The sequence below is a fragment of the Meriones unguiculatus genome, chromosome 3, assembly GCF_030254825.1.
Source record: "Meriones unguiculatus strain TT.TT164.6M chromosome 3, Bangor_MerUng_6.1, whole genome shotgun sequence".
Taxonomy (NCBI): Eukaryota; Metazoa; Chordata; class Mammalia; order Rodentia; family Muridae; genus Meriones; species Meriones unguiculatus.
This window is the reverse complement of record NC_083351.1, coordinates 67,916,317-68,160,109: the sequence shown is the minus strand read 5'-3', so window position 1 is coordinate 68,160,109 and position 243,793 is coordinate 67,916,317. Positions and strand designations below refer to the sequence as shown.

Below are 243,793 nucleotides of genomic sequence, written 5' to 3'. Positions count from 1 at the left end.
CATGCCAGCAGACATTCAAAAGGGAAAATACTTTCTTGGTAATTTTATGAAAACAGTTTGAGTCAAGTTCAACTTGAAAAGGTCTCAGGGACCCCAGAGGCTGCCATGAGAACTACTTTCACAGAGCTATGGTCACCCGAGGTTTTCCCAGGATATATGGCCCTCCACATTCAGTTACTGGTCAGCTATTAAGGGAAAGTTCTTACATTTTGACATATTTCTTCTCCAAATCACAAAATTTTACTTTACTTCTTTGTTTGTTTGTTTTTGTTTTGTTTTTGTGACAAGGTTTCTCTGTGTAACAGCCTTGGCTGTCCTGGTACTTGCTTTGTACACCAGGTTAGCCTCAAATACTTTACTTTCTTACAGCTAATTTAGTTTCTTCTTCTGTTGCTGTGATAAAATTCTCTGACAAAATCAGCTAGATTTTAGAAAGTATAGATTTTAGAAGTTAGAAAGTATCTATTTTGGTTTCAAGGAAGAGAAGGTAAAGGAACAAGAGCCCCCTTGTGTCCACAGTCGGGAAGCTGTGAAGAACAAATGCTCATATTCACCTATCTCCCTCCTTCTCTGAGGATCCAGAATCGAGCTCAGGGAACGGAGCCACTCACTGTTAGTGTGAACCTTTCAACGTAGTTAACCAAATCGATATAATCCCTCACAGGTATGATTATAGACTCAAGAATCCCTCACAGATGTTCCTGGACACCTGTCTCCTTGGCCATTGAACATCCTGCCAAACTGACAATTACCATGATCACAATAAATTAGTCAAAAAAAAAAATCTTAGACTGTTTCACTTAAAGAAAAAAAATGTATTCCTTCTTTTGCTAGTGTTCCATTAACTGCCTTATATCCAACAAAGACAAGGTTTACTGTCCTTGGTGAATATCATCAGTTTCACCAACATTCATTTCTCTTGTCTTTCTAGCTGAATCACTGAGAGTTTTGCATTGGCTTTTGGGGTTGATGCTCTGAAAGAGTTTCTGACCTGATGATTCCAATCACCAGCTTGTTCCCACAACTGCTCAGTACATGCCCAAAGGCAACTGACAGCTGGGAGATGCCAGATAACATGCTTGTCTTCTCCTTCCTAGAAATTCCAGTAACTTTTCATGGAGTCAGTTCCGCATATCATCCAATATCTTCTGGTTGCTAGATCCACTGAAAGCTGAATCTAGTTCATTGGCAATTAGTAAGTACATTATAGATTAGTGCAGATTGTGTGTCACCACTACAGCATGAATAATGTCATACACATGCACTCTGGGGAATAAAGAAGGAACAATAGGAAAAAAAAAACAGGAAGAACTTGAGTAACAATAAATCTCTTTTCTTGAACTTTGGCCACTGTATTTTCCAATTTGAATTGAGATCTAGGTGCACTTCTCTCTGACAAAGGCTAGCTTATACTGAAACAAAGATAAGGTAAATATGTCTTCCTTCCTGAGGCAAAAATCATTAAGGTGAGAAATTCTTTGAGCATAAGAACATCTTTTGAAGGTGCTGAGCCATTGAGGAATGAGAAGGATTTACCAGAGATGTATGACTACTTCACGCTTATTCACTTTCTACTTTAATGGTGTGTTTATTGTTTGGAACAATTAGGAGGTAGGGAGAAAATCAGCGCAGTCGTTAAGAGCGCTTGTTGCTCTTTGTGGAGGATCCAGGTTTGGTTCTCAGCATCTACACAGTGGCTCACAAACAGCCATGAGTAATGATAGGGGAACTGACACCTTCTTGTGGCCTCTAGCCTCTCAATCTGTGCGTTGAGACCCCTTTGGGGGTGTGAGGGTTGCAAATAAACCTTTTACAGGAGTTGTTTAAGGCTATCAGAAAACACAGGTATTTATATTACAATTTGTAACAGTAGCAAAACTATACTTATGAAATAGCAATGAAATAATTTTCTATCTTGGGGCCACCACAGCATGAAGAACTATCTTAAAAGGTTGCAGCATTAGGAAGGTTGAGAAACACTGCTCTACGGTAACCTAGCACATGCTTGGCGCACATACACAAATGCAGGCAAAACAGTCATGCACATATAAAATAAAATAAATCTGGAGAAATTCAAATAATTATGGAGAAAGTGTATTTGATTTAATGAAATATGGAATGCAAACAACTTTAGGAGTCAGAAACAAAGTGACAGGGCATGAGCAATCGATTCTCTTTTCAATTAAGTCAACAGATGGCTAGATAGTAACAGAAAATTAGGGCCATGTTATGGATTTCAAGCTCTGGAGATAAGCATGGAAAAGATGGGCAGAATCTTCCTTTTTTGTGCATTCTTTGAGTTCAATGTGCAGACAAGTGAGCATCATATAGTGTGACAAGCAAAGTAATTGGACATGAACAAGACCACAAAGGAGGAACAGCCACTCGGACAAACAAAAGTACTAAACTCACCTTCCCTATTTATTACAAGTGTTTCTGCCTCCCCGTCTCAGGGAGAGCGAGGACTCTTTAACTGTCTGTTGGGAAACACATGCCTGTGTTCCAATTGCTCCCAGTTTTATAGGGCAGTAAATCAATTGTGGCAAAAGTTGGCTCTATGAGACCTTTGCTCCCAGCTCCATCTGAATCACGGAGGGACAGACACAGCAAAGACAACCACAGGACGGCAATGAGGTAGGTACTCTGTTGGTGGAGGCAGTACCTGAGCACATGGGATCCTTAATTCCTTGCTCCTGCCCTGTTAACTTATTTAGATGTTCATGATTTCCTTCCAGACCTGCCATTTTCTTCTCTTCATTGAGGATGAAAACTGAAGGTGAAATATAGGATGGAGAGATGGTTCATCTGGCTGTATGCTGAATGCATGTGTATGTGCATGCCTTTGTGAATGATGTGTGTGTGTGTGTGTGCGTGTGTGTGTGTGTGTAGGACAAATGACAAAAGTCTAATGTAAGCTGCCCTTGTTAGACTGGGAGAAACTATGGGAAGAGCAAACTACTGGAATCCCTGTGGTAGTTTGTGAAGGGTGGCAGGGATTCTGAGGAAGGTGAAGGTGTTGTGTTCTAGATTACTAACTTCTTCGCAGGGAAGAATTTCTGCCTCCATGACTCCCCCACATGCACACACGCACATACTTCTTCCCTCTGCCTAGATGACAAAAGCTTCTATGGCACGCTGATGTTAGAGCTTTCCAATTACCTGAGCTACTCTGTAGGATCTGGGCCTTCAGAAAGATTAAGGAGACCTGGAAAGGGCATTTGCTTCTGGTTTGTAGGTGCTGAAAACAAAATTCTCCCTATGAAGAGAAATTGTCCTTAAAGACAGGCTAGTCAATGACCAGTGTGTTTGCCTGCGAGCTGCGTGCTTAAGTCAGGGATTTTGAGTGTTTCAGGTGGGTCTCTCAAAATTTTCATTGTCTTAAATCCCACCTTCAGAGGCTTATTATGTAGGCCTTAAAGGTCTGTAATTTGGCTGATGTGGAGAAAGTATTCAAATACTATATGAAGAAACAGTGGCTTTCAGTTTTACTTCTAATCATGTTTATGGCTCTTTGATCACCTCCACCTGTCCACAGAGGAAGACAGTGGAGCCACCTCCCCTATATTTGGACTAGGGGAGGGGCATAGGTGAATAAGAGGGTAAGATTGGGAGGGGTAGGGAAGGGGGCTACAGCAGGGATACAAAGTGAATGAACTGTAATTAATAAAAATAAAAAAATTAAAAAAATAAAAAAGAAAAAAGAAATTCTTTAATATTTCTTTATAAAATGAGAATCATGATAATTTTCCACTTCATTTGTTGTAGAGATTTTATGAGAGTATAATGACACAGATTTTTCCCTGTTTCTTCTTTACTGGTATTTGGGTTGGGATGTAATGTGGTGTGTGTGTGTGTGTGTGTGTGTGTGTGTGTGTGTGTGTATACATGCTTGCATGTATGTGCCTGCACATATGATGGGTACATGTGCATGCATGCATGTGCTACTGTCTGCAGGTAGATGCCTAAGGCTGATGTCAGGGACCTTTTATTTTTGACCATTCATATCTTATTCATTTGAGTCAGGGTCTTTCTGGCAAACCTAGAGTTTGTCTATATAGCTGGCCTTGCTAGCCAGCTTGCTCTATAGAGCCTGTCTCTGCATTTCCATGCTAGAGTCATAGAGGAGTTAGCATGCCGATCTCACATGTCCTGAGTGCTGAGGACCTGGAGTCCTGTCCACCTGCTTGAGCGTTAACTGCTTTGATGGCTCTTAACTGCTTTGACTGGGCAATAGCCCCAGTCCAAGAGAGTTCCTATGTAATGGAGAGTAAATATTTTCAGTAATTAGTCAACCAATGGGTTTAAGTTAATAAGAATAGTTTACCCTTTCGATTTCAACCCCTCAACCTCAGTTTCTCTGAGAGGTAAACTTCTTTAGGCAAATGATTTGTTTGTTATTGCTTCTCACTTTCATTTCTTTTCTTGAATTGTTGAATACTAACTTGAAGGTCACTTGAATTAAAAAATTTAGTTATATATCTCCATGAAAATATTTATACAAATGGTAAAAGCATTATCCTAAAGGATAGGAGTGAAGAAAAATAAAGTCAGAGAAAAAGCAAAAGTAACCCAATAACTAAAGTGAGAGCCTGCTTTTTCACATTGTTTTTGTTGTTGTTGTTGTTGCCTAAGTGGTGGTTTAGTGTCTGGGAACACAAGGGAAGAAAGGGGCTGAGCATCTGGGCTTAGGAGGAGTCACAAAGACTTTGGTCATGAGGTTGAAGCATTCATAGTTTAGACCACCATTAACACTTGGCTATAGGGGATCCTAATAACTGTGTGTATTGGGTCATTTGGGACATGATTCAAAGTTAGCAGGAAAGTAGCCCAACTGAACTGGGACTGCCTGTTATAGCTAAATTTATTTTTAAAAGGTAAGCTAAACAGATTCTCAGCAGTTTAAAAAGAAAAGTTTCATTGTTTCGTCCAAGCTATTATTGTATGAATTGTTGAATGGCACCGTTGGTAAGAGTTGGGACTGGGATAGGTGGAGATCATGTTATGTTTAAACATGTTCATTTTGTTTGAACCTTGGGGAATTTTGAAACATCAACAGATCCCTGAGTATATGACTTTTAATCCTTAGGTTAGAAATATAGGTTAAATTGTTATCTGGTGTTGTGTGGTGTCACATGAGATTGCTCAAACAGAGAAGGCAGTTTAAAAGGGGTCCCTGGGAACTTGTGAGGAATATCAGCACTTAAGAAAATGGAAGACAGAGATACTGAGAGTCAGCCAACTTTGGGCAGAGTGCCGGAAACCTTATGGAAGAAGAGGGAAATAGAAAGACCTGGAGGGGTCAGGAACTCCAAGAGAGGACCTAGACCGCCATTCAAAGGAAGCCCATTGGCTGCTCAGTTTCCAAGTGGGTTCCCTAGTAAGGGGTAGAGCGGCCCTCTCTAACATGAACTCAGTGGCCAGCTCTTTGATTACCTCCCCCTGATGGGCGCAAACTTGCCAGGCCACAGAGGAAGATGATGCAGCCAGCCTTGATGAGACCTGATAAGCTAGTGTCAGATAGAAGTGTCAGACCTCCCTTATCAGGGGGATACTAGGGTATAAGGGGAGAAGAGGGAGGGTGGGTGGGACTGGGAGGAGATGGGGGAAGGGGCTGCAGCTGGAATACAAAGTTAATAAATTATAATAAATAATTTTTTAAAAAAGAAAAAAGACACAGTTAAGAAAAATAAACTTGATTTTTAATATTTATAAATAAAAAAATAGAAGACTAACAAATAACTGAAGAGATTCCAGTACAGTAGAAACTCAATAGAGCAGATCAGTAAATGGAATGCTTCAGGAGGAAGGAGTGGTTTGACAGGGTGAGGCAACTAAGACAGTGCCCATTTTATTTGGCAACTTAGATGCTGGTGACCTTGGTAAGATCACATTCAGTGGAATGCAGGAAACACGAGCTATGCCAGTAATACATGAGGAAGTAATAAGGATAGTGTGCAATAGTGAGCAATTATCTTCTTGTTGCTGTCTGTTTGGAGACAGAGTTTATTTTTGTAGTCAATATTTTATTTATTTTTTTCTTTTTTATTATTATTATTAGTTATATTTTATTAACTCTGTATCCCAGCTGTATCCCGCTCCCTCGTTCCCTGAAAACCTTCCCTCCTTCCTTCATCTCCTCCCTGCCCCTTTCCAAGTCCACTGACAGAGACAGAGTTTAAAGCAGCTCAGGCTGGCTTCACATTTACGACTCAGCAGAGGACAGTTCAGCCTTGAACTTCTGACTCTCCTGTGTCTACCTTCTCAGTGCTGGGATGACAGGCTTGTGGTACTGTGCTTGTTTGTGCTGTGCTGAGGACTGAACTCAGCGCCTTGTGTATCGCTTCTGCAGCCCAGTATTTCCCTTTATGGAAGGATAGATCAGAAATGAAAAACAGAGCTAAAATGGTAGCTCCAGAAGAACTGAGTCCTTGACAGGTTAGAGTGACTTGAGATATATCATGAGCAGAGTAAGCAGCTTTGGGGGACTAGCTTGGAAATGCAAGGAAAGAAAGAATTGACATCATGAGGATTTCTGGGAAGCCCTGTTTAGAAAAGAACTAGAAAATAAAAGCAAGAATTAGGCTTAGATGAGAGAAAATCATCTTCCACTGAGAACACAGGGCAAAAGATAGGAGTTTACTCAGCTATGCATAATTTTTAAAGAGAAGCTTGCATTGAGAGGTATTAAAATGAGGTAATTTCTGTAAAATGGTTATTTTCTTTTGTGGCAATGATATTGTGTAAGAATAAGAAGTGTAGAACTGTGGAGCGGGTGGACCGTGCCACCAGAGCAATGGGCACAGGATTGGTGAGGTGGAGCATGTTCAAGACCCTGGAAGCCTCAAACTTGAGATTTAAAAATCTCATCCTGAGACCAACAGGATGGACAGCTCCCACCCTGTTTTTCATGACTGCCTCAGAGTTCTTAAACCTAACCCCTAACCAGGTGGTCACTGGTAGCAGGCTCGTGGATATAAATAGGGCATCATGGGCATGCCAGCCCCAACCCATGAAAGATACTCAACCTCAAGTCCCCATCCACTGCCCAAGGTTTATAAAGTCCCTGCTCACATGGAATAAAGACACACACTATCTATTTCCTGAAGATCATCTGTTTCTATTGAGCTCTAACACTTGGGAAAGACTTCCCAAAGAATTCATCGCTGGACCCGGGACTCAACTATGGGTCAGGCTCTCATCTTGACCACTAGCTGCCTCTGAAGCTCTCTGAGGAAGCAAGCTTCCACCAACAAACAGCACATGCAACCATCACCTTCAGACCTCTCACTACAGTGTTCACCTGGAGCAGCCGGCTGCCCGGTGGTTCCCTCAGCAGCTGCCCTATTCACCTGGGTCTGGTTGGGCTCCTGCCACCTCCTGGCTCATTCTGGAGCCCCGAGTTCTCATAGTCTCCTGGCCTGGTGCTGGCAGCCCAGCTAAAAGAGCTGTGACACTATGTTGTATTCTTCTCCCGCACCCCTGGCTGGACTGGAAAACCACATCACAAACCTGCTCTGTGCTCCATCCCTCTCGGCCAGGACGTTCCAGGGAAAAGTGTGCCCTTCCTCCCTCCAGACTTGGTGTCTGGTGGCATCCAGGCACCCCAGGGTAAAGCAGAACCCAAGAGTCCATCATGGCGGTGAGACATGGCAGCCAGCAGGGATGGTGGCCAAAGCAGGAAGCTGAGAGGCCACATCCTTAACTGTAAGCTCAAAGCAGAGAGAATGGAAATGAGGCCAGGGTAAAACCTCTCAAAGCCGTCCCACTCTGGGATGTACTTCCTGTCCAGTTGTTGCCTCTAAGATCAGAGCTGAGCACCACTCAGTTTGTTGATAGTGAAGTGAGTTTGGATCTTTTCATTTGTAGTGGCCTGTTTAATTCCCTAATAGAAGAATACCTTTAAGAAGCAGTGTATAGTGTTTTAAAGATTAAATTGAGTACTAATTATGCTGTAGCTTGATTTTATATGGTTCCAAATTTGAATAGCTGTTTACTGGTAAGTCATCACAGTTTATTCTTCTGGACATGCTGTGGAAACCTGAAACTATTGTACTAAAGGAACTGAGGGTGTTTTTCTGGGGGGGGGGCAGTATGCTTTGTGACCACAATTTTAGCTAGTAAGCCAGGTTTTGTGAAGAGAGGCTCTCACAGAAGAGGGCCTTCTTTTTTATTATATATATTAATTTTTATTTTTTAAATATTTATCACAGGTTATTTGTATCCCAGCCATAGCCCCCTCCCACATTGCCTCCTAATCCCACCCTCCCTCCCTTGTCTCCTTTCTATCCCTTTCCAAGTCCACTGCTGGGGAGGTCCTCCTCCCCTTCCATCTGACCCTAGCTTATCAGGTATCTTCAGGACTGGCTGCAATTTCCTCCTCTGTGGCCTAGCAAGGCTGTACCTCCCTCAGAGGGTGGGGGGAAGTAAAGGAGCCAGTTGAGTCCATGTCAGAAATAGTTCCTCTTCCCCTTACTAGGGAAACACACTTGGATACTGAGCTACCATGGGCTACATCTGAGCAGGGGTTCTAGGTTATATCCATACATGGTCCTTGGTTGGAGAAACAGTCTCATAGAGAACCCCAGTGCCCTGGAGCTCCACAAGGGCATGAGGAGGGCTTTCTAGTCTGTATTTCCCTGCCGGACCTCTGGGTCAGGTATCTGGCAGACAGTCTCAGACTACTGGCAGGACTCTTTCTGGCCTCCAGATAGGGTGAGGGAACCACATCTTCCTGGCCCTGCCCTTCAGGGCCCTAAGCTGTCGAGTTGTAAACACAGGAGCCAGTTTGTTTACCACCTATTCTTCAGCACCTCCAAGATGGAGGTTACCTTCATTCTGTATTTTGACTACATTCCCTGACCCAGCCTGCAATATCAGTCCTTGTCCTTCATTCATCTTCTCTTGCCTTCTTATTCTCTTCCTTCCCTCCATCCATCTCCCGTTTATTCTTTTTGCTGCATTTCCTGAAACTTGCCTATGACACTCAGTGTCAAACAGACTATTCACTCTCCAGCATGACTGGGCCTTTTTATTAGAGATCATGAAAGTTCAGCTGAACATGCATCCTGCTTCTTCCTAAGAATTCTGTTGACAGAAGCCTCCCATTCCTCTAAGATTTTAACTGGTGCCCTTACCCCTTGAGCCTCCATGGTATGTGTATAAGAGAGAGAGAGAGAGAAAGAGAGAGAGAGAGAGAGAGAGAGAGAGAGAGAGAGAGAGAGAGAGAGAGACTCACCTCTCCTAGAGATACATAGCTGTTTCTTTTCAGGGCTAAGAGGATTAGCTACTATCTTCTGACTTGCCAAGTACAACTTGCTGAGGCTGAGGTCCTGAGATTTATCTTCCTAATCCCAGAGTTTAGCTATTTCTTTGTGGCAGACAGGACCTCTCTGAAGGTACCAGCCCCACAAGCAGAGGCTGATCTCATGGATGGTTCTGAACTGACCTTTGCCTTTATCACTTTGAGCTCTACAGGTCTTGGCTGCTGTTTTTTGTTTGTTTGTTTGTTTGTTTTTCAGAAGGAGAGCACATAGATTGTAAGAAGTGTATGCTTTCATTGGTTCCCCACATTTTAACAAGGTCATTAAAATGGATACTGCTGCACTGAGTGGGGCTTGAGGAAATGCAAAGGCCTCCCTTTCTGTTCCCGAATCCTGACTTGTCCAAAGTCCTTTAGAAGAAAGGAGACAAGTGTCCTAAATTGTGTCTGCATTATCTCTTTTACTCTTAAAACAAAATTTTGCTATTTTTAAGCACAGCTTATGTAAAGTACATAGGCTTATTCTCAGAATCAAGGGGAAGTCTGTTTTGCCAGTTTCTTCCACATCCTTACCTTACTGCATTCTCAGGAACTCCTCAGGCCCAAGGCACAACCCAAGAACACTGTTGGCTCTGGCCATTTGTGTGGCTCCTGAGATATTATATGAGCATTCTCACTAGGGTTTCAGAGGTTCAGGGAACGTTTTCTTCACATGGCACTTAGGACCTTGGTGTCATATGCTGTGTCTTTCTCTGTCTTTCCTGTTATTGGTGACTTCCGTAAATGCCTTTGGGAGAGCTCACAGGCATATGAGGGCAATAGAAGTACTATTTGAGAGCCTTCAGATTGGAAATGTCACCACTGAGCCCTTTGCTGGGTGAAGGATATAAGAATGACAGTGGTCCTGTCTTAGACACCTGCTGTGTATGAAGATCAAGGTAACAGTATACCATCTCAGTCTCTTAAATATATTTGTTCACTTTCTTTCCAGTTCTTTATGTTTTATTTACTTTTCCTTGAAAAACAACCGCTACTGGGCATGGTGAGGTGGCTTAGTGGTCACAGGAACTTGCAGCCAAAACTCACGGCTCAAGTTCAATCCTGTAACCCACATGGTGAAAGGAGATAACTGATTTCTACAGTTTGTCTTTTAACCTCCATATATGCACACAGGAGGCATATGCTTTACAGGCAAATTTTTTTCTGGTTTTTGTAAAGAGAAAATCTGATGATCAAGTCTGTTTTGTAGACAAGTCAGCTTTTGTGTGTCTCTGATTATGTCTGTGTCTATGTAGTGTATGTGCAAATATGGGTACAGGTGTACATACATGTGTGAACAATGTGTGTAGAGGCCAGAAACCAACAGTAGGTGTCTTTCTCTATTGCTTTCCACCTTACTTTCTTAAACAAGTTCTCTTATCTAACCCAGAGTACAAGAATTTTATTAGACTGGCCAGCCACCAGGCCTCAGTATCTCTCTACCTCTGCATCCGTAGCATGCCCAACAGGGGTTATTCCAAACTGAGGACCTTGTGTTTTGAACCAAGCATTTTTCTGACAAAGCTGCATCTCCAGGCTCACATGTCAACTTTTCAATCACAATGCCCACTCTCACTGGCTCTGTGGTTTACTTTAACCTGATCTTCTGTTTCTTTCTAGATGGCGAGGAGGCTCAGTATATTGGAAATCCTCCTGATAATTTTCAATGTGGTTGTATTGGCAGTAGATATCCTTTTGTTCCTTCTAGTGCTGGAGAACCCTTCAGGTAAGGTTGATGGTGGGTGTTGAGCTTGAAAGATGGTCAAAGGACGTTCCTTACAGATGCCAGAGATACCATTTTATTTATACATCAACTCACTACATCAAGCTATTTAAAATCTGTTCCCATGATTAATTTAAGTCATTCTGCAAGATAAGTATTTGTTTTCTGTAACTAAACTCTGGATGTAAACGATATTGGAGTCCCATCTGATGTATTTCAACAGGATGCAAAATTAGGCTCACTGGATGTCCACTCTGCAGTATAGTCATAAATGATGAGCTGTCGATGAGAAAGAGTAGTTATGGCAACAGTGGCAACTCCATCACTATGAGAGTGGACATTAGCTCAGAGGAAGTAGAGAGCTAACAGGACAGCCTTTGTGTGTGAATTAACATTAGCCTCTAACCCATGTCAAAACTGGTGTCTTTCCAGAAGCCTTTGAAAGTGTGCCCCTCCTTTCTCTTCCTCTCTCTTCCCTACCCACACACACATGCAGTCATCTATGTCTGCACAGAGAAGCAATGGAGCAACTTCTCATCAATGCAAATGTCACATTTTAGATAATAAAATAACATAGAATATTATATAATATAAAAATTGTTTCTCTTGGGAAGCTGAGATAGGTGAAGTGGTATGAAATTTTGCTACCCCAGTCACATAGTAGTGAGTTTCAGGCTAATCTGGGTTGTAATATGAGATCCCATGTCCAAAAAGAAAGCAACAATAATAACATAAAATAAAAATCTATGTTAATTAGTTTGAATTTGGGGGAACTCTGTTTGATAAAGTTCTTCACTGTAATAGATTAGACATATGATGAAAATGAGCTGTGCTAATAGGAGGATCCTGTCTGTATACTCTCTTTACTCATCTCTCAATAGAGCATGACATCATTTCCTAGGAAAAAAACGTAATTTTCAAAGATAGTTGCAAGGCCATTATAGAGTGTATTTTGAGCTCATTCTTATTTCTTCCCCATTACATTTTTAAACAACAAAAGAGATTAATGCCTGGTATATGTGTCTCTTCTTTTACTTAGCATATAATGAAATTTCACATGCCCTTTCATGTTAAAACACACTCTATCTAATCCATCCAAAGCAGTTATTGTTTTAGCTGTTTATACACAATTGACTTTTCTCTGATTTTTTTCAAAACTGTGTACTCATGGGTTAAAAAGCAGAAATGTTGTTTCATGTTAGAAGACTTTTCTTTCTTCTAAGACTGCATATATTTCGCTGTTTATTATACACATATTGTTTGTCCACTCATTCTTCAGTGGGCAATGAGAGTGTCTATACATCTTGGGCAGTGTGTATAGTGCCACAGTTAATGTGAAAGTGTAATATTTCTAAAAGATCTAGGTCCATAACTATTTGGAAGTGATATAAAATATTTGTATGATAGTTCTGTTTTTAATTCTTTATCGATAGTACACAGGATTCAACATTTTCACACCTTCACCAACAGTTATTTTTTGTTGATTTGGTAATTGCCATCTGAATGGAAGTGAGATGGTACCTTTTCTTTGATGATGCAATGATTTTGATTTCTCAAATCCTTTGTACCTGTTGGCCATTAATAGGTTTTCTCTGAAGAAATTCTTTTCAGTAGCTTTCACCCAATTTTAAAGCAAGTTAGTCATTTGGGAAGTAATCTTTATAAACTTTGGAAACTAACCTTTTATCAGGCATACGGCTTAAAGACACATGTAGCCTTCACTTTCTCTATGTTGCTAATTAGTTGCTTGTCGATTGTTTTCACTATCTTGATTGTTTTCAGTACTCAAAAACTTTTTACTTTTCTATAGTTTCATCTGTCTAATTTTGCTCTAGTTGTCTGTGCTTTTTGCAAAGTCACTTATGGCATTATTTCCATATTTTCTTCCAGGAATTTTGTAGTTTCAGATGTCCTGTTTAAATACATCATTAATCTAATTTTAACTGCCTCCTCCCACACATAGACAGACAAATACACACAGATGGACAGACAGAGTCTTTGACTATATGTAGGGTGAAGATACTCCTTACATTAATCACTGATGGTTATGGAGAGAGAGAGAGGGACCCCATAGGGTAATAGATATATGGAGTCTTAAAAACAATGAACAAAGGCACTGAAGATTCCTTGTCCTGTTACACCCTCAGCAACTGCTACTTGGAGCTGGATGACAGTGAGATCCTGGTTTGGATAGCTCATGAAGCTCCTGACTCTGCCATGATTCTGTCATTGTTACATAGTAGAAGGTTCAATTAACTTGATAAAGGCTAAAAGAATAATACTAAGTTTGAGTAGAAGTGTACATTTGAAGTAACATCAAAAATTTCTTTCCATTCGATAACACAGTTTCTTGAAATGAATGGAATAAAGCTAAAGTTAGAGCCCAGAATGGTGACTCGTTCTTATACTTCCAGCATTCAGAGGCTGAGGCAGGGGTTGCCATGAATTCAAGGCCACAAGATTTCCATATCATAATGAGCTCTGGGTCAGCCTGGACTATAGAGTGAGAATTTGTTGAAAACAGACAAACAGACAGACAAGCAACTCAAGCATAAACACATAAATAAAAAACCAAATGGCTAACTGAACTGGATATATGCATGAGATAAAAAAATTATGCTGGGTTTCCATCTGGCCATATGTATGTAAATTAACTAAAAATACATCAAGCCCTAAATGGAAGTGTCAAACCAAGAGCTTTTAACAAAAAAGGCAAAGGTGGGAACATCCAATGCCTCTGTTTAGCAGCAGTTCCTTAGCTAAAATTCCAGCACAGAAACCAAAAGGGGAAAATAGCCAGATTGGACTTAAATTTAATAAATTTGTTGATCTTTAAATGATGTTATCAAGTAGAGAAAAACAGGCCACGGAAAATGTGCTAACATTTTCAAATGATACACATGGGAGTACTTAACAACTAAGATGCATAAAGATATTATAACACATCTAATACTGTTGTTCTTCTAAGTGGACAGTTATTAACCTGACTCCTGATGGCTAATTGCTATATCCAGGTATCAGCGCATCACTCAGCCTTTATCAGAGAAGCTTTTCCTGTGGTAGATGGCACTGAACAGAGAGCCTGAATTGTTCAATGTACAAAGAATATTAGCATGTGGGGGTGCTCAGACGTAAGTGGGATGGACATGTCACATTCCTCTCACTAAATCTCAGAGAGCTTTGAAGAAGAAGAGGTAGAAAGAGCCAAAGGTGGAAGATGACTTCAAAGACACAGTCTGTTCAGTATACAACACGGAGGTTGTACATATGAACTCATAGTGATATTGACAGCATGCACAAGAATAGTGTAAACCCAAGCTAGACAAAAATCCCAGCAGAGAGTGGGAAAGTGGACACAAAATACCACCATTGGCTGAAGAAATATTGGCATCTGACATTTGCTGGGGAAGGGAAAGCCACTTTACTTCAATGAGGTACCTTTGATAGGCTGACCACACACTAGGGCAGGCTCTGGTCCAAGAGTAGTTGGATAACAAAAATAAACTTTATGGAAGGGGACACAAAAAAGACCCTGAAGAGAGTAGGGAAGAGAGAGTGGAAATGGTAGATATGGGAGGAGTCTGAGAGGGAAAATGATCAAAAAATGGTGCATGAAATTCTCAAAGGATAATAGTAATATTAAAAATATGATTCAGAAACAAATTTTCAGTGAACAAAGAACACGAAAGATTTACAAATGACCATAAGACTAAAAACACATCATTAACTATTTGGATAAACAAGCTATCAATGAGATTATTCTTCATTGAGTGGTCTTCAGTTTACAGAGAAATTGGAATCTTCATAGAGTCCCAAGAGGAAAAGAAATGATTCCGCCACATTTGCAGTTAGTATTAAATATTAAAGAATGAGTCAGCAATTCCATTTTCAGACTTGTAGCCAAAAGAACTGAAAACACACATTCCTACAGAAACTGCTGCAGAAGAGAATTACGTGAAACAGTCACACGTTGTAATCAACATAAATCCCCACCAACTGCGTTGTTTGCATGATGGAATATGAGTTAGCTGCAGAAGAATGAAACAGTGAAACAAGGATGAGCATTGAAAAGTTCATGCCAGACACAGTTTGCTTATGAATCTATCTATCTATCTATCTATCTATCTATCTATCTATCTATCTATCTATCTATCTATCTATCTATCTATCTATCTAATATTTTTTTCATATATTAAATCCTGAATGCAGTTTCCTCTGCCTTCTCTCCTCCACGTATCTTCCCCTCACCTCCCCTTTCTCCCAGACCCACTCCTTCATTTCCCTTCAGGAAAGGGAAGGCCACTCAGCAATATCAAGCAAGCATAGCAGATCCAGTTGCAATAAGACTAGGCACCTCCCTCCTATTAAGACTGAATGATACAACCCAGTTGGAAGAAAAGGGTCCCAAATGCAGGCAAAAAGGTCAGATTTGGTTCATACAAAATGCCCAGAATAGATAAATACATGGAGATAGAAATTAATGCATGGAGACATGCATATTTTCTTGAGACTAAAAGAAAATGTGACTAGAAAGATATCACTATAGTTATATGATTTCTTTTGGGTTTGGTGAAAGTATTGTAGAATTGTTGGTCATTAATGCTTTTCCAACTTTGTAAAATAGTGAAAACCACAGTGTCAGTTCCTATTGCTGTGATAAAGATCATGACCTAAAGCAACTTGGAGGAAAAAGGGTCTGTTTCATTTTAATCTTCTTGATAACAGTCCATCATGAAGGGAGTCAGGCGAGGAACTCAAGCAGGTTACAAACCTGGAGGCAGGAGCTGATACACGGGCCATGGAGGAATGTTTCTTATTGGCATGTTCTTTATGGCTTACTCAGACTGCTTTGTCACAGTACCCAAGACCACCGGCCCAGGGGTGGCACTACCCACAATTTCCTGGGCCCTCTCACATCAGCCAGTAATTGAGAAAAATGCGTTATGAATTTGCTCACAGGGCAATCTTGTTGGAACATTTTCTTAATTGAGATCCCCTCTTCCAAAACGACTATAGCCTGTGTCAAATTGACATAAAAATTAGGTAGCACACATAGAGCTGAATGTGTTAATGGGTTGAATGTATGTTATGAGGGATATATGTCTTAAAAGTCAACTATTTTTTTAAACAAGTGATTTAACATTTGAAGAAGTAGTGAGCATCATGCACAAATATTGGTACCAGCTACCAGTGATTTGATTGGAGAATATACAGAATATATCTGAGTCTGTAGCTCTGATTATACCACAAATACCAACTTTGGCGTTTACTTTCTTTACAGATTCATTTACTCCTGAGTGCCCAGACATCTCTGAATCAGAAAGGATAGACTGTGCACCTGGCAAAGTGGTGACAGAGGTCAGCCACGGGGCCCTTTCTGGTAGTCTACAGGATTCCATATCAAATCAATGAGTATGGGAGAGGAGAAGTGGTGGGGTGCCTTATGGTTTTATAATTTCTTGTCTTGATCATATATAAAATAAACAACCACAGCAAGGAAGTACAAGAATTAGGCTAGAAAATGAGGTGTCAGTGCAGACAAGTTCCAAAGGCCAAAGTAGAAGGAAGTTAGAAATACCAGAGCCACATCTAGGTGGGGTTGACCTTGGAGAAGTAAAATGCTTAAGGCTAGCCCGCTGTTCCTGTAGAAGTAGGCCACCAAGCAAGTGTGGATGGGTAAGTTACTAGAACTTATGTTACTCCTTGTAACAAGAGCCTTCTGAAGTTGAGTAACTAGCAAAAGAGGTCCCAATGGACATGTGACTAAAACAGAATTCCCTCCTGGGTGATGTCCATGAGTCTATCAGATATTTGAACAGTCTGATTGTGACTGATGTGACTATGTCACCACAGTGGTGTGTATTTAGGTTTTAGTTCTGTGCCCTGTATTCTACATTGTATATCCAGTATTGTTACATTTAAGCACATTTGAGTTACATATAAGACTGTATTAAATTTTAGGTTTCAAGAGTTGATATCTTGGTATATATTCCTACTATAAAGAGATAGAAAGCGTCTGTTTTAAATCATATACTTTTTTGTTGCTCTTAATATGTGTTTTATTGGGAAGTTCTATTGTATGAGAAAGCTCTTCCTGGCAATTTCATAGCTTTAGTTTTTTTAATTGAAAATACAAACATTTGCATTTTCTAGCTGATGCTTATTTTTATTATAATAATTTCTTACTAATGATTGTTTATATGAATTACCTTCAATGTTAGTAATGATAGTGTATTACATAAACAGCTTAAACTTCCTATCCCTTTTCAAAAAGCTTTTAGCAACTTATTCCTTTGAAATATTAGTTATGGTTAAATCCTGAACAAGTAAATGATGATTCTGCTGTGTTTTAACATCTGCTTATCATTCATTCAAATGTTTCATTGCACTTTTGTAGTTCTTCTGGAAGTATTCCCATAAAGTGATGGTGGTCAGAAACCCTATTTTTGCACAAATTTTATGAAAATTTCTTTTGTTCTTAAATTTGAGTCTTCATTCTTTGTTCAGTGGAGGAATTTACAATGTTCAAAAAGGACCAAGTTGCAATAGGACTCAAGCACCATTTTTTTCAGTGGAATTGGTTTTTAGGGACAGAGGTTTCCTCTGATAGTCAGAGGACTCATCCTGGTCAGCTCAGGCCTCCTGCCTGGGTCTGTAGCTTGCCCTGAGAGATGTGGAACTCCCTGTGACCCTATAGGCATCACCCCGGTTCCCATCTGGTTCAAACTCCTGGCCAGCAGCTTTCTCTGCCCTCTGTGTGGGTTATAGGACACATTGTATGACTGCAGGAAGTACTCTCAGTCAGATCTGGCCTGCACCCTGGGTCTGCAGCTTCTGCTGAAGCCACTGCAAGTTGTTAACTCTTGCTCATATAGAGTCAGAGCGGACCCACCTTTAATCTGCAGCAGCTCCTGCCCATGGAGGCCACTGTCAAATGTGAGAAATGTCCTTTTTATTTCCGAATTGTTGTGGTGCCTTCGCTGAAAGATCATAGTTTATAAGCGTGGATTTGCTTCTGGTATCTGATTTTTAACTGGCTGTTTTGTCCTTTCATACTGCTATAGTTAGAACATCCTTGGAATAGGTCCTGTAAGTCCCCCATATCTTTCTTATCTTTAGTGTATGCATTATATACATTGCTGTAATTTTAAAAATAATGTTTTATCCCATTTAAATATTTTTACTTTATTTATTCATTCACTTTACATCCAAATTGTAGCTCCCTTCCTCTTCTCCTTTCAGTTCCACTCTCCCTCCCTCTTTTCCCCATCCTTCTTCCTTACTCCTCACAAAAGAGGACCACCCCCCTACCAATCCATCACAATTCACGAAGTCCCATCAGGACTGAAGGCATCCTTTTCCCCTGTGGCCTGGAAAAGCAGCCCAGCCAGGGGGAGGTGATCAAAATGCAGCTATCAGAGATATCCCCTACTCTCCTTACTAGGGGGAGTGTACCCAAGTATGGATTTGAAGTTAATTTTTGAATATTGATTTTGCAACCAGAAATTTCCTTATGAATTCTCTGTTACATGTACACCCTTTTAAAGTTTTGTAATATTATAATGTTCCTACTAAATAATAATAATTTTCAGTTTTTAACATGTATATTTAATTTCTTTCTCATCTCATCCACATACAAAGAAAATAACTTTTTTTTTTTCTGTCTGAAATCTCAGTAAATTTTGAGATCATTTTTCTAAAAGCCAGTAATTCAATCACAGTAGATTTTGGAAAATTAAACTATCTAAGGTCCAAATTTTATCTTAGTATAAGGAATAGTGCAGTAAAATAATAAATATAAAAATAAGATTTCATGAGTTTTGAACAAGTTGTATACATTGTTAATAAAATTTAAGCATCAAAAGACTTTGTTGCCATAGTACTTGAGCATCACACAGAGAGGTGAGAGAGGTGATTTCCTGGTTGGCTGTCAATTTTTAAATTCTTTTTTATGTGGTTGACAGATGGCATGACATGTATTTTGGAGATAACTTAGGGTCACAGGTCAGGGGTATAAGGCATGGAGATTTGTTGGAAGTCAACACCAATAGTTCAGACATGAGTTTAGGACATCTTTACAAAGGTAGTGAGAACTGAGATGGAAAACAAGGGACGCAATTGTGAAAGCAATGTATGAAAGAGACATAAAGTTTGAAGTGTTGGTAATTAATCGTCCCAGGTTTTGACCTTTGGTACTGGAACTGAAAGAAACTGTTAGAGCAGGTTGCACGCAGACAGATTGTGTTTATCTGGATATAGATTGCTCTTTATTGAGGTCTATAGACTTTGACATAGTTTACAGCAGTGAAACCGACCTTTGGGGCTTCGTAGGCCTCCGTTTCAGAAGTGACAGAGATTTTCAATGCCTGCCCAGCAGGAGAAGGAACACTCAAAGTCTCTTCTCATCTGCACATTTTTGTTATGTGAAAAAGAACAAGACAGGGTCTGTCTGTTTAACCTGTGGTGATGAATACATATTTTAAAAGACTGTATGCTTATAATGTTAAGATTTTCTCCATAAATAAGTAAGTGTTAGTCATAAAAGTCATTCTAGATTTTCAGAGCACTTAGACCAATTTTTGGCATCTAAAAACTCTTGTCAATAGAATATGGAAAAAAGCAATGGAGTGACATCATCTTAATCTTTATGGTAGAACCTACACCAGATACATTCTTTTAGTAAGAGTCAGACATTCTAGGTGTGTACAGAAGAAAACGGGGAAGTCCGGACTTTCATGTTTTCCTTCCACTTTCAAATTTCCTCCTGAGATTCAAGGTTATTTCATGTCTTTCTCTTGATCTTCCCATGTCCATTGCTCTTCCTTAATGCTCTTGGCACAACAAATTTGTCTTCTTTCCTGTTTGTCATGCACTGTTGCTTTCTCTGCCCAGAATGTCACTCACACCAGAATATCTGGTGCTTACCAGTCCAACTCTCCCTGGTGCTTTGAGAACAGATTTACCTTTCACCCACCTAGAGTACCTTCTTCTCCCACCTAAACTACCAGCCTGGGAGAAATGGTTGGTGTGTATTCCCCTTGCTCTGGGAACATTCTACTGGAACACTCAATTTACTGTGTCATCATTACTGTTTTAATTGTCTTGATTTACAACTAAACAGTCAGTTTGGAGAGATACAAACTAAGTCTTACTGCTCCCTGTTACCACTTTCTTATCTGATAAATACAGAATGTGTGTTGGAATGCTAGATAACTGAGGATGAATACATGAATGAGTTTAATTACACCTATGTCAAGTCTTCCTTGGAATAACATGGGTTGTAAATTAGTAGGCAAGTGACACCATGTCATACAGCTCTGTTCTACTGTTTTAGGATGTCTGCCGATGGCAGCATAAATGCTGCTGGAAGCCGGTAGCAGATCCCAAAGTCCCTGCATGCTTTTTCCCTAAGAACTCAGGTTATGAAGTCACCAGTGTCCTTACAAACACAAGCACAGGTGAGTACTGCCCTAATGTGGTCTCAGGAAGCCATTGTTTGTGATCCAGCCAAGGTAGCTGTGAAAGGAAAGCTAATACTGCCCCTTGTTCTCATTCCCTCATCTTAGGGCTAACTGCTCGGTTGAAAAAATTGTCATCCCCATCTCTTTTTGGAAATGATATTGCTGATGCCCTCTTCACAGCTGAATATCAGACATCCAATCGTTTTCATTTTAAGGTGGGTGAGGGAGTCACCACTGGCTAGAACTCTGGAGATAGCAGCGCCTTGCCCTCTTCCTCTCTGTACTAAGCAAAGCACATGGGCAGAAGGTTCCTCCATTCCTTTCTGCTGCCATCACTGGAGGAGATGGGCAGGCATCTTTACTTCACTTGATTGGATACACATGGTTGGGTAATCTCACCTCAGAAATAGAAATCTACAGGGTTGAAAGCATTCTCATGGGCCATTGATTCAAAAGCAGCATTTTCCTTAGATCTACAAGGAAGCAGCCTTACCCAGAATCAGATTTTCTATTCTTCTTGCAGATCACTGATTTCAATGAGCCACGCTATGAAGTCCCTCATGAAAACATCTTGAATGGGAGTGCTAATGCGTCCATTCTGAGCTACTACATAGAGGTTGTTAATAAACCCTTCAGCATCAAAATACTGCGGAAGAGCAACAAAAGAGTCTTGTGAGTTCTCCATACTCTTTGCCCATCTTTGAATACAGAGTCCCCATGTAACTCATCCTGATGTGCTCTGGGTGCAGAGAAAGATGAATTGGACTTGGAAATGGGTTTGAACTTCAGAAAAATGTAAAATTATTTATCATGCCTAATTAACAGTGGCAATCTGTTAACTGTAAAGCGGAGTATCAAACTATAGTGAACCCACCTACTATATTTCATGTATATATTTTTAGTAAGTATAATCACATGCTTATGGTTCTCATATATTATGGATTAGGAGATTTTGTTGTTTTGAGTTATCATTCATACTTGAACGTAAACTTTACTGTTTACCATTTCAAAGTATCTGTACCTCTGAATGTTACCAATAAGCACCTAAAACCAATTTGAGCTTACATTGCATATTGCATGGTATAAAATATGAATATTTATGTCAATAAAACATGCATTCAAATCCTGGCACTAGCCATTCTCCAGTCACCTGTGCGCTATAAGGCACTAGGCCTTATCACTTTTCCAGAGGGACCTGTGCTAACAGCGTTTAGCATCCGCAGTAGTAGCTGCAGGTGCAAAGCTGCACTTCTGTCCTTCCTCCAGCCATGCAAGTCTGATGATGGAGTCTCACCGGTGTTGCTCCCCTAAGTTCAAAGACTTGATGATTCCATGGGAACGGCTCTGGAGACAACATCAAACTTGCTAAAATCTGAGATTACTCATTTCTGAATGCATGTGGAGAGGCAGACAGGGCTCTCTGCAGGGCCGGAGTACTTCTGTGACTCTTCTTCTCTCCTCATTGTCCAGGTTGGACACAGGCATTGGGCCCCTCCAATTTTCCCAGCAGTACCTGCAGCTGTCTTTCCGGCTGCCCAGCTCCAATGTGTATGGGCTTGGGGAACACGTGCATCAACAATATCGCCACAACATGAGCTGGAACACCTGGCCCATCTTTACCAGAGATGCTATTCCTACAGAGGTGAGGCCCTTCCTACCCGGCTCCCGTTCATAGCTCACAGCTAAAAATACCCACCCTCCATTTCTAAAAGTAGTGGACAAAATGCAGCTATGTCTTTTTTGCCCAATTTACATGACTTTGTTTTGGGAAGGAATGCTTGTTCTTGAGTTTAATAGATTCACAGATTAGAAATACAGAAATCAAAATGACTTTCTTGGTAAATATAATTTGATAATTACATAAGAGAAATAAAATAATATTAGAAAACAGCCAGGCCTCTTGGAGCAAACCCATAATCACAGGTATTTAGGAGACTGAGGCAAGAGAATTGCAATTTAAAGGCTGCCCTGGCTCACAGAGTAAGTTCAAGGCCAGCTAATTTGTCAGACCCTGTCTCAAAATAAACACCATGAAAAACACTGAGGATGTTAGGAGTAGAAAGGTTGCATTGTTTAGGGTAAGTAAGTTTCTGGAGTCCATGCCAGTGTCACAAAAAGAAGAAAAAAATACTTTGGTAAGAATGATGCTTTCTGGCTTTAATAAGGGTAATTAGAGAAGAATATCAATCAGGGGTCATTCTCAGTAGAGGCTGTAAATATAATGTTCTTTAACTTCTCTTGTATTGTTTATGGTATATATAATTTTTATATATCGATGTACTGTATATATCAGTATATTTCAAAGATAGTAGTATTCACTGTTTCTTTCATTTCATATGACATATTGAGCTGTATTCTTGCAGTATATCTCTGAATAGCATTCCATTGAATACATATACCAAATTGTGTTTCTCCATTTACTATGATAATACCATTTTGGTACAACACTAAATTAAATATTGAGCACACACACATATGTGTATATATATATATATATATATACATACATACACACACACATATATGACTTTGTTTTTGATTCTGTGAATCATATTTGTTTTTTGATTAGAGACAGAGCCTTCTGTTGATCATACTCATTGTAGCATAGGCTATCCTTAAAGTAGCTTTGCTCTTGTCCCTGTCTCCTGAGTGCTGGAATCAAAGGTGTATTCCACCATAACTTGCAGGATAAACATTTTAAACACATAATCCTGTTACTTATGTATTTCATTTCTTGTTGGCAGGACATGATTAATCTGTATGGAGCACACACATTCTTCTTGTGCCTTGAAGATACCAGTGGGGCTTCCTTTGGAGTCTTTCTGATGAACAGCAATGCCATGGGTAGGAAGCATCTTTTTGTCTTCTCTGGATAGGAATAGATACAGGTATGATGCTTTATCTTTAAGAGTTACTTTTTTTCTGAAAATAGATTCTTCTCTTGTACAATACATCCCAAGCACAATTTCCTCTTCCTCCACTCCTTCTAACCACCAAGCTTCCATCTCCTCCAGATCCACTCCTCCTGTTTTCTCTTCAGAAAAGGGCAAGTCTCCAAAAGATGACAGCCAGAATTACTTTTATCATGAGACCGCACCTAACAATCACAGGTTGCTTGGAGGAAAGTGCTTCCACTGAAACTAGAATGTGACAGCAGTTTAACCTGCTCAGAAATCAAGCTCTGGCTTGGAGACACTTGACTGAAAACTACTACAGGCGCTTTTTCTGATGGAGTGTTTCTCCTAATATTGTGTGGATAATAAGATCGATTGATGTGCACTCTCCAAATTTAACTGTAGACCCCAGCATGCTTCATGCAGTCTGCCTGTAGGCTGTGTCTGTACACTGTGTCACTGTGCCTCATAGCACCACTCTGCAGTCATATTCCTGCAGCTTCAAACTAGTGTTGTACTAAGAAGCATTATTTATTTAAAAACATAACTCTGTGTGTGTGTGTGTGTGTGTGTGTGTAAGTGTAAACTGTAGTCCAACTCACCTAATAAGTTTACAAAGATGATTTTCCTTTGGAGTAAACCACTCATATATCATAGCAATTTATTTTAATGTAGGTAGAAATAATAAAATTTGCTTTTTTCATAAGCAACATGAAACAAGATAAAATTCCACTTTTGACAAGTGTCTTGTTCAAATAAACAAAGCTCAAGTAAAAGAAATGTATATGATTCATTTTCTTTTGAAAATGCAGCAGAATTTCGGATAACTCAGCTATTTATGTTTCAGAGAGATGTGCATTTTCAGACGTTTCTAATCATTCATTCCAACCCTTCCAGAGGCCACACTTCAGCCTGCTCCTGCCATTACTTACCGCACAACTGGAGGCATTCTTGACTTTTACATCTTCCTGGGAAATGCACCAGAGGAAGTGGTTCAGGAGTACCTGGAGGTATGATGTTATTGTTATTTTCTCATGTATTTGTTTGAGTGAACAAGTCAAAGATTAATGCTATTAGTAGACAAGATGGATATAAATACAAAGCTTATGAGTATTTCATAACTTTTTCTTTACTCTAATGAACGGATGCTTTCTGCATCACTCTAGGCACCATCCAGGTAGCCTTGAGAAACACAAAAGAAAGATTAATTCTTCTTGCTAGGCATGCCCATTGTCCATTTCCTATTGCTCCCCCAGCTAAAATTAATCATTTCAAAGATCTGAGACTACAAACCAACAAAGTTCATTCAATCAACAAATAAATTAAAAAAAGGAGAAATTATACGAAATAAATCCAACTTACATTTTATTCAAAATGTAGGACAGGAGGAAACTAGACAACTCTTAGGCTAACCTCACTTCAAAGATTCAACCACAAAGAATGGTGAAGTGACTTCTTCAAAGTGACATATAAAGGTTATTAAAGATGGCTCTAAATGTCAATGAATCTACAATAAAACAAAACATAACCCTAGTCCATCATAACGGGAAGTATTTTGTATCAAAGATTGTAAATGAGGTCCAAATAACCTGTAAGTGATTAAAAGGCATGGAAGAAAGCCTCTCATTAGAGAACAGAGACTCTTAGAATAATGTGGGACAGAGTTCTAGTCTTCTTGAAGTGCTGGCTTAAAGTAATTGGAAATTTTGAATACTTGAAGAATGTAGTATTTCTTTGCCACAACACACTTGATTCATCAGTTCTTACACTTTCACCACTGTCAAGCATTCCATCTGCTGTTACATGAATCATCTTTATGTCATTCTAGCTCTGTAAAGACAGGAACACGGCTTTGTGTCATTACGTTCTCTGTGTTCATGGGGAACCTTGTTACACAGCAAACACTGAGAGATTATTGAATGAATGAATATTGCTGCTTCTCAGGGCCTGAGTTATGGCCCAGTGGTAGAGTACTTGCCTGTCACACATGAGATTTTGGCCTCTACTCTCAGTGGCACTACTAAACTACAACAAAACAAACACCAACTTTTGAGGATTAGTGTTAATGGTAAAGTTGTTAGAACATAAAATTATCTAGGAGATGGGCCTGTGGGCATGCCTGTGGAGAACTATCTTGGTTACATTAATTATATGCCAAGAACTATCTTGACAGTGAGTGGGTGAGGACGTTTGTTTCTTATGCAGGGTATAAAATGGGAAAAACAACAAGAGTATTAGAAAGCATTTATTGCCCTCCCACCGCTGCCATCTGTCTCTCACCTTTGGATGCAAATGATCAGCAGCTTCAACCTCAACTGCTTTGAATTCCCTGACATGAACGACTGTAACTAGTCAGGATAAACACTTTCCCCCTAAGTTGTTTTTATTGGGGTATTTTATCACAGCAACAAGAAAAGAAATTAAGACCCCCACAGACAGAACAATGGCTGAATACCCTTTCCTACTTTTTATTTTGTTGTTGGGAATTCAACCCAAATTCTCTTCAATGCTAGACAGACACTCTGCCAACTGAGCTTCATCTCCAGACTGTTTCCTTTCCTATGAGGACAGTGGTTCTTAACCTTCCTAATGCGGTGATCCTTTAATATAGTTCTTCATGTTGTGGTGATGCCCAATCATAAAAGTATTGCATTGCCTACCCACAAATCCATAGAAGATATTAGAAGGAAAAACAACCCAAGAAAACTAACTACTTTCAGGAAAACACAGGAAATAAATAACCTCATTACAGCAAAACTAAAAGTAGCCAAGCATACAAACACACTACCACAAACAACAACAAAATCAAAGGATCTAACAACCACTGGTAATTAATCTCTCTCAACATCAATGGACTCAATTCATCAATAAAAAGACACAGACTAACAGAATGGATGCATAAACAAGACCCAACAATCCGTCTCATACAAGAAAGATATCTAAGTTACAAAGATAGACATTACCTGAGAGTAAAGGGCTGGAAGACGATTTTCCCAGCAAATAGATCCAAGAACCAAGCAGGAGTGGCCATTCTAACATAAAATAAAATAGAATTTCAACCAAAATTAATCAAAAGAGATGGGGAAGGACACTTCATACACAAGGGAAAATTCCACCAGGAAGAAATCACAATCCTGAACATCTATGCCCCAAATACAAGGGCATCCACATTTGTAAAAGAACCATTGATAAAACTTAAACCACACATAGACACCCCCACATTAACAGTGGGAGACTTCAACACCCCACTCTCAACAAAGGACAGGTCAACAAAACAGAAATTAAACAAAGAAATAATTACTTTAACAGAGGTCATGAATCAAATGGACCTAACAGACATCTACAGAACCTTTCACTCAAACACAAAAGAATTTGGCTTCTTTTCAGCACCTCAAGGAACCTTCTCCAAAATAGACCATATAGTTAGTCACAAAGCAAGCCTCAACAGATAAAAGAAGATTGAAATAATCCCTTGTATCCTATCTTATCACCATGGACTAAAGCTGGACCTCAACAACAACAGACATAGCAAAAAACCTACATACACATGGAAACTACAACTCACTACTCAATGACAGCTGGATCAGGGAAGAAATAAAGAAATTAAAGACTTCCTAGAATTCAATAAAAATGAAAGCACGTCATACCCAAACTTATGAGAAACAATGAAAGCAGTGCTAAGAGGACAGTTCATAGCACTAAGTGCCTTCAAGAAGAAATTCAAAACATCTCATTTGAGCAACTTAATGGCTCACCTGAAAGCCCGAGGGAAAAAAAAAAGCAGACACACCCAAGAGGAGTAGATGGCTGGAAATAATCAAACTCAGGGCTGAAATCAATAAATTAGAAGCAAATAAAACAATTCAAAAATCAATGAAACCAAGAGCTGGTTCTTTAAGAAAATCAACAAGATAGCCAAACTAACTAAAAGGCAGAGAGAAACTAGCCACAAAAGACATAAACTACCTTGGTATGACTCTAACCAAGCAATTCAAAGAATTGAATGAAAAAAACTTCCAATATCTGAAGAAAGAAATAGAAGAAGATATCAGAAGATGGGAAAATCTCCCATGCTCATGGCTTGGCGGAATTAACATAGTAAAAATGGCCATCATATCAAAAGCAATCTACAAATTCAATGCACTTCACATCAAATTACCACCACAATTCTTTATAAACCTTGAAAGAAATATACCCAAATTCATGTGGAATAATAATAAACCCAGAACCCTAAAACAATCTTATACAATAAAAAATCTTCGGGAGGTATCTCCATCCCTAATCTCAAGCTGTACTATAGAGAAACAGTAGTAAAAACTGAATGGTACTGGCATAGAAACAGAATGGTGGATCAATGGAAATGAATAGAAGACCCAGAAATAAACCCACACACTTATGGACAACTGATTTTTATAAAGATGCCTAAACTATACAACAAGAAAAGATAGAATTCTCAATAAATGGTGCTGGTCTAACTGGATATCTACATGTAGAAAAATGCAAATAGATCTATACAAATCCCTGCACAAAACTAAAGTCCAATATAAGCCCAAAGACCACAATATAAACCAAGACACACTAAACCTGTTAGAAGAAAAAGCGGGGAAGAGTCTCGAACTCATTGGCACAGGAGACAACTTCCTGAACAGAACACCGATAGCATTGGCTCTAAGATCAACAACCTATAAATGAAACCTTATGGAACTGAAAAGCTTTGGTAAAGCAAAAGACACTGTCATCTGAATAAAACGACAACCTACAGATTGAGAAAGGATATACACCAACCCTATACCTGACAGAGGGCTAATATCCAGAATATATAAACAACTGAAGACGTTAAACAGCAACAAATCAAGTAATCAAATTATAAACAAGGTCCAGAGCTAAATAAGGAACTCTCAGTAGAGGATATTGAATGGCAGAGAAACACTTAAATGCTCAACATCCTTAGTCATCCTTAGTCATCAGGGAAATGCAAATCAAAACGACCCTGAGATTACTCCTTACACCCATCAGAATGACTATAAAAATCTCAAGTGACAACACATGCTGTAGAGGATGTGGAGGAAGGGGAACCCTCCTCCATTGCTGGTGGGAATGTAAACTTGTACAACCACTCTGGAAATCAATCTCGCACTTTCTCAGACAATTAGGAATGGTGCTACCTCAGGATCCGGCTATACCACTCCTAGGCATATATCCAAAAGATGCTCAAGTATACAACAAGGACATTTACTCAACCATGTTCATAGCAGCTTTAATTGTAATAGCCAGAAGCTGGAAACAACCCAAATGTCCCTCAGTTGAGAAATGCATACAGAAATTGTGGTACATTTACACAAGGAAATACTACTCAGCAATTAAAAATAAGGAAATCATGAAATTTGCAGGCAAATGTTGGGAACTAGATAAGATCATCCTGAGTGAGGTATTCCAGAAGCAGAAAGACACACATGATATATACTTACTTATAAGTGGATATTAGACATAAATTATAGGATAAACATAGTAAAATCTGCACACCTAAAGAAGCTAACCAAGAAGACATGTCACCTGAGTAAGATGATCAAATCCTCATTCAGAAAGGCAGAACGGGCTGGACATGGGAATATGGAGAAGACAGGGAACAGGACAGGAGCCTATCACAGGCCTCTGAAAGACTCTACCTAGCAGTGTATCAAAGCAGAGGCTAATACTCAGCCATACTTTGGGCACAGTACAGGGAATCTCATGAAAGAAGGGAGAAATAGAAAGGCCTGGAGGGGACAGGAGCTCCACAAGGAGAGAGAAAAAAATCTGAGTATAGGGATCTTTTCTGAGACTGATACTCCAACAAAGGACCATTCATGGAGATAACCTAGAACCCCTGCACAGATGTAGCCCATGGCAGCTCCGTGTCCAAGTGGGTTCCCTAGTAATGGGAACAGGGACTGTTTCTGACATAAATTCAGTGGCCTGCTCTTTGAGCACCTCCCCCTGAGGTGGGTGAAGCCTTACCAAGCCACAGAGGAAGACAATGCAGCCACTCCTAATGAGACCTGATATACTAGGATCAGATGGAAGGGGTGGTGGACCTCCCCTATCAGTGGACTGAGGTAGGGGAATGGGTGAGAAAGAGTGTGGGTTGGGAGGGGAAGTGAGGGGGGGCTACAAATGGGATACAAAGTGAATAAACTGTAATTAATAAAAAATAAATAAATTTTTAAAATGCAACTTCCCCCAAACTTGTAGGGCCCCATGTTAAGAACCACTACTACAGGAGGACATTATTAGTCGAAAAGTTTCTGAAAATCCTGTTGTTTGCTGCTGCTGCTGCTGCTGCTGCTGCTGCTGTTGCTGTTGGGACACATTTAGACATTTTAAGTGATAAATGACTTGAGCTTTGGAGTTTTGCAACAGCAGATTACTTTTGTTTCTGAAAATTTTAGACCTGAGGACTTTATAGATAACAAAAAGGAATAAATGATTCAGAAGGACTTGATGCTACCAAGTTCATTAGTATTTCTTATAACAGCTAAGCTGCTTTTCCACCTGTCTTCCTAGGTTGTTGGGCGACCATTCTTGCCTTCCTATTGGAGCCTTGGTTTCCAGCTCAGCCGCAGGGATTATGGTGGCATTGATGGATTGAGACAGGTTGTACAGCGAACCCGTGATGCTGAAATCCCATATGTAAGTTGAGACGTTTCTTCTGGTTGAGGTACAATTTCTTTTCTTCTCTTTTCTTTACATTCCACTCAATTAAGAAGAAAAAATAGGGCTGGAGATATGGCTCAGAGGTTAAGAGTACTCAGTGCTCTTCCAGAGGTCTTCAGTTCAATTCCCAGCAACCACATGGTAGCTCACCACCATCTATAATGACATCTGATGCCGTTTTCTGGGACACAGGTGTACATTCAGACAGAACATTGTATACATAATAAATAAACAAATCTTTAAAAAGAAGAAATATAAGGATAGATTGATTGAGGCACACAATGTCAGAAATTAATATAGTGAATTCTTCATAGAGCTAAAGGACTTATCTCTTCATATATATCTCACTGTAAGGTTGGGGTTGTTAGTTGTTGTGGTTTCTATCTTTAAAAAGTAAAAATTTTACACTTTATCTTGAGGACTACTTTCCATAATGCATGTGAAACACCACCTCTGAGCATTCACACCATCAAATGCAGTCGTCATTTATTTTATTATTAATTACATTTATTTTTATTATTAATTACATTTTATTAATTCTGTATCCCAGCTGTATCCTGCTCCCTGCAGTCGTAATTTTATGAGTCATGTCAACACATGGTGATAAGCAAGTGCTGAAGGTGATGACAATGATTTGAAGGAAGCCAATTTCGCAGTCACCTTGCCAAACTCCTTCCAGGTTAACTCTGGAGTGCAATATTACGAAACATTTATGATGTTCAAAGTTCTCCTGTAAACCAAAAGATAACTCCAAGTGTCTAATGTCTAATAAGCTCCTCACATGGTCAATTAAGTTGTCAAAAGAATTTCCTCAGGACTAACTCTTCAGGCATTGGACCTTGTAGACATATCCATGTGCTTAGCTTTGACAGAGCCTCTGTGGGTGGGAATGACTGGCTTGATCTCAGAGAATCTAAGACAGCAGATACGGCAATCAGGTTTTCCTAGGAGAAAATGGTTGTGTTTAACTTTACTTTCCCTGTGTCTGAAAGTATTCAATTCCAGGAAGAATTGGATCAAAGTTTTATGTACTTATAGTAGTCTAGAAAGGCATACACCCTCATGCCTACTTCTCATTTATCACTATTTTATAAATTAAGAAATGTATGGTTCTGCACTATTAAGCAGAAAAGTAAATTTGTATGTGTCAAGTTTGTGACTCTACTTTTAGTGTTCTTTCTAAACTGTCTTCTGCTGGTACTACCAGGTCAGGAACAAATGAGCTCTTCTTTCTCAAATGGGATCTCCCCTCTCTGTGGCTGTGTGTGGCACCTAGGCCTTACTTTACCAGTTGGGATCAGAGCAGATGTTACCACATTGGATGACAAGCCTCAAGCCCTATGAAGAACATATGTGAGACTTCCATATGATCACAGGGTAAATGGAATATTGGGAAACAAAGAATATCCAAAGCCAAGTGCCTATTCAAAGCTCCATAAGCTAAGCCTCTAACTCCCCAAGTGACTGGGAAATAACATTTAACTTCTTAATGCTCCACTCTCACTAAGAATAGCAACTTGTCATACATTGTTATACAAACAAACATTCACATATAAGAATTTGGTTAGTTAAGTTTTTGTGTCACTATTAATCTTTCTTCTAGATGTTATTTATTTATTTTTAAATTTTTATTAATTACAGTTTATTCACTTTGTATTCCCTTGTAGCTCCCTCCCTCCTCCCCTCCCAGTCCCACCCTTCTTCTTCCTTCTCCATCTATGCCCCTCCCAAAGTCCACAGATAGGGGATAGTCCTCTCCTTCCTTCTGATCCTAGTTCATCAGGTCTCATCAAGGCTGGCTGCATTGTCTTCCTCTGTGGGCTGGCAAGGCTGTGCCTCCCATGGGGAGATGATCAAACTGTAGGCCCTTCTTAGGGAACCCACTTTGGGCAGAGTGTAGGGGATCTTACAAAAGAAGGGGGAGATAGAAAGACCTGGAGGGTACAGGAGATCCACAATGAGACCAATAGAGCCAAAAAACAAAACAAACAAACAAACAAAAACAAAACAAACAAAAACCAACTAACCAAACAAACAAACAAGCAAAAAAAAAAAAAAAAAAAAAAAAAACGGGCCCAGGAGGCCCTGCAGAGACTGATGAATCAACCAAGGACCATGTGTGAAGAGGACCTAAAACCCCTGCTCAGATACAGCCATAAACATATATTTTGACTTGATGTTTGAGATCCAAAGTCTCTATGGTTATAAATTCTCTCATATGTATACATTCTCTCAAATGTATTCATTCAAGTATACATTTAGTGAGTACCTGCCCAGTTCCCATGTTCTAAAATTACAAGGATAAGCAAGGTGTACTTCCTATTTTAAATTCCTTGGAATACTTCCTGACATCCTTCTATCAGGATGGGGACACAGTTTGAGAGCAGATGCATCTTTTAAAAAGAGCATATTCACTTCTAGGAGCCAGACAAGCTTGGAAAATCCTGGGACTATGAACCTGTGTGGTTTCTTTTTTAATTTTTAAGAACCAGAGTTGAAATATTTCCAATCAACAAGGTGATAGGAAATATCTAACTGCCCAGAACTATCTTTCAGGATGTACAATACTCGGACATAGACTACATGGCTGGAGGGAAGGATTTCACTATTGATGAACAGGCTTACCCCCAGCTCTCAGATTTTGCTAAGGACCTACATAACAATGGACAGAAATATGTAATTATTCTGGTATGTTCGAACACTTTGCTTGGTGTCTTATTTTTGCTTTTAAGTTGCAAAAGATACTTAGCAGAGAAATAATTTATGGCATTCTTATTTATTAGAACCCTGGCATCTTCAAGGACCCTAACTACCAGACCTATGCAAATGGAAGCAAGAACAGAGTATGGATCATGAGCTCCAGTGGCTTCGCTGTTGGGGAGGTAATTTCTCAAGAAATTCAGAATAAATAATAGTTTGGGCAGTGGTTGTACTTTCATGTGAAGGTAGGTGAAAGGCAACTCACAATAGTGCTACTTTCTAAGGCTTTAGTTGTTTTATTCTATTTTACTCTAATACATAAGATAATAAAGTTATTAATATGCTAAGGGATATAAAATCTAACCCCAGACTCACTAATATTTCAGATAATAGAGAAAGAATATGCCACTAGTAGAAAATCACTTTAATACTGACTGCCTCTCAATTTCTCTCTCCTGAGATGTAAAAGTCAACTTCAGCACTGTAGCAAGATGCTCATGATGAATGCAGAGCCTAGTTCAATTAATACATTTCTTATTTTACACACGACTGAAGCCCAGGCTTGACTCCACATTATCAACTTCAGGTATTGGATAAACTACCAAGGAACTATTTTCCAGGCAGCACTTACTTGTAAGACTATGTATTTTCAGATGAACCGTGTAGCTAACTTTCTATTCCAGTCGCACATTAGGTTAACTTAGATGACTGAATTGTGTGGAATTTATAAAAATTGGTACTTAATCTCTGAAATTCATGCCATTGCATAGCATTTGAAGTTTCTGGGTTGTTTACTTTGCAAAACTATCTTTGGGTCTTATAAATGGCCTGCCCTTCACTAAGTTCACCTAGCTTTCCTCACTGAGTTTGTTCACTTTAATTCCTTTCCATTTTCATTGTTTTTAATTTTCTTTGAAGGTATGCTAAGTAATTCCACTAAACCAAGCCTCTGCTTTCACTGTTTATTTTATGGATATGAGTCTCTAAACCACCAGATATACTCATTTTTATATATTAGCAAAAAACAGAGGCTGTAGTCAAATAAAAAATGTGGTTATTTAAAAATTATCCCCATTGGGTTAGCCATTTTAGTAGGGTCGGGTGTTTGGATGGGCTACACTAAGGAATTTTTATAATGAACTAGATTACTGCTTCCCTTGATCAATGAATAAGAATTATTTGTTTTAAGACACTGGCAGAGGTAGCAGTCGTAGAGACAAGATAGAGGTTGCTGCAACTGCATTGTGTTAGTATGGAGTTAGCTTCTCCTCGTCTCAGCTTAGAATGCTGTTGGGGATTCTGTTGCACAAAAACTTCTTCCCAGGAATGTGAAAACTATCTCTACTTATTATTTGGTACCCATGACTAAAATAGAACCAAAAGCCCAAAGTATTTTAAGAGGGAATTTTAAACTTTTATCTTCTGTAGTAAGAATTGTTTGCATTCTGTAATGGCTGTCATTAAAACTGTTGGATCCCAAAACAAAATAAATATACATGATTATGGAAAACAGACTTGTTTTTTCATGTTTTTAAATAATTTATTTATTACAATTTATTGACTTTGTATCCCCCTTCCTTGTCTCCTCCCATTCCCCCCAACTCTCCCTCTCCCCCTATGCCCGTTCCCTAATCCACTGATAGGGGATTACCTACTCCTTTCTGTCTGACCTTAGCCTATCAGGTCTCATCAGGGCTGGCTGCATCATCTTCCTCTGTGGGCTTGCAAGGCTGTTTTCACAAGTGGAAGGTGATAAAAAAGCAGGCCAGTGAGCTCATGTCAGAGACAGCCCCTGCCCTCCCTTACTAGGGAACCCACATGAAAACTGAGCAGCCTATGTGCTTCCTCTTATCAGGGGGTCTAGGTCCTCTCCATGCATGGTCCATGGTTGATGTATCAATCTCTGTAGACCCCTGGGCCCAGGTGTTTTGGTTCTGTTGGTCTCCTTGTGGGATTTCTGTCCCCTTCAGGTCTTTCTGTCTTCCTCTTCTTCCATAATGTTTCCTGTACTCTGTAAACCAGACACACTAAATCTGTTAGAAGAAAAGGTGAGGAAGAGCCTTGACCTCGTTGACACAGGAGATAACTTCCTGAACAGAAAACCAATAGCACAGGCTCTAAGAGCAACAATCAATAAATGGGACCTCATGAAACTGAAAAGCTTCTGTAAAGCAAAGGACACTATCTTCTGAACAAAATGACAGCCTATGGATTGGAAAAGGATCTTCACCAACCCTACATCTGACAGAGAACTAATATTCAGAATATATAAAGAACTTAAGAAGTTAAACATCAACAAACCAAGTAATACAATTAAAAAACAGGTACAGAGATAAACAGAGAAGTCTCAACAGAGGAATATTGAATGGCAGAGAAATACTTAAAGAAATACTACAATCTGTATACCTAAAGAAGCTAAACAAGAAGGAGGACAAGATGATTAATCCTTACTTGAAAGACAAATGGGATGGACATTGGAAGTAGGAGAAAACAAGAAGCAGGACAGGAGCCTACCATAGAGGGCCTCTGAAAGACTCTACCTAGCAGTGTATCTAAGCAGATGCTGAGACTCATGGCCAAATTTTGGGGAGAGTGCAGGAAATAATATGAAAGAATAGATAGTTAGTAAGACCTGGAGAGGACAGGAGCTCCACAAGGGCCAAATATGTCTGTGCACAGGGGCTTGACTGAGACTGATTTTCCAACCAAGGATCATGCATGGATATAACCTAGAACCCCTGCTTGGACATAGCCCATGGCAGCTCAGTATACAAGTGGTTTCCCTAGTAAGGGGAATAGGGAGTGTCTCTGGCATAAACTCTGTGGCTAGCTCTTTGATCTCCCCATCCCCCATGGGAGAAGCAGCCTAGCTAGGCCACAGAGGAGGACATTGCAGCCAGTCCTGGTGAGACCTGATAAGCTAGGGTCAGATGGAAGGGGAGGAGGACCTCCCCTATCAGTGGACTTAGAGAGGAGCAGGGAGAAGATGAGGGAGAGAGGGAGGGTGGGATTGGGAGGGAATGAGGGAGGGGTCTACAGCTGGAATACAAAGTAAATAAATGGTAATTAATATAAAAATAAAAATTAAAAAAGAAATGCTCAACATCCTTAGTTATCAGGGAAATGCAAATCAAAATGACCCTGAGGTTCCACCTCACATCCATCAGAATGGCTAAGATCAATAACTTAAGGGAAAACACATGCTGGAAAGGATGTGGAGAAAGGAGAACCTGTCTCTATTGCTGTTGGGAATGTAACCTTATACAACCACTTTGGAAAATAGACTTGTAAGGAAGAGAAGGGGTTGATAGGAATGGGACGGAGACAAGGGAGAAGAGTGGTCAGGAGTGATCTCAATGCTTTGTTTACATGTATGAAATTATCAAGGAACACATTTTGCAAAAGAATTTTTTGCACTTAATAAATATAGTCATTAAATTGTATGCATATAAAATCATTCCAAATCCCCAATCTATACACTTATTGAGAAAATTAGCAAGACTGTTGCACTACAGTATATATTCCAGTAAGCCAGAATTTTTAATAATTTGGCTATGTATATGCCTTTCTGCAATTTGTGGAAGACAGCACTACTGCTTGATAGATGTAGAAAAGATAGAGAGAAATCATTACAAACTTTTGGTAGGAGTAAGAGTAACTTTATTCAGGTATTTACAAAATATTGTTTATATGCCAAATTCAACATATTATTTATAACAGACTCAAAACAGGTTTATATGATCTTAAATTAATAATACTTTAAACATACTTAGCCATCCTTTTGAAATATTAACACCTGGACGTTCCAGAATTTTAATTTTTAAAATTTATTTTTCGATATTTTTTATGAGTAAGTGACTGTATCTATACTATTCCCCGCCTCCTTCTCAAACTCCAATGTCCTCCCATGTCCTCCCTTCCTCCTTAAAGTCATGACCTCTAACTCTTTAATTATTATTTTTACATGGGCATTTATATAAGATTATACAACATGCTGAGTTGATTTATTGGTTTTCTTATGCATGTATGTTTAGGGCTGACCACTTGGGATTGGATAACTTTTTCGGGGGGGGGTCATCACAAGAGAAGGCTGATTCTTCCTTTTTCAGCAACCATTGATTGTCATAACTATTCATCTACTAGTGGGGCCTTGTGAATTTTCTCTTAACCACATTTGTGTGCCAATTGCTGTTTGCATTGTTCATATCTCGTTTAGGTAACAATGTTGTTGGGATTTATGGGTGCAGCTGCTTAGGCGTATACAGAAGACATTATCTTGCATCTTCTAATTGGCCTTGCATACTACAAGGTTACACTTTTAAATAAAAAAGGATGTATGGCAGAGTTTCATCTAACCAGTTGGCCTTTCTTCCTTTGGATCCTTGCATGTATTTTATGGATTGTTTGGAGTTTGCTGGCAATATGCTGGCAATAAATAATAAGCAATATGAGGCTTCTGGTAAAAAAAAAAAATAGCAGTGACTAATCATTGACCAACCGAACCATCACCATACTGCCATCAGCTTGCTTTTTGTTCTGCAGGGTTATCCAGGACAGTCAGTCTTTCCTGACTTTACCAATCCAGCCTCTATTCCATGGTGGACCCAGCAGCTCAATGAATTTCACAGCCGTCTCGAGTTTGATGGTGTGTGGATTGTAAGTTGTCATTTCAGTTTCAAAAATCCATTGGAAGTGGACATGCCAAAATTTCATATGGATGATGAGGCTGATCCATGGTTGTTTGATTGACATTCTGGCACATATGATTCTTTTACTCCATGCCAAGTATATGAATGGGAAATTAGGCTTCTAAAACCATGTTCTTACTCTTCATTTGCTATCAACTGATTGCTTCATTTTGATAAAGTCCTTTTTTTTTAAAGAATCTTATTTTTCTTTATTAACTCAATTTAAACTTAAAATATAGCTTTATTAAAAGTGATGACTGCCTTATTATAGCATTAGTTCATAAATATTTAATCATTCAAAATAACTTAATGTGGCTTTGTGATTTTTTATTGTAGAAAATTGGGGGGTTTTCTTTGAAAACTTCAGATCATTATTGGCAAGATTAGGCATTATTTTATTTTTAATTTACTTTTGAAAATTGTATTAGATTTAAGTTATATTCTTTTCTGTTACCCTGTAGAATATAAGACAGAGAAAAATGAAGAAAAAATATTACCTTGTCCTTAGTTTTTAGAATACATTGAAGCAGCAACATCAGCAATAAAATCGTCACAGTGTATAAGGCAAAGTCAGCCTTTGAAATTAATTATCTTAATTAGTAGACTAAATAATTGTATAAGAGTTAAAACATGTTCAATGTCATTTGGAACTATACTATAGTTTGGAACTATACTATATTATAGTATAACTTTGATACAATTTAATCCAAATTACTTATTTTTATAAAAATGAGACAGAAGCCAAGGAAAGTTGCAGAGATTGTTTAAAATCCGAAGGCAGCTAAGCGGATACCCAAATATCCTGGATTTTAGTTATAAGCACTTTCTGTTTAGCTAATTTTATATCAATACATTTTCCATCTTGTGTTTTTTGTCTCTGAAGGAAATGGACGAACTGGCTACACTTCTCCAAGGTCTCAATCACAAGTGCGAGTCAAACAACTTGAATTTTCCTCCTTTTACTCCCAGTAAGTTTTCCTCTTGCCTTGCGATGCAGAAACCAGACACATTTAAGTAACTTCAGTTCCACTCAGCCTGGTCTGGAGCAATTAGCCCCCTCGTACAAAGAATCCACAGATGTCTGAACGACTCTTTCACTACAATTTAGTGGTACCCCTCTGGCCTCTGATTGCCTTTTACTGCAGAGGGCAACATGTGGGTAAGTGTTAATCTGAGTCCTGCCTTGCTTCTCACTCCACGACCCTTCCACACAAGAGCTTTGGTTTGTTTTTCCAACTCAGTGCATCAAAGCTCTCAGGAAATTGTGTTTTGGGTTGTGTAAGAAATTTCAAACACTCTAAGGAACAAACTACTATCTATAATTCATATTCTTTCATTCTCCCTCCCTCTTTTCATTTGTCCCTTACTCCTTCACCCTTCCTCCTTCCACCCTTTTTCATTAGCCACTGTTTAAACCACCAAATGGTTCCACATTTAATGGAGATTGTCATTAATATGGCTTAGCTTTTTTTGTTTTAAACCTTTTGATAATTTCACAATACTTCATAATAAGACTTTTTTGAATCAAAGCAAATCTGTAATTTTCCTTCCTTTTTTCTTCTCTCTTTTCTCATTAGTAATATAGATAAAACATCAATTGTTCTTTTAATGTCTTATTTATTGGTCCTATTTTAAGTCAGGAGTGGTTTTTTTGTCTCTTGAAAAAAATGTGTGTTTGCATGGGAATGAGGTAGTATGTTAGTTAGCTCTCATTTCTGTGACAAATTCCTGGTCGAACCAGTTTCAGGAAGGAAGGATTGATTCCAGCTCACAGATGAGAGGAACGCAGATTATTGTGGCAGCTGCTCATTGCAGGAAGGCAGAGAGAGATGAACACTGGGACTCATCCAGCTCCCAGGCAATGGGGTGGTATCATCCACTTTCAGGTCTGCATTCCTCAGTTAAAGCTCCCAGAAGCATCCTCACAAACCCTGTGTGTCTCCTAAATCTTGGATTCTAAATTCAGTCAAGTGTGTAGCCATACTACCCTGAATGCAGCTGGACCTGACCTAAATCCAGTCAAGTTGACAATGAAGATCAACCATCACTGATAGACAGCATAGACTAGACTATGGCATGAAGGAAATCCCATGGTCTCAGTGAACTGACTCTGAAAGTGTGTACTGTGCCCAGATCATACTGTAGTGACGTATGGGTGGCTGGAATCCAAGCTGAGGATCAAAGTTCTTGATTCTTGCACTGTCTGCTTCTCCCATGACAAAAAGTCTTTGGTTCCAGCTTCATGGGTGAAGAGGGAGAAGGTAAAGGGGATTTGATTAGACGGAGTAAGTTTCTTACTTACGTTGCTCATATTTCTTTGATGGAATCTTACCTCATTAGGCTCTCATCAACTCTTCTAGAGACATTCATCTTTACAGGCAAGCCCTTCAACTTCTAGAGTACTACTGAGTGGATGGGCATCTTAACAGTCTCTAACAACTTTTTTCTGTTTGCCCACCCTTTATCTACATTGAAGCTAAGGTTTAGTTGTTTCTCAGCTCCCCTTTGGTCACTGAAGGAGCATTTGTTGTTGTTGAGCTGCTGCTGCTTTTTAGTTTAAACCATTTAAACTTTTGCCAAGTCTTTTCCATGCGTACCAGGAAGTTGCTCAGTAGTAACTTCATTCTTCTCTACTCAGTCTGTGTCTCCTACTCTTATTGTCATTCTAGATCAAGTTATTTTTTTGTTTCTTAATCTCTTAATCTTATTCTTGGTATAAGACTTTCGCTTTTGTTTTTCTACAAGAAACCCTTCTGCATCACTGTCTGCTTGCTCTGACACACTTCAATCCATCCTAACAGCCATTTGTCTATTCGCATGGGACCAGCCACATTCCCTAACTGAGCCACTTCTTATAATTTTATGGCCACATAACACATGTTAGTATGGCAGTGATACAGTTGTGACTATCTATTTAGTGTTCTGCTCACAATTAACATAGTTGTGAATCTTACAAGCTACAAGAAATATATATACCTTTCCTTACAGCTATGCTCCACTTAAGTTTCCAAATCTTTGTTCTAGGTGGCTGGTGGGGAAGTTTTAACCTTAATTTCTTCCTTGTCACATTTCTTCTTGGAGTTATGCCTTCTGTTAAAGACCTACGCAGGGGCAAGACATACATCACACACACAAACATCATGCATACATCAGGCATGTATGCATAGAGAAGGGAGAAAAAAATGAGTTTACAAAATATAGAACATTTTAGCTTTTATTTTTTAAATTTAATTTAATTCATATATTTATTTATTACAATTTATTAACGTTTTATCCCCACTGCAGCCCCCTCCCTTGTGTCCTTCCAGTCCTACCCACCCTCCCTCTTCTCCTCCTATGCCTTGTCCCTAGTCCCCTGATAGAGGAGGACCTTCTCCCTTCTATGAGATCCTAGCTTATCAGGTCTCATCACTGCTGGCTGCATAATTTTTCTGTGTGGCCTGGCAAGGCTGCACCCCTGAAGGGGAGGTGATCAAAAAGTTGGCCACTGAGTTCATGTCAAATAGCAAATTAATTAATTAATTAATTAATAAAAGCTACACTTGGATTATCAGAGTTGGGATTTGAGTTCTTTTTCATGAAACTATCCAGTGTCCCGTGACTCTTACTTTACTGTGATATAAAAGTGAATATGCTACTATCCACATCAATCATCCTTCAAGAGTGTACATGCAGTTCTCTTAGGTTAAATATATGCAAATAGACATATATGCTTCATATTTATTCTTAGATCAATTGCCTGGCGCCTTGAGCAGGTTTCTCAGATGCGTGCACTTACCACCATCCTTGGTGCGCTCCAGGGAATCAATGGCTGGTTCAACGTAGTCCTAATGTAGATGCAGTAAAGAGCAACATCTAAAGTGTGGAAAGGGTTTTGTCAAGTGGGGATTGGTGAAGGTACAATAATGAGGAGGAAAAGGATTAACTGTCTATTTTGTTGTTTGATGGAGAATTGGCCCACTAATGAGTATTTTCTCTAGGCGTCCTGGATGGCTCTCTGTTGGCAGGAACCCTCTGCATGGACACAGAGTTTTACTCAGGCCTGCACTATGACATCCACAGCCTATACGGCTACACCATGGCAAGAGCCACAGACATGTAAGGCTTTGGTTGTCTACCTGGTTCTGGATTTGGGAAGGTGGGAGGTGGAATGTGGGAGGTAATGAGTAGATGGGGTTCTCTTGCATAAATACGTTGATCAGATATTTTTGTGATTATAAGAATACAGAAAAAACACAGAAACTGGCACAAAGCAGTACATAAGATGCACAAAGTTTGGTTTTCTGTGTAAGTTTAATTTTGATTGGTTTATGGCTAAGGCACATTGTCATTTTAATGACAATCTTGGCAATAAAATATAATGAGTTGGTGGAGACCCCAACTGTAAAATAGCCATAGTCCCTTAACTGAATGTGTGAAGGTCAGGATACAGTTCAACAAACAATCAAACAAACAAAATACGATGTGCTAAGCTAAGTTTTCATAGAACATACTATACTTATGCTAAAATTCTTTCTTTCTTTCTTTATTTTGGAATTTACGTTTAACGTTTAACTGGGTATCTTACTTTGATCTGACAATATGCTAAATCTTACCCTTCTCTCTTATCTCTTTACTTCTTTGTCCTGTTTTTTCAACTTTTCAATTCTGTTTGAGTACACACACACACACGTACACACACACACACACACATATACACACACACACACACACACGAGACAGACACAGATAGACACACCCATGTAATATATATTATATATGTATGTTTATAACATATATAGTACACACACACATATATATGTGTGTGCCCCATAAGTGTCTTCTCTCTTCTCAGTGGCTCACAGTTTGAGCTCTGCTGCTCAGGTTGTCAGACTGATTCCCACACTCTGACTAATGGCTGTACATTCCATGTCTTGTTAGCAGCAATGCCATTGTTACTTCCAAACCTCTGAAATGATAACCTTCATGTCATCTTTAAATCTTTTTCTGAAAATTTAGAATTAGCCTTTAAACATTTTTGTTTCTACTTTTTCTTGGTTTTTTTTCCACAATTACCTTTTAATTAAATTCCTCATTATTTTTCTCATTAATGACCACTCGTTACTTAGCTCTCTGACTTTAAACTATCTGCAAAGCAACTCTTCTCTACCAAATTCAAAGTATGTATGATTCAAGGGCAAGCCACATCAGTAGCTCCAGGAAAGAGAAAACGTTCAGCATCTTGAGCCTCAATCTGTACCCTAGGAATGAAAACAGTCTTTTGCCAACACTTCAACATGTACTAAAGTGATGTTGAAATTTAAAAAGAACTAGTTTACACTGCTGTAAAAGTGGTCTTTTTGAGTTTTCTCATTTTATTTATTCAGTATTTTTTACATTACATTCTTTTTTATGAGAGAAAAGATTACTCCCTAAAAAAGACTATGAAAGACTTCTTAATGTAAATTTCTCACATCTTTGACACTTTTTATGCTTTATGCTCAGATAATGCTTGTTTCCTCCAGATCTAAATGCTATTTATTCTTCCAAATATTTCACAAGCTAATATTCCCAAACAAGACAGCTTTCCTGGCCTTGTCCAATCTCTAAGTATGAAATGTACCTAGGCTGTCATTTCTGGAAAACTTCATTACTGTTCTACATGCTATGTTTTTTCATATTTCTTTTTTTTTTTGATGTAGAGAATTCTTTTTTTCCCATTTTTTATTAATTTTTTTATTAATTACACTTTATTAATTTTGTATCCCCCCATAAGCTTCTCCCTCCTCCCCTCCCGATCCCACCCTCCCTCCCATTTCTGCATGCATGCTCCTCCCTAGGTCCACTGATAGGGGAGGTTCTCCTCTCCTTTCTGATCTTAGTCTATCAGTTCTCGTCAAAAGTGGCTGCATCCTCTTCTGTGGCCTGGTAGGGCTGCTCGCCCCTCAGGGGGAGGTGATCAAAGAGCAGGCCAATCAGATGTCAGAGGCAGTCCCTCTTCCCATTACTAGGTAACCCACCTGGACACCGACCTGCCATGGGCTACATCTGCGCAGGGGTTCCAGGTCATCTCCATGAATAGTCCTTGGTTGGAGTATGAGTCTCTGGACAAAATTATTTTTGCTATTATTTTGTAACATGAAAATTACTGTTTCTTAATTTTAGTTGCTAATTTTCTTCTTGCTGGACTGTAAGCTCCTTTGTGGAAACCCTGCATCTTTAGCTAAGAGAACAGTATGTTGAACATATGCTGGTGGAGTAAAGGCCTAGCTTGAGAAAGACACGTATGGGATGGGAACTTCTAGGCCAAAGACACAGACTCTGTTTTCAGCACTGTCATGACCTTCTGCTACACTGGGCTGAATCCTTGTCAATTTTTCTCTGTCTCTCCTACCTTTCTCCTTTCTTTGGCACCCCTTTCCCCTCTTTCTCTCTTCCTCCTTTATCCCCCATCCTCTCTTTTTTCTGTCTTTCTTGGAAAATAACCTGGTGAACCACAAGTTTGCTCTACATCCGTACAATTAGGGAACGGCAAAGATGCTCTCACCCTCTCTGCTCTGATATGTTTACCTCTTAGATGCTTGTCTATGAATGAGGGTTGAGCTGGCGATTAAATGATTCACATGAGTCATGCAATGTTGAGAAGAAAAAGAGTTTCAGATTGCTTCACTGATAGTGTCTACATGTGATAAAAGTGCTGTAAAATCTAATTGGTTTGGTTAATATATTCTAGCATAGTTTAATAGCTGTGGTTAATAGTTAAAAGGTAATTGTGACTCAGTAAGAACTAGGTGTCTCTGACATGCCTAGGCTTGGACAAACAGTAGAGATAAATGGACCTTGGCCTTTGGGCATGAGGTAGTGTTGGATTTAAAAAGTAAATGTTTGGGCTACCCTTACTTACTTCTTCATACCTGACTTTTGCCCCCCACCCCAAAAGTGAAAACTTTCATTCAGTGAGGTCAACACATCAGAACCAGAGAATCTGCTAAAGGCATAGCTCAATCTGAATTAGAAGAACAGTTTGGGGACAACAGCCAGTAGGCTAAGCTGTGTGAAATTTATATCTCTTTGTCATGAAAAGTGGCAGATTTCCCCAGAGCTCATGAAATGATCATAAATCGGACAGACACAGACAAGGAAGGAAGAGAAATAAAAGCATCTCTGAATAATCTTCTTCCTAAGATGCATGTTATTCACTCTGCTGCATAAAGGCCATTTGTCAGCTATAACCACTAAGCTGCAGGCCCTATCCTGTTTCAGTTTCATTTTGTGTAAGCGGAACACAGTCTTCCTCTTAATGATGATTCATGATGCCATAAAGGTAATGAGGGCAAACTGTCTTGTAGTTCACATAAAGACAGAACCTGTACCTGAGCCAGGGGACTGTTAAGCAGGATTATATATCAGGGAGCAACACCTGGATGAAAAGACGCAAGAAACAAAACAAAACACCCTGTTGCCCTAGGTGGGGCCAGAATCTAACTCACTGTGGAGTGTGACATAATAATGTCCTCCAAAAGAGCCAGACCAAAATCAGGCCCGACAAGATGTACAGTTCATAAAAACTGTAATCAGGAGTACAGGTGCTGAGAGAAATTCCTTTGGAGGCTCGAATGGATCTATATTATCTTATACAAGATGGTAAGCCTTACACAGAAGTAAGAAGAAACTTTTAAAAAATGGCAAATTACTTTGCAAATCTAGTTTTTGATATTTTAGTTGTGTTGTTTTCCATTTTGTTGAGATTCCTATTGCTGCTTTTGACATAAGCTAAGTTCTAGACAGTCACAGATTGCCTCACACACAACTGGCTGAATTTCTTTCAGGGCCCTGGGGACAGTCTTCTCTTCTAGTAGGAACTTCATCTTATCACGTTCTACATTTGCTGGGTCTGGCAAGTTTGCTGCTCATTGGCTGGGAAACAATTCAGCCACCTGGGATGATCTCAGATGGTCCATCCCCAGCATCCTTGAGTTTAACCTATTTGGCATCCCTATGGTAAGTCTCATTGTCAACCTTTGTCCTCTGTTACTTTTTCTATTACCATTCTTTAAGGTGTTTGAAAAACTATGGAACATGTCTCATTGTCTATGCTTTGGCAAGAACAATCTTTCTGTGAACTGTAAGATGGTTCTGAAGAGATAACGATACAAATGTTAGTGCTATTTTATTCCTCATATAGATTCTATAGGTAGGAAAGAATTACTATGAATCAAATGGATAAGAATAAGAAAAACATCCTGCCAGGAAAGCATCAGTGTATGCATAAGAATGAGATCAAGGACTGAACGATGACAGCAGGCACCCTGTCTAGTCAGTTTGCTTACTATATCCTATAATGAGCATCCCCATGTTTCCTTCATTTGGCTGAGATATTTTAAGTAAGAATTCACTTTCCGTCTTTACATGAGAACACAGCACATGATTTTGCCTTTCAAGTAATCATGTGTTTGCATGCCTGCTAATTCTCCAGGTGGGGGCCAACATCTGTGGCTATAGAAACAATGTCACAGAGGAGCTCTGCAGCAGGTGGATGCAACTTGGAGCATTTTACCCACTGTCCAGGAATCACAATGGTCCTCAGTACAAGGTGGGTTCCTTCAAGCGAAGAGGTAGACCATTCTTGGATAATATCTACTTGCTTTCAAAGACAACTTATAGAAAACCTCTTGCTTCATAGGAGTAGATAAATCTTAAGTGATATGTCCAAAAGGCAAAGCATAAGGATGAAAGTGTGGGAAGGTTGGATATTGATATTTTGAGTTGGGGTCAAAAGCTCATCTACAATGGTGTGAGAACTTTTGGCACATCTCCTGTACTGTTAGTAGGGCATGGTGGCACATGCCTGTGAATCCCAGCACTCAACAGACAGAGGTGTGGGGGTTACCATAAGTTTTAGGCCAGCCTGTTCTCCATAAGAAGACCTGTTTCAAAATAAACTAAGTTAGGACCAAGTACTACCAGCACCAACAACAATATCTATACTGCTTGCAATCATAGAAGATGGGACACTAGGAGATCAAGTTTTTATCTTAATATAAGTTATTAATATAACTTAATTATAGCAACATATTAATATACATCATATAATGTGTCCATATAAACAAACATTACTATACTTAATATAAAGAAGGTTAATCATTGATAAGAGAGAGCAAGGGAGAGAGATTACAGAGGGGTAGGTCAATAATGTAATAATATTTTTTATCTTGTTGTAATGGTCTGCTTTTTATGAATAATTTGAAATACCATTCCCTCCATTATTTCCCATGATTCATCCTACCATTACCCCTTTTATCTAAAATAATATTTTTTAATTGGCAAATCCACAGAAGTAGTTTAAAGTTATTCTTAAGTTGTTTATATGCACTAGGAACAAAAAAAATATTTCTTTTTTTAATAAAATAAGCTGCAATTTAAACATTTCAAACTGGATGGGTTTGGTTTTTAATGCTAATACACTCATATACGTGGCCTTGGAAGTAAATGCTTGCGCTACAAATGTGAGGAGCAGAGTTGGGATGCTCAGAACGCTGGTAAAAGCTGGACAGGTGTGGCAGTGTCCTATGATTTCGGCATCCTTGAGGCAGAGACAGGGGATCCCCAAAACAAGCAGGCAGGCTAGATAATCTAGACAAATTATTTTCAATTGGTGAGTTGCAGGTCAGCAAGAGATCCTGCCACAAAAAAAAATAAGTATATTAAAGAAGACACTCAGCATATAACTTTGCACCTCCAAATTCACACCCAAACAAGTGCATGTGTGTATGTGTGTATGTGTGAGTGTTGGCTTGTTTTATGTCAACTTGACACAAGCTAGAGACATTTTTAAGATGACCCTCAACTGAGAGAAAATGCAACAATCAGATTGACCTTAGGCAAACCTGTGGTGCATTTTCTTTCTTTCTTTCTTTCTTTCTTTCTTTCTTTCTTTCTTTCTTTCTTTCTTTCTCTCTCTCTCTCTCTCTCTCTCGCTCTCTCTTTCTTTCTTTCTTTCTTTCTTTCTTTCTTTCTTTCTTTCTCTCTCTCTCTCTCTCGCTCTCTCTTTCTTTCTTTCTTTCTTTCTTTCTTTTTCTTTCTTTTTTTCTTCTTTTTTTGTTACATTTTATTAACTCTGTATCCCAGCTGTATTCCTCCCAAACTCTCCCTCCCTCCCTCCCTCCCTCCCTCCCTCCCTCCCTCCCTCCCTCATCTCCTTCCTTTCCCTTTCCAAGTCCACTGATTGGGGAGGAACTTCTCCCCTTTCATCTGACCCTGTTTTATCAGGTATCTTCAGGGCTGGCTGCAAAGTCCTCCTCTGTGGTCTAGCAGGACTGCTCCTCCCTTGGGGGGTGGGGTGGTCAAAGAGCCAGCCATTGAGTTCCTGTCAGAAATAGTCCCTGTTCCCCTTACTATGGGAAACCAATTGGTTACTGAGCTACCACGGGCTTCATCCGAGCAGAAGTTCTAGGTTATATCCATACATGGTCTTTGGTGGGGTGTCAGTCTCAGAAAAGACCCCTGTGCCCAGATATATTTGGTCCTTGTGGAGCTCTTATCCTTTCCACTTCATACAAACTCCCCTTCTTTCACATGGTTCCCTGCACTCTGCCGAAGGTTTTTGATGTAGGATGTAGGATGACCCGGGTCACTATGGGTGATACTACCCATAGGTTACTGGTCCTGAATACAATAAGAAATGAGGTTGAGCAAGCCATGAGGAACAACTAGGAGGTGCTCCTCCGTGTTCTCTGCATCAGTTCCTGCCTCAGGTTCTTGATTTGATTTCCTGCCCTGAGTTCTTGCCTTGACTTCCTTTGATGACTGACTGTGATGTTGAAGTGTAAGCAAAATAAACCCTTTTCTCCTCAAGTTATTATGGTTGTGGTATTTTATCATGGCAATTAAAACCCGTAACTCAGACAATACATTCACATACACAAGAACTTCTATACCATTTACACACATACATATCTCATACAAATAAGTTTAGGATTATTCTGGTTCTGACTCTTCCATTTCTGCAATGACATGCCTTTTCTGGAAGGATATAGAGCCAATTCTTCAAAGTATTTTATTCTTATTTTATTCTTTATTCATTTGTGGTCTGAAGAGAGAGGAGTATGTTTGCACGTGAGTTGGGACAGGGAATATAGGCAGTGTTCACAAAATATGGTTTGTCAAAGCTGGTGTAGGTGGTAACACTTAGCTTCCCCTGGTTACACTCAGCTCCCACAAGTGACACTCAGTTCTCCCGGGTGACACTCAGCTTCCCCAGGTGACAGCTCCCCCAGTGACTTGGGTAAAAAGCTAGTTTTGGTAAAGAACCATCACTCCATTTTAAATTTAATTTGTAATTTGAAAAAAATAGGGGACACTTAACATATATTTTGTGTGACTCAATGTTTTCACAAAATATTTAACTAGTATTCAGCATTAGGAGTTAGTGGTTAAGCTATTTATATTGTGTTCTTTTTACCAAGTCTTCAAAGCTCAGCTTGTACTTTCAGCACACTTAAAGCTGTGTGTTAAAGTTTTAGAAGTTGATGTAAAATATAGTCCTATAAAACAATGAAATAACTAGTGGAAACAATATTTTAACTTGATTCAATCTTATGATTTACACTTAAGTTAATCATTAATCAATTAGATAGAGCTGGGTTTTCCCTTCTTACAAACTACATCTCAGATGTTCTGGCCATTACAACATCCAGCACAGCTCCAGATTTTCTCAGTTGGAAGCGAGATGGTGGCCAAAACCCACTATTTTTTTCTGTGTTTATCTTCAGTGTTTTCATGAACCCTACATTAATTAGAGTTGTAGAATGCCTGTATTTGGGAAGGGGTTGGGCCTCTTATGAAGAAAAACAAAAGAATAGATTCACATAATTTTCTCCAAAATTCTATTTCTCTCACGTGAATCAGAAAGAGAAGTCAAATGAGATAGATGTATCTTTCACACCTTTCAAACTACAAAGAGAGTGAACAAAACAAGTGCTTACTACTGATGGCAAATGTCTACTTCTAGGTTGAAGGAGAATGAGGTTTTTCTGCTGAAGGGTTCTTTGTTTTTTGATAAAATCTGCTCAAATTTGTCATTACCTTTCTACGTGTTACGTTAATATACCAAGGTAAATACAGAGGTCATTGTGTTTGGGCTGTGGAAAATGAAACTAACTGTGATGGCTAAAACAATTACGGAGCAAAGTACACACACACACACACACACACACACACACACACACACAAGCTTAAAATTTGAAAATTTGCAAAAGTTCAGAAGAAAGAAAAGATTTGGAATGTAGATCATAGTTAGGCAATGCAACTTAAGTAAATGTGTTTTTAAATGTGTAAAACTAAATTTAGATCAAAGTATTATTATCTCCCAAATGAAATATAAAATACCTCAAAAACATATCGGCACCACCATCATCAAAACAAAATGAATGCCTACAGATTAGGAAAGAATCTTCACCAACCCTTTATCTGACAGAGGGCTAATATCCAGTATATATAAAGAACTAAAGAAGCTGAAAAGCAACAAACCAAGTAATCCAATTAAAAAATGGGGAACAGAGCTAAACAGAGAATTCTGGACAGAGGAATATCGAATGGCAGAGAAACACTTAAAGAAATGCTCAACCTCATTAGCCATTAGGGAAATGCAAATCAAAACGACTTTTGATTATACCTTACACCCATCAGAATGGTCAAGATGAAAAACTCAAGTGACAACACATGCTGGAGAGGTTGTGGAGAAAGGGGAACCCTCCTCCATTGCTGGTGGGAATGTAAACTGGTACAATCACTTTGGAAGTCAATCTGGAGCTTTCTCAGACAATTAGGAATAGTGCTTCTTCAAGACCCAGCTATACTGCTGCTACGTATATACCCAAAATTTGCTCAAGTACACAACAAGGACATTTGCTCAACCATGTTTGTAGCAGCTTTATTTGTAATAGCTAGAACCTGGAAACAACCCAGATGTTCATCAACGGAGGAATGGATACAGAAATTGTGGTATTTTTACACAATAGAATACCACTCAGCAATCAAAAAGGAGGAAATCATGAGATTTGCAGGCAAATGGTGGGATCTAGAAAAGATCATCATTCTGAGTGAAGTATCCCAGAAGGAGAAAGATAAACATGGTATATACTCGATTATATAGACGTACAAGATATGATAAACATAATGAAATCTATACCACCTAAAGAAGATAAACAAGAAAGTAGACACAGGGTAAGATGATCAATCCTCACTTAGAAAGACAAATGGGATGTACATTGAACGTATGACAGGAGTCTACCGCAGAGGGCCCCTGAAAGACTCTACCTAGCAGTGTTTCAAAGCAGATACTAAGACTCATAACCAAACCTTCGGCAGAGTACAGGGAATCATATGAAAGAAGGAGCTCCACAAGGACCAAATATATCTGGGCACAGGGGTCTTTTCTGAGACTGACACTCCACCAAGGACCATGTATGGATATAAGCTAAAACCTCTGCTTGGATGTAGCCCGTGGTAGCTCAGTAACCAATTGGTTTCCCATAGGAAGGGGAACAGGGACTATTTCTGACATGAACTCAATGGCAGTCTCTTTGACTCCCCCCCCCCCAAGGGAGGAGCAGTCCTGCTAGGCCACAGAGGAGGATTTTACAGCCAGTCCTGAAGATACCTGATAAAACAAGGTCAGGTCAAAGGAGAGGAGGTCCTCCCCAATCAGTGGACTTGGAAAGGAGCAGGGAGGAGATGAGGGAGGGAGGGTGGGATTGGTAGGCAATGAGGGAGCGGGATACAGCTGGGCTACAGAGTTAATAAAATGTACCTAATAATAAAAGTGAAAAAAAAAACTATTGAATTAAAAAAAAATATCGGAGTATCTGTGAAGAAAGTAGATTCCCTTTGGCCCTTTATGCCCACTGAAACCCCTGTTGTCACCCAGGACTGCTGTCGTCTGCACTCAGGTGACTGTGACTAGTGAAAACTAACTCTTGCACATCCACATTGCAGAAGTTATGTAATCTTTGAAATTTTCTTTAGCCATAAAACAAAGGAAACACTTGCATTCTGAAAATATCTCATCTTTCTCCAAACTAGAAAACATGTACATCTGGGAAAACTTTATGTCACAATAGAAAGAAATATCCACTAATTGCTTTTGTTTCCTTCTAGGACCAGGACCCTGCTGCCTTTGGGCCTACCTCTCTGCTGCTGAATTCCTCGAGACATTATTTGAACATCCGCTATACTTTACTGCCCTATCTCTACACCCTCTTTTATCGTGCTCACACACTGGGGGAGACAGTAGCAAGACCCCTGGTACATGAGTGAGTTTCTAGACCAAGGCCTCCCCTTCAGATCACAATTTCCCCTTACCTTGCTTGGGAAACAAGGTCCCTTAAGTCCTGTGACATGTTGCTGTCTGCTTCTGGGGATTGTGCTCACTTCACTCTGAGTGTTATCTGTGTTTTATAGGTTTTATCAGGACCCAGCCACATGGGATGTGCATGAGCAGTTCTTATGGGGGCCTGGACTCCTCATCACACCTGTGTTATATGAGGTAACTTGAATAATGGAATGGGATGTTACAGTTTTCCTCATGGCTTTAGAGCCGAATAATCTAGATGCTGAGTATATATGATTGCACTCTAAGTCTAAATATAAATGATAGCAATCATAAATGTTTTGAAAATAAGAAATTTTGGTTCCAATGCTGCATCAACTAAAACAGTTTCTATGTTGTAAAGTTACCTTTAAAGACTATGTCCTTAGGAATGCGGCCATGCACTGACATGGGCTTTGAATATTTGGCGTGCACAAGACTGTGTGCATGTGTGTTGACCATCTGCATATCTTCTCATCCAGAGGGATTGGGTTGGGAAGACAGTATAGGTGTGCAAAGGAGTAAGGAGGGAAAGTGGAGTACAGAAAGGTATGACTGTCAGCAAGGGTGATGAGAATGGTGTAGGGGAAGGATTGTTATTATACTGATTATCTTGTTATAAAATATTGCTAATATCACAATAAAGACAAAAGATAACAAAGACTTTTTGAGCTGGTGGTGTCTCAGTTACATCTAATCAACAAGTGACTTTAGATACTATTGACTTTGAATTAACTGTTTGGCCTTTCTGGGTTCATGTCTTTTCACTGATATAACAGGATGATCTCAAATGGCTCTTAGGATTATTCAGACAACCCTGGGCAATGATATGGAGGTAATCTCCAAACTATAAAGAGCTGTGTGTGTGCTAATACTGCTTATTGACTTTATTTCCTTAGGACAAAGAGCAAGTGAAAGCCTATATCCCAGATGCCATCTGGTATGACTATGAAACAGTAAGTGAAGTGGCTTCTAGCAGAGGACAATTCCATTGTAGGATAACACAAGACTTTACAGTCAGTTGATTATGGGTAATGTTTTGAGGCACCTTAGTCCATTCAGGATGATATAATAAAAAAAAAAACTTCACACTGCATAATTTATAAATAATAAAATTTTATTGTCTGCAGTTCTTGGGGGCTATAAAGTCCAAGATCAAGGTCTTGTAAACGTTATCAATGGTATCTTCTCACTGAGGTGCCATAACTCAAACACATGTCCAGAGGAATCATTTCTTAATATAACTATCACATACAGTCTTAGGTTCCAACTTATGAACTTAAAGGGACACTAACATCCACACCATAGTAGAAGCCATTTCTAATACCTGCAGTAGGTTTACAAAATGTCTCCATGTCAATCATCTCAGTCTGATTGCTGTGAAGAAAATTAGGACTAATCATTTCATTAAGTGTTGTCTGTGAAAGCAGAGAATTCAAGCTCAGTGTTGACACCACAGCATGCCAGTCAGCTTTCTGTTGTTATAACAAATATCCAAGACAATAAGGTTACAAGGAGAAAGGGTCTCTATATATTTGCTTTCAATTTCAGAAGTTCTAGCCTTTGGTTCTAACGCTTTGGGCCAGTGGCAACCTACTTTGGTGAAAGAGTGAGAAGGAACAAAATATTATGGCTAGAAAGTGACAGAGTAAAAGAGAGACCAGGGTCTTAGAGTTCCTACTAATAACACACCTCTAATGACTTAAAAGCTCATGCTAGCCCCTACCCTTGATGTTTCTACCAGGCCCCCAAAACATTGAGCTAGTGACCAGGTCTTTAACAGATAAGACTGTGGGGGACATGCAAACTATAACACACAGTATGGTGAGAGATAAACAAGACAGATAGGGTGGTGTCTCCACTCTGCTCTCTACTACCCATACACCTCGGGGAAATCACCTCCCTTTGGAGATCCCATCTTCTTGTTTCTAAAGTGAGTTGACTGGACTAGAGGGTCTGTGGGGTCTTTCCTGACTGCAGTCCCTTATCTGGTCTTTTTTCTTTTTGTTCCTTAGGACCTGGCCATCGAATGGAGGAAACAATTTATAGATATGCCACTAGCAAGTGACAGGATAGGGCTTCACCTTCGAGGTGGCTACATATTTCCCACCCAGCAGCCAAACACAACTACAGAGTTCAGGTAAGCTCTTGAGTCTTCTAACTACTCTGGTGCTCAGTGGGGCTTTGTCGGGGAGGCAAGCAAGGACCAACAGTACATGAGTCAAATGGAATGCAGATTCTGTCAGCCATCTTCTCCTCCTTTCACTGTCTTCAGAGGGGTCAATATAGTCTCACCTTTCCTTCTCATTTTTGTAGTTCTGGTTTTTGGATTAAATGAGATGATAGGAATAGTCAAAATAACCTCCACAACAATTTCCCTACAGACAGACATTATCTTAAGGTGTATTCCCCAATACATGAGAAGAATTTCGTAGGAGGCAAAGGTCAAAATAGGTTGTTTTTCAGGGCTCAGGTTCTAGAGAGCTTGAGTTCAGACTCTGGCCTGACAATATCCTACTGTGCTGACCATGGACAGAATCTTGGTGTTCACATTTGTTATTAATAAATTGGAAAAGATGATGGCCTGATCCTTCAGCACCTTTGTGAGTTTAGGTGAATTAATATTAATTACAGTATCTGGAGCACACTCACAAGAATGCCTGTCACAGTCACTCTTGTTAAAATGATCACAAACCCAGTTTTCACAAACCTCACTCCACCAGGGCTCTTACATTCTCTCTTCTCCACACTCTGCTACCTTTATAAACCTGTATTTCCCCAAAATGGAGATATAAACTCAGTGTCTTGCGTAGAAGCTGGAGGATCCATCTCTAGACATCAAGAGGTAGAGTTGTCAAGGGGCAAATTCATAAGAGGTGTGTTCATCAAGGAGCAAATTCATCTGTTTCTGCCTTTCCATCATTGTCTGAAACTTGAAATTGTTCTCCTCAGCCGGAAGAATCCCTTGGGACTTGTTGTTGCCTTGGATTATAAGCGAGAAGCAAAGGGCCAGTTGTACTGGGATGATGGTGTGTCTAAAGGTAGATGTTCCCATTGGCCATAGTGGTGGTTCTTAGTGAAAATTCATCACCATAGGCTTCCCAAGAAGGCACCAAACCCATTATCACTGTTGTATATTTTAGTACCATAGAGAATTTGGAATTTATTAATATTTAATGCTTATGATTACATTACATGAAAGCACATAGAGATGAATGTGCCATAAACATTGACCTGGACATTCCCACAAGCAGAAGAGGGAAAACCAAAATATTTTAAATGCCAGGAAGTGGAGTTGCAGAGTGCTATGAGACTTCAGAGAAAGTAGTTCACTAAGGTTCTACAGACTGACAAAAATGGGGTTTTGGATGAGTAGAAGTATATGCAGAAGAATTCAAATGAGGATGACTTGACTCCACAGTCCCATTGTTTCCCATAGTAACAGTACCTTCTCTTTCAGGCACAGTGTCTGAGAAGAAGTATATTCTCTATGATTTCTCTGTTATATCTGTAAGTACTGTGTGTAAGGAACATACATTTCATGTTTCTTAGTGTGATTTTTTTTTTGAGGTTTTGGTGTTCTGAATGTCTTTTCATTTCTCTGAAATTCATGCTTAAGTCTAGCTCATTTATTATTACATAAGAAACATCTGAACTATTTTCCAGAGTGGCTGTCTATTTTGTGTTTTTACCTCTAATATGTAAGTGATGCTGTTTCTCTACATACTTACTTGCCTTTGAAGCTGGCATTGTTTTTTTTTTTTTTTTTCATTTTATCGATTCTATGTGACCATTTCTTCTGAATTTAATTTATTTTACAATTTCCATAATGTCTAATCATGTTGAAAATTCTGCTTATGTCTACCTGCCTTTTTATGTTATTTGGGTGAAATAATATTCTGTCTTTGTCCATATTCTGATTGGATGGTTTTCAGCATTGGTGAACACCTCAGTTTTAATGCTCCTTAAATACCTGTCATACCTATCCTTCGTAAAATATGTCATTTGCAAACACTTTATTCTATATGTAGGCTTCTCTTTTATTCTTCTTAAAGACTTTTTGGGTATGCCTAACTTACTATTATTTTCCCTGCTGGATCATGCCTTTTGATGTCACAACTCTACCTGGTCTTAGAGTTCTCTGATGTTTCATTTTGGTTTTCAAAAAAATAAAAGGAAGTTTTATTATCTATATCTAATGTATTGTTTAGGACGTGTTCTGGACTAATTTGTGTATGCCAGATTTAGGTCAAAGTTCAACTTTTTTGCCTATGTAGATCCAGTTGCCCCAGGACCAGTTTTGGAAATAGCTCCCTCCTCCAGTATATTGCTTCTGAAATCTGTTCAAGTACCACTGGGGCATGTTTGTACAGACTGTATTCTTTGTATCTAGCAAAATGTGTCACTTTCCCTCAGAGTGCAGTCCCACATAGTTCTAGGTTTAGCTCAGCTTTGCTGCTCTTCAAATGTTTCCTCAAATAAGTCATTTAATTTCTCTATGAATTAGTAACTGCATCTGAAAAAAAATGGAGATTCCACCCTCATAACTTACTGAGTCATCCAAATAGGATAATATATGCAAGATACTTAGCATAGTGTCTGGCATATATTAATCATTCATAAAATTTATGTTTTATTGTTAATACTAAAATAAAAATTAAAAGATTACTGTGGAACATGTGTGTATGTGTGTGTGTGTGTGAGTGATAGAGAGCGAGGAGAACAAGAGAGAGAGAGAAAGACTTGGTTTTGGGTTTCTTTCTTTGCTTTGTAACTACTGAAAGTAAGTAACAAAGTAAGTTGGGATCATATTTTCTGAGTAAGAATCAGAAAAGAGCCAATTAACCAAAGGAAGAAAGTGCTGGTGTCTGTGTCAACACCTGCCCTAGGGGCAGTCATTGATCAATTTAGAAAAGAAAATAGAGAATAAGGAAACATCTTGGATTTCAGTAGATGCTGAATGTGTATATCCAATCTCTAAAATGACTTTCTCCCTCCTCCCCAGAATCGCTTACAGGCAAAACTTATACACAATAACTATGTGGATCCCAATAACATCATGTTCACAGACATCAAGATCTTGGGGATGGACAAAAATGTGACTGGTTTGACTGTCTCACATAATAATAGTATCATTCCTATTTTAAGCTACAACTACAACGCTTCAACACAGGTGAGAGATCATTTCATCCACAAGACTCTGGCTGAACGCCATTCTGGAACTCTGATCACTTTCCTTTCCTTGACTTTGTGAGTTTGGATACTTAAAGACACAATTTTCTTGTTGGGACAACCACCATATCATAGGAGAACTGTGAGCATGCAAGTATGAATCCTTCTAAAAAAAGAGTGAGAGGGTTTGTGTACTAAGAGAAATTCTTTTCTGCTAATTCAAAACTAGATAAGACAGTCTCAGATGAAATGGTGAAACTGAGGTTCCATAAATTGTCCTGGTTCTGAGGTATTAGCAGTTTGTCCTTTGTTGATGTTAGAACTGCCTTTGAGATGCAGTTGTTTTTCCTTGTTGCTATTCCTACAAGCTTTGTTAATACTCTCACATAAACTATAAGTGGAAGAAAACACAAGCTGTACTTTTTTTTTTTAATTTTATTTTTTTCTTATCAGTTACATTTTATTAACTCTCTATCCCAGCGGTGTCCCGATCCCTCATTCCCTCTCAGTCCCTCCCTCCCTCCCTCATCTCCACCGTGCCCCTTTCCAAGTCCACTGATGGGGGGGGACCTCCTCCCCATTCATCTGATCCTGTTTTATCAGGTATCTTCAGGACTGGCTGCAAAGCCCTCCTCTGTGGTCTAACAAGACTGCTCCTCCCTTGGGGGGTGAGGAGGCCAAAGAGCCAGCCAATGAGTTCCTGTTAGAAATAGTCCTTGTTCCCCTCACTATGGGAAACCAATTGGTTACTGAGCTACCACAGGCTACATCTGAGCAGAGGTTCTAGGTTATATCCATACATGGTCCTTGGTTGAATGTCAGTCTCAGAAAAAACCCTGTGCCCAGATTTATTTGGTCCTTGTGGAGCTCCTATCCTTTCCGTATCAGACTAACTCCCCTTCTTATGATTCACTGTACTCTGCCAAAGGTTTTGTCATGAGTCTTTGCTTTGAAAACACTGCTAGTTAGAGTCTTTCAGATGTGCTCAGTAGACTCCTGTCATATGTTCAATGCACATCCCATCTGTCTTTCTAAACGAGGATTGATCATCTTACCCCATGTCTGCTCTCTTGATTATCTTTTTTAGGTATATAGATTTCATTATGTTTATCATATCTTATAGGTCTATATAAGTGAGTATATACCATGTTTGTCTTTCTCCTTCTGGGATATTTCACTCAGAATGATCTTTTCTAGATCCCACCATTTGCTTGCAAATTTCATGATTTCCTCCTTTTTGATTGCATAAGCTGTACTTTGACTTAGTTATCACTGAGTGATTACCTTACTTGATAAACTCATACATAGGATTATAGTTATTGGATCACTCCTTTAAGTCCCAAGAAGTTCACTGTTTCTTAGGTAAGCTATCTTGCACAAGAAAACACATATAGCGCACACCGAGGCACTGCCCTGGGTTACTGTCTCCCCGTTGTAAGGTTTAGGCATGTTATTAAACTTGAATCATGGAGACCACGATAGGACTCATAGCACTGGGTCACTCTAGAGAATCAGTGCACACAAGGTGTAATATGATTGTCACAGTGCATGGCTCCTGTGCATGCTCCATAAAACTGAGCTATTGATTACTCTCATCATTGGTCTCATTAACAAGCATCATACCAAAAGGATAACAAGCCTACAAATGACAGCCATGGTGTGATCCACACTCCTAAACTGTTCCATGTTCCATACTTTCACAATAGCTCCCAAAATGTCAGGAATCAAGCAAGTTCCAAGTATTCTGAGGTGATACCGGAGAAAGAAGCTGGTCCGGACTTCCTGACCATCATCATGGGTGTTATCTCCATAGCTCTGAGTCACCTGGTCTTCTCTTTCTCTAGGCCTTGATCCTGAATAACCTCACAGGACTGGAACTGGGACAAGAATTCTCCATCGAGTGGATTCTTGAAGTCAGTGACCTGGAGAAATTTAACTGCTTCCCTGAGGATCCTGCAGTATCAGAGGAGAGCTGCAAGCAGCGAGGGTGCCTCTGGGAGGTAATGACCAAAGTGAAAAATGTAGAAATTTTATATCAAGTAGTTGGGCACTTGGAAAGCTCTTTGGAAGGGTTGATGACTTCATGGTCATTATGAGGGTGTGCTGATATGTATTTTGTGAACTCCATGTGATACGTGATCAATATGTTTCCCTCAGATACCCTGTCTCTAAAAAAGATTATTGCCATTCTAATTGCTGCTTTAGCTATGTCATTCAAAATTCCATTTTGACTATTACATAAGATAAAGAAGATCAAAGGGAGAGGTGGAGGAGATTAGAAGGTAATACAAGGATGAATATAGTTAGATGTTATTATATGCATTTAGAAATATATCACTGTGAAACATTATTTTTGTAACCAATATATGCTAGGGAAACCATTTTAGCACCACAGTATATACTGTGCATTGAATATTGTAAGTAAACAGCTTTTGTTTATTGAAAAACCCAAACAGAAAATAGAAGTATTTTCAAATCTGTTTCAAAGAGGGACAGAATGAAAACAAAAAGTTAGCAACTGCATTGGGAGCAGTAGACACCCAGAAAGATCCTACCTGACACACTTATATTTTTTATTAATTTTTATTTTTTATATTAATCACAGGTTATTTACTTTGTATCCCAGCCATAGCCCCTCCCTCGTTCCCTTGCAATCCCACCCTCCCTCCCTCATCTCCTCGCTGCTCCTTTCCAAGTCCACTGCTAGGGGAGGTCCTCCTCCCCTTCCATCTGACCCTAGCTTATCAGGTATATTCAGGACTGGCTGCAATGTCCTCCTCTGTGGCCTAGCAAGACTGTTCCTCCCTCGGGGGGTGGAGGGGAAGAGGTAAAGTAGCCAGTCATTGAGTTCATGTCAGAAATAGTTCCTGTTCCCCTTACTAGGGAATCCCACTTGGATACTGAGCTACCATGGGCTACATCTGAGCAGGGGTTCTAGGTTATATCCATACATGGTCCTTGGTTGAAAAAAACAGTCTCATAGAGGGCCCCCTTGCCCTGATATATTTTGTCCTTGTGGAGCTCCTGTCCTCTCCCGGTCATATTAACTCCTCTTTTTATCACATGTTTCCCTGCACTCTGCCAGAGGTTTGATTATGAATCTCCGCATCTGCCTTCTGTGGTAGGCTCCAGTCCTGTTACTTGTTTTCTCCTACTTCCCATGTCCATCCCATTTCTGACACATTTCTTACAGAAGGTGTGTGTGTGTGTTTGTGTGTGTGTGTGTGTCTATGTGTGTGTGTGTGTCTGTGTGTCTCTGTGTGTAACTGTATCTAGATCCTTTGCTATGGCTGCTATAGTACTATAAATTCACTGGCTTAGAGAATAACAACTTTATTATCTCCAGATATAGAGTTCTGAAGTCTGAGATCAGGGTGTTGACAGAGTTGGTTCTTTCTGAGGAGTGTGAGGAAGATCTGTCCTATTACTCAGACTTAGATTCTAGTGGTTTGCTATCAATATGTCACATTTTCTTAGCCTGTGTAGGATCTCTACCTTCATGACTATATGGTGTTCTCCCGAGAGTGTGCTTGCCTGTGTCCGAATTTTTCCTCCTAATAAATGCACTAGTCATATTGGATTAAAGTCCATCTTAATGACTTCATATTAACTTGATCATCTGCAAAGACATCTCCAACATGACAAATGTACAGTACCAGGGCTTAGGTCTTATCAGTTTTTGTGGGGAACAACTAAACCTACCTCAAAGTTCTTAGACGCTTACTCTGTGTTAACTGGCTTCTTCAGTAATCAGAGTCTCAAAATTGTGGTGTCAAAGCTCACCAAGAATTCTTCCTACTGTTCCAGCATACAGCTACTCCTGGAGTGCCTACCTGTTTCTATGACACCATTCCTCAATATGCTGCCAGTAACATTCAGTACCAGTCCACAGGCATCACCATGGACCTGACCCTCCTGGCAAACTCACCATCTGCCCGGGCAGCAGCTCCAAGTGTCTCTGATCCTCTTTTTGGAAAGACCAGCTCTCTTAAACTGAATGTGACTTATCATACAGAAAACATGCTGCAGGTTAAGGTAATCCTCAGATTTCAGTTGCTTGTTCTTTTTTTTTCAAATCTTTATCTCATATATTACGCCTCCCTAACAGTAGTTTCTACTCCCTTCTATCCTCCCAACCCCTCCTTACACCTTTTCTCTCCCTACAGCCATCCCTCTTCACTCCTCTTCCTCCATTTCCCTTCAGAAAGGGGTAGACCTCCCAGGAATATCAACAAAGCACAACGTAACAAGTTACAATATGTCTAGGCACATATCCTCATATCAAGGCTGGACAAAGCAACCCAGTAGGAAGCAAAGGGTCCCCAAAACAGGTTAAAGAGTCAGAGACAGTCCTTACTCCCACTGTTAGGAGTCCCACAAGAACACCTTGCTGCTTCTTAACACAGATGTTTTTTTATGGAAATCATTTAAATATTTTAGTTAGTACATTTGTATATATTTTACTTTTTGTAATTACAGATAGGTAAGTACTTAAGAAAACAGAAAAAGGGATGTAATATACATATGGGTGAACTATAGCCAAGATATTTTTACCTTTATACATCCAGGTGTAAATAGTTTTATCATTTTTGTAAATCATTTTGTAAACAAGTATTTTAAATATTTCATTGATCATAACTGATCACATTTGATAATTGAATATTTAAATGAATCAAAATTTAATTAAATTGTTCTCAAATAAAGGATACTTTATAATCTTTTTTTTAATTTTTTATTTTTTTATCAGTTACATTTTATTAACTCTGTATCCCAGCCGTGTCCCGATCCCTCATTCCCTCCCAGTCCCTCCCTCCCTCCCTCATCTCCACCGTGCCCCTTTCCAAGTCCACTGATGGGGGGGGACCTCCTCCCCATTCATCTGATCCTGTTTTATCAGGTATCTTCAGGACTGGCTGCAAAGCCCTCCTCTGTGGCCTAACAGGACTGCTCCTCCCTTTGGGGGTGGGGAGACCAGAGAGCCAGTCATTGAGTTCCTGTTAGAAATAGTCCTTGTTCCCCTCACTTTGGGAAACCAATTGGTTACTGAGCTACCACAGGCTACATCTGAGTGGAGGTCCTAGGTTATATCCATACATGGTCCTTGGTTGAATGTCAGTCTCAGAAAAGACCCTGTGCCCAGATATATTTGGTCCTTATGGAGCTCCTATCCTTTCCCCATCAGACTAACTCCCCTTCTTTCTTATGATTCCCTGTACTCTGCCAAAGGTTTTGTCATGAGTCTTTGCTTTGAAAACACTGCTAGTTAGAGTCTTTCAGATGCTCTCAGTAGACTCCTGTCATATGTTCAATGCACATCCCATCTGTCTTTCTAAACGAGGATTGATCATCTTACCCCATGTCTGCTCTCTTGATTATCTTTTTTAGGTGTATAGATTTCATTATGTTTATCATATCTTATAGGTCTATATAAGTGAGTATATCCCATGTTTGTCTTTCTCCTACAGAAATTGTGGTATTTTTACACAATGGAATACTACTCAGCAATCAAAAAAGAAGGAAATCATGAAATTTGCAGGCAAATGGTGGGATCTAGAAAAAATCATTCTGAGTGAAATAACACAGATGTTTTTAATTTAAGGCTCTGTACAGATGAGGTCCCTGAAAGACTGTTAATGGTCAAGCATAGTAGTACATGCCTTTAATCCAAGTCAGTACCCAAGGGGCAGAGATAGGTTGAGCTCTATGAATTGGGGGCCAGCCTGGTCTAAACTTCTGCACCAGCCAAAGCAAACAAACAACAGACTGTTAATGCAAATCCCTATCTTAACAGATGCAGAAGTAGAAGCTTTCAGAAACAGGTAGACAGCTCATCAGTATGTGAACTTAGATCTCCCACAGTTTTGAACCCCCTGTTATGATCAGTATTCTACATCACACATCTCATTAAAACCCCATTCCATCTCCCCAAGAACCGTTGAGTCTGCTTTGTGGGAAACACATAGAAGAGACTCTAACTCACTTCCAACTGTGTTACTAGCTTCTGTAGTGGGAGGTCTCAATCTGTATCAGCATCACCAGAAGATCCTGTTAAAACTTCCTGTTCTCCTTCCCAGATTTACAGTTCCATTAACGAAAGGTATGAGGTCCCAATACCTCTGAACATCCCTCCTTCACCACTTGGTTCCTCTGAGAACTGCCTGTATAACGTCATGGTTAAGACCAACCCATTTGGACTCCAAATTAGACGTAAAAGCTCCAGTACTGTGATGTAAGCTCTGTTTATTTGTTCCTAATTAAAGCGACTGTAGATCTAATTACAATGATTCTAATTACCTCTGAAACAACATATAAATTATGAGCATGTTTGTTAAAGTGAATATCAGTTTCTCCTGATTCTCTAAGTAACTTATTCTTTTATCAGTCATTAACTCAGAAAAAAATTAATGAAAGATTTAACAAAATATGTTATTTGATTTCCAAAAAAATGTAATTGTTAATGAGAACAGAAAACTCTATTTAGTAAACACAACAGATTTCATAAATCATGTGTTTGTTTTCAATTAAGCATCATTAAGAAATGATAACTGAGTAGGCAGGAGAGAGGGACCAGAGGTTCATAGGGAGAGAGAAATGGCTTCTTAAGAGTCTTTACTCCTTTTCTTATCCTCGACAAAGTCTTTCCATGTTATTAAGTAAGCAAGAATTGTAAAATCATCAATCATGCAATCTCTCAGGTCTTATCTTACTGTTGAAGGTCTGAATTTTGCCTGAGAGGAAGTTCCCTGGCTCTAAGAACTGGGAATAAAATTATGAATGAGACATATTCTTTCTTCTTAATGAGCCCATGACCTAGGGGGGATGGGGGGGAACAAAGGACTCTCAGTCTTGCAAAACCACAGGATAGAAATGCAAGCATGCAAACTTGGAACTTAAGTATAGCCATGGGTTATGACCTGGGTCATTTCACAGCATTTCAGCCTGGATCCAGACGTTCAATAATTGGAGAGGCCTGGAAGTGAATTAGGTACTCAGATGTGTATTGTGTTTTCTCTGGCCTGTGATCTCTCATGCAACATGGAAGTGTGCTTTTGCATTGCAGTTGGGATTCTCAACTCCCTGGCTTCACCTTCAGTGAGATGTTCCTTTCCATTTCAACTCGCCTTCCCTCTCAATACATCTATGGCTTTGGGGAAACAGAGCATACATCTTTCAGAAGAAACATGAGTTGGAACACATGGGGAATGTTTGCTCGGGATGAGCCACCATCGGTAATGACATGAATAAAATTAGCAATCATGTTCTCTTCATCTAAACTTAATTTTTTATTCAAATTTGTAAATGATTTTATATTTGTTAGCTTCTCCTTATACTGATAAATTATGCTCTCAAATGCAAGAGAGCACATGATGTCATATTCTTTTGCTTGCAAAACATTTAATTTTTCTACTTCTGTGGAACACCAGTTTTACTTATTTTCCAAAATGTGACATTAAGTGCTCAGCTAAAAATGCAATGAGATACTATATTACATAATATAATATAAGATAAATTTGTGTAATAGTAAAAGGGGCACAGAATATGGAGAGTACACATGTTTGCCTGCCTGGGGCAGAAGACAAGGTCAGACAAGGCTTTTTGAAGAACATGACTATTTGTTTTGTGATATGGATACAAATTTGGGGGGGATTGCTATTTGTAATTACCCTATAGTTCTTCCTTACAGTACAAGAAGAATTCCTATGGTGTTCACCCTTATTATATGGCACTGGAAGATGATAGCAATGCCCATGGGGTGCTCCTGTTGAACAGCAATGCCATGGGTAAGACAGAGATGCACACTCATATGCCACCATTGGACAAGTGTGACCACCCTATTGGAGGAGAGGATATTACTAGAAATAAGGATAATCAAGGGCAAGGAAAATACACTTGTTTTCACTTATTCATTGATTAATTAAAGATTTATTAAATACTCCAGACCACACAGTAAATGTTAAATTTTGGCTACCCATGGACTTTAGCTTCTTTTTCCAGAGTGACATAAGTTGTTTGATATTGTATTTTATATTTTAGGCACGTGGAATCCATCGTAATCCCATTGCCTAAGAGAAAACTATTGAGAGGAGGTGGATAGAAAGAAGTGTGGGTGAAAATGGGATTCTCTATCTGGGTGATTTATAGTTCCTTACCAACATAGTTTTTTCTACTCTTGACAGATGTGTCACTCCAGCCCACCCCTGCCCTGACATACCGCACCGTGGGAGGGATTCTGGACTTCTACCTGGTTCTGGGACCAACTCCTGAACTTGTAACTCAGCAATATACCCAGGTTGGAAGCCTGCCTATTCACTGATAAGCAATCACATATTTGTTACATATTGATATCATGTTCTCAACAGTGAGATAAGACTCTTTTGTCTATTGTACTCATGGGTACTCCCATGAGAAAATTGTTATTCTTCTTGCAATCTAAAACAATTGTTGGAAGAGTCTTTTATTTTCTATTTGACAGTGTTGCTGTAGAGCTCATTCATATGTTTACTCAAGGTGACACACCAGACTTTGGTGTTAGGAGGTACTGACATCACACTAAAAACCCATGTCTCCAGAGCACTTGCTCAGTAGTCTATTTAAGAATCCCTAATAAAGAATAATACGGAGGTCTCAGGTTTCTGGAGTAATGACCAAGCAATGCAAAGAAACCTCACCTACAGCATTTCTGTTTTTTACCTCCCTGGTTGTTTTATGTTTGACTTCCTTATTTATATTGAGTGAGATCTTGAAGAACTCAGTAGAATTGATCAAGTTTATCAATCTAGTAGGATCTATTAATTTCATTAATTAATATTCTAAATTTTAAACAAATATAAACTTTATAAAATAATTGTGGGGTGTGCCATGGTGATTAAGTAAAGGTATGTAACATGTAAGAATGACATTGTAGTAATTAGCATTTTATTTTTATTCCAGTTGATTGGTCGGCCAGCCATGACTCCATATTGGGCCTTAGGTTTCCAGCTAAGTCGCTATGGATACCAGAGTGATGCTGAGATTGCCAGTTTGTATGCTGCAATGGTGGCAGCCCAGATTCCCTATGTATGAACCTCTCCTCCCTCTGCTTCTGGTTTTTAGCTTAATTGTGTAGTGAAAACAAGTTCATATAAACTAAAGCTGTGGTTACTTTAGTATAAGAAAAGTAGCTGTGGAGATAGTCTTTTGTAGAATGCTTTACATTTTAAACATATTGCATGCTACCTTTTTTCATGGCATATTTTGATTTGCAAGGTTTATAACTAAGAGTTATGTATTTTTTAGCAGACATTGGGATGGTTGCAGGATACTGACACTCATTGTCTGCCATTGGAAATATTTTGCAGTAGCTATGGATTATTCAGGCCATGACTCTATTAACTCAGAAATGGGCATTTCAGAGTGAGGAGAGAATGAAGGGAAGAAGTTGCAGACCTAGACTTTGCTGTCTTCGAAACACGTACACGCATATCCTGTAATATTGATATGCAATCTCAGGATTGACTTCTGCAGTCAGTCCTGAGAAATACAGTTACATGCTATCAACAAACAAAAATACACATGTGGAGTGCTTAATTGCCAGTTTTCTAGAACCCTTTCTTGGCTTTTAGATCATCTGCTAAGATTTTGGAGGAAAATTAGGATTATGAAATGAAAATAAGGTGAACTTATTTTCATTTAATTGAACACATACGTACAAGCTGCACTTTTCTCTTTTTAGACACATTTTATGATACAATTGTTATACAGAGATGAAAAAAATACAAGATAATTGCAAGGTGAATGAAAAGCCATACATCTAACTTACTTACACCATGCTATTAGTAAACCAATGCTATTAGTAAACCAGTTCATTCTTGTCTTAGTTATGGCTTTTCTATAAGTCTGAGCTTCTCTGAATGCATTTCACCTAGAGCTGTAATTTGTTTAAAATTTAAAATATTAATTAGTGAAATTAATAGATCCTAGTAGATTGATAAAAAAATAAATGTAGGTGATTATCACTTTAGGAGTAAAAACAAAGTAGCTTGCTTTCTTTTTTCATCTGAATATTGAATACTTTACCCATTGTTTAATACTCCAGTGTTAGTGAGTTTCAAGTGCAGAAACCTCCTTTGGGGCTGTGTGGAGGCAGCTATAAAATAGCACACCCTTGTAGTGTCTAAATTCAGTAAGATTTGCTGTGGAAACAAACAAAAAGACAACCCCATCTACAATCTCTTTTTAGAGGAGTTTGACTATCTACCCTTGAACATTTAAATCAGCTCACCAGATGTGAGATTTGAAGGCCTGGGAGGAGAGTAAATGAGGAAGGGAAAGGAGAAAGGAAACAGTAGTTAAAGAAGCTGATGAAGAAGGTAGACACGCGAACTGTGAGCAACTTCAGCATATGGAATTGAAAAGTCTGTGCAGAGGAGAATGTTAGGAGATGGCTTTTAGAAGGAGCCCAGGCTGGGTCAGGATGCAGGAATAGAGTCTACAGAGCACCTGTTGCAGGACCCTGAGCATCTTGTTGTTGCTTCCTGTAGGATGTCCAGCATGTAGACATTGATTACATGGACCGGAAGTTGGACTTCACCCTCAGCCCCAGCTTTCAAAACCTCGGTGTCCTGATTAATCAAATGAAGACAAATGGCACAAGATTCATTCTCAGGCTGGTAGGTACTATCACATAGTTTGGTTCCCGTCTTTATGGTTCCAAAATAGTACCACTGGCAGAAAGTGGATAAAGGCTACAAAAAACCTTCTGGTACATTCTGAAATTTTTCTGTGAACCCTTAAATATATTTAAAAAAAAATTTAAGCAAATAAAGAAGGAAAGGAAAGTGAAAATTAACCTTAAAGAGGTGAAATGATGTTTTGTTTTTTTATAGCTGGAATGCTATATTACTGATATTTTTCTCTTGCTGAAGTGAGAACTGTGGAAAGAAACACTGAATGTCTCAAAGAGAATGCCACACGACTTCTGGCCTGTCTCAGAGGTGCAGCTGTGTCTCAGTCTCATCTCTTCTCACAGAGGAAGGGGATGTAAAAAACAAAACAAAACAACAACAACAAAAACGTCTTGGGCTTTTTTCCCTGTTCAGTTTGGCATGTTTGTTAGTGTCCTCCTTGTTCAGTTCAAGTCATATTGTTGAGATTTTATGGGCACAGTTTCTGATGTTACAGGGAGACATGAGTTAACAGTGAAGGTCCAAGTCCTCTAGTTCTTACAGTATTTCTTTACTCACTCTTCTGCAATGTTCCCTGAGCCTTGGGTGTGGGAGTGTTCCGTAGATGTATCCCCCGAGTTTGGAGTGAGGAAAGGGAAGAGAGAAAAGCTGTGATTAAAACAAAATCTCAAAAACCTTGACTCTCCCACCCAAAATCTATTTTGGTATCAACCACACAAATACTGAATCCCTGGGACTTTATTGATGTTTCATTAAACTCACAAACAGATCCAAAATGCCAGCTTACTTAATTAACTTCAAGTGAACCGTTTAGCTTCCAAATTAGAGTATGGCTTTTGTTCATTTGTTGATTCAAATATCTGTTGAACACTGATTTGAAGTTGATTACTGTAGAGTTGTAGGGAAAGGGTAGATTGGCAGGTAAGACAGTGTTCTTTTCTTAAGAAAGCTTTTGTTCTAGCAGGGTGAGACAATCAAGAAATAAGTATTAATAATGTAATTTTCGACAGCCTTGCTTTGCATGACAATTATTAACTACCATAATATAGTGATGAGCTGGGTCACTATGAGAGGCCATAGGTGGGAATGTCCACTTTATGGGACATGAAAGAGAATTTTTTTCCTTTTCTAATGTGTCTTGCTATTGGACAATGGAAATGTAGTACATGGCCTGAACTCTTAAAGGCAATGTCTTAACTAAGCGAGCTTACCCCTAGATAAATACATACATAAAAGCTATAGCTAAGTATCAATATATTCTTTTAATTCTTGTTTCTCCCCTACCTCTTCCTTTTGAAATGGATTTATCTGTGATTGGAAAAAAAAATCACTCACGTCATGTTGTATCTCAGTTTCTGCAAATCTTCTCCTCCATTTCATTAGTTATATCTCTGGGTAGGTACTTTCCATAGTATAGAAAGTTTAATTTATTGACATAGATTTATATTCTCTTTGAAAGAGATTGTTCTTAAGAATTCATCTGGGCTGGAGAGATGGCTCAGAGGTCAAGAGCACTGGCTGTTCTTCCAGAGGTTCTGAGTTCAAATCCCAGCAACCATATGGTGGCTCATAACCATCTAGAGTGAGATCTGGTGTGCAGGCAGAATGCTGTATAAATAATAAATAAATCTTTTTAAAAAAGAAGTATTCATCTTCCTTTGGGTACCCGTAGTAATGCTGATTTTAGTAGAATACTCAGTAAAGGTACCTAATTATTTTTTTAATATATTACTTATTATTCTTGGGTCACTAATTATTATTATTATTTTTTTACTGTCAGTTTTTGGTGTAGTATTTTCTTAGAGATATTTCATTCATATTTGTGATTTTAAAACTCTCACCACAGGACCCAGCCATTTCTGGAAATGAGACACACTATCTCACATTCACTCGAGGACAGAAAAACAATGTGTTCATCAAATGGCCTAACTCCAGTGACATTGTCTGGGGCAAGGTAAGACCTGAGAAATATACCTATAATCTCTACCTCACTCTAAGTTTTTACAAATTCTATAAATATATGCTGAACAATGAGTACATTACAAAAGAAGAAGGAATCTTTCTGATGTTACCTAGCACAGTAGATATTAGACCCAAAGTTACAGGCCAAGTTCTCTAAAACATAGAATACTGTCATTGCTTATAAAGATTCTGATATCCACACTGTCCATTTTTGATACGAATGTTTTTAAAACAAACATGAATAATCCGTGAGGGTGCTGAGTGCTGTGTCTCTACCATATAAATTAAAAACAAACATTCACCTTTGACCAATGATAATTAATTAGGATTTTTTAAAAAAATCACTCTCTAGCTTGTTGCTTTGGATCCCTTTCTGTGATCTCAATTCCTCATCTCATATGTGATATTAATGGTAACTTAGGCAAACTCCAGGACCCCAGATGGTAGTAGTTCTTAAATCCCTTCTTAAGTCTATTGCATTCCTGGCTTTGGCCTGGGCATGTGCTTTTATCATTTGAATACTACCTTCTCACCTAACTCATTGGAATGTACACTTCAAGATATGGGTAGTCACAGCTGACCTCTTGTAAAGCCCTCAATAACTGCTATAGGAAGTGTTTCTGTGTCATTGCCCTCAGGAAAGACTGCATACTAATTATGTAAGAATTCTGTAAAATGCTAAGGAAGAAAGCATTATTTCCTGTTGAAATCCTAGAAGAGTTCTAGGCATGTAGTAAGTGCTCAGTAAGTGTTCTTTGGTGATTCATCAATGTATGTAGTTAATGTACTGCTAATTACAAATAAAATTGATTAATACTATATTTAATAGATTCTTAATGCTACCTATACTACTCAACAAGTATTAATGCTGCTTGAAAATATTGAGAACAAGCTGGAAGGGTTGAAAAGCTTGTGTGGAGGGGTATGTGATACGGTACTAATTATGGAGGGACCCGTCCTTGGTCAGCAAGCAAGATGGACCGTCAATCAGTCATTTCTTTAGCATTATATTTCTCATTTATTTGTAAAGAAAAGTTTTTATAGGTGAAAATAAAATATAGATCAAAACCAAGTAATTATTTGAAATATTGTGCAGAAGATACTCTTAAAACCAACTTGGAAAGGAGCAGAAAGGAGATGAGTGAGGGAGGGTGGGACTGGGAGGGAATGAGGGAGCGGGATACAGCAGGGATACAAAGTTAACAAACTGTAACTAATATTATAAAAAAATAAAATTAAAAAAAAACAACTTAGTTTCTTGAGTTCAAAATTTAAAATACGAAAATGTGATGGACTAATTCAGGAAACCCAGGGCATTGTCATCTGGGTGAATTCCATACCTTCAGCATTTACAGTTTATCTATGACAAAGAGTGAGACATTTGCAGAGTTGCCTCTCATTAGAGCTTTACATGTGAAACATCTCACGGTCTATGTGCAGTGACTTTCAATGTTTTCATTTTTTTTTTTATTTGCCTAGGTTTGGCCAGAGTTGCCCAATGTAAATGTGGATGAAACTCTTGACCATGAGACTCAAGTTAAGGTAAAGTTGAACAGAGATTTTTTTTCAAATATTACCCTAATCATCTGAATGCTTGTGTTGTCTCTTAGTAGACAAGCAGCTTACCCTTTCTGGCTACGTAGCTCTAACTTAGGTTTTCTTTCTTGGTGGTCAGTTTTAGCAGAAAGAAATGCTCAAATGAGAAATGTGACAGGCAACCAAAATAGAAGGATATAGAAAGAAAATTACCATGAAATCCCTTATGTAATCATTCAATAGTTTGCAATTCAAATATGTTTTTGTCTAAACACAATGAACCAAAGTCTAGAATATTTTCCCAAGCAGGAAACTAGCACAAGCAGATGGTTTTTGATGAATTCCTCCAGGGCCAAAGGCAGCACCAGCAGGCTGGAAGGAGCAAAGTCCTTGGTGTCATGCCTTCTGCCCCATCAAGCCTACACACTTGGTCACCATGCAGCTCATTTTCCATGGGATGACAGACAGGTGCTCCATAGATTGGCCAACCTACAAGAATTTCATGCATTTTATTTAGATACTGTTTGTTTTCTACTGTCCATGTTTAATGCTGAGTCATAAAACAAGTCCTATGGGTGAAAGGAGTTTTGAGGTTTTTCTGTCTCCCTCCACCTTTGTGACAATTCTAAAGTCTGCAGCAACAGTGGCAGAAAAACTAAGGTTAGATCAAGGCTTGGACAGGCCTAAATGCTTAACCATTTTCCCTTATGTCTTCAGTAATCCCCTTCCTGGATAGGGGAAACCTTCCCATGAAAGCATGTGTTGCTCTTCCAGCTATATAGAGCCTATGTTGCTTTTCCTGATTTCCTGCGTACCAGCACAGCTACATGGTGGAAGGAAGAGATAAAAGAGCTCTATGCAAATCCTCGAGAGCCAAAGAAGAGCTTGAAGTTTGATGGGCTGTGGATTGTAAGTGCACCTTTAATTCTTTGAACTCACGAGCAGTCAGAACTCAGGGAGACAGTGTATAAGCTAGCAGAATATGCAGCTAGGACTGGATAACTAAAAGGAAGATAATTTAGTTTCAAGGACCAGAATAGCAGAGACTATTGTGGGACATGTCTTAGAGGAATCCAATAAGGAGGTGTGTCTGCTGCTCAAGATGCTAATACCTGGGCAACAGGAATGCCAATACACAGGCAACAGGGAGGAACATCCTGGCATCTCTATTTCCAACTGGTCAGTCTCTTAGTTTTGCTTCCCAGCTGTCAAATCCAATCCAGCTGTGAAGCCTGCAAGCGCATCCTGCAAAACCAGGCAGACATGGGAACAGACAAGGCATAAATTTGGAAACCAAAAGACATTCACCATTGGACTAGTACAATTTACTCTCAGGGAATGTCTTAACAAGTATATTCTTATATGTGTTACACAGAATTTTTCAGAGCATGATCTTTGGATGTCTCTAAGAGCTCTTCCATTTGCTTATTTCTAGGGGTGGGAAGCACATTCACTCCTGTCATGCTTTCCCCCCTCACATCTAGCCCCCCTGAAGCCCTAAGCAAATTCTAGGCCGCCTCTGAAGAGCTGCTGGACCCTGGGCCAGAGTCGAAGCTCACAGTTCACACAGAGACAAATTTGAGTCCCATGACTGCTATGTAACCTCACTGCCTATTGAACCTTCAGGACAGACAGCATATTGTAGATCTGTGGAAGAACACAAATTAATCCAAACAGATAAGACAGACAGTGAAGAAATGTAGGCAACTCTGAAGAAGAGATTCTGAATTCTATGAGATGTTTGCTCTAATATAGTTGTTCTCAACCTTCCTAATCCTGCAACCCATTAGTATAGTTTCTCATGTTGTGGTGACCCTCAACCATAAAATTATTTTCATAGCTACTTCAGAACTGTAATTTTGCTAGTGTTATGAATTACAATGTAAACTGCTCTAATGGAAAGAAAATTGTTTTGGGGGTTAACGCAAAACAATGCATAGTTAGTCCAAAATGCTTGCTGTTGCCTGTATTATTTAAATCTAACTTATTTAAGATAGACCAGTTTTATTTTTTACTCTCCTGGCAGACAATGAACATTCCCCCCAGGTCTCCACTTCTTACAATTGGGATATACATTTCCCAGAGTAAGGTTTCATTTCCAGCCTTGCTTCTGAGTATTACAACTCAGAGTATTATCCAGCCTACGCCAATAACAGAACCATAGCCAGGATAGAGACATAAGAAAAAGTACAGGAAGATTATAAGGGCCACTGGCTATGATACAAAGTAAATAATCCATGAACAGAAAAAATAAAAACAGGTTTGTTTGGGAGAGAATAGATTAAGACATTTCATTAGGTTCAGGATCCAATGTTATCTCAATGTCTCGACCTTCATAAGTTCAAAACTGTAAACGGGAAAGTATTCTTCTCCACTCCACTAAGCTGATGTGGGTTTTTAGATTCCATTTGATCCATGTCAAGGTTAAAGAGGAAAGAGAAGACTAGGTTGTGTAGTCATTTGTCTGAGGTTAGTGTTCTATGTAGAGAGAACATGCTGCCCTTGATGTGACAAATTTTTTTTTTTTGCTTACTTCAGGGTATGAATGAACCTTCAAACTTCGTGGATGGAGCTGTTGGGGGCTGCCACAACGAAATTCTCAATAAACCACCCTACATGCCATGTATGATTCCTTTCTTGCTCAAGGTTCTCTTTCCTTTTATTCTCACATGAAGCCAAAATGTTTCGAGGGGAGAGGCAAGCATAGTCTCAACATGCTGTAAAATCCACAAATAGAATAACTTTGGATATATGCAAATTAGTAAGTTAGTAATTAAGTACAGAAATAATAACATGATGTGTTATAAAAGAAATTGTGCAATACATTTGATTGTATCGGTGACTATGAATTTATTGCCAAATCTGTAAATACATCCCTGTATATGCACATATACACCACCCCAGCACACAGGTTTTTCTGATTAGAGAATGAAAAACTAGTTTCTACATTCTACTCTTGTTCAGATACTTCATGAAAGATACTCCTTGATGCTAAATGTATCAGAAAATGGAGTAAGAGGCTGTAGTCAAAGACCTCCTGGAATATTGAGTCTTCTCACCACAAAGAAGCCCAAGGAATAAAGTTCCTAAAAACACTCTCTTTGCAATCAGAATCCAGGGTTCTTAATGTCTACATTATCAGTCACATCTTCATCCACCTGTCCATCTTTCCAGCTATCCATCCATCCTCCCTTAAGTTAATATTTGTCAGTCAAATGCTGAGAAGCCAGAAAGAGTTAGAAACATTGATACAGAATTTGAACAAGGTTTATTTATTGCCTTGAGAACATTACCATCTAGTGGAAGAAGCGGTCCTAAGTTTGAGGATACTTTTTCCAGCCTGCATGCATGTTCTCCTTAGCCCTAATTAGTTATGAAATCACAGGATGTTGCTTTTTTATGTAAAAAACTCAAGTAATTAGACCTGTTACAGTAGACATGCCAACATATAAATCAAGATGTCTTGGAAATAATTATTTCCCCTTCAGATGTGGAAGCCAGGGACAGGGGCCTGAGCAGCAAGACGCTGTGCATGGAGAGCGAGCAGATCCTTCCCGATGGCTCCCGGGTGCGCCACTATGACGTGCACAGCCTGTACGGGTGGTCCCAGGCCAGACCCACCTACGAGTGAGTGTGCTTTTGTTACTGCTAGCAAAGATAAAGGCTGGCACAGGGCATTAAGGTATGTTCTCAGCTTAGTTTACAGTCTTGTTTGTGAGATTCCTAGTTATTTCAGGTTCACATTTGGAAAAGCAATGAATTTCTGTTCAGATGTCATATGTGCTTAGGTCTTAAGCATGGCCCACTGTTATCTTATGTTCTTATTTAAAATACCACTATATAAAAAGGATATTGTCTATATATAGGCCACCCTCAGGGCAAATTTTGTTAACTGGGCTGGAAATCTTGACTCTTATCCAAGTGAGGCACCTTTCCCTTTCACTGTCCCTGTAATTTCCCCATCTTTCTATCCCGCCTCATTATCCATTTAGTAATATGACAGATTACAGTTTTCTTTAGTAAGACATGCTTTCATCTAGTTCTTTGACCATATTTATAATATATTGCTTAAACCCCTTGCCCCAAGGCTCTTTAACAACATTTCCTATTGAGTACTTTCTATTCTTGTGTATATTACATTTTAAAATTTTTATTTTTGAGTGATTTTTTTGTTGTTATTGTTGAAAATTGAACATTCCCAATAAAAAAATTATAGCTCTCCTACTGTCCATAGGGTTTGCTGTTATTTTTATTATTATTTGATCAGCAACCTTTCTGGATTCCGCTGCCATCAGTTTTCCTCCCCTCTCCTCCTCTCCCCTTCTCTCTCTTTCCCTCCCTTTCTTTTTTCTGTCCCATCATAATCCCTTTTCTTTGGAGACACCTAGACACTCAAAGGTTAATATACTCAATCCAGTTGCTGATCAGACAATTTCTACAATAAATACTCACTAACCAAACATAATTGAAAACAGAAAACCCACATTCAAAGATACTGCAATAGAAGAGAAACCAAACACTACTTTGAACAAGACACAGAAGTCTGGAGAGTTTCTGAGAGTGGGGTTGGAGAATGTAGGTCATCTGTCTTTGCTAATTGGTCTTACTTAAAGGAAAAGTTAAGTATTTCCTCTGGTCTTTGAGAGGGGCGCTGGTTTTCCCTACTTGAACCAAGGTAGCAGTTTTGGCTCCCACTCACCTTTAGAACCTCAGGGTGTGGGGCCACTACCTTCCCTAAAGATTGCATATCAATGAGCCTTGATTCTAAATCCCACACAATCCAATTTTTAAAAGATTTACATCTCAAAGTGGCAGAGAAAGAGTGGCTCAGTGATTAAGAGCATTGTCTGCTCTTCCAAAACATCTGGGTTCAATTCCCAGCACCCCCATGGCAGCTCACAACCTGTCTGTAATGCCCATTCCAAGGGATCTGACACCTTCACACTAACGCAAATGAAATAAAATTAAATAAATTATTTTAAAAGGAGAAAGAATTCCTACTGTCTGCTTTTAAAAAAGAAAACACTCTAAGAGAAGTCAGTTCAAGGCTGGTGGTTGACTGTCTTAAGCCTATTCCAGTCACGTTGAATGCCTGGCTTCTAAATCTTTTACCATTTGCCAAGGTGAAAAAAATGCAAATTTAGGAGACTAAATGACAGACTTACCTTTCATCTCTGGCTTTTGTTTGCCCAGTGCAGCAGTTGCTGGGCCTTCTTTCATGGTTCTTCTCTGGCAATGTACTGGAGCCACAGTAAGATGCTCAGGAATATGCATTCCGTTCACAACGTTTTCTATGGTTCTAATCCTCCAGGAATTACTTTAAAAATATGAGCCAAATGTTTTACCCCCAAGTGAAATCACTGCCTTAAGCACCCAGGATGTTGCCAGAACTGTGCTGAAGTTCCCGAAACTAATTCTTTAGAGGTGGTAAATCTTTCTCTCTCTTGATTGATCTAAGGTCTGAGTCAAACCACATGGACATGGCACCATCAGACTAGACATTGTCTGGAGAACTAAAGTTGGAATAGACTGTTTAACGTGATTTGGGGAAAATACTTCTGACAAAACTAGAAGGGAGTTAAGGTTTCTTAGTTTACCCTGAAGCTGTGTGAGAACCAACCTGTGAGCCTACCTGTGAGCATCCCTGAGATGCTGGAGGCTGTCGTCCATATAAGCTGCAAGCCACGTGGTCTCACTTTCCTGAACAAGTTTGGTTGACTCAACTGCACTGGATGTGCTTGCTCTCACTTAGGTGGAAGATAGGGAGGCAGGGAACATGTCAGGATGCATGCTGGTCCCGATTGGTCGAAGGCCGGAAGTATAAGTTTGTGGGTTTGCCTTTTGAGTCAGCTGACCAGCGTAGCTCATGGGCGTTTCCGAGGGCTTCTGCAATGGACCTGCTAGAGTCCATTATCCTGGCCAGTATTTCCTTAAAGCTCGCTCCAAATTTAGCTCAAAATTGTAGTAGTGGTCTTATTCTCGCCTAGTGGCTTTTGGTTTACCGGGGCATGGGCTAGTAGTCCGAGTAGACTTAAGGGAGAGTGTTAAAAGCCACACACACTGCCTAGACAAGATTTCAAGATTTAACAGTTTCTCTTGGAAAAGATGGTTTCAATTTCTTGACTGCAGGCTTCTGAGTTCTGAAATGGTTGCTTTCAATGTTCTGTCTGTATAGTTTGTTGGTTTTTGGTTTTTGGTTTTTGCTAAGAAAAAGTTAACAGATGCCCTTTATCACCCTACTGACCTTGGTCTAAGATAACTTTTCTGTAAACATTCTCAAATAAATAAGTAAATAATAAATAAATAAATAAAATGTGATTAAGAATCTCTTTCTTGCAGAAAACGCTCCTGTGCTCTAAGCACAGCGTTGATAACGTTAAGCCTCCACTTCCTAGAATCACAAAACAAATAAACAAACAAACAAACAAACACAGTATTCAATTTTTTTTTTTTTTTTTTAAGGATAGGCTGGTATTTTCTCTTCCTACACTTACTTTTATTCGTTGTCTCTGTCTCCTCTGCCTCTGTTCCTATTTCCGGAGCTCACAGGAATCTAAGGTGCTTTGTCGTGAGCTATCCACGGGTGAGATGCACACTAAGTGATACCATGATCTTCCCAGCAAAATTCTCCTTAACTTTTCCACTTTCTTTTATTTTTTCTTGCTCTTTCATAATGTCACTTCATTTCCTCTGCTCTATTTACTCTTGTCAGGTACACGTTTGGGGTCACAAAGATAGAGGCCACCACTCCCAACTGAAGTGTCTGGTCAAAGCACAACTTTACTTTTGATCTAGAGGACGTGCTCAGGGGAGGGAGCACACTGCCTTGGTGTATAAACTGACCACCTGACCTTTCCATAGTACAGTTAAAAGAAAGTTTTTTGTTTTGTTTTTTTAATATTATTATAAATATGAGAGATAACAGCCAGGGATATCTGTAAGAGATCCAGAGCAGAGAGAAAAGCAGACTGGATATGACCAGGGCTAGAAAGGTAAGAGAGAAGAGTGGAGATAACAGAGATGGAGTAAAAAGCAAGAGATGAGAATGTGAGCCAACAGAGAGAGGAGTGAGAACAGCTGTGTTATAAGAAGGATGGGCAGCTGTTGTAGAGGGAAGGGCCAGGAGACTGGTGTGGTGACTTCAAAATATATAACAAGTATCTGTGAGTGGGGACTAAGGGAGCCTGGGGGTTAGCATGGATCTTGAAATGCTGATAGGCACCACAGATATTTCTTAATAGGAGAGCCATATGTCCCTCTTGCCAGAGGCAAGGCAATGATTTCTTTTTGTAGAAAGAAATTAGTTTCACAAGTTCCTGAGAAATTCTGGCTTTTATCTACCTGCCAGAAATTCTCAGATAGGTAGTTTGTGGATATTTGGACTGCCTTTTGGAATTTGAATAATTGAAGTTTCCTTTGGAACTGACAGGTGAGAAGAACATTTTTTTTTTTCAATTTTAACTCAGGTGTTGACTGTGTCTTTTCTCACTGGCTGTGGTACAAACTCATAGTCTTTCATAATTGGCTAATTATAAAAGAATAGCCAACAGGAAATGAAGGAAAAGGGGAAGAGGTGTTTTACCCTGTCCCTAAGTTCCAAGAATACAGTGGGGTCTTTGTGTAAACAAAGGTTTTACTAGGTGTGTGTGGGGGGGAGCACACATTCTTTAGAAAGATTAGCTGTTAATGTTTCTTGCACTCTGACCAAGCTGAAGCTGGTTCTTAAAAAAAAAAAAAATCTCTTCCTTTGAGAAAAGAAAACAAGAGTTTTACATCCTCTAGTGTAACTCTAGTGTAACTTTACCTCAGGCTATGTGAGGAAAAAAGAGAAGTAAACCCTTTTGTTGAGGAGCCCTTCCTCTGTTTGGAAGAGCCAAACAACCAGAAGGAAATGTGACCAACTGAAACAATCCAGGAAAAGTGCACAAAGTGACAGCTGAGTGTTCTTAGAAGAGAAGGGGCTAAGAGGGGGCTTATGTTCTGCCCAGTTCACGAACCCCAAAAGACCATGAATAAATAGACTCCGCTGTAAATACATGAGGTTCTTTTTATTATAAATCATTACAAGCTGCAGCTTGGGCCCACACCCCCCACCGCCTAAGTGGTGAGAGCCGAGAGCCCCATGCTCAGGTTAGTTGGGTGATTTAAAGATTCTGGTCCCTCCCAGCATGCCCAAGGCAGGGGTGATTCCTGCCTGGCAAGCATCTATTGGTCAAAATACTACATTTTGAATTGACTGGCTATAGGAAGATCCCCAGACCATTAATGATCTGGCATCCCTCCATAGGGGGATGGGGCCAGTTTCCTAGTAACTGTATCTCTAGTGGGTGGGGAAAGAATGCAGTCAGGTGGTTCTTCCCCTCAGGGCATTCCTGGACTTCTCCACCTAGCTAGTTCAGGCCTTAAATATTAATAACAGCTGCTGATTTTTAATCTTTTGGTCTCTCACTTGCAGTGCTCAGACTGCAGCAACAAGACAGGAGTCCTTGTTTCTGACTGAACCTTCCTCTTGCCAGCTTCCTCTCTCTCCTTAGAGAGACTCTATCTGTCACAGATCCCACCAATTCCTTCTTCCCCCTCCAGGATGCTCAAATGGTCTTTCAGGGAAGCTTGTTTCTCTATAAACTGTTTTCCTTTCCTTCCTTTCTGTTCGTTGTGCTGGTTTAGAACTTGGGCCTTGGTTTTAGATTGGCAAACCACAGTTGTAATGTAATGCCACTTCCTAATTAGCCAGTATCACTGCACCTCCTGGGTTTTCATTGCCATAATATGGCAGCATGAATCCACCAATGACAGCACTTAGAAGTGTTTCTTTCTTTTCACCGTTTCATCAGCACTTGAACTGGAACTGCTCTTTGCTGACTTTGACTCACATCTTCATCAAATTGCCTTATATAGCCACATATGTATATGTGGATATAAAAGGAAATATGTATACAAATCTCTTCCTCATGGGCATTGTGCAATGGCAGATGTAGAATTGATTGATGTGTTCCTGGGGTATAGGATTTGTTCTAGCAATACAAGTTTTACCATTCACTCTACCCCTACCTCTGACCTCCATTTATAACCAGTTATTTGGGCCTTTTGCTCCAACCAAGTACCGTGCATGGAGATAACCTAGAACCACTGCACGGATGTAGCCCATGGCAATTTAGTGTCCAAGTGGGTTCCATAGTAATGGGAACAGGGACTGTCTCTGACATGAACTGATTTTATCACCTGCCCCTGAGGGGGAGCAGCCTTACCAGACCACAGGGAAAGACAATGCAGCCACTCCTGATGAGACCTAACAGACTAGGATCAGAAGGAAGGGGAGGAAGACCTCCCCTATCAGTGGACTTAGGGAGGGGCATGGGTGGAGAAGGGGAAGGCAGGATGGTATTGGGAGGGAAGAAGGGAGGGAGCTACTTATACAAAGTGAATAAATTATAATTAATAAAAATAAAAAAAGGAATGAGATTCTCACTTTAGGTGCAGGTGTATCTTTTGCACCATGCTGTTAGGTTAGTTCTGACTGCTATCATCACTTCTGGATGCTTTCCTGAAAGAAGTTCTCTGACACTTATGTAACTGTTCTACTGCCTCATGTACAGAGCCACACTCTGTAGTGAAATTCCATGGCTGTCATCTTCAAATCCACCTCTTTATTTCTCCAACCAGAGCTGTGCAGGAGGTGACAGGAGAGAGAGGCATCGTCATCACCCGTTCCACATTCCCCTCTTCTGGACGCTGGGCAGGACACTGGCTAGGAGACAACACAGCTGCCTGGGACCAGCTGGGGAAATCCATCATTGGTGTGTGATTGCTCCCGGGGCCTTTTCTGGGGGTGGGAGTGAAGCTATAGTGTGTACTATTTGGTTATACCGTATGTGTTTAGATATGGAATAAAGTCAATAAAAGTTAAATGTCTGTCAGTTGTGTGCTCATCAGGAATTGCCCAGGGCAGTTAACAAAGTAAAGCAAGAATTGGGTTGAACATTCTCCTACTCAAAGGTTGCCTTCATTTAACATGGCCATTTTATTTCATCGCAGGCATGATGGAGTTCAGTCTCTTTGGAATATCTTATGTAAGTTATATTGGAACTGTTATGCCTCACCCAGATTTCAGTGTATGTGTGTCTGTCTTGAAAGAATAACCAGTTGATTCTCTGATTTTGCTTCTTCTCAGACAGGAGCAGATATTTGTGGGTTCTTTGGAGATGCTGAATATGAGATGTGTATCCGTTGGATGCAACTGGGAGCATTTTATCCATTTTCCAGGAACCACAACACGGCTGGCACTAGGGTGAGGCAGCCATTATTTTTGTTGCAGATGTATTATACAAATATCAAATCACAGCTTATTTCAAAATTATAAGTGTATCATTCTTATTTCCTGACAAGTCATGAAGACCATCAGGACATGCATGTTTTGTAATATTCACAAAGTTCAGAACTCCAAGGTTGTTAGTAACCCTTAGTAGTACAATTTTCCTCTCTTCCTGGAAGCATTACTGCCAAGAAAAGCTATTTTCTAGCTCCTACATTGAACTACCATATAACACCTTCCCTTGCTTGAAAGAATATTGAGTTGTTTTACTCAAACCATGTGTGATAAATCAATACAACATAGGGGTCTATTGCTAAGACTGTATGTATACACGAAACTTAAGTTAGGTTGTGCAAGGGGCTTGAGAATTGGTGAGAAAAAGGAACAGCATCCACACTAGTTTTATAAGTGGCAGAGGGGATGTGTTCAGCCATCTGCTTTTGAGATCCTTTGGATGCAGTGAAGAAAAGTTTACCTGTTGTTGCGTGCTCACTCACCCTTTTAGAGACAGGATCCTGTGGCCTGGAATTCAACCTTTGCGGAGTACTCAGGAAAAGTTTTAAGGATCAGATACTCCCTGCTGCCGTATCTGTATACCCTGATGCACAAAGCTCACACCGAGGGTAGCACTGTCGTACGGCCGCTTCTTCATGAGTGAGTGATGCCTCTTTCCCCAAACAGTGGGTTTGTAAGTATCGCTTTGTGATGGTGATATGCACAGGAATGAGGTTTTTTCTTTTTCATATTGGATTTTTCAGGTTCACCGAAGACAAAACAACATGGGATATAGACGACCAGTTCATGTTGGGCCCAGCCATCCTGATCAGCCCAGTTCTGGAAAGGGTGCATTTCTCTTTATGGACCAGACACTTTCTAATTACGTGATCCAAAGACAGACACAGGAAAAAATATTTTATTTAAAATTAAAAGAAATTATTGCTCTTTGTGTGTGTACACGCACAGATATTAGAAGATACCTTCTAGGAGTCAGGTCTTTCCTTCTCCCATGTGGCCTCCAGGCTGCTGGCTGATGCTTCCGCCACTGAGGCAGCTTATCATCTCCAGGGAAAAACCACTCTAAACATCTCCCTGTCTTCCTTCCTTCGTTATTTTCAGACGAATAACTTTCTAGAACATCAAAAGGAGATCTCTACCTTCAAGATATTTATTAATGAAAAGTTTTCAACATTTATATTTTTCTTTTTGGAATTTTGTGATATAGTATCCTTTTATAATTTCTTTAATTGTAACATTTTTCTGTATATTTGAAGAGGAATTTTCTTTCTTTTTTTTTTTCCAAGTGGGTTTCCCTAATAAGGGGAGCAGGGGCTGTCTCTGGCGTGAACTCAGTGGCTGACTCTTTGGGTACTTCCCCCTGGGGGGTGCAGCCTTTCCAGGTCACAGAGGAAGACAATGCACCCAGTCCTGATGAGACCTGATAAGCTAGGGTCAGATGGAAGGGGATGAGGTCTCCCACTATCAGTGGACTTAGAGAGGGGCATGGGAGGAGATGAGAGAAAGAGGGTGGGGCTGGGAGGAGACAAGGGAGGGGGCTACAGCTGGGATATAAAGCAAATAAATTGTAGTAAATGAATAAATTAATTTTAAAAAGAAAAGGAATTTTCAAAGCATAGTCATTAAGATTTTTCTTCTTGAGAAAATAAAATTTCATCTTAATCTTAATTCTATAAAAAGATCAATATTGTTTTCCAGTTAGGATTTTCATCATAACATACTGATTTTCTGTTTCAGAACAAAGATGTGGTCCCTGCTTATTTTCCCAGAGCCCGGTGGTATGACCATAGCACAGTAAGTTGGGATGTTTTTAGGAAGAACCAATTGGCTTTGTGAAGGCTAGAGGGGTGGCTAAAACTTTCTCCTAACATCACAGACCAGAAAGCAGCAATTTCCAACCTTTCCAGTCCTAGCTAGATCTGTACAATGTGGGGAGTTGCATAAAGGCTTAGGAAACTCCTAAGTATCTATATCTCATTACCCATCCCGTACCTTTTCTAGACACACACAGAAAACACTAGGTTTTCAAAGGTTTAAGCAAAAATGAAAATAAATCCCCCATAGATTCAGTACTTTGCTGATCTTCCAACATGCTCTCTTAGTAAGTAAGAATTTTTAGTAAAACATGTAAGTCATTTAATTGATTTACCCATCAACATTTCTATATGTTTCCTTCTAGGGATTTGGCAATGAATCCTCAGGTGAGTGGAAAACACTGGCAGCTCCTTTGGACCACATCAACCTTCATGTCAGAGGAGGCTACATCCTGCCTTGGCAAGAGCCTGCAATGAACACTCACTACAGGTATGATGAAGCTGTGTTTGATGACCTGGCCCTTTAGCAAGGTGTACGGATAAATAACCAAACTATACATACACACACACACACACACACACACACACACACACACACACACCAACTTGCTGAGTAGTTTCATTGGTTGGAATCTTCTGATAGGATCTAGAAGGCAAGTTCATGAAGTCAGTCCTTGGGAGATCTTTTACCTGTGCTCTTGTGTCAAGAGCACAATTTTCCTGAGCAAAAATTTTCTTGAGGCTAGAAGAAACCTGTTCTCCTTCCCGAATTATTGACAAGGAGTATGAATGAGCAACTTCACTTGCAGTGGTTATATAGTAATATAGGTCCCATTTCCAGGCTTACTTTGGTGAACTCAAGAAGCTATTTCTACACACACGCACACACACACACACACACACACACACATCACAGAAGAGCATGATTTTACCTGAACCAAGCCCTTAGATGGCTTTTGAATAATCAGTAGGATTTGTCTGTGTGAAGACAGGGAGAGATATTCTGAGAGGGTTAAAGAAGTGAAGGTAAAAAGAGGTTGGGTGGGTAAAATTAAGAGTTGAGTTAGCTCATGGAAGGCTGTGAAGGGCATCATAAATAGTTCAGTTTTATCCCCTGGCACCTGAAAGCTGTTGAGTTTTCAGTTGTTTTTTAATTATTCTTTTCTGCTCCTTTCTCACTAAGAAATTGATATCATGCCATTTTATTGTACTATTGCAGTGGGTGTGTTGGAAGAAGGTGTGCACATTTGAGTTTTGAAACTTGAAGTTGACAAATGTTTCATTAAACTTTAAATGTTCAATTGACTTGTATCTCATATTTTACCCTGCTCTGTTTTTGTCATTTTATGTACATATATAACACACTGAATGTTGTTTCTGGGTAAAGAATGTTGTCAACATATATTCTTTGTTCTTACAACCTATTACCAAGTAAAAAAGGATGACTTCTTTTTTTTTTTTTTATAGTCGGCAAAATTTTATGGGCTTGACTGTTGCTTTGGATGATAATGGGAAAGCCGAAGGTCAGTTGTTCTGGGATGATGGACAAAGTATTGGTGAGTAAGAGGAGTCTGCAAATCAGTCACAGCAACTGTGTCATAGAAGCTCAGTATATGCTGGTGAGACCACATACCTCTCTCTCTGTTAGCCACTACCTATAAGTCAGTGGTGTAAGGGAAGCTTCTGAAAGTTTGCTTGCTTGTATATATTCTCCTGCAAGTTACTGAGGTTATTGATTCTCCAGTCTTGTAGGTTCAAGAGCATGGCACGATGGATTCAAGGTTGCTCTATCCTCACAGAGCTCTCTCACTCTGATAAAACAATGTGAACGCAGATATCAGAATGATGGTGAGGTCATCCTCATGCACTGGGGCTAGAGCTCTACTCAGGTCTTTTTCCTCACGAGTAGGGAAACTCAGGAGCCTCTTGTTGACACAGAAAATGAGAGTTAAGGATTCCCAGAAAGCTGTTTAATACTTGGTATGCTTTCTGTCTTTAAGCCAGATTTTCACTTACTGTTTTCGGGTAGCTGGCACCCATCATTATCATCAGAGCACCCTCTTGCTCAGGCATTTCTGAAGAATACTGGCATGCTGATATTTACTCGCTCTCACTTTCACTACAATTATCTGGTACTAGAATGTGTGATCTTGCAAAATGCCACACTTTCTAAAACTGTAGCCTATTTTCTACACACACACACACACACACACACACACATACAAACACACAGTCTTTTCCTTTTAGTTTTCTTCATTCTCATTAAAACATGAAATACTCACAAAAGTTTTAATGGTGGATATTTTTTAGGTATCATGATTGTAGCTCCTTTTTGTTTCTAGGAGAAACATCTCACAGCTTTTTTTTTTTTAACTTTCTGGTTCCTACAATTATTCTGCCCCCTCTTCCAGATGTTCCCTGAGAAGTTGTATTGTGGATGTATCTGTTGAGCTGCCCATGAATGTCTGCATTATGACCATTTGTGGGGGTGGTATTGTTTTGTTTTGTCATTTCCTTCTTTCCTTCCTTCCTTCCTTCCTTCCTTCCTTCCTTCCTTCCTTCTTTCTTTCTTTCTTTCTTTCTTTCTTTCTTTCTTTCTTTCTTTCTTTCTTCCCTTCTTTCTTTCTCTGTTTGCTGTAAGTATACGGCTAGGTTTTAGAATGCATTTAGGAATCACACTGGTCTGGTAAAGCCACGGTAGTAGGTTCTCCTCTAAGATACATCCCCTCATTATCCCCTAGTAGTTGTCTAGGTTTCTAGTGCCAGGTATGATTTCCATTCTATTGAGTGGATCTGAAGTCTAATTGGACAGCTACTGGTTACCACCAAGATATGAATGCCACTACTGTACTTTCAGGGATACCTTGCCATGCTGGTCATTTTTCTAGTTCCTAAGTGCCACAGCTAGATAAGACTTTTTTATTGTTTGATCCCTTGACAGTTTACTTAGTACTTACTGGTACTGTGAAGGATAGATGACAGGAAAGAGACTTTCAATTTAGACCCAGCTCAAATCTTCTGAGTCCTTTGACCAAAGTATGTGGTATCTTCAGCAATAGGGATTTACCTTCAATCTCTGAGAAGCAACCAAGAACAACAGCAAAAGTCTATTTTGGGAGAATCTGGTATAGACTACTGAAGTGGGATTTCACCTTACATCTATTAGAATGGCTAAGATGAATAACTCAAGTGACAACACATGCTGGAGAGGATGTGGAGAAAGGGGAACCCTCCTCCACTGCTGGTGGGAATGTAAACTTATACAACCACTTTGGAAATCAATCAGACATTTTCTCAGACAATTAGGAATAGTGCTACCTCAAGATCCAGCTATACCACTCCTAGGCATACACCCAAAAGTATACAACGAGGCCATCTGCTCAACCATGTATGTAGCAGCTTTATTTGTAATAGCCAGAAGCTGGAAACAGCCCAGATGCCCCTCAGTTGAGGAATGGATACAGAAATTGTGGTATATCTACACAATGGAATATTACTCAGCGATAAAAAAAAAAAAGCAAGGAAATCATGAAATTTGCAGGTAAATGGTGGGAACTGGAAAAGATCATCCTGAGTGAGGTATCTCAGAAGCAGAAAGACACACAGGGTATATACTCACTCATAAGTGGATATTAGACATGTAATATAGGACAAACATACTGAAATCTGTACACCTAAGGAAGCTAATCAGGGAGTGAAGTGGAGATTTCTCATCCCTGGTACTTTTATTTTTTGCCATCAAATAGTTGGGCTGGCTAGTTTATGTAAACTTGACAAAAGCTACAGTCACTTTAGAAGAGGGAACCTCACTTGAGAAAATGCCCCACAAATTGGCTTGTGGGCAAGCTTGTGGTGCATCTTATTAATTAATGTTTGATGTAGAAGGCCCAGCCCATCGTAGGTGGTATCAACCCTAGGCAGGTGGTCCTGGAGTGTATATGAAAGCATATGCCAGATAATAACCTGAAATGGAAAGTGGTAACCATTCATCTCCCTGTAGTGTTGGAGATCAAATCCAGGGTCTAGCTAATGGTAGGCAAGTGCTTTCTTATTATCTTTAATGGTTCTCAAGAAGATGAAGACTACCTCCTTAGTCACTGCAATCCATTTAAGATATTTTGGACTCAACCTGAGATTATCAGCTACAATTGAAGCAGATGACTGCTTATTCATTTCTTCTTGTTTGCAGATACTTATGAAAAAGGAAACTATTTGTTGACTACCTTTATAGCAGCACAGGTAAGACTAACCTATTGTGTTTATAAATGCTTTTCTAGTTATCTACAGATTAGATATCCTCCACTAAATGTGTAAATATAACGTCTTATATCTTAAAAAGAAAGACTTTTTGCCTTTGTTTGTCTAATTTATATAACTGACAATAAAATAAGTAATAAAGTAGTTCTTATTTTACACTTATCCAGAATACTATCAATATTTGAAAAAAAATGTTTGGAACTCATATTAACCTGGAGAAAAACTGACCATTGAATATATAGCTTATTTCTAGGGATACGAAGTTTTCTAACTGATATATATATACATATATATATATATATGTATATATATATAATGATTTTAATTTTGCTTTACTTACATAACATCTCATAATTTATCTCATTTTAACTCAGATTGATGTTCAAATACTTGATCATGGTTTAGGCAATTTACTACATTTTGTTTGTTTTACAAACTTTCTTAATTCGGTGACAGTTTCCTATGGTCCTGTATTATACCACCATACCATCATTCCATCCCACCTATGTCACTCAACTGTGAAAATGGATGACTCCGTTTCCTAAAGGCTTAATTTCCTCATCTGAAAAGGAGAAATGATGATAATTTATTATAAGAATTAGTAAGAAGCCAGGCACTGTGGCATACTCCTGTAATCCCAGCACTATGGGAGGCAGAGGCAGGCGAATCTCTATGAGTTCGAGGCCAGCCTAGTCTACAAAGTGAGTCTAGGACAGCCAAGGCTACCATGTCTTGAAAACAAAACAACAACAAAAAGAATTAGTAAGACTACATCAAAAATAATTTACAAAACCTTTCTTGGTTCACGGACATATCTTTAGGATTGTATTAAGATTCTTCAGAGTTACGTAAGTGGTAGAATGAACACACACACACATATACCAAGAGCACACATATAAAGGAGTTTATTAAAATGGCTTACAGGCTATGACATACCTAGCAAAATAATGGCTGTCCCTGGACTGAAAAACCAAGAATCTGGGGGTTCTTCAATTTATGAGTCTGGATATCTCAATTAGTCTTCAGCCTATGTTGGAATCTCAAAGCAGTAGGTTCTAATACCGTTAAAGGAATGCCTCATAAGCAGGATGGAAAAATTTGCCAGAGTGAAGACAAGCAGGAAAAAAGAAAAAGGCTTTCTTCCATCTGGGCTGTTTCTAGAGGGTATGGACCAGATTATGGTGGGTTTTGTCTCTTCAAATAATCCAATCAAGAAAACCCTTCACAGGTGTGCCCAGCTACTTGAGTATGATTCTAAATATAGTAAAAAAAAAATCAAGATTAGCCATCGCAGGCATCATCAATTTATCATGGCTGCTCCTTGGGAACTATGTATTCATGAAAAATTTAACAAAAAGTGGAAACAAAGAACAGAACCGGAAGACTAATTAAAAATCTTTTCACACTGCATTGTAAAACATAGTTTTACAACTTGTGCATTACATATGCCTTCTCCTTATGAATTCTTTATAGAACACCTTGAAAATCCAGGTGCTACATAATCAGTATCTGAGTGACTCAAATGCACTGAAAATTGGATACATTAGAATCTGGGGTTTAAACTCTACCTATGTGAAACAGGTCAATTGTACCTACAACAACCAGCAATTCATCCAGAAAAATTTCACAAGAAACCCCTACAATCAGGTATGTCTGAAAGGAATACTATTGTGAACTCATTTTATTATTTTATTAAATTGTCTCTAATATATGTGCTGAATAATAGAAGGGTCTCACATCTACAGAAGCATGCTTCTGAAAATCTGAGGGGACTGTCGTATAGCTTAAAACATGGGTGGTCTTTCCTTTGTGGTCTGGCATTGGATGATCTGAAGCCTGATTTTATCCTTTCTGTTGTGTTTACTTACTAATTGGAGTAGGTTTGAATAGACTGGTTTCCTAGGCTACCTAACAGAACATAGTAACATTTTTGCTCAGAGGCTAAAGCTAAGGAATGTTTGTGAAATTTCTCTCTCATTCTGCAGTGTGCCAATCCCTGGGCAAATTAATGTTTCTTTTTAAGCTTTCAGTGGGCCCTTAACTGTTCCTTTTATTACATGAGTATGCTTTGCTCATTGTATAAGAAGTGTTTATTTGGTAACAAAAGAGAGTACCATCAGTACCAGACAGCTTTGTCTCAGCCCTGGAACCAAGTAAAACAATGTGTTGCTGAGAGAAGAGCAAACTGGGCAATAGTAACGTAGAATCTGAATAGTAATGCTAGGCCATGGACTATAAATGGATGCAGTAGCCCAAACAGAATGGCTTAGAGAACTGAAAATGAATAGCTAGAGATTCTGCTATATTCTGGAGAAACAATGCTCTAACAGCATTGGGAATTTGGAAGATGACCACACTGAGCACCCAAGTGGGTATTACCCCAGTGGTCTTTTTCATTATGTACTTAGATACAATGATATGTTACTTGGCTTACCATATTGATACTGTGAAGCTGTTGTTTCTAGTTAACCCAGCTCCAGAGAATCACAGAGTGCTGTTTGGGGAAAACTCTACAGCATGTTTAATGCCTGGTACTTGCCAGGCACTACACTAGCATTGGCAGTAAGGAGGACATGGAAGAGTTTGCCATCAGGAAAGGTAGACGTCAATTTTAATCGCAGGTGTAAATATTTGAGAACATTGGAGTTGGGAAATAAGAGAGTGTGAAGAAAGAGATTTCTGTCGCACACACAGAACAGCTCAGCATGGTGATTATAGACCAATATAAGCTGAAAAGAAGATTTACGTCATCTGTTATTTTGGGAAAGAATGTGTGCATTTTTTTGGTTGTTAAGGTAAAACTTGAATAGTAATTTTAGAGTCCTTAATAAGCTCTAACACAGCAGTGCAATCATTGCTCTTTTGGCAGGAACTAACAATTCAATTGACTGAAGACAGTATGAATCTAGAATTGCTGACTGAGGTTACCTGGATTTATGGAGATGCTGCAGTTCCCACACCAAATACAACCATTATGCTTCCTACAAGCCCACACCCATCTGCATCCAGCTCTGAAACTGTGACCAGTTCAGCTCCCATAACCACAGTCAGAACAACTACTACTACAGTCACACTTCCGGGAACAAATACACCTCCCATTGTTAACACCAGTGATGCACTTCCTGTTACAACCACAGATGCAAAAACAAGCACGATTGACAACACAACCAGCACCTCATTTCCTGACCCAACTACACCTTTCCCTACCACTCCTTCTACAGTCACAAGCGATGTGATTCCTGTCACAAGCACAGCTACTGAAACAAGCACCATTGACAACACAACCAGCACCTCATTTCCTGACACAACTACACCTTTCCCTACCACTCCTACAGTCACAAGCGATGTGATTCCTGTCGTCACAAGCACAGCTACTGAAACAAGCACCATTGACAACACAACCAGCACCTCATTTCCTGACACAACTACACCTTTCCCTACCACTCCTTCTACAGTCACAAGCAATGTGATTCCTGTCATCACAAGCACAGCTACTGAAACAAGCACCATTGACAACACAGCCAGCACATCATTTCCTGACACAACTACACCTTTCCCTACCACTCCTTCTATAATCACAAACGATGTGATTCCTGTCACAAGCACAGCTACTGAAACAAGCACCATGGACAACACAACCAGCACCTCATTTCCTGACACAACTACACCTTTCCCTACCACTCCTTCTACAGTCACAAGCGATGTGATTCCTGTTGTCACAAGCACAGCTACTGAAACAAGCACCATTGACAACACAACCAGCACCTCATTTCCTGACACAACTACACCTTTTCCTACAACTCCTTCTGGAGTCACAAGCGATGTGATTCCTGTTGTCACAAGCACAGCTACTGAAACAAGCACCATGGACAACACAACCAGTCCCTCATTTCCTGACACAACTACACCTTTCCCTACCACTCCTTCTACAGTCACAAGCGATGTGATTCCTGTTGTCACAAGCACAGCTACTGAAACAAGCACCATTGACAACACAACCAGCACCTCATTTCCTGACACAACTACACCTTTTCCTACAACTCCTTCTGGAGTCACAAGCGATGTGATTCCTGTTGTCACAAGCACAGCTACTGAAACAAGCACCATTGACAACACAACCAGCACCTCATTTCCTGACACAACTACACCTTTCCCTACCACTCCTTCTACAGTCACAAGCAATGTGATTCCTGTCGTCACAAGCACAGCTACTGAAACAAACACCATTGACAACACAACCAGCACCTCATTTCCTGACACAACTACACCTTTCCCTACCACTCCTATAATCACAAGCGATGTGATTCCTGTTGTCGCAAGCACAGCTACTGAAACAAGCACCATTGACAACACAACCAGTACCTCATTTCCTGACACAACTACACCTTTCCCTACCACTCCTTCTACAGTCACAAGCAATGTGATTCCTGTCGTCACAAGCATAGCTACTGAAACAAGCACCATTGACAACAAAACCAGCACCTCATTTTCTGACACAACTACACCTTTCCCTACCACTCCTATAATCACAAGTGATGTGATTCCTGTTGTCACAAGCACAGCTACTGAAACAAGCACCATTGACAACACAACCAGCACCTCATTTCCTGACACAACTATACCTTTCCCTATAACTCCTTCTACAGTCACAAGCGATGTGATTCCTGTTGTCGCAAGCACAGCTACTGAAACAAGCACCATTGACAACACAACCAGCACCTCATTTCCTGACACAACTACACCTTTCCCTACCACTCCTTCTGGCGTCACAAACACAGCTACTGGAACAAGAACCATTGACAACACAACCAGCACCTCATTTCCTGACAGAACTACATCTTTCCCTACCACTCCTGCAATCACAAGCGATGTGATTCCTGTCGTCACAAGCACAGCTACTGAAAGAAGCACCATTGACAACACAACCAGCACCTAATTTCCTGACACAACTACACCTTTCCCTACCACTCCTACAGTCACAAGCGATGTAATTCCTGTCGTCACAAGCACAGCTACTGAAACAAGCACCATTGGCAACACAACCAGCACCTCATTTCCTGACACAACTACACCTTTCCCTATAACTCCTTCTACAGTCACAAGCGATGTGATTCCTGTTGTCACAAGCACAGCTACTGAAACAAGCACCATTGACAACACAACCAGCACCTCATTTCCTGACACAACTACATGTTTCCCTACAACAACTCCCGCCAATGTCACTACTGATGTAATTCCTGCCATAAGCACAGCTACTGAAAGAAGTACTGATTGAAAGAATTACTGTCGAAACAGTAATGAAAGAAGTCCTGTTTTCAAGTATGATTGACAACAGAATTAGTACCTCATTTCCTGACACAGCCACACTTTTCCCTACACTAACTTCTATTGCTAACAGAAGTGATGTGATTCCTGTCACATCCGGAGCAAATGAAACAAATACTGGTAACAGTACAATTGGCACCTCGTTTTCCCACACAACTACACCTCTTCCACTGAGTCCTCCTTTGCTGTCACTAGTGATGTGATTCCTGTCACAGCCACAGCTACTGAAACACGTACTGGAGACAATACTACAGCACCTCTTTTCTGACATTACTACAGCTTTCCCTCTGTGTCCTTGTATTGTTAGTGCTGTGATTCTGTGTCAATGACAGCGAGTGAAACAAGGACTGTTGATGCCACAGCCAACTCTCCTCTTCTAATATGCATACCATGTTTCCTATAGGTCATGTTTCTGATAGCTATAATGATCATTCACTTACGATGAGCACACATGCAAGACAAGTTTTGCTGGTGTCACTACTAGCAACCCATATTCTGGTATAACTACACTTTTTTTTTTCTGTGAGTGCTATTCCTTATGGCACTAATTCAACTTTTTCTACCACAGCCACACTTTAAACATTTTGTTTTCCTAGTATTGCAATTAGTTCTACTCTTCCTGAATACATACTCCCTTTACTACAGATTCCAACACAGCAAACTGTAGTGTTGTGGATTCCTAGCATAACCATACCTTTCTCAGAAAGTAGTACAAATGTCACAAGTAATACTCTTGAAGTTGCTGACAATTTCACCACAGCATCTACTATGCCCATGATTCCATATATTTTTAGCACAAAACCTATAAATGTAGTTACCTCTGACAAGATCTTTAAAACACTTCCATGATCTCGCTCAAGGGTCTAGTGCAGTGGTTCTCAACCTTCCTAATGCTGTGAACCTTTAATACAGTTCCTCATGTTGTGATGACCCCCAACCATAAAATTATTTCGTTGTTCCTTTATAACTGTAATTTTGCTGCTCTTTTCAGAGACTCTGAAGTGTGGTGGTACAATAGATAGATATAGAAACAGCTGCAAATAAGATGCCATTGAAGTTAGGCAAGTCATTAAAAAGAAAGATTTTCAAAATGTAAAACAACACCATACTTCTATATCTTTGTTTTTGCCTTTGAAAGTATGCTTATTTTTCAAAAATCGTATTTATGCTAACATGTAGCAGATACACTGTATTTTTAATTAACAAAAATAAATATTTATAAAATATCTTGTAAATGATTCAATTCAAAGTTTGCATTCAGTAAATATTAGCAGGTATAACTCACATGGGCAACAAGATGCCTTGACTGGTTTTAAATATACAGAGACCCTGAGACCATAGAATTTGAAAGCTTCCTTACGTCTACCGTGTATCATGTTCCCACCCTCTTGTAGTGGTCAATTATACCAAGAGAATCCCAGTATCTTTGAGTTACTCTACTTGAATATCCCTTCATCTTCTACAAATATCTTCCTGGCTTCCTGCCACCACAGAAGTGCTGTGTTTTGAATCATGCAGTGGCATTCCCCATGAAGGTCATGGGTTCATCCATTATGCTTGTTTCCTGGAATTGGCCCACAAGTTATAGCCACTTGAATGAAGCTGAGGCCTTAGTTTAGGGATTACATGGCTCTTGTCTGATCCTTCAGAACCAAGACAAAACTCATAAGTATCTCTGTAGAATATGGTGTGGGCTCCCTTACTTGTATTTTTACCAAGAGAAATCCAACCTGGTGCATTTTTGTTAGTACAAACTTAGGGGTAAGTTGTGGGTCTGAAAGTTTGCTTTTTGTATGTATGATGAATATGAACATGCTCATGTTGTGTATGTGTGCATGTATAAATACATGCACATGTAGCCTCATGTGTGTGGATTCCAGAAGTCAATATAGAGTGCCTATCTCTTTTAATTGGTCTACAATGAGAATTTTTTTTATTAAAAAATTATTTATTTATTTATTTATTTACTCACTTTACATCCAGATTGCAGCCCCCTTCTCTCCTCCCAACTCCCTCCTCTCCCCCTATTTTCCCCTTTAATTTCCCTTATAGAAGGGGGTAGTCCACCACAGGTGCCAACTCACCCTGGCACATTAGTCCCCTGCAGAACAAGGCACATCCTCTCCCACTGAGGCCAGACAAAGCAACCCTATAGGGAAATGGGATACAAAGGAAGCTTCAGAGTGAGAGAGGGCCCCCACTCTAGTTGTTGCAGAATTCACATGAAGACCAAGCTGCACACCTGTTACATATGTGCAGGGGATCTGGCACCAGCCAATGCACACTCTTTACTTGGTGGTTTAGTCTCTGAGCCCCATGGGCCCAGGTTAGTTGACTCTGTAGATCTTCCTGTGTAGTCCCTGTCCCCTCTGCCTCCCTCAATTATTTTCTCAACTCTTCTGTAGGACTTCCCAAGCTCTCGTTAATGTTTGGCTGTGTTTAAACCTCCTCATAGACCAGTTAGACAAAAATAAAAGCTTGGTCTCAGTCTGTGGGGGTCATCATATGAAGAGTGTTTATACACTACTTAGTCTGGAGAATAGATAATAATATTTTACAAAAAGGCAAGGGGGGATAGCTCTGCTGATAGAATGCTTGCTTATAAGCATGAAGACCTGGTTTGGATCCTCAGAACCCATACGAAAAAGCTGGCTATGGCGGCTCATGCTCATAGTCCATGGAGTTGGAGAAAGAAACAAACTAATCTTGGGGCTTGCTATCCAGCCAGTCTCATCTGCTTGGTAAGTTGTAAGTCAGTGAGAAAGCCTGCCCCCAAACTGGGTCACAGGTGCTTAAGAAAGGATACTTGAGGTTGACCTCTGGCCTCCATGCATAGATAGGCTTGTGTACATGTAAATATGCACGCACATTTTTGTGCACGCACATAGTACACATGAACACACATGCACTAAATTGCAACAGGTTTAGGCTGGAATTTATTTAGCTTTTCATATGTTACCTTCTAAAACTATCACTTGATTTCATTAAGAATTCTTCTCACCTCCCTCAGCAATCAGTATTCTAGCAGTAGTTGGGAGTTTTTACCTGACAATTTCTTTTTGATTCTTGTTCCCAAAGAAATGGTCAGTTTAAGCCAGACCTATCAAAACCTTCACTGCAAGATTGTGATCAAGTTAATACTAAGTGTACAGCCACATATACACATATAATTCAATAATATTTTCTAAATTGTAAATTAGGGTGTTTTGGAAATCATTCACTTAAGAATATATGTTGTCAGAGGGTCTCTGAAAGACTCTACCTAGCAGTGTATCAAAGCAGATGCTGAGACTCATAGCCTAACTTTGGGCAGAGTGCAGAGAATCGTATGAAAGAAGGGAGAGATTGAAAGACCTGGAGGGGACAGAGCTTCACAACTGAGAGCAACAGAACCAACAAAATCTGGGCACAGGGGTCTTTTGTGAGACTGATACTCCAACCAAGGCTCATGCATGGAGCTAACCTAGAACCCCTGCACAGATGTAGCCCATGGCAATGCAGTGTTCAAGTGGGTTTCCTAGTAAGGGGAACAGGGACTGTTTCTGACATGAACTCAGTGGCTGTCTCTTTGATCACCTCTGCCTCAAAGGGGAGCAGCCTTGCCAGGCCACAGAGGAAGACAATGCAGGCAGTCTGGATGAGATCTGATAGGCTAGAGTCAGATGGAAGTGGAGGAGGACCATCCTATCATTGGACTAGGGGAGGGGCATGGGAGGGGAAGTGGGAGGGAGGGTGGGATTGGGAGGGGAAGAGGAAGGAGGCTACAGCTGGGATACAAAATGAATCAAATGTAATTAATAAAAATATATACATCAAAACAAAAAAGAATGTGTGTTGCTGTCCTATGTACCCTCAATAGCATATAATCCCTAACTTTAGGATTTTATTTAATAAAGCATAAAAATTCTGTTTGAAATTTTGTCTTCATTTTCTGGAGTTGTTTTTAGTAATATTTGCTTTTAATGATCCCATAACTACCAAAATGAAAAGTATTGCTGTAATTTCAGTAGAATACAAACAGAAATGTCAGAACAACACTAGAGTGATAGGATGATATTATTTATTTTCTACCTTATTTTTAAGACAAGATCAATGAAATTTGAGATCATCAATTAGGTAGACTTGCTAGCCAGCAAGCTCCAAGGCTTTAGACAATCTCTGCCCTCCCCCCTCAGGTCTGAGGTCATAGCTACCAAGTTAAGTCTCATTTCTGCAAAGAAGTTTCCAGGTCCAGGCCACCAGACTGAAGACATCAGAGGGCAACTGATGATATATTCTCCATCCCTATATTTAGTATACCTTCATTAAATGTGTCATTTTCCCTACTTACCTGACATCCTCTAAATCACAAGTTAGCAAGATTTTTTTTCCCATGCTGAGAATGCAGGATCCCATTATTCCCTTCCCAGAATCAGAGATAGCCTGACTACAAGGAGCAAATGGACCATCCATCATCAACTGTGATATAGAAACTTCCTCCACTGAAACCTACAAGAAGGAGCTAGCTTCAATCCCTGCCATGCTGCTGTCTGTTTATGATATTAATAACTCTTGATAACCTCATTCACAAAAGTACAATTTGCCTTCCTATCCCCCATTGAATGCCAAATCCAAGACCTTTCAGTATGCCTAGATAATATGCACCAAAGTAAAAATTGATTTTAAAACTGTGTGGTTTAAAATTTTCACCCCATAAAAATTTCCTTATGCCATATTTCTCAGTTCATTTACATCTGATTCAATATTTCCTTAAAAGATTGCTTACTAAATTGTTGGGCAATACTATAAATGGTTTAGAAAGACACCCTAAAGAGACATGAACTTGGAAAATCCTCTTTGATTAAGGAAGTGGTTGATTAAGAGCTTGGAAGTGGTTCTGATCCATTCAGTAGTTGAACATGTTGTAGATTCTAAAGGTGAAGTGCCTTAAATATTGTCAAATTGTAGCAATGACAGTCAAAGTAACCCACTCATTGCTTTTCATGTCCTCAGTGTACCTTGCCAGGGCTAGAAGACTAAGAGGCAGATGATTGCATCAGGAAGCATGGCTATGATATCATATCACAGTCCCTGAAGCTGTGGTATGGAGTTTGCTGAAATCACATTCTTGATTGTCAGAGGATTAAGATCCTGTCAAACACCTTGGGACACCAACAGAAGGGTTGCCTTCTAGAGGACATACTAAGCAAAGCAACTTGTAGATTGACAAAGTGACTTTAAGTCTAGCTATGAATTAATAGACATGGCTTCCAGAAAATACCAAATAAGCTCATTCTCCTGGACTTTTAGTAACAACGGAAACTCCACAAATTGTTTGCACTTTGTCTCTATGCTTTCCCCTGTAGGATTCTTGAACAAGCGTTATGCTCTAGTTTCCCCTGTAGGATTCTTGAACAAGCGTTATGCTCTAGGGCTAAGAGCTTAATTTTCTCTAGTTTGATTTTCGCTTATTCTCAGAGATCAACTCACCTTGCCTTCCCAGATAGAGTCTTCACCCCGAATAACGCTTGTGTGACAATATAACATGTGGTAGGATAACCAAATATTATCTGACGGTAGAGACTCAGGGTGGAGGGCAAGGATGGCATTTTACATGTTTTATTTGGGCAAAACAAAACAAAACACCTTATGCTTTAATCTTGGCAGCTCAGGAGGCTTCCAATCTCTTTCTCCTGAATCAAGACTCAAATAAAAGAGACTGCCAAAAGAAGCAAGTTGAATTCTATTTAATGTGATACTTAGAAAATTTAGATGTATATAAAGAGAGTTCCTTCCTTTCCCACAAATTGTCCTTTGCTTTCTCGTATACCTATAGCATACTCACATTGCTTCAGAAAGGACTGGACACAAGATATAAAAGAGAAATAATACCCTTCTCTGGGACTATGCACATGTCAAGGGCTTTAATCTCCTTCTGCACTTAAGGCCCATCCTACTCATAGCATCAGTTTGAAAGACAGCAGGACACTAGAATTCTTGGAGAGTGGATCCACCATCTTACTCTCAGACTTGGAGAGTCTGAAATTCTCAGAAATCATGTGATTCTCAGAAATCGTGATCCTATCAATGGTTCTGAAGTTTTAAGGAACTTGAACAGTGACTTGAACAGTGAATTGTGAGCAAAATCCTAGAGCCTGCCGTGTCATGGTTTGGGTTATGGAAAGTGGCATGGACAAAGGACATTTACAGGGGTCAAATCAGGGAGTTGTTTTTGTAGCACATGACCAGGAAGTAGGTAGTATGAGGGGACAGAATCATATTTCAATCTGCAGCATGGCAAAGAGCCATGAGAGGGTAGCCTGCAGGAACAAGAAAGCAACCAGGGACAAGGGCCTCAGAGTAGCAACATTGGAGCCAGGAAGGGCCACTGCTACAGCCCTGAAGCCTGCAGGGGTCTTGTCCTGAGGTTCCACTTTGCCTCCAGAAGACTCTAAACATGGCCCCCGAGGAGTTGGGGTGATATCAGGAATCCAACCTGTTGTATTTTCTACTTCCTCCTGTAGGAGATTAGAAAAAAAAAAAAAAGTAAATTCAGAAATAGTCCTACTTCTTTTCCTTTTCTTGTTTTGTTTATTTATTTTATTACAATTTATTCACTTTGTATTCCAGCTTTAGCCCTCTCCCTTGTTTTCCTTTTCTTGAAACCTTACTCTACTACCCGACCCTTACAAGCTAACTGGGAGGTTCTAACAACATCTACTATGCAGGGCAGCAACAGCTTGCCTTTCTGTCTCCTTGGGCTCCTTCTCCCAGTTCAGGCTTCCCGCTATTGTTCTTTGCTTCCATCATCCTTAATCTGTCCTTTCCTTGCCCAATACCATCACCCAACCCTGCAGGGTGGCATCCCTGTGACACGCACATCAATGCTTTTGATCACCACTGTCTGCTGGGACTCCTTGCAGGCTTTCTCAGCCTTCTTAATGTTCTCTGGAGTCCACTCAACATTATTCAGGACCATCAGGTTCTCCATGGGATTCCTGTGGATAGTAGGGTTAGGGCAGGCACATAGCAATAATCAGTGTTGACTTTCAGCTCTGACAAAATGTGTTGAAAACACTTCCATTTTTGCTAGCATATCTTTCATATCTTTCTTTCACACTGGTATAAACTACATGAAATGTATAACTAGGAATTCTTTGTGAGTTGGTAAGAAAAAAAAGAGAGAACTTAAGTTATTGAGAAAAGGATGCTCTTTAAGGGTCATAGGGTCTGAGAAGTTGAGCTTCAGTAAACCTGAGATTAGCTAGGATGTGGTGGCGCACATCTTTATTCGGGAGACAGAGGCAGGTCCATCTTTGTGAGTTTAAGGCCAGCTTGGTCTACAGAGAAAATTCCAGGACAGCCAGAGCTACATGGAAAGAAACCCTGTCTCAACCCTGCCCCCCAAAAAAGAAAGAAAATCTGAAATTGCCTTAAAGTTTAAGTATCTGTTAAGAAAGATGTTCCCAGCCTCCTAATAGAGTCTTCTAGAGTGGGTTCTTACTTAAAAGTTGGAACATGAATGTAAAGCAGTTTTTGAGTTAAGCCAGAAAAACAGAAATTTATGCACAAGGGATTCTGACTGTCCAGGGTCGTTGTCATCTGCTGTTCTGAATGCCCTTCCGGATGTAGACACTTTCTTACAAAACTTTTGTTTTTAGAGCTTTTTAAAATTATTATTATTACAATTTATTCACTTTATATCCCAGCTGTAGCCTCTTCCCTTGTCTCCCCTCCCCTCCCCCTTCTCACCCTCCCTTTCTCCACGCCCCTATGTACCTCTGCTAGTTCACTGATAAGGGAAGTCCTCTTCCCTATTGTCTGACCCATTAGGTTTCATCATCTGGATCCTCTTTCCCTGTGTCCTAATTAGGCCACCGGACCAGGGGGAGGTGACAACTGAGTTCATGTCAGAGACTGTTCCTGTTCCCCTTCCTAGAAAAACCCCATGGAGAATGAGCTGCCCATGGACTACATCTGAGCAGAGGGGCTAGGTTCTTTCCATGCATGGTCTTAAGGTTAATTCATCAGTCTCTGCAGGATCCCTGGACCCAGATTTTTTTTGGCTCTGTTGGTCTCTTTATAGAACTCCTGTCCCCTCCAGGTCTTTCTATTGCCCACTCTTCCATAGGATTCCCTGTACTCTGCCCAAAGTTTGGCTATGAGTCTCAGCATCTGCTTCAATACCCAGCTGGGTAAAGTCTTTCAGAAGCCTGCTGTGGTAGGCTCTTGTCCTGATTACTGTCTTTTCCCACTTCTGATGTCAATCCTGTTTGCCCTTCTGAATGAGGATGAAGCATCTTCCTTAGGGCCTCCCTGTTTTTTAGCTTCTTTAGGACTATAGATTTTAGTATGTTTATCTGACATTCTATGTCTAATATCCACTTATGAGTGAGTATATACCAGGTGTGTCTTTTGCTTCTGAGTTATTTTGTTTCAACACTGAAAAAAGTAAGGGTAAGGGTGTCAGGGTTTGATTAGTCCCCTCACTGATGACTCTCTGGCTCAGCAGCCTCAGAGGAATGAGTGAGACTCCTTTTGCTTCTTCCCAGATCCTTTCAAGATCCCTTCCCACAAGCTTGTGGATTTAAGCTTTTGTAAGCACTCACTCTGATGCTTCTTCTCCCAGTTCATTGGTCACATAGATGATATCAGGGTATCCTAGGCAACTGGAGATGTTGATTCTGGGATAGTAGAACAAGAAGACGAGGCACATCTCATTAATGGTGCTGGTACCTCCCTGGAGAAGGTGAGAGAGGGAGAGATGAAGATATCAAATCATGCAGAGAGGGACGGGGCAAGCCACAAATTGTGAAGCTTATCATTCTTCCAGAGAGCTCTCTCTTCTCCCAGAGTCTGGCTCACTGTGCCTTACCACGTCTCTTCCTTTCTTCTCTTCTACTTACAGCCATTGAACAAGTAATGGTGTTACTTCTAAAGAAATATCCTACACATCTTCCTTATCCTCTACATTTCCACGATCAGCCCCTGGTATGGGCTAGACTCCCAACTTTGCACTGAACGCCAGCCACCGACCTGGACTTACTACAGTCTCCTCTCCCTACAGCTGTCAGATCATTTGTTTCTAAGCAGTGGAGAAAGACACTTACACTTTGTAAGGATACGTGATAAGATCTATCTCACATGCCTAGTCAGTGAACTTCAGTGGCATCATACTGTCTCTTGATTTTTTTGAGACAGGGTTTCTTTATGTAGCCCTGGCTGTCCTGAACTTGCTGGCCTTGTCCTGACCAGGCTGGCCTCGAACTTGCTGAACTTGTCCTGACCAGGCTGGCCTCGAACTTGCTGAACTTGTCCTGACCAGGCTGGCCTCGAACTCACAGAGATCCACCTGCCTCTGTCTCCCTGGTGTGGGATTAAAGGTGAATGCCACCATGACTGGCATAATTTATTCTGAGACAAATTATTTAATTATATACCACAAAACCCAAGCTATCTATTCCCTTCTATTACTGTCCTGGCAGGTATGAGGTGACAGTTCGCCCTTGCTGCCTGGGAGTTGTGGGTATACAGCATTGTCTGTATTCTGAGAGCTATCTCCAACCTCAAGTCCCTCAACCTCACTCTGTTCCTTTGTGTCTTCTCTCACTCCTTTACCCATACCGAAGCTCATTGTTCTTCATGCACCCTCCCAGCATTCTTTGCTGATAAATGGCTTTCTCATTTCTGTTCTACAGAACTCCACATCGCTGTGTGTCCAGAGCCAGACAAACTTATTTATATCACATGATCTGTGTGTTGTCTTATGATACCTGAAATAGCCCTGAACTGTTATCCCCACTTTTCCATTTTGATGTCTTCTACCTTGTTTTACAATAATATGTATGGCCGTGTTTCCTTCCTCAAGAGCACACAACCTTTTCTGAACTGGCCCCTATATAAGATTTCTGGGTTCCTTATAATCATGGTAACTTGTTAGCTCTAACTGAGCATCTAACTCAAGAACGATTATGAAACTTTTGTCTTAAATGTGTTAACCAATTATTACAATAATATCATGAGCTAGTATTATTATTTTTTCCTTATGAATTTAGAATGGGGCCAAGATATTGGATACTTTATGTAGGTTGTGAAGCTGCTAGATGATTATGCTGACATCTTAATCCAGAGCAGTGATGATTCCAAGTTCATTAATGGTGCAGGCACCTCCCTGAAGGAGGTGAGAGACAGAGATGTCATAATACATCCTTTCATAGTCTTAGTCGGTCACTAATGGAGAGTGTAGGGAACTGCTCCCTATCATGGATGCATGGAGGTGTGAGAGCAGTAAAAGCCTCACAGAGGAAAGAAAGGCATAATCAGGAGCAATCAGCATTAGTAGACAGTTAAAGCCAGGATGCAATGCATCTCTCTTTCAGGGCTACATCACTGGTAGGGCAGTGGAGAAAGACACTTACAAAAGTCATAAAGTCACGGTCCAGCGTCTGGTAGTTACATTCTATCAGCAGCTCATCCCCCTATTCACAGTGAAACATGAGAACCAAGAGCAAGTCAGAGAGGAGCTGGTACAGTCTCAGGATTTTCTGGCCTAACAGTGAGCTATGCTTTCTTGTTCTCCCCCTCTCCCCCTAGCTGCCCCTTCGGTTCCCACCAGCTTGATCACTGCAGGATGAGGTAAGTCTCTAGTCTCTTGCAGATTGAAGTCATAAGAATAGTCTTTACATATTATTTGGAGCTGGGTTCCATTTCTAGAGGGAGAGAAGAACAGAAAGAAAGAAATGAGAAGACGAAGCAGAGAAGGTCCTACCCATAAAGGTGCAGTATGTAGGTTCATTCTGTGAACGAAAACAGCCCACGAGGTAAATATAAAAGATTCTTCTTTCACAATCTGTACCACTCATCTCCAACCTATATCCTCCTTATTCTAAACCAGTCATAACATCATGCAGAATCAGTAACTATTCCCATACAAGAAAGGGGAGGTTCGAGTTTTTCCAGCACCTGTATTGAGCAACTTGCAGTGAGCGCCCGGCTAAGTGGGTGTGGATCAGGTAACTTGCTACGTGTAGGTCAGCTACTTGAGCCCCATTCATCTGTAACAAGAAGACACACCTGATTGGCCAAGAACACCTATCTCTAGCTTTACTTTTCCTTCCTTGTTGCTTGATAGCATCTTCTTGCTCTGGTTAAGAGTTACTCTCTTATTTTTTGTCTTTACATTTCATTGAGTTTGTTCTTTGACAATTTCATGCATGAAATGTATTCTGATAACTATACTCCCTCTTTAATCTCTCTGCTAAGTCCATTACCCACTTCTTCCCATAGTCACAAATTTGTTTTTGTTGTTTTATTTTTTATTATGTTTTTTTGTGGGTCACCTGTTGAGTTTAACGAGGATCACCTGTGTGAGTGTGGGTATGGAACTATCTGTTGGATCCTGCTGAATTCGGTAACTGCACATTGATTGTCTTTCTCCTACAACCCATCAGTAGAAAATAGTTTAGCAGGGAAAGGCAGGCCCCCCAAACCCCTTCTTGATCCATGACTGATAGCTGATATGACCAGTCTTAGGTTTTTCTCACCGCAGGCAGCCACAGCTGTTATGAAGTCATGACTGTATTGGCTGGGTATGCCCAGAAGACAGCATTTCTGGCCCTTATCCCTATCTCTTGACCATTACATTCTGTTCACTGCTTTCCCAGATGGATGGTTCCACTCACTCCCCTATTCCCATTGAGCCATTCTTTCTCTCTTTTCGCCCAGCTTCTTTGTCCCTAAAGCCATGACTCATTCCTCTCTTGTAGAATTTATGCATGTCACTTTTCTGAGCACCAGGCTTCAATCACTTTTCAAAACTGTGGCTCAGGCTTGTGAGTTTAGGGATTGGACCAGAACTCTGGCAGAGAACAAGAAACCTCAGAGAATGTGTGTCTCTCAGCTTCACCTCTTCAAATTTCTCTGTCTTGCATAGTCCATAGGACAAGAAAGACTCAGCACCAGGGGGTATAAAGTGAATGGGGAAAACTGAGATGCCCAGCTCGAGGACTCCCATGTCATATCTGCGAAGGTGCGAGGTGTAGTACAGCCGTATCCCTGAGGTATCACGTAGGCCTAGAGTAGGAAGAAATACTCTTCTCAGAGGGTGGGAGCGAGTCACAGTGTTCAGAAATGCTGGAATGGGCTGTGACTAACAGGATCTAACATGTATGCCACATGACACCTACATACAGAAGAACCAGGTGGCTTCAACAGTGCCCTCCCACAAGCCCTTTGGATACTCACCAGGAAGATTCTGAAAATTGCTGTAGTGAACCTCCAGTCGGATCCACTGAGGGTCCAAGGGAGTTCCAATAGAGATGCCTACATCATCTGGAAACTGGTAACTCTGTGAAGAGAGGAAGCCTTGGCAGTGATGTCAGAAAGGGATCCAAGCTCTGCCCCTGCCTGAATTTCTAACCTTGTGTTCAGAACTTCTATGGCCCCAGGGTTTCCATTAGCCCACTGCCTTACAGCATGCACCCCTCTGTCCCCAACTGCCTCCATGTCAGGACTCACAAGGCCCCCAACAGCCCAGCCTGCGATGACATGGGAACAGAGGGAGAAGGCAGGATCTGATCCATAGCATTCCCCGATGCCTGTGGGCAGCACACTAGCGTTGCTGCATGCATACACGAGAATGTGATGCACCATCGTCTCATTGCGTTCCACGAGCAGGGGTTCAAACTGGACAGAGAAAAGATGGGAGATGGCAGTTAAGATCTTCTGTCAAATTCTTATTCTCTCCCCAGACCCTCAACCAAAGCTGTGCCATTCTCCACTTCTCTGAGTTTCTCCTCATCTGTTACTCTCCACCATGCCTATCATCTTTCCTGGGCTCTATTAGACTCTTCTGGCAACCCCCAAATCCTTAAATCCATTTCTTTGGAGCACAGCTGACAGTGCTAAGTCATCAGGGACATTCCAAAGGTTCTGACTTTCTTTAGTCAATTCACAATTTGCAAATATGTGGCCACAACATTTTGAAATCTATTTTTTTAGATTTCCCCAACCCTGTACCTTGGAACTTATAAAATTATATTTTTGTACTTGGACTAAATTAAAAGTACTCAAATACGAAGTTAGATGACTGATTTTGATTTCACTCTCACTTGATTTTCTTACATTCTGACAGTGCATAGCCACATCCCTTTCTTTTTTTCTTTCTTTTTCACCTTCCTTGCTAAAAGAGAAAAATTCTGGGTTCATGATGGGGCTTGAAATTGTTCTCTTCAAAACTTATTAACTCTGTCCTCTGGCAAAATCTCCTCTACTTGAATAAAATAGTGCTGGTAGTTATTGGTCTGTGCCCAGGAAACTATGTGACTTCTAACCTTAGAAAACTCCACCTGGCCCTACCCCACTTCTCCTTCCTCAAAGAAACAGTTTTTATTTCCAGACTCCAACATGCCCATCCCTTTGCTCCAGTGCCTTCTCTCCCTGGGCAGACTTTGCTGTTTGGTTCACGAACCTTGAAGATGTGATGCTTCTTGCTGACAATGGGGAGTGGGAGAAAGATACAGGCATATGTGGTATCCTCTTCTGGAATGAGAAACTGGAGAAACGTGAACAGAAGCTGAGCGGAACTGGAGTGAGGGTCCCCCAAGGCAAGCAAAGAAGTGGTCAGGATAAGGGACAGAGATCATCTTAGGGCTAGAGTGGCATTCTTCATGGGACCACGGGCACTCATAGTGACTCTACTGTAAGGAGTGTGAGGGTATTGGGTGCAGGATGAAAGGTCTGGGATGAGTGGGGAGTTGGAAAGGGTAGAGGCAGACGGATGATGTGGTGGAATCTTACATTACTGATCTTCAAGTCGTGGATGAGGGTGTCTTCAGGGACCTCTTGATCATCATAGTGTAGTATTTGTAGCAAGAAGATGGACTTGACAAAAGTACGTTCTCGATTCATCTTTGGTATATCATCCAGGCCATAGGCAGCCAGGACCCTCATGGTGTCACTCTATGGGCATCATGAACATTGAAGGCCTGACACTCAACAGCACTCTTCGCGTATACCTATATCCAGGTTCCTATATGTGCCACTCATGTACACAGTGGAATGAGAATAACTTGAGACAAGATTAGTTTGGCTTTTGTTCTACCAAAGCATGACAAATGCTTAACCCTTTCCCAATTGTTCTCTCTGACTATTTTACACCTGTGGAATAAGAGTGTCAAACCACACTTGAACTCCAAACACGGATGTTCAGTAGAACTAGTTAGAGTCCTTTAATAGGGGGAGAATAAAGTGGATATTTAGTCGTTGTGTGGAACTATGCCAAAGAATGATTGGATATTTCAAAGGGTGATACAATTGGACAGTACCCAGGAAGATTAAAGGATAATAGTCCCATGAATTGTGTCTGGCTGCATGATCTGAGGTGACTATATCCTCTCAGGAGAAGCTGGTTGTGGCTTAATATTTTTCTATTTCCACGTCTTACCGTAATGTCATGATCATGAGGGTCACAGGATCTGAAGGGCCTGGAAAAACGCATGGTGGTAGAGCCAGAATCTTCTATCAGCTTTAGCAGTTCAGCATCCTGGCTCCCATCCTGTTCTAGAGTGTCTTCATCCAGAAGGTGCTGATCCTGGGGTCCAGTGACCATTAAGGAGTAAAAACCAGAATCTCAAACAATTAGGCTTTAGGACAGCAGGTATATGCTAAAATGGGACAAGCCAGATACCTTCACTGCACAAATGGGTTTCCTGAGAGGACAGAACATGTCTGTTGGAGTTTCACCTCCTGGCTTTGCTATTCTTACTTCAAATCTTGGCTTCATGAATTCTAGTAATTCCCCATTGAAATCTTTAGAAGTTAACTTGGTCTTAGAATGATCTGTACCACATCCTCTCTCACGAAGCTCTGATTATACATATATATATATTATACATATATAAATACATATATACATTATATATATTTTTGTGTACTATGATGAACATTACAGTGTATGAGTGCAGTTCAGAACTATGATCTTGAGCTTAGAATGTGTGAGTTTTGGGGGAGACAAGTGAATTACTATTTCACTTGTAAAAGGCAGATGATAGCAGTGGTTCTCACCTTGTGGGTTGTGACCTCTTTGGGGGTGTTGAAGGACACTTTCATGGGGGTCACATATCAAATATCCTGTATATCAGATATTTAGAATACAATTCATAACTGTAGAAAAATTACAGTTATGAGGTAGCAACAAAAATAATGTTATGGTTGGGGGGTCTCCACAACATGAAGAAATGTATTAAAGGGTCACAGCACTGGGAAGGTTGAGAGTCATTAAATTATAGTAATCCCTCTCGGTGATGCTACAGAGTTTAAAATGAAAAGAATTTGGAACAATGCTGAGTTAATAAAAAACACAAAACAATTTTCAGCTATTAATATTGGCTCTTTTGCTGTCGTTGCTGTCACTAGACAATTTCATACAGAGGTCCACCTGAGTGGGCTTAAAGGCCAGAGACTGTCTCTAATAACTTTGAATTTTTCCCAGTGACCTGCATTTACTGTAAGATTCTCCTCTCTTAAAAGTCTTACAAACAAGTGGCCTAGAAGATTATAATGCTCAAGCATCTTTGTAGGGAGACATCAGCAGTCAACTAGAGTTCAGTGTGCTTGGGTATGTTTGGAGAAGGAAGATGTTCTTCTCTAGACACAAAACCATCCTCAGCCCAGTGAAGGAGCTTATCCATAAGATGGAGGTTAGAGTTTATGGATGTGAAGCCATCTTTTTTTTTATTTATAGATTTATCTTATTTTATTTTTTAATATTAGTTACAGTCTATTAACTTTATATCTCAACTGTAGTCTCCTCCCTCATTCCCTTCCAGTCTCACCCTCCCTCCCTCATCTCCTCCCTACCCCTTTCCAAGTCCACAGATAGGGAGGTCCTCTTCTCCTTCCACTTGACCCTAGCTTATCAGATTTCTTCAGGACTGGCTGCAATGTCCTCCTCTGTGGTCTAGCAAGGCTGCTCCTTCCTCGGTGGAGGGGAGGTCAAAGAGTCAGCCATTGAGTTCATGTCAAAAACAGTCCCTGTTCCCTTTATTAAGGAACCCACTTGGATATTGAGCTATCATGGGCTATCTTTAACTCAACACAAGTTACATACCTCTAGACTTACCGAAAAGTAGACATTGCCTTCAGGGAGGACTCCTCCAACTATCAGATCACTTCCCACAAAGGTGTAGCGATTTGTGATGCCCAGGCCAACCCAGCCAGTTGTTTGGACTTGGAGCTCAAATGTGATTATTTCAGCCTCATAATCAAAGTCCCAGTGAAGGAGGACAGCATGGGAAGGATCTAGGAACCTAGAATAACGAAGGGGAGATGTAGGGCCCAGGCGCTTGCTTTGGGAAAAGGCTGCTACGACCAAAAGTAAGAGAAGCCTGAAGAGAAGAACATAGGCCATGGCTCCTGGGGCCCTGAGCATCTTTCCTGAAGATGGACACTCAAGAGCTCTGGACTTATATATATATATCTATTTGTGCCAGGCATGGTGCCACGAGGGAGGGACAGGCTGGGATCTTCTGATCTGATTATATCCACTGTGTACAGAATGGTGCCACTTACATAACTTGAGTCACAGTGTCCGGAGAGGAGACAGAGTAGGGTTGTCTTACCTTAAGTCAGGGACCTAATGTGAAATTGTCAAGAAAGTCATGAAGTCTTCCTTACCAACTCCATGACAGGGTCGTGCCCAATGAGAACCTGTAAAGTCAGGGTGCTTCTCAGTTTCCCCCACTGCTTTGTCCCTCCATGTGTATCCCACCTCCATAATATCCTTAATAAATAATATTGCTCTGGAATACACCCTCCTCTACTCCAGCCTTTCACTATAGTGTCCACGTGTAGAATGGAGGCAGTGGAACATAAGCATATCTTTTGGCTTCCTGGTAAGTGCAGGAGAGCAGTCTTAAGAAGAAAGGCCATGATTACAGGCTCCAGCAGGAACCTGTGCTTGTAATCCTAGGAAGAACACCCAGAGATGGAAGTCTTCTAGAAAGGTAAATAAGTCTGGGGCAGCTTTGATTTTAGCAATTCACACAAAGAAGCAAGAAATCAGGGGAAAGCTGGGCATGGGTGTGGTGGTACACTCCTTTAATCTCAATACTCAGGGAGGCAGAGGCAGGCAGATCACTGTGAGTTCAAGGCCAGCCTGGTCTTCAAAGTGAGTCCAGGACAGCCAAGGCTACCTAGAGAAACCCCGTCTCAAAAAACAAAATGAACAAATCACAAAAAAACAAAACAAAAACAAACAAACAAAGAAGAAGATAATGAAGCAGAAGAAGAGAAAGAAGAGGGAAAGATGTGAATTTGCCTGTGAGACACTTTGTGCTTCATCCTCCCTACTATAATCAGGAGTTGCTTTTCAAAGAAATTATGGTTCAGTTACTCTCCCCTCCAGGTTTAGCCAAGTTTTTGTGCTTTCAAGTGCCTTGATATTATGTAAGCAACTAAAGCACAAAAGAATATTTGAATAATAGGGCAGAATGAAACTATGGTCTATTTAATTGCATGATGATTCCAGTTAGTGTAATTCCTAGATATGTAAGAGGGAGCATGAAGGCTACCATCAGTAGTGTGTGTTCACATACACTGTTAGTGGTGGAGTTGAATGGAGAGACTATAAGGAAGCCTGCCTCATCTTCACACTTGGCATTATTTCCTCAGTGACTGATACTCACATGGCTGCAGGCCCCTGAGTGCTTTGCCATGGTCCTGTGTTACAGTGGAAAGAATTGGTGTCATTTGCTGATTGCTTCTCAGGGAAGAAAAGAAATGTGCACTGTACAAGATTCACAGTCTCCTGTCTCCTGGTGACTGCCATAGCTGACTTGGGGAGGTAAATCTTTTCATTGGACCCCACTGTCTGACGTGCACTAGACAATGAAGAAGACACATTCCCTTAGGACTCCCCCTGAGATGTGTAAGACCACACATCTACACACAGGAGTCCAGGCAAAGGAAAGATGAGAAGATGCTCTCTGAGCTGCATATATCTTAGTAAAAATATAGTAACCACTTAGTAAAACTCATGAAAAGTCTTTGAATTGCCTATTGAGCTACTGCAAAAGCTGTTGGCTACTGTTGTGTGCACTTGAGTAGTGATTAAGATGTCCTTGAGGGGGGGCATGGAGAGATATTCCAAGGAGGCAGCCATGACCTCCAATGCTGGTCCTGCCCCTGAGGAGCTAGCTAGCCATCTGATCTGGAAGCTAGAGGCTTAACCTGGCTCAGTCCTGCAAGCTGGTTAAGATAAGAGAGGGCAATCTCTTGAGGCACTGACCTTGGAAGGCAGGAAGGTTAGCAAGAGATAACAGGAGTGCGGGAGACACTCTGATCCCAATCTCATTAGGGGATTAGGCTGAAGAAGGGTCCGGAGCTAGGACAGACAGCTGAGTAAACTTAGAAGGGTCCAGGGTCTCTTATTCAGCAGTCAGCTTGGCTGGCCAGAGCTCTACCCTTAGGAAAGGAACAGGGCTCACTGGGAAGAGCTAGGAGCCAATGACTTTAAACCCAAGGAATCTCTTTTCTACCCTTTTCTTCCTGGCTCTTAAGGTTCATAGAGAACTTATTCAGCTTTTAAAAAGAGATTTATAGAGGCTGGAAGAACTTGTTTTTTCAAAAGCAAAGCTCTAGAAAAATGAAGGGTGAAAGCATTATCAAACTTGGGAGGTCAAAGCTGAATGAAAAAGGAAATAAAAAGGATGAGGACATGATTCCTCACAAAGTATGGAGAAGATTTTTATTGTAGATATGAGGGGAATTATAGTCAAAGGCAGAAACTTCTGGGAAAGTCCAGAGTGAACATGACACAGTGTCTGGATATGGGAGGATAGTAGTGGGAACAGAGAGGGAAGAGTGGGAAGAGAGAGGGTAAACAAAAGAAGAAAAGGCCAGCATAGCAAACTGGCTGGATTGTATAGGGAAGGGTAAGTGAGGAAGGCTCAGACACAGGGCTGGAGAAGTTTAGGGTAGGGGGTAGGAGAATGCCAGTCACAGCATGTAATAGGTAATGCCTAAGGGATTCTTGTTGCAATAAATAGGCACATTTGTTAGAGTTAGTCATTTGTCTCCAGTTTGAGACCCAACATAAGCCAGTACCCCAAGCCAGCTCTATTCACCTGTCCTCAATAAGCCAATTAAACAAAACCAAATCAATAATGAAAAGTCAAAAAAGATTTATTCAGTATGGACACATTGGGAACAGGGAAAAAGGGAGGCAGTGAACACCTAAGTCAATCTTGGGGGTCGTGAAGTGAGATGGAAGTTTAAAGGGCCAAGGATAAACAGTCTAGATCAAAGTCTCATCCTGCCCCCCACTGGCCCATCACTGCTTAGGCTTGTTAAAATTGTGTGAAATCTCTTTCCAAGAGACACTTTCACAGTCTGGCTTGTGAGTTTTTCTTCTCCCAGCATGTGATTCCTGGGGAAATTCACCTTTCTTTCAGGTCATTGTATCAAAAGCCTGGTAGTCAGTTTGAAAGACACAAGTGTCTCTTTAGAATATCTTTAGATCTGCCAGGTCACTTACAAAAAGGATCATGTTTTCCTTTATTCTGGAAAAAGCTCTCATTTTGATTTTGCATTTGCATTCCTGGAGTCAGATAGATGAGTGTCCACAGCAAGCTGCCTGATATAAGCCTGCAACAGCCTCCACATGTGAAGCCTGTGGGTGAAAGCTGTCTTTGTTCAGTTCTTTAACCATTGCTTGGTTATATGGAGATATTTCACTCCCTTGAAAGAGCTGAGACTCAAAATCAAACTACTTCTGGAAATACCTGATCACTACTGAGAGGGTGCAGGGCCCAGTCTTTGCGTGCTGATCTACTTGGTGAGTGTGTAGTGTGCAGAGGTGTGAATGAGAGAGCATACTCACGCTTAAGCAGGAAGGGTGCAAGCTTTCAGTTTGAGGTTTACACTGTAGAGGAAAGATGAAATAAGATAGTGGGTTTCTGGAGGAAGTCACACCCTTTGGAACTTCAGGCTCAAGATTTAAGTTTCTGGTTGGCACCTAACTGGCTTGGGTCCTCCTCTCTTGCCTGATGTCCTGCTGGAGAGAACTTGAGGGGTCAGGGATGTGGCAGTTCTCCATTCTGTGCTTCTGTGTACTCATGGCTTCTGTGACTACAGGTCAGGTGGCAACTGAGGAAGCCAGTTGGTGGAGGGATGTGAAAAGTCAGATCACTTTAGCTTAGCAAGCAGAGAAGGTGCCCTAGGTCCTTTAAGACAGTCATCTGTCATAGCTACTTTCCTTGGCCAAGGAATCTGCTCTCAGCATCCTTCTGCCTGCATAACTCATGATTTTTCTCTTCTGGATTTAGGTCAGTTGGCTACACATGGGGTTGTCTACCTTCATCTTAGCCTGTCTGTGTTTCAGACACCACAGTCTCTTTGTTGGAGCAAAAGCCAAGATGGGGTCTGGTACCACGTGGTCAAGCTGCGACCCTGCGCTGCATCTTGAAGAACTCCCAGTATCCCTGGATGAGCTGGTATCAGCAGGATCTCCGTCAACAACTGCAGTGGCTGGTCACTCTTCGGGCTCCTGGGGACAAAGAGGTCAAATCTCTGCCTGGCGCTGATTACTTGGCCACACGGGTCACTGATACAGAGCTGAGGCTAGAAGTGGCCAACATGACCCAGGGCAGAACCTTGTACTGCACCTGCAGCAGAGACACAGTGGTAAGCTCTGCGGGGGCATTGCATCAAAAACCACACAAGCACTGTGCTGCCTCCCAGTACTTGATCCTCCACAAGCCCTTTCTACCCAGACATTCCAACCCCTTGCCCTAGCAAAAAGTGCACCCTCCCTGATGATTTACCACTCGTCCTGCCACATGGTGAATTAACCTTGTGTGTAGAGAGCTCAGAGCACAGACTTTGGGCCTCCCACTTGTGAGGTTGGAAGATGTCTCTTGCCCTCCTGCACTTCAGTTTCTGATTTTGTAGGGTGTAGGCAACAAATGTGGTAAGGCAGTTGTGAGGATCAAGCAACACAGTTCAGGTAGACTTTTTAGTAGGACATGATGCTGAGCAGCAAAAACATAAAACCCAGGCAGCTTCCATGAGCTCTTCCTTCCACAATACGCTTGGTGAAAAGCAGGCTGCATGAGATGCCGGTATCAACTCCCAGTGTGGGGCTGGGATTAAGACCTTCCCAGAGCTCAGATAAACATGGGCTGAATTGCAGAATGTGCAGCTCGGACTACACCCTTTAAATAAATACCCTTGTTTCACTCTTTACGTAAATGCCCTTGTTTCTGTGATGCCCAAGTTTTTGTTACCAATACCCACTTTGACCTCACAACTCAGTCTTAAAATGTTCTTTGTATCCCTTTAATAGTTCAATTTATTTTGCATTAATTATGCTATTATACATAAAATATTGTTTCAATATGCCATTTAACATAGCAAAGCTCAAAGCTCCTTAATCTAGATTTTTTTTTTGCCAATTACCAGTTTAGTCAAAGCAGTTAAAAAAAATTAAAAAACAAAAACTACAACAACAACAAAAAAAAAAACTGATGAGCACTGTGCCTAAACCAGAGGTGTATTCACTGTTGAGCTATTTGAACTCATCTTTCAGAAAATATAGCCCTCAGAAAAAAAATATAAGGGTCTAGAATTGTCATTTAGGGCTCAGTAAATGTCCTAAAAATGCCTTAAGTCAGAACTAGATTCGCAACCCAACAAGGCCACTCCTGTAAAAGTAACTGTTATTCTCCCGGCTCAGTTGTTGTTTTGGAAGCTTACTGCCTCCCTCTGCCAGTCCTGGAAGCTCCTAGTCTCTGTACAATCTAACCTAGGCATAGAAGGTCTGAAGCCTCTCGACTTACTGCTTAGTAAGCTCACCCTTACTTGTTCTTCCAGAGCTCTGGGCTGGCTGGTTCAACTCGGCTGTCCTGGCTCACACTCCTCTCACAGCTGACTGAATAAAATTCAGTCTGCTCTCATCTCTCAGCCCCTTCTCATTTTCTGGCTCGTTCTGTCTCTACCTATGTGTAACTTGTTCTCTCTTTAACCTTTCTCTGTTTATCTGTCCTGGTAAAACTGCCTCCTCTCTCTGCACTGCCCATTAAGTAGCTTCCCTTTTCTTTTTCTTCTCCTGAGAATTGGGCAAATCCTATTCTTTCAAGTCTTTCAGTGATTTGTCACCTTCTCTGCCATTGTCGTCATTTTCAAGCATGGGTCCTTCCTTTTACAAACTAACTTTACCTTTATTGCTTGGAATTAAAGGTGTGTACTACCTGGGTCTGAGCTTTTCTTTACCTGAGTGTTGCTATATACCAGGCTGGCCTTAAACTCAGACCTGCTTGCCTCTGTCTTCTGGATTAAAGGCATGTTTGCATTCCAGCTGGATCACACAGACCTAGAAGGTCTTCGGATGTGATCTCTTGCCAGAACAACCATGTTCTGAATTAACATTCATTCCTCTACACACCCCCAGGTAAAGAGCAGAACAAGGAGGCTTAATAGCCAGGCAAACAGGAATTTCATAATCACAGAGCAAGGCTGGTTCGGCAGGGGGAACAATGGAGGAAGGGGGAAGAAAGAAGATCAGGAAAGGAAACAAGAAAAAGAGAAGGGAAGGAGGTGGAGGAAGGAGAGGAAGACAGTAGAGTGAACTAGTATGAAGCATATACACCCTGAAACAGGTCTGAGGCAGGTATGGGCAACTGAAAGTTATGAGAGTGAACAGCAATTAAGACAAATAAAGGCTACCTCTTTGGTTGAGGTAAGGTTAACTCAGCACTGTGGGAAATGAAGGGTCTTTCCACTAGGGGGCACCATTTACCCATAATTCTTCATGGCACTCAAGTTTATTTGGTAGACCCCCATCTAGCTCATCTACTCCTTCAGTTCATCTGCCTGTGGCATTGAATTGCCTTATGCTGGAGCTGCACGCTAACCCAGAGGGCTCCAGAGCCCTGGCCCATGAGTTTCTGTTGGTGAACTTTTCTAAAACTGTGCTGTTGAAAAGGCCACTTTTTATAAGACTCTCAGACATTGTTTCTAGAAAACTGTTCCTCCAGAAATGGTGCCAAGGACACTTGGAGGACTCTCTCTCAGTTCCCTCACTTTCACAGTAGCTTTCAATGCTTTTCTGTGACCCTCCCTGTTTCTCTCACATATGTGTTAACTCTCTCACACAGCAGCACATTCATCATGTCCCATTTCAAAATCAGGAGGGAGATTGAGAGCAGGTAGGCCAGGTAGGAATAAAATCATTCAGAGTCCTAGAAACATTTGGAAGGAGTGGAAGGAGTGTGGGGTTCAGACGGAAGGAGCTAGTTAGGTGCTTGTGTCTCACAGAGGAATGGTAGGTGATAAGGGTGATTTAAAAATGAGCTGTGTCTTTGGGTGGATGACACCTAAATGAACATCTGTACAAAGTCCCAATTTATTTCTAATATCAGAGATCAGACCTCTACTCTTGCCTGATGCGTCTAAAACAAAAAGGGGGAACTGTAGAGAGCTGCGGAATGCTATGCCTTAAAGATGGAGCTGGTTTCTGCCTTCCACCTTCCCGATGGTGAGTGCTCTCTGTCACGAACAAGTACACATTTGGCTAAGGCCGAGGATCTGGCTTGCTTCCATGTATGTGGACCTATCTGCATTGCCCCCGTGGCACGCCTGGGTTGGCTACCCAGAGGCTATTTAAGCTATGGGCTGGCTTTCCCCGGGGTCCGAGGATTGTTCAATGTTCCTGAATAAACTGCATTGAAAAAAAAAAAAATCCTGTTCACTGAGAGCTCGGGGTCCCACTTCTCTTCTGCTGTGTCAGTGAGACTTGGGTCCCGAATTTGATCGCTCTCATAATAAAGCTCTCTTGCAATTGCAAAAAAAAAATAAATAAAAAAATAAAAATAAAAAAAAATATGTAATTTTCAAAAAAAAATGAGCTGTGAATGGCAAATACGGAGGTGCAGAACCTGCATCTCAGACAAGAGGCCGGTTGCTTGTGAATGAAAACCATCCGGATAGTTCACCTCACTGCAAACGTTGGTATGGATCCTTTACTGAGGTTGGTATGAAATTTCACAACTTCCCATTGTGGACTCTGAGGTTATCCAAATCGTACAACTGGACATGTGCAGATTCGTTCCCAGACTGGTATACACTGCCAGCAGAGAGTCTGAAAAATGCACTTTTATTTGCTCATGTAACCCAGGTTGGCCTCATATAGCTGAGGCTGTCCTTAAACTCCTAATCATCCTGTTTCAGCCTCCCAAGGGCTGAGATTGTAAATTTCTGCTGCTGTACCTCGAAAAGTATTCTTTTAAAACATTAAACTTATAGATATGATGAGATACCATGTGGTGACTCAACACTCACATACATTTTGAGATGTTCAAAGTTAAATATATCTATGTCCTGAATTTATATGGCAAAAACATCGAAAGTTCTTTCTTGAGATGTTTAGAGATACAGCATGTATACTTGCTGATACTCCCTTACTGTGCAATGGCATAACAGAGCTTCCTCCTATCTGACTAGAGCTCAGCCCACATTGATCCATGTCTTCACTTCTCTCCTTCTTCCTTGCTTTCCCAGCCCCTGGTAACCTAACCACCATTTCATTCTTTGTGGGGCTGAATGGTATTACGCTGTGCATATGTGCTACATAGTTTCATTCATTCATTTTATGGAAACTCAGTTTTCATTTCTTGGCTATTGCAATATATGTGGTATTGTTGGCTCATATGAACTTCCACTTGAAAAAAAATTTGAAAAGCTTCAGTATTGTTTTCTGTAGTAGCTATATAAATTTACATATGCATCAGTATTCTAATGGGGCTCTTTTTTTCCACATCCTCACTAACATTTGTTATCTAATTTTTTTTAAACAAGAGCCACTCTATTTTTAAATTTTTTTTACTATTAATTACACTTTATTCATCTTGTATTCCCCCATAAACTCCTCCCTCCTCCCCTCCTGATTCCACCCTTCCTCCCCCTTCTTCATGAATGCCCCTCCCCAAGTCCACCGACAGGGGAGGCCCTCCTCTCCTTCCTTCTGTTCTCAGTCTATCAGATCACATCAGGAATGGCTGCATTGTCCTCTACTATGGCCTGGTAAGGCTGCTCCCCCCTCAGGGGGAGATGATCAAAGAGCAGGCCAATCAGATTATGTCAGAGGCAGTCCCTCTTCCCATCACTATGTAACCCACTTGGACACTGAACTATCATGTGCTACATCTGTGCAGAGGTTCTAGGTTATCTCCATGAATAGTCCTTGGTTGGAGTATGAGTCTCTGGGAAGTTCCCTGTGTTCAAATTTTCTTGTTCTGTGGCTCTCCTTGTGTGGTTCCCGTCCTCTCCAGCTCTTACTATTTCCCACTTCTTACATAAGATTCCATGCACTCTGCCCAACAGTTGGCCATAAGTCTCAGCATCCGCTTTGATAGTCTGCAGGGCAGAGCCTTTCAGAGGCCCTCTGAGATAGGTTCCTAGGTTGTTTCCTGGTTTCTTCTTTTTCTGATGTTCAGCCTCTTTTCCTTTCAGGATGGGGATTGAGTGTTTTAGTCAGGGTCCTCTCTCTTGCTTAGTTTCTTTAGATGTACAGTTTTTAGTAGGTGTATCCTATGTTATGTCTACATGAGTGAGTATATACCATGTGTGTCATTCTGCTTCTGGGACAGCTCACTCAAGATGATTCTTTCCAGGTCCCACCATTTACCTACAAATTTCATGATTTCCTTATTTTTCACTGCTGACTAATACTCCATTGTGTAGATGTACCACAATTTCTACATCCATTCTTCAGTTGAGGGGCATCTGGGCTGTTTCCAACTTCTGGCAATTACAAATTAAGCTGCTACAAACATGGTTGAGCAAATGTCCTTATTGTGTACTTGAGCCTCTTTTGGATATATGCCTAGGAGTGGCATGGCTGGATCTTGAGGAAGCACTATTCCTAGTTGTCTGAGAAAGTGCCAGATTGCTTTCCAGAGTGGTTGTACAAGTTTACATTCCCACCAGCAGTGGAGGAGGGTTCCCCTTTCTCCACAACCTCTCCAGCATGTGTTGTCACTTGAGTTTTTTATCTTGGCCATTCTGATGGGTATAAGGTGAAATCTCAGGGTCATTTTGATTTGCATTTCCTGAATGGCTAATGAGGTTGAGCATTTCTTTAAGTGTTTCTCTGCCATTCTATATTCCTTTACAGAGAATTTTCTGTTTAGCTCTATTCCCTATTTTTTAATTGGATTACTTGGTTTGCTGCTTTTCAGCTTCTTTAGTTTTTTATATATACTGGATATTAGTCCTCTATCAGATACAGGGTTGGTAAAGATTCTTTCTCAATCTGTAGGCAGTCGTTTTGTTTTGATGACGGTATCCTTTGATATACAGAAGCTTTTCAGCTTCATGAGATCCCATTTATTGATTGTTGCTCTTAGAGCCCGTGCTGTTTATGTTCTGTTCAGGAAGTTGTCTCATGTGCCAATGAGTTCAAGGGTATTCCCCACTTTTTTTTCTAACCGATTTAATGTGTCTGGTTTTATGTTGAGGTCTTTGATCCACTTGGACTTAAGTTTTGTGCAGGGTGATAAGTATGGATCTATTTTCATTTTTCTACATGTAGACATCAGTTGGACCAGCACCATTTGTTGAAGATGCTGTCTTTTCTCCATTGTATGGTTTTGGCATCTTTGTCAAAGATCAGGTGTCAAAGATAAGTGTGTGGGTTTATCTCTGGGTCCTCTGTTCGGTTCCATTGATCCAGCATTCTGTTTCTATGCCAATACCATGCAGTTTTTATTACTGTTGCTCTATAGTACAGCTTAAGATCAGAGATGGAGATACCTCCAGAAGATCTTTTATTGTAGAGGATTGTTTTAGAAATTTTGGGTTTCTTGTTATTCCATATGAAGTGGAGAATTTTTCTTTCCAGGTCTGTAAAGAATTGTGTTGGCAATTTGATGGGAATTGCATTAAATCTGTAGATTGCTTTTGGTAAGATGGCCATTTTTACTATGTTAATCCTGCCAAGCCATGAGCATGGGAGATCTTTCCATCTTCTGATAGCTTCTTCTAATTCTTTCTTCAGAGACTTGATTTTTTTTTCATACAAGTTTTTGATTTGCTTGGTTAGGGTTACTCCAAGGTACTTTATATCATTGTGGCTATTGTGAAGGGTGTTGTTTCTCTAATTTCTTTCTCAGCCCTTTTGTCTTTTGTATAGAGGAGTGCTACTGATTTTTTTGAGTTAATTTTGTATCTGGCCACTTTGCTGAAGGTTTTTATCAGCTGTAGGAGTTCCCTGGTAGAGTATTTGGGGTCACTCACATATACTATCATATCATCTGTAAATAGTGATAATTTGACTTCTTCTTTTCCAATTTGTATCCCCTTGATCTCCTTCAACTCTCTTATTGCTCTAGCAAGGACTTCCAGAACTATGTTGAAGAGATATGGAGAGAGTGGGTAGCCTAGTCTTGTCCCTGATTTCAGTGGGATTGTTTTAAGTTTCTCTCTGTTCAGTTTGATGTTGGCTAAAGGCTATATCACCTTTACTATGTTTAGATATGTGCCTTGTATCCCTGATCCCTCTAATACTTTAAACATGAATAAATGTTGGATTTTGTCAAATGCTTTTTCAGCATCTAGGAAGATTATCATGTGTTTTTTTTTTCTTTCAGTTTGTTAATATGGTGGATTACATTGATGGATTTCCGTATATTGAACCACCGCTGCATTCCTGGGATGAAGCCTACTTGGTCATAGTGGTTGATATCTTTGATGTTTTCTTGTGTTCTGTTTGCAAGTATTTTGTTGAGTATTTTTGAATCAATGTTCATAAGGGAGATTGGCCTGAATTCTCTTTCTTTGTTGGGTCTTTGTGTGGTTTAGGTACCAAGGTGACTGTGGCTTCATAGAATGAGTTTGGTAATGTTCCTTCTGTTTCTATTTTGTGGAATAGTTTGAAGAGATCTGGAGTTAGCTCTTCTTTGAAGGTCTGGTCGAATTCTGTGATGAAACCATCTGGTCCTGGGCTTTTTTTGGATGGGAGGCTTTTGATGACTGCTTCTATTTCCTTGGGGAATATAGGACTATTTAATTGATTTACCTGGTCCTGACTCAGCTTTGGTAAGTTGAATCAATCAAGAAAATTGTCCATTCCATTTAGGTTTTCATATTTTGTGGCATATAGACTTTTGAAGTAAGTCCTAATGATTGTTTGGATTTCCTCAGTGTCTGTAGTTACGTTCCCTTTTTCATTTCTGATTTTGTTGATTTGGATGGTGTCTTTCTGCCTTTTAGTTAGCTTGGCTAAGGGTTTGTCAATCTTGTTGATTTTCTGAAAGAACCAGCTTTTGGTTTCATTGATTCTTTGAATTGTTTTATTTGTTTCTAATTGATTGATTTCAGCCCTGAGTTTGATTATTTCCAGCCATCTACTCCTTTTTGGTGTGTCTGCTTCTTCTTTTTCTAGGGTTTTTAGGCGAGCCATTAAGTTGCTTGAATGAGTTGTCTCGAATTTCTTCTTGAAGGCACTTAGTGCTATGAACTTTCCTCTTAGCACTGCTTGCATTGTGTCCCACAAGTTTGGGTATGTTGTGTCTTCATTTTCATTGAGTTCTAGAAAGACTTTAATTTCTTTCTTTATTTCTTCCCTAACCTAGCTGTCATTTAGTAGCAAGTTGTTCAGTTTCCAAGTGTGTGTAGGCTTTTTGCTATTTCTGTTGTTGTTGAGGTCCAGCTTTATTCCATGGTGATCAGACAATATACAGGGGATTATTTCAATCTTCTTGTATCTGTTGAGGCTCACTTTGTGACCAACTATATGGTCTATTTGGGGGAAGGTTCCATGAGGTGCTGAGAAGAAGATAAATTCTTTTGTGTTTGTGTGTAAGGTTCTGTAAATGTCTGTCAGGTACATTTGATTCATGACCTCTGTTAGAGACATTGTTTCTTTGTTTAATTTCTGTCTTGTTGACCTGTCCTTTGTTCAGAGTGGGATGTTGAAGTCTCCCACTATTAATGTGTTGGGATCTATGTGTGGTTTAAATTTTATCAATGTCTCTTTTATAAATGTGGATGCCCTTGTATTTGGGGCATAGATGTTCAGGATTGTGATGTCTTCTTGTTGGAGTTTTCCCTTGATGAGTATGAAGTGTCCTTCCCCATCTCTTTTGATTAATTTTGGTTGAAAGTCTATTTTATCAACTATTAGAATGGCTACTCTTGCTTGCTCCTTGGGTCTGTTTGCTTGGAAAGCTGTCTTCCAACCCTTTACCCTCAGGTAATGTCTATCTTTGTGACTTAGGTGAGTTTCATGTATGCAACAGATTGCTGGGTTTTGTTTACTCATCCATTCTGTTAGTCTGTGTCTTTTTATTGGAGAATTGAGTCCATTGATGTTGAGAGAGATTAATGTCCAGTGGCTATTAGATCCTTTGATTTTGATGTTGGCTGTGGTCATAAGGTTGTATGTTTGGTTGCTTTTTGTTTTACTGTAGTGAGGTTAATTATTTCCTGTGTTTTCTTGAAAGTAGCTAGTTTTCTTGGGTTGTATTTTCCCTTCTAGTGTCTTCTGTAATGCTGGATTTGTGTGTAGGTATTGTTGAAATTTATTTTTGTCATTGAATATCTTGTTTTCTTCATCTATGAGGACTGAGATTTTACGGGGTATAGTAGCCTGGGCTGACATCTGTGTTCTCTTAGGGTCTGCATGATATCTCTCCAGGCCCTTCTGGCTTTCATAGTCTCTGTTGAGAAGTCAGGTGTGATTCTAATGGGTTTGCCATTATATGTTACTTGGCCTTTTTCCCTTGCAGCTTTTAGTATCTTTTCTTTGTTCTCTATACTTACTGTTTTGATTATTATGTGGCGGGAGGATTTTTTTTTCTGGTCTTATTTATTGGGTGTTCTGTAGGCCTCTTGTATTCTTATTGGCCTCTCCTTTAAGTTGGGGAAATTTTCTTCAATGATTTTGTTGAAAATATTTTCTGGTCCTTGGAGCAGGGAATCTTCTTTTTCCTCTATACCTATTATTCTTAAGTTTTGTTTTTTTATGTTGTCTTGAATTTCTTGGACGATCTGTGTCAGGAATTTTTTAGATTTAACATTTTCTTTGACAGATACATCTATTTCTTCCATTGTATACAAGAGCCATTCTTATATATACGTGTGTGTGTGTGTGTGTGTACATATATACCCATTATTATTATTCTTTCGGGCTCCACGATCTAATAAGTCAGAAATATTTTTGACAAAAGAATTCCACAAATACACCGAGGTAACTGTCACTTGAGAACAACCTCACTGCCATTATGAGAAATCAGCATCATCCTTGGGAGAATGAAAACTGAGCCCAGAAGATTAGACAGAAATGTCAGGATGTTGGCGAAATAGATTTTTAGAATCAGGTCAGTCATTAGTTAAATATGAGACCATGAATATCCACTGGGGACTGGAGAACTTTCAGCTTTATTTACATGAAGATGGTAACCAAGAGGGTTGAAGGTAGCTCCAAAGACAAGAAATTTGCTTTGTAATTTTTGCTCAGCCCTTGGGGGTTGAAACCACAGTCCATCTCCTATTTTACATTTAAGGATGCTGCTATCATTCTGGGTTAAAAGCAGACATGTGGAGCCAAATTACGTCAGAATACCCATTGGCTCTCGGTGATTCTGTGGAGTTTAAAACAATCTCTCCTCTGATCAAGAGGTACGTAGGGAACATTCAAATGTACCTACGTACATTTGTGTCCTCAAGATTCATGCTGAAACTCAACTCATGAACAGTAGTCTTAGAGGTGAAGAAAACATTTTCATGGATGTGAGTAGCATCTTATATAGAGGCTTCAAGAACTAAATGTTTTCTTATTTTTTGCCATATGCATTCTTCCATTTGAGGATGTATCAAAACTGCTGTCATCTGACTCTAAAGGCTTGCTTTCCACTTGTAGTTTACAAGTTTCTAGTTCTATTTTTTTAATTTTAATTTTATTTTAATAGTTACAGTTTATTCACTTTGTATCCCAGCTGTAGTCCCCTCCCTAACCCCTCTCAATCCCTCCCTCTTCTTCTCCTATGCCCCTCCCCCAATCCAATGATAGGGAAAGACCTCCTCTTCTTATCAGGCTTCATCAGGACTGGCTTCATTGTCTTCCTCTGTGGACTGTAAGGCTGTTTCCCCCTCAGGTGGAGGTGATCAAAAAGCCAGCCCATGAGTTCATGTCAGAGACAGACCCTGTTCCTATTACTGGGGAACCCTCTTGGACACTGAGCTGCCATGGGCTACATCTGAGCAGGGGTTCTAGATTATCTCCATGCATGGTTTTTGGAGTATCAGTCTCAGAAAAGACCCCTGAACCAGACTTTTTTGGTTCTGTTGCTCTTCTTGTGGAGCTCCTGTCCCCTCTAGGTCTTTCTATCTCCCCCTTCTTTCATAAGATTCCCTGCACTCTGTCCAAAGTTTGGCTATGAGTCTCAACATATGTTTTGATATCCTGCTGGGTAAAGTCTTTCAGAGGCCCTCTGTGATAAGCTCCTGTCCTGTTCCCTGTTTTCTCCCTCTTCTGATGTCTGTCCAGTTTGCCTTTCTGAATGAAGATTGAGCATCTTACCCAGGGTCCTCCACCTAGCTTCCTTAGGTGTACAGATTTTAGTTGTTTATTCTATATTATATGTCTAATGTCCACTTATAAGTGAGTATATACCATTTTTAAAGCATCCCAAATGGACTAAGATAATAGGTCTAAGGAGATGGTAACATGGATTCTCACTCTGCTCTTGACTGTGCTCTGAGTGCATTCAATGTGTTAATACCATTCTATGCAACTTGACTCTTAGCTGTGTTATTCGTTCTCACTACCTGGAAGTGTCACTGGTCTCATCTTAATCCATCACAAAAGTAGGACCAGAGAAGTATGTTGAGAATTTGTGTCCTTACCCTGTAATCACTACCATCTTTCAATTGCCTTTGTGACATAAGCATTCTACTTTCCCTCTCATTAAATTTATTTCCAATAAAAGAAGTTACTTCTTAGAGCTTATGGTAAAACAGACAGCACCCAAACTTGTGGAATTCAGAAACCTCAGCTGCAGTGTACTAGTGATGAAGACTACACAGTTGCTTAAGCTGGAAAACATTTTAATACAATTTAAAACTTGCTTAACACTACTAGTTTCTCCTGTAACTAAAATTTCACTTCATAAAAAAAGTGAAGAATGACATGCTCATTTTCACACTTAGTGATTTACACAGTTTTGGTTCCGGAACTCTTAGGTGAAGCTTAGATGGTTTGGAGGTTTTAGAACCTCTAAGAGGACAAGATTTGGCTCAGAACTTTCTGTACTGAAAAGCTCCAGTGGTCTACTTGTAATTGCTACAGATTGTCTTTGCTGCTGTTTTTTAATTCTTTAGACTACTGGTCAAAAAAAACTACCATGGAAACCTGTCAGTTATATCTCTGTGTCTCTGACCAGATCTGTGGAAATGATAAGGAAAGAGGAGACAGAATGCTTGCTTGAGTGAAAAACAGAACAAAGTAGAGTTTCTGAGGTAGCTACTGTGGAGTCAATGCATGGGAGCAAAATAGAATGGCATGGGTGGATAAGGATGCTATGATGAAACTCATTACTCTGAATATTTACCTCAAAACATTAGCTACATGAAAAGACAGATGTAGGCTGGGAAAATTACTTCTGCAACCCCTATTTATCTGCTGTTTTAAGTTCCAGTGAACTTTGAACTTCAACCTCTTCTATTGCAAATAGACACCCCAAATGAGTGAGCAAGCTTTTTCCACGTTTTCTATTAGAATTGTGTACATATGAGACAGTGCAGTGTCTATTCCAATCCTCATCTTTAAGCTCTTATTCTAATTGATTCCTCTAATTAGCTCATTCATTGTCAGAAAACCTTTTCCAAAATGATGTGTTTAACTTTCTGAAAACATGCCTAACTCAGTACTAGTGGTAGGAAATTTGATATCCCTAGATGATTGTGGCCCCTTTTCAATAATCCTATTATCAGCTGCATTGAGAAATGACAAGTCTTGAGTTTCCCATTTTCAGTGATGGGAGAAAGAAAGGGTTGGATGTGAAGTGACTACTCCATTGCTGCATGCACAGAGGAAGTTAGCTGCCGTGCCTGTCACAATCCAATGAGCCCATTTATTTTGATTGTGAGATTGGGTATGAGCACAAGATGTGTCATGTTTCAGAATTCTTGGTGTTGTTGGAGCTCAATTATATTTTATGGTAGCTTCAATCCAGGGCACGTAGTGAAAGATGCTAGCGTAGATGCCAACATCAGCTCTCAAAACACAGCCGTCTGCATAAGTCAGGATTCCATAAAGTACATCATCGCAGACTGCTGGAGCAGCTGAAACTTCCTACCAGAAAGAAGAAAACCAGGTCATCTTTCTGGCAGAAGATGAAAAAAAAATTACATACTGAAGCAAGGCATGGAGAGTAAACTAATAAATTGGGATGGATGGGTTGGTGGGGGTCTCCCTTTATCTGAGGAATAGGGGAGGGAGGGAAAGGGCTATGGTTAGGATATAAAGTGAATAAGTAAATAAAGTTTAAAAAGATTATGTTACCTTGCAGGGCAGCCTTCGTCCTGGCACAATGCCCACACAGATCATGTTTTCTTTGATGTCATAGGATTTATAGGCATTATGACACTCATCCTTGGAGATTACAGAGATATTCACAGTCTGCAGTAAGTCAGGGTCCTTGGCTAGAGAAAAGAGGGATATCATAATTATCGTGAGCTCTCCTAAGCACCAAAGCGCACCTTTGCTTCCCCCTTTTCAACGTTTGTTCTATTATCAGCAAGGGAGTTCAAATTTTGAGAAATGAGAAACAAGAAGTTTAAACAGTAAGTATACAGGAGATTATTAAATTAACAACTTGCCATAAAGCAACGGTCTATCCGTTTAGGAGGGTGGTTTGTATATTTGAGATAGTCTTGCCACAAAATGAAGCAAATTGCTTCAGTTTTTTTTTTTCTGGAAATTGAAACATTTATAGTGTCTTTTGTTATACAAATTTTGGAGCCTCAGGGAATTTAGAAATATGTGGTCTAATTCCTTATTTGTCAGATGGTAAAGCCACATAATTATCTGGTAAGTAACAGCAGCAATTAATAATAATAATTATTATGATAATAAATAATCACCCAAGACACTAATAAAAGGAAAAAACCCAACCAGACTAAGTGGTACTATATAATCAGCTTAACACTGTGTCTTCTTGTTCCTAATTAATTCAACCTGCTTCTTTTCCATCAAAGTCCCACAAGCATTGCCTGTGACGCATACCCATAAGAAAGGTTGTCTAACTTGTCCTGGATACAGAGATCAAAGCAGCATCAATCTATAGGCAGTCTTCTTAGGGAGTCTTTATGTTTTGAGATTTAACTTTTTATTAATTTATTTGAATGTCTTTACTTGAAAACATGACACTAATTTTTGAAAGTAAACATTGAGTTCCTTTGCTTTACTTTCTACTATAACAGTAATTTCACAGCTTCACATTTATTTCAAGAGTTATTTTAGAAATGTTTGCTTTGTGAAATAAATCAAATTAAGGTTCATGTTTTCTTTCTGTGTGTGTGTGTGGGGGGAGTTGCTTTCCTTCTCATACCCAGGTTATCATTTTCTGGTGGTCATGAGCATATAAAAATTTATTCTTCTAAGCATTTTTGTGATTTTAATTATACAATATATTATTATTTATTATAATAATTCTTCAGGTGTATCTTTCAATTCTACATAATGATCTACTATCTGATTTGCCACAATGTTATGGTTTATCTTATATTTGATTTATTATGCATTTTATATTTCAAGGACCTGAGCCATTCATTGCTTGAAATGGTTTGAAAGCCTTCAACGGTGTTGCATTTCATCTTAGAGTGAAGAAAATTGAAATTCTGAGAGAGATGAAGTTACACATCAAGTTAGGCCTAGACGTATACATATATTTTCATTAAAGCTATTTCTTTCATATTCATAAACAAAGAAGATAGAAAGATACAACAGAAAAAAGACTTGAAAGTCTCCCAATGCATTGAAGGAAAAGGAAATGGTGAAAGCAGAAGCTTGAAGGAAGTCCTATAAAAGCAGAACTGCAGAAGCTTAGAGGGGAATCCCAAGAAAATGCCAGAAAGTCAGATGTCATCACTTAATGCCTTGAACTCACTGCTGTCACATAGATTGTAGGCCCAAGTCGAGACAGAGCATTCTGTGTCCACAGGCAGGATATGTTGGGGCAGCTTGACTGTTTTCACGTATCTACTAGGTCTAATTATTCTTGACAGTTTGATTAACATCACGTCATACAAAATAGAAGAGGCTGAGTAGGATGGATGTCGGATTATTTTCTCATAGCCAGACACTTCCACATTTTTTTCAGTGGGATCTGTTGGGCTTGTGACCCCAAGAATCACCCGAAGTTTCCTAGAATGATAAGGATGTTTATAAACGTGCTTATCCAAGTTTCTGCAATCATATGGACCTTAATTAGCCTTCCCTAAATAACATTCCTAGAAGATCTTCCTTGCCTCATTTCTTGAGAGTGATATAGAGGTTAATGGGTCTATATCTAAGCTCAGAATTCAAAGAACAAAATGGTCTGAGGTCCTTATCACTCACGGTAAATTGCAGTGTGCAGCTGTGATCACCCAAAGAGGGTGTATCAGGACTCCAGTGCAGGGCAAATAATCAGACGTCAGGTAGACCAAGTAGGGGGGTGTGGCACCAGCTACGTGATCTGCATTATAGGCAAAGGTACCTGAAAAGAAAGCAATGCAATTAAAAAAAAATTAATAACTAAGAAAACCCTTGAAACAAAAACAAAAACTCAAAAAAAAAACAATGATAATTAATTCACTAGCTTCAAGTTATTGAACCCTCCTCTTAAGCACTTCCAAGTGGTTAATCAAGTCTTTAAAGTGACTTATTTTGTTCTGAAGAAAATTACAGGTAATATAAAAACCTACATTAAAAAGTGTTTATTCTTTTAATTGTTTTAATTGTAAAGAAATATTCTTTCATTTGAAATATGAGTTTTCTAAGGCCTTGTAAGAAAGTTTAGTGAATAGAACACTTGCTAAGCAAACCTGGTAACCTGAATTTGATTCCCTCAGAATCAAAGATTTATGAGCATACGCCTCATAAAACAGCCCACATTACAAATGTACCATAGCAATGTGCCCCACCCCACCAATCTTACACACACAATAATAAAGAAATGATGTTTACAAGAAATACAACCTCTCTCTTTTATACAGTTAAGTGGAAACTGTTAGACTAGCTAAGTACTAAACCACTTTACCAATTTTAGAATGTTGTTAACATTTGGATGTAAAATGCCCTCTGTAGGCTCACATGTTTGAACACTTGAGTGCCAGCTGGTGGTGATCTTTGAGGAGGTAGATCCCTAGGGAGAAATTGCTGAGGTAGATAGCTTAGTCCACCTTCCTGCCCACTCTCTGATCTGTTTGGATGTGAGCAAGTAGCATCATGCTTCGGCTACCAGTTCAGAAGTTGCTCTTGTCATCATGCCTTCCACAACATAATGAACTGTACCCCAACTCATGAGCCAAATGGATCTTTTCTCCTTTGTGTTGCTTCTTGTTAGTTCTTTGGCCACAGCAATGCGAAGAGTATCTATCACAAGCACTTTCCAAGTCATTCCTCTCTTTCCAACAACTGTACCATGGACAATGAAAGGCAGTACCCATGGGGGGGGAGTGGACAGAACAAATGCTTGCAGAGTCTGAGGACAACTAGGGAGTAATTCTGTCAATTAATGTTAAGCACTAGTATATGCCAGGCTCTGTTTTGTTAGCTTGTGAATAAAACAGATATTCATTAAAAATTGAGTTTCCAACTTCCAGATCTATGAGAAAAGTAGTGTTTGTTGCTCAAGCCACCCAGACTATGGTACTTATTTTGGCAATCCAAGGAGACTGAAACATTCAGCAAGGTCACTGCCTGCTCCTATCATAGATCCACTTTCAAGTCAGCTTGCTTGTTTAGTGTTGAGTTTTAATATATTGTTGCATTTTTGGACACAGATATCTTAGTAGATATGTTTTACAAATATTGTCACCTAGCCCGCATCATGTATCAGTTCCTCATGGGTCTGGATGCTTTTGGTAGTACCCATTTGCTTCACTACCTATAACTTCTTCTAGCTTGGGAGCACCTTGAAGATAGAAATGTACGCTTTAAATGTGCGGATTCTCCAACAAATAAAACATATTCCAGTTCTGAGGAAGGTTTGTGTGGTTTAAAACAATGGCTGGTTCTTTAAAATACATGGATTAAGACTGTCATGAACATCATAGCTAAAATATTTCAAAGAGACATTAAGTGCTCTGCAGAAGAGTTAATGTCAGTGCCAGAGTACAGAGTATAAATGCTGTGCTCTCAAACATCTGAATTGGTAAACATTAAAAAAAATAAACATAAAACCTAAGTAAATAAACTATCATGCTAGATGGTGGTTAAAGCTACAGGAATAAAGTTAGGCCCAGTGAAAGATGGAAAATCAATGCCAGTTGTGTGTGTTTGGGGGGTGTCAGCCCATGGAGTCAAGCATCATGCAACAATCAATGGTTAGGGTTGACTGGGAGGCAAAGGAATCAGAGCATCAGGTATGTGAGGCCAGAGACTCCAGAAAGAGGAAAAAAATCTATCTACAGCCAGATTATAATATCTAGGTCTTGTTTAAGGAAAATCACGGAGGCTAGTGTGGCTCATGGCATGAGTTAAGGATGGTGGTGGTGGAGAATGATATAGAAAGAATAGGGGGGGGGGTCTGTGCAATATTGGAATTGTGCAGACTTGTATTCTAAATGAAGGTGTGGCCACTTTAAGATTTAAAATGAGCAGCCATGACAGCACCATGTTAGAATCCTTTGAAGCAGAGCATACCAAAATGGAGGGGCTGATTAGGAGAGTAAATGGATACTCCAGTGAAGAGATGTTGGTTTGGAGCCTTGTGACTAGTGGGTATGTTGAGATGTGATTGATTTAGGGTATGTTTAGAAGACAGAACAATCATTTCCCTAACACAGTGGACATGTGGTGTGGAGCTGAACCATATCAGGACATATTCAACTTTAAGTCTGCTGGTACACTCCTTAGTTGGATTCCTCTTTTAATCTGGGCTTTCACTTCCTGTTTCTGTGCCACAACGTCTCATGTTCCAGAAGGTCCAGAGACAGCTCCTAATGTGAAATGGATCTCTTAGAGGGGTGTCAATGTCCAAGGCTCCCTCAAAGTACATAAGCAATCAACTTGAAATGCAGAAGGCAGGTGTTGCCACAGGGAGTAACTAAACTGAGAAGGTGCGTGGCAGGGCTTAGAGATAGATACTAAGCTTGAAATGATGCTGCCAGCATTTTTCTATCTCCCATGCTTTTCCAAGGACTCCTCTTTGGCAAATAGAGATGGTTGTGTAGATACTCACCAAGCAGAGTTGAAAGAATGCAGAGGAAGACAGATTTCATTATGATGTTGAAAGTCATTTTATGAGCTGGAGTTTAGCTGAGATGAAATACATATGATAAATCAAGAGAGAGATTGAGGTGAGAAAAAATATACATGAATTATTTCAGTGGAGAGGTTTACTTTATGAAAAGGTACCAGTTGGGCTGGAGACACTGCAACCTACTGCTTTCTGCCACAGAGGTTGTGGTGGCCAAGCTGCCAGAGCATCAGAGATGGCCCTGGGAACAGCAGAATCAAAGCCAGCCATTCACCATCGTAGAGAGAGCTCTGGTGGCCCACCGTGTCAGCCCAAAATTTTTTTCCCAGTCATTTTTCCATTAATTTTTTCTTCTTACAATTTATTCGTTTTATATCCCGATTGTAGCCTCCTCCCTTATCTCCTCCCGGTCCCACCCTTCCTCCCTTTTCTCTGGTATCCCCTTTCCCTAGTCCGTTGAAAGGGGGTGTCCTCCTCCCCTGCCATCTGACCCTAGATTATCAAGTCTCATCAGGATTAATGGCCCAGAAGCCAGGGCCCCAAGATGCGGGGCAGCCCACCACGTTGAGGTGGCCTGCTGCCCCAAGTGGTCCCAACAGATCACTGCAGCAGAAGCCCCAGACTGTAGCAATCTTAAGGAGTGGGGAAGGCCACCTCAACTCCCCACCCAGCCATCTTGAGGATCCCCCAAAGCTGTGGTGAATTGATGCTGCCCCTCCACCCCCCTTGCAGCAGTGGGAATCTGAGTGGCCCACTGCTCCCCCCTCCCCCCACCTCACACACAACTCAAGAGCTATGAGCAGCTGGCCATTAACATTCCAAATGCTTACTGTCAGTCCTACTTCCTGTCTAAGGGCAGTCAGCTCCTCCTTCCTACCCAGGAACTGTGGAGGTGAGAGACAAAATGGCGGTTCCTGTCAGTACCTCAGTGGAAGCTGTCCACTTTGATTATTCTTGCCTCAGCCAACTGCTATGGTAAGGGATACCTTTCCTGCTTCAGAATGCCCGCTCTTGCCATTAGAGCAGCCCATGATAACCACAATCTTTCCTGCTTAAGTCTACTGCTTTCATAGTGGACTCTGTAAATTTTGGACCTTGTAGACTTTATAACCCCTCAAGACAGAAAAGTGGCCAGACCTTTGCCTGAGGAAGCTCCAGCAGCCCAGCTCCTCCTCCCCCAGACTTCTGTAACTGTCATCTTCAGCCCCTCCGTACATCTCAGATAATGCAAATTTGAGGTTAAAAGTCTTGGACAAAAAACCCCACCAATTCCTGAGCAAGAAAACCAAATAATCCCCGAACAGGAAAAAAGCCCATCAATTTCTGAGCTTCCCCAAGCCTAGGACTTGAAATCCCACTAAATCCACACTCTGGAAAGCCCTGCCCTAGAAAGCTCCATCCCTGAGGAATCTTATGTAAAGGTTATACCTGCCCAGTTCCCTGCTTCCTTCTCGTGGGACAGAGGCAGCCACTCCTAGAATTGTCCCTCTTCTCCTGGATTTGTCCCTTCAATAAATCTTTAAGAGATTTACTGCCTGCAGTGTCTCAGTCATCAGAAGAAGAGAAGAAACAAAGGAGTGGAGCCCAGATTCCAAGGATCCTCAGCTCATCAGGAGTTGGAGCAACTCTTCCCTTGGGAGCTGCAATGGCTGGGGCTCAGGATCCTAGTCTCCTCAGCTCATTATGGGTTGAGGCGACTCTTTTCTTGGGAGCTGCAACAGCTGAAGGAGTGGGGCTGAGGCGCTCAAGCTCCTCAGCTCATCAGGGATTGGGGCAACCCTCCTCTGGGAACTATAGCATTTCTGTTGAGGAGGCCTCCTCTCAGAGCTGTGTAGTTCCTTATTTCCTATGCCTCAAGATACACTTGGGATACTGTTCTACCCCAGAGCTGTGTGGCTCCTGGGCTCCTGTACCTCAGAATACTGTTGGGACACTGTCCTTCCCCAGAGCTGTGAGGTTCCTGAGTTCCCATGCCTCAGGATATCCTTGGGACACAGTTCCATTTCAGAACTGAGATAACATCTCAGCACTCAGAGCTGAGTTTTCAGGACACCTTCCCACTCAATCAGGAAGGCAGTAACCAGCAAACAAACAAGCAAACAAAACACTATTTGGTGCTGTGACTCAGATGAGCTACACTTCCATCTGAGTAGCAGAAGGCAACAAACAATCAAATATAACAACAACCCTGTCAGAGTACACAGTGATATCAAAGAAAGAAACAACTTGTCATAAACTTGGTCTCTCACTCTGTCTAGATCTTAGTTTTGCCGTCCTTTGAAGAAGTTAGTCTGAGAGAGATGTTCACAATGTCTCCACAGGCTCCTGCTCTGTGACTTGTGGAGAAAGGCTGTTCTCTGAGCTGTATGCACGATGCAGACCCTCCTGTCTCTATGATGCTATCCCATTTGTGTAACACTGGTACCTATGTGGACTCTGGCACTGACATTAACCCCTCTGCAGGACACTGACTCTTCAAAGTACTTTAGCTATCTTCTTAATGACACTCTTGATCCATGTATTTTAAAGAACCAGCCATTATTTTAAACCACACAAACCTTCACCAGAACTGGAACATGTTTTATGTGTTGTAGATTCTATATATTTAAGGCTTCCATTTCTATCTTCAAGGAGCTCCTTAGCTGGAAAAGTTGATAGGTAGTGATGCTTTAGGTGCGACCAAAAGCATCCAGACCCAGAAGGAACTGATATATAATATAGACTATGTGACAATATTTGTAAAACACATCTGCTAAGATATCTGTATGCAAAAAAATAAGGATATTAAAACTCATCAGTAAATAAGCAAGCTGACTTGAAAGTGGATCTATATAGGCAGAAAAACAAATCTCTTAGCATTTATTTTTGATGACCTAGTTAGCGTCCCTAGATTTATAAGGGCTGTCAAAATTCGACCTCTTTACTGATGAAACACACTGAAATGTTCTGCATTAACTGCACAACTGTTCACTTTCCATACAGAAAGGAAAGTGTGAGAGAACATGAGCTAATTCCTGTGTCTATGATTCTTATATTAAAAAGATAAATTCAATTATTCTTATTCTGTTAGGGTGCAGACTGAATAATACAGATTGTTTAAAAATGCTACTTGAAACAGGTAGTTTAATAATACTGTGTGGGGTAAAATTTGATTCAGAATGTTTAAAACTACTAATTTTTAATTACTTGATCATAAAAATCATAATTAATTTCAACTGTATCAAAAAAGAGTTCTTACTTTTTATTTTTTTGTTAGGGAGCTGTATGACTAAATATACAGTGGATCTGAGATGCTAATGAAAACTTTATATGTACTTTTAAAATAGAACATTGATGACATTAGGGAATAAATATTGATATGTGATGAGAAAAAAACTAAGATCAAGTGTTCACTATGTAAGTAAGACTTGGTTTAAAGTCAGATTCAGAGATAGAGTTTGCCTAGTGGATATGGCTCTCTACTTTTTCAGAGAACACCATTCCTGTTCCTAGTGCACAAGTCAGGTGTGCCACAACTACCTGTAACTAGTTCCTCCTTAATAACCTATGCCCTCTTTTGGATTTGCTTTCAACTGGACAGATGTGAAATACAATGGCCCAGACCCAAAAATAAAATAAAAATAAATCTTAAATTACAGACGCTAATAGTTAACTAAGTAAAATATGTACTATGCATTTTAGTTTTTAATACGTAAGATATGTTTGTATAATACTATCTGAATCAAGTAAATTAAAAATGTTTTGGTTTGTGATTCTAAAAATAATTTTCATTGACCATAATTATAGAATGTGAAATGACCATTTAGAAAAAGAAGAACCAAAGTCGTTTTGATTCTCATTTCCATGATGATTAAGGATGTTGAGCACTTTTTTAAGTGTTTCTCTGCCATTTTGTATTCCTCTATTGAGAGTTCTCTGTACCCCATCTTTTAACTGGATTACTTGGTTTGTTTGTGTTTAACTTCTTGAGTTCTTTATATATTCTGGATATTAGCCCTCTGTCAGTTATAGGGTTGGTGAAGATCCTTTCCCAGTCTGTAGGTAGTCATTTTGTTCTAATGACAGTATCCTTTGCTTTACAGAAGCTTTTCAGTTTATTGATTGTTGATTTTAGAGCCTGAGCTGTTGTTCTGTCCAGAAAGTTATCTTCAAGGCTCTTCCTCACTTTTTCTTCTAACAGATTTAGTGTGTCTCGTTTTATGTTGAGGTCTTTGATCCACTTGGACTTTAGTTTAGTGCAGGGTGGTAAATATGGATCTATTTGCAGTTTTCTACATGTAGACATCCAGTTAGACCAGCACCATTTGTTGAAAATGCTGTTCTTTTTCCATTGTATGGTCTTTCTTGGCTTCTTAGTAAAAAATCAGGTGCCCACAGTATGTGGATTTATTACTGGGTCTTTGATTTGGTTCCATTCATCCATTAGTCTGTTTTTATACCAGTACCATGTCATTTTTATTACTGTTGCTCTATAGTACAACTTGATGACAAGGAGGACCCTAAGGAAGATGCTTAATTCTCATTCAGAAAGGAAAACAGGATAGACACCGGAAGCAGGAGAAGAGAAAAAATAGGATTGGAGTTTACCACAGATGTCCTCTACAAGACTCCAACCAGCAGGAGATTGAAGCAGATGCAGAGACTAATAGCCAAAATCTGGACAGTGAGCAGAGAGTCTTATGGAAGAAGGGAGATATTAAAGGATCCAGAGGGATCAGGAGCCACACAATGAGACCAAGAGAGCCTTCCTCCTGCCCAGGGACGACTGCAGTGACTGATGCAATGCATCAACCAAAGACCATACCAAGAGAGGACCTAGACCCCCTGCTCAGATGTAGCCCATGTGGGTTCCCTCTAATAGAAGAAGATAGTCTCTGACATGAACTGATGCCTGCTACTTGATCACTTTTCCCTGATGAAGTGACCTAGCCAACCCACAGAGGAAGAGGATCTAGGCAGTCCTGATGGGAACTGATAGCCTAGGGTCAGACAGTTAGGGGAGGAGTCAGTGGAATATGGAAGAGGGATGGGGAAGAAGAGGGAGGAAGGGTGCACCCAAGAAGAGATGAGGGAGAGGCTGTAACTGGGATGCAAAATGAACAAATTATAAATAATAATAATAAATTTTAATAAAGAAAAAGGAAAAGAAAAAAAAGAAAGTGGATCTATGATATGAGCAGGTGGTGACCCTTGCTAAATGTTTTAGTCTCCTTGGATTGTCAAAGTAAGTACCATAGTCTGGGTGGCTTGAGCAACAAACATATTTTTTTTCACAGCTGGAGGTGGAAACTCAATTCTCCAATTACTGACAAATTTGGTGATGATGACTCTCCCTCTTGGTTGAGGGATGGCTCCACTCCCTTCTTCTGATTTCATTCAGCCTTTCCCCTATGTGTATATACACAGCAAAGGAGAGAGTCTGTACTAAGTCCCAGAACACAGGACAACAGAAACGAATATTTTCCTTCCCCTCACATGAACGTGCAGAAGTGAGGGGAAGGAAAACATTCACTTCCGGTGAGAGTACAAAGCATAACTGACACTCTGGAAATCAGCGTGAAGACTTCTCAGGAAGCCGAGCATTGATCTACTTGAAGATCCAGCTATATTTCCCTCGGGCATACAATTAAATGATGTTATGTCTACTAGAGAAATACTTGCTTTGTCGTACTCTTTGCTGCCCTATTACAGCCAGCAATTGGAAGCAGTGCAAACATCCTTCAAGTGATGAATAGTTAATGAAAATATGGCACCTCTGCACGATGGAGCATTATTTCACTATTAAGAAAATGAATCATAAAAAAAGAAAAAGAAGAAAAAAACTGAAAATGAATCATGAAATTTGTAGGTAAATGGATAGAGATAGATACAAACATAAGTCTGAGTGAGGTAACCAGACCTCAAAAGACAAATATTGCATGCTTTTTCTTATATGTAGACATTAGTTTTTAAGTTTTCTATGTATGCTTTTATCTGAATAAATGCAGATGTTAGTACCTAGTAAAGGACTGGGGTTGGTGCTCCAAAGAAAGGGGAAATTGAATATAGTGTTATAATGAGATGAAGAAAACTAGAGTAGGATGGTTAAATGGAAAGAGGCATGGAAAAGCAGGCTAAAGGTGAGATGTGGGCAAGGACAACTACCACTAAAGATATTAAAAAAAAAACAATAAAAATATACTGAAACATGTACATATGTTAAAGGAATTTAAATGAAATCATCATATAATGGATGAGATAATGCCCCAAGTAGACATCTTATGTCACCTAGTAAATGCTTCAATGGTAGGAACAGTTTACATGGTGTAGAGTCATTGGGCAAAGGGATCCCATAGACCCCTTGAAAGAGCAGACCATTATCAAGGCTATTGGTTACTCTCTGCAACCTAATGGCAAGGATTTATTGCTGAAGACACTATATTCTTATGCCATATGGAGCAATCAAGCTCATACACAAATAGAAGTTACATTCTACTGGCTATCATTGTACTGGAGGAGAAAATCATTAAGGAGAAAACCACAAAGCTGCAAATCCTGATTATTAAATATACTGGTGTAATAGTGGAAAAAATGTTACAGAAGTATCCAACTACATTTTAAATAGGATTTAAGGCCCACTCCATAAAATGGAACCAATACTCCCATACTCGACACACCTAAAATCGCCAAGAACCTGAAACTAAATACGTTCTGGATCTTAGGGAAAACCTACTAGTACTATTCTGAGAAAGGAATATACCAATAAAACGACTTTGGGTGGCATATTGCTATACACATAGGTCAGTACATCACTTAACCCCTAAAGAAAAACTTATTTTTGCTGTAGATAGCTATTAAGACAGAAACCTGCAACTGGATATGGAAAGAGAGTGTAAAACTTTGGCATACTCAGTCGTATATGGGCTGTCATTATAAAATTCCTCCCCTCAAGGCTCAGGATTTTGTGTGAAAGAGGATGTGGAAAGATTTTAAGAGCAAGAAGTAGTAGATGACTCTGAGAAAGCAACATCTTCCAGACAGAATAGGGCCAATACAAATATAAACTCACAGACAACCTTCATTTGTACAGGTTCAAACCAGACAAAATACTAGCACTCAGAAAAAGTAAACACAAAACCCTATCCCTAACCAAGAAAATCGTTTCAATTGATATGTACTGAGAAAAGAGAAATCTGTTTTCTCCAGTGGACTGCCAAAGGTTTATTAACCACAGCCCAGGGCAAATCTTATGCCCAGGAACTGTTGGACAACACAAAATAAAAAACTGCTCTCCATAAATTTTTTTCTGGGAATTTTGTCACATCTGGATTTTTTCTTTCTCTCTTTTTTTGTTTTACTGTTTTTGTTTTTGTTTTGCTTTTGTTTTTGGGGAGACAGGGAGAGAAAGAAAGGGAGAGAGAGAGGAAGGGAGAGAGAAACTGAGATCTTGGAGGAGTTGGAGGAAAAGAAAGATTATCAATATATACGAAAAAAATTAAATACAATGGAAAATTTAAAAAGAATACAAGTTCTGAGGCTTGAGATCCAGCTCAGCAGTTACGATTACTTACTCTTGTAGAGGACTTGAGTTCATGTCACAGAAAACATGTCAGCTGGCTCACAGTCACTGTAGTTCTGGAGATCTGACTTCTTCTGGTCTCTGTATCAATATACATACACACAGACACACAAGTATGCACATGATTCAAGATAAAAATCTTCAAAAAAGAATATTACCTCTATTAGATTTCTCTCCTCCCTCTGTAATGTCATTTAACCCTGATTACATGGAGATATAATATTGTGACCCTGGAGTTCAGGAAGTTTAGAAGTTTGCTCAGAAGCTAAATATCACCCTAATGCATAGCCACCAACCATACCGCTTGGCTTTAACCTAGTGAACCGATAGTATTCATACAATGAAAACTACAGATTAGTATTTACAAAACCATTATCCATAATTGCTAAACCTTGGAAGCAGTTAATATGTCAATAATAGATAAGTGGATAAAGAGTGTGGTACATCAATATGCGGAAATACTTAATTTAATGATTTTAGAAAAGGAGTTGGAAAACCACAAAATCATAGAAAAGTTGTGGATCCTTAAGTGAAAAAACTCTGAACAGAGTATATTCTGTATGTGATAATCTGGAAAAAATTTTGAGGGAGGGTGGTTTATAGGAGCATCATATAGGGAATTTTCAGGGCAGTGAATTTATTTTTGCATGGCATGGGAATAATATACAGCACTAAGCACTTGTAAAACTCTGCAGACCTGAACAATATAAAGCAAATACTTCTGATAAAGCCTTGCTAGAGGACATCCATTGTCTTCACATGTACACGCCATTCACTTTCATGTATAACACATACATGCATACATACATACATACATACATAATGCTCACATACACACACAATCGCTATTCCACAATGACACAATAGGGTATGTTTGTGAAATTACACTTAAATATTGCAAGAGGACTGTTAAGAAATAACTGGAGACATAAGTGGAAATAAAACAGTGAAAGCTTCTACAAGTCTTTAGAATATGGTTTAAGAGTTGTGTAAGTATTTATTAATAGGAGATACTGAGCTAAGAAATTTCAATCCTTGACAGAAATCAATTGACTCTTGTTGAAGTCCCTTGTCCCTGCTCTCTGTGATCTTGCTCTCTTGAGCATGAGCAGTGCTTTTGACTCGCTGTTATTAGAATACTGTAGAAGTTGTAGAAGTATCCACACTATGGTCATAATGCATAAAGACAAATTAGATGTTCTGTGAGTTTTGATAGCATCCATAGGAGAATTTCCATGATTGCTTGGTGACATCAAATGTTGTGAAGCCTATAGACAAAGAAGCTATGCTGAGGAAATCCAGATGTAGCCAACCTCTCAAAGTAGTGCAGTCCATGAACCTGAAATGGTGCTCAGCTAAGAGCAAGCAGGGACCCCATGACCCTGTGAAGGGTAAACACAGGCCATGAGTTTTTCTTGAACAATTGAGGAAAAATTGCCCTCTTTGAAGCTTTCTCAGAAACTGAGGAGCTAGCCTAGCTAACTTGTGCCTGAACTATGAACCCAGGGAAAGTGAGGTCATAAAGATGTGCTATTTTAAGGCATTCGGTTTGTGTTAAAAATTTCCATATACAGCAATAGAAGAATTATGAGAAGAATGAGAGAAGGACTCATAGAGAGGAGGATCCTACAAAACAAATTCAAAAGTTCTGAAATAATGCAGACCTGGAAAGCATGTGCGTGGTGTCCATATTTTAGATGAGTGAGGTTTATCTAGTTTAAGTGATGGCAAAAGAAGCTAAGAGGAGAGAAGACATACCAAAATACAATGACAGAAGATACAATTTCTGCGATCTCTAGCACAGTGGAAGAAAATATAGCTCACAGCAATTTATGGTATAGTGAAGAGTTCGGTGTTTCCTGATACATGGAGATGATTGTGTTTGAGGAGGTATAAATTACCCTAATTTAATCATGACTCATTGTATTCAAGTATTCAGTTATAGCACTTACTCCACAAACATTTTCAATATTATGTCTCAATAAAAAAAAAAGACATAAATTCAGGTCAGTAAAGGAGACACAGACAAGCAAACAGTAAAGTCAATGGGAATGTGTGTGGGGGTTTGTACGTCACAGGTTGAGATACAGTCTGTAGGTAACAGGACCTTTTCTCCAGTAGAGAAGGAAAGATGGAAAGGAAAAGGGTAAAAAAATGTAGATATGGTTTGGATTTGATGGTGTCAGTCTGTCCTCAGTGATACTTCTTCTTACTAGCAAATCAGAGACCATTTGGTGCAAGTGACTATTGAAAGTTATTTTAATAGCTCTTTTTAAAATTAAAAATAATTTATTTTGTTTTGATATTAAAATATTATATCATCCCCCATTCCATTTCAAATCCTCCCATATACCTCTACTCATTCAGTTTCAAATTTATGACCTCTTTTATTAATTGTTGCTGTTATCTATCTATTTATCTACATCATCATCTTCTATCTACCATACTATCGTCTATTGCTAAATTAAAAATGAAACCTTCTCAGTTTGTATGTTAATTTTGTATATATTTTCAGTACAGAAAACTATAACTCCCTAAAAAATGCATAAATGTGAAGCCCAGTCCCAGTGGATACCTCTACAACTTCCACACCTAAGACTCGGAAATCATTGATGCAGATGGGGAAGAAACATTGTAATAACCAGAGACCATGTCTCCTAAGAATGTCAGAGTCTAAAACTGAGTGTCTCAGTAACATGATGGCCTAAACATGACCACTGTCAGTTACTCCCAAGATAGAAATGCCACCATTGCACCATTGAGGATACCTTGGTGGTCTTGTCATTATATTGGTTCTAAACTTTATAGCTAGATAGGACTATTGATTGCTTTTCTCTCTTGGCAGCATGTATCACCTCTTCTGATAACTGTGAGGGCTAGTCCTCAGTATGGAAGCTTATGGGTTAGTTCTATCTTGATTCTTCCAAGTCCTTTGTCAGGAGTGTCTAATGTTTTCAGTAGTAGAGCTTTATCTTCAAGTTCTGGGATGCAATGACAATAGCTTATGTTATCTGAGGAGTCTTTAACTCCACACCCCCTGACAATTAACTAAAAGGGGCCATTTTATTGTCTGACATTGGAATTTTTGTTAGTGTATGGCTCCCGGGGGAAACATCACCCCATTTAAAATATGTGTATATGTAGACAAACACACATACAAACACACACACATGGGTATTTTTAAGTGAGCTTATAAAATAATTTTCCCTATTTTCTTTGATACTTAGGGTTATTTAACTTTTCTTCCTCCCTCTCCTTCTGTATCAACCTCTCTCCTCTTGCTAAGTTATGTATTCCCTAGTTTCCTCATTCTTTCTTCATATCATCTATGTCCAACGATTTCCTTCTTTAGAGCTCCTTTTTCCCACCCTTATGGTCCCTTTGTAATTTTTGCGGTTATTTCAGGATATATATTCAAATCTAAGGATTTGAGGTTAGAATCTACAAATAAGAAGAATATACAACTTTTGTCTTTCTGGATTTGTTACACCACTCAATATATTTTCTATTCCATCCCCTTAAACATGGATGGACTGCAACATTTGATGTCTTTAAGCAATCGTGGAGATTCTCCTATGGATGTTATCATTTTCCATTGTCTTAGTGTACTATTGCTGTGAAGAACTATCATGACCATGGTGAGCAATCTTTTTTTTGTGTGTGTATGTGTGTGTGTGAATAAACAAATAGTTCATTACTAAATTTCTCATTGTTCTCAAAGCCTACATTAAAGAAAATTAAGAGTCACAAATTTCTGGTGTTACTTTATTGGATGTTTTATCCTCGACTTTTTTTCAATAAAAAAGATGAAGAGAGTTGTTGATCCATTGTAGAGATTGCATTAGGTTACACTGAGTGGTACAGCTTCTCAGTGGGAATGCATCACTTTCAAGATCCATCTCGCATAAGGATGAATTTCAGTGAAGAAGCCCTCGCTCCCCTTGGTGACACCTGCTTTCCCCCAGGACAAAATTCCATGCAGCCTTCCACCACAGATGGCTGGAGCAGCAGAGACTTCCTAACACAAAAAGACATAATGGTAGTGTCACTTTATTGTCATGGATCAAGAGTGAGTCCTAGGATATGGAGAAATCATCTGGGGGAATGTCATTTTTGGCAGAAGTGACAACTCTGGATTCTATCCACTATATTTTCTCCCTTTGCAGTTTGTTTTATCTAACCTGAGTGCAGGTAGCAGCTCTCCCATTCTAAGATGGGGGAGGGAATGAAGCACTTTGCGGAATGAGGAGTTGGGGAGAGGGACTTCAGCTTTCTGCCCTTCACTCTGTGGAGGGTCTTTTTGATACATGATGTTTGATTTTTCCAACCATCTCTCTCTCCTTAATGAGTCCTGTACTATCTTCTTACGTGGAGAAAGGAACGTACCTTTATTGCAGACATAGGATTAAGTGAATGTCCTATGCACATAATATTCATTCTTGTTTCTTGTCTCTGTTGTCGGAGAATTTTCCAGCAGTAACTTTGGGAATGAGAATACTGATTTGTCCATGTCAGGATGTCAGGGTCACTGACTGTGAGAAAAGAAAATACATATGAAATCCAGAGCTGTTCTTCTGACTTGTGACCTTGTGACTAGCCTCTGTTTTGTGAATCAATTAATCCCCAAAAATAGTCAGTTTAGGTAGCTAGAGACACTCCAATCATTCTTTCTTAGTTTCTCATGCAGAATCTCCATTTTTGAGAAGTAGATTCCAAAGTTCCTCACTTATCCATAACTAGATGTATAGTTCTATCTACTGTGCATAATTCACAAAGTTTTGAAACAATTGTCTGGAGATTATAAATGTCCACAAAGGAAAAGAAGCAAACCCTTTGTTCTCCAAATCCCTGCCACCACCTTTTGTTGGATTTTATCAATAAAACCAATGTCCATAAAATTACTCTTTTAAAATACATAAATAACCCAGAAGTAGAAAGACACACATGGTATATACTCATAAGTGGATATTAGACATATAATATAGGATAAACTTACTAAAATATGTACACATAAAGAAGCTAAGCAAGGAGTACCCTGTATAAGATGCTCAATCCTCATTCAGAAAGGCAAATGGACTGACATTGGAAGAGAGAGAAAACAGGGAACAGGACAGGAGCCTACCACAGAGGGCCTCTGAAAGACTCTACCCTGCAGGGTATCAAAGCAGATGCTGAGACTCATGGCCAAACTTTGGGCAGAGTGCAGAGAATCCTATGAGAGAAGGGGGAGATAGAAAGACCTGGAGGGGACAGGAGCTCCACAAGGAGAGTAACAAAACCAAAAAGTCTGGGCCCAGGGGTCTTTTCTGAGACTGATACTCCAATTAAGGACCATGCATGGAAATAATTTAGAACCCCTGCACATATGTAGCCCATTGTAGCTTAGGCTCCAAGTGGGTTCCCTTACTAGGGGAACAGGGACTATCTCTGATGTGAACTCATGGGCTGGCTTTTTGATCACCTCCTCCTGAGAGGGGAGCAGCCTTACCAGCCACAGAGGAAGACAATGCAGCCATTCCTGATGAGATCTAATAGGTGAGGGTCAAATGGAAGGGGAGGAGAACCTCCCCTATCTGTGGACTTGAGGAGGGGCATGGGAGGATGTAAGGAAGGAAGAGTGGGTTTGGGAGGGGAAGAGGGAGTGGGCTACAGTTGGGATACAAAGTGATTAAACTACAATTAATGAAAAAATAAATAAATTTTAAAGAGGAAAAATAATTCTTCCACAATTTAAGGGATGAGTTAATATAGTTTAATGATGTATAGACTGATACTATATTATTTTGGTAAAAATAATATATTATTTCTTATAAAATTAAATAAATAATAATAAATTATTTCTTTATTGTGAGTGTATGTATGTGTGTGTGTGCACATGTGTGCATGTTTGCATGTTTGCATGTCCATTTGCCATGGTGAGCCTGTGAAGATCAAATGACAGCTTGTGGTATTCAGTCCTTTTGTTTCCACTGTGTGGGTCTGAGGATTGAATGCAGGGCATCAGTTTTGGTGTTAAGTGTCTTTACCTGAAAAGCCATCTTGCTATTCCAAAACTCCAGTCATGCCTTACTTAATGGTGAAACTGTTCTGAGAAGTGTTATCACTTGGCAAGGTGTACACAAATTTAAATGGTAGTGTCCACTCCCTATCTAAGCTACATTTTATAGACTGTTGTGACTAGGCTATAGGTCTGCTTAGCATGTGACATCAGTGACTATTGTCACACAATGGTGACAACTTGTGTTTTTAAACATATATGAACATAGTAAAGTTTGGTATAATGCTATTGATAGGAGTTTTTAAGCTGTAAATTGAATTTTGTAGGATTGCCATTACATGTCTCTCTTCATTGTCTAAAATACTACAGTGAAGTTGCCTGGCCATAAACTGACCATTTGGAAATGGTTCTTTCCATGTATGTTTATCTCTATAGAGAAGCACCTGTCTCTTGAGAGCTCATGCTGTTAATCCCCATCATGGAAATTGCATGTATACTCTATGTGTCTGGCTACAGGGGCTTTAGCCAAGGTATTTTAACTTTAAGTATTTTAACTACATATTTTAATGTCCAGTGGAAAGTAGCAAGCAAGAAAGAAAAAAAAATCAATAATTTATCAAGCTGAGCATTGTGGTACCCAAGGAACAAATAGTATATCTAGAAAAACAGTGCCATGTAAATTAGACCAAAACATGTCACATTGAGAGACAAAGAGAGAGAGAGGTTATGTTCAGTGTTAAGTATTTTTATTTTCAGGAAAAATTTACTCGACAAAGGTTACTTGAATGAAAGACTTCCTTATTGATGCTGAGACCTTTATAGGAGGGGCCTTTTAGAGATGGTCTGTCTTCTGTCATTATATTATTTTGACACACAGAGCTGACACAATAGAATCATCATGTAGTTTGCTTTACTTCAAATAGTACTTAGTAAATTAGTTTTGTACAGCTTAATGTAATTTCTTCAAATAAAGCTTTAAAAATCAATGACAAAACCCACATGACATGTATTTTTTTTTTTTTTTTTTTTAGGGAGCATATACACTTAAGATTCCTAAGCAGTTTATTTCTAAAGTACTAAGTTGAAAAATACTGAAAAGAAAAATAAAACAATCAATGTCCTATAGTTTATTTGATATGGAAAACATATTTGGAAAGTCCTTATTTTATTTTCATGATATAGACACCAGATGCTGGATTTCAACCTGGTGGAGCAACTTTGAGAAAACCTAAGATAATCTCAACATGCAAGCAATCACAGGAAGTAACAGCCATCACGGACTAAAAAGCACAGGAAAAAGTCATGTTGGAAGAGAAGCTCTTGCTGCCATCCTCTCAGTCTATTCTTGCCAACTTGGGTCCATACAAGAGAGAGAGATGTGTGCTGATATTATGGTCTGAGATCATTTTCCCACAGGTGTGGCAATTTAGAGACATAACTATAAACATCCTGTAGTCACTCATCTTCCAACCACCCAAGCCTACATGCACACGTGAGGAATTTCCAGCTGAGACACAAAGTATGAAAATTATACTCTGTAGTGAACTAGCACTGGGCAAGAGGGTAGATGTTACTCCTTCAACCATTTCTTTGTCATCCAGAATCCAATGAAAAGAATGTCCTTATATCCCTGTTTTTTTTGTGGTAGAGGGTTGAAAGCATTCTGTTCCCTCACCTATCACGAAAGGCTCCCTTTGCTTTTTCTAACCTCTCTTCTAAGGAATGTATGTTAGACTATCAGCAACCCCTGCTGAGAAGCCCACCCTCCAGCCTGAATACCTTTTTTTTTTTTTTTTGTCAATGGAGATTGCCAGTTTTTAAAACTTCATTTGGGTTCAGTTTGCTAGCCCCAGTTCTCAAGTATTTAAAAGATAGAGTGTTCTCCTAATTACTGCCTATTTATTGCTGTCAGAGTAGCTGCCCTGTGTCAGTCTCATGAGTTTGTCTGTCACCTCCTAGGAGTACCAAGTCTTGCTAGTAATCACTATAGGGTTAAGAAATTTTCTTTATTTAACCTCCTTTTATCATGTATATCCAACCACATCTTTTCCCAGCTCCGACTTCCCCAGGGTGAAGAAATTATAGCCAAATACTCACAGTTTTTGTAGTTATTCCAGGTCCATGTTGGTACGAAGCAGGTTTCATTAAATATCATGGGTTCCATAGCTATGGCTATAGTTCCCACATTTGTGTTGATAGTAGCAGGATAAGAGAGTTTTATCAGCATCAGATCATGTTTCAGAAATTTTGCATCAAAATAAGGATGGATTACAGTCACTGAGTAACTGTATATCTGCTCATTCTCATTTTTGATGTTGGGTTGATGAACTCCCAGTCGGATTTTATTTCTTGGGGGGAAAAGAAAAGGCAGAGAGATAAAAGAGAAAATAGTCACAGAATGTCAAACTACAAGAAATGTCAGAATTCACCTTATCCAATCAACTTCTCTGCATAATTGAAGTGAGCTAATCCAGTGTATAAAACAGTAGTTTAAAGGATCACTGTGTTTATAAGAATGACCAACACAGCATCTGATACCTACAGCACACACAGTAGACCCTAATTCTAATTAAGATTTGAATAACTTGGATTAGTAGCCAGTAGACAGTAGACTACAGTAGAGCACAACTGAGGGGTCCAGAGCTTTTTGTATATATAATCCAGACTTACCCACCTTGGTTTTGAGCCAGCACCTACTGCTTCTAGCATTCTTAGCCTATCCAGTGCTCTTCTCAGGATTATGTAATTATTTTTGTTATGCATTGTCTTCACTGATCCTAAATTCCTAAAGCTCTATAGTTTTATAGAGATACCAAGTCCTCATTTTCTGTTATCAGAGCCATATTCCCCTTTCATAAAAAAGCCAGTCGTATCAAGAGACATTTCCTTTTAAAAGCAGTTAATAGTAGATATGAGTGATAGGAAGTCTGACTTACTAAGCTCCAGCTCATGATCCGCATTTGTTTCCTGTGTAATCTATCTCAATGCAAAGAGCAAACCTTCAATCTCTGTTGAACTAAACTTGTCTCGAAAAACCAGAAGGCTAAGAGTAATAAATTTGAAATGGAGCTGAAGCTCAGAGTCAGACTCCCTCATACATCTTCCCTGTTTTCTAAAAAAAAAAAAAAAAAAAAAAAAAATCCAAATATTTTCTTTTACTTTATGTGTTTGAGTGCTTTGCCTGCAAGTATGAATATGTACCACATATGTGCTTTTGTTTGGGAGGGCAGAAAATTCTTCCGGGTGTTTGAATTCTGAGTAGCTATGTGCATGCTGGAAACCAAATCCAGGTCAATCAGAAGAGCAGCAAGTGATGTTAACTGCTGATCTGTCTCTCCATCACTTCAATGGATTTGGGACACCTAAAAAATTGGATTCTCAGAAAGAAAAAGACAGTATGGTCTTCCTCATATGGGTATCCTAACTTATACTGCATATATGTATGTCTATAAACAAATATACACTTGGTTGTAGAATAACATTTGGAAAGAAGAACAAAAAAGCGTAGTGGTGGGTGATGAGGAAGTATAACATACAGATAAAAGACACATGATTTGTGAAAGATGATATAAAGCTACATTTTTTCTTCTTCCAATTCTACCGTTACATTTTTTTCTTATGGTGAGTAAGTGCATAAAAATGTAATTGATACTGAAACCATAAAATCCCAAGTGAAGTTCCATGGCTTCAGAATGGCCATTCAAAATGTAAAACTCCTTGAGACATATGGAATATGGGGCTGGGCAGTGTTGCTTGAGTGACTCAGCTAACCTAACTGTGTGATGTTTCTATTTGTGAGTTCATTACAGAAAATGATTGAAAAATGGATGTTCAAGATATACCTTATTTTGTCCAGAGCTTCCTTGTTTTCTCTTGTTTACCTGCATGATGTGATGTCCATCTAAGCCTTCAACTTCATCCTGGGACTACCTTCCTTTCACCTCTACTTTGTCCACACTGATTCATAAACATACCAATATCCTCAAACCTTTGTTATGTCAGAGACTACTGAATGTTATTCTCTTGCTCTGGAATATCCCCAGGTTTTATTCATAGTTGACTTGTGTTTTTCTGCTGGCCTCATATCTTCAGAGAGGCCTAACATTATATAGGATTCCCATGTCTCACATCTTGCTCTCATGCTTTTTTCTTTACCTTTGACCCCATCTCTGCTTTGGATTACTTTTTATATCAGAACTTAAGCTCCATGGGGAAAACTTATTTCTATATTATTCCCTCAATAGTTTTGTTAAACAGCAATTACAATATAGCAAATGATTTATGAAGGTTTATTGATGAATATTTGAAATAAGTCTTGTACGACTTGTTGATTTCTATACTGAAGTGTGTAAAAATGGAAGAAGATTCTATCCTCTTGGAACTTCTACTCCCATGAAAAGCATTGCAGGTTGTTTCTCAGACCAGCCTGCAAAGACTCCTCCCAGCTCCTATGAGTAAAAAATCACTTACGGTAAGGAACAATGAGCAGCAGTGAGCACCCACTGAGGGTCAATGAGAGTCCCAACACAAGGCTCTGGGCTGGACTGCAGATAGACCATGTAAGGAACATTAAAATCACTTGGTACCTTTTCATCATCATCTTCATCTCCTCCTGTAAAGACTTCTGGAGAATTAGCAATTAGGGAAATAACACACCTTGATAAAACAAAAGTTTTAGTAAGCTAGATTTAGTTAGGGTAGTTTTCTCTAACCACAGTTATTTAAAGATATCAAGGTCTTTATGTTTTATATGTAAAAATTTCACACAAAATAATGTGTCATATAAGCTATAAATGCTAAGGAGGCTAATGGTTGTTATGCTGAAAAGAAATTGTATCAAAGTTGTCTATAACTAACATAGAGGTTCATCTGATCCTGATCAGAAATTCTGACAGCAACTGTGTATTAGGAAAATGAACAAAGTCACTAAGTACTTTAAATACTACAAAACACAACTTTTAAATACTTTAAATACAACTTTTGTAAATAATTGAGAGATACAAATTAAATACTTTTTAATCTTGGCATATAGAAACTCAAAATTTATAGGGCCTTTGATTAACCCATGTTCCTTCCTGAACCCAAGTTTCTTAACATCTCCTCAGGGGAAAGGAATGATGGCTATGCAGGGGAAAGCATGTGCTCAAGTGACTCCTGAGGAGTTCCTAGGATGTTTCTGCGTAGCCTTGGCAAGAAGGGTACTCAAAATGCTCCGACATATCAGAGACACTCAAACAGCTTGTTGGTAGGAAAATATGTAGAATAAGAGTATTTTCAATGATTTCCTTTAGCAGATAATTTTGTCTTTAAAATGATTCTCTGTTCTGCATCTTATCTAACGGGTGGTTACATCATGTTTCAACCATCGGTACTCTTTTCTGGATCTTATCCAGACAGAAACTAGACTACAAACTCACCTGCTACACTCAAGAGAGTGAAAATGAAAAAAATCTTCATGGCAAGCTATGATCTCACCAGAGCAGACTAGGTGGACACGCTATAAATTGTCCCAATCTGGAGACCTGGGTCCTTGACCAGAGCAGCAGAAGGAGAAAAACTTGTAGCAGGAGGAAAAGGCAAGAATCTTATAGAAGTCTTCAAACTATTTTCTCAAGATCTGATCTATCAAGATGTACAGGAGTCAGCAGGATCTGACTGTGATGTGGGTGGAGAAGACCATCACCAGGACTGGACCTTGATGCTTCTTGTGTGATACTAAACTCTCTGCTGTTATCACATGTGCCTGCTGACTGGTTCACTCCCCTCTTTGTGACATGGCTTTTCTTTGTTGCCTTTCCTGCCCTCTGCCTGTGACTTTAAACCTGCCTCCCTGGGCATCTCTGTCTTTGTAGAGTCTCTTTGCCAAATCCTGAGGCTCTTAAAACACTGATGTATAAAATACACATATCAATAACCTTTTTTTCTTCTCCCGCCATTTTGGTGCTGAGAAGCTTACAGTCATTATGAAGGTTAGTGGTGAAATCAGGACTCTTGAATTCTATAGGTTCCCTGTGACAAGACTGGATTTTACCTGAGTCCTGGACTCCTAGCAAACAGCATTGGCTGTGAAATCCCCTCACTGTTCTGTGACATAAAATGAATAAACGGAGTATCATCTTCTATGAAACTTGGATCAGGCCTTCTGTTCTTCCCTTTTCTCCTTTTTTCTCCAGTAAGACTTTGCTCTATTCATTTGTTTTTCCACAACAGATTGTTATGCTTAAATCTTTTTGCTAAGGCCAGACACAAACTTTCCAAACTCCCATTTATTTTTCTTTATAAACAGTGAGGTAAGAGAAGTTTCTTTAAAATTAGCCATCCTTAAACATTTTCTGTTCAACTAACTAGGGTTTCCCCATTAACTACAAAACAACCCTGACTCTGAATCTCCCCAATTTAAAACTTATTTAATCCTACTCACCCCATTAAAGTTTGGGGTAAAAACTACCTCTGACACTATTTGGTAAGAATAGTAAATGAAGCCAATTTTCTTCCTTTTACAGTTTTTGCTATTTTGTATACTGCTTTTTTTTTTCTGAATGAACCATTGTCTTTGTTTAAATAAGAAAATCCAACATAATTCCTGATTGCCACCACCCACCCAAAATAAATAACTAATAGTAAGTAGATTTACTATGCTTTTTTTTAAATTTTTCATCAATTACACTTTATTCATTCTGCATCCCCCCATAAGTCCCTCCCTCATCCCCTCCCAATCCCACCCTCCCTCCTCCCTCTGCTTGCATGCCACTCCCCAAGTCCACTAATAGGGGAGGTTCTCCTCTCCTTTCTGATCTTAGTCTGTCAGTTCACATCAAAATTGGCTGCATTGTCCTCTATTATGGCCTGGTAAGGCTGCTCCCCCCCCAGAGGGAGGTGATCAAAGAGCAGGCCAATCAGATTATGTTTACTATGCTTTTTTATTGAGAATTTTATAAATGTATATAATATATAAATGTATATAATGAAATATGTTCATATAGAGCCCTGCATTCCTCCTGTCAGACTCTCATGATATTCCTCTCAACAAAACAAACAGGCTAGTTGTGACTGTACATTTTGCAGCCGATTGATTTCATGCTTAAGAAACTTTATTAGTTTCATCATAGGGGAAATAATAAAGTTACATTTCAACCTGGAGCTTATCTAGTCAAATAGCTGCAAGAATTAAGAAGGGTTAGAAAGTGTGCAATGGTGGAACCATCTTCCTGTATACTGTCTATCCTCAGAATCTCATGTGGAAAGCATGCTTGTATTCCTCTCACTTTTTTTTTTAAATATTAAACCTGGGATAAGATTGGTATAAAACAGAGGTGGCTTGAGAAATAATTAGGATTAAGGAAGTTGGGAAATGAGGAGCTACCATGATGGACTGCTTGTAAGGTGGAAGGATCAGAGGTATCTCACATGACTAAATGAGAATGCAGTTAGAGGAGGTATGAGGGCACACCAGAAAATCAGGACACTAACCCTCCCAAGACCTCTCATTGCCTTGATCTTGGACTCAGCACCCTTCAAATCTGTGTGTGTGTGTGTGTGTGTGTGTGTGTGTGTGTGTGTGTGTTTAAATCCCCTTGGGTCTGGTGTTTTGAACTGACTTATACTTTTTTTTTAAACCTTATCACCAGGGTGGGCTGCACTTTCTTGTTCAAACCTACTCCACTTGGTCAGTGGAGTCTTCAGGCTCCACTCCTCCTAATGTCCTTTCCATTAGGTCATTCTAGATAACAACAGGGAACAGGTAGGACTTTTATTGCAGACCCTTCTCTGCATGATTGGTGAGGCGATGATGACTTCAGAGTCAGTAAGAAACTAAGGCAGCTTGTGTGTGTGTGTGTGTGTGTGTGTGTGTGTGAGAGAGAGAGAGAGAGAGAGAGAGAGAGAGAGAGAGAGAGATCTATTCTTGGGTTGAACTCAAAGCACAGATAACCACCACCTTTGAAACCTTGATCTTAAATGTGTATGTATTCATCATTAAAATTTTCTCCTTAGTTAATTTAGCACACAATCTGGGCTGATTTGGTGGGAGGGAATGGGAATAGAGTTTTTTCAATTTGTTTTTGCTCATGATTTCAAAGGTCCACAGTTTTGGGCTCTATGCATTGTGGGTAATGGTGAGGCAGAACCTCATGGTGATGAGAGCATGTTGCTGAGGCTGCTCATCTTAATGAGGCAGAACGGAGACGAGAGTCGGGACCCTCAGTTGTATATTTCCTCCAGTTAGGCCTTAGTCCCTAGAAATTCTATCACTGTCTAAGAGCCAAACTGTCAACATAGAATCCATGACAAATAGTAATATACCTTTGGAGAAAAGGTTCTTGGAGACTGGGGTCATACTGGTGGGTGAAGCTTAGAAAAATGGAAAAAGCTGGGATTTTAGATATCTTTTTTTTCTTTTTTTTAAACTTTTATTAATTACACTTTATTCATTTTGTATCCCCCCATAGGCCCCTCCCTCCTCCCCTTCTGGTCCCCCCTCCCCCCTTTCTGCATGCATGCCCCTCCCCAAGTCCACTGATAGGGGAGGTCCTCCTCTCCTTCTTTCTGATCTTAGTCTATCAGTTCTCATCAGAAGTGGCTGCATTGTCAGGGTTCTAGGTTATCTCCATGAATAGTCCTTGGTTGGAGTATGAGTCTCTGGGAAGTTCCCTGTGTTCAAATTTTCTTGTTCTGTTGCTCTCCTTGTGGAGACCCTGTCCTCTCCAGCTCTTACTATTTCCCACTTCTTACATAAAATTCCATTCACTCTGCCTGTCAGTTGGCCATCAGGCTCAGTATCTGCTTTCACAGTCTGCATGGCAGAGGCTTTCAGAGGCCCTCTGTGGCAGGTTCTTAGGTTGTTTCCTGTTTTCTTCTGGCTTTCAGAGGCCCTCTGTAGCAGGTTCCTAGGTTGTTTCCTGCTTTCTTCTTCTTTGGATTTCCATCCTCTTTGCCTTTCAGGATGGGTATTGAACATTCTGGTACAGGAGCAGTGATGCTTTGGGAATGAGGACAGCCTGGGCTCTGTTCTATCTTCATTGTGAACTATTTCAATGACTTTGAGCAATTAATTTTAACTCTACGTTAATTTTAACTCTGCATTTTGGTGTCTTTGTCGGAGTTTTATAACTCTTGCTATATAGCAGGTGTGACTAAATGTTTATTGTAGCAAAATTTCACTTATTATATTATGAAACACCTAATTATCTTTTAATGTAATGGGACAATAACCTTATTCATTTTCATAACAGTAATGTTTCATAGTCTCCCATATGTCAACAGTTGTATTGATTAGATTAAGTGAATGACAAAAGAATCCTTCAAATTCTTTCCATATAATAGTTCAGCATTCTGCCCATCTCATTTTTCATCATTTTTTTCTTTTGTCCTTTCTTTAGTCTTTGACAGTTTTACACATGTGTATACTGAGATTTTATATTTTGAGATTATAATACACTGATATTTCTCTATTTCCTTTCCTTCATCCAAACTTTCCTGCATACCCTTCCTCACTCTCCTTCAAGTTCACTGCTTCTCTTTTTACTGGTTGTTATTGTAGATAAACATATATATGTTTATAGATATATATTTCCAAAAATAACCTGTTCACTCTGGTTAATATTTTTCTGAATTTTCATCTCTATTACCCACTCTTAATCTATCCTGATGAAATCCTTCTTCCAAAAAAACTTCACTATGATATTTTTATTCTATGATAGACTATTCTATGATAGTCTATTTTATGATAGACTCTTATTCTATCCTGATGAAATCCTTTAAAAAATATCATTAAGTTTAATTATAAATTCCTGCCATACATAGAAACTTATCTACTGAAACATGGACAATTTTGCCAGTGTTTGCATACCTGATGAAAATGACAAGTTTGAAGAGAAAGTTCGTTATTATCGAACAAAGACAATTCATAGACAAGTGTATGGCAGAACATAATGCTTTTATTTCCATACCCATCTCAAGCCCAGTACGAAGTGAAGTGGACTATGAAGGATGGCTTAGGAGAGATGCTTAGTTGGCGTCAATGGTCTGCTGAATCCAGTCCAGGTAGTTGCACACCTTGGTGTAGACACCGGGTTTTCCTTTCTCATCACAGTTATTGCCCCAGGAGTCAACACCTTGGAGTTGTTTATCGCAGACCATGGGGCCACCAGAGTCATACTGAACAAGAAGAAAAACAGTCAGGGTTCTTGATGAGACTCAAACGAGAGGCTGAGATTCGAGGTTGCCCTTCATGCTCCTAGGGCTATCTCTTAACCCTTTCACTTTACTCCTGGAAGTCTAGGACACAATTGTCTGACTATATCACTGATACACTTTTTTTTCTGTAATTTTTTTTGTTTGTAAAGTTGATTTTTTAAAAATCTTTATTAATTACACTTTATTCACTTTGTATCCCCCCTGTGGTTCCCTCTCTCCTCCCATCCCAATTCCTCCCTTCCTCCACCCTCTGCAGGTATGCCCCTCCCCAAGTCCACTGATAGGGGAAGTCTTCTTTTCCTTCCTTCTGATCCTAGTCAATTAGGTCTCATCAGGAGTGGCTGCATTGTCTTCTTCTGTGGCCTGGTAATGCTGCTTCCCCTTCAGGGTGTGTAATTAAAGAGCAGACCAATCAGTTCATGTCAGAGACAGTCCCTGTTCCTATTACTATGGAACCCACTTGGATATTGAACTGCCATGGGCTACATCTGTGCAGGGGTCTTAAGTTATCTCCATGCATGGTCCTTGGCTGAAGTGTCAATCTCAAGAAAGACCCCTGTGCTCAGGTTTTTTGGTTCTGTTGCTCTCCTTGTGGAGTTTCTGTTCTCTCCAGATCTTACTGTTTCCTACTTCTTTCCTAAGATTCCCTGCACTCTGCCCAAAGGTTGCCCATAAGTCTCAGCATCTGCATTGATAGTCTGCAAGGCAGAGCCTTTCAGAGGTCCTCTGTGTCAGGCTCCTGACTTGTTCCCTCTTTTCTCCTTCTTCTGATGTCTATCCTCTTTGCCTTTCTGGATAGAGATTGAGCATTTTAGCAAGACTCCTCCCTCTTGATTAGTTTCTTTAGGTGTACAGATTTTAGTAGGTTTATCCTATACTATATGTCTATATGAGTGAGTATATACCGTGTGTGTCTTTCTGCTTCTGGGATAGCTCACTCAGGATGATCTTTTCTAGATCCCACCATTTACCTGCAAATTTCATGATATATATCTACACACTATGGACACCTGATTTTTGACAAAGATGCCAAAACCATTCAATGGAAAAAAGACAGCATCTTCAACAAATGGTGCTGGTCTAACTGGATGTCTACATGTAGAAAAATGCAAATAGATCCATACTTAAAACTAAAGTCCAAGTGGATCAAAGACCTCAATATAAAACCAGACACACTAAACCACTTAGAAGAAAAAGTGGGGAAGAGCCTTGAATTCATTGGCACAGGAGACAACTTCCCGAAGAGAATACCAACACCACAGGCTCTAAGAGCAACAATCAATAAATGGGACCTCATGAAACTGTAAAGTTTCTGTAAAGCAAAGGACACTGTCCTAAGAACAAAACAACTGCCTACAGATTGGGAAAGGATCTTCAACAACCCTATATCGGAAAGAGGACTAATATCCAGAATATATAAAGAACTCAGGAAGTTAAACAGCAACAAATCAAGTAATCCAATTAAAAAATGGGGTACAGAGCTAAACAGAGAATTCTCGATAGAGGAATATCGAATGGCAGAGAAACAGTTAAAGAAATGCTCAACCTCATTAGCCATTAGGGAAATGCAAATCAAAACGACCCTAAGATTTCACCTTACACCCATCAGAATGGCTAAGATAAAAAACTCAAGTGACAACACATGCTGGAGAGGTTGTGGAGAAAGGGGAACCCTCCTCCACTGCTGGTAGAAATGTAAACTTGTACAACCACTCTGGAAAGCAATCTGGCACTTCCTCAGACAGCTAGGAATAGTGCTTCCTCAAGATCCAGCTATACCACTGATACACTTTTTAATGGCACCACTTCTTTCTGTCCCAGTTCTGTTGAGGCAATAAAAGGTGAAGACTGGGGAGATTTAAGATTGCCTTGCCAGTTCTTCCTTTCCACAACGGTTTCCTGCAATGTCTCAAAAAGTTGCCTGTGTGTCTTGTCTGGACAGCACTGTTGCTGAGGTATCAGACCACCAATGCTAACCACCACATCACAAACGGAAAGCTTGCAGTGTATGATAAAGCTGTTTCTCACCTTTCAAATTCAACCTCAGAAAATTTAAATTTGTGCGTGTGTATGTGGAGCGAGTGTGCACATGTGTTTGTGGTTTCATAGGTGAGTGTGTGGACGGTAGCACATGCATGCGTGTGATCGGGTGATGGAGGCCTAAGGCTGATGATGTTGGACGACTTCCTTCACTGTGCTCCATTTTTATTTATCAATACAGTCCCTTGTTGAGCTTGTTGATTATTGCTCAAGAAGTTCCCCCCTGTCTTTGTGTCTCTAGCATTAGCATTACAAGTGGCTGCTGAGCCTGTTGGCTTTTATGTGGATTGTGGATTCCGAGGACCAAATTTCAGCCCCTGTCCTTCTTGAGCAAGTGATTTACCCACTGAGCCATTTTCCCCCTAGTTCTTAGATATGGAATTCTAGTCTTCTGCGTTTCACATGGAGAAACATGTCAGTAGGAGTGAGACTGATGAGCTAGACAGAAGAGGAAAACAAGCGTACCTGGCAAGTGTCCTTTCGCACGTTTAGGAAGCTGACACAGAGCATGTTCCTTGTAATAAGATGTGGGTAGGCGCTGTGGCAAACAGGGTCTGACAGGATGGGAATGTGCAGACAATTCAGACCTGAAGGGAAGCTACCTGTGGAGTGAAGAGCAGAAATGGAAAATTATCCACAGTGACCCACGATATTTCTTTCCCACTCTCACTTCTCTCTCGCAATACTTTCTGGTCTCATTAAATTTAGCTGGGTCTTAGAATTTGGGAGGTTTCCTGAAAGATTTTTTCAAAAAATCTAACCAGCCAGTTCTTTTTTTTCTTTGACACAAATGTTAGTGGTGACAGATCCGAAGTCCAGAGACTTTTTCTTAAGCTATGTTCCAGGCTGAACTGAATCCCTTAGTGAGTTGGATATCACCTAGTACCTAATTCTATGCTAACCACCAATCATATGTAAATTAAATACATTGATCTCTTTCTAATAATTTTCATCTTATCTTTTATATCATCTCAGCAAACCAGACTTTTTAACATTTAATAGTATAGGTGGGTCTAAAATTGCCTTTAGGGCAATGCACTTTGAGTATGTGACCCAGGCAAACACCATGAGCCTTACATGTCTGGGGGTTCTTACAATTGGAACTTATGTTTTAGGGAACACTTACGTCCAATGCTCACTGTGTCATCCCAGCCTGACACAAGGCACTTAGTACCAGCTGATGGACAGGAGCTTGGCAGAGAGACAGTGGACACATGAGAGTCAATGGTGGCTGGTGAGTTCAGTTTAATCAGCATGATGTCATTATCAGTGGTGCCATTGTTGTAGTTGGGGTGAGGGATGATTTTGGCTGCAGAAATAAATTGCTCAGCACCCTTAATTTCATGAATGTTGACTTCTCCCAGTCGGACCTGTATTTGGCTATATTTATAAGGATTAACAGTTTTCTAAATATCTATCTTGGAGTTCTTCCCCCTCCTCAACCTTTAACCATGAACATAAACATAAACGCCATCCTATTCTTGAACTCGGTTAATTACACGTTAGGAAGCACCAGTCACTCCTGTCCTAGGCACAGTTGGAGTACTCCTTATGCAACACTGCTAGTGCAGACTCTGAGCCCACTGTCTCCTCAGAATTCAGGATGGAGAAAAGTGCCCCCACACAAAGCAGAAGGAGGTAGAAATGGAATTGGAGAAGGTTGATTAGCACTCACTATTTCTCTTATGGGTTTTTATAACAAAGTTTTACAGGAAAGTGAGAAAAGAGCCAGAGATAGAAAATATTTAGAGCACAGAACAAATTTTCCTTTTTTTAAATGTTATAATAGGAATATGGTACATTTTATTACTTCATATGACATTTTTATAGTCATGGTTGAGGTATAACTATCGAGATCATGTATATGGCTTCAGGTTTTTTAAATTAAATTTTAATATTAGTTACAGTTTATTAACTTTGTATCCAAGCTGTATCCTGCTGCTCCCTCTTTTCCTCCTAATCCTACCCTCCCTCCCTCATCTTCTCCCTAACCCTTTCCAAGTCCACTGATAGGGGAGGACCACCTCCCCTTTCATCTGACCCTAGCTTATCAGGCATTTCCAAACCAAGGACCATGTATGGATATAACCTAGACCCTCTGCTCGGACGTAGCCCCTGGTAGCTAAGTATCCAAATGTGTTCCCTAGTAAGGGGTAAGGGGAACAGGGATTATTTCTGATATGAACTCAATGTCTGGCTCTTTGACCTTCCCACCCCTCTACCGAGGGAGGAGTAGTCCTGATAGACCACAGAGAAAGACTTTGCAGCCAGGCTTCAGATTTTTTAAACTACTTCATTATTTAGAAAAATATCTGTAAGACCCAAGGGCAACACCTGTCATTGCGCATAAATTTCTTATGACTACTAAAGATGTGTAGACCCTGACTTATCCTTCTTTAATCCATCAAGGGAGCTGGCAAAATGGCTCAGTAGGGAAAGGTGCTCGTTGCTAAGCCTGATGATCTGCATTTGATTCCTGGGACCCATATGGTAGAAGGAAAGAATCAACTCTAGAAAACTGTACTCTGACCTCCACATTGCCCCACCCCAAGTAAATAATAAATATAAAAATTATTTCACTCATCAAACATATTACGGCCTTTTGTTTACCCTTCTATGAAGCAAAGGGAGAAGCGACCTTAGAATTTAGGAGTGTGAATACTGGAAACTTACGGCTTGTAGCAGTGGGCAGCAGTTAGTACCCACTGGTCACTGATAAGAGAGCCTGAACACAAGTGGTAGCCAGCATTCAAGGATACCCGGTAGGAGACAGAGTTGTTCCTACATTTGAAGTCTCCAATAAGCAGGTCATCATTTTCATTAATGGGGATACCAGCTGTTAGGGAAGAAGCAGAGACTGATACAGATCTGTCATTGATTTCTGTTCCACCGAGTTTATGCAGACTAATTACACAGGAGATGACAGTGTTCTCTGTCATCAGCAAATCAGGAAATGTTGATTTCAGGTATGTAGTTGTTTTCTTTTTAGTGTTTTATTTCAGTGTAATTTTTTTTTTGAGACAGGGTTTCTCTGTGTAGCCCTGGCTGTCCTAGAGCTCACTCTGTAGACCAGGCTGGCCTCAAACTCAGAGACCTGCCTACCTTTGCATCCTGAATGCTAGATTAAAGGTATGCACCATTACCAGTAGCTTCAATGTAGATATTTTTATAACTTATTATTATATGCCTCTTATATGAAGTTCTTTATACAAGGAAGATTCACCGTTAGATATTGCTTTAGGCTTGACAAACATTGTATTCTTACAAATACGTATTCACACACATATATAAGGGCATTCACACACAGAGGAGACTATTAAAAAACAAATGTCTTACAACATTGATTTAGGATATAAGTATTATTTTTAGTATAGTATTGGACTCGACATCCATGCAAATAAGTAAAAGTTACTGCACAGTAACTCGCCGGTTGTGTTTGCTTAGAGCAATTGATGACATGTTGGTGTGAACTAGCTGTTTCCATGAGGTAATAGAAATGGAATTTGCAGAAACCACATGAGTAAGTATATTCTACCTCTGAAGGAAATAATTGTTTTGAATTTTATTTTGCCAACTTTTTCTTTGAATCTATCCTGAAGTGTTTATTTGAGCATTTTATAGAACACCACACTGTTCTTCCCTGATCTTTCCCTTTATCCTGATTATCTCTCCACCATTCATTGCCATATTTAAGGTTGGGGACTATAACCTGCATTTTTGTTAAGATTTCCTGTAGCTACGAGTTCCTTTAATTGTAGTGTATTATCTTTGCTTTCTAATATTTAAACACATAATTTGGGAGAGAAGTTTCAAGGCTTTTAATAAATTATGCTTGTTCAATGTGAGAAAAGTTAATATAAAGTTTGGTAATAAAAATTTGGCAGTACTAACACTGAAATAGACAATTCCCTCTTTTTTCTCACACTCAAATGACATGTGACTTTATACCAACATGAATTCATCAACAGGTTTCTCAAAACACAGATTAAAGTTTAATCTGTGATTCACATGATTTCTAGGCCAAGTCAGATCCCTTGCCCCTAGTAAATAACCAGCTCTTCAGTCTTCAGGAGACTCAGGCTTACAGGCTCATGGCATCTTCAGGGAACACAGATTAGTTTTAGTCATCAACTCCATGTCTTAGAGATCAGGACCAACACTTCTTTTATGTGGACTGCTGTTTCCTTTCTTCCTCCTATTAAGAGAGCATGCCTGGAAGTTCAGAACACGTCCTGCATCTCTATGCCTCAAACTGTGGACAGTTATTATGTTTGCACGAACTGTCCCTGATAAAAATGTAGCCATTTATAAACACAAATGCTACATACTAATTTTCCTACATTTCAACCACCTTGCTTTCAGACCCCATATTCAACAACCATTGTTGATTTCTAAGAACAAAGCACACATTTATACCCAAAGTATATATCTGCTGATGCATTCTTTTGAAAGACTTACCAGCAGCTCCAAGGAGAACCAGGAAGAGGAAGGTCTTCATGGTTGCTTACTAGTTCTGCACTGGAAAACAGGTTAAAGGCTTTTTCTCCACAGCTACTTATACCTCCAGATTTGTCATTGACACTCAGGGCCATAGGTGCCAGAAAAGAGATTTCACTGTAAAGTGAGAAAAAAAAAAAAAAGGCCAGTTTGTGGCAGATGAAAGATAATACAGGACCACAGGTAAGCATTTCCTACTTCCCGAGACGCCTGGAAGTTGCCAACCCACCTGGTGGGAAGCGTTCATTGCAAAAAGAAAGAGGTTGTATGCAGCTCATCATACACAGCTGTATGTTTCTGGATTCCCAGATAAAAATACAAGATTTTGGTAGTCCTTTTGCCCAAAGGACTATGTTAATCCTGTACCATTGGTGTGTAACTAAGACCTGCTTCACAATTATGTATTTTTATCGATTTTATAGACACATGTCATACAATTAAATGTAATGTAATGGATGATTCATTTGTTAGAAAAACTGAGGGTAGTTCTGATCCAATAAATTCATGCCTACTTTTATTTGTTAGAGGAACTAAGTTTGATATCACCCTGGGCTAGGTAACAAGTTCAAGGCCAGTCTGTGCAATTCTACTATTTTGGGTTGCTGAGTGCTAAAATTACAGTTGTGTGCCAGCATGGGTGTTATGACATTACTTTGTGACAAAATTCCCCCTTTGAACAGTTTTCTCTGAAGTCATCACTTATAAAACATTCTGTGTTTTGGTTTTACTTGCCCCCTGTCACGGGATGGCAAAAAGCTTAGAGCAGCTGTGGTTCAAATTTTGAAATTTTTTGCACTTGACAAACCCTACTGTTGTTTCTCATGTAGCACTTAGGATAAAAATTATGGTTGAAAGTATTTGTCAAGACCAACAAGTCATTCATATTATCCCTTCATAAATACATTTAAACTATTGCTTCAGTTTAAAAAAATGACATAAGTATTCAATAATAGGACTTTGAAACATAAACTAATTTAATTTTTTCTTCTAAGAGATAAAAATGTACTAAAAATAAAAATTTTAAAATATGCAAACACACACAAAAAGAAAAAATGTAGAAATAAAGTAGAATGTGTTCTATTTGTATACAGCTGTACGCTCTCAGTGACCAATACTTCTAATTATTAGAGTGGTACTGCTTAGAGCACACAGTGCCTGGTCATCTCAAATTATCTTGATGCAGTTCAGAGCACAAGAGTGAAGCCTGAGAAAAGGCTAGAACAACTCCCAAGTTTAGTTTGGAGCACAAAAATTTGATAGAGTTCTTTAAAGCTTTGCTTTTTTGAAGGCACATATAATTAGGAAACAATTTCATTTATTAAGGAAGAAACTAGCAACTATTAGCATTATAGCTATATAGTAATACTTCATTTATATTAACTTTTTTTTCCTACTTATGTAGTGAAATTTAGAATCACTGGCTGTATAAAACAGGAGGCCACCCACATTGACAAAAATTAAGGTCTGAAGGCTCATTGCTCTTTGAATGTGAAACGTTCCCTGTAGGCTTATGTATTTGAATGCTTGGTGCCAGAGAGTGGTGTTATTTGTAAATATGATGCAAACTGTAGGAGGCAGAAAAAGCAACCACTGCTGTTGGGTTTGGAGGTTTTATTTCCTGGCTGTACCTCCTGGTCTCGCTCTCTGCTTCCAGACTGCTGAGGCAGAGTGCTCTGTCTCGCTCTGCCTCCAAGTCTTCCCAAACGAGGCTGTATAGAACTGTCACCAAAGCAAATTCATTCTCCCTGAAGCTGTTTTTGTCAAGGTGTTTTATCAAAGTATCAAACGAGTGCCTACAACAGACTGCTTGCAAGTTTAAAGAGACAGTGTTAGTGACTGTAGAGACACTCCCCTTGATCTGCAGCTGTTTCCCATTCCTACAGACAGCAGCAAATGGCTTGCTTACTCAGGCACATAGATGTAGACCAGGTTTAGATATTTAAAAATAGGATTTACAAAATCAGAATGTCAAAAAAAAATTAATGGCCATTTGTACATTGAAGGTCCGCATGCAATATATATTGTACAAAAGAAAACATACATTGTTCATTTTGCATGTATTAAACACATGTACCCTAAACTCTAAATCTTTGCGTAATATTTTAATAAGTAAAATAAAAACATAATAAAATTGAGACACCAGATCTGCACTTATTAGGTCACAGATATGTAAAAAGACTCTCCAAAATTATAGTTGTTTATAAATTTGTAATTTAAAAGATTTTACATGAAAAGATGTTTTGGTGATCACTGACTCTGTTAACGCCTTATTTCTTGGGCTTGAAAAGATGGCTCAACTCTTAAGAACATTTGCTGATCTTGCAGGAGACCTAGGTTTGATTTCCAGAAGATGGGAAGATGTTGTCAAAGCTCTGAGGGCGGATAGTGCACAGGCGTAAGTGCAAGCAAGTATTTACATACTTAAGATAAAAATAAATAAATCTTCCAAAATAAGAATTTACTTTTTAAAGTAGTTACATGTCTGAAAAAAATGTCAGGAATCTTGATAGTACACAAAATCAACAGGGTCTAAATAGTCCTTAAGTGACTTAAATAACAGCTCATAAACTGAAAATGTAAAAAGTGGTTTTCATTGTTTGTATAACTTGGACAAACATTCTGTAATACTGTTGGCTTATTAAAAATGTAGCTAAGCTTGATAACTGTATTTCACTTTGTAGGGCTCTTATTTAAGGAGACGGCCTTAAAAATACCTGCATAGCATGATGGCTTCAGCAAAAGAGACAGATAAGAAGAAAAGACCATCTCCCTAGTAGTCTTTTTGGCTGAGAATGATGGATTGTGGAGTGTCTCTGTCCCCAAACCAGTCAGCTGGGCTGAAGATGCAGATGACCTGGAAGGGAATTTGTCAAAAATTTGTGGCGGAAATGATGGCAGGGTGTGTTAGGCACCTCCAAACATCCTTCTGAGTGCTTCATGAAGCTGCTACAGAACCCATCGACTGGTGCTATCATCCCTATTGACACCCTACACACTGCTTGCCTGGGGAATGTGGCCTCTGACGTGACAGAAGACGCCATTAAGGGATTCGTTAGATAATTAGATTATCAGTACAGCGCACGTACCACGTGAACCCAGCAATCCAGACAGGTTGAGAGGTTTTGGTTATGCTGAGTTTGAGGACCTGAGTTTCCTGCTCAGTTCCCCGCCTCTCAGTGAAGAGTCTCCAGGTAACAGTAGAATTCTATCAGACGTTTCCGGGTATTGACCATGATGATTGTTCTTTTAGCTGACTAGAGATTGAGATTCTACCAGAGAGACACGGGCCGGAGTGCCTTCCTTATCATGCAACAGACAGCTTTGAACATGCCCTGCCCATGAGAGGTGATCAATTCGGAGATAAGCAAGTACCAAGGTTTCCAAGATTCAAACTAGTATTGCGATGGGTATAGGCAGGATGAGGAGAGCCCATGCTTGTATATGGATCCCTAGTATAACCCAGGACAGCAGAAGCTAAGACTGAGGTAGCCATAACACACACTCAGGGTTCAGGGAAATTCCTTTCCTTTCCTTTCTTTTCTTTTCTTTTCTTTTCTTTTCTTTTCTTTTCTTTTCTTTTCTTTTCTTTTCTTTTCTTTTCTTGTCTTTTCTTGTCTTTTCTTGTCTTTTCTTGTCTTTTCTTGTCTTTTCTTGTCTTTTCTCTTTTCTTCTCCTCTTCTCTTTCTTTTCTTTTCTTTTCTTTTCTTTTCCTTTCATTTCTTTTCTTTTTTTTTTAAAGGATTCCTTCCCCTCCCCCACCCCCACATCCTGTAAGACTGCTATTAAATCTGTTTGCAAGCTATGACTCCAGTTTAAGCAATAACAGGCATTTGACAGTAGTCATCATTGGGATGATGACTATAGAGGTGCAGTATAGTCACCTCTGATGATGAATGTGACAGATTTAAATGAGTATGGAGCTACAGAGATGTGGTCTCTTGTGGATAATAGGCATAATTACAGAAAACTTGCAAATGGCAGTAGTAAATTATATTGTGTCTATCCTACAGGACAGAAAAGATTAGGTAAGAATTGCAAGATGAAAATAGGACAATTGCTTATCTTACGATTTTGCATATAGATTTTCAGTTAAGATTAATTTAATAAACAGTGGAAAAAGAAATACAAACAAAATACCTAAATAATGATGTCCTAGATCTATTTAAAGCCTCAAGTTTTTCCATGAACAGTTCAGAATTCCTAAGAAGAGATAAACTTGGTGAATAGACACAGAACACACATGTGTAAATAGAAATCCTTAATGTTTCAATTTTTTTAGTAACTTTAAGATATAGAATTATGTTAACTCAAACAATATTCACTAGATGATTTGATTATTCTCTGAAATACTGTGATCTCATAATAACCAAAAAAAAAAAATACAAAATGAGAGTTTAGACAAGCTATGAAAGATTAAAACACTTTTAAAGAGCATGTTTTATTATTATTATTTATTATTATATGTATATGTGTCTCTGTATGTATCACATAGATATGGGTTCCTGTGGGGGCCAGAAGAGTGTGTTACAACCACTGGAGCTGGAGCTGTGAGTGCAGGGGTCCATGTAAGAACAGCAAGTGCTTGTCAGCACTGAGCAGGGTCCCTAGCTCTATGGATATGCTTTTGAGGATATTAAAGTTTGAAGATTCTGTGTGATTGGTTGGCGAAAATTATAAGCTTTTGTAGGAACTGAGAAGATAACGTAAGTATTGTCAGACTTGTTTGTTTTGTGGAAACAGAGCCTTGCATGTGGCCCAGAGTGACTGTGAACTGGTACTTCCCAATCTTAACCTCCTCGTTGCCAGCATTACTTTGGAACAGGATTCTTGTTCCAAAATTAAACTGTACTGAAAAGAGAAGGTTTGCTTGGAGAACCAACCTACTAAAATTATAATATTACCTTTTTTATGCTTAGTTAACTTGCTTAATGATCAGAATTCTCCATGTGACTGTCGTAGGAAGAGAAATACGTCTGTCAAGTGACAATGTTTTCATATTACAATGATCCTGTTAAAATTTGTGCCTCAAACCTTTAATGTACTGGCTAAAACTTGAAATTCTATGTTTTAGCCTAGAAATTAATAGGATTTCTGAAGGGACCCAGTAATTAAAAAAATACACAGAACTATATTTATAGATGAATTTTAATATTTTCATAGATTGTTTGATATCCATAGGAATATGACATAGTTATGTGTTTGTGTTTAGCATGCTTACCCAGTGACTGTTGGTATCTATATCCATTTTCTCCTTTGCAGTTTTCTTATAGAGCTAAGTAATTTTACAAACAGGCCGGCTTTTCTTTGGGTATCTGGATATCTTTTGTGAAAAAGTTTTACAAAAATGTTTCTCGATTCTAAGCTATGAAAACTTAATGCTTTTTTGATCTTCTATGTTTTGGTTTTATTTTTAATGTAAAATATTGTGTGTTAAATAGTACAGAGGTGCTACAGCTCATGTGAGAGCATCTGGTTGTTGTAGGCTTTGGCCTACAAAGCAGGTGAGACTAACCACAAAAGTGAATTTAAAATAGTCTGAATACTAAACTTACCAGTCCATGAACATATTCTATTCCATTATTCAGTTTTCTGGATTTTAATTATTTTGTTGTAGATGTTTAAGTCCATGGTGAGGTTTATCAGAAGGTGTTAGTTTTGTTTTTGTGTTTTGATACTGTTGTGACTGATTTTATTTTTCAGTGCTATATAAGAAAGCTGCTTATATTAAATTTTTCTTCTGCTTCTTTGTAGAAAGAGTTTATTAATTCTGGGAGTTTTCTGCCAGAGCCTTTAGGAGCTTTTCTTTATAACATTATTTCCAAATAAAGATATTGCAAATTTCTCCTTTCTTTTTTCTTTCAGTTTTATGTCTTTTTATTTTGTCTTTGGTTTTTAGCTAAGACTACATTAAATAGCAGTGAAGGTCAACACCACTGTATTGATCACAATCTTGGTGGTAATACATTTATTCCCCTTTTTAGCATTATGGTTTGCGTGTGTATGTGTGTGTGTTTGTGTATATGTAGGCATAATTTTTTAGCTATTTTATTGAGTACTTATATCTACCACCCTTCTCCACCCCAATCCCTTCTAAACCCCCCCAACTCTAGACATATGAGAAAGAAGGTTAGAGGAAAAAAGGAGGTAGAACTCTTTAGACTGCTTCTTCTGATTAGGGTTATTGGGTTCATAGGGGCAAGTCCAATCTTCTTCATCAGAATATCAAGGAATCCAGCAAACCAGTAAAGCAGCGATACAGGAATCCAGCAATACAAAATGCAGCAGCAATGGCCAGCAACAGGGCAACAGATGGGGAGGAGGGGGAAGCAGCATCCACCATAGGCCCTATCAGTGCTCTGCTTTTTAAATTTCTGGGTTGCTCAAACATGCCAGAAGGAGTTACAGTGCTGACTCGCAGTCTTTCACAACATCCCCTGTGAAGTGGGATCAACGATAAGGATAGGCCTATCTATGTAGCCAAGGACAAGAAAAACTAAACTACAGGATGGTTGTACAGTAATGTCTTTAGATAAATCAACTCAGAAACAAAGTTGAAAAATTGTCACCATTAAATTGGATTCACTCCTCTCATCTATACCAAAAGATTATGTATATAGTAGAAAACCAGAAAACCAGCCTTCCTTAGAAACTATACTTACAAATACCTTAATATAGGATTCAATTGCATCCATAAATATGAAACTCTGTGTTGTTGAAGATTTCCAGCCCATGAGAATTTTATTATAGTAGTCTGAGCTGATTACATTAGTATGATTGCCTCACTTTTCTGTCTAGGCTTATTTTTCCACATTAAACCTGACCCATTCGCTCAAAGATTTTTGCTCAGATACCATTATGTCCTTCCTTTTGTCTTGTGCCGGATATTCCTAGGAATACTCAATTGAGCTTCATCTACAAATTTTTTTCATGGCGATTCATGTAAAAAAATGACAAATTGAAAGAGAGACCTGAGGGAACCAAGGACAAGAGGTGGTACATCTCAGCAAGGCCTGAAAAGTTCAAGCAACCCTTTACAACCCAAGAAATTTTTTTTTGGCCTCAAAATATTTCATCTGCTTTCTGTAGACTTATATGCTGTGGTGCACTCTCTGCCCAGGGCTTCTGATTTTGTTCTGGGCTGGGTTTCACAGATGGCTAGAAAAATGGATTGAAGAGCCTCTTCAGAGGGCACTGGAATGCAGGAAGACCCTGGAGAGCTGAAATATGAGAGTAGGCGAAACTAGAAAACGCAAGAAACTTGTGAATCCAAACATTTCTGAATGTTGAGTTTTCCTTTCTACTACCTCCAGGAAACATTGGATGGTTTAAAGATGAAAGACAAAGTGAGTTTTATATTACACAAGGAGCAATGCATGGGGATAAGCACAGATTGTGTGTTGTGATATTTTTCCAATAACAATTTGAATGAGTTTTAGTAATTGATTTTAATTCTCAGAACTTTGTAGAAAGTCAGGAGCACATGATAAACTATATATATTATGACTCAGCATGTATTATAATAAAATTTATACCATGGCTAATATTATATATTAAGACTAATTTTATTAAAGGGACTATTTCAGCCTCAGTGTCTCACACAGAGTCTGGAATACAATAGGTGATCAGTGAAACTCTCTGATTAGGTTGCATGAATGACTTTAATTGATCAACTTTGTCCAATTTCTTCCTTAGCAGCAAGAGTCAAAACATTTAGAGCAGAGAAAAATTTTTTATTCCAGTATGGATTTTAGACAGAGAAAGAATTTCGCCAAAAAGTGACACCAGAAAAGATAAAGGCACTTAATTTTCAGCAATGGTCTGATGAATCCAGTTCAGGTAGTTGCAGACCTTGGTGTAGACACCAGGTTTCCCTTCCAAGGCACAGCCTGCACCCCAGGAAACTATACCCTGGACTTGTCCATCGCAGACCACAGGGCCACCAGAGTCATACTGAGAAACAAAGGTAAGGCAGTTAATCTTGGTTACTCCAAGAGGAATAATGGCATTCAACATGTTCTTCCGTGTTCTTGGGGATCCACTGATCCTCCACAAAACATTGGCTGTCCCTAAAAATGCAGTTGTCAGTCTATTCGGTATCCCTATCTATACAACTCTATTCTTTTTATGACCCCACCTCTTTCTTCTTGCAGTCATTTGGGGATCGGGTGTGCAAAAACAAGTGAGGACTGCGGTTGTCTGATATGACTCAAGCTGTCTCTTTCACCACAGCACAAGGGTGCTTGTGAAATGTAAAACATTTCACACACCATCAGCTCTTTAGCCTTTTACCCATAATAGTCATCATCATATCATGAAGAGAGAACAGTCACATTTTCTCAAAGCCCTTCTTCACCTCTCAGACTGAGATGCAGGAACAGAGTTCTGTTCCATATGAGAAATATCATGGGTAAGAGAGATGGACCATCTCATGAGAGACATCGGCAGATAGAGACAGACAAAACCCTCACCTGACAAGAGTCCTTTCCTCCTTCCAGAAAGCCAAGACAGAACATGTTGTCAGTGATATGATGTGGATAGGCCTTGTGACAAACAGACTCCGAGAGGACTGGAGCATCCAGACACTGAAGAAGGGAGGGACTCTCGGCTGCTGAGTGTAAAGGTGAAAATCAAATTATTCAGACTTACTCTTAACATTTATTTCCTATTTTACCTATTAATTTTTATAAGGCATCTCTCATTTTTAAAGCTTTGTTTCTGGGAGTACCAGGCATGAATGGGGTACAACGCACACACATGCAGACAAAGCATGCATAGATAAAACATAATTTTTTTTTACAATTTTTTCACTTTATGTTCCTATTGTAGCTCCCTCCCTCACCCAGACCCACCCTCTCTCACTTTTCTTCCCCTATCCCTCTTCCCTAGTCTACTAAAAGAGGGAGTCCTCCTCCACTACTAGCCTATCAAGTCACATCAGGACTGCCTGGATCCTCTTCTTCTGTGGGTTGCTAAGGTCTCCTTCCAGGGGGAAGTGAGCAAAGAGCAGGCAACCTAGTTCATGTAAGAGACAGCCCCTGATCCCCTTACTCCCTAGGGAACCCACATGGCTACAACTGAGCAGGGTATCTAGGTCTGCTCCATGCATGGCACTTGGTTGATGCATCAGTCTCTGCAAGACCGCCTGGGCCCAGATTTGTTGGCTTTGTTGGACTCCTTATGGAGCTACTATCCCCTCCAGGTCCTTCAGTCCCCACCTTCTTCCTGACTCCCTGACCAAAGTTTGGCTGTGAGTCCCTGCATCTGCTGTGATCTCTAGCTGGGTGGAGTCTTTCAGAGGACATCTACAGTAGGCTCCTGTCCCATTTCCTCTTTTCTGCTACTTCCAGTGTCTATCATGTTTGTCTTCTCATTTGTAATATAATACTTAGAAAAGAATATAATTTGGAGGTTTTAAGGTAGGTTTTCTAAATAATTTTACTCACCAGTTACTCTTCCCCTGACATTACTATCAGTGACCACTGCTCTCAAGTCCAGAAGCTTTTGCCAGCACTGAGGCCAACACTGGGCTCTCTTCTATATTCCTTCTCTAGTGGTAGTTTTTAGCTTAAATATAAAATGTAGTTAAACTCCTTGAAGTCTTTCTAAGTTCATCTTATTTTCTGTTTCCTTGGACTCATTGGAGGAATTTTCTTAACTTCAGCTGCTATTTTTCAAATGGTAGGTTCAAAGCTGTCCTCCGAGAACCATACCTTGGATGAGAATTCCTTCTGTCATTAAGGTGCATTTCACTTCCAGCCCTTACATGTAATACTTACGTAATCACAGAGACACTTACAGCCAAATTTCAGAACTCCCCAGCCAGACACAAGGCACTCAGTACCAGCTGAAGGACAAGACTGTGGCAGAGAGACAGTAGATACTTGAGAGTTGAGGGTAGCTGGTGACTTCAGCTTAATCAGCATGATGTCATTATCAGAATCCCACTTCTTATAACCAGGATGGAGGATCATCTTGGCTGCATCAATGAACTGTTCAACACCCTCAATTTTGTGAATGTTATGTTCTCCAAGGCGCACCTGTAGTTGGCTGGGTTTACAAATTAAAAATTTAAGTGTCTTTGTTCAGCTCATATTTAGGCCATCAAGATGGGGAGACTTTGTGGGTATAGCTCTGAACAAGGATGATACTAATAAACACACTAAGGTTGACTGGGGAAAAGCCCTGAAGCTCTAACCCTACACAAAGAACTACAAGCAACTAAGAGATGAGTTTATTAATTGGTTAACTAATATCAAATGGTCAGCCCTGAAAACATTATAGTAACATACTATATGTATACATACATGTATATGATATGCATATGCATTTACACACATGTATACACACATGCATATACATATACACCCATACGCATACATATACACACATACACATACATCTACATATAGAAAACATACAAATAACATATAGACTGAGCAGACTATACACACAAAACCACACATACACACAATCATAATAACAATAAAGAAAAGAGGTCATGAATTTGAAAGAAACTGAGGAGAGATATATGGGTGGAGGGTTTTAAATGAGGAAAGGGAAGGGGGAAATTACATAATTCTAGTATATTATCAAACATATAAGAAAAAATTTTAATAGTTTAAGTATCCTACATAAATATCCTTTCTTTTCTCCAACCCTCTTAATCATGAGCATAAACATTACACTCTGTTTAAGCACGCGACCTCTGAGGTAAGTGCACATTACTAGTCCCGGCAGAGGTTACAGAATTCCGTCTTAAGAGTCTTTGCTTTTTATGGTATCCAACCATGCTTGGGGAGAATGTCTTGCTTCAATGGCTGTAAAGGCCTGAATGATCATGGCTGCATCACACTGTTGTGAGACTCTAATCTTGCATATATACCACAGGCAAACCAAGGAGACCAACACCAGAAGGCCTGCTAACACTCCCATGCCCGCCCATTCCTTCAGATGATTCATGGCTGCAGCAATCCATGTTGATAATCCTGTGGGTAGTCCTGCGTCCACTCCGGTAGAATTTACTGTGACAATGGCCACTCTCAGCTGCTCCATCGTAGTGTCGAATTCTCCAGTCCAATTACCTAAAATATAGCTCGACAATTGTTTAGACAGATTTGCAGCGCAGGAAAAATTCTCATGTTGTATGCTAGTGACACAAAGTCCAGCATACTTTCATTGACAGCCAGGTTGAGCGATTTGCCATAGGGTATCAATTAGGATGCGAGGCTAAGCACTGCACTCAGGGTCAGCCGCTTTGGACCCAGAGAAGAGCATGTCTGATTGCATGCGGGTTGATGCCCCAGGTCCCGCCTCTGAGAAAAAGGTATTGGACGGGTCTGATGCTCTTTGGGTGGATGACACCTAAATGAACATCTGTACAAAGTCCCAATTTATTTCTAATATCAGAGATCAGACCTCTACTCTTGCCTGATGCATCTAAAACAAAAAGGGGGAACTGTAGAGAGCTGCGGAATGCTATGCCTTAAAGATGGAGCTGGTTTCCGCCTTCCACCTTCCCGATGGTGAGTGCTCTCTGTCACGAACAACTCCACATTTGGCTAAGGCCGAGGATCTGGCTTGCTTCCATGTATGTGGACCTATCTGCATTGCCCCCGTGGCACGCCTGGGTTGGCTACCCAGAGGCTATTTAAGCTGTGGGCTGGCTTTCCCCGGGGTCCGAGGATTGTTCAATGTTCCTGAATAAACTGCATTGAAAAAAAAAAAAAAAAAGAAAAAGAAAAAAAAAAAAAAAGTCTTTGCTAGTGGAGACTCATTGCCTACTATCATCTTAGAATTGGGAGGCACAGGAATAGAAACAAAATGTACCCTACCAAAAGAAGTTTGGTGGGTATTGACTAACACTTTTCTTCCTTTGTTGGGGTCACCAAAGCAAGAATCAGAGAGATAGAAATAAGTGAAAGGAACAGTTCCATTACTTTTATTTATACTGTTGCATTGGAAGTATTATTATTATTATTATTATTATTATTATTATTATTTGTTAACAGCTTCTGTTTTCTTACGACTTATGAACTATAATTATGAGGGCTTTGATTGATTCACATTCTAAAGCTCTTTTAGAGATCTATCATCTACCATCCTCCTATCTTTTTAGTACCATAATTAAGACAGCAGTGAACTTTAGGTATATCAATCCATGTTAACACCTTTTATAATAAATTAATATCATACATAATAAAGCAGTGGGATGACTAACAAGTCTCATAAGATCAGAATTCTTTATCTATCAAGCATAATTGAATTTGGTAAGCCTTGAGGAAAAAGTGATTTTTGAGCATAAAAATTAGAATATTGGCCTACTTACGGATGATAGCAGTGAGCAGCAGACAGTACCCATTGGTCAGTGATGAGGGATCCCCCACAGATGTGAGATCCAGCATTCAGTGACACCTGGTAGGGGACAGAATGCTCCTGACAAGTGTAGCCCCCAACAATTCTGTCATCATTAGCCTCAGTGAGGGACACAGCTGTGAGAGAAAGGTTACTCTCTGTTACACTGGTCTATCATGTTATGTCATGCATCATGAAGTTTTATTTCAAACTAAGGACAAAAGAGTTGACAGTGTTCTTTTCTCGCACACACGACATCAATGTGATGGTTAACTTTTTTTGAAAACTTGACTGGTTTTGGAATCACCTGGAAGACACGTCTGTGTCTTTGTGAGGTGACCTCCACAGAGGCCTAACTGCAAAACGAGGACACACTGTAAACATGGATGTGCCATTCCATGGGATATGGATCCAGACTGAACAAAATGGGAAGGGGGAGAGCCTGATGAGTACCAGCTCTGTCTGTCTCTGCTTCCTGACTGCCAGATAATGGAGTCCAGTGCCTTACCCTCTCACCACCACCTTTATGAGTCATCCCCAGCACAACCTCCTTAACAAGATTCACCATATTCTTCAAACTGAGACAAAATAATATTTCTTTCCTTAAATGGCTCCTGTTTGGTTTTGCCACAATAGTAAGAAGAGCAGTTAATATAACTGCCTTTAGGTTGTCTATTTGATTATTCATTATTCTGCACCTTGAACTCAGACCCTTCTTATATAATGACGAATAACCATGTATTTTTTAACTTTTTTATTAATTACACTTTATTCACTTTGTATCCCCCCCCTGTAACTCCCTCCCTCCTCCCCTCCCCATCTCTCCCTCCCTCCCTCCTTCTCCATGCATGCCCCTCCCCAAGTCCACTGATAGGGAGGTCTTCTTTTCCTTCCTTCTGATCTTAGTCTATTAGGTCTCATCAGGAGTGGCTGCATTGTCTCCCTCTGTGGCCTGGTAAGGCTGCTCCCCCTCAGGGGGAGGTGATCAAAGAGCAGGCCAATCAATTTATGTCAGAGACAGTCCCTCTTCCCATTACTATGGAACCCACTTGGACATTGAACTGCCATAGGCTATATCTGTGCAGGGGTTCTAGGTTATCTCCATGCATGGTCCTTGGTTGGAGTATCAGTCTCAGGAAAGACCCCTGTGCTCAGATTTTCTGGTTTTGTTGCTCTCCTTGTGGAGCTGCTGTCCTCTCCACATCTTACTGTTTCCAACTTTCTTCATGCTCTGTTCATATATATACACACAGGTATGTGTATGTATACATACATATATACTATATACACATTGTAACTCATATAGGCACCCACAGATTTATCAGATCAGAGGCTCTTTGAATAGTAAATGTCTTACTACTACCACTGCAGAGCTAATCATTTAAAGGCATAGAGAGCTTTGTAGTATGCAGTGGGGAGATGCTCAGTAGGCACAATTCACTGTGAAAGCGTGAGGATCTGCGTTCAGCTCTCTTAACACCCTCATAGAAGTCAGGTCTGATGATGTGCTCTCTAGCCCCAATGCTGGGTGGGAAGGAGAGCAGCTGGAGACAGGAAGGATAATCCGACCCCACTGGCCAGCCAGTGAAGTCAAAAATAGAAAATTTCAAGTTCAGTGAAAGACTCTGTTCCAAAAATATAGACAATGACATGGAAAGATATACAAAGTCGACATCTGGTCTTCACATCCATAGGTAAGTACACCTGCGCGTGCGCGCGTGCGCGCACACACACAACTACCTCACAAGAGTAAACGTCCCAGTAGTTTTTGTGGTGTATGTTTGTGGTAGTTGATGAAATGTTACAACAACAAAAAAATCTATCTTCATAAGTTAATAGGGGAAATTTAAAAGCCATAGAAGAATATTCTGTTCTAGAAAGAAATGATAGTTTTGAATTCTTTTTATTCTGTCATCTTTTCTTGGAGTGTAACATGAAATTTTCCTATCATTTCCCTAAATATGAGCTCTAGACTAACAGGTAATATAGTGAGTTTCAGGACAGTTTGAACTCTATAGGGAGATTTTGTTTTTATCTCAGCAAAACAATACTGTCATGTACACAAACATGAATGACAGACAAAAATCCATTTAAATCTGTTACAGTATTAGCTGACTTTCTTTCTAACACCAAATGACCCATTCAGCATTTCCATACTTCACAATTATCTATCATGATTTCTCACAGCCCCACATGTATTTTATTAAAAAATATTCATCCTATTATTCCAATACTTTAATTTTAGAAAAAATTTAATCAAATGAACAAATGTATTACGTCTCTACTGGATTTACATAGAAAAATTAAATATTAAAATTTAACAATAAAATTTTAGTAGTATTAAAAATTAATTTAGTAGTATTAAAATGCTTGTTTTTCATTTTATCACAACTGAATGACTTAAGAGTTTATATTAGAGAGAGTTCACTTAAAAAGCTGTCTTCAAACAGCCCAACCTTTCATCAATGAGAAATAAAACATTTTTATTGTTAAGATTTCTTGGGTAAATGAGTGTCCCTTCAGTTTTTAGGAGACTCAGGATGTGATGGTCACTGGCCCTTCAAGAAGTACATAGTACTTTCAGTCACTTACTAGCTCTGAATTCTTAGAAGTCAATGGAAGTGTGCGTGTGTGTGTTTGTGTGCTTGTGTGTGTGTATACTAATCTTTCCTTCTCTTCCAAATTCCTAGAATGTACTCAGGAGTTCAAAACATCTGCATTTCTTTATGAGCCCTCCTTTCTGAATCAATTCTTGACATGATAAACTTCCTCCAACAAGTGAGATTTAACCAATAAAAAATATGGGTACATACTACCATGGCTACTCCTGTCTCCACCTTTTAAGCTTCTTGCTCTCAACCCTCACAAACAATGAACCCTGTTGACTTTCCCAGTAGAAAATATCAAGTAATAGTTCTGACACTTTCAGATTCATTAATCTGGAAGACTCACCAACAGTTCCCAAGAGAGTAAAAATGATGAAGTTCATCATGGTTGCCCACTGGTTCCGGACCAGGCAGTAAGAAAAAGGCTTTTCCACACGAATAGTTATACCTCCACATCTTTCCATGACACCCATGGTATCAGGTGCCAAAAAGTGATTTCACTGGAAAGTCACAAACTTAAATTTAGAATTCTATTCTATGATAGGTGGACTATAATTAAATACATAACATTTTTCCAGAAATTTATGAGAATGAAAGTTTTCAAATCACCTGTTAGGAACTAGTCCTCCTAAAAGGGAAATGTCTTGGTATGAGGTCACAGATTCCAGCTACAAGTTTCCAGATTCTCAGCCAAATATCTTGATAGTTGTTTTTCTGATGTGAACAATTTTCCAAGGAGCTATCCTAAAGACCAAATTCTTGGTATATTGGCTGCTTTGTCTTAGAGTAGTAGACATATCATGGCAAATGTCATTATTAATAAGAGAAATAATTCTCCTGCAAATAATGGGTTTATTATTTAAAATACAGTAGTTTAAGAAGAAAAGCAAAGTGATATTAAGTTCCAATTATCTAAACCTTATCATATGTAAAGGATGTAGAAATCCCACTTACATGGAGTTCTAGTATTTCTGAAAGCAGTGATCCATTGCTTTCAAGACAAGAAGAAAAATTAGTGAACGGAAAAGTCTATAAGTAAATAATTCTTAAGTTTGAAATAACTGTAGCCATGTATAATGATACATGCCTTTAGTTTTGGAACATGAGAAAGAAGAAGGGAGATTAAGAATTTGAGTCATATGAACTCAGTGGCTGGCTCTTTGATCACCTCCCCCTGAGTGGAGAGCAACCTTACCAGGCCACAGAGGAAGATAATGCAGTCACTCCTGATGAGACCTGATAGGCTAGTGTCAGATGGAGAAGGAGGAGGAGGACCACCACTACCAGTGGACTGGGGGGGGGGGCAGAGGGGGAGAAAAGAGAGGGAGGATTGGGAGGGAATGAAGGAGGGGGCCACAGCTGGGATACAAAGTGAATAAACTGTAATATAAAAAATTAAAAAGAATTTGAGACATCACAAGTACAGTGTGAGATACTTATTCAATTCATCACAGATAGGAATATAAAGGACAAAGCTAGTAGGACACTGTAGTAATATCACACACAAGCTCCAGTGGGATTAGTGTGTGTGCTCCTGCCAGATTGATACAGAATTCCCTATCAATGATAGTGGTTATGGAGTCTCAAACATGGAGGAAATTTAGTGATACCAACTCATTCTGTCCCAACAGACAACTCTGCAAATACTGGGTTGTTTTAATAGTATTTTTCTTTGTTCCTGAGAATTTCATACATATAAAATGAAACATGACCACATGCACTCCTGATTTCTCCCCTTCAGCTCCTCCTAAATCTCCTCCAACTTTCCCCCTACCAACTTCATTTCCTCTTGCTTTTAGTTTTACTTATTGTATGTGCATGTATGTGTGCCTGAGTATGTGCATGAGCTCTGCATGCAGGTGCATGGTTGCAGAAGGCAGAAGACAGCATTTGATCCTCTGAATATGGAATTAACAGGTTGTTGTGAATCACCCCATGGTTGAGCAAGAAAATGAAACCAGGTCTTCAGAAAGGGTATTAATATGCACACTTATCCACTGAGCAATCTCTCCAGATCCCCTATTTTCTGTCTGCCCACTAGTTAGTGATGTCCATGTGTGTATGGGTATGAGACTTCCACTGGAGCACAAGAAATCTAGTGGCAACACAATAGAAAACAAAGCAAAATATTATTTTCTCTAGCTGCTGGCAAATAAATTACATTTCCTTAGCATAGGATAGGGCCTAGAGAACATACTTCAATTTGGTTGACTTGATCACGTGACGGTCTTATGTTGTGAGTTCATGAGTGTTATAGCCATTTTATGTCCACAAGACAATACTTCATGGCACTTAAGCCCATCATCCACCTCTTACATTCTTTCTGTTTCTTCCTCCTAGGCTATGGTAGTGGTGGTGGTGACAGTAGTGCCAGTTGTAGTGGTGGTGGTAGTGGCAGTGGTTTTGGCAGTGGCTTAGTGGTATCGTCAGTGGCAGTGGTGGTAGCTTGAAGATATCTCTTAGTCTCAGTACTCTGAACAGTTATGAATCTTTCCACTGACTGCTCCCTGTTATGGCCAACACTGAGAGAGACTACTATTATATAAACAAATATTCAGAAAGCAAGCTGACAATTTAGCAAAAAGGTAATAGAAGGTCTACACTGGATCTATGCCTAGTCATCAATGAATATTTTGCTAGAATTGCTGTATCAGCCACAAAAAAAAACAAACAAACAAAAAAAAAAAACAAAAAAAAACAACAAAAAAAAACTTCTCACTTTGGAGCAGGCCTCAAATCCAGTGATCATGCAGTTAAGTTTCCTGTAACAGTTGTGTCACTATTACAAGAGCTGACACGTTTTGCCAGGTAGATTGGTATTGTAGCATGCAAAGTAAAACGCTAGGTAAGACCATGGGTATCTTCTGCCCACCTCTGCTAGACTATGGAATGATATTGCTAACATTCAAGAGGGGCTTTCTTAGTTCAATTTAATATAAAAGATGCCATCATGGGCAGAACACATAATTCACCAGAATTCTTGGACCAGCTGTTTCTTGGCCCAGCAGAATGCAGAATTTCACATGCCTGCCATTATGAATTCCACCACGTTGTTCCTGCCTTGATGGAAGAATAACTCTCTGAAACTGTGAGTCATAGGTTAAACTTTCTCAATTAAGCTATTTTCATCAAGTGGTTGGTCATAATGATGAAAATGTAAATACATAATATTTGGATGGTTTCTGTAGAAGAATTAACCATCCTGTTCTCAGGCTTTCAGAACTTGTTTGCAGGACAAATGTAGGTAAGCTTAGAAATGAGCAGCAGAGCACATTATGAACATTGGAAACAGAACCATGTGGGAGATTCTAGTGGCCATCTAAAAAGCCAGAATGTTGACAGAAAAAGAGACAGTGTAGACTTTACTGAGATCCTTAGGAAAACTCTACCATTTCAGGAGATGTGAAACAAGATCAGGTTCTATTCGGGAAGCTTGTGAATGAGCAATGTATGAAGATGATTTACAAAATCCAAGTTGTAATAAAAACCTTAAAGGAGCAAGGTCTGCTAAGAAAGACTGGTAGCTTTGAGTTTCATCTGCCTGGAAAAGAGAATAAGTACAGGCTATGTGTGGCAAGACCACAGGATGGGGCTATCTAAGTCTCCCGGAGCTCAGCTACTTCACAGAAAGTCTCATGATTTAATGCTATTCATGTTGCAGGGGCCTCGTCTCAGGTTTGCAGATACCTGCAGGAATTGGAAAGAAAGAACAGTTATTAAACACCATAGTAGTTTGTGTTTTTAAATGCCTGAGCATTTACTGAGCTCATTGGTGTATGCTGTGGGCTTGATCTTTGACCTCAGCTACCTCATTAAATTGATTTCATTTCTCTCTCTCTCTCTCTCTCTCTCTCTCTCTCTCTCTCTCTCTTTAAGGTTGGAGTTTCTTTGGTATGCCAGCCAATTCTGCTTTATAGTTGAAAATTTTAATCATGATTGCTTTTGTTTTTGAAACCAAAGAGATAGACATATTTATGTCATTGAGCTATTTAAATTTTTTTAAATTTGGGCTTCCATGAGGTTTTCTAGTGTGTCAGATCCCACATTCTGGCCACGAAAGTTCCTCAGCTCAAAACTTGAGGCAGCAAGCAGCCCAAGAAGCTCTGTACAGTCCAGAGTCCAATCGCTTATACCAGTTCACATTTGTTAAGCACGCAGAACCATGTAAATGAAAAAATGCACCTTCTCCCTAAAAACTCGCCCTCTCCCTAAAAACTCACCCTTTCCCTAAAAAGATGCTGCAACAGGTTTGTCTGAATTCTGTCATAAAAAGAGCCATTGAGTGAGAAGCAGCAATCTTCCTGTATATTTAGAGGGCGTCAAAGGTGAGCCTTGGGGGGCTCAGGGAGAGTGAGTTTATGCGCAGGCCCTGTTTGTGTAATGAGAAAAGGAAAGGTATCTAATAGCGTGGCATCTCCAGCTGAAATGATTTGCCCTTAAGCCAGAAAGGAGTGCAAGTGTGCTGGCTAGGAAGCATGTAGAGAGATGCTAGAATGTCATGGGCAGATGTGAGGCCCTGACACTGCAAAGGAAAGACAGGCACAAAGCAATAGGGTCACAAGTGAAGCCGAACTATGTGTGCACATGTGTGAACAGCTACATATATTCCCATAGGTTTTCAACTGTCTCAACTTTTGTTGCCAGTAATGTCCTTTCTCCACAGCCGCCGGGGAATTCTGAAGTAGTGGGCCTTTCTCAGAAGACTGTAATGTACCTGAAGTTTCTGAAATATTGCAAAATGCAGGCTAGTGTTGCCAAAAAGAAAAGTGACATAGCATTTATTTTTAAGAATCCAGTAGTGATTTGTAAACTTGTTTATTTTTCATTTTAAACTGAATGCATGTATAATCATGTTGGAATACATTAAGAACTATGGAGATTCTGTAGCAAGAGAAACTATCTTTGCCTTAACTCCACTGTGGTGGTTGTTCTTTCGAGCTCAAGAGCTCTGCCTGTTCCATAGTAACTACTTCTCATGAACACTACCAAGGGAGGGAGCCGGCACCCAGAAAGTGTGCAGTGTGACCCCTGCCCTCCTGTTAAGTTCTCCAGCTCAAGACATGTCTCTCATGTGTGTTCTAGCCATGGTGGCTGTTCTCTCTATAGAACAATTACCAAAAGATACTCAGTTTCGATAATAAAGGGCGAGTCCACCAACTCTGAAAAAAAAAAAAAAAGAAATCTTGTAAAGTTGAATGTTGATAAAACCATCACATATTGGGAGTGAAATAGCTCTCATTAAATATTCTTAATCATTAAAATAATCATTTGTCATAAGAAGAGATAATTTCTTGAGTTTGAAATAGTGTATTAAATACAGTTTCTAGGGATAAAAGTGTCTGTGTTTGTTCTATTTAGGCAAATTTACTGAGTTAAATTGATCTTAAGCACATTTAGATGTATGTTTCTTGTTAATGGGAGAATTAACTCTTGTAAATTGGGGAAAACACACCATTAGTGTGAAATCACTATTACTGATCTCTTGTGTTTTTGTGGCAACATGTGTGTTTTTATAATTAGCCAAGCTTTTAAGTGTAGGCATTAATTCAATAGGTTTTGTTATTAAAGACTATAAGCATGAAGCTCACAGTTCAAGTTTTTTAGCTACAAGAGGTATGGTTTTACCATAGTCATGTCACTTTAAAAAATAAGTCAGAATGCAATTATGCTAAATCGAACATTTTTTTTTTTAATAGAAGTAGCCCCTTTGGAGGTGTCTCTATTGTTATGAAACTTAGATGTCACAGGTGAGCCCTGAGCCAGGTCAGGATACCCATGCTCAAATGCCAATTAAAAGAACCACGCTAGTAGTGAAAAGGCAGAAAAGGACATTTATTGGTGTGGTCACATTGGGAAGAGGTACAATGAGATACATAGAAAACCCTAAATTTATCATCAAATTCCTGAAGAGGAGCAAAATTGTATACCTCAAAACTGTTACTGTCAATGTATAACTCTGTCCATTACTGACCCATCATTGTCTGGACTTCAGTCTCCCCCTTTAAGGAGAAATGGTATTTCTTTTAATATGACAGGTTCTCCACTCTGGCTGGGACCATTTCCTTTTGCCTGTATGAGATTCCTGTGGAAATTCTCATTGCTTTGAGATCCATTGTCTCAGCAGTTTGATACATTGATAGACAAAGATGCTTTTTGTTTGTTTGTCCTTTTTAAATTTTTAGAATGTCTTCATTTTTTCCAGGACACTTAAAATAGCACTATGTAATCACTTTGTTTTTCTGTCCTGCCTTTGGATGAAAGGATAACTATCTACCTTGCTTACATATAAACAGCCAAAATATTTGTGGTTTAGAATACAGAAAGTCTGATATCCTCTGCAGTATTTTTCATTAGTCACAACCTACAAGGAGGCTAAAACTATTACCTTGTTTTTGTCATAGAAATTGAACACAGTCATGATTCTTGGTGTCCAATTTCTTGGTGATTGTAATAACTATCTCAGTGTACTATTCTTTCTCTTTCAGATCAAAGTCCTACATTTCCCTGTCTCCGCAAGTATCTGAAGCTAAGTAGCTGGCTGCTGTATCTCCATATGTGGCGTGTTCAAAATACCCCATTTCCTCCTACCCTCACTCCTTCCCAACATTGGATGACTTTGTTGTTTATTTAAGCCCTCTAATAATTAGTGAGCCAAAAGAGATGTTCTAGCTTCTACCAGTTAGTTTACGGGGAGGAAGGGGTTACTGCTACAATTTTTATTAATCATTAACATTTTTTTCTCACATGCACGTTGTTTTGATTGCCCACAGATGTTTTAGTGGTAGAAGAAAATGATGTTTGATTTCAAATGGCCACACAGAGTATAATATGGGAAAGGCTTTGTATTTAAACACTTTTTGGTTCATTTTTGACATGAATGTAAGATAAGCGACATTATCCACTTGGAGTTTCTGAGAATTTCTGATATTTTTCTGATCACATTTGTGTGGTCTTGATACCAAATGCAAGTCATATGATTCAAAATTTCATCAGATTTTTCTCTTGGAGACTGTTCATTTATTTGTTCAGTCTTTTGTTATCTTTAATTATATTTCTAGAGTTCTCAATTTCAATAGCATTTATTTTGTTTTAATATAAAATATCATGGAAAGGATAGTGAGAAAAACTACTTGGTCCTCAGGTGGTAGAATTACTGGGAGAAGAGGTGGATATTTGGAAAAAAATCATAATTGGAGGCATACTTTTAAAGTCCTTAGTCCTTTGCCCTTATTGTGGACATTATGGTTTATGATAAGTAAACTTGTTTTTGTTATAATCCCAAATGAGGTATTTTAGTTTGTCCACACCTGTTAATTGTCCTTGTGTGGAGCATGGTCTTTGCCAGGCAGAATTAGTTGAATTCTGAGGACTTTCAGAGAGCTGACTCAGTGGCCAAAACTTAGTATATGTTTTTAACAATAATTCTTCAAGGGCTTTAGAAACGGCTCAGAGGTAAAAGCATATACTATTCTTGTAGAGGACCAGAGTTTGATCCTCAGCAGCCATGTCAGGCAGCTCTGATGTTCCTATGCCTACAGAAAAAAAGGTCTCTTAACACCTCTTTCCTTTATAGGCTTCCTGCTTAAGTGTATACACCTCCACGCAGGTGCACACACATATGTAATTGAAAAAATATACATGTTGAAAATTTCTTTATTTGGAGTTTTCAGTCACTAAGCACATAAAGATTCTCAGATTTTAAAGGGTTAAGAAGCGGGAGATCCAAGATGGTGGCGACCAGCATGCACAGTTTTTGAGAGGCAGAGGAGCTGAAGTGCCATAGTTGGTACAACTGAAACAACAACAGGCACACTGAAACCGCTAGAACTCTCTCATCTTCCTGAAGAATTCTCCAGACACAAGAGAAAGATGGTCCCAGTTTGAACTGCAGAATCCAGGAACAAACAGTGAAGGTTACAGATTAGAAAATGGCCAGGGGTCAGTGAAAGAACACATCCAACATAAATCAGGACATCATGGCTTCACCAGCAAACCCCCAAATTAATGGATACTTCCATTCATCAGAAACACAGGAAAATGACTTTAAAGCTATGCTTATCCAGTTATGTTAGGTGCATAAGGAGGAAACAAACAAATCTCTCAGAGAACTTGCCAAACAAATCCAGACAGTTAAAGAGAAAACAAACAAATCTCTCGAAGAAGTGTCCACCCAAGTGGAGGCAAAGAAAGAGGAAATAAGCAAACTTCTCAAAGAAACATAGGCAAATATAGCCAAACAAATAGAGGCACAAGTAGAAATACAATTAGTGACATATAGAGAGGAAATGAACAAAAAAAATAGAGGCCATCATAGAGAGAGAGGAATCCAATTCAAACAGGTGAAGGAAATAGTGCAAGGCATAAGAACAGAATTAGAATCAATAAAGAAAACACAAACTGAGAAAACCCCGGAGCTCAAGAACCTAGAGAAAAGATCAGGAACCACAAAGGTAATCATCACCAATATAATACAAGAGATGGAAGAGAGAATCACTGGAGCTGAAGATATACTCTCAGAAATTGATATTTCTCTCAAAGAAAAAGTAAAATCAGAAAAGTCTCAAACACAAAACATCCAAGAAATCATGAAAAGACAAAATCTAAGGATAATAGGAATTGATGAAAAAGAAGACTCCAGACTCCAAGGTCCAGAAAATATTTTCACGTCCTTGAGAGTGGTGAGCAATTCATTGATGCAGAAAAGATAATCTGCCATTCCGAGTACAACCAGGACAACATGAACAATGACATCATGTGAATCAAACTGAAGTCACCTGCCATCCTTAACTCTCACGTGTCCACTATCTCTCTGCCCAGATCCTCCTGTGCATCTACAGGAGCTCAGTGCCTTGTGTCTGGCTGGGGAAATACTGTGAACTTTGGTGGTAAGTACCAATGGAACACAAGTTCCATGTATGCACATATAAGACATGAAAGGCATATTGGTTATCAACATGGCAAAGTTTTTGCCTTGGGCGGTCAGAAGAGACCATGAGACCATGTAGAAAACACAACAAGCTGTTAGCAAGAAGCTGAAATAATTAACTGGTATGGTCAGTGATGTGAGAAAATGACAAGTGACAAGTAAAAGTGACACTCAAGGATTTGTTGTTTCCTGAGGTATGCACCTCATGGAGGAGACACTGTCCTTATATTTGAAATTAAAAGACATAACATCAGGTTATTGTCCTGAAAGAACAGCTTGTTAGTAGAATTATTGAAAAAAAAAACCTTCTAAAATAAAAGTACTTCTAAATTATAATGGTTGGAAAATTTAAAGAAATGGAAAATTTATGGAAAATCATAGAAGAAAATTTTCCCAACCTAAAGAAAGAGATGTACATAAACATACAAGAGGCCTACAGAACACCAAATAGACTAGACCAGAAAAGAAACACCTCATGTTACATCATAGTCAAAACACTGAATCTATAGAACAAATAAAAGATATTAAAAGCAGCAAGGGAAAAAGGCAAGTAACATGTAAAGGTAGACCTATCAGAATTACACCAGACTTCTCATCAGAAACTATTAAAGCCAGAAAGGCCTGGGCAGAGGTCATGCAGACTTTAAGGGAGCACAGATCCCAACCCAGACTACTATACCCTGCCAAGCTCTCAATCAATATAAATGGAAGTTTCCACCTCCAGAGTACAAATTTACAGGCAGAATAGATGCCTGAATTGTTCTTTGAAAGATTCACCAGCAACACCCAGGGAAGCAAAGAAGATGAAGATGTTTATGGCTTCTTGGTGTGTCTGGAGTGGTCACTAGGATGAAGGCTTTTCATTCACAGGTATTCATACCTCCAGTTTTGGTTTGAACCACCAGGACCACAGTGCCAAAGAAGACAATTTTATTGAACACACACAAAATTTACAATCCTGTTCTGTGATGAACGGTGATTCAGCATCAAGTTCTGACACTCATTACTTTCCCAGTATTCTCTAAAGGTTATGAGAATGGAAGGAATGACTCCAGCTGGTGGCAATCAGTTCCTACAGTAGGAAACCACACTGGGGAAAGGTCAAAGGATAGTGCTCAAGGTTTCCCGAATTCTCCACGAAATTCACAGCAATCTGGTTCTCTCAAGAAGGAGTCTTGTTTACAAGCACAGACTTGAGCCCTTCACCTCCTGTGTTTAATATTTTGTCTTTCACAGTTATATCCTTTGACTTAAAGCTGGTCTGACATTTCACATTCTTATTAAATTTCTATTGTTAGAAACAATGTGTTTCCTGTGGATATTGAATTCTTATTAGTCTAAATTATTTTGGTTAGAAAATAGAAACAGAAAGAATGAAAATAAGTTAATCTACAAATACTGCACTACTTATTTTTGTCATTACTGTGACTACCAATTACACAGGACATGAGGGAAAAATAATTTATTTTAGGTCCTTGAATGAGGGCAAAGTTCACCATACTGCATAGGCCCTGGAAGCAGTTTGAGGTTTGGTTAGGAATGTGAGGTTCTTGCTCACATCTGGGCAGATCAGAAAGCAGTAATATAAACAATGACATATGAACTTGAATGACCAATGCTACTACACATTCTTAATCTTTACGATAAGAATTTGTCTTTTATTCATTATTAGCCAGATAGAGCCAAGTAATTGTGGTGATGATACTTGCTTTTTTGCCCAATGCTGATAAGTTGACCTGTGTCATAGCCTTCCTAACCTTCCATCCAGACATCCTCATTATGTAGCTATACTCAATATCTTATTTTTACTCATGCCTCACAGGCAGTGACACCATTGATTCAGTTGTCCTCTGACCTTGACACATGAGCACACAGTTGTCCTCACACCATGTCACACAGAGGCACACACATACGCACATAAACCTCCTTCTCTCTCACACACATCAGATACAAACACTCACAAACACATGTACACACAGAAAATATATGAAAAAATGAAGCAAAAAGAAGACTGGAAAGATGATAAAAAATGACCTCTGTAGTCTTTAGGCACATGCAAATCTGTACACACATATGATAATACATGACTACAAACTACATTAACATAATGCTTACAACACTCTGTTTCCTCAATGCTATGTTATTCTTTTGGTTTAAATTTGAATTTGAATGATTCAGACATTTTAAATAAATTAATATATATAAGATTAAATATTATAGCATCTGTGATCTGTGATTGTCTCAATTTAAGTTTGAAAGTTATGTAAAGATTCATGTTATCACTGTTTTGACACATATCTGAGCAAAGCAATGGAAGCAAGGAGGAATTATTCTGGCTCATAGTTTGAGAGTGTAATTATTGTGGTAGAGAATGTACAGTGGCAAATGTGAGGCTGTGCATGACATTGCATCCACAGACGGTATCGTAGAGACAGAAACACTTAAGCATCTAGCCTCGTTCTTTTTATGTAGTATAATCCAAACCCATATAGTGAAGTTGCTCACAGTTAAGGTAAAATTTCCCACCCCAGTTAACCAAAGTTAGAAAAGATATTTTGACATTCATAGAGATTTATTTTCAAGTTGAAGCTATATGCTGACAGATTGACAATCAATATATAAACAATGACATATGAACTTGAATGACCAATGCTACTACACATTCTTAATCTTTACGATAAGAATTTGTCTTTTATTCATTATTAGCCAGATAGAGCCAAGTAATTGTGGTGATGATACTTGCTTTTTTGCCCAATGCTGGAATGCTAGTAAATTTAGGTATGCCCTGGTTACTCGCATGCCTCACTGCGTGCCTATGCCCGTTGATGCCCCTCACGCTATGACTCTCTTCAGACAGAAAAGGGATCTTGGAATTACAGCCACCATTGTTACTACCATCTCATTGGCGGCTGTTGGAGCTACCACCGGGGCATTAGCCATGAGTCATACTGGGCAGACTGCTCAGACCCTGAATAATCATTTAGCCAATGTAGCTCATGCCTTAGTTGTACATAAAGGAATTAATGCTGAACTAAAAGGAAGCTTGATGGTGTTCAATCAGAGGATTGACCTCGTGCAGGAGCAAATTGATACCCTATGGCAAATCGCTCAACTTGGCTGTCAATGAAAATATGCTGGACTTTGAGTCACTAGCATATAACATGAGAATTTTTCCTGTGCTGCAAATCTGTCTAAACAATTGTCGAGCTATATTTTAGGTAATTGGACTGGAGAATTCGATACTACGATGGAGCAGCTGAGAGTGGCCATTGTCACAGTAAATTCTACCAGAGTGGACGCAGGACTAGCCACAGGATTATCATCATGGATTGCTGCAGCCATGAATCATCTGAAGGAATGGGCGGGCATGGGAGCATTAGCAGGCCTTCTGGTGTTGGTCTCCTTGGTTTGCCTGTGGTATATATGCAAGATTAGAGTCTCACAACAGTGTGATGCAGCCTTGATCATTCAGGCCTTTACAGCCATTGAAGCAGGACATTCTCCCCAAGCATGGTTGGATACCATAAAAAGCTAAAATGTTACGCTCAGGATGCGAGGCTAAGCACTGCACTCGGGGTCAGCCGCTTTGGACCCAGAGAAGAGCATGTCTGGTTGCATGCGGGTTGATGCCCCAGGTCCCGCCTCTGAGAAAAAGGTATCAGACGGGTCTGATGCTCTTTGGGTGGATGACACCTAAATGAACATCGGTACAAAGTCCCAATTTATTTCTAATATCAGAGATCAGACCTCTACTTTTGCCTGATGCATCTAAAACAAAAAGGGGGAACTGTAGAGAGCTGCGGAATGCTATGCCTTAAAGATGGAGCTGGTTTCTGCCTTCCACCTTCCCAATGGTGAGTGCTCTCTGTCACGAACAATTCCACATTTGGCTAAGGCTGAGGATCTGGCTTGCTTCCATGTATGTGGACCTATCTGCATTGCCCACGTGGCACGCCTGGGTTGGCTACCCAGAGGCTATTTAAGCTGTGGGCTGGCTTTCCCCAGGGTCCGAGGATTGTTCAAGGTTTCTGAATAAACTGCATTGAAAAAAAAAAGAAAGAAATAAAAAGAAGTGATTATATATAAGCGTAAGTGGAAGGCTGAGAGTCTTAGGGTCTTATTTTTGTACTAAGCAGTTTTAATCATCACTTTTTATGACAAGAATACGATGCTGTTCAGACTTTTGTCATTTGTGGTTTTAATTGTACATGTCTATTATTGGGCTTAGTTAAACTTATTTGTTAATAAAATTAAACTTTAGCTTTAAAAAAAAAGAATTTGTCAGAAGAAAAACATGCTTTGATACAAAATAAGTTTAAAGTTTCTAGAAACAACACATCTTGTGTTTGTGCTATTTAAACAATTTCAATAAATCTTAAGTATATATTGGTATATATGGACTTCCAATGAGTGAATTAACTCCCAGACTGAATAAAACACAGCTGATGTGAGTTCAGTCTTCCCTTACTCTTGTGTTTTATGTGAGAACACATTGCTTTTGATAAGTAGATTTTTCTAAGTGTAGACTTAAGCTCATTGTGAATTGTTATAAATGATGTTGAGCATGAATCTCACATTCCAGGTTTGTCTTTGTGTCTCCAGCTACAAGTGTTATCTTCATCTCTTTACCATATTCAAAGTTGCTTGAAAAAAGTTGGTCAGAATGCAGTTATGCTGAATCAAACTTTGTTTTCAATGAAAGTTGCTCATTTGAAGCAGCCTCTATTATTTTCTAGGGGGGTCATACTTGCTTCACAGGCCAGATCAATAAACCAGTTGATTAGATATCCATGCTCAATCAACCAGTTAGAAGAACCATGTAAAAGGTGGAAAGCAGAGAAAGGAGATTTATCAGTATGGCCATATTTGGTAAGAGGGACAACGAGATCCCCAATAAACCTGAAGCTGATCCTGGGGGTTCTATATAGAATTTCAAGTTTAAAGAGAAGGCTAACATTTTGTAAAACAAGGCTGCCCACCACTGACCCATCATTATTTGTGCTTTTTTCTCCCCACTTAAGGTGATCTGACAAGTTGTAAGAACTGTGTGATAGTTCCTTTGAGTATAAGATAATGAACATAGAGAGGACGCCTAGTAATCGGAGCCATGAAGCCTGAATGGGACATACTTTGTAAGCAGACAAGGTGTCTGACTTGTAGGCTGCAAGGTGTGCTGGGACAATGGTGGCACAGAACTTGTGGGAATGATCTAACTAGAGGCTCACCCCAATTTAGGGAGCCCATGATGGACACTGCCTGGATAGCCAGGAAACAGAGACTGGGTAGCCTAGGGACACAACTGAGAAAAAAGTCAGTAAATGATTCCTTATGATATTCTGCTATACTCATAGATAATTGGCTAACCCAATCTTCAGCAGAGAGGTTTCATCCAGCAACTGATGGGAGCAGATGCAGAGACCACAGATAGCCATTAGAGGAAATGTCAGGAAACACCACAGGAGAATAGAAGGAAGGATTAGAGGTACCAGAGGGGTTTAGGACACAAGGAGAACACGGCTCACAGACTCAACTAAACAGAGATCATAGGGCTTAGAGAGACTGAAGCAACAACCATAGGGTTATGGTTTTGTAGCTTGCTGTTCTTGTGGACTCCTAACAGTGGGAGGAGGGGAGTGCCTCTGACTTTTCTTGCTCTTCAGCCCCTTTTCTTCCTACTGAGTTGTCTCATTCTTGCTAGATATGAGGGATTATGCCTAGTCTTATTGTAACATCGTATGCCTTGTTATATTGATTTCCTTGGAAAGCACATTCTTTTCTGCAGGCAAACTGAGGAGGAATAAATCAGGGGTGGGCAAGTTTGAGGGGGAAGGACTGGCCTGAAAAGAAAGAGAAGAAATTGCACTTGGGATATATAGAATATGAGGGTAATTAAAAAATAAAGACATGTTACCCTCCTCCCGTCCAGAACTGACACCATTTCCTAACTTTTTTTCCAGTAGGCAATTACAGAGAAAAGTCTCTGTGCTTGGGGTCTATTGAATGGTTGTCTGATACACTGATAAATTCACATGTTGCTTTAGGATATCTTCATTTCCAATAGGGCACTTATAATGCTCCTTTTAATCTCTGTATGTTATGACCTAGTCTAAGCTATTGGATGAAGAGGACCTCCATGTGGATTGTTGAGATAGTAATTGCCAAAATACTTTTGGTTCAGAATCCAGAAAATCTAATATCCTTACCAATATCATGTTTTGGCCACCACCCAATGTTTTTTTTTTTTTTTGTTTGTTTGTTTGTTTAGAAACCAAGCCTATTGCTTTGGTTCTGCTTTGGTTCTGTTACAAATATTGAAGGAAGTCATAACCCTTGGTGACAAATTTCTTGTTGAGTGTAATTACTACACTCCTCTTTCCCTACTGATCTAAGTCCCATGTTCCCCTGTCTTCCCAAGTGTACATGGCCTTTCATCTGTTCAAGGGTATTGTTTGAAACAGACTCATTTCCTCCACCCACACTCCTTTGTGGAATTTGGTGCCTTTGTTGTGGACTTACTGCTTACTTGAAACCTTTAGCAAGTAGCGAACCAATCATTTTCCTTCAGGTATCACAGTCCTTCTAGTTTCTCTTTAAATGAGGGACAACCATTTGATGGGGGTACAGGTTTCTGCAGCAATTTCCTTCTCACATGCATATTGTTTAGATTTCCTACACATACTGCAGTGGTGGAAGAAAATAGTGTTTCCTTTGAGATGGCATGACCTAGTTCAACATGAAAAATTCATATTATACTTAAGTATTGAAGATCTTTACATTTGCTATTCTGGGTTTCAAAAGTCATTTGGACCTTGTTTGGGTCATTTTTGGATACCCACATAATATAGTCAACCTTGGCCTTTTGGAATTTGAGAGAATACTGACATTGCTCTCACAAATATTAGGTTCTGTTGTTATTGAATAACTCACAGGACCCAAAACTGCATCAGGTATGTTTTCTTTCCTTTTCTTTATTTTTTGGAGGAAAAGGTTTATTGGGGTTACACTTCCATATCTCTGTTTTATCATCGAAGGAAGTGAAGACAGGGATTCAAATAGCACAGGAACCTGGAGGCAGGATCTGATGCAGAGGCCACTGAAGGTTGCTGCTTACTGGATTACTTCTCATGGCTTGCTCAGCCTCATACATTTTTTATAATAATACTTTATTCACTTTGTATCCCCACATAAACCCCACTCTCCTCCCCTCCTAATCCCACCTTCTCTCCCCCTTCTTCATGTATGCCCCTCTCCAAGTCCACTGATAGGGGAGGTCCCCCTCTCCTTCAGGTATGTTTTCTTGCAGAGTTCTCATTTATTTGTTCAGCCTTTTCTTATCCTTGATATTTCTAGACTTCCTTATTTCAACATCATTTGTTTTGTTTGAGTATGAAATATCATAAGCAGGGTTATGTGTAAAACCACTTGGTCCCCAGGTGATATAATTAGTGAGGGAAAGGATGGATATTTGGATAGGCATAATCGGAGAAAATGGACGATTATACACACCCATTCAAAGCCTGGTGTCCTGTGCTCTTTCTTCATTTCCATATTCCCCAAAGTGGAAAATGACAATAACACTATATTGCCACTACAGTGCAGTTCAGAAAATCAGAACAATCAGTGATGGACTGAATTTCCTGACATTAGTGACAAAACAAATCTTCCCTCTTTTTAACTGGTGGTTCCAGAAATGTTTTTCTTTTTAACTTCTTAACACAAAAAAAAATTTTCCACTCCAAAAAGGCACATTTTTATAGTCATAAACTTGCTTGTGTGGCTATTAAACCTTAGCAGGAGAATTTGCAAGATTTAGAGAACAGAGCAATAGCAACCCCAGAATGTTATGAGTTCAGTTAATGGAAAAAAACTTTTTGGAGCTTAGAAGTCTGTTTTGTCAATGGAAACAAGGAGGATGAAGGCTGGGTTTAAAAACTGTAATGAACAGATTCTCTGTAAAAGGGATAAAGGTCACACATTCTCTATTCTGTCATGTCTACATGATGTATGTCCTGAAACTGACTATCTGCCTGAATGATCAGGAAATAATCTATCTAATATACAATTTGGGTTTAGAAAGTCCAGCTTTCTCACAATGTTAGATTTAACAAAAGAAGTCATGTGACAACAAGAAATAGGATTGTTGTACGTCTTCGGAATTGACCATATGTCACTCATCAAAAGTTCATGGACAGGAAATGATAAACTTACCTGAACATAACTTGGGTAAAGAATAATTCCAGGCATATGGCTTAGACACAGTACCCTAGGAAATTGTATTCATTAGTCAGCTTTTTACCATATTTAACTATGAAGATTTTTCAAAGTTTCAGATGATCTACTTGAGCTCAGACATATTTGAAGATTTAGTAAAATTCAATGTCATTTACTTTTGATGGTTTTGCAGACATATAGAATGCAATGAGTCAATGTCATGGTCAGTCATACCCTGATCTCTGTGATAAACTTTAGAGTCTTGACAAGCATACAAGTTCATAATAACTGAGAGAATGGCTTGTCTACCTGTGATGGTGAAAACTATACCCCCATGGGGATAAAAGTCTCAGGGATGCTAATAACACGGAATGAATATAAAGAAAAGTTGAAGGTTGTGCATTTACCCAGACCAAGAGAGACACCATGTTCATGTAGGCTGAAGATGACAACACTGTAGTTTTTTAATCCATATTTGTGTAGCATGTGCCATAGAGTCTGGAATTGCTGCTGCAGGATTTATTATTTTCCATCTTAAATGTTGAACTTACGTTGCTCTTGTTCTTCCTTGCTTTAGTTGTATTCATTGTTTGTACTACTTATTTTGGTTCTTCCTTGCTTGGTCTTATTCATGTGTTTGTATTAATTTTTGTGCATTGTTTGTTGTATGTATGAATATGATTCACTTTTGCAGGAACTCACAATGAACAAGTATCCTTGAATCTCAGTAGACATTTTTCATTTTTTAAGATTGAGTCCCACTTCTTACCTAAAATCTGGGAAATAGTAAGAGCTGGAGAGCACAGGGTCTCCACAAGGAGAGCAACAGAACAAGAAAATTTGAACACAGGGAACTTCCCAGAGACTCATACTCCAACCAAGGACTATTCATGGAGATAACCCAGAACCCCTGCACAGATGTAGCCCAGGGCAGTTCAGAGTCCAATTGGGTTACATAGTAATGGGAAGAGGGACTGCCTCAGACATAATCTGATTGGCCTGCTCTTTGATCACCTCCCTCTGCGGAGGAGCAGCCTTACCAGGCCATAGTAGAGGACAATGCAGCCACTTTTGATGTGAACTGATAGACTAAGATCAGAAAGGAGAGGAGAACCTCCCCTATTAGTGGACTTGGGGAGTGGCATGCAAGCAGAGGGAGGAGGGAGGGTGGGATTGGGAGGGGAGGAGGGAGGGGCTTATGGGGGGATGCAGAATGAATAAAGTGTAATTGATGAAAAATTAAAAAAAAATAAAGGGAGATTTCTTCCACAAAAAAAAAAATAAAAATAAAAAAAAAAGATTGAGTCCCAAGTGGCCCAGCTAGACCTAATGTCTGTGTTTCTGAGAATAATCTTGAAATACTGATCATCCTGCCTCCTTCTCTTCTTCCAACTACTGAGATTACATATGTGTGCCATACTCTCCTCTACTGAGACTTTGCATTTACACTTCACAATAATGCTTCCATGGTTGAGACCAGGGAGTTCTTGGAAGTGCACCAAATATATTTTAGATTATGAGAAGGTGATAATCTTTTGCATGTCAGTTTTGGGAAGTTGTGACTCAACTATAAAATGTACTCCGTGGTGTTGTGTGTTGAAAAGTTGATGCTCAATTGCTGAGGCTATTGTGGCCAGGTAGGGTTGAGTTGAAAGTAGTAGCCAACTGTGATATGATTTTGTTTTTTTATATCTAGTACTAATATCTCCTCACCCTTTATTTTCTGAGTGTCACAATATGGTGCTAGAGAATCACCTCTGGCACCACTTTTTTTTTTCCTTTTTTCTTTTCCATTTATTTGTTTATTTAATCAGCCTGATCACAGCTTTCTCCCTCATCTCATCCAAGTCCTGCCCTTGTGCCTCTCTACCTCCTTTTCCTTTCCCTTCTTCTCAGGGTAGGGTAGGCCCTCCATGGGTATCTTCCTACCCTGGCATATCAAGTAGTAGCAGGGATAAATGCATTCTCTCCCACTGAGGTCAGACAAGGCAGCCCAGCTAGGAGAAAGGGACCTAAAGGCTGGAAACAGAGTCGAAGACAGCCCCTGATCTAAATGTTAAGGGATCCACATGAATAGCAAGCTGAGCAACTTGTACATATGTGTAGGAGACCTAGGTCCAGCCCATGCATGCACTTTGGCTGGTCGTTCAGTCTCTGAACCATGATTCTGTAAACTAACCCATGGGTCCAGGTTCATTTACTCTGTATGTCTTCTAGTGGTGACCTTGACTCTTCAGGCTCCCTCAATCTTTTCTCTAATTCTTCCACAAAACTCCCTAAGCTTGGCCTCTTGTTAGGCTGTGGGTCTCTGCATCTGTTTCATCAGCTGCTGGATGAAAACTCTCAGAAAACAGTTATGGTAGACTCCTGTTTGTAAGCATAGCAGAGTATCATTACTAGTGTGGGGGGTTGGCCCTCTCCCAAGTGGTGGGTCTTGAATTGGGCCATTTATTGGTTTGCCGTTCCCTCAGTCTCTGCTCCCTCTTTTTCCTTGCACTTTTTGTAGTAAGACAAATTTTGGGTCAAAGGTTGCATGAGTGAGTTGGTATATCTTTCTCTTCACTGGGAGTCTCACCTGGATACAGGAGGTCGTGCCTACAGGCTCCAGATCCCATCAGGGTAAGAGTCTCAGCTAGGGTAACCCCATAGACTCCCTGGAATCTCCTCTGTTTCAGAGATGCCATCCCAATTGATTTTTTTTATCTTTCTTTTTTTTTTTTCTTACTTTATTCTTTTATTCTCATTAACCCTGAAGCTCATAGGTTCAGTTAGCTTGACTAATCAATGGGTTCCAGGAATTCATACCCCCCACTCAAGCATGTACCACCACATCAGGCTTGTTTACATGGATTCTGAGGGCCTGAATTCAGGTCCCCAAGACTCTGTCTTAGATGACAGTCAAATAAAAGATCCAGTGTTTCCCAGTCCTGAGAGCTTCTTTTTTTTTTTTTCATCAATTACACTTTATTCATTCTGCATCCCCCCATAAGCCCCTCCCTTCTCCCCTCTCAATCCCACCCTCCCTCCTCCCTCTGCTTGCATGCCACTCCCCAAGTCCACTGATAGGGGAGGTTCTCCTCTCCTTTCTGATCTTAGTCTATCAGTTCTGATCTTAGTCAAAAGTGGCTGCATTGTCCTCTACTATGGCCTGGTAAGGCTGCTCCCCCCCAGGGGGAGGTGATCAAAGAGCAGGCCAATCAGATTATGTCAGAGGCAGTCCCTCTTCACATTGCTATGTAGCCCAATTGGACTCTGAACTGCCCTGGGCTACATCTGTGCAGGGGTTCTGGGTTATCTCCATGAATAGTCCTTGGTTGGAGTATGAGTCTCTGGGAAGTTCCCTGTCTTTCTCATGGTCCTCAACTCACCTTGCTGCTTTCCCCACAGCTGATTTCCTAACCCAGTTGCTCTCCTACCCAGTTCCCACCCTCCATCTTCTTCAGATGTGTATTTCATTTCCCCTTCTCAATGAGATTCAAGTATTCCCCCTTGGGCCTTCCATATTACTTAGCTTTTTTGAGTATGTAGATTGCAGCATGATTATCCTGTACTTTGTGCCTAATATCCACTTAACTTTGGGCACATACTATGCATGGCTTTCTGAGTCTGGGTTAACTTCACCAAGGATGATTTTTTTTTATTTCCTTCCATTTGCCTGCAAATTGTATGCTATCTTTGTTTTTAATAGTTGGGTAGGATTCCATTGTTTAAATGTACCATATTTTCTTTATGTCTTCTTCATTTGAGTGAATAGGTTGTTTCTGGTTTCTGGCTATTGTGAATAAAGCTGCTATGAACATAGTTGACCAAGTGTCATTGTGGTTTGGTGGAACAACTTTTGGGTATATGGACAGGAGTTGTATTGCCAGGTCCTGAGGTAGAACTATTCATGTTTTTCTGAGAGAGCACCAGAATGATTTCCAATGTGGTTGTACAAGTTTGGACTCTTTTTTTGGTCAGTGTTTTCCTTTAATTTTAATTTACTTTTCTTCTTAATTTTTAATTTATTTTATTTGTTACATTTTATACACTTTGTATCTCAGTTGTAGCCCTCTCCCTCATCCCCTTCCAATCCCACCCTCCTTCCCTCTTCTAATCCCATGTTCCTCCCCCAGTTAACTTATAGGGGAGGTCCTACTCCCCTTCCACCTGACCTTGTACTCTTACCAGCAAAGAAGTAGTGTTCCCTTTCTCCTCATCCTGTTCTGGTACAACTTTTATGTCACGAAGACTTTCTGTTCAAGTTTTTGAAGCAAAGTGATGTCAGACCTAATCTTCTTAAACCAAGAGTCCAGATAACTTGAAGTGTAATATCCAGCAATGTTCATAGAGTTACAAAATTGACTACCATATCATTTATAATTTTTCTGATTCTTTAACTTCCATGATATTACCGCTTCAAATGCAGAAATCTGAAGAAGTGGAAACTACTTGAAAACTACATGCATGACCTCAGTGATGACTCCTCGTAAAGGGCCAGTTGGTAAAGGAGACTGAACTAGCCATCAACTGTAAACAGACAAAGCTTCCAGAAGTGGGACAGGTACACCGACCCAGCCACAAAATGTTCACCTTAAATCTGTCCTGCCTGCGGTATGTTCTGGGGTAATGATGGCACAGAACATCTGTGAGTAGGCCAACAATGGCTGGTCTAAATTGGTACACAAGAAAGCAAGTCCACCCCTGACACTGCTTAGGTGGTCAGGAACCAAAGGTGGGAAAGCCCACAGACCAAGGCAAGAATGAAACACAACCAGAAAAAAAAGTCATTCAAATGATTCCTAATGATATTCTGCTATGCTCATAGTCACCTAGCCATTCTGACTGGTGTAAGATGGAATCTTAGAGTCATTTTTATTTGCATTTCTCTGATAGCTAAGGGCATTGAGCATTTCTTTAAGTGCTTCTCTGCTATTAGTGATTCCTCTTTTGTGAATTCTCAGTTTAGTTCTGTACTTCATTTTTAATTGATTATTTGATTTGTTGATGTTTAATTTCTTATGTGCTTTGTGTATTTTGGTTATTAGCCCTCTGTGTGATGTAGGGTTGGTGGTAAGGATGTGAAGAAAGAACACTCTTCCATTGTTGGTGGGAGTGGAAACTTGTATAACCTCTCTGGAAATGAATTTGGCATTTTCTCAGAAAATTGGGAATAGTTCTACATCAAGACCATGTATACCACTCCTGTGTACATGCCCAAAATATGTTCTACTACACAAGGACATTTGCCCAACTATGTTTATAGTGGCTTCATTCGTAATAGCCAGAAACCGGAAACAACCTAGTTGTCCCTCAACTGAAGAATTGCTACAGAAATTGTGGTACATTTACACAACGGAATACTATTTAGCTATTATAAACAAAGAAATCATGAAATAGATGTAACTAGAAAAGATCATCCTGAGTAAGGTAATGCAGACCCAGAAAGATGCACATGGTATGTATGCACTTAGAAGCAGATATTAGACCTATAGGACAGGATAACCATGCTACAATACATAGACCCAAAGAAGCTAAGTAACGAGGAGGGCCCAAGGAAGGATGCCAGAATGTTGTTCAGAAGGTAAAATAGAATAGAGAGCTGAAGTGGATGAAGAGAGAGAAATGGGCAGGAGATGGAATGGGGAGGAAATCAATGGTAGGATCAGATGTGGAAAGAATGGAGGTGAAAGGTGAGAGAGCTGGTAACAAGAAGAGAAACTGAGGGGGCATCTCTTTGTCAAGCTGGAGACCTGTGACAAGGTAGGTTCCTGGGAGGATATGGGTATGACTCTAGCTTAACTCCTATCAGGGGGGAACATGAAGACTGAAGTGACCACCTCCTAGCCAGGCAAGACTGGAAGGAGGAAAACAACAACCCACCGACAAAACCTTTGATCCAAACTTACCCTGCCTACAAGAAGTGCAGGGATAAAGAGGGAACAACGATTGAGGGAATGTCCACCAATAATTGGCCCAACATGAGTGAGTCCCCCCTCATGAAAGAGAACCAGCTCCTGAAACTACCAATGATACTTTGCTGTGCTTGCAGACAGGAGCCTAACATGACTGTCCTCTTGGAGGCTCTACAAGCAGTGGACTGAGGCAAATAGTGGGACTTGTAGCCAAGCATGGGGTGGACATCTGGGGATCCTGTGGAAGTGTTGGGGGAAAGATGAAAGGACCTAGAGGAGACCAAAGAAGACAAAAAAAGAAGACCAAAAAAGACAAGTAACCCAGACACATGGAGGCTTACAGAGACTAAGACATCAACTAAGGAACATGCATGGTCTGGACCTGTGTCCCCTGCATATATGTGGCCCAAGGGCAGCTTGGTCTTCTTGTGTGTTGCCTGGTAAGTGGAGGGGGTTCCTGTTTCTAACATGGACTCTGTTGCTTACTTTTGGATGAGTTCCCTCTGGCAGGATTGCCTTGCCTGACCTCAATGGATGATATGCTCAGTCCTGATGTGACTTGATGTGCTGGGGAGGGTTGATATGGGTGGAAGGAAGCTGCTCTTTTCTGGGGGGAAAGGGAGAGGGGAAGGAGGAAGGAGTGAAAGTGGGACTGGGAGGATAAGAGGGAGGGGTCACCCTTGAGATGTAGAGCAAATAAACTGATTTGTTCAATTGTCATCAGAGAAGCCACATCGAGTATATGATGGAGCAGATATGGAGAACCAGGACCAAACATTAGGCAGAGAAAGTACAACTGAAGATGGGAAGGAAGTGTCATATAAGCTCGAGGGGTAGAGGACATCATGAGAATATGGCCTATAGAATGAACTAAGCAAGGGCACATAGGAACTCACAGAGACGTGAAGCTCTAAGAACAGACCTTGTATGGGTCTGAGCTCTGTCCTGTGCATATAAATTATGAATATTTAGCTCGGTATATTAATAGGACTCCTTACAGTGGGAGTGGATGAGTCTCTGAAGCTTTTGCAGCTCTTGGGACCCTTTTACTCCTACTGGGTTGCTTCATCCAGCCTAGAGATGAGGGATTGTGAATAGTCCTATTTTAAAATATTATACCATGTTCAATAGATCTTTCTAGGAGCGCTGCTGTCTTTTTCTTTTTTCTTTTTTTAAGGAAAATCAAGAAGAAGAGGATTTGGGAGAAAAGAGAATTTGGGACAGGGACTGGGAGGAGTGGAGGATGGGGAATGTCTAATGCATGAGAGGAGTTAAAAAAAAAAGAAAAGAAAACCTCTACACTAGCACACACATTTAAGTAATCAAAAACAAAAGTAAATCTGAAAAAAGAAAAACTTGATTTAAAGTTTTTAATCAGTAAGCCTCATCGAGATTCTCTGAAGAATAAAATTGAAATCCAGGAAACAGCCTGGTGGTGCTGACTTGCTACTTTATAAGAAACTATTTGAATAAGGTAACAACTGATAATAACTGCACTTTTATGTGTTTTATTGTTAATGTATTTGTACATAATGTAGTATGAAGCAAGTCTGCTCATGGGTGTATGGCAGCCAAGCAGCTAACAAAATCTGTCCTATCTACTAATAAAGCATTAATAATTATTTAAAAATACAGTGATAATTGTACTGTGTTCACCGTTGTATACTCTGTAACATATCACAGGAGGTCAGTAGGTTCTTATAAATACAGATGAATGATTAAATGTATACAATTTTTTTCAATACAGTAGTTCAACTCATTGATCATTATCTCATTTAGCACCAAGTTTCAAAGAATGCTCTATAATATCAGTCAAGAACCAGACTTGCACAGATATGGAACTGCAGAAAATGTTTTATTTAAACCTTACTTCAGGCATAGAAAGAAAGAGAAATGGGTCAAGACCACGTGATTTATGGAAGGTAAAAGACTCAGTTGGTGGCCATGGTCTCTTCAATCCAGTCCAGGTAGTTGCAGACCTTGGTGTAGACACCAGGCTTGCCTCTCATGGCACATCCGTAACCCCAGGAGACGATACCCTGGACCTCTCCATTGCAGACAACAGGGCCGCCAGAGTCACCCTGTTCAGAAAGAAAAAACAATCTATGAGTATGTTGAGGAGAGAAAATGGACTCCAGGAAGTTTTCCCATTATCATGGTTCCATTGTAGCATTTCTGACACTCTGAGAAGCAATGAAGACTCCCTATCTGTTAATTTGTGTATTTTGCATCCTTGCTCATCCTTTCTTAATAACTTTGTGTTCCTTGTTTGCCACATTAGGCAGGAAAATGTGAGGGCTGGGTTATTTCCTGGTCCTTTTATTGATCCTTCCAGAGTGGTCAAATTCCAGAAAACAGTTTCACAGAATTTTGATTCTTTGTACTATTTGCACATCATCTTCTGCAGTTATTTTACACTTGTTCCTATACAGTGATATCACAACGAGAAAAGCTGCTTCTATTCACACAAAACTTTTCAGACAAATGAACAGGCTTGTCAGCCAAAGAGACTAATTTTTTTTTCTTTTTTCTTTTTTTTTTTTTTTTAGGATTCAGAGAACACTCACATCACAGGAGTCCATTCCACCCTCCAGGAAGCCCAAGCAAAACATGTTGCGGGTGATCATGCCTGGGTAGGAAATTCTACAAGAACTGGCAGAGAGAACAGGGACTTCCAGACACTGAAGGCGTGATGGGTATTTGCCTGTTGAAAGTGAAAATGGAAGATCACTCAGCACCTTTCTGGAAAACTGTTTCTGTTCTGTGCTTTACAGCAGGGCCAGTCTTCCAAATTGCCAAACATTTACATTTTAGATGTACATTTGTTTTTAGAAAATGTTCTCATTAGTTCTAATGACTCTTTCTTTCTATGACAGTCCTTCCAATGGTCTAGGCTCTCAAATCTGGAACAATGCCTACTCCACTAGATACACACTTCAGGCACCTCCAAACCTCTGATAATCAATTCTATTTGTCACTTGAGATTTGGTTTTCTTTGCACACTGGTCACACCACTTAAATACTTTTGCATCACTATAATAACTCATTCTTTTGTGTTTTTTAACATACTCTTGAGAGTCTCCTGAACTGCAATTAAGTTTATTTCAGGACTACCTAAGTCTAAACCTGCCTTATCGAGCTTTGCCCCAGTGTAAGAATTTGAACTGTTGGCCACCTATATGACTTTCATCTCTGGTATTTGTAAATGGAACTTATATTTATTGACACTTACCACCAAGGCTCACAGTATTTCCCCAGCCAGACACAAGGCACTGAGCACCTGTAATTGCACAAGAATGTGGCAGAGAGATGGTGGACACTTGGGAGTTCAGGATGGCAGGTGACTTCAGTTTAATCAACATGATGTCATTATCCTCTGTGTCCTTGTTGTACTTGGGGTGGCGAATGATCTTTTCTGCATCAATGAACTGTTCACTACCCTCGAGGACATGGATATTGTGTTCTCCAAGGCGAACTTGGATTCTCCTGCATAACGATAAAAGATTTCTAAGTAACTCACTTGAGATTTTGAACTCCTCCAAGTTCAAAGTTCAAAAGCTAAAAACACAGACACTACCTTTATAAAGCATCCAATCCCATAAGAACTATGCAGTTAAAGTAAAATTGTGCCCCACTAACAATTTGCAGGGTAGATGATTTCTTAGATTGTTTTCTGCACATATAATCACAAAGGGCCATTCCCTTAGAGGTGGTTCTAGAGGACAGAGCACAGGAATCTGAGTATTGCTCCCTTACCTTTTGTAGCAGTGAGCTGCAGACAGCACCCATTGGTCGCTGATGAGGGAGCCACCACATTTATGACCAGTGCCATCATTCAGGGATACTTGGTAAGGAACAGAATGCTTCGGACAGGTGTAGCCTCCAATAATCTTGTCATCATCATCATCATTAGCAGGGAGAGCAACTGGGAATGCATAGGAAGAATTGTCTCAAATTTGTCTTCCACATGAACTTTGTACAGATCACCCAGAAAAAGACATAAATGTCCTCCTGCTCAGCAAAATGTACTCATAATGTTGTAAAGGTACTATATTCTGTTTTTAGCATGTAGTTTTTGATATATTAATAATAGAATATAGATTTACAAAATAATATTAATTTATTTGCTGTGTGTGTGCGTGTGTGTGTGGTGTGATATTGCACCTATGGAGGTAAGAAAGAAAGAAAGAAAGAAAGAAAGAAAGAAAGAAAGAAAGAAAGAAAGAAGCCATCAAATATTAGCTCCATCTGTCTGTCGTGTGGGTCCCAGATATCATACTTCAGTTCTAATTCTTGGTGGTAAGCAGATTTATTTGCAGAGCTATTTGCAACCCTGACATTCCTCTTTAAAATTTATCTTTTATATAGAATTTATGTCTTTCTACTTAACACATACAAATAATTAATTATTTATGTTGTTTAATACAATCTGTATCCATCATTTAATCACAATAACATGTTTTACTTCCCTAAACTTTCTCCTTTTCCTAGTTATTTTAGCACACTTATCATTTTGATATGTCCATTGATTCATTAAGTATTTCCAAAGAGATTTCTATTTTTCTTTGAAAATTCTATCCATGTTTGTAAATTATATTGACCATGTCAACCTCCAAGGTTTATTATAACTCTAGATAGCAATACATGTCTATGATACATTCATTCCAGTAAATGAAATTTCTAAGCAGGAAGAAATATATACTGAGTCAACACTCATATGAATTATGTAGTTTTGTTAACCTAGAAAAGATTATTTTTTATTATGGAATGACATGTATCTTTATACAGTGGCTTCGTTTGTAAAGATTTTGTTTGACAGACCCTAAGGATTTTTTCCATAGGTAATAACATACCTTTTACAAGTTTCATAGCTTTGTTACCAGACCTTTGATATTCCATGGAATCAGGATTTAATGTTTCTACCCTCTTCTTGGAGAAGATAGATCTTCTTGGAGATTCCAGTCATCTATTACTTCTTCTCAGGGAGGTGAAGACACACCTTTGTGTAATGTGTCCTGTCCTATTTTCCTTGACTAGCCCACTGAAAACGTTACTGGAGCAGGGAGTGTTCCCTAGCCCCTTGAAGCTCTTTGCACCTTGGAGCACATACTTAATGGCTTTTAATGGTTTTGTACCCACAAAGCATAAGCTGACATGTATGATAGATGCCCAGTGAATTGTTCTTTGAAAGACTCACCAGCAGCTCCCAGGAAAGCAAAGAGGATGAAGATCTTCATGGCTTCTCAGTGTGTCTGGAGTGGACACTAGGATGAAGGCTTTCTTTTCACCGTTATTTATACCACAGTGCCCCCCACTAAAAAAGGGTGATTTTATTTGAACACACACAAAAACAAATTTAGAATTCTGTCCTGTAATCGATGAAAGGTGATTCAACACCTAGTTTCTCCATCACTATTTCCCAGTGTTCTCCAAAGGTTATGGGAACGGAAGGAACAGCTCCAGCTGGTCCTACAGTAGGAAACCACACTAGAGAAAGATCAAAGGACAGTGCTCAAGGTTTCCTGAATTCTCCACGAAATTCACAGCAACCCGGTTCTCTCAAGAATAAGCTTTTTTACAAGCACAGACTTGAGCCCTTCACCTCCTGTGTTTAATTAATATTTTGTGTTTCACAATTATTTTAAGGTTGGTCTAAACTTGTACATTTGTATTAATTTCCTATTTTTAGAGACAAGCTATTTCCTGTACATAGGAATTTTTTATTAGTTTAAATTATGTTAGAAAATAGAAATAGGATGAAAATAAATTCACCTACAAATACTGTTTTAAGTATTTTTGTCATCACTGTGACTATCACACAGGAACTGAGGGGCCTTATTTTGGATCCACGAATGAGGGCAAAGTTCATCATACTGCATATGTGTAATAGGCATTGGAAGAGTTTATGTGTCTTGGTTTAGGACTATGGGATTCTTTTTTTCCAGTTTAATTTTATTTATTTCATTTTTATTATTTTCGGTTTATTCACTTTGTATCTCAGCTCTAGCCCCCTCCCTCATCACCTCCTAATCCCACCCTTCCTCCCTCTTCTTCTCTTATGTCCCTACCCCAGTCCAATGATAACAGAGGACTTCCTCCCCTTCCATCTGACCCCAGTCTATCAGGTCTCATCAGGACTGGCTTCTTTGTCTTCCTCTGTGGACTGGTAAGGCTGCTTCCCCATTAAGTGGAAGTGATCAAAGAGCAAGCGCATGACTTCATGTCAGAGATGGTACCTGTTCCTATTATTGGGGAACTCTCTTGGACACTGAGCTGCCATGGGCTACTTCTGTGCAGGGGTTCTGAGTTATCGCCATGCATGGTTCTTGTTTGAAGTATCAGTCTCAGAAAATATTCCTGTGCCCAGAGTTTTGGTTCTGTTGCTCTCCTTGTGGAGCTCCTGTTCCTCCAACACAATTCTTTACAGACCTTGAAAGAAAAATTCTCAACTTCATATGGAATAACAAGAAACACAGAATTGCTAAAACAATCTTCTACAATAAAATCTTCTGGAGGTATCTCTATCCCTGATCTCAAGCTGTACTATAGAGTAACAGTAATAAAAATTGCATGGTATTGGCATAAAAACAGAATGGTGGACCAATGGAATGGAAGAGAAGACCCAGAAATAAACCCCCACACTTACAGACACCTGATTTTTGACAAAGGTTTCAAAACCATACAATCGAAAAAAGCATCTTCAACAAATGGTGCTGGTCTAACTGGATGTCTACGTGTAGAAAAATGCAAATAGATCCATACTTATCACCCTGCACAAAACTAAAGTCCAAGTGGATCAAAGACTTCAATATAAAACCAGACACACTAAACCTATTAGAAGAAAAGGGAGAAGAGCCTTGAATTCATTGGCACAGGAGACAACTTCCTGAAGAGAACATCAACAGCCCAGGCTCTAAGAGCAACAATCAATAAATGGGACCTCATGAAACTGAAAACCTTCTGGAAATCAAAGGACACTATTGACAGAACAAAACGACAGCCTACAGATTGGGAAAGGTTCTTCACCAACTCTCTATTTGACAGAGGGCTTATAGCCAGAATACATAAAGAACTTAAGAAGATAAACAGCAACAAATCATGTAATCCAACTTAAAATGGGGTACAGAGCTAAACAGAGAATTCTCAAAAGAGGAATATTGAATGGCAGAGAAACAAAGAAATGCTCAACATCCTTAGTCTTCAGGGAGATGCAAATCAAAACAACCCTAAGATCAAAAGCAAGTGACAACACATGCTGGAGACGATGTGAAGAAAGAGGAGCCCTCCTCCATTGCTGGTGGGAATGTAAACTTGTACAACCACTTTGGAAATCAATCTGGCGCTTTCTCAGACAATTAGGAAGAGTGCTTCCTCAAAATCCAGCTATACCAGTCCTAGGCATATATCCAAAATATGCTCACGTATACAAGAACATTTGCTCAACCATATTCATAGTAGCTTTATTTGTAATAGCCAGACTGGAAACAACCCATTTGTCCCTCAGTTGAAGAATGGATGCAGAAATTGTGGTACATTTACACAGTGGAATACTATTCAGCAATTAAGGACAAAGAAATTATGAAATTTGCAGGCAAATGATGGGATCTAGAAAATATCATCCTGAGTGAAGTATCCCAGAAAAAAGACACACATGGTATGTGCTCACTTAGAAGTGGATATTAAACATATAATATAGAATAATCATACTAAAATCTGTACACCTAAGGAAGCTAATTAAGAAGGAAGCCCTGGTAAGATGCTCAATCTTCATTCAGAAAGGCAAATGAGATGGACATCAGAAGAGGGAGAAAACAGGGAACAGGAAAGGAGCCTACCATAGAGGGCCTCTGAAAGACTACCCAGCAGGGTATCAAAACATATGCTGAGACTCAGCCAAACTTTTTGCAGAGTGCAGGGAATCTTATGAAAGAAGGACTATGAGATTCTTGTTCAATGATTGGCTGATCAGAAAATAACAGTATAAGAAGTTTATATGTGTCATACCCTTTCTAGCCTTTCTTACAGACATACCCTTTCTCTGTGTCTACTCTATATACTGTTTCTTCATGCCTCCTGAGCAGTAAAAACATTGAGGACCAAGTTATCTTCTGACTGCAACACATGCACAATGTCACAGGAAGGGACACACATAGTCACACACAGAGACCTCCTTCACATGTATGCACTCCCCCAACACACACATGCACACACACATTTGCATGAAAACATTCAAGAACACATGTACAAAAGGAAAATATCTGAATAAAAAGTAAAAAAAAAAAAAGTTGGAAAGGTCCTGAAAGATGACTCCTGAAGTTGACTTTTGTTCTCTCCATGTACATGCAAATGTGTGCACACATAGGCCTTTGCACAAACACACTCACAATCACACTCTTTCCTCAAAAATATCTTTCCTTACCTGAGCTGTTGGATGGAGAATACCTCCATCTTCATTCAGATTACTTCATTCATTCAGGATTACTGAAATATTAATTGCCAAAACATTTTTGTTTTACAATCCAATAACCTGATGTCCTCAGCAAAATATTTTCTTAATCACTCTTCACAAAGGGACTAAGCCTATTTATTCCTGTCCCTGAAACTGAAGTTAGGTATGACTCTTGGTGACAAACTAATTGGTGAGTGTAATAACTATACCCCTGCTCCTCTTTTCCTTTTGGTTAAATGTTCTCCTGTGTCCCCAAGTGTAGGAGGCCGAATAGCTGGGCAATGTACATGCTCTTGTGCCTTGTTTGAAAGAGACTGGTTATTTCACACATACTCTTTCATGAAATATGGTCTTTTTGTTGTGGACACACTGCTCATTTGAACCTTTAACAAGTAATGAGCCCTTCCTGTGACATAGACATTTGAGTTTCTACCTGGATGAAGGACAGTCAGTTAAGGGAACTTTGGGTTGTTGTTACAATTTCTGTTCACGAAGATTTATTTCTTCGTGTGCATCTTATTTTGATTGTCAACAAATTTGGTGGTGGTGGTGGAAGAAAATGGTGTTTCGTTTTAGATTTTGTGACCAACATGCAATGTTTACATTATGTCTAAGTAAGGAAGATCTTTATATGTATCATTTATGGTTCAAAAGTCATTTGAGCTTTTTTTTCTGGGACATTTTTGGATATCCATGTGAAATGATCAGCCTTAGGCCTTTGGAGTTTAAGAAAATTCTTGACATTGCTCTCACCATTTTTAGAGCTTCTTATTATTGAATGCAATTCACAGAACCCAAAATTGCATCAGGTTTGTTTCCTTGGAGAGGGCTCATTTATTTCCTCAGAATTTTTCTTATCCTGAATAATATATCTAGAGTTCTCAACTTCAATATTATTCCTTTTTTTTTTAATGTCATGGTCAGGGTCATGTGTAAAGCAAGTTGCCCCCCAGGTGATATATTTAGTGTGAGAAAGAGTGGATATTTGAAGAAAGCACAATGGGAGAAAATGGATGATGGGGTACATGCCTTCAAAGCCCAGAATCCCATGTTCCTTCTTCATTACCACATTCTATGAAATGGAAAATGACAGTCTGTATTGTCACTACAATGCTATTTAGAAAATCAGGACAAACAGTGATGGTCTGTATTCCCTGACATAAATGCCAAAATAATAATTCTTTTTGAAGTGTTCTTCCAGTATTTTTTTAACATATAAGAAAATTTTAACACCAAAATCTGGTATCATTATGGTCATAAACCATCCTTTGTGGTTATTTATCCTTAGCAGAAGGAATTTTCAAGATTTAATGAAGATAACAAAAGAAACTCCAGAATTCTATGAGCTTATTTAATACACAAATCTTTTCAGATCTCAGTAGTCTGTTTTGTCAATAGAAGATAAAGTGGGCCAAGAGTGGGGTTATAAAGTGTAAGTAACACTCCATGTCTACAAGGAATACAGTCATGATTTCTCTATTCTGCGAAGCACATTTCGACAATAGTGTATGCCACGAAACTTTGTTTCTAGCTAAACACTAGCGGAGTCCTTAAGAAATTATGTAACTTACAATACTTAAAGTGACTGAAACATTTAGTCCATGTCATGAATATTATGTCTATTTTTGCCTTAATTACAATTGAAGTCAGGAGAGAATATAAAAGCAGAAAGTATTGAATATTTGCAGTTCAGTTGAAAAAGCCTGTGCAAAATTTGGGCTTAGAAAGATAAAAAGGTTTTTAGCAAATGTTAGATTTAACAAAGTATGCCGTTTTATTTATATGAGAAAGCATGAAATATGGCTGTAGTATGTCTTGGGAATTTGCTGAAGACATCTTTGACAAGTCAAACACACTGAGGTGGGGCATGGAGTCAGTGATTGAGTACTCATGAGACTTTTCTTTGAGGGAGTAAAACTCAATTCTCTATGGCCATCAAAAAATTCTCTGAGGTCAGGGAAAAGGGGGAAACACACACACATGAACACATACACACACACACACACGATAACTGAAGCAAAGTTCCGCAAGCTCCAACCATTTTTTTCTCCTATAGATGACATATCTCAGCAAAACCTTTTAAGCAGCTACATTTTATCATTTTATTTTTCTTTAAGTGAATGATTATAATGAATATATAAAAGAAGGATTGTCCCAATACCCTTACATGAGTTAATGTTTTATGTATTACAGAGGTGAAAAAAACCAAATTATTTCCAAGAACCCATATACATTCATATTTAAGTAGCCTGTTATAGATTAACAGAGTGTAAGCAAGCATTTTTTTTTTTCTCAGCCAATTCTTTTCCTGGCAGGCTGCAATTTGCAGTTACAAAAAAAGGATCAATCAACTTATTGTTCATCTTAAAAAATAATCTTATAGGAGGCCGCAAGAAAACATATAGAATCAACTCACTTGAGCACATAAAAGCCCACAGAGACTGAACAACTAAACAGAGAACATAGGAGGGATGGACCTAGGCCCTTGGTACATATGTAACACCTTTGCAGCTTGGTCTTCATGTGGCACTCCTAACAGCAGGAGCAGAAGCTGGCTCTGACTCTGCTGCCTGCCTTTGAATTCATTTCCCCCAATTAGGCTTCCTTGCCTAGCTACAATAGGAGAAGATGCACCTACTCTTACTACAATTTCATATGCCAAGACAGCTGGATACCTATAAGAGGAGTCCCTTTTTCTGAGCCTTTTCTGAGCAGAAAGGAAGGATAGGAGGATGGTGGGGAGGGGATGTGTGTGTGTATGTGTGTGTGTGTGTGTGTGTGTGTGTGTGAGAGAGAGAGAGAGAGAGAGAGAGAGAGAGAGAGAGAAAGAGAGAGAGATTGGCTAAGAGGAGAGAAGGGAGAGAAGGCTCTGATACAGATAAATTAATTAATAAAAACCTAGATGTCCCTTAACCGAAGAATACATACAGAGAGTGTGATACATTTACACAGTGGAATACTACTCAGCAATTAAAAACAAGGAAATCATGAAAATAAAAGAAAGCAAATGGTGAGAACTAGAAAAGATCATCCTGAGTGAGGTATCCCAGAAACAGAAAGACACATATGGTATATATTCACTTATAAGTGCATATTAGCCATAAAATATAGGACAAACATACTAAAATCTATAGTCCTAAAGAAGCTAAACAACAAGGAAGACCCTAGGGAAGATGCTCAATCCTCATTCAGGAGGGCAAACAGGATAGACATCGAAAGTGGGAGAAGACAAGGAACAGGTTCCACAGAGGACCTCTGAAAGACTCTACCCACCAGGGTATTGAGATGCTGAGACTCATAGCAAACTTTGGACAGAGTGCCTGAAACCTTATGGAAGAAGAGAGAGATAGAAAGGCTTGACGGGAGATTTTTGATGATTGCTGCTATTTTCTTGGAGGATAGAGGATTATTCAATCTTTCTACCTGATCTTGAGTTAATTTTGGTAGATGGAATCTATCAAGAAAATTGTCCATTTCATTTACATTTTCAAATTTTGTCTTTGTAGCAAGACGGTCAATTTTTGAGAAGGTTCCATGAGGAACTGAAAACAAGGAAATCATGAACTTTGCAGGCAAATGGTGGGAACTAGAAAAGATCATCTTGAGTTATTCCAGAATCAGAAAGACAGACATGGTATATACTTACTTATAAGTGGATATTAGACATATAATATAGGATAAACATACTAAGATCTGTACACCTAAAGAAGCTAATCAAGGAGGAGGACCCTGGGTAAGAAGATCAATCCTCAGTCTGTAAGGCAAAGGTGATTGGCATTGGAAGAAGGAAAAAACAAGGAACTGGACAGGAGCTTACCACAGAGGGCCTTTGAAAGACTCTACCCAGCAAAGTATCAAAGGAGATGCTAAGACTCATAGTCAATATTTGGGCAGAGTGCAGGGAATCTTATGAAAGAAGGAAGATATAGGAAGACCTGGAGGGGACAGGAGCTCTACAAGGAGAGCAACAGATCCAAAAAATCTGGGTACAGGGATCTTTTCTGAGACTGATACTCCAACCAAGGACCATGCATGGAGATAACCTAGAACCTCTAGAACCCCTGAGTAGCCCATGACAGCTCAGTCTCCAAGTGGGTTCCCTAGTAATGAGATCAGTAACTGTCTCTGACCTGAACTCAGTGGCTGGCTCTTTGATCACCTCCCTCTGATAGGGGAGCAGCCTTACCAGGCCACAGAGGAAAACAATGCAGCCAGTCCTGATGAGACCTGATAAGCTAGGATCAGAAAGAAGGGGAGGAGTACCTCCCCTATCAGTGGACTTGGAGAGGGGCATGAGAGGAGATGAGGGAGGGAAGATGGGATTGGGAGGGGATGAGGGAGGAGGCTACAGTGGGGATAAAAAAATGAATAAACTGTAATTTATAAAAATATAAATAAATTAAAAAAAGAAAGACCTGGAGGGGACAGGAACTCTACAAGGAGAATAACAGAGCCCTAACACCTGGGCCTGGGGGTCCTGCAGAGACTGATACTCCAACCAAGGACCATGCATGGAAAGAACCTAGACCCCCTGTTCAGAGGAAGCCCATAGGCTGCTCAGTTTCCAAGTGGGTTCCTTAGTAAGAGGTACAGGGTTTGTTTCTGACATGAACTCAGTGGCCAGCTCTTTGATCACCTCCTTGTGGGGGGTTAAGTCTTACCAGCCCACAGAGGAAGATGATGCAGTCAGCCTTGATGAGACCTGATAGCTTAGGGTCAGATGGAAGGGGATGAGTACCTCCCCTATCAGTGGGCTAGGGAAGGGGCATAGGGGGAGAAGAGGGAGAGTGGTTGGGACTGAAAGGAGATGAGGGAGGCGGCTGCAGTGGGGATACAAAATGAATAAATTGTAGCAAGTAAGTAAGTAAGTAAATAAATAATTTTTTTAAATTAAAAATTTAGGTCATATACCTTCTGTACAAGGAGAAAACCAACTGTAGTTGCTCCAAATAGTTCCATTATTACTTGTAGAAATAAAACATTGGAAACCTCTGAAGGAGAAAGAAAAATAAACCCAAAGAAGCAAAAGATAATCTTATAAAAATTTAAAAGAATCATAAATCTATGCTTTTATATAAAAACAGTCATTTTTATTTTAAATCCTTAGGGTGTAGATTGATTAGTTATTAAGTCTTATCAGGAAGCCAAGGGCAAAAATGGATACAAGAAATTAATTACCATCTTGATCACTAGATCAAGAAGGTACTTCAGTTAGTCAGGCTGCCATTGTTGTTGTTTCCTGACTTCAAAAATATTCTGCCTCAACTATTAAGGGTTTTTTTTTTTGGGGGGGGGAAGGCTGGAGAGATGGCTCAGTGGTTAAGAGCACTAGCTGCTGTCCCAGAGGACCCAGGTTCAATTCCCAGCACCCACCTGGCAGCTCACACTGTCTGTAATTCCAGGATCCAACACTCTCACAGAGACATCCATGCAGGCAAAACACCAATGTGCATAAAATAAAAATAGATAAATTTTTAAAAAGAGTGTGCTTTTCTGAACTTTAAAATGTTTCCCAAAATATTCCACATTAAAGCCATCATCAAAAACTTCTTAACCTAACTTTATAAACAATCTACATCTCTGAATTATTTCTAAGGGTGGTGGTCACTGATAACAGTCTACATCTCTAAGCTTTCTCTCAAGGTGGTGGTTGAATCATCTGTTCCAGCAGCAATGTTTGAAAAAGATCAGTCGCTATTATTGTAAGTATCAACGACGATTACCAAGTGAGGGGCTGGAAAACCCAGTATAGATTATGAAGGAGGAGATGACTGTGAGGGCAAGAATCAGACTAAAACTTCACAACACCATGAAGTCCTCAGGACATCTAGTTTTCGGGGCGTGGTCTCTCTGAGGCACATCCGTACTGGTTGTGCACACATTCTTAAGCTGTTTTTGTGTTCCTCTTGCTGGCCCCCAACAGGAATTTACATATGTCAGCCACCAAAAGCTCAAGGTCAGGAATTGGTAAACTCCCCTGAATGTCCCTTGGGTAAAGGGTGCTTCTGGGCATACGTCTTATCACAGCTAAGTAGGAGCTGTGAATGAGCTTTTTACCATGTTTAACTACCAGATTCTCAGAAGTTGCAGACATGATCCATTAAGCCTAGGCATATCTGAAGTTGTTGGCAAAATCTGATGTCATTCACTTGATGATGGTTTTATAAACATGCAGAATACAAGTAATACAATGCTATGGGCACTTATCTGATTTCAAAGGAAAATCTGAGATGCTTGACAAGCGTGTAGATTCCTAATAACTGCAGGAATTAGGAATCTGACCCGAAGGGTCAGAGAACGGCTTGTCTACCTGTGATGGTGAAAAGTACAACACAGTGGAGATAAAACTTTGGAGATGCCAGCAACACAGAATGTATAGAGCAAAAAGTGTGAGGCTGTGCATATACCCAGGCTAAGGGAGACACCCTGTTCATGTGGGCTGAAGATGACAAGGCTCTTTTTCTGCTAATCTATATTAAGGTAGCATGTTCCGTAGAATGTGGGCTTTCTGCTGTTGGGTTTACTCTTTTCCGTGTTACGTGCTGGTCTCACTTTGCTCTGTTTCCTCCTTGCTTTGGTCCTACACGTTTGTTTTTAAACTGTTTTGTGCATCTGTTGTTGGAAATATGTGAGGTGATTTAAGACTTTGGGAATTCTTGAAAACTGACAAATGCCTTTTCAACTGTGAGGTGATCACGTGCTTTTGTATGTCAGTTTTGGAATACATGGCTCAGCACTGAAATGTACCCCATGACCTTATGTGTTGAACAGTTGATTCAGCGGGATGAATTTGAGGCTGAGTTGGAGGTAGTGGGCCATAGCTTTGTATTTTATGTCTAGTACTCCTCTTTCCCTATCCTTTATTTTCTGAATGTCTTCACTGTGGTGAATCTCCACTGACACAAGTTCTGTGACCAAGATTTACTGGCTAAATATGTGATGCAATAATGGTAGACTGAATATTCTCAAACCAAGGGCCCAAAATAACTTAAAGTTGTAATGTCAATAAATGCTCACAGTTACATTATTGTACTCCAACACCATTTATGATTTCTCTGATCCGTATACAAGTTCTTGGGACAGTGAATTAACTACCCTGGCATGCCCTATCCCGCAGTAGTATTTTTCTATTTCTATTATGTGACTGATAGTTGTACTACATTTAATGACAGATATTTAGTATTAAAAGTTTTATATGCTGGATCACGTAAGTATGAATATAATTTTCTGTACAAGCTTGTAATTCCTTGCATAATTACTTTCTAACAGACCAATGACTACTCTTATGTCTCTGATGATATTCAGGATTAAAAGTTTTAAATGTTAGATTAGGTAAATATGAATATAATTTTCTGTACAAGTTTGCAATTCCTTCCATAATTACTTTCTAACAGACAAATGAATAGTTTAATGTCTCTGGGATGAAAGAATGCTATGATTTCCCTCTATCCTTCATTGCTTTGGGGAATACACTTGAGAGAAAATTTAGGTGGAAAAGACTTGTGTGGTAAAGAGGCAGTAGAAAATACAAAACAGATACAACAGAGAACCTGTGTAAGACTGTCGGCAGAGTAAGACTTACAATCAGCTGGAGTTATTAAAGAGATTAGCATCTTTATAATGAAGCTGATCATCATTCACTGAGACAATCAGGAAGGTGGTTGAAGTGAAACAGTGCACCTATGAATGTTTCTAGAAATGCATTCATTTCAAAGAAATTCCTTGAGATAGAAGGTATGTAAAAACAAAGCCTCCTGTTGCTTTTCTGGAAAAAGGAATTCTTGGGAAGTATTTATGATTCCAACTGTCAAAATCTATGAAGTCATAGAGCAAATTAAAAATTCATACATAAGCTTGATAAAGAATTTGTCTCTGAGGTGGTGGCATTAGTGGCATGAAGGATCCAAGTATTACAAAGTTATGGGACCTTACATCTCAATCATTAGTTAAATGTCATTGCAGCCAATGTGTAGATAGAATAGTTTTGATTCAGGAAATTTATGAGCTGGGTCTCCTTGACAATATGATATGAATCCCTAATTGCAAGGAAGAATTACTGGCTCAGAGGTGCCAGGAACACGGGTCATCTGCTCAGAAAAGCTTTAAGTTATGTCTCTCTAGGACAGTGAAAGAGAAAGACTATGGACTGGCTATGTAAAGACACATGGTGGTGCCGTCTAAGCCTCTTGGAGCTCAGATGAGTCCAGCCATGTGCTCAAGACACTTGACAAGGCTTTTCATGATTCAGTGCTTACTCTTCAGAGTTGTGTTGTTGCTCTGCTTCATTGTCTCATGTGAGTCTCATTCCTCCCTCTGGTAACGAAATTTTCTATTTTCTTCCATTGTGCTTTGGAAGCATGTAACTTTTTGTGAATTTCTCTTAGAATTCATAGCAGCTGTGCTTGCTTTGTGTCTCATAGTGGATATTGTCTGTGGGATTTTAATCATTTTGAATTGTTAAGACAGTGAAGACTAGAAAACTATGAAGAATTAATTCATATTTTGAACCTGGGATCTACTGAATTACTGCCATGGCATCCTGAGCTCACTAAGACAGTATTCTTTTGTTCTTTATCACTGAGGGTACATTTTTTTTAATTGTCAAAATTCTTCCATTTATTCCACTGTTTGAGCCAAGCCCATTGTAACCTTAATTGCCATTAGTAATTCCAGACAATGCCAGAAAGCATTTGTAGGATCTTTTATAACAAATGTTTAGTTTGATTATCAATGAAAAAATATAGACTCTATCTAGCAATGTATCAAAGCAGATGCTGAGACTCATAATCAAACCTTGAGAAGAGTGCAGGGAATCGTATGAAAGAAGGGGAAATTCGTATGACCTGCAGAGGACAGGAGCTCCACATGGACAAAATATATCAGGGTTCAGGGGTGCCCTGATATATATGATATATGTGAGACTGTTTCTCCAACCAAAGACCATGTATGAGATAACCTAGAATGTCTGCTCAGATGTAGCCCAGTATCCAAGTGGGTTCCCTAGTAAGGGGAACAGGGACTGTCTCTGACATGAAATCAATGTCTGTCTCTTTGACCTCCCCCCCTGGGGGGGGGGAAGGAGCAGCCTTGCTAGGCCACAGAGGAGGACATTGCAGCCAGTCCTGAAGATACCTGATAAGCTAGGGCCAGAAGGAAGGGGAGAAGGACCTCCCCTATCAGTGCACTTAGAAAGAGACAGGGAGGAGATGAAGAAGAGAAAGTGGGATTGGGAGGAAATGAGGAAGGGGGCTCCAGCTAGAATACAAAGTAACTACCCTGTGATTAATATAAAAAATTATTAAAAAAAGAAAAAATAGTGGGTTTGGGAAAGCAGTTGAGGAGTCCTGGTTGTGTCCCCTTCTTCAGGTTCAGATTAAAAAAGATAAACACAAATGACTGCTGTGTGCCCGAAGGGATATGACAATAGTAGAGTACAACTACATTATGAAAACTTACATGATATAGTTTTTTTTTGTTTTTTGTTTTTTACACAGCTTTGGTTTTATATAAGCTTGTTCTCTGGTTCAGGGAAGTGATACAGAAGCCAAATGCCTGGAAAAAAATCTGAAATTTGTGTTTTCAAAAGAAATTATTCAAGGGTCAGAGCCATGGCTCACAGTTTGAGAGCACATGCTGTCCCTGCAGAGGACCAGGATGTGGTTCCCAGCATCCCTGCCAGACAGCTCATAGAACCCTTTAACTGCAATACAAGAGTATCTAACACCTCTAGTCTCTGCATGCACCTTTCTCATGTGCATAAACCTCCACATAGGCACGCACATATGAGTCACTAGAAAATAATTCCTAAAACATTCTTCACTGAGATTTTTCAGTCATTAAGCCCCATGAAGAATCGTTGTTCTGAAGACTAAAGGAAAAACAAACAGGGATCAGGGCTGCTCGTGCTGAATTACTGCTTTAGAAGGAAATGGTTATATAAGAGTGATAATACCTGCAGTTTCATGTGCTCTAACATAATTTATGAGTACACAGCCTTCCATGGAGCCAGTCTTAACTTGTGTGTGTGTGTGTTATAGACATGTCTTAAACAAAATGTATCCTACCTGCTAATAAAACATTAATGATTATTTTACAAAAATGAAGTGATTTTACTCTCATTCACTGTTGCATCCTCTGAAACTCACAGCAGAGAAGAATTTTTACATAAGTAGGTTTTTATAAAGACGGATGAATGATGAAATGTTTACAATGTTTCAGCTACAACAGTTCAACTCCCAGACAATATTCTCATTTTGCACCACGTTTTCAGAGAATGCCCCTAATACTGGTTCATTCTTGGTTCAGAACCCAGACAATCTAAAAAAGGCCATCACAAATATCTTTCCTTATTTACCAGCCAGGAATAAGCCTGTTATCTTGTTTCTGTCACAGAAACTGAAGGTAGGCATGAACCTTGGAGATGAATTTCTTGGTTTGTGAAATAAATATCCCTCCCTTCTCCTCTTTCCTTCCTGATAGAAGGCCTGTGTTCGGTCTCCCCGTGTGACTGAATAGCCAGCTCCTCATCTGCGCTGTGCCCTGTTTGAAACAGAAAGATTTCTTCCTACACCCCCTCATGAAATTTGGTGTCTTCATTGTAGATCCACTGCTTATTTGAACTCTTTAACAAGGGATCATCCAATAATTATCACCCTTCAGGTGACACAGACAGTTTAGTTTCTACCTTGATGAGGTGCAATCCAGTGATGGAGGCTGCAGGTTGCTCCTACAATATCTATTAATCTTGGAAATTTTTTTCTGACATGCATTTTGTATTGATTGCCTACAAGTGTTGTAGTGGTTGAAGAAAATGATGTTTCATTTCAGGTTGCCTGACAGGGCTTTTCATGGGAAAGTCACATTAAGGTTCAATATGAAAAAATCTCTTTATATTTACCACTTTAGGTTTTAAAAGTCATTTGGACCTTGTTTGGATCATTTTGGATAACCATGTGAGGTAGACAACCTTAACCTTTTGTGGTTTCAGAGAATTCTTGACATTTTCTCACCAGTTTCAGGTAATGTCGTTTTTGAGTACAGGCCACAGGACTGGAAATGTTTGTACCTTGAAGAGTGTTCAGTTATTTGTTCAGCTTTTTCTTATCATTAATAATATATCTTCTGTTTGAGTATGAATTGTCATGGATAGAGACATATGTAAGACAACTTGGTCCCCAGGTGTCATAATTACCATGGGAAAATGTGGGTATTTGGGAAGCATGATTGAAGGAAATGGTTGATTAGACATGTGCATTAAAAGTCCAGAGTCCTTTGATCTTTTTAACTTTTATCTTCTATGAAGTGGATAGTGACCATCACACTATTACAACCACACTCCTGTTGAGGGCAACAGGGCAAGCAGTGCTGGGCTGAATTCCCTGACATGAATGGCAAAATGAAGATCACTTCTTCTTAATTTTCTCTTCCAGGAATCTTTTTTTTTCCACACATATGGAAAATTTAACCTCAAAATAGCTTCCAGAGAGGTGTGTTCATTGTGGTGATAAACAAACGCTGTAGTTAATTAAATGTTAGCAGGAAGAATTTGGAAAATTTAGAGAAGATAGCAATAAAAAAGCCAGAATGCTATAAGCTCAGTTAATGGGCAAATCATTTGGGAGCTTAGAGGTCCGTTTTGTCAGCAGAAATAACGACAGTGAAGGCTGGGTATATAGGATACATGGAGCACTCAATCTATTCAAGGAATAATGTCATGCAGTCTCTATTCTGCAAAGCACATTTTTACATTGCTGTATGTCCTGATACTTTGTGTTCAGCTAAATGGTGAGGAAATAATCTCCAATAATATACAAAATATAAAGGTCGTCAAGAATTGAGTCCCTGACATGAATATTATGCGTATTTTTGCCATATTTACAACTCAAGTCAAGAGAGAATTTCAAAGCAAAATTGAACATTTGCAGTTTGGTTAGAAAATCCTGTGTAAAATTTGGGTTAGAAAGACCAGGTTCCAGAAAAATGTCAGATTTAACAAAAATAAGCTATGTGATTTATATGAAACAACAAGAAATATATCTGTAATATGTCTCAGGAATTGACCATATGTCACCCATCAGAAGCTCAAGGACAAAAAGTGATAAAGTTAACTAAATGTCCCCTGGATAAAGAGCACTTCTACACATATGGTTCAGTCAAAGCCACCAAGAAATTACATCCGTTAGTGGGCTTTTTACCAAATTTCATTTCCAAAATCTCAGAAGTTTTAGAATTATCCATTTGAGCCTAAACATGGCTAAAGATGGGGGCAAAATTTGATGTCACTCACTTTGATGTGCTTTTGCAAATATGCAGAATGCAAATGAATCAATGTCATGGAGCACAGCCAGATTTCAAAAAAAAATATGAGACAGTCAACAAATACACAAGTTTATAACAGCTGTAGGAATCCCTTGAGAGAACTGCTTTTCCACATATGATAAAGAAAATTACAACACAGTAAAGGTAAAACAACAACAACAAAACCTCAGAGATGCAGCACAATGTATATATATGTACACACAGCTTTCATGTATATATATATATTCATGTATATATATATATATTCATGTATATATATATACATGAAAGCTGTGTGTATCTAAAACAAGGACACCTGTTCATGTGGGCTAAATATAGCAAGTTCTACTAATCCATATTAAGGTAGCATATGCCATAGAAGCTAGATTTGCTACTGAAGCAGTTTCTGTTTTCCATGTTAAGGGTTGGTCTTACTTTGTTTTGATTTCTCCTTGCTTTGTATTTTTTAATTTTGTTCTTAATGCTGGTGTGTGCATTTGCTGTTGGAAGTATGTAGTATGATTTCTTAGGAACTCACAGTGAAGAAAATCCTTGCATCTCAGTAGACATGGTTCATTCTTTCTTTGAGACTGAATATCACGTGTCCCAGGTAGGCCTCATATAGGTGTTTCTGGGTCTAGATTTTTACTGCTGACAATCCTTCCTCCTCCTCTTCTCCCAGTTCCTGCAGTTACAGTATCACCTTACTCTCCTCTACAGAGACTTTGTGTTTGTACTTCTGATGGATGTTTTCATGATTAAGACATTGGGGAATTCTGGAAATGGTCAAATACATTTTGAATTATGAGGTGGTCATGAGCTTTTGCATGTCAGTTTTGGCAATTTGCGGCTCAACTATGAAATAAACCCCAATATCAGATGGTTTGAACAGCTGATACTCAGTTAGTGGTGCTTTTAAGGGAAGTAGTTCTAAGATGAATATAGCGGTTAACTGAAACTCCCTTGACCTTGTATTTTATTTCTAGTACTGACATCTCCTCATTCATATTTTCTCAATGTCACCATATTGTAGTGGAGAATCTTCTCTGGCCCCAGCTTCTGTCACCAAGATTCCCTACCTAAGTATATAAAAACAAGTAATGCTAGACTCAGTCCTGTCAAAACTAGAGCCCAGATAACTTGAAGCTCTAATGTCAAGTAATGTTCATAAAGTATAAAATCTGACAAGCACATCATTTGTGATTTCTCTGATCCATAGAGAAGGTCTTTGGACAGTGCTTGAACTACTGCTGCATGGCTCCCTAAAATGGGATTCCTCCATTGTGCCATACGACTGATAATTATGCTACATTTGATGACAGACATTGAAGATTTAAAGTTCTAAATGAATGATCAAATAAGTGTGAATGTAATTTTCTGTACAAGATTGTAATTCCTTATATAATTACTTTTTAGCAGACAAATAACTATGCTCATGTCTCAGGGAACAAAGAATTCTTTCATTTCCTTCTAAAATTTCAGTGCTTACGGGAAGACACCTGAAAAGAAATTCGGGTGGAAACACTATGTGTCATGGTTATTACTTCCTGCTTACACAAGGTTTCTAGTGAGGTAAAGAGGCAGTAGAATAGTGTAAGACAGATACAGCAAAGAACCTCTGTAAGACTGGCAGAGTAAGCCTTACAGTCACCTGCAGTTATTAGAGTAGCACCTTTGTATGCTCCGTGACTCACACAGCACCGAGGGAGTTCAGTAGGTTGTGGGGTTTTGATATATAAAACATCACGGCTAAATGCAACTTCTCAGAAGTGTCTGTTTTGACTTTTGGGTTCAGAGTACTCTGTTGACAAAATGGAAAGGGAGGGTTTGCAGCAGGTTTTCAAAGCAGGAAGGGGAGAGATCATGTATTTGTTTCCTCACTTATTTTTATAAAGACAGATAAACGATGACATGTTTACAATGATCCCATGTTCTCACTTAGCACCAAGTTTTGAGAGAATGCTCCCTAATACCAAGCAAGAACCAGACGTGGACAGATATGAAACTGGATAAAATGTGCTTGCTTAAGGCTTATTTCAGGCATAGGAAGAAAGAAAAATGGATCAAGACTGTACTTACACTAATCCATTTTAAGGTAGCATGTGGCCTAGAGTCTGAGTTTGCTGCTGCAACGGTTTACTATTTTCCATGTTAAGTGTTGGTCTTCGTTCTGCTTCCTCCTTGCTTTGGTCTTACTCATTTTGTTTATAGTGCCATTTTATGCATTGCTTGTTGGAAGTCAGAAAAAAATGATTTAATTTTGCAGGAACTCACTGTTCTTTGAGTTCCAAGTGGTCCAGACAGAGCCCATGTCTGTTATCTGAGGCTAGCCTTGAACTGTTGACAATCCTGCCTGCATCTTTTCTCCCAAGTTTTGATATATAGGTACGCATTGTTCTTTTGTCTGCAGGGACTTTGCGTTTATACTTTAGAATGATGTTTTCATGTTTAAGACAATGGGGATTCTCACATATGAACAAAGTGCGTTTCGTCATGAGCCTTTGGATATCAGGTTTTTTATTTTAATTTTAATTTTTTATATTAATTACAGTTTATTCACTTTGTATCCCAGCTGTAGCCCCCTTCTTCATTCCCTCACAATCCCACCCTCCATCCCTCTTCTCCTTCCATGTCCCTCTCCAAGTCCACTGATAGCAGAAGTCCTTCTCTCCCTCCATCTGACCTAGCCTATCAGGTCTCATCAGGACTGACTGCATTGTCTTCCTCTGTGGTCTGGCAAGGCTACTCCCCGCTCAGGGGGAGGTAATCAAAGACCAGGCCACTGAGTTCATGTCAGGTTTGTAAATTTGTCACTCAGCTCTCAATTGTACATCATGGTCTTCTGTGCTTAACAGTTGATACAGAATTGGTGGTGCTATTATGAGTGGTGGGACTGAGTTGGAGGTAGTGACTAACTAAGCCATGACTTTGTATTTAATATCTAGTACTAAAATCTCCTCATTATTTTTTTTCTGAATATAATCATGTGGTGAATTTCTTCTGGCAACAATTTCTGCCACCAAGGTTTACTGCCCAAGTATATGAATACAAGTTTGTTACACTCAATACTCTCAAGCCCAGATAATTTAGTTTGTAATGTCAGGTAAGTTTCATAGAGTTAAAAACTACTACATTATTTATGATTTGTTTGATTACATACAAGCTCTTTAACCACTGTGGCGTGCTCCCTCTTATAATGTTTTAATTTTATTGTACCATGTGACTGATACCTGTGATACATTTGATGACAGATGAATAACTGGCAGATATTTAGAATTAAATGTTTTAAGGGCAATTTCAATTGTATGAATATAAATTTCTGTACAAGCTTGGAATCCCTTGCATACTTACTTTCTAACTGACAAATGACCAGGCTAATGTCTCTGGGAGAAAAGAATTCTGTTATTTACATTTAAACTTTCCATGCTTGTGGGAAGACACGAGAGGATATTTAGGTTTAGAAGGCTGAGTGACATGGTTATTACTTACTTCTTACACAGGGTTGATAGTGAGACTTGTGAGGTAAAGAGAGTAGCATAATGTAAGACAGATGCAACAATGAAGCTCTGTAAGACCGTAGACAGAGTATGTCTTACAATCAGCTGTAGTTATTAAAGAGATTAACATCATTACAATGAAATTGATCACTAAGCATGAGACAGTCAGGAATGTGTCTGAGGTGAAACACTGCGCCTATCAAAGTAAAAATACTCATTTGAAAGGACTTCCTTGAGATAATAGGAATCCATAAAGAAACCCTGTTGCTTGTCTGGAAAAGGAATTCTTAGGAAATGTTCATGATTCCAATTGCCAGAAACAGTGCAGTCATAGAAAAAAGTAAAACATTCATACAGAAGTTTGATAAAGATCTTGTTGCCTGTTAGGTGGTGGCATTCATTGCTCCTTCGAGGGACCCAAGCATTACAAGGTAACAATGGATGCTTGCATATCCACCATTATGCAAATATTAATATTTCCGCCATTTACTTATTAAGATCAGTTTCCATTCAGGAAACTTGTGAGCAGGTCCTGGATGAAGCCTGTACTGGCTGGTTTTGTGTATCAACTTGACACGAAAGGAGGCTCAATTGAGAAAATGCCTCCGTGAGATCCATCTGTAAGGCATTGTCTGAATTAGTTATCAGTTGGTGAGGGCCCTGCAAATAATGCATGGTATAATCCCTGGGTTTGTGGTCCTGAGTTCTATGAAAACAGCAGGCAGAGCAAGCCATGGAAAGCAAAATAGCAAGTACCACTTCTGCCCCTCAAATTCTGCTTTAGCTCCTGGCTCCAGGTTCCCACCTTGCTTGAATTCTTGTCCTGATTTCCTTGTATTTGATATACTATGATCTAGAAGTGTAAGTCAAATTAACCCTTTCCTTCCCACCTGGACTTTGGGTCATGGTGTTTGGTTGCAGCAATAGAAACACTAAGACAAAGCACAAGTTGCAATGAACACTCACTGGCTGAAAGGTGCCAGGAATATGAGTCATCTGCTGAGAAAAACTGGTAGCTGTAACATGTCTCCTGGGGAGGGAGAGAGATAGAGATAGATAGATAGATAGATAGATAGATAGATAGATAGATAGATAGATAGGACTAGATGCTGATCAACTCAAGTAGTGTGAGATAAAAATAAATCAATAAAGACATGGATGACTGTGAAAACTACATTTGTTTCTGATGTAATAGGAGAAAATATCTCCCAAAAGACACTGCAGTTTAACACAAAAATGCAAGGGGAAGAGTCAGAAAAGATTCCCTGAAATGGGTTTGCTTTAAGTAAAAACCAGACACACGAAAGTGCTTAGAAGAAAAAGTGGGAAGAGCCTTGAACTCATTGGCACAGGTGACAACTTCTTAAACAGAACACCAACAGCACAGGCTCTAAGAGCAACAATCAATAAATGGGACCTCATGAAACTGAAAAGTTTCTGTAAAGCAAAAGACATTGTTGTCAGAACAAAACGACTGCCTACAGATTGGGAAAGGATCTTCACCAAACCTATATCTGACAGAGGACTAATATCCAGTATATATAAAGAACTAAAGAAGCTGAAAAGCAAAAAATCAAGTAATCCAATTAAAAAATGGGGAACAGAGCTAAACAGAGAATTCTCAATAGAGGAAAATCAAATGGCAGAGAAACACTTAAAAAAATGTTTAACATCCTTAGTCATAAGAAAAATGCAAATCAAAACGACCTTAAGATTTCACCTTACACCCATCAGAATGGCTAACATAAAAAACTCAAGTGACAACACATTCTGGAGAGGTTATAGAGAAAGGGGAACCCTCCTCTACTGCTGGTGGGAATGTAAACTTGTACAACCACTCTGGAAAGCAATCTGGTGCTTTCTCAGACAACTAGGAATAGTGCTTCCTCAAGATCCAGCTATACCACTCCTAGGCATATATCCAAAAGAGACTCAAGTACACAATAAGGACATTTGCTCAACCATGTTTGTAGCAGCCTTACTTATAATAGCCAGAAGCTGGAAACATCCCAGATGCCCCTCAGTGGAAGAATGGATACAGAAATTGTGGTACATCTACACAATGGAATATTACTCAGCATTGAAAAACAAGGAAATCATGAAATTTGCAGGTAAATGGTGGGATCTGGAAAAGATTATCCTGAGTGAGCTATCCCAGGAGCAGAAAGACATACACAGTATATACTCACGCATATAGACATATAATATAAAATAAACCTACTAAAATCTGTACACCTAAAGAAACTAATCAAGAGGGAGGAGTCTTGCTAAAATGCTCAATCCCCATCCAGAAAGGCAAAGAGGATGGACATCAGAAGAAGGAGAAAATAGGAAACAAGTCAGGAGCCTGACACAGAGGACCTCTGAAAGGCTCTGCCCTGCAGACTATCAATGCAGATGCTGAGACTTATGGGCAACCTTTGGGCAGCGTGCAGGGAATCTTAGGAAAGACGTGGGAAACAGTAAGATCTGGAGAGGACAGGAACTCCACAAGGAGAGCAACAGAACCAGAAAATCTGAGCACAGGGGTCTTTCTTGAGACTGATACTCCAGCCAAGGACCATGGATGGAGATAACTTAAGACCCCTGCACAGATGTAGCCCATGGCAGTTCAATATCCAAGTGGGTTCCATTGTAATAGGAACATGTACTGCCTCTGACAATATTGACGCTTATACTGTTCTTGTGAAGAACTTAAGTGAGATTTCCAGAAGCCACATCTGGTAGTTCACAAACTTCTTTAACTTCATCTTTAAGAGATACAACATCTCCTTCTGTCCTCTTTTGTCACTGCCTTCAAGTTCACAAGCACACACTCAGATATACACATAAACACAAAATATTTATTAAAAAAGAAATGGAAAGAATGACCCCTGTGTTCAAATTTTTTGGTTGTTGTTCTCCTTGTGGACCTCCTGTCCTCTTCAGATTTTACTATTTCTCACTTCTTTCATAATATTCCCTGCATTCTGCCCAAAGTTTGGCCATAAGTCTCAACATCTGCTTTGATAGTCTTCAGAGCAGAGCTTTTCAGAGGCCCTCTGTGGGAGGCTCCTAACTTGTTTCCTGTTTTCTCCTTCTTCAAGTGACCATCCTCTTTGCCTTTGGCAATGGGTATTGAACATTTTATCCAGAGTCCTCCCTCCAAATTAGTTTCTTTAGGTGTACAGATTTTATTAGGTTTATTCTATATTATATGTCTTTTGGGTATATGCCTAGGAGTGGTATAGCTGGATGTTATGGAAGCGCTATTCCTAGTTGTCTGAAAAAATTTGAACACAGGGGTCTTGCCTGAGACTGATACTCTAACCAAGTACCATGCATGGAGATAACCTAGAACCCCTGCACAGATGTAGCCCATGACAGTTCAGTGTCCAAGTGGGTTCCATAGTAATGGGACCAGGGAATGCTTCTGACATGAACTGATTGGCCTGCTCTTTGATCACCTTCTCCTGAGGGGGAGCAGCCTTACCAGGCCAAAGAGGAAGACAATGCAGCCACTCCTGATGAGACCTAACAGATTAAGATCAGAAGGAAGAAAAAGAAACCTTCCCCTCCCAGTGGACTTGGGGAGGGGCATGCTTGGAGAAGGATGAGGAAGGGAGGGATCATAAGGGGAGGAGGGAGGGATCTGGAGGGGGGATACAAAGTAAGTAAAGTGTAATTAAAAATAAAATTAAAATTAAAAAAGAAATGGAGTCTATTCAACTCTCAAAATGTAACAGTGTTTAGCCACTGTACTAAGTGGTTTGCTTGTACAGACCTGTGGAAATGTTACCAGAATGAGCACAGGCTGGAGATAAGTACTTGGTATTTTCCTATATGCCTACTACCACTTTTTGATGACTAAATAATTCTCATATCAGTCAAGCAGAACCATGTTCTATTGTCTTGCTTTTTTGTGGGAGGGTTTAGAAAATTATCGTATATCTACCTTACCTTTACCTCCTCCCTGGCAGGCTGCATGCTTTCTCTCCTAGAAGGAGTGAATGTGACAAAGTAGAACCATCAGATGGAGCATTGTTAGACAGAGAAGAACATGAGAGAATCATTGTAAGAAGTTCTGCACTGAGGTGTGTCTTTCCTATAAAGCCAGGTCTCAGATGAGAGTCTGGGAAGTTCTGAGGGGGATAAGGAATGGTACCGCTTCTAGATTTTTGTAGGAATCAGCAGCAGATGGCTCAAGTGGGTGAAAAGATGCCCCTCATTCTAGATACTATTTCTTCTTTTACTTTTTGATACTTTCTGACTCTTAAGAATCAGTTAATGGCACCTTCCTACCTTGGAATCCATTTAATTAATGAGCATTTAGCATCTATATTGGCCCAACATTTAAGGACTTTTCTTTAACAATTGCCCTGGATACAAAATCCATTTGTCAAACCAAGATACTTTATGTCTTTGGTGTCTATTGTGAAGGGTGTTGTTTCTTTAATTTCTTTCTCAATTCTTTTGTCTTTTGTATACAGGAGGGCTATTGATTTTTTTCGAGTTGATTTTGTATCCAGCCACTTTGCTGAAGGTGTTTATTAGCTGTAGGAGTTCCCTGGTAGAATTCTTGGGGTCGCTCAGGTATACTATCATATCATCTACAAATAGAGATACTTTGACTTCTTCTTTTCCAATTTCTATCCCCTTGATCTCCTTCAATTGTCTCATTGCTCTAGCAAGGACTTCCATAACTATTTTGAAGAGATATGGAGAAAGTGGACAGCTTTGCCTTGTCCCTGATTTCAGTGGGATTGCTGTAAGTTTCTCATTTGTCTTGTTTTTTTTTCCTCCCCTCTGTCTGACATTCTCAAGTGGGGACAGTTTTGCTTGGACAGGACACTTGGGAATTTGGCAATGGTTGTCAACACTGCAATCAAGAGCTAGTGCTCTTTGCACATTAAGATGCTGGTAAACACACTACAGTGCACACAATAGTTCCTCATCACAAAGGCTTCAGAGGCTCCAAATGTCAATAGTGTCAAGATTGGAAATCTGTCTTTCACTAGTATATTACTTTGTCACAGTGACCAGGTATCAGACATACATAAATTAAGAAAGGAAAATGTTAATGGCAAATGGTTTAAAAGCTCTTTTCATCCTGTGGGGAAAGATGTGAGAGAGCAGAGCTGTTTATGCCATTTCAAGTCAGGAAGCAGAGAGGAGAATTCAGGCACTCTCTGGTTTTCTCCTTTCTCCATCTCTATGTACAGCTTGAGCCTCCAACCCAGCAATAGCGCACCACCTATATTCAAGGAGGACCCTTCCCATCAGTTAATCATCTCTAGAAATGTCCTCATACACAGAGCCAGGGGTGTAACCCTTCAACTTCCTAGATAAATATAAATCTGATCATGTTGATAATGTAGATTAGCCATCCCAACTAAGCTGTCTTAGTAGCAGCAAAATTTTAAAACAACTCACCCAAGAATGACAAATTTCCTAAACATCAAGCTGGCCCATAGGTTGAGATTTTCAGAGAGGTAGAGATCATGGTTGTTGTCTTTAGCTAGAGAGTAACTTTGTATGAAGATTCCCTCTAACCAGTCATGGTAGTGTACATTTTTAGCCCCATCCACCATGCCTGACCTAGCTGAGGGACTCTGCAGTGGAATCTCACCTGCAAAATTTAACAAAACTGTCTCAAGATAAACATTTATAAAGGAACGAAGGGACAGGAATGATGGCACATGCCTTTCATCCCAGCGCCCAGATGACAAAGGCAGGCAGATGTCAGTGAGTTTAAGGGCAGCTGGTCCCTATAAAGACTAGTTCTAGGCCTGTTCCAGGGGTACATAGTGAGACCCTATTTGTAAACAAAGCTGAGGAGGGTTATGCAGGTTAGTTTGGCTTTTTTTCAGAGCATGAGCTTTCTGGTCTAACATGAGTGAGACCCTGGGTTCAACTCCCAGTACTGAGAGACGGGCTATTTCCTGCTGTAATAGAGTCTTCATCTGGAGGTAGAATATTAGACTGACCCTCGGTCAAGGTGTGCATTATGAGTAATGATAAAATGAATAATGTCCTGTCAAAGACCAGGGTTCCAGGTAGTCCTTTAGAAAAATGTTCACATTCGAAGTTTCAGAGTACCTAAAATTTTTTTATTGTTTTTGTAAAGTTTTTTTGTTTATTCGTTGTGTGTGTGTGTGTGTGTGTGTGTGTGTGTGTGTGTGTGTGTGTGTTTTGGTCTGAGAGCCTGAAAAACTGAACCTCTGTCTTATGACCTTATTCCAACTTGCTTTCTTACTATAGAGAACAGTTCCCACCAGGTGAGTTTGATTCTTCCATTTCCACAACCTTTGGAAAGGTTTGGTGTTTTTTTTTTTTTTTTCTGCATTATTTTCCATCTTTCATTGAACTGAATTCTAAGTTTAGATTCCCGAGTTTTGAGTGAAAGGTTTTTCCTGGCACCAATGGCCATGGGTGTCAAATAAAGATCTATAGGCATAAATAGCTGGGGAGGAAAGCCGTCATCCTATTGACTGCTCCAGACACAGTGAGCAACCATGAAGACCTTAATCTTCCTTGCTTTCCTTGGAGCTGCTGGTGAGTCCCTTTAATGAACAAGTCAGTAGGAATTAATCATGTAATTAAATTAGTACCTTGTGCTCTGGAATACAGAATTTGCATATAGGAGATTGAAAATGGCAGACCAACATTGTGTAGTGCATACACTAAGGAATGAATAAAGTTTGCTTGCATTGAAAGATCAGGGTTCAGCACAGATAGTATATGTAAGAAGACTGTCTTGTCCACTGATGGGGGGGACCTCCTCCCCATTCATCTGATCCTGTTTTATCAGGTATCTTCAGGACTGGCTGCAAAGCCCTCCTCTGTGGCCTAACAGGACTGCTCCTCCCTTTGGGGGTGGGGAGGGGCACGGTGGAGATGAGGGAGGGAGGGAGGGAGGGAGGGACTGGGAGGGAATGAGGGATCGGGACACGGCTGGGATACAGAGTTAATAAAATGTAACTGATAAAAAAAAATAAAAAAATAAAAAAATAAATAAATAAATAAAGTACTGAAAGGAAAAAAAAAAAAAAAAAAAAAAAAAAAAAAAAAAAAAAAAGAAGACTGTCTTGAGCTTCCAGGTAGAGTCCATTAATTAGGGGGCAGGAGGTGAGGATATCTCACAACAGAAGAACTGTAAGTTTTGACTTCTATGGAATACTGCTATTAATAACAGTGATTTTGAGCTGCAGAGATGGCTCTCTGTTTAGGAGCTCTTCCATAGTACCCTGAATTCAATTCCCATTATCCGTACCTTCTAGCTCACAACCACCCATAACCCAGGAAGGGAAAGGGGATCCTTTGGCTATGTCAGACCCTTGCAGTCACATGCACAACCCTCTTCCCCACCCCCCTCACACACATACAATTAACAATAAAATCTGTGGGTTTTTTTTTAAGATAATTAATCTGTGCTCCTCAAGGAGGGTGGAAATGTCCCACTTGAGTCTCCTTAATACTGAAAAGCTGATTATTTGGCCAGGGATCAAGACACGAAAGTATATTTTATTTCTCATGGAAAAAAAACTTTTCAGCTACACTCTTTTCATCTTTATTAATAACATTTCCCTGATATAAAGCCAATGTCATTCAACTGATTAAACTTAGGGACATGACCACTTCTATATTAATGTTAACAATTTATTTACTGTTCACAGTACAAGAATGGCATTTTTACATAACCGCAAGGTTGAGTGCATACCAGAAATTATTCACCAACTGCAACATATATACGACCCTCTATTTTATTTTTAATTTTCAAACAAAGTCTTGCTAAGTCATTCATGCTACCTTTGAGCACCTTCTGTAGCCCAGACTGGCCTTAAGCTTGTCAACACCTGCCTCATCCTCCAAAGCACTAGGAATTACAGGCCGGGGGCAAAATTCAGGGATGCAGCTAAAATTGTAGAGTTGATGAAAACTGGAGTGTGGTACCCTTCCTGCAGAGTTGAAGAACAACAGAATTCCTCTAGAACCAGAGATTTAATATGTCCATTCTATGCACACCGATTTCATTTATTTTGGGTGGGGATTATATTTGAGCCAGTGCATCATTTAGGTTGGAGGCTGAGGCGTGTCTGAGAAGAAGATAGGCCATATTATCTCCAAACACCATATTTGCTATAGAAGTAATATTCCATTTAAAAAGAAGATGCTAGGGTATAGGGCAGTAAGGGTGTGTGAATCCTTAGAATAGTGTAGTGTAATAGCATTTTGTATTAACTGAAAAAGTTAACACAAAAAGTAGCATTGATAGTTAATAGAAATAGCATTAATAGTTAATAGAAAAAGTAGCATTCTGTTATGAAAGTGGAAATGCACTAGCAATAATGACAGTTTTAGACTTCATCTCCATTCCAATATGAACCTTTTCCATGACTTTTATCCATTTCTTATATCTCTGCATTTTGTATCATAATTTGTTTTAAATAATCAACACTAGATCTAGCACAGTGTGGCACAAGAAAGTATATATAAAAGCTAAGTATTCAAAAGAAATTTATCAGATATATTAATAAATTACCAAATTATTTTTTAAATAGGATACTAAATAGCCTTCCCTATTGTCTTTGTAAAAGTACAACTCTCTCAAATTCTCATTTAGTAATGAGTTTGAAGAGAAAGTTCATCATTATCAAGCAAGAACCATTTGTAGACAGACATTTTAATAATTTTTTTATTGTGATTGTGGTTTGGGGCACATAAGGAAGGTGACTTTGACTACAGAGCAATGGCTTCTGAAAAAATCAAGGTGTTTAGTTTGCAGCAATAGTCTGCTGAATCCAGCTCACATAGTTGCACACCTTGGTGTAGACACCAGGTTTTCCCTTCAGAGCACAGCCATATCCCCAGGAAACAACACCCTGGAGTTGCCCATTGCAGACTACAGGGCCACCAGAGTCACCCTGAAAAAGAAAGAAAAGAAAAGATAATAAGAGTTATCACCTATGTCTAAATGAAAGAATGGACTCCACGCTCTTACCCCACATCTTCATTGGTTGTCCATGAAATAACTTCTCTACACTGGGAAACTCAAGCTTCAGTCTCCTTAGCAGGCCAATATTCTATAATGTCCCTTCTTATAGACCCACACCTTTCCTTAGTCAACCTGTGATCCCATGCCAGTGTGAGAACTGGGGAGACCGAATGCATCTTTGAAGTCTCTGCTCTGTTTTCAAAGGTAAAGTCTACAAGAAAGTATTTGAGTCCATATGGAACATTCATAGTAATTTCTACATATTTTTTTATATTTAATCCTAATCAACATTATATAGACAATTAGAAATTTATCCCAAATCTACTCTTCATCTCTCACCAACAGTCTCGGAGATAGTGTTAATGTTCTCTCTATTTCAGAAAGGCAGAAGCAAGGGAAGAGAGAGTACGATTAAGAACACAAATAAACTCACCTGGCATGAGTCCTTTCCACCCTCCAGGAAGCCCAAACAGAACATGTTGCTAGTGATCTTGCTTGGGTAGGAACTTTTGCAAGAACTGTCAGAGAGGACAGGAGCATCAAGACACTGAAGAAGGGAAGGGTATTTGGCTGTCAAGCACAAGAAGGAAAACAGAAGATTATCCAGTGTTGTAGAAAATGTCTTTTCCAGCCTTCTGCCTCTTTCTTAACACCCGTTCTGTCTTTCAGTTCCCTAGGGGCTTATAACTTGTGAGGGCATTTTTTGTTTGTTTGAGACAGGGTTTCTCTGGTCAGCCTTGGCTGTTCTGGACTTAATTTATAGATCAGGTTGGCCTCAAACTCACAGAGATGCAAGTGCCTTTGTGTCCTTGAGTGCTGGGATTACAGGTGCGTTCCAACACTCCCCACTGGGATATATATATTTTTTTAGAAGTTTCGCTTACAAAAGGTGTCCACAGCTCTCAATAGGTATATATTCTTAAAGAAACACCAAAGTCTTTAACCACTGTCTACTTACCTCTCCTATTTCAGTTAAACACATTTGAGTTTTTCCTACTAGTTCATTTTTATTGTGTATGCTGTACAGTCTCAACACACGTGTTCCCTCCGATCTAAATTATGCATTTTAGGACTGCCTGTATCTAAATATATCCTCAGTGAACCTCCTCTTGAGTGGGAATCTGGAGCCCCTGCCTGCAGCATGCCCTTCTTCTCCAGTCTTCTCATACATGGAAATTAAGTTCCAGGGATACTCACTGCCACTGCTCAGGGTGTTGCCCCAGCCAGACACAAGGCACTTAGTGCCAGCTGTTGGACAAGATCTTGGCAGAGAGACGGTGGACACTCGGGAGTTGAGGGTGGCAGGTGACTTCAACTTGATCAGCATGATGTCGTTATCATAGGTGTTTTGGTTATACTTGGGGTGGCGGATGATTTTAGCAGCATCGATGAATTGCTCACCACCCTCAAGGACATCAATGTTGTGTTCTCCCAGGCGCACCTGAATTCGGCTGGATGTAAGGACGGTTAGCACTTTTTAAAGTACCCAACTTCAATCGTCTCCCCATTTTCCAAGCATACGAATAAACACAGATACTTGCACAGGTGACTTTAGACACTAGGTAACTGTGCACTTCCAGGCCTGTAGGTCAGAGAACTCCTTACAAAAGCATCCCTGACAGTTAGTACAGACTCACCGTTCATTGCACATCAAAGTGCAAGACGTAAGATGGGAAGAGGACACCCCTACTAAACAGTTGGAATGAAGAACAGATTGGTAGAAATTGATTAGCATTCGCTATTTTCCCTCTGACTGTACTTCTTAAGCATTTCAGATATACACGGATTTGAGATACAAAATACATGTATACAGTGTGATGAAGCAAGAATCAGAAAAAGAATGCTATGACCAAAGATGTAAATGACCACACCTTGCTGGGAAGTGCAATGTTATAAGACAGAACTATATACTTGTTTTTAAAATACAGAGTGTTTTATCTCTACATGCCCATTTCCCTGTGTTAGAACTACATAGTGATTCACAATCTGAATCTATTCTAAGACAACCTTTTTAAAAATTAATTTATGTATTTATTCACTTTACATTCTGATCATAACCGCCTCCCTCCTCTTCTCCCAGTCCCTCCCTTGCTTTTCTCTGCTCCCCCCTTCTGTATTCCTCAGGAAAACTGGAGCTTCCTTACCAACCCACTCCAGATCATCAAGTCACATCAGGACTGAATGCATCCTCTTCCCCTGTGGCCTGGCAAGGCAGACCTGCCAGGGGGAAGTGATCAAAAAGCAGGCAATAGAATCCATGCCAGAGACAGTCCCCCGAATCAACAATGGTTCCCCTTCTGGGTTGTTAGTACAATCAGCTAGGAAGAGAGCAGTGAATTCTGGAACAACACTCCACGTGTCTCATATGATTACTGAGATAGATTCAAGCTCTTTGTGTCCAATTTTTTAAGATTCATTTTTAATTATATGTACACATGTATGTGTGTGTGCATGTGCGTGTGTGAATGCAGGTGCCATAGAGTCCAGAAGAAGGTATAAGACACCCTGATATTGGATTATAGATAGGTGGCTGTGAATCATTAAATGCAGGTACTGAGAATCAAGCTCAAGCCCTCTGGAAGAGCAGCAAATGCTCTTAACTGCAGAGCCATCTCTACGGTCCACTATCTGAAAGTTTTATTTGTATAACTGTGCTTGTTTCCTATAGAGCATGGAAATGTATTTTTCACTTACGATTTGTAGCAGTGGGCTGCTGAGACAACCCACTGGGAATTGAGGAGGGAGCCTCCACAGAAGTGGTAGCCAGAATTCAGGGACACCTGGTAGGGGAGGGAATTCTTCTGACAGGTGTAGCCTCCAACAATCTTGTCATCATCGTCATCCAGAGGGAGAGCAACTGAAAAGAAACGTCCTTGTAAATAGATCCACCAAAGAAAGTCTTCTTTACAATTGTTTTGTTTTGTTCTCATATCATCAAGAACAGGTGGTTTTAATGTATTGTACTTCAGTTTTGAAATGTTATCATTTATGCCACTAATATCTATTTTCTAAAAATCCCTTAAATAAGCATAATCTTTCATTTCATTGAAGTGTAAATAATGTGTTGCCTTCTTTCTTATGTGCCCTATGAATACATACCCATGTATACATGCCTATACACACTCACATCTATATTAGAGACAATCAGAGATGCCTGACTGCAACTAGTTAGGGACATAAAAGGCACTTTATAACAGAACCCTGCTGGGAAGTCATGCGAACTGATAGCTTCACATCAGTTCTGACTGATGGTAAGTTGTTGTCATGGCATGCCTGTCTGCTTATGAAAACAAAGAAAACTTAAGGAGCAATCTGCAAGTACTTTTAGTTCAGGGAAAAAAATACCCTTATCTAATACCCTAATTTCCTCATCTCTTATATTGCATGTCACCTAAGTTCTTGTAAACAGTTTTGCCTGTTTTTACAGGACTCCCATTCCTAACCTCTCTCTTTGTGCTAAAAGCTTTACAACATATGGCTCTGTATCATGTAGTAGGTCCCACTGTTATCAAGTCTTCTTACAGTTCCAAACTCTTCCATCATGTTTATGAGCTGAGATATATCTCCAGGAATATTCACAGAAACATCTAATTTATAACCACTTAGTTCTGGAAACCCTAGTATTAAATTTCAGTACTACAAATTTAGCTGCATCCCTGCATTTTGCCCCCGGCCTGTAATTCCTAGTGCTTTGGAGGCTGAAGCAGGATGACGACAAGCTTAAGGCCAGTCTGGGCTACAGAAGGTGCTCAAAGGTAGCGTGAATGATTTAGCAAGACTTTGTATGAAAATTAAAAATAAAATAGAGGGTTTTATATATATGTTGCAGTTGGTGAATAATTTCTGGTATGCACTCAACCTTGTTATGTAAAAATGCCGTTCTTCTACTGTGAACAGTAAATAAATTGCTAAAACTAATACAGAAGTGGTCATGTCCCTAAGTTTAATCAGTTGAATGACATTGGCTTTATATCAGGGAAACGTTATTAATAAAGATGAAAAGAGTGTAGCTGAAAAGTTTATTTCCATGAGAAATAAAATATAGTTTCCTGTCTTGATCCCTAGGCCAAATAATCAGCTTTTCAGTATTAAGGAGACTCAAGTTGGACATTTCCACCCTCTTTGAGGAGCACAGATTAATTATCTTAAAAAAAAAACCCACAGATTTTATTGTTAATTGTATGTGTGTGTGGCGGGGGAGAGGGTTGTGCGTGTGACTGCAAGGGTCTGACATAGCCAAAGGATCCCCTTTCCCTTCCTGGGTTATGGGTGGTTGTGAGCTAGAAGATACGGATAATGGGAATTGAATTCAGGGTACTATGGAAGAGCTCCTAAACAGAGAGCCATCTCTGCAGCTCAAAATCACTGTTATTAATAGCAGTATTCCATAGAAGTCAAAACTTACAGTTCTTCTGTTGTGAGATATCCTCACCTCCTGCCCCCTAATTAATGGACTCTACCTGGAAGCTCAAGACAGTCTTCTTACATATACTATCTGTGCTGAACCCTGATCTTTCAATGCAAGCAAACTTTATTCATTCCTTAGCGTATGCACTACACAATGTTGGTCTGCCATTTTCAATCTCCTATATGCAAATTCTGTATTCCAGAGCACAAGGTACTAATTTAATTACATGATTAATTCCTACTGACTTGTTCATTAAAGGGACTCACCAGCAGCTCCAAGGAAAGCAAGGAAGATTAAGGTCTTCATGGTTGCTCACTGTGTCTGGAGCAGTCAATAGGATGAAGGCTTTCCTCCCCAGCTATTTATACCTCTAGATTTTTATTTGACACCCATCGCAATAGGTGCCAGGAAATCCTCTCACTGGAAACTCAGAAATCTAAACTTAGAATTCAGGTCAATAAAAGATGGAAAATAATGCAGGACAAAATCCAAACACCAAACTTTTTCTTCCAAGGGTTACGGGAATGGAAGAATCAAACTCACCTGGTGGGAACTGTTCTCTATAGTAAGAAAGCAAGTTGGAGTAAGGTCATAAGACAGAGCTTCAGGTTTTCAGGATCTCAGACAAAAATACACACACAAACACACACATACACATACATGCACACACACACAAAACCTAGGTACTCTGAAATTTCGGCTGTGAACATTTTTCTAAAGGACTACCTGGAACCCTGGTCTTTGACAGGACATTATTCATTTTATAATTACTCATAATGCACACCTTGACCAAGGGTCAGTCTAATATTCTACCTCCAGATGAAGACTCTATTACAGCAGGAAATAGCCTGTCTCTCAGTACTGGGAGTTGAACCCAGGGTCTCACTCATGTTAGACCAGAAAGCTCATGCTCTGAAAAAAAGCCAAACTAACCTGCATAACCCTCCTCAGCTTTGTTTACAAATAGGGTCTCACTATGTACCCCTGGAACAGGCCTAGAACTAGTCTTTATAGGGACCAGCTGCCCTTAAACTCACTGACATCTGCCTGCCTTTGTCATCTGGGCGCTGGGATGAAAGGCATGTGCCATCATTCCTGTCCCTTCGTTCCTTTATAAATGTTTATCTTGAGACAGTTTTGTTAAATTTTGCAGGTGAGATTCCACTGCAGAGTCCCTCAGCTAGGTCAGGCATGGTGGATGGGGCTAAAAATGTACACTACCATGACTGGTTAGAGGGAATCTTCATACAAAGTTACTCTCTAGCTAAAGACAACAACCATGATCTCTACCTCTCTGAAAATCTCAACCTATGGGCCAGCTTGATGTTTAGGAAATTTGTCATTCTTGGGTGAGTTGTTTTAAAATTTTGCTGCTACTAAGACAGCTTAGTTGGGATGGCTAATCTACATTATCAACATGATCAGATTTATATTTATCTAGGAAGTTGAAGGGTTACACCCCTGGCTCTGTGTATGAGGACATTTCTAGAGATGATTAACTGATGGGAAGGGTCCTCCTTGAATATAGGTGGTGCGCTATTGCTGGGTTGGAGGCTCAAGCTGTACATAGAGATGGAGAAAGGAGAAAACCAGAGAGTGCCTGAATTCTCCTCTCTGCTTCCTGACTTGAAATGGCATAAACAGCTCTGCTCTCTCACATCTTTCCCCACAGGATGAAAAGAGCTTTTAAACCATTTGCCATTAACATTTTCCTTTCTTAATTTATGTATGTCTGATACCTGGTCACTGTGACAAAGTAATATACTAGTGAAAGACAGATTTCCAATCTTGACACTATTGACATTTGGAGCCTCTGAAGCCTTTGTGATGAGGAACTATTGTGTGTACTGTAGTGTGTTTACCAACATCTTAATGTGCAAAGAGCACTAGCTCTTGATTGCAGTGTTGACAACCATTGCCAAATTCCCAAGTGTCCTGTCCAAGCAAAACTGTCCCCACTTGAGAATGTCAGATAGGGGGAGGCACAAAAAGTGGATTTTGTATCCAAGGCGATTGTTAAAGAAAAGGCCTTAAAGTTGGGCCAATTTAGATGCTAAATACTCACTAACTAAATGGAGTCCAAGGGAGGAAGGTGCCATTAACTGATTCTGAAGAGTCAGAAATTATCAAAAAGTAAAAGAAGAAACAGTATTTAGAGTGAAGGGTGTCTTTTCACCGTCTTCAACCATCTGCTGCTGATTCCTACAACAATGCTAGAAGCTGTACCATTCCTTTCCCCCCTCAGAACTTCCCAGACTCTCATCTGAGACCTGGCTCTGTAAGAAAGATGTACCTCAGTGCAGAACTTTGTACAGTGATTTGCTCATTTTCTGGTGGTCCTACTTTGTCACATTCACTCCTTCTAAGAGAGAAAGAATGCAAGTGCTAGGGAGGAGGTAAAGGTAAGTTAGATATATGACAATTTTCTTAACCCCTCCCTCCAAAAAAAGCAAGACAATGGAGCATGGTTCTGCTTGACTGATATGAGAATTATTTAGTCATCAAAAAGTGGTAGTAGGCATACAGGAAAATACCAAGTACTTATCTCCAGCCTGTGGTCATTCTGGTAACATTTCCACAGGTCTGTACATGCAAACCACTTAGTACAGTGGCTAAACACTGTTACATTTTGAGAGTTGAATAGACTCCATTTCTTTTTTAATAAATATTTTGTGTTTATGTGTATATCTGAGTGTGTGCTTGTGAACTTGAAGGCAGTGACAAAAGAGGACAGAAGGGGATGTTGTATCTCTTAAAGATGGAGTTAAAGATGTTTGTGAACTACCAGATGTGGCTTCTGGAAATCTCACTTAAGTTCTTCAAAAGAACAGTATAAGCGTCAAAACCTGAATTATCTTTCCAGCAGTCTCGATATTTTTTTTTCTTAGTCTTTTCTTAAACAATAATGTTGACCTTCCATGTGTTGTCCATGTTTTATCTGATGGATGTTAAAATAGACAGTCACAGTCACTTTTAAATGAGATGATGCTGTTCATACTTTCTAAATTCAAGTTAAAGACTAATAATGATGAATATACCATACTTGAAATAAGGTGTCAGGAAGATGGTCCAGAAAATAGCAAGCTCGGAATCACTGATGGTGGCTCGTGTGATGGTTGTTTGTGAGTGGAAATGGTATTGGTTACTCAACTTAGTCAAGATAGCAAGACTCAATTAGCATATGGTTACATATATGTTTGTGTATATATAATTTATATATCAAAATATATAGTTAATGTCATCATTTATGTAAAGTGGTTGAGTAACTCTGAGAGAATAAATCTGACAGAAGGCAAATTTCCGGAATATATAAAAAACTCAAGAAGTTAAACAGCAACAAATCATGTAATCCAATTTAAAAATGGTGTACAGAGCTAAACAGAGAATTCTTAAAAGAGGAATATCGAATGACAGAGAAACACTTAAAGAAATGCTCAACATCCTTACTCATCATGGAAATGCAAATCAAAATGGCCCGACATTTCACTGTACACCCATCAGAATGGCTAAGATCAAAAACTCAAGTGACAATACATGCTGGAGAGGATGTGGAGAAAGGGGCACCCTCCTTCATTGCAGGTGGGAATGTAAACTTGTACAACCACTTTGGAAAACAATTTGGCACTTTTTCAGAATATTAGGAATAGTGCTACCTCAGGATCTAGCTATACCACTCCTAGGCATATATTCAAAAGATGCTCAAGTATACAAGGACATTTGCTCAACCATATTCTTAGCAGCTTTATTTGTAATAGTCAGAATCTGGAAACAACCCAGATGTCCCTCCATTTAGGAATGGATACAGAAATTGTGGTACATTTACACAATGAATACTACTTAGCAATTATAAAAAAGGAAATCATGAAATTTTCATGCAAATTGTGGGAACTACAAAAGATAATTCTGAGTGAGCTATCCCAGAAGCAGAAAAACATGCATGGTATATATTCATTTATAAGTGGATATTAAACATATAATATACGATAATCATACTAAAATCTGTACACCTAAGGAAGCTAATCAAGGAGTACCCTGGGTACGATGCTCAATCTTCATTCAGAATGGCCAATGGGATAAACATCGGAATAAGGTGAAAATAAGGAACAAGACAGGAGCCTACCACAGAGGACCTCTGAAAGACTCTTTCCAGCAGAGTATTAAAGCCGATGCTGAGACTCATAGCCAAACTTTGGGCAGAATGCAGGGAATCATAGGAAAGAAGGGAGAGATAGAAAGACCTGGAAACTTCTGGAGCTCCACAAGGAGAGCAACAGAACCAAAAAATATTGGCCTAGCAGTTTCTCCTGAGACCGATACTCCAACCAAGGAACATTCATGGAGATAACCTGGACCCTCTGCACAGAGGTACCTTGCGGCAGCTCAGTCTCCAAATGGGCTCTCTAATAAGGGGAGCAGGGGCTGTCTCTGACATGAACTCAATGGCTGGCTCTTTGATCACTTCTCTCTGATGGGGGAGCAGCCTGAATAGGCCACAGAGGAAGACTATGAAAGACAGTCCTGATGAGAACTGTTAGGCTAGGGTCAGATGGAAGGGGAGGAGGTCCTCCACTATCAGTAGACTGGGGAAGGGGTATGGGAGGAGAAGAAGGGACGATGGGATTGGGAAAGGATTAAGGTGGGCTACAGCTTGGATACAAAGTGAATAAATTGTAATAAATTAAAAATTATATTAAAAATGTATCCAGCTGTAATTTATAGATTCTTAGGCCTAAAAGATTTTTACAAGATTTTTCTGGTCTTCTGAAATTCTGTGAAATAGTATGTGAACTATTTTATGATGCCTGATAATGGATAATGGAGTTGAAAGCTTCCTGATCCCATAATATAATATGCTTTTCTACTCTTTGTGCAGAATGTCTGTGCTTAATGACACTAGTGATTTCTCAGTTATAACAAAACCTGATCTTGCTACGCTGTGTGATGATCTCCTTCCTCATCCTGTTCCATAACAAGAGACATGAACTATGGGGAATTCAAGCACATGGTGGCTCAGAAGCCTCAGTTTATATTTAATCAGCCTGTGTTTGTTATTTTTCTTTCCCATGGCCATGGCTTAATGGCCTTGAAAGTTTCAGCCAAACTGGGGATTGATTGAAGTCAAGTAAATATATTGACATTTGCGTTGGCAGGAGCAAGAGGAACCAGCCATTGAAGGTGATGTGTGCTATTTTCCTCCGTTGACTTGTTGAATTTTTCTTTAGATTTTCTAGCCACTTTCCTGGCTAATATGCAATTCACTATTAGGAAAGAATGCTTCTGTTTAACACGTCTAATGTCCATGGAAAATTTGAAGAAACATAATTTCCTTTAAAAAAAAAACTAGTAAGACATTTGATATCTTCTATAAGCAAACAGTACAACTAAAATTCACAGAGAATTTATCACATTTGATAAAGAAAAGATATAAACAAAAAGATAAACAAAAGATATCACATTTAATATCTTCTATAAGCAAACAGTACAACTAAAATTCACAGGTCACAGAGCAAGTGCTTCTAAAAATTATGTTGATGTTCACCTGCACGTCCACCCTCAGCCGCATATCTAATCTTTGTCACATAAAGGCCATCAGTGGTAGAATCAGAACATTCTTTGTTTGAAACCTGAGCCCCAGAACAGGTCCTGGTTTCCTTGAGACTCTGTTCAAAGATAAAATATTTGTGTAGGGGATTTTCCCTCTTGCTACTTAGGATTCTCACCATAAAACCATTTGCAAGTACATTTTTGCATAGAGATCAATAGAAAAATCTTCAGTTGTTGTAAGGGATGTCTCTGTCACAGCTACTGCACAAGTGCAGTCACAAGAGATGTGTAAGTGATTGGGCATATCCTTGTTTTAATAAAACTTCATTTTTAAACAGTTTGATTGCAAGCCAAACACGTTGCAAGGGCAGTAACTTGCAGAGTCTGTTGTAGAAGGTAAGAAACGAACCATTTACATGCCATTACATGCGTTAAAATGGATTGCTAATTTAATTTTAGAGACAGAGATGGTCTGAACTAAAGGTAGTACCTAACATTAAGGAAAACTTATCTGTGTTCATTTGTAGAGAGGAAGAAGAGGAAGGCTGGGAGGATTGACATCTGGAAGATTAGTGAAAGAAACTAGTAGAGGGTGGGGTTTGACAGAAATAAAAAAGCATCAATATATGAAGCAGAAAAGGTTGTGAAAGAGTATTTTGATGTGGACACCCGAGTTCCTGTGCTTGCTCCATCACTAACATGTTTGTGTCAGGGCTTCAACACTCTTGTGCATAAACCAAGTTCTCACAGAGAAGAGTGGACACATCAGACAATTCAGAATGATTCTTGATCCCTATGTTATGACTTTTAAATGCCAATATGATCAACTCTTCTCTGGCAATTCACTTCACTCATCTTCAGTTTGTGGTCAAATTCTGCCTCCATTCCACAAGCATGTTAAACGAAACCATCAGGTATGCCTGAGGGAGGGCATATCTGAAACCCACTCTGCTGCTGTGAAACAATTTGAAGAGTCCACAATTTAGAATGTGATAGGGCAGTGAGGCCTTTAGGAAGCTAATTCATTATATCAGAGGGCACAAAGGT

The 243,793-nt window shown here is 39.6% G+C and overlaps 8 protein-coding genes and 1 gene segment (V, D, J or C); 2 read left to right on the top strand and 7 right to left on the bottom strand.

The window, feature by feature from the left end:
* Window positions 1-2,588: 2,588 nt before the first annotated feature.
* On the top strand, window positions 2,589-94,090 carry LOC110553966 (probable maltase-glucoamylase 2). Of its 2 annotated transcripts, XM_060380129.1 has the most exons (48): window positions 2,589-2,634; window positions 10,919-11,024; window positions 16,303-16,379; window positions 20,356-20,479; window positions 20,588-20,697; window positions 21,006-21,154; window positions 21,953-22,124; window positions 23,227-23,326; window positions 24,274-24,386; window positions 29,920-30,045; window positions 32,626-32,757; window positions 32,853-32,951; window positions 37,312-37,425; window positions 38,341-38,425; window positions 41,438-41,555; window positions 45,266-45,437; window positions 45,913-46,029; window positions 51,594-51,748; window positions 51,897-51,981; window positions 52,704-52,760; window positions 53,820-53,944; window positions 54,757-54,845; window positions 55,265-55,314; window positions 56,810-56,977; window positions 58,821-58,976; window positions 60,784-61,011; window positions 63,051-63,205; window positions 64,037-64,205; window positions 64,661-64,757; window positions 65,154-65,266; window positions 65,908-66,033; window positions 67,497-67,625; window positions 69,487-69,594; window positions 71,082-71,144; window positions 71,913-72,047; window positions 73,677-73,761; window positions 74,627-74,765; window positions 80,802-80,935; window positions 81,174-81,208; window positions 81,310-81,426; window positions 81,956-82,104; window positions 82,209-82,293; window positions 83,203-83,259; window positions 83,645-83,769; window positions 84,747-84,835; window positions 87,469-87,518; window positions 89,010-89,183; window positions 90,406-94,090. In XM_060380129.1, the coding sequence occupies exons 2-48, from the start codon at window positions 10,919-10,921 to the stop codon at window positions 92,470-92,472; spliced, it is 7,428 nt and encodes a 2,475-aa protein (XP_060236112.1). In that variant the 5' UTR covers window positions 2,589-2,634; the 3' UTR covers window positions 92,473-94,090. The 2 variants fall into 2 exon arrangements, with proteins under 2 accessions (XP_060236112.1, XP_060236113.1); XM_060380130.1 differs by lacking the exons at window positions 2,589-2,634; window positions 10,919-11,024; window positions 16,303-16,379; ... (9 more) ...; window positions 37,312-37,425; window positions 38,341-38,425 and adding an exon at window positions 39,664-39,742 and having other exon boundaries at window positions 90,406-94,086.
* A 5,025-nt stretch (window positions 94,091-99,115) lies between these two features.
* LOC110553937 (DBH-like monooxygenase protein 2) lies at window positions 99,116-109,248 on the bottom strand. Its single transcript, XM_021646269.1, has 13 exons — window positions 108,961-109,248; window positions 107,284-107,430; window positions 106,638-106,799; window positions 106,309-106,392; window positions 105,357-105,524; window positions 105,084-105,186; window positions 104,746-104,912; window positions 103,803-103,894; window positions 103,453-103,549; window positions 103,259-103,318; window positions 101,450-101,580; window positions 99,721-99,838; window positions 99,116-99,358 (listed from the first exon to the last, which is right to left on the bottom strand). Exons 1-13 carry the CDS (start codon window positions 109,246-109,248, stop codon window positions 99,116-99,118), a joined length of 1,860 nt encoding a protein of 619 aa, XP_021501944.1.
* A 3,611-nt stretch (window positions 109,249-112,859) lies between these two features.
* On the top strand, window positions 112,860-113,633 carry LOC110553942 (T-cell receptor beta chain V region E1-like). The segment is given in 2 exon segments: window positions 112,860-112,973; window positions 113,221-113,633. Coding segments are annotated over 2 exon segments (501 nt in total).
* A 12,406-nt stretch (window positions 113,634-126,039) lies between these two features.
* Window positions 126,040-131,324, bottom strand: Prss58 (serine protease 58). Its single transcript, XM_021646291.1, has 5 exons — window positions 131,285-131,324; window positions 128,458-128,596; window positions 128,006-128,262; window positions 126,400-126,539; window positions 126,040-126,189 (listed from the first exon to the last, which is right to left on the bottom strand). The coding sequence occupies exons 1-5, from the start codon at window positions 131,322-131,324 to the stop codon at window positions 126,040-126,042; spliced, it is 726 nt and encodes a 241-aa protein (XP_021501966.1).
* An 11,404-nt stretch (window positions 131,325-142,728) lies between these two features.
* Window positions 142,729-150,794, bottom strand: LOC110553943 (probable inactive serine protease 58). Its single transcript, XM_021646277.1, has 5 exons — window positions 150,774-150,794; window positions 149,329-149,540; window positions 146,956-147,206; window positions 143,247-143,392; window positions 142,729-142,878 (listed from the first exon to the last, which is right to left on the bottom strand). The coding sequence occupies exons 1-5, from the start codon at window positions 150,792-150,794 to the stop codon at window positions 142,729-142,731; spliced, it is 780 nt and encodes a 259-aa protein (XP_021501952.1).
* Window positions 150,795-154,863: 4,069 nt separating this feature from the next.
* LOC110553944 (cationic trypsin-3-like) lies at window positions 154,864-161,590 on the bottom strand. Its single transcript, XM_060378690.1, has 5 exons — window positions 161,551-161,590; window positions 159,766-159,928; window positions 158,215-158,472; window positions 157,558-157,690; window positions 154,864-155,013 (listed from the first exon to the last, which is right to left on the bottom strand). Exons 1-5 carry the CDS (start codon window positions 161,588-161,590, stop codon window positions 154,864-154,866), a joined length of 744 nt encoding a protein of 247 aa, XP_060234673.1.
* Window positions 161,591-169,389: 7,799 nt separating this feature from the next.
* LOC110553945 (trypsin V-A) lies at window positions 169,390-177,019 on the bottom strand. Its single transcript, XM_060378784.1, has 5 exons — window positions 176,893-177,019; window positions 173,915-174,077; window positions 171,386-171,636; window positions 170,058-170,194; window positions 169,390-169,539 (listed from the first exon to the last, which is right to left on the bottom strand). The coding sequence occupies exons 1-5, from the start codon at window positions 177,017-177,019 to the stop codon at window positions 169,390-169,392; spliced, it is 828 nt and encodes a 275-aa protein (XP_060234767.1).
* Window positions 177,020-201,508: 24,489 nt separating this feature from the next.
* On the bottom strand, window positions 201,509-204,814 carry LOC110553971 (trypsin-4). Of its 2 annotated transcripts, none has more exons than XM_021646290.1 (5): window positions 204,775-204,814; window positions 203,334-203,502; window positions 202,810-203,063; window positions 202,145-202,281; window positions 201,509-201,658 (listed from the first exon to the last, which is right to left on the bottom strand). In XM_021646290.1, the coding sequence occupies exons 1-5, from the start codon at window positions 204,812-204,814 to the stop codon at window positions 201,509-201,511; spliced, it is 750 nt and encodes a 249-aa protein (XP_021501965.1). The 2 variants fall into 2 exon arrangements, with proteins under 2 accessions (XP_021501965.1, XP_060234672.1); XM_060378689.1 differs by having other exon boundaries at window positions 202,810-203,060.
* A 27,662-nt stretch (window positions 204,815-232,476) lies between these two features.
* On the bottom strand, window positions 232,477-237,529 carry LOC110543493 (cationic trypsin-3). The gene is made up of 5 exons (XM_021629803.2): window positions 237,469-237,529; window positions 235,489-235,651; window positions 233,992-234,245; window positions 233,228-233,364; window positions 232,477-232,723 (listed from the first exon to the last, which is right to left on the bottom strand). Exons 1-5 carry the CDS (start codon window positions 237,506-237,508, stop codon window positions 232,574-232,576), a joined length of 744 nt encoding a protein of 247 aa, XP_021485478.1. The 5' UTR covers window positions 237,509-237,529; the 3' UTR covers window positions 232,477-232,573.
* Window positions 237,530-243,793: the final 6,264 nt, after the last annotated feature.

Coding starts and splice junctions, on each gene's coding strand:
- LOC110553945 (XM_060378784.1), bottom strand. CDS start 177,019: ATGGGTGTCATGGAAAGATGTGGAGGTATAACTATTCGTGTGGAAAAG. Junction 174,078..176,892: donor TACTCTCTTGGGAACTGTTG/GTGAGTCTTCCA, acceptor TTTCTCTCACAG/CTGTGTCCCTCACTGAGGCT. Junction 169,540..170,057: donor GAGGAAAGGACTCTTGTCAG/GTGAGGGTTTTG, acceptor TTTGTTTCTCAG/TATGACTCTGGTGGCCCTGT.
- LOC110553943 (XM_021646277.1), bottom strand. CDS start 150,794: ATGGCGGGAGAAGAAAAAAAG. Junction 147,207..149,328: donor GCTGCTCATTGTTCCTTACC/GTAAGTGATTTT, acceptor TTTCCCCCCAAG/AAATAAAATCCGACTGGGAG. Junction 143,393..146,955: donor CTGGAATAACTACAAAAACT/GTGAGTATTTGG, acceptor CTTTTCTCACAG/TCAGTGACCCTGACATCCTG.
- LOC110543493 (XM_021629803.2), bottom strand. CDS start 237,508: ATGAAGACCTTAATCTTCCTTGCTTTCCTTGGAGCTGCTG. Junction 233,365..233,991: donor CAACACCCTGAGCAGTGGCA/GTGAGTATCCCT, acceptor TGTGCTTGACAG/CCAAATACCCTTCCCTTCTT. Junction 232,724..233,227: donor GTGGAAAGGACTCATGCCAG/GTGAGTTTATTT, acceptor TTTCTTTTTCAG/GGTGACTCTGGTGGCCCTGT.
- LOC110553937 (XM_021646269.1), bottom strand. CDS start 109,248: ATGGCCTATGTTCTTCTCTTCAGGCTTCTCTTACTTTTGGTCGTAGCA. Junction 105,187..105,356: donor GCTGGGCTGTTGGGGGCCTT/GTGAGTCCTGAC, acceptor CTCTCTTCACAG/AGTTACCAGTTTCCAGATGA. Junction 103,895..104,745: donor AGACAGAGAAATTTGAAGAG/GTGAAGCTGAGA, acceptor TTCTTGTTACAG/ATGAATGGGGCTCAAGTAGC.
- LOC110553971 (XM_021646290.1), bottom strand. CDS start 204,814: ATGAAGATCTTCATCCTCTTTGCTTTCCTGGGAGCTGCTG. Junction 203,064..203,333: donor GCAGCTCACTGCTACAAAAG/GTAAGGGAGCAA, acceptor ATCGTTATGCAG/GAGAATCCAAGTTCGCCTTG. Junction 202,282..202,809: donor AAATACTGTGAGCCTTGGTG/GTAAGTGTCAAT, acceptor CACTTTCAACAG/GCAAATACCCATCACGCCTT.
- LOC110553944 (XM_060378690.1), bottom strand. CDS start 161,590: ATGAAGACCTTCCTCTTCCTGGTTCTCCTTGGAGCTGCTG. Junction 157,691..158,214: donor ACAGTGAGCATTGGACGTAA/GTGTTCCCTAAA, acceptor CTCCACAGGTAG/CTTCCCTTCAGGTCTGAATT. Junction 155,014..157,557: donor TGCGAAAGGACACTTGCCAG/GTACGCTTGTTT, acceptor CTTCTTGTTCAG/TATGACTCTGGTGGCCCCAT.
- Prss58 (XM_021646291.1), bottom strand. CDS start 131,324: ATGAAATCTGTCTTCCTCTGCATTCTTTCAACTCTGCTTG. Junction 128,597..131,284: donor CATTCTTTCAACTCTGCTTG/GTGAGTATCTAC, acceptor CTTTCTTTTCAG/GTACCTTTGCCTATAATGCA. Junction 126,190..126,399: donor GACGAAGGCTGCCCTGCAAG/GTAACATAATCT, acceptor TCTTTCTGGTAG/GAAGTTTCAGCTGCTCCAGC.
- LOC110553966 (XM_060380129.1), top strand. CDS start 10,919: ATGGCGAGGAGGCTCAGTATATTGGAAATCCTCCTGATAATTTTCAAT. Junction 51,749..51,896: donor GCAAGACCCCTGGTACATGA/GTGAGTTTCTAG, acceptor TGTGTTTTATAG/GTTTTATCAGGACCCAGCCA. Junction 84,836..87,468: donor GGATGATGGACAAAGTATTG/GTGAGTAAGAGG, acceptor TCTTGTTTGCAG/ATACTTATGAAAAAGGAAAC.